Source organism: Cinclus cinclus, chromosome 2 (assembly GCF_963662255.1).
Source record: "Cinclus cinclus chromosome 2, bCinCin1.1, whole genome shotgun sequence".
Taxonomy (NCBI): Eukaryota; Metazoa; Chordata; class Aves; order Passeriformes; family Cinclidae; genus Cinclus; species Cinclus cinclus.
In genome coordinates this window covers 6,320,538-6,608,895 of record NC_085047.1, presented here as the reverse complement: position 1 = coordinate 6,608,895, position 288,358 = coordinate 6,320,538, and the positions used below count along the sequence as shown (strand labels likewise).

The 288,358-nt window shown below is 37.8% G+C and overlaps 1 protein-coding gene across 3 annotated transcripts; it reads left to right on the top strand.

The window, feature by feature from the left end:
• Positions 1-79,712: 79,712 nt before the first annotated feature.
• CADM2 (cell adhesion molecule 2) lies at positions 79,713-238,987 on the top strand. Of its 3 annotated transcripts, XM_062515336.1 has the most exons (8): positions 130,968-131,357; positions 133,817-133,954; positions 139,649-139,819; positions 157,292-157,382; positions 179,531-179,709; positions 197,750-197,869; positions 237,093-237,218; positions 238,869-238,987. In XM_062515336.1, the coding sequence occupies exons 1-8, from the start codon at positions 131,318-131,320 to the stop codon at positions 238,985-238,987; spliced, it is 984 nt and encodes a 327-aa protein (XP_062371320.1). In that variant the 5' UTR covers positions 130,968-131,317. The 3 variants fall into 3 exon arrangements, with proteins under 3 accessions (XP_062371319.1, XP_062371320.1, XP_062371318.1); XM_062515335.1 differs by lacking the exons at positions 133,817-133,954; positions 197,750-197,869 and adding an exon at positions 79,713-80,099 and having other exon boundaries at positions 131,205-131,357; XM_062515334.1 differs by lacking the exon at positions 197,750-197,869 and having other exon boundaries at positions 131,303-131,357.
• The last annotated feature ends 49,371 nt before the right edge of the window (positions 238,988-288,358 follow it).

Genomic DNA, 288,358 nt, shown 5'->3' with positions numbered 1-288,358 from the left:
GACAACACCTATAATATCAGAGGGCAAATGTTTAATCCATTTCACTTGCTCTTCAAACTAGGATACAGCTTGTGTTTTTGTTACAGATTATAATATAGGATTTGTCAAATCTCACGAAGTCTGCATTTTCATGATGTGGAAGGTTTCAGAGTTGTCGTTATTAGTTTCTTGTCCCAAACTCAATTTCATGAAAATTAAGAATACATGTATGCATAATTATTTTGCAGAGAAAAAATAAAGAACAAGCAGGCCAAATGTACTTGCTATGTTTTCGTGGCAACTGGTGAAGAGAACAGAGAATTCCAAATCTTTTAGATTTTGATTTTTATTAAGATACAACAAATGCTGTATTGCTGAAGCTACAATTATGAGGTTTTTTTTAACAATTATTATACTAACGATGAATTTGGAAAACCTTTGACGGTAATAATGGATATGAGTAATTGTTCATACTTTTTTGTTTTTGTAATGAGAGACTCTAAAGCAATGGTACTATGCAAAATTGAAAATCCATGTCACCAAAGATTTGTAGCACTGTTAGTGTCTTCAATATTTGCCCTCCTCTGTCCAAACCCTTCCACTTAAAATGTTCTACCATTCAACTGAAAATGAGAATGGATAGCTGAGAGGAAAAACACAGAGTTAATAGTAATTCATTTAAATCAACAACTTTTAGGAAATTAGTTTAGACACAAAGAAAGATTATAGGCAGTAGAGGCGCTTTTTACTGGGATCAGTATCAGCTATTTTTATTTTCTAGTTACAGCTAGCTAGATAACTTATTTCAGGGAGGATCTGCAAAAAATAGTTCAAGTTTGTAACAAAGCCTCGTCATTTAAATTTCTTCATCAATTGATTTATAAATGAAGTATTTAAAATTTCTCTGCAAACAGTCATAGTAAATTTTTTGGGCTTAATGCCATCTTTCAAAACTATAATACAAAAACAAAAGCTCCAAGTAAAATGTTTTGACAGGCTCTGAGATGTTTTTTTCTTTGAAATGCATTTTCTCTAAAATCAACCCACTTATTTTTTTTTTTTAATTTAAACTTTTTATTTAAGACTGTGCCTCAGTTGTTTCTGGCTTTTTTTTTTTTTTTTTTTTCTGTCCCGGTATGTTCAGCAGGGTATTTAGACCACAGTGGTTTTTAGTAAATCAGTCTTCCAGTGAAGAATTCTTTCCTGATGTCTAACCCAAACTTTCCCTGGTTCAGCTTAAGACCACGATATAGTCCCTGTTTCCTTTTTTGTGCCTCTTCTGGCTTATATTCGAGGCGGTAACCAGACTGACGCTGTTCAAATCATCCAATGTCTTCAAGGATTATCACTGCAGATCTCCATCTCCCCTCAGCCATGCATTATGTGCAGTTCCTCATGCAGGGCAGACTCCCTTCAATTCCAACACAACACCAGGGGAGAGCATGAGCTGGCAAGCAGCAGCAGAGAATAAACAGAAGCTCTGAGGATGACTTCAAAGCATTTGGGAGACATTGCAGAGAAGGAAACAGAACGTGTTCAGTGAAGTGAAATCCTGAAGCACAGCTTGCCTCCTTCCTTTCCAGCTTCATCCTTAGAGACCTGCAGGTCTGCACCGGGACAGAGCAGAAGCACAGCAGTGGGGGAACCAGAAAAGGACAAAGTGGTCCAAGGTGGCACTACTGCCCTTGGGCAGGGAAATAATGTTTATTCTCTGCTGCTGCTTGCCAGCTCATGCTCTCCCCTGGTGTTGTGTTGGAATTGAAGGGAGTCTGCCCTGCATGAGGAACTGCACATAATGCATGGCTGAGGGGAGATGGAGATCTGCAGTGATAATCCTTGAAGACATTGGATGATTTGAACAGCGTCAGTCTGGTTACCGCCTCGAATATAAGCCAGAAGAGGCACAAAAAAGGAAACAGGGACTATATCGTGGTCTTAAGCTGAACCAGGGAAAGTTTGGGTTAGACATCAGGAAAGAATTCTTCACTGGAGGAGTGATTGGGCACTGGAATCACCTGCCCAGGGAGGTGGTGGAGGCACAGGTTCTGGGTGTGTTTAAAAACAGACTGGAGGTGGCACTCAGTGCTATGCTTTAGTTGATGAGGAGATGTTAGGTCATAGGTTGGACCTGATGATCTCAAAGGCCTTTTCCAAACTTTTATGTGATTCTTTTGTAGGGAAGGGATTTTGCAGGGATATGCCTAATGTGAGTTTTGTCTATTGAAGTGCGCTTGGACTTCCCTCTGGTCAGAAACTGCTGGTGTGGTAGCTGTAGTGATTTATTTTTCAGGGCATTAACTTTCATCTATCCCTCAGTGAAACTCATGTAGGAGGGCACTGCAGAAGCCAGGCAGCGAGGAGCAGCAGAGAGCTGGTGGGTTTAGAAGGCTGCCCTTGAGATGCTAAAGGAAAAATACAGGTAGATACTCCTTGCTAAGACCTTGGCAGAAATAAAATAGGGCATGGATCCATTTCCCTTCCTATTTATCTGTTTACTTCAGAAAAAAATATGAAAAAATGAAACTACATGGTCTTAATTTTTTGATTCCTTTTGAACTTGTTTATCCTACATGATTTTTTTTCTTTTTTTCTTTGTTTTTCCTTTTTTCTTTTCTTTTTCCTTTTCTTTCTTTCCTTTTTTTTTTTTTTTTTTTAATGGGGTGAAATCCTACTTGTATAAGCTTGCACTGAAGATTCTGGTTGTTAAAATTCTGTGTTGCTTTGTTCATCCTTCTTCAATGCTTTCTTTTTCTATGAGAACTTATGCTTGTAAATTGCGTTGTATTTGTTTAATGTAGCATTTCATATTTCTTGAACTTTAATGTTAGTTGTACTAGAGCTTCTATTAATGTACCCTCTCAGTCCGCATACAGTTCTGTGGAGTTTTTATTCAGACTGCTGCCACAATAATGAAAATTAGGATTGTTGTTAAAAGCACTGAAATATGAAAAAAAATAATTATAAGGATGTAATGCACAATATCAGTTTCTTTACAATAAAGTCCCAATTTGCAAATGTGAGTGAAGGATTGACTTTACGTTTCCAGAGATGATTAGCTGCCAGCTCTAATCAAATTGAGAAGTAATTAGCAAATCAAAACTTGATTAGCTCTTTGCTTGATTTACGAAAATTACAGTTTATGCAGTTTAAATGATGGGGGAGGGGAAATGCCTCTTCTCTGCATGCATCCCCCTGCTCTGTACTAGGGGAGCAGGAGAGGGGGATCATTGCTTGTGGTGCTCAGCTGCCAGCTCCCCAGCACCAAATATTGAGTGAAAGTGATGCTGGAGAAGCAAAGACTTCATCCCTTTCCATCTGTGAAATAAACAAGTTATGAGCAGCTGTTCAAAGTTGCTTGGGCTACGGGTGACCCAGACAACCTGAATTTGCATTGCCAGTGCTGTTCTTCCTTCATGAAATGCTTCAGTGTTCTTACACGGTTATTAAAATGTGAAACCTATGCATGTGATTCTGCAATGAAATAAGTTATCTAATTGATGCATGTGCTGTAACTATAATGGCAAGGTTGAAAGTGCCAACAGCTCTGCACAGTGTGGAAATTCAGTTTTCATCGCGGTTGCCTACTGGCTGTGGGATATTTGCCTTTGCTTAATTTCTTTTTTTCCTCTGTATGGAAGAGGTGTCATACATTTTGTTCTTTCACCTTGTTGAACTTTGAGTTTTTGATGGAAAAATAAATAATCAAAATGTGATCTAAAAATGCTTCAACAGGAACCCTTCTAGTTACATAAATCAAATGCAAAATATTTTATTTTTATCTTAATGAGACCAAAACTATATCTGTTTTTTCAAGTATGCAGTTTATTAGAGTTTTCCCTGTCTGTTTTCTCCTTGAGATTACATGGCTGTAATGCTCTATGCATTTACATTGGGACCAAGACACGTTTTAATGCATCTTTTATACTTGAGTCTTATTTGTTACTGAAGTAACTGCAGTGGAGAGCTTCTCAGAATTAATTTAATGGCAGAATTAGCAGGCAAGATGTAATCCCATTGAAGTAACTAAAATCTGCACTTTTTGGAGGTAGCTTTATTGAAAAGCAAGAGGTTTAAAACAAATTCAGAATAGAGTGTAAGATGCTATTTTTTTTTTGTCCCCTAGAACTGCTGTGCCAATATCTTAAAAATAAAAAGTACAATTTAATTAAACAGAAGACTAGAGAGATAAGCCTGGTAGTGATATTACAGTGTAGAGTATAACATAACTGCTGATGAAGAGCCCAATTCTGCTTTTAAAGGATAGGTATGAAACACTAATTAAAGCAAATTGAATCTTTGTTGTGTTTGTATATCTGAAAGCCAAATGGATTTCTCATATAGTCTGCATTTCAGAGTACATTCCAGCAAAGTTGAAGAAAAAATGGATGCCCTTTTCAATGGATTTTTTTTTTCCCTTTAGTTTTTAGGGCACTTTATTTTCAGACATGGGTTGTTTATATAGCAATTTAATATATTGAGTATTTTTTGCCTCAGGCTGCAAGGTTGTGGCATGGCAGCTGATCTATTTCTCTTTTGGATTAAGTATTTAATCCATAAAAGTTTCCTTACTCTAGGGGACTTCAGTAGCTTTAAACATTACTCTTGGGCTTTCCACCTTGTATAGACTATTAAATGAACTGTTGTCGTTTTTTTTAATCAAAAGCTTTATTTACTTTTTCTTGAGCTCTCAGGAACTGCACCACACTTACTTTCCCTGACTCCATTCCTCCTGTAGACTCAACCTGCTGTTGGGTACGTTTTGTCTTTTCCTGCATCTGCTGATGAGGAAACCTTTTTCCCATTGGGCTGAAGAGTGGCCGCACCATCAGCTCACAGGGGTTGTCACGGGATGTCACCTCCAGTGCAGCTGTGGCACACGGTGAAGCACAATTTCTTTACATTCAGCTGAAATGTGCTGTTGGAGGAGGCAGCTCTCCAGAGGAGCAGGAGTGGCAGGAATCCTTGACAAGCAAAGCTGATGTTTGATAGCTCTGTGAATGGGGTTTATACAATGTCTGCTGAGATAGGGGAGGGATTAAGCTGATCTCTCTGATGTCCCATCCGCCACTCAATTCAGGTGCCTGAGAGCTGGAACTTCAAGCTGAGAGAATTTGTACACTTAGAAGGAGAAAATTTGACTTAATAATTTTCAGATTAGGTTCTCAAAGGGATAAGCATTAAAAAACAACCAAACAAACCACACCTTTTTTTTTTCCTGGCTGCTCTATGGTTTCAGTGGGAATTCTCTGTAAAATAACATGGCTCTTTGGTAAACAATCCAGGCTTAGGGAAATGCCCAACTCCCATTAATAGGTGTTGCATTAAAAGACTAATTGTAACAGCATCCCAAATTTTCAGTATGAGCAGTAGTTGAGTAGGTAGATAAAAGTCTGAGAGGTTTTAGCCTTACAAACATTGTGTCTCAAATAGATGTGATGCTGCTTCATGTTGTGTGTTGCCGTAATTAAGAAGCATTCAGAGGCTGTTTCTCTTTCAGAGATTTCAGACATGTTCTTGTGATTCAAATTTTAGTGAAGATCATAACCTGTACTCTAATAGCACAATTAAGGTAATTGACAAAGGCAAAACTAGTTTGCAAAGTTAATTAGATTTTTCCATCTCCTCACTTTCAATTAAGTTTGTTGGTCTGATGCATTTCTTCCTGTTTAATTGCCATTTTTAAAATGCAGTATACAGGTTGTAGTAGTCAGGTAAGTAGTGGTTGTTGAAATAATCATGAAGCTGAACTATTTTTTCCAGGTTGTAATTGTCCTCCCCTGTTTGAGCCAGCAGTTTCATAATTAATATTCCCTTCATTTATGCAGCAGTTGTGATTTGTGCTTTGAAGTACATTAATTTTTTTGTTATTGTGGGGATTTTGTTTTGTTGGTTTGTCGTCCCCCGCCCCCTGAGAGCAAAAACCCTACTGTATTGCAGAAACAGATATAACACATTAAAACAACTATAATTACAGCAGATGAAATATTAAGAGACTGCAAATCCTTTAAACTGTTCATAGATTAAGTTAGAAGTAATGGCAGTGCTGAATGTTAAACCTGACCGTGTCAGAAAAAATATTTATGGCTTGGGTAACAAAGCAGTATTGAAAGTTGGATTGCTGCCCTGCAGATCGTACAGTTCTGTCAAACACTTTTCTTGGGCAACTATGTTAGGATTCAGCTGAATAATTCACTCCTTTCAGAATATACAGTGGTTTGCAACACCATTGATAAATTTATTCTTTTGATCGTCATGTAGGTGAAAGGAGGACAAATACAGCTCTAAAGCAAGATTAGATGCAGATCACAGCTAGTGCTCATAAAGCGTGTATAAATGCATACTTTAAAAATCAAAGTGTTTGTTCAATGTGTGTATACAAGCATCTGTCCAGTCCCTGCAATCATGAGATATCAGAATCCCTTGGTTCAGTTAAGCACCTTGCAGAGAGTGAAAAGTAAAAATTCCTGGTTATCTTAAATATTATGACACTTGTGCATTTTAGTGAAAAAACCGTGGTTTGGCAAGTTTGAGAAGAGAAACAACTCATATGGCAATATTCTCCACTGTGTTCTTCCCTCCTGTATCTCACACCTCATGAGCCTGGACTGAGCTTTCCTACATGCTGTCATCCCTTCATTTGCTCCACCTGGAAGGGATATTTACCCTTCCATAGCCGACCTCCACGTCCGCATCTCCATCCCAGGGCTCACTCAGCAGTGGTGCTGTGGCTGTAGCTGTCCTGACTCTACCACAGCCTAAGTGAACTAGCTCTGAGGCTGTTGCTGCAAAATGCAGTCCTGTCATGTCAGCTGTATTCCCCAGGAGTCTGTGGGTTGTGATCCTTGTCAACCCACAGGACATTAGGTGGCTCTCTGCTGCTAGTCTGGAGATCTCACAAGGGGTGTGAACTGCAACTGGGCAAATTAATTCTTGTCTCGTACCATTGTGTTGCTTAAGATCCTAATGGAAAGCACAGCTCTATGTTCATGGTTATCACTGTTTTATTTTATTTTTTAAATGAACCTGGCTTTCTGTTGTTTAATTTGTAAACCCTCACAGTCCATCTCCCTAAAAACTTACAGATTACTATTGTGCACATTGGTCCAGGAGTCAGGACATGTGCAATTTAATAGTCTTGTGGGTGATTATTGAGTAATATGTCCATACCTTGATTTTTGAGTAATATGCCCATTCTATTGTCTGAATCTGAAGACTTTCTGAGTCTAATCAAATCTTACCTAACAGAAAATGATTTGCCTCTTTGAGACCAGTCCTCTACTCCAGGCAATGTAAAAACATGTAAGGGCAGATGATTTTGCTCTTTATAGGCATTTGCAGTGAAACATACATGTTCAAAATAATTGAGAGTTGGCTAGGCATCTAGATTTGTATTTCAGCTGTTGTTCAGAAAAATCTAAGGGTCTGGATTGCTTCTTTATTCAGTAGAGAGCACAAGGGACTGTGTAAAACCATAGGAAGGCTGTTGGTTTCTTATGTCTATGTTTCCCTAGATAAGATGGATGAAAACAGAAAGCTTGATATTTTCTGTACTGATGTATGCAGAGATTTTTCTCAGTGACAATGTTAACATCCATGGTGATCCGTTAGGCAATTGTCTTGCCCAGTTATGTTTCAAATATGTCTTGAAGCGTCAAGTATTTAGCTTTCATCTTACATTTATTCAGCTTTCCAGGGGACTGTGATCTTCCCATCAGGAGGATGTGATGATCAAATTTAAAGGACCAAGGACAATGGTTTTGGAAAACAATTGGGAAGTGTACTGTCTGCAAGGCTTTTGGCATATAGGGTGTTTTTTTATTTTTTGTTTTTCAACAAACATGTTTGGCTTTCCATGCTAGAAGGCTAATGGAGTCCTCAGAGAATTAAATGTGCAAATAGGAGGAGCTGGAAAACCTTTGAAATTTTTTTCAGGCTTTTGAACTCCTCTTGGACAGTGGAGATAGCTTAGAAATGAGTTGATCTGTGGCATGCAGGAGAGAATGTGTTTCTTAAATTGAACAGTTTGTGGAGTAAGAACTCCATCTGTTTTATTTTGGGGTATGTGGAGGTGAGAGGGCACATATTTTACCCATAACACAAGTCAGTGTGAACACTTTTCTGCAAATGTTATCAGCTGTATCTACTCCAGCTTTTTAAAAAAAAAAAAAAAAACAAACAAAAAACCCCAAAACAAAACACCAACCTGAATTACTCATGTCACATATCTGTGCTGTTCAGGTGGCTGGTTTTGTTTTCTTTGTAGTGTTGATTAGATGACAAGTTGAAACTCCATAAAAATCAGCAAAATGAAAACCATTATTTCTCAAGCAATCCGTATAAACATGGAAATGCAGGGATTCCAAATGCTCAAACTGTAATAAAGTGCAGGTAATGCCCTGGCAGAACAGGCTCTTTCTTTTGAGGGCACAATAAATGGACTGTGCTTCTGGGTCCTGCAGAAGAGACCATTCAAAAGATTCCAAACAGAATATTTTCTTCCTGTTATCAAGATATCAATCTGTTTACCTCACTTAAAAAGTCTTATCAGTGTGTGATCCATTGACTACTTTTCCTCAGAGTTTACCTGGCAAGACGCTGCTGCTTTTTTTATGGGTTGAGGGAAGGAACACCAGCTTCTACACATTCCTCTGGTGGTTTAGTTTATTAGGGAAATGATGCATTTAACACCCCTACAAACAAATCGGCTGTGTCATGGGATATTAACTTTCTCTTGCCTGAATTAATGAAATCTGTTTGAGGATATTTTTTCACCCAACCTCAAGTGCCTTAAATAGAAGGTTATTTTCTGGCAGAAGAAAATGCAGTTCACAGACGCAATAAACTGCAAGGTCTAGTGACTGAACCACAAAATATTAAAGTTCAAATGATGTTGAATGTTAATTCAGAATTCTCCTCTATGGAGGAGAATGCCTTCCATGGCAATCAGGCAGCCATGTCAATAATTTGTTTCTCTGTGCAGCAGTTTTAGAAGAACCTAACTTGAAAAAAGAAGGCCTGGAGGGAGGGGGAAATAAGGCTGAAGGAGATAAATCTGTCAACTTTTAGGCAGACAAATGCAAATATCCAGAAAACAAAGCACAAACTGTGGGTTTAACATTACCTTCTGCACCAACCACTGCCCAGGGAACCGGTGTAGGAGGGGGTTGGCTTCTTGTACTTCTCATTGATATTCCTGAGTGATACCCATGCTTGTAGGTCAAGTAAAAGGTCACTCAGCCAAAGCAGAGGAGAAGATGCCTGCCAGCCCCAGGTTAGTACTGCCTCTGGAGATTTGTATGTCAGCCACTTGGACTCCACTGGAGACCTTTATTATTACCTAGAGCTTCTGTGTAGTCATTCAGAAATTAATGAGAACTGTGTAAACTTTTGTAAATACTCCAGGTATGTCATAAATCTGATGCATGTGACTGAGAAGGGGTCTGAAGTTTGAACTGTAGGAATTCTGTCTATCTTTGTCTCTTTCTCAAGAGCTAAACCAGAGATACTTATTTAAACATCAATCTGTAATTTAACCAAATTTCTCCTGGAAGGAGGAAAAGAAAAAAAAAAAAAAAAAAACAAACAAAACAAAATCAAGCAAAAACAAAAACACAAAAAAAAAATAATTCCAGAAGTTTATGAAATTAGTGTAAAGTATGAGATATTAGCAAATCCACATTTTTGGCTTTTTTGTTTTGTTGCTGCCATATTGTGCTCTTAACACTGCTGGGAAATAGATGGAGCTTTCAGCTGCCAGCAGCAGAAATCTCCAAAGGATCATTTGTGTTTGCTTCCTCAGCTGCTGCCAGTGTGGTATTTTCTAGTTTGCCTTTACAGGCAAAAGTTCAGAAAGGGTGTGAAATAAAGAGCTGATGTTAACAATGACCTGTTTGGGTTCTGTACTGTTGAAAATTAAGCTTCCATCTTTAATATTTAAAAGCTTCTGCATTAAAAACAGAGAAAACATGCAAAAACATGACAAAAGAGGGCCAGGCTTTTAATAAGCATTTGAGAGATTTAAAAATAGCCTCCACTATTGTAAAATATAATGAATTTTTAATTAACCTTTTTGATGAACATTATTATTCATAAGTACTTTTAACAAACTTGGAAATAAATTTGAAAATGGCTCTTAATGTTGTGTTTATGAGTAAAGTCAAACTGATTTTTCTTCTCTTTACTAACTTTAGGGGCTCTAAGTAATGACTGAATGAAGGAAAATGAAAAAAGGGAGGGGAACAAAATGTAATGGAAGTAGAGGAAAGCTAAAGGCTGTCTGTGTTCTAATGTACCATTGCAAAGTTTAGGTTTTGGTTCTTCCACTACAGAATGAAACCATTAGTATCAGTGGAGAGACTTCCCTCAAGTATTCCTGTAATGATATTTGCTGTCCTTGGGAGGTACAGACTTACACGGGAAATAGGAAAAAGAATTATAGCTGTTGTGGTAGAATTGCTTAAGGTGATGAGAAGGACTGTCTTTGCCTTTGCTTCTTTTCTAGTACTTTAAGTCCTTTATGGAATTTCTATCTCTATGTGTTAGCTTTGTGATGAGAAATATTTCCCCTCATTCTGGGTTCAACATAGAAAAAAAAAACAACAAAAAAACCAAAAACAGATTATCTGACAATTATTGATACCATATTAAAAAGTGGAGGAGGAAGCATAATAAAGCGGTACACAATTTTGGGTCACCTACAGAGGCCCCACCTCTCAGCTTTCAAAAATCCACCATCAATTTAATTTGTGTAAGAAGGTTTTAAGTATGTTTTGTCTGCTTTCTTGATAGAAAAAGTCTTTAAGCCTGCCTTATCAGATAAACAGAATTTGAGAATCTATTAGGTTATTGCCCTCGTTAATGAGTAACACCATATCAGTATAGATATGCATTGTGTGCATTATAAACTTATTTCTTGTTATATCAGCTCAGATGATACTAATTGCAGTAAAATAATGGGATACATTTATGGTTCAGTAAGAAAGAAGATATAGATGGTACAGAAGATGGACTTCCCTCAGTTTTTCAATTACTTGGATTCATTTCAGTTGTCTTTCATTCTTTTAATAGCAATGCTTGTTTTCTGTAGTTTAAGTGTAAGTTCAACCCTAGTTTTGCTACCATATTAATTAAACAATGTTTATTTTGAATTTTTGTTCATTACGAATCTTATCCTCATCAATACCAAGAGCCAAATATTATGTGTTGACCTCCTATCAGTATTCCTACCATACTAAACAGAAGATTATTTCCTCAATAATTGATAAGATAAAAAATGCAATGTTCTGCAACTACCTCATTTTTCCTCATTTGGCTCTCTTATAAAGATGCTGTGCAGCCATTTTCCTAAGCAGAGAGCACATTCCTTGCCTAAGGCCAAAACAATTATCTGCCATCATAAAGAAGTTAAACCAGTGTGGACAAGGGGGAGAAAAGGCTTGAAGTGCTACTTATAAATTCTAGCAGCAAATCTGCAGGAAAGTGAAAAGAATCCATAAGGGTAGCTCTTGAAAGCAAAGCCATGTCCCATTTGGCAGAAAAAGCTCTGGGCTGCTGAGTTAGGACAAGCTGAAAGGGTAAGCGTGCTGCAAGGTCTTTGCATGTTTGCTGTTTTAAATGACTTGAGAAATAGTTTGGCTGAAGATAGACATTTTTTTAGATCTTTCTGTTTAGTTAGACATATAAAAGGGTAGAAGTGCCAGTGAGAAACTGTGTCTTGATATATTATGAGGGAGTATTTTGGCTTATGAATCAATTTGTCCTTTACTGGTTTAAGTTGTTGCATTATTTTTGTTTCTTTTTCAGTTACAGCATTTGAAATGATGCCTTTGTCACTGCTATTAGACACAGGCTTGTATCTTAATGAGCAGTACTTTGTAAAGCAGCAGTTACCAAAACTGCAGTGTTGCTTTCACCCATATGAGTGCAGAAACTGAGGCCATAAGAGACATTTGTGTTCTTGCACAATTTGTCTGCTTTCCTTTACGCCATGTATAAGCATGCTAATCAACTATATGTTTTTTTTAGTTTTTTAGGGGGAAGGATATTTCTCAGGGGTCCATTAATTTTGGTGTCACATAGCTGATCTCATGGATAAACTGCTTGTTTATGGATGTTGAATGTCTAAATAATCAAGAGACCAGAATATAAAATACATGCCAAAGAACTTTATTTTTTTTAATTCCTTGGGATAGAAAGTTCTCATATGAGCATAAATATTAACTGTTGACTACACTGTCAGATAGATATAGCTTTAAAGTAAAAATATTAAGGAATCATTTTGCCACAGAAGATTGCTGATTTAAAAAAAAACTCTTCCCTTTTCCCACTTCCTGCCCTCTCCTGCCTCTTTCTGATACAGGTGTGCCTAATATTTTGATATAGCATTTCTTTTTTAAAAGAGGGGCTTGAAAATATAAGTCATGCTCTAGCTGTTTCTCAGACTGGCTGTATTTTTATTGAGATTAAGAAAGGTATTGTGGCAGTCACATATTTAGTTAATTCACATTAATATTTTCCATTCATTCATTCACTGTGTGAGAAGTCTGTGCTGTACTACTTGATCTCTAAACAAAAAAAGGTAATAGATGGTCTGTGTTATTCTTCCTGCAAGAATAGAAAAGCAGCCCTAAGGGGGGGGGAGGGGGGGGGAAGGTCAAGCAGAGAAATAGACTCAGTCAGATGGTGTTACAATCCTGTTTGGCACTGTGGGCTGTAGGTTGAGTGTTGTAAAAGCCTTTGTTGTGATCCTGGCAGCATGAGGTGGGTGGATTTAAGGGGCCGTTTCACGAAGACCAGCGCTTTAGGTTTGTAGAATTTCCCGTTCTATTAAAATGGGCTTTGGGGGCTTCCAGCTTTGGTTGTGTCCTGGCTTAGGGGAAATTTGGGAGGAAACATCTGAATGGGGTCCCTTGAGGAAACGCCTTCAAGTGGCCTCTCTCTCAGCTGGTTGAGGAAAAGATTTCCTCAGAGAGAAGTGGGGAAAAAAAAACAACAAAACAAACCTGTTTATTTAATAGTCAAAGCACTCCCCAGCACAAAAAATGAACAATACGAAATAACAGAACCTCTCACTGCTCCGAAGAGATGACAAATTCAGCAGAGTCCCTTCTGTGGGTTGCAGCCCGGCTCAGGCTGTTCTCAGTCCCTCCAGTGCTGGGAAACGCCACAGCCCAGGCCAGGCCTGGTGGGACACAGGTGTGAGCTCCTGGTGCTCCTCTGGGTTTTCAGTCCAGAGCAGGTTCAAATAATTCCAAGAAAAAAAAAAATATCCAGGAAACTTCTTTGTGAGCTCTCTCCTGCTGCCCACTGCAGACAACACAGTCTGGGTGAAGGATGTAGGGGAGCAAAGGCAGTCTCTGATAACCAACTCTGTGCCTCTTCTCTCCCCCTTCACTCCTGGAACCAGCCTTACATCTGCAGAACTCAATATCCAGCACAAAGAGAACATACAACTGGGGATACAAGCATCATAAAACCACCCCAGGACAGGTTGGGAAGTAGAAATCGGTATCAGCGTTGATGTGGAGAAGGGGATAGGACAACAAGGCTGAGAAAATGAAGAAAGCTTAAATTTATGCTATAAAGAAAATAATGTAAATGTCTTTTCTAGTGTGTTAATGCACAGGTGACATTCCTTGGGCCTCTACGTAGTTGTGCTGGGGTTTAGAATGAAGAGTGTGCTGCTGCCCTGAGGTGATCCAGAGGATTCACATAGGAGCAGCCCCTGCTGGTGGGATGCTTGCAGTATTTATCTGCACTGATAAATCTTTTCTCTCCTGGTAGCCACATCTGGAACAGATTTAAACCAAGCAAAACTGCACTTGTTTAGGCCAAAACAAGGAACGCAGCCGTGCAGAAGACAGGATAAGTTTTTATCTTCTTTGTGTTTTTTTTTTTTTCGTTTTTGTCCTTTTATTTTTCTCTCTCTAAGAAGATTAGAAGGGCTGTATTTCAAAGATAGTATACAAGAGGCATCTGTTGACCAAAACGATGAAGGACTTATCAGAGGGTATAATAAGTATAGTGATTTAGGTCATATTTAGAAGGCTGAGATGTAGGTGGCTATCACTATAGAAAGTATACATGAAAATGATTTTAAAAGGGGGCATGGGGGGAGGAAGGGATGGCACAGAATTAAAAGCTTCCGTTGAGCTGCAATATATCTGAAATAGATGCTAGACATCCATACCAAAAGGCCAGAGGAAGAGGCTAATGAGATTTTAATTTGGACATGGTAGACCAGAACGAGAATAAAGAGGTTAATGGGTGAAACAGGTAGTTCGAGCTGTTATATTCACTCATGTTATATGAGTTTTTGGGTGGGATTTATGCACAGGAGACCTCTGTTAAGTACGGTGGTCTTGGGGAATCTTGCAGAGAGCTGATGGGGAAATAAGGAGGCTCTGATGAAGGTCAAAAAAAAAAAAAAAAAAACAGAACACAGAAATGAAGCAGTGAAAAAAACAAGGGGTGACAGACATATTTACAAAAAAAAAAAAAAAAAAAAAAACAAAAACAAAAAAACCCCTGAAATTTAGATTAGCTAGGCTTGAAATCTTAGAGCAAAGTGGTGCAGCTGGAATTAAAACAAATGGGAAAGAATAGGTGAAGTCAATACAAATGTTTTAAATTTGTTCTTTAAAATTTTTGAAAGGACAAAAGGGAAATTTGAGAGGAGAGAGAGACCAAGTAGTCACTTTACTGAGTAGGTTTTTTGGGAGGTTTTTGTTTGGTTTTTTGTTTGTTTTGTTTTGTTTTTGTTTTTTTTTTTTCGGTGAAGACCACAGATAAAAAACAGCTTCTTTCAGAGGCAAGAATTGGAGTTCTTCAGTGGCCTTCTGAATTCAAGATAAATGTGTAGGAAATGAAGGCCCTGCCAAGGAAGTATTTACTGTGGGATTGGGAGTTAATTTCATGTTTTTAAATAATAAATACTTGGGGTTTGTTTGATTTAGGAAGCAAAAGCATTATTCTGAATTTAATATTTATATACCTATAATAAATTTCCATAATTATTTTTATTAGCATCTTATTTTATACACAGCATCTCTAACTGCTGTAGGGAATCTTGCTTCTATAATGAAAGGATTTCTTTAAGTAACTTGTCTATGATTAATAAAAATTTGCTTGTTTTCCTGTTACACTCTTTTAAATAACCTCTTAAAATTCAGTTGAACCTGACTGCACCAATTTATGTGTGAGTCTATATGATATCTAATAGGTTATAAATATAAAGCAAACATTTTTTTTTAATCTTTTTTTATTTCTATTCACTTTTTAATGGGATTCATAAAACCCATCAGTAATAATGAAGTCCGGAATTTGTTTTACCAAGTATCCCTTAAGGTTCAGCTATGAATTCATTACTCACTATTCTGAAAGGTCTTAAAATTTCACAGCTGCAAGTATTTACATTGGAGGAACACACATTTATGTATATACGTATATGTATATCAATATATGCATATATGCAGCATTCTGAATGTATAAAAAGTCTGTCGCATTCAAAAGACAAAGACTGCAAAGGAAAATATCAGATCTTCAGTCTAATACTTTCCTCTAAAATGTGCGTGTTTCAGCATTGTCACCTGGAATGCATCAGATACTAAAAAGTGATAATTTTAGAAGACAAAGATGAAATAGTGAATAAATGTAAGATGTCTGTTGTTCTCATCTGTCAGGAAAAAATAATTTGAAGTATGACAGTGATTGAATTTTTAATATGCACTTAATCCAATAAATTGTGTTCATATGTCAAAAAATTCGTGTCAGACAAGGCAACAAGTATTATTATATCAAATTTGGTTCCAATAAATATTTCCCACCACCCTAATACAACTGGCATTATGTAAGCCTGGTTCTTCTGAAACTCCTGTTTTTAGAACTGAAGAAATTTCTTTTCACGTAAGATAACTTCAGCTGGGGTTGTTTACCTGAGTTGTAGACAATTTTATAATCAGACTTTCTGGAGCAGATTTGCTTTTAGAGTAATTTTTTAAAGTGTTTGTTTGGCTTAATATGCTAATAGTAAATGTTTGAGTTGTACATTATTTCTATAAAGTGGTCAAAACCTGTGTCTAAAGCAAGATCCCCTGCCTCTCCCTTTCTCAAAGCTGGTGTTTTGCTTTCCCACTATTTCAGCAGTTTAGGGTCATCATTACCACATTATCAGGTCACCAAGATTTCTGGTTTTATCTTTTTTTTTTTTCCCCAATTTATTCTTCTGTTTGCAAATTAACTTCCATTTGTGGGCATGAAAATTACCACATCATCTAATGCTGTCTTGAGGCAAGTCATTATTTGCTGATGATGTCCAGTTGTTTAGTGCTGGAGCTGGATATGTCAGTTTTTCCTTCCATCAGAGTGAGCCCTATTTTTTATTAATAAGCATGGTGTGATTAAGACACAGCATTAATTTAAACGCCTTTTTCAATTTTGCTTAACACAGGGAGAGCAATCTCGCGTACAGGCCAGTGCTGAATGCCACTACCTTCCTTTGGTGGGGAATGGAGACCTGATTTTCTCTCACTGCACTTGTAGACAGAGGCTGAGTGTTTGCCCAATTCCTTTGCCCCTCGTTATGTTTTCCTCTGTCTATGGAAAAAAAATGGATCTGCTCCAAGAAAATTATTTTCCCCAACTTAGACGAGGAAAACAAAGAGCTATGATTCATTCCTCCAGGGGTTCATTAAAATGTATTTTATATGACTGCGGTGGTTAAATATTCCTGTTTCAGTTAGTGAAAGTTCATACTGGCTTTGGAAACTTTCAGGTAATAAAAATTTCTATTCTGAGAAATCCTTACTTAGTTCTGAATATGAAGTTCAAAGTCTCTTATTACAAGCATAGTGCTCCTGAAGGGAATTTGTTAGAGCTCAGAACCAGGCCAATGAAGAACCCAAAACTCCTTTTGTTTGGTGGGCAAATAACAGGTGGGGATCTCATGTGACCCCTCAGACCAAGCCTGGCCAGGACCCCATATCTTGGCTTCCATAAAGCAATCAGGAAAAAAAAAAAAGTAAGTCCTACTTTTTATTCTAAGCTTGCTATGATAAATTAATTTGCAGGAGAAAACATAGAATTAATACCCAAACTAGGTTTTATAGCCTCCCTCTAGCTTCTGAAGTGTTTGCATGTAGATGAGAGTGGGATATACATTTTCATCAGTCAGTTTCCTGTCACTCATAAATATTTTTATCCTCAGGGTATTCTCTATCAGTGTATCTTTTTATTGAAAAGTTTGCTTTGGATGTCTGAGCAGGAATGTCGGGCTTAGTCAGAAAAATCTGATGCCTGTTGATTTTGATGTCAGGAGGAAAAAGCAAACTTATCTGTAGATGCCTTAACAAGTCCATCTGATAGTTTTGGATTCAGAGCTCCTGAGCTAATGCAGTATGAAAACAGAGAGCCATCAAATTGGGTCTTTGGTGGAGATGCATTTTATTTCCTGAAATGTAATTGGGTTTCCTGGTGTCAGCTATAGATGATAGCATCAGGGCAAATTAGTGTTTCAGTTTAGTTGACTAAGATTGTGAGAATATAAGTGGTTAACTCTGTTTTGGTTTTTTTTTCCTCACTAATATTTTTTTAACACTTAACAGGTGTGTGTGTGTGTATAGTTATATATTTGAATGTTAATTGCAAACTGATTTAGGTCCTGATAGTAATAGCATTTTCAGTAATATTTTACAGAAGGAACTATCAGGTGACTAGGGCTCTTATATCAGTAGTCAATTTACTGAGAAAAAAATCAGTTAATTCACAGTATACCGTAATATTGCAATCTTTGTTATATCCTGTGGTTATTCTGTGCAAATAGTTGTCAAAGATTTTGTATTATTAAAATCTGCTTTGAATCTTTGCGTCTTTCAGGGGGAAAAAAATATCAATTTCATACTCTGTGTAAGAATCCTTGCTAGAATCCATTTAATATCACCTTTTGTCTAACTCAGAGCTTTGTATGTATTTTATACTCAGTGAAATTCTGCTGCCTTGTTGCTGGTGGTGTTCCAGAAGTACAAGTGGAGAAAAATCTCTTTTGTGGTCAGACCTGCAAGAACAAGAATCAGTAGTAACAAAACATTTTGGTGACCAGGCACTGGTTGCTGAAGAATACATCATATAGCTTATTACTGGGTTTCATAAAGGTTTGGTTTAATGGGATATTGAAAGGTCTGTGTGCAAGGTGGTTCCAAGGGGCAGGGGTACTGGTGTAGGCACAAATGGATAGCACTGAAGAAAAGTCGGATGACTGGCATCTCTTAGGCAGGAGATACTGGGAAAAGTTGAGTAAGGAGCTGAAATCAGAAGCATAATTCTGTGACGTACTGAATAAAAATATAGGCAGCATAACAATGAGATTATAGTGAGAATTTATTATGATTAGAATTGATTTCATACACCTGGAAGGAGGCTTTGTCCTCAAGGGAGCGGGAAGCTTCTGTATTAAGATGTGGTGCCAGTAGAGTGCAGCTATTGCCATTAGAATAAGGTCATTCTTTCTGGTTTCCTCATGTCAGTGAGAGGCAAAGCAAAGAGAAGAATTAATATCCTGAGCCCAAGAGTCTTTATGGAGCAGATTGGTGTCACATTTCTTTCCACTGATCAGATGGCTTTTCTGAAGTGGTGAACTACTGCTACCTTATATTTCTATTATATTCTCATCTTCTTTGTCTTTACATTGTATGAGTAAGAGTAAAGCCCATAAGTAATTTGATTTATTACCTTCAATTTGTGCACCAGTATCTTTTGCCTCATTTCCAGTAATGACTATTTTTGGGTCTTGTCCTACTTCTACCATACTAAACATTCAAAAAAATTCACACTATGGCTTCCCCATTCAGAATTTTTGAGGTGGAACTATGACAGATTACTTACTATTTGTTCTGCAAAAGAGAAATCCTCCTACCACAGCCTGTTCCTTTGGTAATTCTTACCCAGTGAAATTTCTTTCCAAGCCATTAATTTGCTTGCTGTCATTTTATTAGAAGAGAAGTTTCACTGGGACCTAGCTGTTTTAAGATTCTGATATTTCATCGGTTTTAGTAATTCTTAGTTCCATTTATCTTTTTTTTTTTTTTCTTGACAAAAGATTTATAGTTTGGCTGTAGATAGACCCTTGCACTTGCTCTTCCTGACATGGAGTTAATTTTCTTCATAGCAGCCTCTGTGGTGCTGTATCTTGGATTTGTGACTAAAACAGTTTGTTGGCTCCTACTGAGTGCCTGGTTTGCAGTTTTGTCACTTTCCTCCAATTCTTTTGGCGTTCAGTTTGGTAATTTGTTTTTCTTTACTAAAATTTCTTTATTTTAGCTCACATTTCTTTTCTTGCTTTTGTCCATCCTTTTCTCTCCCCTGTCCTGCTGGGGAAGGGTGAGCTGGATGGAGGCTTAGGTGCTGTTTGGGGTGAACCCATCTCACCATTCTTCAGACACCAGATATAAAAGAAGATTATGGTGTCAGAATCTGGAAAACCCACCCATTTGTCTTGTCCTTGGAGAACAGTTTATCCTGCAATCACATTTAAGAACAAAGCATATCTTTGGTTATTTGGTGGTGTCCTTCATCTTATTCGTTAAGGTGGCTAATACATTTGCCTTGTATTATGGTCATTTGTTTGAATAAATGTCATCATTATGCTGAATAATGTCCTGCCTTTCATAAAACCCATAAAATTTCCTGTCTAAAATCTCAGTGTCCTATCTTCAGTGATGCAGAGCTACTATTTTTCATATTTAACACACTGAAAATCAGCTTGGGGAAAGGACTAAAGGAATGGAACAAACTTCTTAAAAAATGTTTTATTCCTTCTTAGGAGACATTGAAATAAGGCCAAAAGGTTGTTCAAGAAGCTGGGCAGCTGCTTAAAACTGGGCAACAGAGGTTTTCCCCTTACTGAGTGTTGGAATCATGATGGAATGCCCACAAACTCCCTGGAGGTGGAAGCACCCGGTGTAGCTGAGCACAGATTTCAGCACACCTGAGCTAGGCTGCAGATTCGGGTGCAGAGTGATTGATGTGAAATTGGCATCTAGTTGTTCATGCCCCATTTTGCTGTCTGTGATATTGTTCTCCACAGAGCATATCTGACAAGAGACATAAAATCTACTGTGTCATTTCAATCCATCTCTCTGGCCCTTCTGCACTAAAGGCAGCTCTGGAGTTTAGTGTCAGTAGGACCAAGAGTACCATAATGAAACAAGAGAGGAATATAAAACAACTCCTGACCTGTCTTTGAAATGTTTATAACAAAGGGGATAAACTATTTCCATCTCTTTCTACAAACGTGCATGGTCAGATCATCTGGATGATGTGATAAGTTATGGTCGTTTCAGCAAACAAAGTTTTCCTTGATCAGTTTGCAGTTTTCTGCCGAGGATAAGATTTTAATGTTTTCTGTTTCCTCTCGAGGACTTCTGCTAAGGACTGAGCCCTGAGTCCTTTGTATCTCATGCCCTACTTTCTAGTGTCCAAATATATAAATGAAGAGAGAGTTTCAGATGACATCTGAACTGTTTTAAGTTCGGTGGATCCTTACTGGTCCAAAGTTCTCTATGATTCTTTGTTCCTAACCAGTCCTTTGAGCTTTTGCTTGCTTTTGTAACGCAGTGGGACAACTGGGTCTCATGACTTAGAGATGGCAGCAGCAAATGGTTTTCCTACTTCAGGGAATGGCTGCTGACCATTTCTCCTTGGTCAGCTGCAAAGTCCAATAGCTCAGAGGCAGGCTTCTCTCAGCAGCTTCTCCTCTTTGGGCTGAGCTCCAGCGGTGCTGGACTCCTCCTGCCAGTGCTTTGTCAGCACAGGCTGGAAACTGCTCTGCAGAGGCATCAGTCAGATTTTGCATGACAGTTCTTGCTGCTCTTTTCTCCTGGCTCAGTGCATAGCCCAGGTGCTGTCAGCACTGTTTAAAGGACCGCTCGCTGAGCTCCTGCTTAAAGCTGTGTGAGCTCCTCTGTCTGTCAGAAGGGCAGGGACCCCACTCACACCCCTCTGGAACATTTCCATGCTGTTATCTTTGAAAGCTGCTCCTCAGCCTCCACCTAGCTGTGGGCTTCCACCTCTAACGCTAATTAACCCTTTGTCTGTGCTTTTCTCATGTTCTCACTACTGCTTTAAGGCTGGTGGATCTTGCACTACAGTGTGTTTTATTTCTTTCCTTATTGCTTCTCCATAATGTGCCTCTCTTATAATGTGTGCCTACACATTTCTGATGAAATTAGAACTCTGCTCTTTCAGACGAGGATATATAACAAAATGATGGAGTTGGGTGCTTATTGTGATTTATAGCTACTGAATTAATTCTTTTGCTTTTTTCTTTCATGAAAAGCCCTTCAATGCAGAATATGGTTTTCAGAAATATCAGTAGTTATTCTGAGGATAATGCATTTTCCATCTATTTGTTGAAACAGAAAGATATCCTTGTTTGCTCCCTTAAGAATGGTAAAAATATATTCTAGATCACATGGTTTTAAGAAAGTAAGAATAACTTGAAAATCCAAAACTTCCAAGTCTGAAAACGAATAGTCCTATGATGGATATGTTTTCCTGAGTAGATAACCTGTTAGTGGCCCTTAATTTGTGCCACTTATACCTGTTAATTGTTTTGTGTTTGTCAGTGAAAGTGTGTATGAATATGCACTATTTTCCTCAGATTCAACAGCTTTGAATATTGTTTTTGTTAGCCAATATCTTTTTTTATTGTAGATTGCAATCAGTTAAGTGCAGTTGACAAATTCAGGATGCCATTTTTTTGCATCTTGCACTGGGTTTTGTCTCATAAGTGTTAGTTGGCTGAGTGCAGATATTAAATAATTCCTCAAAATATCATAAATAATTACTGCTGCATATGGGGATCATTTAGGGGTGTTCATACATGAAATAGTGATTTTCATAAAAGTATATCATAAATAAATAATTGCACTAATAGCAAGTCCATATGAAGAAATATCAATCATTGTCAGTGTTATTACAGTGTGTTTTGTTCATGCAAGTGGCAGAAGTGCGTTGCAAATGCTGATTAAGCTGGGAAGTGAACTAATAGGGAAACACAATGCTGAGTGTCACTGCAAGCATATTTATGTGAGCTTTTGATTGACTATTGCCCACTAAGTGCTGCAGGTGAGGTGAGAGCAGTTTCCACCCATAAAGTTGTAGTGATATTTAATAAATACATTGGTGTTTTAGTCACTGAACATCCGATGGATTTCAGTGTGTTCATCTTCTTTATAAAGCAGAGCTTCCAGATGTCTTCATGTTGTAGGCCTTGCAAAGCAGGCATTGAAAGGGTCTTCAAAAAAATGCAAAATACTCAAGGGTGGTTTTAAACACATTTTTAATTTCACAGACTTCTTTTTTTGCTATATATAAATTTTATTTTTCTTCTTGTGGATAGTTAAAATATCAGATTTGGCAAATTATGTTTTTCTAAGTGCAACAGCTTATTTTATCCACTTTAGAGAGATCCATCATACAACACATGTTCCTCTATGCTACATATAATGTTAGTAAATAGAAAGCATTCTTCAACCTGCTGCCACTCTAAGTGGTATAGCTGGCTTCAACTTCCAGTGAATCTCATTTTTGTCAGGCAGGAGTAAAGGAATAGCCCTTTGTTATAACCATTTTATTCCCTGTGCATATCTGATGGACATATGCAGACAGGCTGCAAACAGATTTGTTATCTACAGGCCAGCTGAAAAATTATATAATATGAGTAGGAGTCTAAAGAGGAGTGAATGTACAATAAAAAAAAAACCTGACAAGCCCTTAAAAACAGCTGAAGGAAAAGGGGAGCTCTTTGATAATCCTGGCCTTTGTTAATCCTGGCCTTTGTTGGGCTACAATTTGGTTTTTTGGTGGTTTGTTTTTTTCTTTTTTTTTTTTTTTTGGTTGGTTTGGGGTTTTATTTGGTTTTATTTTTTGGGGATTTTTTTTTTTTTTTGTTTGATAGAAAAAAAATTTAAATTAAAAATCCCTATAAAATGTTTGGTACTTCTAGAACAAGCCTACTTTTCCTTTTCTCCCTCTTATGTGCAATTTGGAAAAATCTTGAATTTCATTAATGCATTTATATTTCTAACCGCTGGGCTTTCTGTGCAGTACAGGAAGTATGACCTAAAAAATCAGGATGTGCTTATATCCAATTGTTGTTAATGCTGGGACTAGTGACCATTACCTTTGGCAGGAGGTGCTTCCTCTGCTTCCTAACTTGACAGGAGGCTAATCTGTCCGTGGAGTGCTGTACTTGTGGTGATTATTGCCCAGTTTTATTATATTATTTCTTAACTAATATAATTTTTTTTTTTTTCAAAATAATAGCTGGTTAAAGCTGTCTTACAGGAAACAATTTGTTACCTTAGACAGAATATTTACAGAGTAAAACATACACTTATTTACTGAGGTTTTCTCTGGTTTCTACTCAATATTCCTTTTCCAGGCATAGAGAAAAAAAAGAAAAAAGGTAGTTCATTAAGACATGCCAAAGGATTTCAATAAAGGAATGGGAAATTAGTACAAAGATGAGCTTGTGTCTTTTGCTTTTGATATTTTTGTATTAGCAGCCTAACTAAGCAGAGGCATGCTGGCTGTGGTTTTTAGGCTTAACACGTGGGTTGGGTGAAAACTGACTTAGAAAATATGGAATTGCCATCACTCATATTTGTATTTATTATTTTTGTGCAATTTCTCAGAAATTTCAAGACTCTCATTGCCCCCCCTTCAGTAAGTTAATTTGTACAACGTGTCCAAATCACTGCAATGACACACAGAAAAGGTCATGTTTGAATATTTGATCAGAGTTTTCATGCTTTGATACTGCCCTGGCTTCCTCTGATAAGAGATGAAGATATTTTCAGGAAGCTAAGTAAAAACTGTGTGGAAAATTATTTCATGTTGTTCAGACCTCTGTTTTCTGCCTTGCTCGCTCTTATTCCTCCCAAGAAGAATAAAGAGAAAACACTGAGAGTGACTCAAGAGAGGCTTAGATTTCTCAGAAACATGGTTAGGGAGTGAGCTTCTGGAGCCTGAAGGGACCTTCCAGACATTGCTCAATCTAACCTTAGCCCAGGATTTCATTAAGGGCTTTTCTTTAACTCTCCTTTGCTTGGCCACTATGGAATCTGAATGCTACTGAGTTTTTTTTTTTTTTCCTAGTCCATTCACCAGAATATCCTCAGCCATATTTATCCTGCTTATTCTCTCTCTCTCCCCCCGCCCCCCTTGTGTTCTTCTCTGCTTTGCTTTATAGTAATCCTCTGCTGTTTTCTGCTGCTCTTTTTTTTTTCTCAGAAACACCCTTCTCATTGTCCCAGTCATACATTCTGCTCCTTTCTTATGAAGAAACATGTGCTAAGGGCCCACAGAACTTCCTTGATGACTTGTTTCTCTTGTGCAGTGTTAAAGTTTTTAACAGGATTAACAGTTCTGTGGACAGGGATTTTATGCCCTGATGTTTGTATAGTGCTCAGTGTGATAAGGTTTGTAACCATAGTGAGATCCTCGCCCTCTGCTGTTTTGCACGTGCAAGTGAGCATCCAAATTCCAGTTTACAGTCCACCCATTTGTTGCTCTTTTAAAGACAATTAAGAAGTTGAAGCTTATTTTAACAAATAGGCACTTCAGCTGTGTGCATGCATTGCTTGCATTTTGATGTGGAGACCATGTGACAGGCATTTTTGCAAGTTCTTTCTTCTTTCCTATGAATTGATATTGAATGGTGGAGTCTTCCAAGGGACAAAACAAAAACAACTTTAATTTAATGCCATAAGCATATTTGAGGAAATATTCATGCCACCTACCTATAAGCACGAGTTTTAAGAGATCCTTTAATGGACAGAGACAGATTCTTCTAAAGGATAAGTTGGAGAGGAAGCCTCAACTAACACTGTTTTTTCACTAATTAAGACATTTTTGGTTTTGTTTTTTTGAGGTTTTGTTAGTTTGGTTTTGTGTTTTCAAAGACATCTCAGTGAGGTGACTGAGTTTGAGTGGCATAAATGCACAGTGCTCCCTTTTCCATGTCTTTCCATCCTGCTCACCCAAAAGGTCCCAAGCCTGGCCCCTCATTCCAGAGCAGAGAGAGTTGCAGTGAATGAGGATGAATAAGAAGCAGGACAAGGATGAAGCACAACCATAAAGGCACACAGGATATGCTCAGTGCTGGAAGCCTGCCTTCGCACCCAACAGTGCAATTCCCCAATCTGCAAATAAAATGAGCAGATTCATCTTGCATCGATTTCTACAGTCAGAAACCTTTTCTCTTAGGTTCCAGTATCTTCCAGGTGCTTAATCAATATCAGTGTTAAACTTCCACCCCTAACCATTTCCAGGGATATTTTTATTTGCTTTTCTGACTTGCATAATGCCATATGTGTCTTAGTGGGTTTAAAATTGGAAGAATACGTGTGTAGATGTTTTTGATTAATAGGATCTTTAGTAGAAATTTAATAACTTCAAACGTAAAATATCGATCGTGTGCTTATAATTTCCTTTAAAGCTAAGTTGGGGTGGTTTTTTTGTGTGTCTTGTGGTTTTTTGGTTTTGGGGTTTTTTTTTGGTTTGTTTTGTTTTTTAAGTTGTTTTTCTTTTTTTTTTTTTTTTTTAATTGCAATTACATAGAAAGACAAACACAGTCTTAGTACCTGTCATCTAACATGTGGCTTGATGCAGTACACATTTTGCAGCCCTGAAGGTCAGGAACTTGAATGTTGTTATTAGGGAGAGTGAACGTGTCAGGAGGGTGTTTTTTTACAGAGAAATGGAACAAGGGGGACAGAATTCATGACATTTTCAATACCACAGACCTTGTTAAGTGACTATGAAAATTAAGTACACTGATGAATTTTAGTAAAAGCTTTGACAGAAACATTAAGAAATACTTGAGTAGTCTGTGTCGCATATACTATGGAAACATTTCATGGTGAGCCTAACTTTCTATAAAATTGCTAATAAAAGGCACTGTTAAGCATTGCTGTGTTCTGGGCTGCTGCTGGTCCTGACGTGGCATGAGAAGGGTCTCTGGGTGTATCTGAGGTGGTCTGGCTGGACCAAGTCAGCCTTTGAAACAGTGGAGAGTACATTCTGTTGTCACAGTAGAACAGAGGTTTTGTCATGACAGCAGGGGGACTTTGCTGGAGTTTAATTTGTTATTTACTGCACCATGGAATGTCACTGTTTCAGGCCTCTGTAGCTGTAGAGCTTTCCTGGATAAGTCTTATTATCTTTCTAGCTGAATTCTCCATTACCAATGCCCCAAATGGCTTGTTAGCACCCATTCATACTTGGCTACTCTGAGGAACTGTTTGATGGTTAAAAGTACTGCAAGACTGTTCAGTCTCTTGGGTCTTCAGATTGCCAAACTCTTGGGTTTGAGATGCCTCAGTGTTTGCTTAGTACTGTAAATCACCCTTAACATAAACTAGTTCACAATTTTGTGCATAACAAATAAGTGACTCAAAAATTCTAACCCTGGAGAACATTTAATGGGGCAGATACTGTTCTTATCTCTTTCTAATCTACTGAAACCGTGTATCATCTGTCTAATAACCTGTTTGTAATTCCAGAGAAAAGGCTGCTGCTTATAAAATTCTTAATTTGCCACCAGAGGGGGGAAAAAATTTCCTTTTATTTGGAACCTGCCTGAGGTTCTGTGCCTATTCAAATCTTAATTCCATCAGCAATAGTATCTCTAAATCATAATATAATTCAGGAATAGCTTTATTTTTTTTTTCCTTTAAGTGTTCACAAATCATGACAACTAGTAAATATTAGAAGAACTTTAATTGTGCAGGGAGATAAAGTATTCTTTTCCTACTGTGATCAAAAGTCCTATTAATGTTTCAATGTACTTGATATACAATTTATTAATAAAATGCCAAAGGTGAAGTTGAGAACTGGAGAGCTGAAGATGGATTTCATTGCATGTAAAATGGAATATCTCCTAAAAACTGAGATTCTTGAGTTCCTCTTGCACCCTGTCCCAGTGTCCAACTGCCCTCAATAAGAAATTTTTCTATCTGCTGCAGGAACAGCCCACTGTAATGATATTTTCTGAGATGAGGATTGCCTAGAGTACCCAGATCCTCTCTCACCCAAGGATTCCATGATAGCACATGTGTTAAATTTATTAAAGAAAAACAGGCAGCAGTGATAGTTCCAATGTCCTCAGCCAGTGAACAGCTTCCCTTCCCTAGGTGTTAATGCCAGGCTTGAAGTTGGAACACTTAGTGCAAGAGAGAAATGGTGCTTAGATTTTAGAAAGGGTTATAAAACCCGGGTGAAGAGTAATGGATGACAGTGCTTTCTGATGAGCCACAGCACAGCCTGGATACCACACTCTGCTGACTGCACACTGCTTCTTTTTTTACAGCCCTCACAGCCTTTTCAAACAGCAAGACTGAAAACTCTGAAGTAGCCCCGCTGTACTGATCCACTTTTATTTCCCTGTCTTTTTTTTTTTTTTTAATTAATGGTAAATTCATGTTACTTTTTTCTCATGTCTGATAACTAATTTAAAATATTTGTTTTCTGCCTACAAATTAGAGGAAGTCCCTCTTGTGTTGTAACAGGAAATTCATCAGTCACAGAACAGTTTAAGTTGGGAGAGACTTTGGGAGTCATTTGGTCTAACTCCTGGTCCAAACATTTTCAGTTATGCAGCTGTTGTCAGAGATATATGAAATTAGACAGTAAAATTAAGTTTCTGTATTTATTTGAAATAGAAGTAATTTATAATCCCTAGCATAAAATTCAATAATCAGTTACTACAACAGAAAGTGTTTTGACCAAGCTCCTGAATTTCAGTCAGGTGAATGGAGTGAACAAAGCTGTGAGTCTGGGTATCTGCTGAAAACTCTCTTTTGTATAGATCTGTTAGTACTTCTGAAGGTCCTTCTTAAACCCAAATAGATAGGATAACTATTAATCTGTTAGAACTATCAATCTATTAGTTAATAGATCTAGTTAGTTAATCTAACTATTAATCTATTAATCTGTTATCATGATTTCTTTTAACAATAAGAGGGAGGTGGGATTTTAGGTTTACTGCTGTTATTGTCGATAATTGCTTTCAATTTGCGAGTAAAAGAATAGAATGAACTATTTCAGAAAAGCTCTTGGTTTAGTTTTTAATTTCATGTTTCTCTAACTGATTTTAAAGTTCCTCAGGAAAAAAAGTGAATTCCTGTGGTTTTGCTTTTGTTTTGGTTTCGTTTGGTGGGAGGTTTTTTGCTTGTTTGTTCGTTGTTGTTTTACTATATGAACTCTGAATATAGCTCTGACTTGTAGAGTACAGAAACTGCAGACAGTAACTCAGGCACCTTGTGCTGATGTGGCTGCAGATGGCAACTTCTGAAAACCTTGGAGGCATGGGAGAGTATTGAATCTGACTTGAAATGCATTTACTCAGGCCCTTGTTGTAGGGGTTCTGCAAACTGTTTGTAGTCGGTGGAGCTGCTGTCACTTGTTTGTGAGAGCAGACAGTGCCAGAGGTTGAGGAAGAACCTGGCCTCACTCTCAGAGCGAGCAGCTCCCTGCTGGCTTCTCTGTGCAGTAATTGGAAAGAAAGCAGAAATATGTCTGTTCTGAGCAGCCTCACTGGCACAGTCCTGTGGCATCTCAGGAGTCAGGGATTTTCATCTTTGACTCCTTGATGATGAATGTCTTATCAGTGGTGATGAGGGAAGAATCGATATGAGATTCGATAATGCAGCCACCTGGATTTCAGGTGTGGGTCAGCTGCCAATGGGTCCCAGTTCTTTATTCAGGTTGTCCTTGGAATTATTGCATTGCAAAGTATGAAAACTTCTCATCGTGGAGTATGGCATGGACTTTACCTACTTTATTTGCTTCGTGCTGTTTCACTCACCGTTTCCTTTAGCAGTGGTGTTTGCCACTTTTGGAAATGTATACCTCTAGGGTTTAGTGGTTTCAAGCAATACTGTTAAACTGCTTTTGCTATTTTAATTTTAGTGTGAATATTCAAAAAAATAGGTGCCTAAAAGTGATCAGGATTTGACATAATTTTTTTTTTAATGAAACTCTGAAGTTCTCCAATTGTTTATGAATACAAGATGCTAATAACTTTGTGAGTTTTTCTTGACCTACTGTGTAGTATTATGAGATGTGTTGCCTGGGCTCGTTCTCTTTTTCTTCTAAATTTGTGGACAACAAAAGGGCAGTCAAATTTTGTACAATTTTATGACTTTCCACATATGTGTCCTTCCTTCCACTTTATTTTTTTTTTTCCTGGATAAATGGCTCTTATTCACATTTTCTAAAGTTTCGTTTCTTGAAGTGTTTTAGTACAGAGGAAGATGTAGAAATATTACAGCAGGAAATAATGCATGAATAATGTTACACTGCCAGTGCCCAAATAAAGTCTTAAAAATGGAAACACGACCACTTCCATACTGAGTTAACCCATGGCAGTGGTTAACGGGTTAAAAGGTGGTCAAAAAACACAGCTGATGTAAAAGTTTACATTTATGGGTTGAAGAAACTCCTATTAGTAATAGTTCATGCTGGATTTGGGGCAAAGGGATTCTATTTTGTACCCTGAAGCATGAGATTTAATTACTCTTACAATCATTGTCTTTGCTTACAAAGCTGCCACTGTTGTTTATCATCAGAAAATTATCCAACCCTTTTAAAAAACAGCTTTAGTATTTGTCTCAATGAACTTTCACAGCAGTAACTCCATAAATTAATTAAACACTGCCTTGGAAATTGGCTCCTTTTTGCAGCTGAAAATTCAGCATGATTTTATTGAAGCAGATTTTTCACACTCAGAGAATAAAGTTCAAAAAAAATTGGACAGTTTAAGTATGTCCTTCATTATTTTATTATATTTTTTTTCCACAGCTGATAAATTAATTGACCAATTACATGCATTAAGTGGGATTCATCTTCTCATGCCCCCAGCCCCTCAGCTTGTTTTTGATACAGTTCAGTCCAAATATACAAAAAATTTATATATTGTAGTGATCTTGTGGGTTGTCTTACATTGGTGTATTACTGATACCATATTAATGATCTGTCAAAAGTATGTTCTTCTAAAGTTATAACTTGAAAGTTAACCTTCAATCAAATTCAGCAGATTCACTGAGTTGATTAACATTATCTTAAACATCTGTTTACAGATGCTGAAATCTTGAAGCTGTGTGCTATTTTTGCTTGTTTTTATCATGTTAGCATCAATTTCTATTTATGAGACAAAGTGTAGATTATATCTGAGAGCTATTCAGTGTTGCTGATATTAACTGTAATGCACTTTATAAAATATTTTCAGATTAAAGATGTGAGGAGAGGTTAGTATGTGTTTTTGTGAGTCAAGTACATCACAGTTACAGTTAAGTGCAATGAAGGAATTTAGGAGCTGATTAAATTCAAAAAGAGGAGTGAAGCCACAACAGAAATGTAAAGAAATGAGTTTCAGCTACGTTAGTTCCTTCATTAAATTCTCCACACAGTTTGGAATGTAGTGGCGTAAAAGGGGAAGGAGAATCACAAGTGCTTAGGGGTTGGACAGAGGAGAGGAACATTCACTCAGATTTATGGACACTTAATTCAAAATGGTCCCAATGTATAAAGGCTTAATGTTAAAAAAACGTGTGATGTCAAGATGATTATCTTCTGGTATTTAATGCTCCTTATTGCTATTATACTTTTATGTTTTTAATGTCTTCTCCGGTGCTTTGAGCTTCATGTTTTTAAATTACCTGGGATTATTGTTAATATAGATTTTCATGGAATTTTGATGACTGTGCACTCATCATGGCAGTAAGCTTGAAGAGGACCTTTATCTGTCTTCTTACATATAATTAAATATGTATAAAAGACCCTGTGTTCCTCTAAAGCAAAGGTACTTTAACCCTTCCCGAAATCTAGCATAACAAAGAGTTATCTTCTCTTGAATGAACTACACAGCTTTTTGAAACTTAATAGCCTGATAAAACTGCATGCCACTTCTCAATAAATGCATTCCTGGGTTTTAGAGAGAAAGTATGAAATGGCCTGTGGCAGTCTGGGGAATGAAATGATGGCACTGACAGCCAGTGATCTCCTTTCTGGAGGTTCCCTTTTAGCTGAGCTGGTGTGAGCAGCAGCTCAGCCACAAGTGAGATCTGTCAAGAGACGGATAATCTCATGGCTGCTTGCTCTGTTTCTTTTCTGTTTCATGTTATTATTTTTCCTCTATCAACTTTGTGAGGTGGCTGCTTGCTGTGACAGTGCTGGTTGTCTATTGATTCCCGGATCTTATTGTGTGAGTCATCACTTGGTCTGGGTAGCAAGTGTTGGAAGAAATTTGGTTTATTTGTCATGAATATTCTCTCTGATAACATTTCTCAGTTAATTTATTTTATCAGTAGTCTGTAATGTGCAATAGTCATCCATCTTGGCCACTGAGTGTATGATGATATGTGCATGTGACTACTGATAATTGCAGCATTCCAGGATGTTGAAAAATTCAATTTCACCTAGCCAAGGTTGATATCAGATTGTAAGGGTTATTCTAGGGCTATTTCCTTTCTTCCATTTATTTTTCCTAAATCACTGTTATTTTTCTTTCCGTAATCTAATTGTATAATTATTGCTTGATTCATAGCTTACTAAAGTCAATAGAAATACCCCTGTCAGATTCAGTGGGTATTAGACATTTTTAGCCTGAATTTGCTTCCTATGTGCATAATTTTTGTTAAAATACCTTTTCATTCTTTCATGCTGCACAAGCCATTTTTTTCCCCTTCTTACCCTTTCTCTTTGAATGGCAGATTACAGATTATGTTCTGATTGAAAACCGTATTAAATCAACTGAAAGACAGTTGTTTTGTTTGTTTTTTTTTTATTTTGCTTGGAAGACAAAACAAAAAGGAATAGAAAACTTCCGTCATTAAAGGAAATAAAATGTTAGAAACATAGAAGGAAAACCTGTATTAACTAAGAATGTTAGTTTTCAACAAATACATTTATATATTCATATGATTCTTTGTTGAGGGTTTTTTTTTTTCATGGCTTCCAACGAATTTTGAGATCAACTGTCATTGTGATGTACTTTATCCCTATGTTACATTATTTTAGCTTACAGAGAGGAATACTTAGTAGTGAAAATATCTCTGGAATTGTTTGCCATATGATGAAATATGGAAGGTCATGCAGTGTTGCCTCTGTGCAAATGAGATATCTGTTCCTACTTACAGTATTAGAAATGAAGAATAAAAAAAAAAAATACTGAGTCTGATGTGGATTTAGCACTTGCATGTTTGCCATAAGTGTTTTTTTACAGCCAAAATATTTATACTTGTGTTACTTTCTGATTGACATCTTCTCACAGAAGTGGTACCAGTGTTTTACCTTGAGTGACATTTTTTTGTCAGCATTCTTTTGGTTTCCTTGAAGGGAATCTAATTTGAAACTGCAGTTTTAATCAATATTCAGCTTGAAGTACTTGGTTCTCAGTATAGCTTGGTAGACAATGTGCTGACTGTAGAAGCTGTTTTGTTTTTCTTCTTGAAAGTATTGTTATGAACTGAAACTTGTCAAAATAATGGTTAAGCAAAGAAGATACCATGGTAATCTCTTTTTTTTTTTTTTTTTTTTTTTGTATGTGTACTTAATTTGTGGGTTAAAGCAGAGCAGCAAAGTGGAATGAAACAGTCTTCAGCTAATGTTTATGTAGGTTTCAGGAATTGTACTGTAAAGCATCATATTTTTCTATGTTATTCTTTTTTTTATCCTAGAGCTACCTTTTTTTTTTCTTTTTCCCTTACTGGGAATCAGTACTAAAATATATTAGAATGCATTTTACTGTTATGTGCTGCCTGACAATTTAACCAAGTATTTATGTGGCCTTTATAGTGATATGAGGGAAGAAATTAGAAATATTTTTTTCTTACATGTGTTAGCAGGCAGGGTATCAAGTTGCTGTGTCCATTTTAATCCATTCCCTGATTTCAGGACTTCAAACTTGGTTTAGTTATTTAGTTTTTTTCCATCCGTTCTTAGGCAGACCTGATGCACGTGTTTACTGCACCAGTGTTTGGTCTTCATCTTATTATTTTTTGCCTGTTTTCAGAACATCGCTTACCAGTTGTGCTAAGGTAATCATCAAAAACTAAATTGAATGTACAAAAGAATATTCCTAAAAGTATATTTTTAACTGGAAAAATTCCTGGTTAACAGGAAAGAGATAAGGCTGGGTTTTGCCTGAACAACAGTCTTATTCTTCTCCTTTGGAAAGGAAATTAATCAAGTAAAAAGACCTTTAAGCTGGTAATTTTTGGTGTATGCAGAACAAGTTATGGCATTACAGGATGTGATTTGCCTGTTGTACTTTTGCAAAATTTGGTCATGTCTTTCACAAAGTTCAGTTTTATAACATTTAATAAATTACTCAGTCATTCTCACTAAACTTGCAGTCAGCCACTGTTTTTTTGCTTTGCCAGTTGTATTGGACGTAATAATTTGATTATCTAATTGTGCTCTTTCCTTTCTTTCCCAATTATAATCATACTTCTAAATTACAAAATAGTAAGAACAGTAGGAGAATTTGCTGAAGGAAATCTTAATGAATATGAATAGAAATATGGGAAGGCAGCACCTTTTCTGCTGCTAAAGCATTCTTTTCATTCGAATGATATGGTGGTCTTGTGACAAGACATCATTTGTTTTATTTTAAAAGTGATGAAGGAATGGGAAAGTTAGCTTTTGGCATGGTAAAAGCATAACAAAACATCTCTGAAACAGAACTGGACAAAATAATGTTGCAAAAGTTCTTTTCTTGACACTCTTGGAGCTCATCAATCCAAAGTATTGTTTTCCTTTATTTAAATAATTCTAACTTACAGGTTCTTTGCCACAGTGTAGCTGTAAATCTAATAATTTGATTGAAATTGCTTGATAATCTTCTGTCTCGAACGTTTCTTCATTTCAGATTCATTGTGTCTATTATTAAACCCAGCTGTTGATGCTTTTGAACAAACTGATTTCTGAATTAACTCTGCATTGTGTCCTATAATAATTCCACTTGTGAATTATCATGGGCTGCTCCCAATTTACTTTTAGATAACTAAAGGCTGTCTTTATTTCTATTCAAGTTGCCTTTTATTTCCCAGAACACAAGGATGTGATTTCATTCATGCTGCTCTAGGGGGGTCTGAAGTTGATAATCATTTTTCTGCATCTGCCCCCATCAGTGTCATCTTCCAATATCTGATGCTCCAGCATTTTTCCTTGGCTTTGCTCATTAGCATTCACAGACTTGGTGCTATGTTGTGCTAGTCTGCCACAAGCCATTCCCTAATATTTTCCTGAGAAGTCTATAGAGGACCTGTGGAATAGTCTCATTCCTAGAGTACATTCCTCTTCTTTCTATTACCTTTTGTTCACATAAACTCTTCCTTTCAAAATTAGTGTTACCTTAAAATCATTCACTACTTAGGTATTTAAATAGATTGTGTATTAATTAATATGAGCGTCACTATAATATTTTAGTGTGTCTCATGTCTCTGCCTATACTAATTACTAAATTAAATTTAAGTACTTTAAAATAAAGACCTCAATATAATATATTTGAGATAACTGATTCATGTGCTCCTCATATGTGCAAATAAAAATGATATATTTTTCTTACTTAAAAAAAAAATCAGCAAAGCCAACCAAACAGAAAAAAAAAACCCTCCAAACAAGATGGGCTTCAAATAAAAATACTGAGCTATAACATGTTTCAACATGAGATCACACATAGTATTTTCCTTCTTTCTTTCATCAAAACATGGCATTGTTAGATACAATAGGAAGAGTCTCTAAGAAAAACTGAGGGGAAAGAAGGAAAAATAGAAAGGATTTCCAGTAAACCCCCATGACAATTTAAAAGATTTATCTTGTTTATCCCCATTAAGGTTCATTTCAGGACATTCTGGGCTTAATAGTCTTTTTAAAAATAGTATTGACCTCAATTTATGAGAATTGTGTATATTTACACTTGGCAAGTGCAATAATTTTAATCTGGTCCTACAGCTTTTTCCCTTGCTGACGTAAAATTATTCTCCATTTGATGATTGAGATCTTTGTGGATTGTTTTTTGCTGGTTTGTTGTTGTTGTTGTTGTTGATGATGTTTGTTTGTTTGATTGTTTTCTTTTTTTTTTTTATTCTTTTGAGGGATTCTTGTGGCTGTTTTCAGTGTAGTAGCAAACCTGAGCGGTGGACCTGAGCAAACAGTGATGCCCACTTTACTAATTAATAAGATTAATAAAACAGGGTGTACATTTGGTGTCCGAGGTGTACCTATTTGCTTAAAAAAAGTAGTGGCAAGATATTTCGCCTTCAGAGAGCAACTGCTTTTACCTACTTGATTTTAAAGGTTGGGCTTAATGATCTCAGAGGTTTTTTTCCAACCTAAATGGTCCTGTGATTTCGCGTAGCTGCATATGAGTAAGTTAAACCTTTGCACTACTTGCCAGTGGGTTTTCTGTTTACTTCCTCCCTTTTTACATAGGACTTTGCTCTATGCAGCACTCTTCGGGTGCTGTGTAAAATTTTCAGACAAGTGCTGAGGCCTGCTCAACAAAAACATGCGTCTTATTGATGATGTGTCAAATTACTGTTCTGAGAGTAGACCTTTTAGGTTGCATTCAGCCTTTAATTTGACTGAATTTAAATAGCATAAAACGCCTTTTAGTTGGAACTTGGCTTGCATATTACGTCTCTCATTTCAATGAAAAACATTCAGATGCAAATACGGTTTGTTTGGACTGAGTACAAATGCCACTATCATGACTGATGAAGGCTTTTGATCACACATCTACAAACTGAAACCTTAGAAAGGGAGAGGCTATTTGGACTGGCATCTGCAGAGCCATGAATTATTTAGTTCCCATTATTCATAAATCTCTTTGAAGAGAAGGCGTATGAGGTTTTTAAGGAGGACTCGTCATAGTTGTGTTGCCGGTTTCTATTTATGATGTGACTGACTGTGTGTGCAAACTTCTTCTAAACTGCAAGGATTGTGCTGAATGGGAAAGAGTAGTGTGGCTGAAATGATCAGGAATGTCCCTGAAAGGCTTCTTTAGTTTCCTGGGATGACAGTGGGGTGTTCTGTCATTCCTGTCTGCTTCGGTGGGTTCCAAGAGGTGTGCAAGGCAAGAACATGCATGTAATATTTGGTGAGCTCTGCACTTGTTTGTTAAGGACATGGTTGACTCTTGCAGGGCACTTGGTAACAGCTGGAGTTTGTTCTGTACTCATTCACTGAACTACAAATGTCTTTGGGCTGTGCCCTGACAGCCAGGCAAAAGTAACCCCACCACCTTCCTTTTTGTGTTCTGTCACTCGGTGTCTTACCGTGCAATGTTTGTGCTACAAACGGGTGGCCTTCTGGAATATTTCCTCCTTTTCCAGTGGTGATCACAGCTAAACACTGTATGTAAACACTATTCTGCTCTAAAGGGAGGCTGTGTGCTTGTTTAGCTCAGCGTAATTGTGTAATGCTGTTCTCTAGAAGATGCATGGTGGCAGAGATGTCAAGGAACGAGTTAGAAATACCCAGCAGTGTCTTGTTTATTTGCCTTGCTGACTAGTTTGGCATCTGGGAGAGGGAGGGATATGGGGGATGTGTGTATATCCATTTTTGGGATTTGTTTGTTTGCTTTTCAGTGGGATGTCAGAGTACATTACTGAGGAATATCTTGAGTAATGATTTGCCTGGCATATGTCCTTCCAGGGCATTATAAGAAACTCACATTGGGAGTCCAAGTACTGTGAAGACTCAGCTGAGCTGCTGTACAGTTCAGAATTGTACAGAGTTCACAAATTGTTTCTTTACCATATCACATTCATCATTGCAGGAGTAGTAAGAATAGTTTACTTCCTAAGTCTTAATTAAGAGGATTACCTGAAGAATCACGTAATTTCCTGTAAATAATCACTCTGACTATACTCTTTAATTTCATAAAATGGTGTTTTTTTCTGATATTATTCAAAAATTTCTCAAAAGTATTTAATCTTATAATCTTTCCACATTATCATTTTTCGTTTTCAATTGACTGTACGCATTTCTTTTTTGCCTCCCTGCTTTTTAATTTTTCTTGTTGGCTTTGAAGAACTGGGATTTTTTTTTTTTTTTTTGGGTCATCTATAATTTTCACCTTAGCTTAGTATATATATATAGCCACCTCTCCTAAACTCTGTTTTTAAAGGTGCTGTGCTACATACAAGTCAAAATCCTTCAGCCTTTTCTTTTTCATTCCAGCAAAGCAGCAGAACTTGCAGAATGTTATTTTTTCTCCCTTGTTTTATTTCCAGCAGTCATTCAGAAGCTCTTGCTCGGTGCTGCATCTGCAGTGGTCCATGGACCATTATGGATGTGTCTGTTTGCCAGCTGCTTTTGCTGACTACACTTTCACTGTGGATACACAACCTGCTAAAGATCTTCTCTAATAAGTCCTCATTTCGATGACTCTCTGGCAGAACTGAGCTGTTCATGAAATGGATCTGGTCTGGTTTTGAGCTGTGGCCAATGTGTACATCTGCTGTCAACATAGATCACTTCTTAAATGATTCTTGCCTGCAAACAATTTCAGTACAGTGGAAACATAATTCAAGGAGTAACAGAAATGTGTTTAATGCTCAGAGCAAATCAAAATGGGGCTCTTGTCAATATTAAAAGTATAATATTTGGAACAATTATAGTTGTTTTTTTTGAAACTTTCACTTCTAAGCTTTGTAAACAATGTTTGAAATTCTGAATTTAATGCTGCCTTTTTTTTCTGTCTGAAAATCATAATGGCTGTTTCATGAGTTTTCATATTCTGAATACACAGGTATATGCTTGTAGATTCTGGTACTCATTCCTCTGTCTCATTGTAATTATTGGCTTGTGTTTCTTTACATAAAAAATGTGTGGGGGTGGGCATGAAATCTTAAGTCTGGAATTGTGAATTGCTTCAATTTCTGGATTTTCAGCTGTATTTTTCATAACTGAGAGAATTGTGGAATAGGTGACAAACTATTAGTTTGCATATTCAACCCACATATACATAAATATTTAAAACTTTAGGATAAGATTAGAACTATATACAGGAAATCAAATGGTGTTGGGTGGGTTTTTTTGTGGTTTTTTGGTTGTTTTTTTATTATTATGTGTAGCTGATTACTAAATTAATGCCTAGAGTCAGGTGAAATTTCAGATATGCAATGTCAAATGGTGTCAGATCAAAAAGATCAATAGTAAGGGTGAAACTTCTCTCCAGACGGTGAATTCCTATAAAAATAATTCCTCATTTCCTCATGATGTCTCACACAATCTACAAAAGTCCTGCTTAGTAAGTCTTGCCAAAGCAGCATTAGTGGGCATCAAATTGGATATTGGCTGACAAAATGGTGTGGCATTATGACTTTTCTTTTTCCAGTATTGGAGTCCTTTGTTGTAAAGCCACATATAAAGAAAAAGATGGCAGTTATCCTTATTTTTTGCATGATTATAAGTAGCAGATGATATATTGCAGTTAAATATTTGAACCTTGTGTATGGCATGCAGTCTTAATGTTGTTTATTTTTTTTTACAGTTTATCTGTGTTTCTTGAACTGCTAAGAAAAAGTAGAAAAAAACAACAGTTAATCAAATTTTAAAATGTTAGAGTTTTGTTTGGGTTTTTTTTGAGGATTGTTTCTGTGTTTTTTTTTTTTTTTTGTTGCTGTTGTTATTTTTGGCTGTTTTGATTTTTTGTGTGTTTTTTGTTTTGGGGGGTTTTTTGTATGTTTTTTGTTTTGTTTTTGGGTTTTTTTTGTTTTTTTTTTTTTTTCTTTTTTACTATTACTTCACTAATAACATTATGATAGAGTTGACAGATTCGCCTTATGTTCACCATTATCCAAACTGGAATAGATAATATAAATAAATCATATAGAATGTAATGTCTTTTCCTACCGTGTTTCTGAGTATAAATGACAGAGTGTGTGTTTGAAACAGAGTCATTTAACTGTGGTTAGTACTATTTTGGGGTAAAGGGTTATTGTTTTGTATTTAGAGGTCTTAAAAAATATAATATTTGGTTTGCTAATGGATCTGAAACTTCAGTTCTTTAGTTGTAGAACTACTTAGATTTATGTCATAGAAGTCCATTTAAACATAAGAAAATCCAATTGTCTGAGCTCTGCACTGAGTTAATTATGTTTGGATTTTTTTAATCAATCTTATCAATTTTCTAAATTTGTTTCTTAGTATCTGGAAAAGTCTAAATTGACAATATTTGGGGAACAAAAAAAGAAATCTTATTTTTGTGTTTAAGGTTTTAATTGTCTGCCCTTTAAGATACATGCTCATTTCCACATGCTTCATTGTCCCAGTGGTCCTTAATACATAAATTAACCTTATTAAGAAAGCATTTCATACAGATGATCTGTATGGTTGTGATATAACACTTCTTATCCAGAGATACTAGGGGCTATAATTTAAAACAAATAAATAAATAAATAGGGAAAGTAACCATGCAAAAACCTCCAGCTGCCTGTTGATCACCATTTTAGATCTTCCAGTAGATGATTCAGAGGGAAGTAGGTTATAAGTAAGCAGAGGTAATATAAGGAGAACCCCAGCTGTTTCTCTGTCTGCATTGCTCCTTGCTCCTTACTCTGGATAATATGGGGAGTTTCTTGTTGTCTTTTGAGGGCTTTTGGTTTGTTTTATTTGTTTTTGGTTTTGTTTTTTGTTTTTTGTTGGTTTTTTTTTTTTAATTTCATGCAGGTTGCATAGGAGCTTATTTTTAAATGCAAGAACTCTTAAACTTTTGCGGGTCATCATACCTGTGGACTGTGACCAGAAAGGAATATATATGAGCATAGTAGACCCATGAAATTTATATTTGTAATAATGTAGGATAGCATATACTTTATCAAAAACCAAACCTACGTGAGACATGAATGTCACAGGTTGATCTTGGATTGAGAAAAATGGACCAGCCATTGTTTGAGGTGTTTTGCATGCATTGATCTGCAGATGTGAAAAGTAACTAAAGCTCACTGCTTACAGCTGCTTGTGCCCAGTCATAGTTACCTGATGACAGACAATTAATTAAGTACTTTGTTAAGTGTTTCCAAGGGGGATCTTTTCTGTTCTCTTTACTCTGGAGACTGATAGCTTTTTTGAGGAGATGAATGAGTATCAAAACTTTTCAAATATTTGTTTTGAATTTTGAAATAACTGTGAAAGAGATCTGAGAGCAGAACTGAGGACTTGCATCTCTTCCTGACACAATGCTGCTTACAGCCTGTCACACAGTGCTTAATTCTACTACTCCAGAGTTGTCTTTGTAGATACTGCTTAAAACATTCTGTTACCTTGGTAAAATGAAATATAAAAATTGCATTTACTCCTCTTCTTGCACTAAGTTATTGATTTGCAAGTGAAATTTCTCTGATGTTTTATTGAAAGCCATCTTATGATAAAATTGCATAATTGCAACTTACTTTGCTTTAGAAGTTACCTTTCCAACTGTATTAAAACATGCATAAAGTTGGCATTTTGAGACTGGCAAATGGTCTTATCTCAATGGTTTTCAGAAGACCCTATAGCACATGATTATATTAATCTTCTATTTTCACTTTACTGTAATATACTGTGTTATGTGTTTCCAGCTGCTAATGTGAATCATCTACAGCTGGAATCCTGAACTCTAGCGATGTTCAGATTATAAATATTTCTGCCGATCTCCATCGTGCCAGTCATAATGAGTATTGTGAACAAAATTGCTATATTTATACACTACTTTTCAGAAAGAAAATGGAGCTGTGTGTTTTTTCAATGTTTCGTGATGAGTATTGCATAATAAATGTTGTCGCATGTGATAATCTAGTCACAGTTTTAAAACTGAGGAAGGCCATAAAGTGCAAGTTGGAAAACTTATGATGAGAAAGTTTAGATTATTTTTAAGCATACAAGATGAATAATAAATCTTCAGTTTTGCAAAGAGTTACATTGAAGAAGTATGCATTCTGTAATTTGAACTCCTGGAAGGCGTGAGGAGGGTGAAGGAATTGCATCAGTCTCCTACGTATAATGGTTAAGTTATATATCAGTAGAACATTTTACTATTGAGAGGGATAACTGTGCACTGAAAGAGGTTCTCAGGAGAGTTATAGAAGTCCTCAAAAGTTTTAATAATATATCATGCTATCTGTTAGGAAGGGTCCAAAGAAAACTCCTGATGCTTCAAACTTTCAGTGGCTGACAATCCTTCAATCCTCACAATCATTCCCATATGCATTTTTTGTCTCTTTTTCAGTTATATCTTCAAGACCATTTTATGTTTCTGATGTCGTCTCAGGAACTTGTGTTGTAGATACAGTGATGCAGAGATAGCACACAGAATAAATAGGAGGTCACATGTTTGAATTCCATTCAGTTACATTCAGTTACATATGACTGCACAGATTTTTAATGGTTGTAGACACAAAGAGAGGAAGGATTATCCAGTAATTTATGCATTCTGATTATATCTGCAAATGCCACTATCTGATATTTTAGGAATCTCCCTGAGAAGAGTATGCAGAACTTATGTACAAAATGATATTCACTGTAAAATTCGCTATAAAAGGCACAGCAATAAAGGGAATCAAGGGAAAGATCAGAAAATCAGAAGTAAAACAGATTTGTCTATGCCAATGTATCTAGGCTTTTTTTAAGCTACATCCAAAGCTAAAAGAACTTCCAAGATCCCATGTTTTTATGTCATCTGTTGGCCACTCTTCAAGTCTAAGCAGCAGTGTCTTCCTGAATTCAAGAGACTCAAATTCCCACCATGAATTTCAGGTGATGGTCGTGGCTTGTTTCTCCTTCAGTGGCTTTTGGAAAATGATGGTTTTGAAAAGGAGGGTGGGAAAGATTCTGCACTGCAGCACATGTAGCTTGAATGGGTCTCTAGTGTGTGAGAACCTAATAATTTGCATTATTTTCTGGAGGAAATGTTTCTGCTAAGGCCTTCTGTCACACAGATGAGCTTTTCCAATGAGAGATTCAGAGCTGGCATTTAGGTGACCTAAATGATCAGTGATAATCTGTCAGCTTATCCAAAGGGAAAAAATTCATTTGTTGTCATCAACAACATCTTAAAATTAAAAAGAAAATTCTAAATGTAGGCAGTGTAAAAATAAGTTGGGGGGGGTATTATTTTTTGCTTTTGTTTGTTTTTTTCTTTGTTTTTTAACTGGAAATCTGAATTAAATGTTGGATGTGTTGGGCAGCTGGGCTGTGTGATTGTTGTTGTTTGTTTCATTCTACTTTGTAGGGTAGGGGGTGTCTATTTATGCTGCTTCTCTGATCATTTTTCATAGTCTATGATCCTAAAAGATTTTAAGGCTGGAGTAAAAAATACAGATGAATAAATTCCTCCATTCAACTGGCAATGTGTTTTTATTGAAGATGAGAGGGCCTCCAGAATTGCTGGAACTGTAGGTTGCTGTATTTGGGAAAAAATTGATGCAATGTACTTTATGAATGTGACTTCATTTTTTTTTTTTTAATAATTAGTCATTATATTGTTTAAATATTTTACTGTTTGTTCCTCTGTCTGTGATCTTAGAGCACCCAATAGGTGAAATGAGAACAAGACTGACCTCACATCTTTCCTTTTTCTTTCCCCTTATTTTTTGAAGTAAAAGGTTAGGTTAGCTGGGTATCTGGGGAAAATGCTTTTTCCTTTTTTCTATTTTTATTGAGCTATTGAAGTAATTGTATGGATGTGGTTTTCTCCAAAGACAAAAGACAAAACTCCAAATCGAATAATAAATCACGTATAAGAGAAAAATAAAATAAAAGCTATATCAAACCTGTCTAAAAGTGTCTACGAAATTGAACAGTGTAGAGACGACTGAGTGTGGAGAAAATATTGAACAACTTGTAGCCACCATTTATCAAGGAATGTAATTTAACAATTGTTGGCATACAAAAAGCAAGAAGTCAGAAAGATGTATCACAGAAAATAAAGCACAATATATTACTGATATTTGAGAGCAAGGGTATATTAAGGTTTTTGAAATTTGAATCCAGGTTTTTACACGCAGGCAATGATTTCTAAGAAGATTATTTCTTGCAGCACAGCTATGGCAGGATTACTTTTGTGATTTAAAAATGTCCTAAAAACATTAGTTCTGTGAAATTTAGCTGCACCTGGCACAGTTTTCCTCCCCTTTCCAGATCTCTCATAGTGGGGCTCCCCTGAGATCACTGACCTTGTGTTCTTGCTGTTCTGTGATCCCCTCACTCACAGACCTTTCCCTGGTGGCCAACCCTTTTGTTTTACATATGCTGTGACCACAAGAGCCTTCAGAATATACAATACTGTTTAACCTTGCTAGAGAAAATAGAAGAGATTTATTTCTCAGCCTTACCTAGAAATCTAGTAGCTCTGTCATGCCTTTCAACTTGACTTCTGAAAATACGGTCTTTCTTCCTACTTTGTTGTTCTTTCTTCTCTGGTCTTTAATTTTTTGTTTTTTCCTTAAGTTCCGAAAAGGTTACTGTTCACACTTTTCTGTAATACACCTCCCTGTCCAGAATAATTTTCCTAAGAAAGACAAACAAGGTTGCTAAAGGAAAATGCCCTTATAAATGTTCTTTTTTTTTTTTTTTTACAGATATCCCTGAATGTAGGGAAATATCAGAAGTAATTTCTTTTTATCCATTAAATGATTGGCTTTTTAATTTAGACAAAGAAAGTATACCAGCCACATACACCAAATTCCAGATTCTAGGTTACATTGTGCCCAAAAATTATTGCTGGCCAGCCCTAAACCATTTTATTTGTGCTACAGAAGTTTCAAATCTATGTCCTGATATAGTAGTATATACATAAACTACTTCAAGGTGGTTGACTACTGTCTTGGAGAATTTCTTTCTTTTGTCAGCAAACAAGGAAGTCTAGGTGGGAAAAAAGAAAATGTATTATGTGAAATGTGGATAAATCAACTGACTTGCTGAAGATTTAAAGCAAAAATGGATTATTTGACTGCAATGTTTATTGAAACCTACAGTCTTTTGTCACTGACATCAGTGGCATAAAGAGCTGAGTTTTACCATATCTGATGCTCAGACCAAAACCTCAGCTTCCCTCTGTTTAATTTCAGTATTGATGATACTTACTCAAAATATTTGTCTATGCTTGTCTTCTATGGCTTTTCATGTAGTAATAAGAGGTGGGTAAATTTTTCAAACATAATGGATATAGGTTGAAAATTGTCTTCTCTTTGCAGAGTGACAAGGAGAGTAAAGAGGGAAGAGAGGAGAATTCTTTCAGCTTTGAAAAAAATAAAAACTTACCTCAATGATAACAATGAAAGGGAATTTTCCCTTATGCTAAGTATCAGAAAGATGGAAACAGCTGCTGCTAGTTGCCTTCTGTAGTCAGAATTATATTCTGAAATACCATTTTCAGCTAATTTGGCTGTTGTGCCGTTTGAACTTTATGAATTGACTTGTAATTGGACCATGCTGTCAATGGGAAAACTTACAAGTATGGAACATGACATTTTTAAGAAGGTTGCTGTCATCTAGTCCTCTATTAGTGGATTTGCAGAGAGTTATAATTGGCCTAACAAGCCTAGTAACCTGTCCTACTTCCAATTATAATGTGCAACCTCGTTTATATCTTTTCTTTATTTACTGATAGGTAATAATTCTCTGTCTAGTGGACATGCTTCAAAATAAAGCTGTCTCATCTTGCAATGTGTGGGTTCTTTTAATATACATTCATATATGTGCCCATACACATAAATTATATCATTTACATATGCATATAATTGTGTGTATATAAATCCTGAATAGTTCAAGTTCATATATTTTAATATACGCATTTGTACACATGCACATATATATATTTTAATCTGTTTAATGAAGTACAAAGTCTACTGTTGCTTTTAAATTTCTGGTGGGTACAGGGAGATAATGTTTTCTGCAGACCTTTGTTAAGTTTATATGATTATTCTCACTAGAAGTGATAATACATTCATGTAGATGTAATTCTCATGACTAAAAAAAAAAGCAGGCTTGTAAGAAAAAGAGCATGTTGATGAACTCAGTGCATTCATTATCAACGTAGATTTGCATGAAGGAGAAACTGTTCATTTCTTATAAAATTAGAATGGCATCATTAATTTTGTTTACTACACCGGCGATTTTTAGCGCATGTAAGATTTACAGGCAGTTTGCAGGTGAATACGTCTTGTTAAACAGCCCCATGGAAAGAGCTCTGCAGAAGCATCTGCACTCCTTGTTCCACCCCAAAGCAGAAGTCTTGTGTTGTTTTCACTGCAAGGAGAATATTGACAAGTCACAATGGTGAACCTGGAAGTAAAGGAGGGATTAATTAAGAAATAATTAGGGGGGGCAGAAAAAAAGCAACCATGGAACTGATATTTTAATGCATTCATAAAGTTAAAAGTTGCAGGTTTTCAACCATTTCTTCATATATGGCAACTTTGTCTTCACGGCTATATACTCCTTGCTTGTTTTAGTAAAGCCTGACTGGTGAGACACCAAACTGAAAATGAAAAAAAAAAAAAAAAAAAAAAGCCAACCATACAAACCATTTAGATATGAAAAAGAGAAGCAAAAACACCAGAAAAATGTTTGGTCTTTCTCCTTTTCTTTCCTATCTTTTGGTCTCAAGCATAGCTACCTTTGAATTTTTAATGTAGTTCTGCCCTACAAGAAGGACCAGTAGAAGAGGACTACCATATTCTGGGGGTTGTTTTCTATGGAGATGCTCTTGAATGAATGCCTTCTCAGAGTGTACTTGAGAATTTAGAGAGGTATGGATAGCATATTTTTAAGTAATTTAATTAATTCCATTAACAGAGTAATTTGTTTAACGGAGTGATTCCAGTCTAACTTCAGGTTCTGAGTAATATTTTATTTCAACAACATTATAATATGAACAGAAAATAATGGTTCTGTTTATTTTGGTGTAGAGTGGTTGCTACTGAAACATTTTGAACAGCTGTCTTTGTTTTTGTCACGCTGTTGGACGTGAAAAACTACCAGCATGAAACTGTCTTGATTCAGGATACTCAGTGAAGGCTGTAGTGCCTCTCCCTGTTTCTCTGAATTTAAACTTTGGTCACTGTTAAAATATCATCTGTTCCTTTTTTTGTTTGCATGCTCCATTAGGGTGCAAGAACAAGATAGAGGCTTCAACGAAGAAAAGTAGAGATCGTGATTATAAACTGTTGGGGTAGGATTAACTGACGCTTATTTGCATCAGTTTCACTGAAGAATGATGTTTCAAGAAACAGGAGCAAGGGGATGACATAAGATTTAGGTTCTTCAGAATGTACTTTTGGCAAGGCAAACTGTGCTTTAAGTTTTAGAATTCGCTAATGTGTGTGCACGTGTTCTCACCTACTTGTGACTAATGATTCGTGGTTTTTCTGCACCCCACACCATGCTTTTTTGAGTGTGTATTCTGGTGTATTTTCCAACTTCTCAATACGAGGTTTCTGACAGAATCATAGATCTGAACTCTCTCACAGCACAGCATTGTCTCTAATAAATAGGTCAAATAATCTTAGAAACTGTGTTTGTTAGCTTAGAAACAATAGTGATGAAGTTTCTCTGTGTTCTTGCTTGCTCAAACTTCTGTCTAATCTATCTTTGTTCTCTTCTTCTTGTGCAATCTTTTCCTTGCTTCCAGTGGCTGCTACAAAGAACAAAGCTAGAGGTGAGTTTCTGCCTGCACCTTTCAATTTGCATTGCATGGTTCTGCAGCCCACGCATTTTCTCCCAAGGTTGTTTCTGCTTCTTCAAGCAAAGAAAAATATCTTTAGGTTCTATGGTATGATAGATTAGTACTTTACAATTTTGCAATTGCACCTAAGTGCTTTGTTTATCAATCAGCACTGCTCATGCTGTATTTTGTTAATTGCTTTAATTTGGGAAGTTTTTAGGAAAAGGATAAAACTTTTAAGTGCCTTGTAGTTAGATTTCTCACTTGCATTATAGTTATGTAAGGATATTGATGGCATTTTAATCAAAATGAAGATACTGCATAAAAAATGCTCATAAATATGTAAATGTAATTTATATTTTTTTCTCTAGTCATAGTCATAAATATCTGAACAGAGAACAATGAACTCCTAAGTGTCTCCTAAGCATTCCCTGTCTTTCCACACTAGTATAAATGACCATCACAGTTCCTGATAGCATACCAATATATAGAAGGGCATACCGTGATATCTGCAGAGATTTATGGTTTCAGAGCAGCAAGGTGATTGCCACAAATCAGTGTTACAAAGAAGTAGACCTTTCAGAACTAATCATGTAAGGTCAGCAGTGCTGTAAACCATTTCCTGAATTTCAAGGAAGCAATGATGTAGCAAACGTAACCTGAGGGGTGTATTTTGACTTACAGATAAACATAAACTAATGCATACATGTTTATATGTACAGATGCATGTGCATTTATATGTATGAACATATATTTTCATAGAAAACCATGAAAATATGTGTTTTACTGTCATTTTTGTATTATTTCTGGTGGATAAATTTGAGTTATCTGAAAATTAAACATCAGATTTTAAGGTAAAAATCTGTGCTAGTTTACAATTATTTTGGAAGCTAAGATTAACAATGTTTGCAAAGTTCAATTCCATACATTACTTAGCTTGAGGTTGTTGAATAATAATAATCAAAGAAAACACAGCCAGCTGAAGGTTTTTTGTATTGGAATAATTAAACCAATAATTAAAATACAGCCAGATTTGTTGATTTTTTGGGTTTTTGTTTTTTGTTTTGTTTGTTTTTTTTTTTTTTTAATTGCATGGCTTTTTGTAAGATCTGTTTCTCAGAAACTTTGCATGCATTGGGTGACATGAATGAGGGGAGTGAACAAAGTCAAATCCATTTGTTTGCCTCTGCATGCTTTGAAATTTGCTTTACTCCTTTCTGAACTGTCATATATTCAGCTGTGATGCTGTGAAACAGTGGTCAAGACTTTGAGACCTTCATAATCAATGAAGAAATCCCAAACCAAAACAACATCCACCGAAGTGACTTTTCAGCACAAATAAACACAATGTGGTCAGTATCCAGTGATTAGTTGATATTCCCGTATATTGCCATTCAAACAGAAACTGCCCTGGAGGCACCAGAGTTGTAGGATGAGTCAGAATTAGTCACGGGTACCACTCATCTGTGAGCATTAGCACAGCCTTATTTCAGAGGTGCAAGTGCATATTGAATGCATGGCTGAAACTCTGTATACTGAACCAGGTTTGACATTGTGCTCTGAGTTGTCTTTGGAGATCTCTTGATCAGCTGCACAGTGTCTTCAAGAAGTCTTCAGCTTTTCCTTTGGATCTGAACAGCCCTGTGATGAAGGCACCCAATATCCACAAGGAATTCAGTCCTGCAATAGTTCAGTCTTTTACCAAAGGCATAGGACCTATTTTATAATCCTCTGTGGTGGAAGACATAAAGTAGATGATGCTTTACTGCTTTTCTCATTACTCTGTCGAAGCAGTAAAGAAAGGTCTGTTCCTCCTTTTCACGTGTAACACTTGACTGGCAACCAGTTCTCTAATATGGCACTGGAAACATAATTCACAACTGAGAGGATTCTCTTTTGGAGGAGTTTCGCTTTTGGCACTTATAATATGAAATCCAGCAGTCCTTTATGTCCTTGCTCTTATGTATGGACCTTCATCTTTCCTTTCTGAAAATCTCAAATTTGTCCTGCCATTTTCAGCAAGGCACAGTTGACCTCATGCCTGCCCTAACATCTGAGTGTTCCAGAGCACATTATTAAGTGATATTCTGTGGGATCACCTGTCTTTTGTTTGTGCATTGTTAGCTTGGGAAAATTCCTGCTGGTCTCCACTTCCTTCCCCCTCCTTGTGGGATTGTCTGTAAACTGAACACCAGAGCCTTTGCTCTCAAAACATTGCATTCAATGCTATTTCCTGAAGTGTTTTCTCAGCCTTTGTTGAAGACTGCTTGTAGTAAGTGCTGTTGAACTGTCTACTTTAGCCTTGCTTTGAGGCACTTAGTTTCAATTTAGGTTGAAAGGTCATCTGGTCTGCGGGTCATTTGGACTGAGCTACTACCCCATAAGTAAAACCCACTTAAATCTGTTTGCTCACAGCCTTCCAGTAAAATTGACCTAGCTCCAGGATAGATTTGCACTACGATTGCTTGATTTTACCATGGGTTTCTTTCTCAGACTTTTGATTAGCTAGAAGAAGCTTCATGAAGTTTTTTGTGGTCTCCAGAGAGGGTACCTACTTGGATTTGGCACAGAAGGACAGATCTTCCTTTGGACTCCTGGGCAGATGCTGCCACAGGATATTTATGGGGACAATACCTAGGACATTTCCAAGATTTATTTTTTTTTTCAGCGCATGAATATTTTAAGGACCTTTTCTTAATGTACCAGATTGGATTTGTTTAACTTGATCTCTATAAATGAGCATCTCCTCTAGCAGAACAGGTGTTTGAAGACTTCTTGACCTCTTAAGAAGCTCTATTGTGACAATTTTGGGACAATATTGTTGCGGATATCTTCTGGCAGTAGATAACAATGGTTTCCAGCCTCAGTGGTCTTACCAGATCTCCTAATGATGTGTCAATTTTCAGCTGGTGAAGTGGAAGAGAGGGCTAAGTGTCTTCATTCAAATGTAATTAGTTGAGCAATGGAGTTCTATATTCCTCATTTTCACTTCTTTGATACACTTAGGGTTATCTTCTATTAAAAGGTTTTTCCAAGAGCTGTCCCAAACCTCCTGTAGTTAGACAATTTGTTTTTTACCCTTCAAAGTATAAATTGGAATTTCTGATAATCTTGGTTGTGGGGTTTGTATGTTTTTTGTTTGTTTGAAGATGGCACTTTTTGTTGTCTTTTTGTGGTTTTTTGATTGTTTTTTGTGGTTTTTGTTTGGTGGTTTGTTGGGTTTTTTTTGTTTGTTTGTTTGTTTGTTTTGTTGGGAATACTGAGGATGACTATGGCAACTTCTTACAAAGAAAAAAAAAGTCCTCCAGGAAGATATTTTCTGCTTGTTGAGAAGTACGACATTCCTTCCTGTTCCTAAGACTCTTCTGGCCCAGAGATGAGAAATGGTTCCATTTCCAAAAAGTTTCCTAAGTCCCCAAAAAGAGATTTTTTTGTAGGGGGAAGATGTGACTGCTTTAATACTGCAGGATTCATACTATCCAATCTATATAAAAACCTGTTGGATTGGTAGCTATTTCTGCCATGGTTCTTTCCCCCATTTTAGCTATGTATGAAGCTCTATTTCCCCCCCCCCCAGGGATAATACCATTCATATCATAGTGCCACTGCTTCTCATAGCAAGGTACTGCTGTAGCACCACACAATGCTATATTCTCTCTAAAAAACTGGCAAAAAGCTGCACTTCTGATGGTTCTAGGGGATGTCCTTTTAACGGCAGATAACATCAAACTTTTTTTCTATTTTAATATTGCAGTTTTAGGTACTGTTAGTGTCTTAAACTCTATCTCGCTTGCCTCACAAGTTGGATACTACAGGACTGTGTTTTGTATCCTGGTGGATATCCAGGGGATTTTTGCCATGTGTCTTTTTCTTGACTTCTGTTGCATCTGTATCCCAAAGAAACCCTATTTTTGAGAACCATTTTTTTTTTTCTTTCAGTCATTTCTTCTGCAACTGCAGGAGTATATTTTTTCTTCTTCAGTTTTAAAAGAGGAGACTGATTCTCCTTCAGAAACATAAGATTAAATTTAACTTTAACAATGCTACTTAAGGCTTACATCTCAGTCTGTAACATAAATCATCGTAGCAGTTGATGCACTGTCTAAAAGCATCTTATTCAGGAGGCAAAGATCACTCTGGACTTTATTCCCTTGATTTATTTTGTTTGTTCTCATTATGTCAATGAAATTGGTATCAGCTTATTTGAAGCTTAAGTCAAGAGGGATCATGTGAAGAGTGTTGTACCAACATACTCTGTTATTGCCTGGATAGTTGTGCAATTACTTTATCTTTTAGTTAAGAATAGTTTTTTTTTTTTTCCCCCCCTCAGGACTTCACCAGATTTTCATCATTGGTCATTTTCTACCCAGCCATCTCTTTGATTTATTTACAGCATATGATAAAGTTTATTGTACATATTCTACATAAGTAGATTTGCAAATATATAGGTAAAAAATAGGTTTCATTCATACCAGAGTTTTGACTGAAAACCATACAATCCAGGATAAATTGTGTTGACAAGAACTTGTCAACAAAATTGCAAGACTTAGCGTGTCTAAACCTACGTTTAAATCCTCTCTTCTAATTAGGCAAGCTTATTTCTCATTCAGAATATTATTGTAGAATTAAATCAGTAACACAACAGCTGTCCATGTAAGGAGCAGGATGAAATAAATGCACACAAAGGAGACCCAAACACTACTATTTGTCTTACTTGCATTATCTTCACAAAGTACTCATCTATTCAGTTACTGACATTAGTCAGGCATTAGCTTTGCTGTTGCTGCCCTTTTTTTTTTTTTTTTTTTTTTCTTTTTTCTTGTTGAGGAATAGACAGCTCAGGATATCATCTGCAGAAATGACACTGCAACATATTATGGCAAAAGTTGTGTACAAGTGGAAGTGTATAGATGTTGAAAGTGCGAATCCAATATAGAGCCTAGGGAAACTCCATAAATCAGTAGTTTGGAAGAGCATTTATTTATGGTTATAAGCTTTCACCCCTGAGACATGTAGAAATAAAAACCTGTCATATTCCACCTTTACTACAAGGTCATTACAAAAAACTTGCCAAGACCATTGTAGTAGCATAGCTGGATCTGAAGCCCGATTGAAATTTTCAGATATTTTAGTGCCATTGAAGTAGAGGAGCTCTGCTTTGTGAAATCTTACGATGTTTTTATCCAAAATACAGTTTCAACTTCTAAAGGTATAATTTTCATATGTCACTTTAAGGTATTGAAAGCACCTTTAGTATTTATAAGTGATTGTATGTCCAGAGAGAATAACAAAGACAATGTAGCCTTAGTAACCATTCCTTTACTGTCTCTTTGGTATTTCCTCCCCTTTAGTTTAGCCACTGTTGCCAGTATATAAAGCCTGTGCTTTCCTCCAAGGATTAAATTCTCTCCACTGGTTAAATTTGTGTGGCTTAAGAATATGGATTTCAGTTGTCTTCCATGATTTCTTATGGATGTTAAGAGTGGGAGTTTTCTCATATTCAGCATTTCTGATGAGGAAGAAAGTGGTGATGTAGAGCCAAATTTCATGCTTGTCTGTGAAGACAGTCCACAAAGAAACAAAAAACCAGAAAAGTTTGGAAGTTAAAAGCTTTTGAAAATGAGCGTGTTAAGAATGCCGAAGGACTGTGAAGTTTTAAATTTAAAATTGTGTTGGGTCTGGTTGATTTTCTTTTTTTGTTTTTTTTGTTTTGTTTTGTTTTAATATCCTCTTAAGTGCAAAACTCACATTAGATCATGACACTAGATTATTTCATGATTTAGTTTTCCATTAGATAATGTAAAATGCTATAATTATGTCTCAAAAAATCATGCATATCTACTTAAATATATTATAATTATGCCACTTGTGCTAAGAGATTTGGGAGATAAAGCAGTTGTCTGAGTTCTAGAGGGTTCTTTAGATAAATCACAAAATATGTTCCTGTCTTTTTTTAATTCTACAGGCTCCAGCTGTGTTCCTCAGGGCGAAAAGCTGGAATCATAATGATGATAATAGCTCTTAACAAAGTTGCTAACTGCTCTTTACTCTTTGTAATTATACTTGGGAAATACTTGCCCCTAATATCTGTAAGATCTTTCCAATTTTGATAAAGCTGAAATTTCCACATAATGTCATGTGCACATAGTCAAAACGCTCACCATTGTAGCTCCTGCCAGAATTCTTCTGCCGTTCAAGGTCCCAAGTCCTGCTACATAATAAGGAGTCAAAAAAACCCATGAATCAGCTTTCATTTTTTTAGATGGAGCACTGCTGCAAGCAGCAGTTTGGCAAGTCTATGCATCGTCTTTGCTGCTTTTAATGCATTTTATTCTGTTTTCCAGAAGGGATGCAAAAAAACCAAACTGTATTAACAGTTGTGATCATGTAACACACTCATTGAAGTTGCAGGGTATTATGGAATAGATCTGCTGTAACAACACAGAAATAGCAAAGGAAGGTATAAAGCCTGCCTGAGAAATGAGATCTGTAGGGGCAGCTATTGCTGTCAACATGTGCTTTTTATTTGAGAGGCACCTACACTGAGCCAGTGTGTCAGTCATTTATTGACCGATTATTTTTTTTAGGCAGTGCCGAAGAATTTGGGATGAAATAAGGACAGTGTTTCCATGCTTGTGAAGTGCTGCACAGCTGTGGGAAAGGGACTCCAGGGAGGATGTTCCATTCTGAGGTGGACCTGGTTATCATTGACTAAAGCATTTTGTCAGTTCTTATTCCCCAGCCTTCACATAGGCCACTCTTCCCTCCACAATGGTTAATACAAATGCTGATTGCCTTTTTTTGTTTTCCTTTCTATTTATCTATGTTCATTTGGGTGTTAAGTGTGTGAGACTGTCAAACGAAGTGTATTAGGAGAGCTTGCCATACTTGAATAGAACTCTGCCTGGGAATGTGGTTGCTTTATTTGCTATTTGGATGGATGTACTGCTGTAAATCTTGTCATGGTTTTGAGCCTTGAGCCCTTATGACTATCTGCAAAGAATTTCCAAAGGCGGCACATTGCATTTCAGACACACATTGCTGTATGCTTGCTCAGTTAAGTAATTTGTCAGATTCCAATCAGACAAAACACTTTGCTTCAGTCTAGACTGTTGATTTAGCCACAATCAAAAGGATACAGTGAGTTCCCAAGACGTGTTCATCATGTATTCTATGTCCTGTAGAATTGTTGGGCATGAGTGCCTAATATCTGGCAGTTGGATGGAGCTGCTGCTCGGAGGCAGGTTGTCAACTTCTTTGTCCTAAATATCTAAATTTCTCAACTTCTTTCGAAGTTTGGGTGTTTTTTTTTTTTCTTTTCTTTTTCAAAATTTCTTATACAGAAAAGGGATATGATAATAATACTTAAATACAGGAGAAAAGGTAATAGTTGGTATACAGGTTAAACCCATGGTCACTGATTTTTGTATTTCTGATACTATAGACACTTTTAAATATACAGGCTTTTCTTTCAGGCTTGGTTTTGTTCCAGTGTGCTTTTATAACAAAAGGAAGTGGGAAAAGTGTTTTAAGTATAAGGATTTTTTTTTTTTCTTCTTCAAATGCTCTTTTGAAATCCAGAGGGCTTATAATGATTCTCCACATTAGGTCAGATCTCAAGATTTGTTCCTTAAATCTCTGTATGAGATCAGATCGTCAGAGAATTTATTTTACTTCAGTGGTCAGTGAAACACACGGTGTTTAAATGGCTGAGGATTCACCATCACTGCTACCACTTGTGGTTTTATGTTAATTCTAATTTGGTTTCTTGGTTGAAGCATAAAGGCCTAAATCAGCTAAGAGTTTTTCTTATGTGCTGTTACAGTTTCATAGGGCTCTCTAGTTCTTTTTAAGTAAACATTATGCTCAACATGCCTCTGGGATTCTTTCAAGGCCCAGTAACTTCAAGGTCTTCCTCACATTTTAATTATGGGCTGTATACAAAGGAAAGGTAGTAGAAAACAATTGAGAAGAGTACTTTGGAGGGATTTTTGTTCCTGTGCTGTTCATATGCTACTGTTTAAAAAAACAACAAACAAGCTGCTGTGATTAGAGATGGTCATGGGATGATTTATGTTATCTGTTGACCACAAGGTCTGATGGATCATTAGAGATAAAAGAGAGAGAAATACTCAGTGTTTGTTCACCTGCACCCTAAATTGTAGATTCTGAATTAACATCCTCAATCACTACTCAGCCGGTTGCAGAACACCCAACTCCTTCTCTGTTAAGCTGATAAAGTGAAGTTCATCCCTTATAAAAACTAGCTGGCAACATCACATTGTCTTTATGCAGTTTCTCATCTCATGTAACAGAACCAGAGTTCTGTTTGGGGTATCACGAAAAATTGCAAGTTTCAGAAGGAACCTCTGCCATTTATTTGGAAGCTGGGTCCCAGTTGCTGGATCCCAGGAAGCTAAACAGATGAATGAGTCTTTTCCTGTTTTTCACAGATTGCTGCAACTCAGTGTTGTCTGTATCAGCACCCCTGGAAAGAAAAAAATCTCAGGTTTTCCTTTTTAGGATCCTGATTCTATGATTCTATGAAACCAGATCTGGAAGCTAAATAGATTCACTAATAGATTAATAGAATAGAGTAATTAAAAAGATAAAACAACACTATAAATACTAGGTCTTTTCATTTGTTGTTTCAGCATTTTGTTCATAAGCTCCCTAGAAACCTACTAGCTAGCTAAAAGTCATGATTCCAACTTGGTCTTCTAAGTTTTAAGAATATGATACAAATCTTGACAAAGCTGCAACTTGACAAAAAATCATTCTGAGGGAAATGAGCAAGAGAATTAAGGAGTTAGAAATAAAATTGAGTGTATCTGTCAGGAGGGAGGGAAACACTGGAAAGAAGCCATGGAAAGCAGTAGTGCAGTTGGCCTTTGCAGCAGCCAGCTGTGGAGGTCCTTCTTAGGCTTTGCAGGTCCCATGTGTCTTCTAGAAGTCACCGTCACTTTGCCAAAATCTGGTTTAAAGCAAGCAAAGATAAGACTATAAACTCCTGATTTATGTTACTACCTGTGCATACAGAATGCATCCAGCTTGTTTCCTGCAGACTCACTCTTCTTTTGTTAACTGGTACTGAGAATACTGCAGCCCTTTTTCTTTTGTGAAGGGCGACTCTCCTGTTTGCTTGTTTTTGTTTTTCTAATAGTTATTCTTATTTCTATACACATACATTATATGTGCTGTGTGGTGTATCAGGAGAAAAAGGATTTATTTTAATTGATGAAGAAACAATTCTACATAACTGTAAGTTTTTCAGGGTAGATTTTTTTTTCTTCTTTTTGTGTAGTTTCCCTTTTCATTTAAAAAGCCTATCATTGGAAATCCTTTGGTTTCATTACTTAATTTCCTTCAGAAGTAATAGCTGTTTTCATTTGTTTTGGGGAGAAGTATTTATTTTGTTTATTCGTCATTGATTTCTGGAAATGTAAAGTGTGTCAGTTAATGCTTTCCAAATAGAGCCTCAGAAATGAAGGGAGAATATCAATCCCTGCATTAATGTCCATTTGCATTTCAGGAATTTGCAAGTGTGTAACACTAATGAGCTAATAATTCAGTGTTCTTTTCAGATAATTTTATGTACAGAAATGAATAGAATGAATGGGCTTCCCTACAGTGGTTGGGCTTCTCTTACAGAATTTAATTTTTGTAATGATTATGATAATGGACTACCCATCACAATCCAACAATAAATATTCCCCAGAAGGCAGAGTATAAAAATGCTTTTCCCAAGCAGACAAAGTAGAATCCCCCTGATCTTTAAAGGGCTTTTCCTCTCTTCAAAAGCCCAGGAGGAAAAGTGGGCCTTGGAGCTCTGTGGAGCTAAGTTCCTGGGGTTTGGGAGGACACCAGCAGTGAGCAAGGTCAGTATTTCTCCCTAATATCTGATCTAAACCTACTCTCTTTCAACCTGAAGCCATTCTTCCTTGTCCTGTCTCTACATGTTCTTGTGAATAGTCTTCCTTTATTCAGCTAACATCTTGATCTGATCTAAATGTCCTCCAAAATATATCCAGTCATTCGTGTAGGTTAGTGACAATCATTTTAATAACTTCACATTTTTAAAAATAAGTTCTTTCTTTATTGCTTCTGTGAAGAGCAAAGTGTTATTTCCTGTGATAATTACAGTAAATAAGATGTCGTATCAGTCATTTTGGCTGTAAAGCTGTCAGTCTTACCTGAAAAATATTAACATATTTCCCAAAACACGTGATTTTGGTTGAGCTCTTGAAGTACAGTTTTCAAGCCCTTTGGCTGTTTTTAAAATGCAGATTGAACACGAACAGCTGTGAGAGGTATTCTTGATCACCAAGACCGACCTCTATAGGTATCACGTATTTCTTCCTCTGTCTTCATTCTTCTGAAAAGCTGTGGACGTTTGTTTGTTTGTGGATTTGTTGGGTTTTGTTTGGTGTTGGTTTGTTGATTTGGTTTTGGATTGTCCTCATCCTCAGCTGGTTATTTCATTAGGGAAACTCTGAACCCTTCCCTTACAATTGACAGGTATACTCCTCTATTAAAGAAGCAGCATATTCACATAACATTTTTTTTTTTTTGGTCAAGATTATCTTTAATTATAAACATCTTCTCACATGTAATTATTTTACCTCTGTGAATAATACACAAAACTATATATTTTTTTCCTAGTCTTCATTTTGGTAGACCGATATTTTTCAGTCTCTCCTCTTTCCAGGATGATATTTTTTTCAGTGTGTCATGGTGTGAATTGGCTGCTGTTGTTCTCAGCTAATGAAATTCTAGGGTATAGCTGAAGTTTCAGTTTTTAATCCCCAAGTTCATGGGGACTTTTTCTCATTTCTGTTACTGCAGTCCTAAAGGTTGTGCAGCACTTTCTGTGACATGTCTCAGCCCTCTTCTGTATGAATGATACTTTTAGATTTCACCTCTTGCTGGTCATTTGCAGTGAACAAATTCACTTATCCTTCCCAGTCTACACAAGGTGACTTGGTGGTGGATTTGTTAACTGGGTTTTTTTGGTCAAGACACTGATATTTACCAAGTGAAATACCACTAAGTGGTGATAAAAAGGCAAATAGTGAGATTTTAAAAATATATAAAAATCTAATATCACATAAATTACACCTGTACTACACAGATAATAATTTTCTTATTGGTGTATTTTTTTTTTCATTTTTCTTACCATAATTTCCTGCTTGTCATTTTTTCATTAACATTGCAGTCATGTTGTTTCTTCCTCTGTATCCAGAATTGTATTTGGCCTAGCTGTGTATTCTTAAAAGACCTCATTGGACATTTCCTGGTTTTTGCACCATTTTGCATTTAATTCCTGGAGTGTCTTAGGTCTATCTTCTAGAGCATTCTAATCTGCTACAGATATTGTAAATCTTATTCCATAATTCTTGTTTGCTTGTTGGTTACACTTTCTAGCTTATCAGTACCTCATTGATGGACTTTAAAATTATTTTATTTTCTTTTTTTTTCCTTCTGTATTCATGGCATGATTTTATATTCCACTCAGTGCCACTCTTGCTGCTCAAGAGGCACAGCTTGTTACTCTGTCAGCAGCTTGGTGTAGTGTCATAGGGAGCTCAACATCTGTTCCAGTGACCAGCATAGATTAACATTTTCCATGTCAGGTTATTTACTTGGCTTGTCAGAGTGCAAGATTATGGCTGAAGGGGTATATCGACTTGAAAACATAAGTTTTTGAATTTATGGAACAAAGTTGCAAAAGTATAAAGCATAATATAGTTTTGAGTTACAGTATAAATGTAACAGAGTCTTTCTGCCTCCCTCACTGGCAATAAAGGAATCTGTAATGATCTTGACATATGGTTTCATCTGATTAGACTGGCTTTAAGATGCTTTATCCATGCTTGGGCCAGAAAAGAGGCCTTTTGATGTCTTAGAATTTCACTACTTGGATGTTTCTTTTCTAATATTGCAAGTTACTACATAGGAAAACCGATACTGTATTTTCCTGGTGGTTTTTTTTGTTTGTTTTGGTTTGTTTTTTTTTTGGTTTTTTTTTTTTTTTTTTTTTTTTTTTTTTTTTTTTTTTTTTGTGAGGAAGGGTTGTCCCAACCATTTCCCTGGATTCTGGTCAAAGCCTGTTACAGACAAGAAAGACAAAACAATAGTTTGATATACTTGGGGCTTGTGCAAAGGGTGATGGCAGAAAGGAGCTCCACGGAGGAGGAAGATGGCACTGAATTAAGTCGGAAAGGATTTTGAATTAAATTATTGCATAAATTTAACATATCAGTTAAATTAAACCATATTTCTAGTGCCCAGCTTCCATAGTGATTTGAGTTGCAGAATTTTCTCTGGTAAGACATCCCCTGGCCTGCCTCTGCCAAGGAATTTTTGTGGGCTTTTTATTTTTTTTTCCATTTTCAGTGTTCTGTCACTTGTGTCATTCAAGTACTAAGGCCTTGTGGCTAAAGAGCTCTCTGTAATGGAAACTTGTTGGGTGTTGATGGCAAATTATTTTACAAACACGTTGTTTCCCTGTTTCTCTCTGCTTTATTTCCTTGGCTGTGTGATGTGAGCTTCTATTAGACACAAATTGTGTATCCTGGGGTGGCATAATAGAAAAACACAAACCACCAGTCAGTCTGGAATGTTTTGCAGCCTTAAGATGCTCATGGGAGAAGTGGGGTTTGTTAGAGGAAGAACTGCTGTGCTGGAGGAGAGATCTGGGCTGGTGACAGGAGGATGCCAAGGACAGACAAGGCTTCTCAGCTAGTGGCTTGCCATTGAAATTAGCCATTTAGATTTAAAACCTGTTGAGCTTTGTGTTTCAGCCATTCCCTTATCTACAGCATGGCAGTGATTAGGCTTTGTATGGCTTTGGATGCATTACAGTGTGAAGTCAGATTGTAGCATGGAAGTTCACTGAAATAGGTTTGCTTTCTCTCTAAATCTGTGTGGAACTAAGCAGATTTTTTTTTTCTTTTTACATCTTGAACTCTATGAACCTCCAAAATGCACAGATGCTGCCTGAGATGCATTTAGATTCATTCTTGAACAGAAGAGACTGGCAGCTGAGACATACTTGGGCAGCCTAGGAAGCCTAGAAAATTGAGATGAAATAGCTGAAGAGAAGCAGTACCTCCAACTTATTTTATTTTCCATTGATTTAAATTTTCTATCAAAAAGTAATGATCACAGTGTTTTCTAGTGGGGATTGACATCTATTTTTCTAAGAATAAAGGGCAAAAATGACATTTGGATTCCAGAAGAAATGTCATTTAGCTGTGTCAAAGAAAGTATCTGGGACTCTAATGACCTACTTTCCTGTTAAGTCTCTAGGACATTGCTGAAGTTAGGAGCATGGGGAAAATACATTTCATCTTCAAAGACTTCAAGATGAAGTTTATAACTTTCTTACAGAGAAAAAAAAAAAAAAAATCCTCTCTCCTGAATTGAGACACATAAGTTTCAGCCCAAGATGGATATTTTTTATTTTTTTTTCCCTGAAGATTTGAAAATTCAACTGCCTGCTTTAAATGAGAAGGTAGAAAAAATACACTGTGATAAATCAGTGTATTCAGTTTCAAAAGAAGGTGAAAATTATATACTTTTCCTTCTCTATAGGTCTAAATAAATAGAAAAGGCTTTGGATAACACGAAGAGTGAAAAATACTTTCATATATCCGTGGGTCCTAAGGGTACTGACAGATGAAGCAGCTAAGTCATTATATTTTAGAAGTTGTGGCAAGGTGGTGAAGTTCCCACTGGCTAAAAAAAAAAAAAAAAAATAAAAAAAAGAAGAGGAAATATAACCCTCATTTTTAGAAAAAAAAAAGACCTATTAGGCTTTAATCTAAAAGAGGGTGGTTTTAGATTAGATTTCAGGAGGAAAATCTTTACTGTCAGAGAGAAGTTGTGGATGTTCTGTCCCTGGAAGTGCTCAAGCCCGGGCAGGGATTTGAGCAGTCTGACCTGGTGGAAGGCGTCCTGCCTGTGGCAGGGTTGTTGGGACAAGATGATCCTTAAGGTCCTTTGCAAGCCAAAACATTCTGTGGTATGATTCTGTATTTTAATAGGAATCAGAAGCTTTATTGAGTACTTGGGGGAAATGACACATTCTATTTTCCTGACATATCATGTTAAGGCAGGTTGAGTATCAGGTGTATTTCACCTTATTTTTAGCTGAATCTGATAGCTTCCCCACAGACTTTCATCCCTCTGTCTTAGGAAATAATCAAGTGCTCACAACCCCGAGTCCCCACGTGTGTCAGGTAACCAAGCAGGCTCACAATGACTCTGCATGTGGGGGTTTCAGGTTGGTTTCCCATTCTTCTGGAACGAGCCCGGTGACAGACTGCTGTCTCCTTATGTGCTTCCAGTTTGGATGGGAAAAGCTGTGCTTGGTTTTGATTGTGCCTACTAAAAATCCCTGCTCTCATTCCTGTTTGTGGAGTTCAGTAAGGCAACCCGAGAGAGATGCTAAGTTAGGTGTTGAATCAGAAATAGTGCAGCTAGGGCGTAGCTGTGCATCAAAAGCAGTCTAGACACATGGATAGAAGTGGAGCAGATGGCTTCTGCATCTCACTGCCTTGGAGCTGGGAAGAGCTGTTGCATTGTGCCACACAGATATTCCCCACACTTCACTACTATTTCAGATTCTTTGGAGCCTTTGCTAAAAATGAACCTGCACTGAAACCATCCTTACTTTGAAAGGAGCAAAAGTTCCTCTTCGTGATGGAGGAAATATCCAAATTGACATACCTTGCTGGATCTTGAATTTTCAAATGCCTTTTTTTGTTCATGAAGTTTAGGGCATCACTGCAATCAATATTTCAAAGCTTTATGTAGCTGCATCACTTGAGAAAGGGATATGTGGAGAGGGGAGGCAGATGAGAAGAAAAAAAAAGTGGAAGGAGGTGGAGAAGATTATAATTTTATCTGACTTTTTCAGTATATTCATTTTTGTGTTAGTGGCAGTTACTCTTCACAAAATATTGGACCTGAGTAAAAGGAAAAAGGAAAAAAGGTAATAGTTTTGTCTCCCACTTATTGAGTGGCTCTCCAGCCCTCCTGTACAGGAACTCCAGCACCTTAGCATAGTTGTGTTGGAGCTTCCTGCATAATTCATCATAAAAGAACATGAAGCATTCAGCAGTCAGCGCTCATTCAGAGATGTTCTGCATTACTAGCAGCACTGGTAAATATGCCTGCTCCATGCATAATTTACGGTTCACAGCAGAGATAGTTTTATGCTTCATAATAGGCTAGCTTTGATCCCTTAAATTTTGTTTGTTCAACTTAGGTGTTGGGTGCACAACAAAGACTTTAAAATCTCTTTCTTGCAGCGCTTGTTTCAACAATCATCATTTCCCCATCCCGTTAACAAGGTTGGAATTGTTTCTGACCCACTTTTGGGGAAATGAGCCTTCCTATAATGGATTTTGTGTGTAAGACTTTTTATTAGCCAATTCCCTCCACACACAACTTGAAGTAGAATGAAAATTGGTTTAGAAACCTTAGTATAGTCTATTCTGTGTTTCTGCTTAAAAAATTTATTGTTATTTCTTGTGACATATAGGAAGAAAATGTAGATAGACCTTGTGTTCTGTGAATCCCTCTTTTAATGCTGTGATACAGCTAGAGACTATATATAAATGTGTAAATGAATGTGTTGGAACTCATTGAGCTGATTTCATTCTTCAAATTCACTAAGTTCTTAAGGACAAAAAAAGAAAAAGCATTTTTAAATGTTTCCATTTCCAGCAATATTTCAAAACAAAATAGCAATCAACTATGCATTTCTAAATGAAAAATCTTCTTGTTGCTCTCTGCATTTTAAAGACTGTAAAGTTTGGGGATTTTTTTTAAACAGAATATCATTAGAATTGATGCGTTTCTGTGACATGTATCAATTTTTCATTTAAGCATTTTCTGATAAAGTTTGTTCTTTCATCTTTTTCCTGCTTGATGCAATATTCCCTGTCCTGTTCTCTGTTTTGTTTGGTTGGGTTTTTTCCCAGTGATTGCTATACTTGAACCTATTATCATTCTTTTTTTAAAAAAAGCCTTTTTGGCGCCCCAGCTATTTGAGCTATGAAATTTCATAATTGCTAAGTGGTTTTTATTTCTTCAGCAAACAGTAAGAAATGACCTTTTTGGACACTTGGAAACTAGGTCCCTTTTTACACATGTCAAATTAGGCATGTTAAAGGCTGATTAAAAGTTGCTTGTCACTGTTCAGACTTACTGTCATAAGTTCTTTCCCTCCAGTTTCAATTCTTTGCAGGTAGTTTGCCCAAAGGAATTATTTAAATATTCTCCCTGTCTGAAGTTCGATTTGTTTTTTTCTGTTTTTCTTCCCACTAGTTCAGTCTTTTGTACCTTGCTGCCTTGAATCAGATTCCAGTTGTGTAGTGTCATCTGCAAGGCATAGGTTTTAGTCCCTCCTTCCTTTCTGCTGTTACATTTTAGTGTTTTAAATGTTGAGGGGTTTTTTACATAATGTGGATTCTTGGCTATTTTTAATGATATTAAATTAAGCCTACATATACACTATACATTCAAGATGGAAAATGGGGTAGAGCAAGCTTTTTTACCATCCTTCTGACTTTTCTTCTGCAGTTGTGAATCTGTGTGTGATCACACACCAGCAAAGCTTTTTTTCTGACATTTTAGGATTGTGTTAGCTTAGAGAATGGACGCAGCTTTTCTACCTTGTCTTTAATAGCACAGTCACACTAGAAAAATCTACCTTTTACTGTTTTACCTCAATTTGCTATTTTAATACTTTTAGCTGAGTTATCTGTAAGTATATGGAGGAAAACAAATAAGAAACTTACTTTCTTGTCTAATTTTCTTGTCTGGCAGAGCTGGTAAATGTTGCTTGTAGCGGTGAGGGGAATAGTCAGCTTCTCATTGGAAAAGATATTGTGAGATGTCGTGATCTGTTTCATTAAATGTCTACGGTTCCTGTAATTGTGGAGCAAAAATTTGATTGAATCTCTTGCAATAGTTCCTGTGTCTGCACTTATTCTTGCAGAAATGCACGGGCTCCAAGGGCTTTCTGCAAGCACTGGTTTCGCCGAACATTTTTTTCCAATCTATTGGAGCAGGACTTCCCATATCCAAACAAATGTGATGTTGCTTTGGGGAGTCAGAGGGGTTGCTGGTTTTGTTGATTTTTTTTTTTTTTTTGGTTTGTTTTTCTTTTCTTTCTTCCCCATGATGCTGGCCTTCTGTATATGAAGCCTGAAGCAAGAGGATTTGTAACATCAGTAGTTAGAGCAGTCAAAAACAAGTGAATTTTCTGTATCATTGTGCTAGTTCTCAAGTATAGACCGGGATAGAACTTTTGGGCTTTTCCTTGCCCTTGTACCAGCATCTTAAGTGTGTTTGATGTGGCTTTTGGAACAGAAGAATCCGATTGCAGCAGCATTACAACATACAATTGTTTTTTCACATTTTCATTTGTATCTGAAAAAGAAAGCTCTTATCTCTTGCTGCTCTGTGACAAGTTTCATGTTGTTTGGTGTTGCATTTGTTTTCTTAATTGAAGCTCCAGGTTCTCTGAATTGCTGGATTATGTATTTTTTTTTTTTACCCAAATGGCACTGCATAAAAAATTGGAAATATTTATGCAAATCGAAAATCATAATTTTAGATGTTGGTTTTTTTCACCTTATTTTCATCTTTTCTTGGGACAGATTCATTTACTTTATTTTTTTTTTCTTGATAGTATTTTTGGATGGGGCTGTTCTACTTGTTTTAAAGTAAAGTGAGTCAAAAGAAAAATATTCTTTATGGTGTAGTGCAGGTCTACAAGAACTGTATGTAGAATGGTTCGTACTGAAAACATAAGGAGGGTCTAGTTTTGGGGATTTTTTTTATTCCCCTTTTATCCCAACACAATGCCATTAAAAGCTATTTTTACAGAGGACATCTTCTAAGGACCGATATATATATATATTCCTAGAATATAAGATTTCTTTGCATGGAGAACGTGATGCTCTAGCTACAGTGAATTTATAATTTGAAATAATTGCCAGAAGCAGTGTAAATAATGTTAGAGTTTTTCAGTGAAGCAGACACTGTAATGTTGGCTTTTTTTGGAGATCATAACAGTTACCTTGGTTTTGGTTTTTTTGTGATTTTTTGTTGTTGTTGTTGTTTTGCTTTGTTTTTTTTTCTGTGGATGCCCAGCGTCAGAATAATGTTTGACTAAAAAAGCAACCAATTATTCTTGGTGTTTTAAATATGTAAACTTCCTTGCTGAAATGTTATTGTAAGTTGTTTCTGTAAGTGAGCTTAGTGTAATATTTAAGAGAACTCTGGCTGAGTTTTGACTCATCTTTTGTAATCCCACTGCACTCTTATCCAGCCCCATGCATCTGTTTGCATATAAGTATTTCTTGCACACAAGAAATCACAGATATGTGGTTCAGTAATGATTTTCTTTCTTACAAGCTGGAATCAGAGAAACTCTTCCAAGCCCTCACGACCTGGGTTGCACTGATTCAGGTGTTTGCCATCCAGTCTGGAACAGCTGAAACCCAATCATTCCGCAGATTCAGTCCAGGGTCTGGCCAGCCTGACAGCTGAAGTGGTACAGGAGCACACAGGGTGAGGGGAGCAGCATTTGGCAAGGGAAGTAAATATCTAGAGGAGAGCAGCAGAGAGATTCTGGACTCTGTTGCCAGTGACAGAGGAAGGTGGATTTACCAATCCAGATCTCTCATACAGGAGGAGCATACTTGACAAAGGGCTTCAAGGCTACTGCTTTCCATGGCAGAAAGTGTAAGTCCTTAATAGGAGGATGTCTAAATCAGAGATGATTTAATTATATCAAATAATATATAATAATATATAATAATATATAGCAAATTAATTGAGAAGATCAGCTTGTCTTTTCTGCCCCTGATTTTTTTTTAGACATGGTTTATTTTACAGCAAGCTCCACTTCTAACTTTTGACTCATATTGGCATTGCTGTGCTGATAAATCCATTTTCATCATTCTGGGAGAACTGAAGAATGAAAAGTCCAACAAATGCTATAAGAAAGATTTATAAGTGCATGTAATAGCCTGTAATTCCATGGTGCTCAGGAGAACTTGTTCAGGCTTTTTATACAGTGCATGATGGTAAAAGATGTCTTCACTGCTATCATTCTTTCTGTTCCTTTGATTCTCAGAGTCGAGCAGAAGGAGCAACATCTAAAAGTGAGTAAAACAGCCCTTGAAAGCTAGGTTTTTACTAAGGGTTTGGAAAGAATTTGTTATGGAATTTCTGTACCTTTTCGAAGTGGGGATACATGATTATTGAAATTAAGATTAAAAAAGCAATATAATGATGTTACAGAGGACAATGATCTCTATTCCACATCTGCCTGGCCCAAAGGAGAGATATGGAAGATATACATGGGTAGTAGAATTTAACTTACCTCAGTCATTTAGTTGATGTGAATTTTTTTTTTCTTGTGGTTCTGTGAGAGAAACTCATGAAGATCAGTAAAAGTGATGGTAGCACTGTGAATGGGGGTATAGTGTGGAGATAGCTGTGCTTGCTGTAGGTCAGAAATGGAGAAACAGTCTAAATTAACCCTTGTAGGACTTGTCCTGTGGCCACTTTTCACTGCCTGTTTTGAAGAGAAAGCACTGAGCACTGGACTAAAGGGCTGAAAGGGAAAAAAATAAAAGAGACCAAGTGTGACAGATGCCTCAAGCCTGAGTATTGACTGAGAGGAGATTTGAATCATGGCCAAAGTCACCTTTTCTGCTGTTTCATGTGCTCTGTGCTCAGAGATGTAGAGCTTTGTGCACTCTTTTCAAGCTGTATTGCTTCATCACAGAAGATTCCCAGTACATCATCAGCTCCCCTTTCCAAATAAAACATTTTTCAAATCTTTATAATCTTAGCTAATTAATCCATGACAAAACCAGTAATTCTACTATGGCTGCAAAAGAATTTTGCATCAATAAACATGTAGATGTGTGTGGGTATAAAATCTGCAGTAACAGTGTTCACGAAGCACATTGTGTTCTAAGCACTTGCTCCTTTGCTTTGTCAGTGTTCATAAACAAGTGCACGGTCTTGAGAACACAGAAATCCTGATACTCAAAACAAAGGCACTTGGTGACTGGGATCAGTTCTTCTCTTGCCTTGCTCTCATATATGGTGTTTCAAGCAGGGATTCTGATAGCTCTGTGGAAGAATGCCAAGAATGAGATGCTTTGTGCAAACAGAAAGGGGAAAAAAATAGTTGAATGTAAGCAGGCAGCAAGACATAGAAATATACATGTTGCATTTTCTTCTCTGTAGGTTTAAAAACTAATACCAGCTGAGGGGGGAGGAATTAAAGACTTGTTTTGCTCAAATATAGGACAGGCTGTGACTGAAATTTGTTATGCTCATTCTGAAGACCTAAATTCAAGAACTGTTGTATGTTACGTATTTTCAAAACTTACCTTAAAATTCCTAAGTTCAGAAACTCCCATTTAATTTACGTTATCCACTTTGAAACACATTAATTCACTGTAATGCTCTTTCATTTCTTCACCTGAGAAATGCACTCTGCTGTCTGGAAGAACTCTTGTTATCTCAATCTGTTCAACAGATGTTAGTCATTGTGTCTCTTCCTCCCCTCTCCTGCCTTCCCCTGATATGCAAATATGGTCTTTGACATTTATATTTCCCTAATGGGAAAATATATTTCTCTGTTTAGGGTAGGTGTTGTAACTGTTTTTTTTTTTTTTTTTTTTAAATAAAATCTCTCTATTGAAGCTAGTATATCAGTTTTGTAAATTTTATCAGACGTCCTCCTCTGCCATGTAATTAATTCTTCACTGAGCGGGAGATTTATGTTTTATAAGCCCCTACATTTTAAAAATGAATCTGTAGTGTACTTTAAGGCATTTTGATTTGTGCTTGCTCTGTTTGCTTTTTCTTCTTATGAACAAACCCATCACCACTCAATTCTAATGAAATTAATACTGGCTAGAGCAGGCTGCAGGAAGAAGCCCATGAATGTTCCATGCATTTGTGGGACTCACAAACCACAAACTGACAGCTACCCAGTAAGAGACTAAATTGAGAAATCCTTCTTTTCTCTGCCTTTCCTAGTTGCAGGGCAGCATTTTTGTGAGTTTTTTGCAATATTTCATCCCTTGGGGTGATTAGGAAATGGCAGAGCTGTGACTGCCCCATGTGTTCCTTCCATGGGTGTTGCTGCTCCTGTCTGCTCAGAGCTGCTCACCCTCTCTGGCTGAATCATTGTCCTTCCTGCACCCCACTGCAGCAGATTTTCCTGAGCTCAGAGTTTCATTTTGGCCTGGGCAGGTGAGTGTGGCTGTGATTCAGGCAAGAACCCTGTGTGGACGTGTCAGCTGAGTTTCAGGCTTTTCCAGAGATCTGTGTCACCCAGCCAGCTGCACCTCAGCTGCACTGCCCCTTTTGTTTTATCTGCTGCAGGATCACTGCACAGCTGGGAGTCATCTTACAGGGCTGTAAAAATAGCAAGTTACCACTCCTGCCTGTTGGCCATGACAAAATAATGACAAGATTTAATCCTGAGAAATTGCATTTTTGTTCCAATTTATTATGTAAAATGCAGGAGGTGAATTAATGGCAGTGTGACCAGGAACAGAATTTTTGTCTGTCCTGCAGACTTGACCAGAACAGGCATTTTCTCAAGCACAAAGAGAGTTAAGTGATTTTTTTTTTTCTATTTTCTAGAAGACAGCATTATGTTAGGTACCAAATAACCTTTATAGTAATTCAGTAAATTATAAAATAAAAGGCTTCAACTAAAATATTTTTGCAGCCAAGTAAGGAATCTAGTCAACCATTACTGACATTGATTCACTGACCTAGAAAATTACTTTAATGCACATATCAATTTACTTGCTGATTTCTAACATTTCAGTGGATTGAAGGGAAAAAAAAAATTTGCAAAACTGTTATTGCTGAGAGCCCTCATGTATCACGTATTATAAAATTCACTACAATTTCCTGTACTAAATCAATTATAGACTTATTGTAGCCTCTTAGCTTAACCTTTTTTAATTTTTTCTAAGTTGAACTTAGATAATTTATGAGGGTATTTATATGGAGCTGATTAATTTGATTCTTTGCCTTTTGAATACAGTTAATTTAACTGTGATTCTCATTCCAGATCTGTAAGGGACTCTTTGTGCAAGAGGACATACCTAAATATGATTTTAAGGAAGACAAAAAAATTTCCTAAGAAAGATGCTATTTTCTAATTGAAAGTAATTGATGAATAAAGGTATTCTGTCAGCCTGTTGGACAGAAATTAGGCTTTTTTGTTTAAAAAAGACAAAGACTTCAGACCAGATGACACTGAAGCTAATGCTAATACTACTTGTGGAAATTCAGAAGTCACTTCTGAGTTCCTGGTTCTGCCACTGGCTTCCCACAAGTGCCCCTGTTCTGCCCCTTTTTTTTTTACTTTCTGAGGAGTCAGAATTTAATTGGTTCATGAGAGAGGAATAATGAATGCCTGTATCTAAAAATATGTTTCATGAATGCATAAAGTAAAGAAATTTGGAAAATGTTTTTTGGCTGATCCCTATTGTTAAACCAAATTATTACCTTTAAGAGCAGTAAGGGCCAGAATTTGAGGCAAATATGATATTTTTGTGTTGAAGCTTTTTTATTCATGGACAACTGGAAATGACAGACTCCATGTTGAATTCTCACAAATAAAAGGGATCCAAAGGTCACAATAAAAAAAGAAACACATCCTAGAATAAGAATTTAGAGATTTTGAATAAGAGACTGTTCCTACCACCCACTGCTAAAGTGAGGTCAAGTGATGAAAAAATAACATTTCAAAAAGCGGTTTTTGAGGACAGCTAGAGAATTCAGGAATATCATTTCCTTTAAATTACCATAGAATCATAGAAACAGAATGGTTTGGATTTGAAGGGACCTTAAAGTTCATCCAGTCCCAAACCCCTGCCATTGGCAGGGATGCTTTTCACTAGACCAGGTGGCTCAGAGCCCCACCCAGCCTGGCCTTGAACACTTCCAGGGACAGGGCATCCACAGCTTCCCTGGGCAGCCCCTTCCATACTTTCAATCAAGTTTTTGAAAATTTAAAGTGTACATGTCCTAAATCCCCTTAACAATTTCCATTGTAACAGTCTGTACAATCTGTTAGGGGCACGATGCTGAATTCAACTTGCATTTAGGCATTTCTAGATTTATATTGGCAGGGAAATAAAAGACCAGCATATGAAACTATCTTCCTAATTTTTATCTGTGTATTAACCTGAGGTTCACTAGCACAACAGGGGAAATTTAGGGGATGTTTTAAAGAGACCAGGTTTGTGTTTAGCTACATGTGAGGTGCATGACATTTGTAAATAACCCTCTTAGAGAGGACTGGAAAAAAATATAATCGTTATACAGCACCACGCTCAGCAAAGCCCAGCAGCTTTTTCCTGTCTCTGCTGCTACGTGGCAAACATCCAGATATCTGCTGTACTAACATTTTCTCCTGGGAGGAGATGAAGAGAAAAGGGTCCATAAGGTTTCCATTGGCCTAGACAACTGAAACATCTGCTAGATTCATGAGCAGCTTGCTGGCCTAAGTCATCAGGGAGAACTGCTGCAGATCAGCACTGCCATATCAATGGATATTTCATACACCACAGGGAGGAAAAGAGAAAGTCAGGAGGGTAAGTGATTTTTATTTCAAAGTACACCAAAGTCCAGTTTTGCATAGTGTGATATCTAAATTGCATTAAATCAGAGCCACATCCGCAACTGATCTGCACGCAGGACTCATTAGGGGAAGAGGTACATGAAATAATAGCAGGATCCAATCCTAATGTTCTAATATCTGCTAATAGAAACAATTCACCTAGTTCCCAGATGAAATTTGGCAAAAAGCAATCACCTGAGGAAACATTCTCTTCACTCAGAAGGTTGCACAGAAAATGTGTTTCTGAAATACAAATAGTGCTGTTGGAAGGGAAAGGGCCATTCTTTGTTGGGACACACAGAAGGGGAAAGAGCAAGCGTTGTAGCAACAAAGGGAGAGGGCAGAGTGGAATATGAATCCTTGTTTGGTGTAAACTGCCTTTCATTTTTGTAGGTCAAGCCTGGCTTCTGATGCCTAAAAGTTTAGTCTGGCCTAAGTAATTTTCTTGTTTATAATTTGGTGCTATTTAGGTTCAAAAAAGCTGCTAGGATTGTATAAAGCAGTTATTCTCCAGACCAATTCCTGGCTTTATTTTATTGTGTAAACCTAAAGGGAAGGCAACCCACCAAGTACAAAGTCAGTTTTAAAATGTTGTTTTGTACTTGAGCTTTCACGAGCTTAAACAGAGCTGTGATCTCCTCTGCACAAGAAAGAGTCAAACATCGAAGAAGGCAGATATCGACAGGGTGGGCAAAATCATCAGTAGTGAAAACTTTGTGAATATACAGATGATCAAAAGTGGAAAACACGTTATTAATCATTCTGACTTTTCCTTTGTGAGAATCAGAACTGCTTTCTTCAGGGAGAATTCCTGGCTGGCCAGGATGTGTTTAGGCATTGATCAACACAAGGTCATTAAGGGAAGTGCCTGTTCAGATCAAACCTCCTGCATGCACCATATTTCCCACCTCTAAGACAGCGTTTCTTTTGTGTGTTAAAACATAACTCTTTGCAATAGTTTTTATATTTGTGAAAGTGATTTTTTTTTTCCCAAAAATATGTTTAGCTTGTCCATATTTTGTTCCATTGACAGAATTCAAAGATCTGACTCCTTTATATTGATCCCCCATTTACTGCTAGGATAGTTTTATCAGTACTCTTTACAACTACAGAGTATTTCACTGAAAAAAAACCACCAATGATGTAGTAATCAGAACAAATAAGTCTCTGATCAAAATCTGTTTGTTTTCACCTTTGCTATTTTCCTCATTTACCTTTGATGATGACATGTCACCTGAAGCAAACTGAGCAGTGAAAGGTTCTTTGGTAGCAAAGATTTATTTAGTGCACTGGTGCAGTAACAGGTGATTCTTATTCAGACTTGTTTCCAAACTAGAGGTGGTAAGATCAGTGTTTAAATGCGCTGTTCTAGTCTAATTAAAATATACTGCAGTAAAAAGAAGTTAAATTCCCAGAAGCAAGCTGAGCTTTATTAGCAATTTTAGCCCTGTTCTTTGTTCCCCTCCCCTATGTGGGCACATATGCGTAAGTATGTACAAGTGACGTGTTTAATTATGTATTTTTTTAACAAGTACAAAGCTACTGTGTGAGCAAATACTAAGGCAAACCTAGAATAGTTTTGGTTTTCACTTTTGCTCTGCTGTTCAATACAGTGAAAGGTTCAGGATTCCATTTAAACACAGGAGGTGCCATTTGGTGAGTGAGCTCTTGCCATGCATATTTGCAACTAACAATGAGCACTGCAGTTATGGTGCATTTTGGGGCATCTCTGAATGCTTTTTTACATCACGAACATCCCAACTACAGCACTACTTGGAGCTGATTTGTATAGCAACCTCTTCTCTGTTTTTTAACTTCTCTTTGAATGACATTTCAGAAGTTGGTGAGACGAATTTGAAAGTGGAAAAGGTTTTAAACCTTCATTGTGTTCTGCTCAGGTAGAAAAAGTGGTCAAACAGACAACAAAGACCAGTAGGTATACAGTAAGAAAGTCCTTGCCAGGTGGGTTACCTGCATGTTGGACTTCAAATACCATAATTTGTCTTGAAGGATGAAGGAAGGAGGAAAAGTGTATTCTTGGAGAGATGTAAGTATATTTTCTTTTATAGAACTCAGTAGTTGGAAAGCTTAAGACAGCATTTTTTTCCAATAGATTTGAAATTTTTCACAAATGAGACGAAGGAAGTAATGAAAGAGATTGTAGCAAAATGAGGAGGGAAAAAATGAATCAAATCTACTGATACATGTTTTTATTCTTGGTCTAATTACCTTTCAGTGGAATGTCTGATTTGAACAAATGAAAACCAAAGTATTTTTTTTTAATTTTTCCTGAAGAAATTATTTTTCTTTTAATACTGTATGAAAAGTTAATATTATCAGCCCATCTTCTAGCCAAAATGTCTAGTAGTTTCCATCTTCTTTACACATTACTTATTTTCAATAAAAGTATTATTTTTCAAAGTATTTCCCCCCAGTATTAATGTTAAATGCTTTTACATATGGTCAGAGTGTTTCAAAGCAGGATGAAAATAGAGGACAATTGTGGGAAAGTCTGTGGTTGGGCTTCTGAATAACTGGGAGATTAGCAAAGGATATCTTTGTTATATATTAGAGATTAGGAATAGAAATATGGTGACAATGAGGCCCAGATCCTCAAAGAAAATAAACTGTCCAATTCCTTACTCTTCATGTTAGGACTGGATGCTGTCCTGCTTTTAGAGAAAAAGGACTTTTCAGTTGGTTAAGGCACAAAGAATTGAGCATAGTGCTTTAAAGTGACAAGTGGCACAAAGCTCTGAGTCGTATTTACAGTTATGAGAACCAGAAAATCCATCCGTGTGTTTAAACTTTTGTGGGAAGATGAGGTTCACTTCAATTATGTTTGGATTTGTAACTTCCTCAGAGTGGTGGAAGAGAATGCCTTTCAATAAATAATAACTGAATAAAATCACTGCATACTCTTCTTGATTCTCAAGCAAGTAATACCATGGTGATAGCCAAGAATAAGAAATAGTCACCTATGCAAGGTTCCTAGGAAACAGCACTCTTTGTGCTTCCTCCCCCTGCCCCCCATTGTCTCTCTCATACTTTTTCCTGTTTATCATTGTGGAATAATTTTGCTTTGGTATGTTTTTTGTTTTCCCCCCACCCCAGTTTATTTCTGCATTCTCTTTCACTATAATATGGTCCAAAATAATTATATTTTGAGTTAGCTGTTCGTTTGGAAACGTACACCTGAAACTCATGGAGTTAAGGACTGAAGAGGAAGCTTCTTCCTTTTCTGTTTTTGCTGTCTGACATGAATTCCATAGGCTGAAATCAGAGGCTGTACTGGTGCACTCTTGTCCTTTGCCTTTGCATTATTTTAGCATTGCTGAAACATTTTAAAAGGCTCAGTGACCTTGAATGCACAGTCTGGGGTCAACAGTTATTCTCTGCATTATCTCTCCTCTCTCTCTCCTGAACCTGTCATTCTGTACTAAGTTTCTGCAATGCTCTCATTAATTCCAGTGCTCTCTGCAAGAGGTTTTGTTACTGGAGTATGTAACAGTTATTAGAGAACACAATTTTATTTGGTTTGTTTGTGTCAGTTTTTAAATGATGTTTCTTCAGTGAACAAACAATTTTACAGCATAAATTCAAAAAGTATTTGCAATCCAGATCTGAGACTAAATTACTCCTATTTAAAACAGCAAGTTCAGAAAGGTGAATACATCAGTCAAGGACTCTGTGTATCAAATAATGCTCAGGCAAGTTTTTTGTTCTTTAAAAATGCTGTGTGAATGCAGTTTAACATGCAGGCACATTGCTGTATTTTCTTTTAGAATAAAGCAAAGCAGGCTCTTATGCATCAAGAGTTAAACAGTCTTTTGTTAATCTGTCATTGATATTTTTACCACGCTCTCAAGACTGTTTTAAAGGAAATTAAAAAATAGTCGAGTCAACAACTTGCATAGTTTATTCCTTCAGAATTTCCAGGACTCTAACCTTCAATCTGGTATCCATGCTGGCAAAACAGAGGAGCAGATTCATTCCCATTGCAAAGTCAGAAGAAGCACACAGCTGCACAGTAATGCAGATCTCTGTTTATGCCTGCTGAAATGCAGTTCACACTATCATTGCTCTTTAAATTAGGTAAAGACAAGCTAATAACACTTTGTCTCCTTGGAGAGATGTTTGCATTATTTCATATATAAATTAAGTGAGAAAGCCAGGAAAGTGATTCAGTATATTAGGTGTTTCATCATAATAGCTTTTTTCCCCCTAATGTTTTAGTTTCTTTACTAAGAAAGAAGCCAAAATTAATGTAGTCTGCCTACAGATGCAGGCTTCGATATGAAGTAGTAAGCTGCTTGCTCTCTCACCCAAATATTTACTTTTTTTTTAGGGCCTGGTCCCATTAAAATCAATATTTGGAATAAGACTGTTTTGAAAAACAATTGCTCAAGTTTGTTTTGTTGTTGTTGTGGGGGGGGGGGGTGTTTTTTGGGTTTATGGAGGTTTTTTTTTGTTTTTTTGGTTTTTTTTTGTTTTGTTTTTGGTTTTTTGTTTGTGGGTTTTTTGGTTGTTTTTTTTGTTTTCTTTTTTTTTTTTTTGTTTCCTTTGCTAAACCTTTGCATTTTTATGGGCTCTGGTTTTGGCTGACACCATGCTATAGAGGTATCAAATAAAAAGCCCATGGCTTTGTGGTTCCATGCAAGACTGAAAAGGATAAATCTCTGTTATAGAACTGTAGACTCTACTTTTTCCCTAGACATGCCGATAAACTTAATTTACCTCATGGGGACACTGGTCTGCCAGGTTCTCAAAAGTAGAGCCAATGTGGCAAAACATTAATAATTCACTGCTGTATCACTCCCCTCTTTTCCAAGCCATCTTCTCTACCCAAAACCATTTCTTTTTGTGACTTTCTGCACTGATACTGTGAAATTCTCTTCATTTTTGGCATAGCTGTTCACTTTACAAAAAGAAGCCTTTGCAGAAACAAAAGAGAGGATTATGTTTACTCAGTGTTTTCTCACAGCCACCTAGTCACATTTATAATTAGCCTGGTTAATTGATTAGAATGCATCACCTAAGCACTAAGTGGAAGTGTTGAACTCAATAAAGAGCTTTCATTGTCATTGCAAAAAGTAAAAAAACAAAAACAAAAAAAAAAAAAAAAACAAACAAAAAACCCCCACTAATAGCAAACCTACAAAACCAAGCTAAAACCTAACCCAAATGTAAACAAAAAACCATGAGATGAACTCACATGATGAATGTTTACAAACTGGACCAAATAATACTTATTCAACACAGACTTGTCACATACTGAGATAAAAATCAGTATTAAATGTAAAAGAAGTTTAGCAGTGATTTCTGGGGGGAACTTTTCTTGACAGGAAGCAGCTTGTGGCTAATGAGATATAAGTATTGGTCCTCCACACAGCATTGCAGAAACAACCTGTGGCAGAATATACTTAACCATAACTCCATCTAGTTCCAAAAGTTTAAATAGTGTTGCTAATAAAGGTGCTAAAATAAGTAGAGGGGCTGGGATGCAAAATTATGACAATTATGTCTTGATGGAACTGCCTTTCTGCAGAAATACCATTGCTTGTTGTAATTTACCTTTGCATAACCTTGTAGGGTTTTTTTCTTTTCAGATGCAAGGAAATTAATAATGTGGGCCATCAGTATAATTTTTTAAACTCTTTATTAGTGTACTCCATAAAGGCAGTGAAATTGTTTGTTCTCCCTTTAGATTTTATATGTAATTTTATATACTGTAGTGGATATATAAATATATTTGTGTATTTGATTGACTTGACCTTCTGATGGAGGCTAGAAATGTCATTAATTCCCAGTCATTTGTTGGGAGGAAGGTAAGTAAGTTGGATGGGTAGCTCTGTCTTTAGGATGGGCAGCATCTGAGTCATATTCATTATCTCAATTATACCTGTCAATCACCTCAGTTAATAGTAAAGTGGGAAATAAATTGTACTGAACTTACCTAAAAAGCTGTGTTCAGTGCAGTGAAGCATAGGGATGTATAAATAGGAGCTACAGGAGGAGAACTGGAAGGGTGTGTGAGGAAAAATACCAGCCCCATGCTAAACCTTCAGTCACACCTGTGTCAGAGCCTGGGGCCGAGGGACTCTTAAATGTGCAAACAGGAGCACCAAAAACTGGCAGAGAAGTGGCATCACCTTTGCATTTTTCTGCCTTCTCTGTCTGCATCAGAGGGGCTTCCAGGTCTGGGCTGCACACTTCAGAAAGAGGGCATGGAGAAGAGCCACAGACTAATTAAAGGATGAGAAAAATGCAATTTCTGCAGAAAGACTTAGGAGTTCAATTTACTTAGATTATCAAAAAGAAGGTTAATGGGTGATATGATCACAGTGTCTGAGTGCCTACAAGAGAAATTTGATAAGAGAGGGCTCTTCAGAGCAGGGGAAAAAATACAAGAGCCAGTGGAAGCTGGATGCTACAGCAAGACAAATTCAGAGCAGGAGAAAATATTGTGATTTTGTTTGAACAATGATGTCTGTTGCTCTCCGAAATAAGTTGCTAAATTTTCCATTACTGGACTTGTTAAGTCAAGGTGGAATGCTTTTGTTAGAGGACATTAACAGAAACAATGCCTTTCCCACAAAATATTGTCAGTTCCTCAAGAACCAGAAGGCATCTTTAGTGGCATAAACCACTTCTTTGCCACTTCTACTGCAAGAAAAGGACAGGACACTGATGCTTTCTTTAATGTTCACCTGTTTCATAAAGGGCTTTACAACCTTCTCCTGTCCTTTCAGCCCTACTTCAGTATCCCAAATTATATGCAAAGAGTAAAGTATATCTCATAAGGTTTGGGTTTTTTTTTTCTTAGTTTTCCCACCACATGCTAATATTTTTGTCTTCATTAAGAGGTGTGCAGTACCCATTCATTTGGACTTGCTTTTGTATAGTTTTCTCTGTCCTGCAAAGGCTCTCTTCTTTCTACTCAGGCTGTTTTCCATGTCATTTTTTTTTTCTCATTTTCTTTGTGCCTCTTTCTCCAGTCCAAATTTCCCATGAAGCTCTGTGCATCTTCTCCAAAACCATGCAGATTCTCTGTTGGCAAGAGATAAGACAAATGTCTTGGTCTTATTTTTATATTCTAAATTAATTCTTGTTTCCAAATCATCAGCTATCTCTAGGGTGGCCAGAAAAAAGAAAATTCTTCTGACCTATTCACTTTATGGCATCCATTGTTTCCATTTATGTGGTTGATCAGAATAGTTTACTTCCTGGCCAGAGATGAGTCTGTGACTGGTTAACAAATGACAGAGTGCATGTACACCTTCATGATAAGAGCTGTAATATCAGACAGAGAATACAGGGAAATTGTGGGGAGATCTCCTAAACTGTGTTAATAGGGTCCTGAATCATTACAGCAGGTTCTCTATTAAACTACCTCCCATTCCAGTTCTTTAATGCAAGTGACAGATTTCACTGTGCTAATCTCTGCACTAGGTTCTGTTTAATGCTTCTTGTAGGCAGAAAGTGTTTTAGCCCACATAGCCTCCTATTCACAGCTCATGCTTTAGAAGGTTATTTCTTTGGTAAGTTGCCTGTAATTTAGTGGAAGTAATAACAGGCTGTGTGCATTTTTCTGGATTAAAAACTTCTAATTTAAATGATAAGCAATTTATGCAGTATCTTGAGGTTCCTTGACACGCTGGAATTGAAAGAGGAGAAATGGAAGAAAATTATGAATATTTTCTGTTTTCTTTTTTTTTTTATCCTTGTTTATGATTTTTCTCTCATCATATATTTCTCAATGTGTGGTTTTCAAGAAGTAGGGTTTGATTAATGAAGTGTCAGATACAGAGGATGTCATGAGAATTTTGGCATTTATTATTTGCAGCATGTAAATTAGCTATGGTATTTTTAGTATCCCTTGTTTTCTTATTTACTATATCTGTTATCCTGTTGATAGTAAATACCGTCTTGGAGTGAATACCAGTACATGGTAAATCTTGATCTTTAGACAGCTGTAGTTGTTATTTATACAAAAATTATGGCAGTTATCAGATCTGCATTTTGATGGAAATATTTTATTTATTTTACTGCATGTTGAAGGCCATTTGGATTATTTTACGTAGGCAAATCAAAATCTGGCTAGAATTATGTTTTTGACAATATCAGTAGGTCAAATAGAAGTTCAGTTGTTAATATTTTATTTAATATTTCTTTACTCTAGTCATCTGCAAACCTGTACCCCGGATAATAGACTTTCATATTATCCTGTTTTTGTATAGAAGACATGCCTCACTCAGTTAACCTAGTTGGGGACAAGTGTGATGAGAGCCACTAAAATAGGGTGTTTCTCTGAAGGTTGTATGCTGGGTTTGTGATTCTGTATTGTATCATTAATGGATATTGTATAAATTATTTCCGTGATGCGCTGGTGACACATCTATGAACTTGCTCCCTCCTGTAGGACTGAAGAGAGGTTTTTAATTTCTGACACATCCCACTTGAGTGTCAGTCTTGGCATTATACTTCTTACACAAGCATCTCTCCCTACGCTTCAGTGCTTCTTTTAATAGAACCTATTATTATATAAAAGTATAAAACGAGGAGAAGAAGAAAGAAGCATCTATTTAATTTGGAGTATTAGGTTGTCTTTCTTTTGCATTCTTAAATAAATATCTCCTAGATAGCAATCAAATGTTCAACAATAGACCTTGCTTATTATTAAAGGTTTTTTTCTTTTCCCCACCCATGTTAAAATACACTTGCAGGTTTTTTCTGTGCTCCCCTCTTGCAGCCCTGTCTGTCAAAATGTGTTGTGCTGTCTGACAAGGGTTGTGCCATCCTCACACTACATCAACACTTTAGCCTAACTATGCCTCGTTATTCAAGAACCTGACTGATAATACTCCTGCCTTCCATAGAGGCATTTGGAAATCTTCCCAGTGACTTTTCAGCAAGCACTTAATGCGACTCATAATGCTCTGGGGTAGAACCACAGAGGTAAAAGAGACCTACTACATCATCTCTTGCATTTTCATATGACATCAGGTTATACTCCCCCAACAGAGCATGCGTCAAGTATAAGATTAACACTACATTTGCTCTCCAACAACTTTCCAAACCTGACACAGAAAGCAGCATCCTGAGAGACCTTTAAAACGTATTAAAAAGAAACAGGGAGTCAAGGTTGCCCCATCCCTCTGTGTTAAAAACTTTGTGGATTTTTATGTTATGCTTTCAGTGATGTTTTCAACAATGATTTAACTGTATAGCCTGCACTGAGTTGTCTTTGGTATGTCTGAGGAGACAAAACTGTAGAGTATTTCTTTGGAACTAAATAGTATGACCTACCGAGGGGGAAAAGAGGGGGGGAAGCTCTTATTTCTTAATTTGTCATGTTTCTCAGATACAGGGAATATACTGTAAATGCAGATTTTAAAAATGAGTTGTACTACCTTTCTTTGGTCAGACTAGACCACACTGTATTCCAGGTCTGTCATCTGTGGGAAGCTGCTGAAATAAATTCAAACCTGCAACTTCAATATTTTCTTTTTTTTTTTTCCCTCCTATTCTCTTCCTTTCTGCATCCCCTCCCTCCCTCCTCAGGCAGCCAAGGGCAGTTCCCACTGACACAGAACGTCACAGTTGTTGAAGGGGGAACAGCAAATTTGACCTGCAGGGTCGATCAAAATGATAACACCTCCCTCCAGTGGTCAAATCCAGCTCAACAGACACTGTACTTCGATGACAAGAAAGGTAAAGTATTTCCTGAACTCATGCTTCTGCACTGCTTTTTATAAGAAAGAAATATTTAAAACCATTTCTCCTTAATACTCTGATGTGAATGTATTCCATATATCTTCTAGGAATAGGTGTCTTCCGTTATAATTATTATTATTTTTTTACTGGGGCTGACTGAAATGCTCTCTTGCCTATTCTATTCTATTCTATTCTATTCTATTCTATTCTATTCTATTCTATTCTATTCTATTCTATTCTATTCTATTCTATTCTATTCTATTCATAGGATTTGAAGGGATTATTGTAAGATAATTTGGAAAATATTGTTGCAAAATATCTTGGAAGAGAATTTATGAGTGGCAAGAGGAGTAGCAGCCCATAAAACTCGTGCCTTGTTCATATTTATGTGTATGCATAAATATATATTCTATATATTTGTAAATTTATGTATATAATCTCACAGTTTGCCACTAGTGCATAGCACTCTGGTTGTTGGTGCAGTGCACAGTTGCTGTGGTATCTGTTCTCAACAGCTAATGAAAATGCTTGGATTTTGTGTCCTGATGTTTCCAATGTATCCATGCACAGGTGGTTTTTTTTATATATTTTAGTTAAATTAGACGAGAAAAAGAGACCAGAAAACACCCATTCCTTACAAAAATAAGGGCATTAATGTGCAGTGTTATATATTTGTAGACACTGATTTGAACTGAAAAAGCATTGCATTTTGCATAATAGAAAGTTAACATAAAGATTACATAGATACTGTTAAGAAATTAAAGTTAGGAGTAATAAATTCATCACTTGGCTTTAAAAAAATGTAAAAGTTTTGGTGTCGATTTCAGTAGTACTAAAATTCAGCAGTTATACTTAATTCCAGTGCTTGAATTTATTTTGAAAGGTGCTACATACTCTAGAACATATTTTAACAAGTGGAGTTATTACTCTACTCAAAATTGAAGAACTGCTGTCCAAATGCTGTGCTGAATGATTACAAGAGTTTAAAACACCTTGTAGGACTGAAAATGCTTTTTGGATCTGTGCACTTCAATAAAAGAGAATCTAAAACCTGTCATTTTATACCTGCAGAAGCTGCAATCAAAATATGTTTTTTTTACTATTAATATAATAGCTGAATAGAATCTCTTGATGGTGTTGAAGTGGTTCCTTTCTCTTTTATCTAATTTCCTGTAGCGTGTAATCATTTGATTTGCAATTTCTTTGAAATCATAAGTACCTTTTGAATGTAGGATTGAAGATGAGAGGTTTATAAGGTGAAAACTTTGCAGCTCTAAGTCCTGTGCTGTCACCTTTGTCCACATGCACCCCTTCATTTTAGCTGTAATCATTAGTGATTTGGGGTGGTTAAGTAATGTCTGCAAAACTAAAAGCAGAGAGAGACCTTGTCTGCTGATAAGGCACATTAATACTCAGAAAATCTATCTCTTTTCTAAAATAAGTGACATCTTAAAGGATGCTGAGAAAAACTTGTGAGGGCTGCAAATACATTAATTTGAGCATTGGAGCCATTTTGGTGTGAACTGAGTTTTCTGTGTGCTTTAGCAAAATCTCTATTTTTAAAACAAATAATTGAAGCTTGTATTACTTTTTAATAGAATGAATTAAAGCCACAGGATTTGAATGGCATGCAGAGTAGTAAGTACTAGAAGCAATTTATATTCCCCACAAGAAATGTGGAGAGCTCAAGTGTGTAAATTTAAGGGACTGCAGTCTTTATTGAACTTTTAGCTTGTCCCAAGACTTGAAGGAGTTTTGATGATTAATTTTATGGAAGAATTACTATGCATCTATCACACATGAAAATGTCTTCATGTGGTGAAGAAAAACTTCAGATCCTTTAGCTGAATATATTAGGTCTTATGTTAGCAGCAGTTTGTACTCTGTGATATTTCCAGTCTCAAGTATACTGAGGGGGGTGAGCAGTACATCCAGTTCCTGCATGGAAAACATTCTTCTACTTCTGAAAGTGAAGTTACAGCTTTCACTGGCAATTTTTCCTGTTTGTATATGTATGGGTTTCTGTGAGAAAGAAAGACATTTCCTTCACATGCTTCTGATGCTTGCTCTATTGAGCCAAAATGGCGGGAGATATTTATGAGTGGCTTTGTCAGGAAATGATGGCAAGTGAAACTGTAAAGGCTTCCCCTTTTTTTTTTTTCTCTCCTCATTTCCCACTTCTCCCAGCCAGGCATACAATTTGGCTATAAAAAAGCAGCTCTCTACTAGACCCAGTCATTGCATTTGATTTATTGGCAGCAGTGCCTCTGCCAGAGTCTATTCAAACCTGTCTCTTATTGTTAGCCAAAACCAACCTCCAGGTCTTACTCATCCTTTCAACACCATGAACATTGCTTTTTAATAGCTGTGTTTCTCAAACCCTGAAAATTAATGGAAGCTTGAATAGCAATGGAGTTATGTTCTGTGTAGAAAACAGAAGCTTAGACAAGCAGTATCCCCAGCAGCCTTTATATCCATCAGAGCTGAGTAACTCTGGGAGTTGTCATGTTCAGAAATAAATCAAATTTGCTTACTTTGAACTTCACTTCCCCTCACTAAGGTTATTTTCTATTTATATGAATGGCACACGTACGAGTGAGAGTGTATTTCTTTCATGTCTGGAAGAATAAAACAAATTCAAGAAACCTTTCTTTTTGATAGCTATATATTTTAATAATTAGGAGAGAGCCAAATAGTAAAATGAAGGAACATGCAATGTAAGTTTCAAAAGAGGGTTGAGAGTCCAGTAGAATATGAGGGAGGTGAGAGCTGTCAGAATATGTAATAATTAAGGTTAGAAAAGGCCTTTAAGATAATCAGGTCCAACCACTGACCTTAGGACCACCACCATATGGCAGAAAAGGTGCCAAAACTAGAGGAAATTGTTCATGAAGTAAAAAGCTCTTCCCTGCTGGATTGCCCTTGGCAAGACCCCTTCCATGCTCACGCTTCTTTCTCAAGCAAGTTGGTTCCCCTGTCTTGCAAAGCCATTTTCTGACCAGAATAGACCTTCTTGTGAAAAAGGAAAATAGATTCAGTCACCCGGAAGGAAGGTGCCCTTCAAATTCCTGTGCCTTTCCACAAGGGGTTAATTATTAGTCTTCAGTTTATTAAAAATGGATGACATATATATTATGAAAGTCACATTCATGTAACTTTGCATTCTTCTGAGCTGTGATGTAATCATTGACATTGAAGTTAGGAGTCGTTCTTCCTTTTCTGTTCCAGACATTCAAAAGTGCAGAAGTGCAATGAGCCAAACACTAACACCAAAACCACATTATTGAAATTACTCTTCTGCTTCCCCTCACTTACTGCTTTGGCCACCTCTTTCTAAGGACAGATTTTTCTCATTTTGGAGGATTGCGTGGCTGGTAAAAAGCACTTCCACCTCCAGCCTTCACATCAGTTTAATATTTATTTATTATTTATGAAGGAGTCAAGGACTATTTTTGACTTGGGACATTTCTGGCACTATACAGCCTTACTATTGGCCTATACAGCCTTCAAATGATGCAGACAAAAAAATCAGGAGAGCCCTGTTTCAGAAAAGGCAACACGGAATTTAGTGGATGTAAAATCACAGTTGAGAGGTTGTTTCCAGGATTTCATCACTTGTAGTACATCTGTTTTGTTTTTGCTGTAAATTTAGGCCTAAAATGTGTTTGAATCATTGTGGTAATAGGAATAGGGAGGAGAAAGAAATCATATTTTCCTACAGGAAATTAAGTTGTAGCTTTATTTTATCTAACCAAGGTGAAACTGTAGCTTCTCTCCAACTCTTTTTTGACACTGAAATATTTTAGGATTTGAAATAACGTTGTATTCATTATTATTCTAGCACAGAGCGGCTAAAATGCACGAAGATATAAATGTTTGAGCTGGTGGACTTGGTCTCACTGATGATCTGTCTCCTTGTGGTCCATTTTGGTACTTCTATCTTTTTCTGGTTCCTCTACCTCAGAGATTCAAGGGCACTGTATATCAATAATATTTTTAATTATTTCTCTTTCATTTAAAACATCAAACCTTTACGAGCCAGTAAAAATGCTGTACTGAATAAGTGGATGCATGCTCCTAAACGTTAATAATCTTAACAACCTTACCTTGGTCTCCCACCCCTGTGTCCCCCAAGAGAATTTTAAAGACTGTGTCTTCTCAAAAAATAGGAATTCACAACTCACCCTAAGGAAGTTCAGATTCTCTGGAAACAAATGCAAATTGCATGCTGCACTTGAAATGAGTTTTCCCTACACAATTTTCAATTAAAATGAATAATTGCCATAGAAACCTCCATATCACTTTATGCACCCAAGTACCTATAATTGCATAGCTGCCTTTGGAAGAAGTACAATGTGCAACAGTGTAGAACTGGCAGATATTATTTTAAATTAATATAGGTTATTTTAGTTTATCTTCACTGGTGTCACTTCTTAAGGGTTTTGAGTGGGCAATAAACGTGGAGAGACATAAATATGAATGCAGAGCTATAAGGAAAAGGCCACAGCATGGAAACATAGAGATATTTGATAAAGAAAAGACTGAAAAGAACCTTTATGCAACTTACTATAGCAGCCATCTTCTCATATTCCCATGCAGTAGGAAATACAGATAAATATGGAGCAGGATATTGAGTTATAAAGGAGGAGTGTACAACTACACAATGGCTGTCGCTATCAAAGGTGTTTCATCTCCTCAGTATAAAAATGTGTAATTGGACTATCAAAAGGAAGAGAACCTGTACCTGGTGTGTACATACCTAACAGTTTTGCTCAGTCAAGCAAGTGTAAAATACCTGCTCTCCACCTTAACAGCGAAGTTTGCAGGTCTGTTAGTAAAACAAGGGTGTGTTGACATTCTGTGATAAGTTTGCCACAAAACTTATCACAGATTTTGATGAGACATGTGCCTGATGCTAAGCATAGATGGCTACATGTCCCCTGTGCTTTCATCAAGTGGCAGCACTTTCATGTCTTACTGAAAAATTAGAAAGGATATTCCAGCCTCAGAATTATTCATCCCTCAGCAGCAGAATATGTTTCTTTAGATGACCTTTGATTTTTCACGTGTAAGTGTGCGTGGCATTTATGTAGCTCCCTATCATGTCAGAAGCTTTCAGAGACAGAGATGCACTAGGCAAGGGTTGTGAGAGGGCACTGCTCTTGCAAGGCTCTCCAGAGCTTCCTGATAGGCACAGTGCCTCAGGTGATCTGCTGGGAGCACGTTTGGATACAGCAGCAGCCCATGAGGTTCAGCATTTGCTCCCTCTCAGGGCTGGCAATATTGTGTTGAATCTTGCATGTCAGTTTAAAGAGTTTAGGCTGGGTCTCTAGTCAAGCCATCGTGACTATTGGGATGCCCACCTGTGCTATCAGCACCATGAAAACAACTCCTGACCTTTTTCTTTCTCAATAGAAAGATTTTTTTATTATTATTATTATTTTGTTTCAATAGAAAGAGGGAGATGGAAATTCACCGTGTACAAGGCATGAGATTTTAGTTCCAGTGTCATGTATGCCAGTTCAGAAGGATTCATTAGTGCAGAAATTTTTTTTTTTTTTTACTCTAGCACTGAAGTGGTGATTGACTTGTCATCCAGAAGGCTGGTCCTTTCAGGTATGAAAATCCTGTCTTTTTCATGTTATAGATACAGAGCTCCATCCTAGTTAGCTGTATTTATCCTTTTAGCTTGTTTTGTGGCAGCCAGGCTCTGATTGTTGAATTTAAGTATAAACCAAATTTATTCCATTCTCTGATGTTACAGCCTCGGATTCTAATCTGCATGAACAAGCAGAGGTACTTGTGAGTTAAAAAAATAATTTGAGGATATTTCTGACTGGGCAAATGGTGAACTTGCCTCTTGTAGACATTTAATGATTCTAGTAAGCAGGTGAATTAAGGATGTAGGTGAGCATGAAGACAAAAGGAATTGGCTTGTACAAAACATGAGTCAGAGAAGCGAAGAAAATAATGTTTCTTTTTGCAGTAGAAAGGAAAGTAGAACACACATGGTTTAAATTAGTTATGCAAGACAGGGAGTCAGACTGTATTGGTAGGAGGTGGAAGAACCTTGGCATTTAGGTAATGTGAAATTGAATAGCAATGATGAATGGACTTGGGTACCCACCTTCACATGCTCTGTTTCCTGTTACATAATTGAATGGAGATGGTATCAAACAGCAGATGATGACCAAGTTTACCCTATCCTAGGGTACACATAGAAATTAGGGATTCACTGTTACTTAGAGTTAATAGACCCTTTCAAGGAGAGAATGCCTTGTAGACAAACTGTGAAGTAGCATGAAAAGCAACGGGAAAAATGCAAGAAAACTATTCAGATAATCACTTAAGGGTTATTTTACAGCCAGATAAGTTTGGGAGAAGTTATACAGAGGGGAAGGATTTTATTTTATCTTCTTTTTTTTTTCCTCCGTGACCTGAATAGCAATAGTTTGTAAATGCTTTATAATATTTCTGAATTTTCTAGTACTTTAAAAAAAAATGTGTGGGGTAGAAATATGATTTCCACAAACAAGCTTTCCATAAAGATCTTTTAGAGTAGTCATTCCAGTATATGTAGTTGAGTGCATTGGTCAGATCGATTGATTTCACAACTATGCCAAATATCAGTAGCTGTCTGGCCAGCTCTTATCTTTCCTTGAGACCCACAGTATGACACACAGGGACAGATAACCTGGTTTAAGTTATTCGGCTGCAATTTTGTTTCTTACTATTGGGTTCTTGCTCTCAGACACTCCACTGAAAAGGGATAGGGGAGAGAATCAAAAGGGCAAAACCAAGAAAAACTTACAGATCAAGGTTAAGAGATTTTAGTAAGTGTAGGAAATAGGAAAAAATAGTTCAAAGTAGTGGAAAGGCAGTCACTCACCCCATTCCACCAGCTGTGTGGCGCACCAGCCAGTCTCCAAGCAATCCCTACTTGGGCAAAACAACTCCCAAGGTTTTTATTGCTGTATTTTATGGAATATTCCGTGGTCAGACTGGGTCAGCAGTTCCTGGCTGTGTACCTTCCCAACCTCTTGGCCGCCTGCAGCCTTCTTGCTGTGGGTGCAGAGTGAAAAACAGAGAAGGCCTTGACACTGCCCAGCGATATTTAGTGCATGATTTATTTTCCACACTGTTTTGGTCATGAACCCAAAACACAGCACTGTACGGGCTGCTCTGAAGAAAATTAATTCCTTCCCTACCAAACCCCATACAGCTTCCCTCTAGTTCATAGATAGGAAACAAGCTTAAATAAGTTTGGGTGGTAGCTCCTTAGTGCTCTGGCAAGGGAAAGAAGCTGTCTTAGAGCTTTTGAGTTCAAGTGCCTCATTTTATCCTTAAACCCCACGTTTTAAAACAGGTTGCCACTTTTGAAACCCAGAATGCTTGTGTCTATGCATCTTAAAAAAGATAACGTGATAAAATAAAAGGGACCAGGAGTCTGTTAAAATGTCTTGACAGTTATTGTCCGGATGAGTATGAAAATTATATTTTAAAAATGTATTACAATGCATTAGAATATTATTATTTCATTGCAATAAATTAGTAGAACTACTCCCACTTACAGCATTTACTTTTCCATTTCTTAGCAGAATTAGGGGAGTAAATGGCCGTATTGTAGAAATGGTTAGAAAGTGTAGGAGTTTGCATTATATTCTGCTGAAGTGTGGGTATGTGCAGAAATTGAGTTTACCAGCACTCAAGCTAAATGGAGAATGAAGCTGATACATTGGAATATGATGAATTGAAGCAGTAGTTGTGATGACACTGCTAAGATTACTCTGTAATGAAGTTTCATGATGCTCAGGCTGCTGGCTATTTTTGTTTTAAATGGCAAAGAATCTTTTACAAGTGAGAATTCCTTTCTTGGGGGGGGCGGGGGGGGAAAGATGAAAAGAGGTGCAAAGACAAATTTCATGTATCTGCCCTTTCTGCACTAGTTGTTTACGTGGATGAGCCAAACTTCCTGAGATTTCTGAAGAAAACGGGCCTGTTACATTAAATTCGGAACCCGTTGGGGTTTTTTCAGACAACTCTTAGAGCAAATGATAGAGAGGAGCAATTTGAGTGCAGAGAAGGGCAAGTGGGACAATACACGGGCGATGATAAGCGGTAGATCCCAGAGCAGTGGGGTTCAGCACTGTACATCATAGGAAAGGTGAAGGCAGGCAGAAAAAAGACATTTTGTTTCTAATCAGGGCCATGGCAAACAATGTTCCTTAGGGAAGGTGAAGGTTATTTTTTTGGAAAAACTAGGTGACAGGTAAGAGTGCTGATTGTTATATCACAGGGTGTTCAGTACAATGGAGTCACAGGAGTAAGAGAGTCACCAGACAGGCCAGAACCTGAATGTTTTGTCATATAAGTGATTGTTAAATCCAAGAAAACTCAGCTATGGAGAACAGAAAGAACTTACTTCGCTGTGGATAACTGATATTTGCAGCTCTGGTGAAAATTATGCTTCTCAGAGGAAAACAGCGGCATTGGAAAATGTTGAAGTGCAAACATCTAGAAACGGTATACCAGTATATAAATGAATGGCTTTAGGATCAAAGCATGAGAATGTTTATGATTAAAAGGGAAAGACAATCATGGAACATTCAGATATTCCCCAGACAAAAATGTGTGATATTGGATATAGAAATAAGAAAAAATCCACACAGTGAGTGTAGTCATGACTTTGCATCTGGAGGACGAAACTCTTCCAAGGGCAAAGCAGAAACTCCTGAAAACATGACAGTATCTGTGTGGCACAGTGCCATGAGGAGACATCTGAGCTAGCTAAGATATTGCAGACAGGTCTGTCCAAATTCCACAGGGCTTCGCCAAGCAAATTAGATCAGCTGAAAACAACATTTCTAGGATGGTTTATAAACATGGGTGTAATTTAACACATTTAAAGTTTAAGATTCTGCACCACTCTGGATAGTGGTAGTGGAAGCAGTCAGTCAAAAGCTGACTCTGAAATGAAATGCAGTATAATCTCAGCAGCCATACACTAACAGCAGGTGGTACAGTCACTGCCATTCCAGCTGCTTTTAGAAGGGTTAATGTGGAGATTAACTATCAGTCAGTAAATGCTGGAGGAATAAAAACACAGCAGGTCAAGGAGAAATGTAGTTCAGAAAAGCATTCAACAACATATTTTTAGAGAATTACCCAAGTGGATGGAAAAGAACTCTAAAGGATATGACTGAAGGACAGTGACTGCCAGCTAGGGAAATAGTAATGGAATAGGAAAAGCCTCTTCTATCAGCATGGTTCAGAATTCCCACTCTGCCGTACCTGGGCCTGAGACAACTGGATTGATTCCAAACCCACCCCGAGCTTGGTTTGATAACAGAGTTGTACCTGTATGCTCCAGCCCTGTGCCCCCTGAAGTTACTGCCTCTCTGAGGAGATGGAGGCTTGCCAGCTTGTGGAAACCTTTCCATCTTGATCAGACAAATAGGGTAGAGACGTCCCAGGGATGTTCTGTCCCCACAACGTTGAATTAGCAGGGTTTAGGAGGCTCAGGGAGATAAATCCTCTACAGGTTAGAGCTGGCTGGAATACAGTGAGGGTGAACATCTCTGTGGCAGACTTGTCTCTGCACACTTAGCAAGGGTGAAGAGCTCGGGTCACTTTTCACCGGGTACGTTAAGTATATGTGTAATATATACACTAAAACAAATTTGTAGAAAGTGTGTACTAAATCTAAGTGAAATTTTTTAATGTCTCCTGTGTATTAGATTCACAGCTTATCACGTGAATAAAAATTCTGCTCTGTTACCAAAAGAGAATAACATATTTAAATTTCCATCAGCAGTGGGAAATGAATTAAAGGCAATTTTTACCAAATCTAACATCAGATGTTGTGAAGCCAATCCAAAAGCCAGATGAGTAGCCTACAGGAGGATCACAGTATTAAGGTCAGGCAAAGTGAAGATTTTAATCCAAAGATTTAAATAAAGGCAATAAGTGTATGATTTTATAGTGCCTGGATGTGCCTAAAAATAATTCTGTTTTCAGTTTCTGAGGTGGAAGCATGGGATCTACCATTATTAGAAGTGCTCATCTTTCCTCTCCTTTTCTGGTAGAAACTTATTTAAGGAGCATGATTGTTTCAGCACAGAAATTGTAACAAATCATCGTGTCCTGGATCTTTAGGATCTGTGTGCAGAAAAGTAATTGCTGATGAGCTGCTGATATAGGGTGAAAATCCTCAATACCTCAGTGAGAGACTCTGCAATGTTCTGCTGTGAGCCAAAGAAAATAACTTTAAATTTAACTGAAAAGAGAACTGAATCAACCTGAATGAGATTACTTTCAGAGGCATGTTCTCTGGGTAAAAGGAGCTTGAGGAGGCACAAGAACCAAAAGGCAGGTGTATAAATGAAGAGGATAAAACAAACCAACAAATCAATAACATGGAGAGTTTAATCTCAGGTTAACAGATGTAAAAAAAAAAAAAATAAAATTAACATGCCTGTAACAGTTAATCTAGAGTAGCTAACAGGTAATTATTGATATTTGTATATTCATTGTTAAATATCAATAAGTTTTCAGTATACTGTTTAGATAATATAAAATAATTACAAAACTCGGTAGAAAAACTAAGTTTCTGAAATCTAAAATGAAACCAAGATGTAAGGTAAGTGGATAGACAATAACAGAAGTATCTTTTGAAATAAAAAAGTGCAGATGAGAATTTCCATCATGGAGACTGAGATGGTAAAAAGCGTTTCTTTTATGTGACAGCTGTATTAAGTCTGGAGCAGCATCCCAAGTTCCTTCTAATTCACTGAGATACATCCAAAGTGCTGGAGCAACCATTATCTTTTACTTCCTTGAACCTCAGCTTAGCTTCAGAAGCAAAGTCCCATTGATCAGTCTGATCAAACATTTAAAGTGTAACCTGTCAGAAGCTATTACTATTTTATATCTATCTGAAGCTCTATTGTCCAGCAGCAGCCTAAGAGAATAATAATGCCATGCAATTACACTGACAGCTCAAGTGTATGTTAGATGGATGCAAAGTAACTTAAATGGAATTTTTCATTGTATAAAATAACATTTAGAAGCAAAAAATACAAAACCATCTTACTAAATGGGTCTTCCCACAAGGGTTACATGGTCATGATTTAGTTTATTCCAGTAAACAAAAGCTTAGTTTATAAAATGTACAATACAACAATACATTGTACTGTCTTAGCACATGTGTATTTATTTAATTTTCTTCATACAGGATGTGTTTCCTCTCCTGACATTCTGACATTATTCCAATTTTTTCAGTCTTTTTTTTTTTTTTTCCTAAAAATAAAGCAGGTGTCCTTTGTACCTTTCCCATCCTGAATGAAATTATCATTAGTCTCAGTGCAAGTCTCATTCTTTCTATTTTAATACCATGCTTATTGGAACAGAGGAAAAAGCTTCTCTGCATTAAACTATGCTCAGAAAATACGTCAGACTTAATCAGACCTACATGGTATGGGTGCAGGGAATTAGTACTTATATTAATTGTAAATAATAAGTGCAGACAAGTCTTAAAACCTGTCTCATTCAAAGGAAGAAAAAATTCCAGTGACTTGCAGATTGACTCATAGCATGTGATTCTCAGAATAGTACACTGAAATCCTTTTTGCATCATGTCTTACATGGACAGTAAGTTGTGTCAGCCACTACAACAGCAGAAAAAAAAAAACAAACCAAAAACAGTGGCACTGTTTATACTGGAATCAAACAGTTTTGGTGCTGTTTGAGCAATTGAGCAGTGAGCAAGCTTAAAAAATGTTATTATATTATTAAAAATACATATGAATAATTCAATCTCTTAATTGTCAAAGGTTGCTAAGGAGAATCATAATAGTCACATTCCATTTCTTTTAACAGCATGATAGAAAGTTTTTGTACACAATTAATGCAATGCTTATCTGAAAATGAGAGATATGGTCTGAGAAGTAAAGAATTGCCTCTGTTGAGTTGAACCATGGGGAATTTCTGGAAGATTTACAATTGTATTGGCTCATTGCTTAATCGGATGGCAGAAAGATGTTCTCAGTATGTATTCCTTTCTTTAATGAAAGAGGTGATTAACCCATGCCAAATGCTGTCTTTAAAGACTTTTTTTTCTCCAACTACTTAGGAAAATTATATTTAATCCATCTACAGATGTGCACTGTGTTCTGCTGCTGTAGCCGATAAAAGACATTTTGGATAATTTTTAATTTTGAAGGATAAATATTTATCACAGTCGCATCTTGTGAGAAAAGCAGAAGAGACCTGAAGGACTCTGTACAGCTGAGCTCTTGGCAGGTCTAGTATTTAAAATGGTCCTGTCTCCAGTTGTCTGCCCTGCCCCACTGCCAGATGTTATTTGATGGCATTGTGAATGCGGCAGCAGAAGGGAATTTGCTCTTTGCCAGCTCGTTTCTATCTGATTTTGTTCCTTTGTTCTGATTCTGTTATGGGAGTGGTAATTGCTAGTGCTGGGAATAGAATCCAAGGCTGTTTCTTAAACTACCATTACTAATTCCATCAAAGCACTTATGCCACAACTCAGACTGCTACAGAATAACTGTGCTCTGCAATCCTCTGCTCTGCCTGGGGAGCTCTCCTGACAGTTCTGATCCACTGCAAAAGTAGAAATGTCAACTTAAAAAGTCAGTCTTGTATCTGCATTAGTCAGAGCTTTCCTAGCAACTGACTCGCACATGTGGAATTTTCTCTCTGTGCAGATAAGCCAGGATTGTGAATGGGCATTTTTTCTGACCTCTTGAAGGCTTCAGTTTCCCCTTATTAGCATAAAAACATTTTCTTATCATTTTCTTCCTTGGTGCCTTGATGCTGCCTGCTCAATGTTTTGAATTTTAAATGGCCGTTTCCCTGTGCACGAGCATCTGTCGGGGTGGGCTTGGGTGGTGGGGCACGGAAAGGGGAGGGCTTGTTCCTTTCTTTTGTTTGTTCCAGTCTTCAGTTTCATGCTGGAATTATTCTTGCACTCAGCTGGGAGGGTTCACCTTAGAGCTAAGGCAAGTAGGAGCCTTGAAATCGTGCAAGATGTCATTCCTCTCAGTCAGGAGGCTGAGCACTACCTGAGGTGTTCTTGTTAAATCACCTGTGTCAGCCTCTACTCACTAGTTCTTGGTGAAGTGTTTGAGAAACCTCATGGGTTCCTTCTGTCAAGGACCCTTCCTGTGTGTTTTCCAGGTAAGTTGGTTGCTCACCACTTAGAGTAAGAAATTGTTATAAGCAAAGTCTCAAGGCTTCACGTGAATGACACCTGCCTGATCTTTCACCCTGAATTAACTTCTGGGAAAGATTATGAAAAGACAACATTTTTGACAGTGAAGGACTGAAAATATTTGGGGAAAAAAAAAAGTATTAGACCACTGTACCCACAATTTCTGTTAACAGGCATCCTTAGTCAAGACAAGATCAAGACAGCTTTGTCTTTCAGGCATAGCTGTGGACTGATGCTTAACAAGCTCCTTTACTGAAGCTTTTGAGTGTTAATAAGGAAAACTTCATGTCTCTTAAAGCTATTCTCCTTCAGAACTTAACTTCAGTGAGATCTAGACTTGCTGCTTTGCAAAATTATTTTTAAAATAATTTAAAAATATTTCAGTTCAGCTTTATAGGTATAGAACGGAAACCTGTTCTGAAATGGAAATTTCAATCTATTTTCTATTATCAACCCTATGTTCAGCACAAAAACAAACCACAGCCCTATTCCAGCCGCTATGAAGAAAGTTACTTTCCCCCCAGCCAAAACCAGCACACCATTCTAGCATCACAGTTATTAAAGGAAAAAAAAAATAGAAAGTAGTTTTAAAAGAAAGTTTTAAAATAGGAAGTAGAAAACGAAGCATTAGTGCATCAATTAATTAGTGATTTTTTTTCAGTTAGTAAGATGGTTTTGTCAATGTGGGCTTTTTGCTAGTTTTGCGTGAAACACATCAGCCTATCTGCACGGATCACGGATAAAGAATCATTCCCTTTATTGGATCAAGAGGCTCTGGTTGAAACTAAATGTAATGTAGGGTTTGGTCTTACTGCTTCATGTGCACCAAGTGTGGTACACTGGAACCAAGGAAAAGTTCACTTCAAGGATCAGGTGAGAATTGACCTAAAACTGAATTTCAGTCTCTTGGGAGACAGGAGTTAGGGATAAACCTTGGCATTAGAGAGCACAACACCACCCGTACAAACTGCTTCTTAGAATGACTCTTCCCCAGAAGTATTACCTCACTGTTAGAACAACATCCTGTTCTCACAGAGGGGAGGTCAGGGTCCTGGGGCTGGGAGTTGTGAGCTCATTCCCTGCTCCATCACAGATCTGCTGAGGGCTAAGGCACCTGCAGAAAGCCAAGGGGCAGCATTACAAGGTAATGTGCTGCTAAATAGCATTACCTTGTGTTCTGGAAAGCTCTACTAGTAGGATAACTGCATATTTTGGTTTCTTTTTGTGTCAGTTTCTGGTGGGATTTGTTCGCAGGAGAAGCAGAAACAGAAAAGGCGTCTTCTGCTTTCTCTCTGGGGCATCTTGAGTTTTTTTTTTTTATGCTTATTTTCAAAAAGTGAGCAGCCTCCATGGGAACAAAAGAAAGGTACCATTTACAAGCTCCTTCTCCCCCTCCCCCCCCCCCCCCCCCCCCCGCTTATTGAACATTGTGCACAACTGCCTTCTAAAACAGCAGGGTAAAAAACCAAAATCTATCTTTGTTTTGATGCCCTGCTCTTTTGCTGAACTCTTTTGCTCCAACTCCTGAGGAAAAGAAAACTATGATCGGGAACATGTTGTGGCTTTGTGTAAAATAATCCTCTTCTGTAGTGACACTTTTCAAATCCAGCTTGGTTTCAGTGTTGAAGTTATCAAGGACGTGCATACTTTTACCCATTTATAGATGAAACTGTGCTAAGCAGAAAGATCTATTTTACCCATTCTTGCCAGCTACATCCTTGCTTTATTACTCATATTATTCTTCATCGGACTGTATTGCAGTTAAGGTGATGGAAGAAAAGTTTATTCCAAGCATATTTCTCTGTGTTCTGTCTTGGCTCCTCGAGCCAGAGTTCATCATCCCAGGATGATGCAGGGCTACATCAGCACACAATGCAGAGGCTCCCAATGACAGCTGTAAACTCTTTCCGATCATGTTATGTTTGAACCACTTCTTTTGAGAGCCTATAGAGGAATTCAGAAAAGTTAATGCAACTCGGGTCAGCTTGTGCTATTTCCAAGGTTTTTAAGCCTGGATGAGCTTGGACTCATCCTCCAGATCGATGTGTCCTAAAGTGTATATCATTGCCTTTTCAAAAATGAGAGGATTTACTGTCCAAAAAATGTTAGCCTTGCTGCTGAAGGCTTTAAGAGGTGCAGTTCATCCATGTTTAACAAAATCTGCTGGCAATGGTGATGTCAGTTTGTAACGAGGTAAGTTAGGGGGTCTGTGTACAATCTATCTGTGCACTGCAGCTTCCTGAGAGGATGGTTTTCACACTGGTCAGTAATAAACTCACTTTGCTGAGAAAAAACCCCAAACCCCACACCCTTATTAATATAGATTTTCTCTTTCCAACTGTGATAGAAACTTCCCTATTCTCCTAAGACAGTCAAGCAGCCTAAATCTGTGTTTGTTTTCAAACACAGGAGAGTAGCAAAGGAAAAGATCAAATGGCAGTGATATCAAGATGTGCTTATTCATTTTATGTGCTTTGTAACAACTTTGAAGAAAGATATTCCAGCAGTCATATTCTGTAGCAAATTCCTTTCCTTCTTTTATCTACGACAATAAATGGGTATCTTTTTTTTTTACGTCAAACTGATCAAGGCACAGTGGATCAGAGTTGTCCTTCAAGTTGTTATAGGGGCGATAAGGATTAATTTCTTATTTTAAAATGTGCAAATTACTCTCCTTGTCTGAGAGCAGTATGTCACCCAACCATCTCCCCATTACCGCGGTTTAACTTATGATAAAAAGGGCCTTGCATCTCACTGTACGGGCATGACGTGAAGGAGACCTATTAGTAAAGATTTAATAGGCCTGGAATAGAGGGTAATGGAAATTGAATTGATGTAATTTGTGTGGTACTGAAAACAATATGATCTGAGAATCTTCAAAGGTTTTCCTGTCCTCACTGGCTAGAAATTATCAGGTGTTTCCAAGTCGTGTTCTGCAAGGGGTGTTCTGTCAGTGTGGTTTTCTAAGTCTTGTTGTTGAATTTTGTGAGTGTGTGTTTAATCTGAAGTTCTGGAAGAAAAAACACTTTTAGCTGGTGTTCCTAGTGAATCGTACCATATGATGCACTGTCATTTAACTCACATTTTCTTCTTCCAAATGTTCCTTCATTAATTTGTTGTCCAGTTCCAGTCTGTTTTAAAGAAAGTATGAGTATCAAATATCTGTGAATTCATTGGTATTTGGAACATGAACAAAGTAATCTAAATATCTTCTCCCACTGCAAGAAAGACAGGTAGATGTTTTTTTTTCTTTCTTCTTCACGTGAAGAGGCAGAGACTGACCAGGCTGCTGAGAGAAGAGAATGAGGCAGCTCTAGACTAGGAGGGTGAGTCCCAATTCTTTCTTACCCAGCAAGAAAAGATGGAGAAAAAAGATGAGACTTTTTGTAAAACAGGTAAACTAATATAAACAGGACAGGTGTGAATTCATGGGATTTCATGTTTCAGAAGCTCTTTGCTGAAGAATTGACTAAAAAAAAACCAACGAAAACAAACAAACAAAAAAAGACAGCTAGTTTTTTTTTTAAAAAAAATTGTGTGCTCAAGAAATTAAAATACAATTTATCACCTCCAACAGTTACCTTATAGGAAGGTTTTGTCTGTGACAGACTAAATGATGACACAGAGTAGCAGATACAACTCTGTCCTCTGCAGTGACTTGAACTTGATTATGTAGGGAGTTAACAGGGTGCTGCAATTTTAAATGCAAAGTTCTGCACCAGGCTGCTGAAGTCTATAATACACAAACATGAAAATGTTCTCTTTACTGGAGCTCTGTTGGAACCTTATTCATCTGCTGTTGAAGTGAATTTAAACAAGTGATCCCTGCAAGACAGTGTTTATTTCCAAGATAAAGAAGAGTTTAATGTCTTGGCTTTCATTCTGAAATTTTGAGCAATTTCTGAACAGACTAAGGAAAAATGATCCATTAAATATCCATGTTAATGATATAAACAGTCTCTGAACGTAAAATGGATATTTTGACAATATAAGGCTGAGCATGCTTATAAAAAAGAAGTAGTTGAAAGATTGTGTAAGTAATGAGGATTTTACCCACTGCTAAAAATTCCTTTTGGGTAAAAGAGGAAATCAGAACCATTGAACTGACTAACTCACCATTTTATGCTTAAAAACAATCAAAACCTACCTTAGCCATGTCACTAATACCAGCTCTTTGGAATTAAATACCAGGTTTCAGACATGGCTTTTTTATATGCCCCACCAGAAACAAGTAGATATATTATTGTTGTTGTTGTTGTTGTTGTTGTTGTGGGTTTTTTGTTTGTTTTATAATTATCATAGAAAGTGGGACCTTAAATACATTAAATGAGTTATGGGAAACTTAACTTCTCAGCTGAGGATACTATCTTTGCGAGATTAAAATAACAAACCAAATCTGATAGTTTGCTTTGGATCTGTGTTACACTTGGCTGTGATGTGTTTTACAAGACAGACTATTACTTGATCATTGCATGAATGGGAGCCTTGTGATAATTTTTAGGAGAAGGATGATGAAGATATTGTTGGAGATTTACTAGGAAGAATTTTGGAAGCCTATAGGGCTCACCAATTTAAAACCCAATTTGATTTTAAATGCTTATTCCAGAATAAAGGTGCTGGAAGTTGAGTATTTTGGATGAGATTGACTTTACTGGGACCCTGGCTATGACCCTTCATACAGCATTTACAAGGTGCAATTTTAGTTAAACAGAAAGCTTTTAGCATACTTCAGAATCTGTGAACACCTATTTTTGTCTGAATGCTTGTTTTTTTTTTTAATAAACCTGAGACCATGATACAAAAGATGTGCAACTACACTGAGAAAAATTGAGGTGCCTCACTCTCACTGCAGACAGACCCACTTCACTGTTCACTTGAACTCCACCAAGACCTTCTTTAAAACTAAATTTCTGGCAGTTAGCCGTACATTAAATGGTGCTTGACGTCAGGAATTGAGTTTTGCATCCTAATCCAAATAGACTCCTAGATGATAATTATTTGCCCCAGGTGCTGAGGCAATGAGTTTCAAAATAGGATGAAAAACCAGGAGTCCCTGCTTTGTAAGCACCCTGTTACACAAGGTATTCTCACAAATATTTGTCAAATATTAGTTTATACAAGTAATTGATATAACAATAGCAGTTCATTGTTTTTGATTGATGAATCATGTTTGTTTATATGCAAGACCTAGGAATTACTTATAAAGTTTCTGTATTAAGGCCCCTTTTTCACAGGCAGTTTAACACAGCATGTCAGTCCTTTTGTCTTTTGAGGTAATGACTTGAATCTTATTCTGTAAGTGTCATCCAGAGAATAATTATCTTTGTGTAACTATTCAAAAACAGAGTTTGGTTGATTTCTTTTAACTTGACAGCCATGTTTCTTTAGTTCAATAAATGTTATCAGGCATTCTTTGGCTGCTCCTATTGCATCAACTTTAATTAGTTTTTGATTGCTGTTAATTTCACAGCTTTTTCTCCTTAATAAATTGCATCAAAAATGCTCTTTGTGTTGCATCAAGTTTAATTAGTTTTGTGCTTTGCTTACTCTATTTTGCTTGCTCTTTTTAAAGAAACTCCCCCACAACATCTCCCTATGAATCTATCTAAGTCACTCATTCTGATGTTGATGATTAAAGGAGATTTTAGAACCTCTGATCATTGAGAGATTCTAGAACCTCTCTCCAGAGCAATGAGAACTCTCCTGTCTCACCAGGTCGTTCTGGTGAATGCGGTGTGTCACAGAAGGGTCACCAAAGGGCTTTACACACTGGTGCCATTTACAGTGACATTCTCACAGCATACCAGCAAGCAGAATTCTTGGGTTCCTGTTCTCAACAACTTCATGCTGTAAACTTCAAGTTGTTTATCCTAAACAGCTCAGAAGGAAAGCAATGCCATCAAATTGAAACATGCAAGTGAACTGCTTCTCTAATTTGCGCCAGTGATGGGCTCATGCTACAATCCTTTAAATATAATCAGGTGCTTTTGGAGGGCCGTGTTTGGTGGGACTGATGGGATATTTCATGAAAACCATCAACTCCCACCTTAAAATTCTAGTTCTAAAGAATTTAAGTTCAAATGCACAGACTTGGAATTAGACTATTGGCATTCTCTAGTTTTTCTAGCTCATCACTTTATGGATAAAGTTTAGTTCTCGCCAAGTTCCATTTAATCCATTTTAAAGATAGTCTTTTTAGTCTCACATCCTCTGGAATTCTCTGCACGCCTTGTTGCTCTCTTCATTTCTTCACATTTTCACTGAAGATTTCTGTAGGACTCAAGGTTTTGAGTAGTGAGTGTCCAAATGGTCCTCAAAGAACATCAGGAGGTGAGATTTCAGTACTCTGCTTCTTTAGGCTGCTTCTGTCTGTAGAAGAAGGTGGAGATATCAAAGAGAAAAGGGAGTCAGAAGCCATATCTGGGAAGAAAAATGGGAAATTAAGAAGGAGCATAGCTTCAAAGGAGATCAGAAGAACATCTAAAACAACACTATCAGAAAGAACAAAAACTCGTCTTAAATCGCTTTGTGGAACTTTAGGTATCAGTAGCAGAATGACTTCTCAGTAAGATACTGTGAGGGCAGAAACTGGCTGAGAGGAAAATAGTAATTGCAGAAAAATATTTTTATAGCTAAAGTACTGGGCTAGGAGTCACAAAATGTGGTGTTTATTTCTCTTTCAAAGTTTTCTTAGGTGGCCTTTGGTAAATAAGATGGACTGTCATCCATCTTAGGATGGATGGAAGAATTCATGTCTCACCTATTTTTTTTTCCCTTTTAATGAAGGCCATGTTAATGTTTAGCCATATTTCTGCAGCATTTCTCTGGTTCAAACATGAATAAACATTAAAACAAATCCTACTTTGATTATTTAATATTTAATGCCATCTTTCATGTAAAAGTTTCCAAATTTACATTTCTAATTACAACGAAAATATCCTTGACCATCACATAAAAGATTTTGAGGGCTTTGATCACTTCTTTAAGAAAAATATTGTCTGTTTTCAGTAACCAAGTGATCTTTGCATAAAATTAGACCCTTATAAAATTGGGGTCTAGAGAGAATGAATTCAGGATTTTTCTTTTTTTCTTTTTTTTTTTTTTTTTTTTTTTTTTGAGGGATGGAGATTTGACAGAGTGAGGAGCCCTTGTCTCTCTGGAAGTCTAGGGAGATGGTCAGGTAAGGGTTTTGTTTTGTCAAATAAGCACTTTTGCAAATCTGGCCATCAATCTCTTTCAACTTCTGTATGATACCTGTGCTTTGGAGGATTTAAATGTCCCTTCTGTCTCTGCTTTGCCTCAGGTATGTATTACACCTTTGAGGGCAGGCTATCTTCATTTTTGTTAGTGTACAGTGACTCTAAATTAAATATTTTGGTTTAGGTATTGTGTAACAACCAGAGCAAGTAGTAATTCTAATTTTCTTAGCAGCTGGCTTTGAGACTGCTTTGTGTTATTCAAGTGGAAAGTGTATAAATATATTGGACAACCCACAGCAAATGTGATAATATGGGTTATCTTCCATATGAAGGCTCTTTCAGAGTTTCTGTAGTTTCAGAGAGGATGGATTCTTTATTTCACATATGAGCCTTTACAGGTCAGCTTTTCTTCTTGTGAATTTATGAGTTTCCATCTCAGTCTTTCCCTTAGCAACATCAGGTATAAAATTATCACCAACATTTCATTTGCTGATTTATTCTGAACAAAGCCAACAAGACCCAATATTTAACGTATAGGACTGGAATTTTGGAAGTCATACTATTATTTCCATAAAACCTGGTTTGGTGTTTCTAGCATCCAGAGTCCAAGAGCATTTTGTTACAGGCTTCTGTTAGAAATTAATAGGTTATTCACAGGAGCTTGCAGTGTGTCTTGCAACACTCCCATGAATCAAGTCAGGGAGTAATAAGATGTGTGGGACTGACCTCACAGTGCCTGCAAGCAGTGCAGGTTCTTCCAGAGTTAGCTAACCAGTAGCTGTAGGAGAAAGTTCACAACAGATCTGCTGTAAATAACTGAATTTAAATAAACAAACAAATAAATAAATAAAAGTACTCTGTGTTTAAAGTTTCTTCTCAGCATTCTAATTCCAGGCTCTGACTCCTAATGTGTCCTGATGCCACAGAGGAATTGCTTAATGGTGGTTTCTCCATCACAGCCTTTTTGAAATGTGATCACTTCCCGTCAGTGAGGTTTCCAGGCTCAGCCATGGCACTTTTCATTTGCTTTCCAGTGTTTTCCTGTCCTGTGTTAAATGAGCTCAATTGCTGCGTGACCAGACTCAGCATGCAGTCTTTTCCTCAGAAGTGTTTTGGCTGTGTCACAGAAATTCTCTTTTGTTAATGAAATTGAGTAAGTAATTTGTAGCAATTTTAATGCAGCGGTTTGATAAAGTTGTTAATTGAAATGCTTCCTGTGATTTTTGCAGCAGGTGTTAAAGGTCACAGCTGCTTCCATAGGAAAGATTTTTCATATATATATATATATATATGTAGGATCAATGTTTACTTTTCCAAAGGCACTGTAGATCTGGCTATAAGCAAATATTTACCCAAGTTAAAAAGAAATTTTCAGGTCACATGCAAGTAAGGTGGCTATAGGCTAACCTGCTGTTTGATGGAAACAAATCAAGCAGTAGCTGAAAGTTGAAGGTGTATATTTTTATATTTGGGGATTATTATTTGTGGTGTTTTGGAAAAAAAATAACCCAAACAGGGTAAAAAGTGGAAAAACAGTGGCCTAGGGAGTTTTGTTTTCTGTCTTATTTGCAAGTTGTACATGCTTGCATGATGTGCTTAGAAAAACAAAACAGCATACTTCACAAGTTCTTAATATTGTCGTCCCTGAAATAGCAAACCATAGCTTAAAATCCTAGCTCTTTGTGACTTTTTAATTCTAAAATTAAAAATCTAAAATTTTGATATTGTCAGACCATCACCAGGTTTAAAAGCTCTCTCATGAAATTTGGACTGAGCACTCAATTCCAACAATGCATCATTAAGTAATGATAAAAGGCAGGAGGAGAGGAGTAATACTTATTATATAATTTTGAATGTACTTTTGAAAGAGCTCTTTAGAAGTTGGTTTCCTAGGCAGGTTTGTTCTCCTCTCATGCTTTTGAGATGGCTAATAACTTGAGATAAGGAATGCTCAATGAAACTGTGGCAAAAGTGTTAACACAAACAAAGATGTGCTTATTTTCCCGAAGGCTTTCTGGGATTTATGGTGGCATCCTTTCTTCCTTTGACCAGTCGTAATGTGTAGAGTGTATTTTTCTCCCTCCACTTCTAAGCTTTGGCATTATATACAATTTCTTGTACAAACAGGATCAGAAAGATTTTCCTAGGTTTTATTTGTAATGGAAAGTTTATCCTTTTTTATTACGTTCGCTGTTGACTCTTGGTGTGTTCTTGTCTCTACAAATACTGCTGAAATAGCTGTTGTCATCCATTCTGTGATATGTTTTGGCTGGACAGGTGCTTTAGGGTCAAATGATAGCTCCTTCAGTCAAAAGTGTGGCAGCAACAATTGCCAGCCTCAGGCCAGTTCCTGAAGTTTACCCTTTCAGGGTTGCAATCCATGATCGTTTATAGTTCTGAAACTTCCTCCAAAGTCTTGCTCTTTGTTAATTTTATGTATGTGGATATCTAAAGGGCTCTCTAAAGAGCTCTGGTGAAGACCTTCCACTCATCCTCTAAACCAGAGGTGGAACATGATATGGCATAAAGTAGCTGTCAGGAACTGATTAAATTTCAGTGACTTACAGGATCTCAGGGTTCAAACAAACACCTGGCACTTTGAGCTGCTGTTTGTGGCATTAATTCATTAATGAATTCGTTCATTCCAGAAACTTAATCCATAGGAGATGACAGTTCCACAAACTCAAACACCTGTTGTGTGTTTCCTTCATATGCTGACAAATTCCCTTCTTCATCAGAATATATTATTTATAAATGGTAATATTTTACATAATTGTCAATATTTTTAATACCATTTCCAAAAGTCAAGAGTTCTTTTTTTCTTTCTAGAAAATGAGAAGGCCCAAATGGCCCTCTAGGTACTTAAAAAAAAATGTAGGTAAATTCTAGTATTAAATAATTATTTAGATAACTCACCAGGTAGTTCCAAGGGAAAATGCATCCACCAAAATCATTAAGATTACACATTAAAACCCTAACACTGAGAACTTAGTCGATAAAATCCTGGCCCATTTTCTATTGCAGTTCTTGAATTCTGAATTTCCTTAAATTATCAGCTCAAATAAGGACAGAATATAGTCAAGCGTATGCGGTTTTTGCCTCTGAACTTCTTTTTTTAGAAGTGTCAAAAGAAACTTCAGCTTATCCTCTTACAAAAAAACTCATTCAAATTTTGTACCAAGTGATGATAAAGCTTTGGTTGTCTACTGATTGAGTCACTGTTCTATTTTTCCACTAAGTCATATAAATAGGATAAGAATTTTTATATTCATTAACATTTTAATAAAAGCCTCGTAATTATATGGGCCATTTTCTTTTTCTTACAATATGCATTTCCTTAAGATTTTTTACTGACGTTTACTCAAGTAGATAAAAGAAAGTAGTATAACTCACAAAGAATATTTGAAAAGTTTACAACTCAAATTTGAATTTGTTGTCATAATATTGCTTGGGTTACTGAATGTTGTTTGCAGTTTGTTCCACCTTCATTAAGTTTTGGTGGGGGTTTTTTTTGTTTCTTTTTTTGTAAATGTGGTTACTGTTGTCACTTTCAAGATTAACACACACTAAAAGTAGGCAGTGACACAAGACTTACCTGAAGTCTTATGTGAGGCTCTGAAGGATTTTGTGACTCAGTTATCATCCTGGGATAGGGCTTTTTCTAGAACTTTAATATTTCAAGTTTATGAGCCCATTTTAATGTTCTTACAGTGTTATTAAGATATCACCCATATGAGTAGTTGTTTGCATGATGTGCTTAGAAAAACTGGCACATCTGGCTTGGACTTTATCCTCTGCTGTTAAATAACTCTTAAAACATCTGCTTCCCAGCTGACTGAGATCAAAAGGGAAGACTTTTCCATAGGCTTTTCCAAAGCTTCATTCTTTCCATTCTCTGAATGGTCCTAATGTACTAAAGTTGAAAATATGGATCCCTGAAGCACTCAGGAGCAAGGACTTTAATTTTTATGATGGATTTGAAAACCTTTACGTTAGGCATTAATAAAACCTGTGTGACTCATTGTGACTTGAAAATATAGCAGTCATTGTCATAATGGATTTTTTTTTGCTTCTAAATACAGATAAAATAGTAATGTTTTCTATTGTTCCCTCTGTTATTTTAGTACTCTGTACCCGCTTTACAGAAATTAAGCATGCTTTTAACATCTGGGTATCCAAAACTTGGATAGACTTACAGTTCTACAGGAAAAAAAAAAATCCAGTTCAATCATACATGAATCTAGGTAATCTACCTTTTTATCAAGCAGTGAAACAGTCTGGAAATGCAAAAAGATCTCCCCTCCCTCCTTTTCAGAAACAGATCTGTCAATATCTTAACCCTTTTTATCTACTTCAAGAAGTCCCTGAATCACAGAATGGGGCAGGTTGGAAGGGACCAGAGTGGCTCATCTGGTCCAATGTCCCTGTTCAAGCAGGGCCATCCCAGAGCACATTGCACGGGATTATGTCCAGAGATATCTCCAGTGAGGGAGACTGACTAACAGGAGAGTGAAAAATAATTTATTCTACATCAGCAAAGTACTGATACTTCTTAAAACTACTTCTAAAATGTACGTCTCAAATCTTTGAGGCAGAATTTTAGAATAGCTGGCATCCATAACAAAATTTGGCAAACTGTGCTGGCTCAAGGACACGTTAAAATTACTGCTTTTTATTGGTTTTTTCCACAATCAGAGACTGTAATTTTCAAGAACAAAAGGCTGCTGGCCCCCTTCTATTCCATGAACAGGCACAGTCCTTGTGACATTATCCCAGTGCACTTTGAAGGGTCCTGCAGTCACCTGAGGTCTGCCTGCCTGGAGTTAGAAAGACAGGATTATGCCCTTTGTGCCCTCTTGGGAAGAATAGGTGAGACTCTTCACAGCAGGTGTTAAACCAAGCAAGATATTAAGGGTTTATTCACCTTTTGTAGGGAAATACATACAGATTGTGTCCTGGGGTGGCTTTATGATGCTTGTATCCCCAGTTGTATGTTCTCTTTGTGCTGGATATTGAGTTCTGCAGCTGTAAGGCTGGTTCCAGGAGTGAAGGGGGAGAGAAAAGGCAGAGAGTTTGTTATCAGAGACTGCCTTTGCTCCCCTACATCCTTCACCCAGACTGTGTTGTCTGCAGTGGGCAGCAGGAGAGAGCTCTCCTTGACTTTTAGTTAGTTTTTGACTAGCTTAGGCAGAGAAGTTCCCTGGACTGTTTTTTTTGTTGTTGTTGTTGTTGTTTGTTTTTTTTTTCCCCTTTGACTTGTTTGAACCTGCCACGCCCCTGCATGTGAGGTAGAAAGTATTTGTGTAAAATTTCCTTCTCATTGCCCCAGAGAAATAAGCCTTTAAATAGTAGCCAACTGCAATGGTAATTGATAAACTGTTTAGCTGGTGAGCTCTCCTCATCTATGTGAAAAGAAGCAGTATAAAAGACCACATGCCCGTTATTATTTTAGGAGCAAATCTGCAGTAGCTATTTTAATATTTGTAAAGGCTAAGGAGAAAATTATGAGTCCAAATACTCACATTTTTTTCCCCTTGTAACAATTTTTGACAGCAATAATAGGAGCTAGGGCTGTTATAAATACATAGAAGTCACATGCCCATACTCTGCAGTTCTCAGTGCAGTTAAACAGTGCTGTTACACAGATTATGGGACAGTAGCAAGTCTTCCATAGGTTTTGCATCAGTGGAGTGCTATGAATCCCTGGGTCTTGGATAACACCTAGGAAAAGATTTTAAGTTAGGAACCAAGCATCCAAATGACTTGTTGAAGGGAAGCTGTGAAAGTTACTGTGAGCTTCTGTGTTGCAATCCTCATGGTATTCCCAAGCAAATCAACTGTTCATTTAGAGTACTTGTATGAAAGGAGATTTCTCACATAGGAATTAAATTTAGGGAAAAGGGAAAGAATTCATTCTTTCTCTGCCTGACTTTTGGAGCACTTCACACCAAAGAATGAGGAGATGTTAACATATGCATCAAATGTCACCTCTGCTTCAATTCTCCCATCTGCTTAATGCATAGTACTTATCATTAGGTAAACCATTAGGGAAAGGGTTGAATGTATGGAGATGGACCTTTTCATCTTCTTTTATTTGGCAGTGTGAGGCATGAATGCTCGATGCCCAAGTGTGTCATTCATCTGACAGGTTTTGCTGACATGGAATGAATCAAGGCTGGCTCATCACAAAACAATTTTAGAGGACAGCAGTTCATTCAGTGTTCTGCGATTCCAGTGTTTTCTTTAATCACATCTCAGGATGCCCCTCTTTGCTGCTTTTATTATTATTATTTTTTTTTTTGATAGATGCTTGTAATAGCCCAAAGCAGTTTGCTGTGACCAAATCCTGTGTGACCTGAGGCAGCTGCATGTCTCATCTGAGAGCAGGACAGTCTTATTGTCAGCTGCACCTTATTTCCATGGATTATACTGTTAGTTTGGTGATGTCTTACTTTAAAAGCCTTAGGCACAAGGAAAATGTATCATGCGTTGAGCAGGGTTCTTTTTTTTTTTTTTTTTTTTTTTTAATAATTCTAGGCCAAATATGGTATTAGCTGAGGCTGGACAAAGGCAAAAAAAAAAATCTTCATATAATCATTTAGGTTGGAAAAGACCTCCAGGATCATCAAGTCTGACTTGGACCAATCACCACCTTGTCAACCAGACTGTGGCACTGAGTGCCACATCCTGTTATTTCTTGAACACCTCCAGGAATGATGACTCAGCCTTGGCGAGCCTGAAGACTTAGCCTACAAAACTATGATATTTGGGTATTCATAAAATATAATTAATCTTTTTCTTCACTGAAGGCTGCCTCCTTTCTGGTTCAAGATTTTTCCTTTCTTTGGAAATAGTTTCCTAGTGTTTTATTCAGTTTAATTTTGGATTTTACCCACACAACATCATCTGGTCTTTTCCTACAGAGATATTCTCTTGCCAAACTAATTTCTTTTATTTAGGAAACCTTTTATTCCAACATAGGCTAAAGATGTACTTCATCCCAGAAAATGGCCCTCATTTTAGCTACAGTTAGCTAAAACAAGGAAGTGACTTACAGCTAGAGTGAAAGAAATGTTATCAGCTTGTCATTTCATACAGTCCCAGTGTCATCAGCCAGAAATGCATCCATTATCACACATTGTGTCTTATATGTTGGGTATTTAGGAGAACAGACCAAAGGATCAGCTGAAAATGCATCATTGAGCTCCTTGATCCTTACACGGTTGTGGATACTAGAAATATGATAAGGGGATGAATAAGAATCGAGTGTGCATTTTTATTCTAATATAGGATATTTAATTTATTTCTGATTAAATTGTGCTTGATTGAGTCAATCAGAAAAATCTGATATGATTTGGGCAGGGAACATCTCAGAGATTGTACATTGTGATGTAAGATTTTATTTTCATGCACTCACTATCTTCCAGTAAATTGGAGGTCTCATTAATTAGTAAAAGTTTTCTAGATATTAAAAGAAGAAGGAAAAAAAAAAAGCTGGCATTTTTCTATGGGTTTGTTACAGACAATACTTTTTCTTTTATTTTTAATGTAGTAAAACTTTATGAAGAAACAGAGAGAACAATTTGACAGAACATGCTGTTTTCATGGCATAATGTAATTGCATAACAGTCACAGAACAGGAAGAAGTAATTAGATTACTACTATAAGTATCATCAAAAATAGGAAATTTGTCAAGTTTTTGAGAGTAACTGAAAAGACTGAAGAAAATTATTAACTGTAAGAGAGAACTGGGACTTTGCCTCCCACAGTTATTTTGTACTCAAATGGAACTATGGATTCATAGCATTAGCAAAATAATTATCATTAAAAAAGGGGGTAAGAGTTGAGAACCTTCAGTCAAAAAATAAAAGGAAATGGTTCAATAAACTGATTAGTAAACTATTTTTTTTCACTATTTGGTATATTAAATATGGATTGTAGAATTGTACCTCTGAGATGGTGTTATTTTAAAAAATCAGGACAATGCCCTGCTGCTTTATTTATAAGTATAAAATGAGAGCAAGGCAGAAGTGGATTATTTGCCACTCAGTATTCTACTGATGGGGTCAATTTCATGTACACAAGTTTTTTTATGTATAAAAACAGACAGCTCAGAACAGAAATATGGTTGCAGGGAGAAGGAGGAACTGGGGAAAAAAAAAAAAAAGGCAAACCAAAAAAAAAAAAAAAAAAACAGATGGCAGAAAACCAGGAGCAAATAAAGATGCCTTAAAATACCTGCCATAAAATTATTTGCTCCTGTTCTTTTTGCCAATTAGGAAATTGTTGGCTTTTGCAAATTCTGAAAATGGTGTGGGTTTAGGAAATTAATTTTTAAGGTGTCTAAAGAGGAAATTCAGAATTAACCCAGGCCTACCAGACACATATTCTTATTCAGAGGGGGAGACTGGGCATCTTCCCTTGCTGTGCAGTCACTGTGTCTGCATCTCGCGCAGGCAGCATTGCTCTGAATTCATTGCTTCATCTCCTTTTCCGTGTCATACCACTAGAAATTTTGATTGACATCTGAAATATTCCACTTTAAATTCTAGATAGTTGTTAGATTGTTTTAATTGTTAAAGGGTATTTCCGTGGATTTGTATTTTCAGCATAATTATTGGAATAAAGCTAAAAAGAACATGCAAAGATATGAGGAGAAAGAGACAGGGAATCTGAGCCATGATAAGTTATGTGCTTTTCAATTGTCTTTAATGCAAGCACCCCAGAAAACATGCAGTTATTTACTATTTAGTTCCATTTGTGTTATCTTTTCTCCTAATGTGCTTGTCACTCTAGTGTGGTCAAATAGCAGTTTGCTGTGTGTTTAAATTGTGTGAAAGCTATGGCCATCACTGTCTTGGCCACCACCATTTTACAAACCTTGCAATGATTATTAAAAGGAAAGGCTAATGTAATAAGCTAAGTGTACTTAAACTGAAAGCACAATTTAGTAATTACCTTGTTACTATAGATTAAAAAAAAAAAAAAAGAAAGCCCAGATTAGGGCTGAGTCCTTCCTCTTCTAAATTCAGACACCTTCCTTAGAATCCATGCTGGCTTTGCTCCTCCTCTGTACTTCAGCACATTGTAAGAGTACAGAGACATGAAATTAGATAAAGGGAAAACAAAGAGAATACAAGAAACAGAAGATAATAATAAAGAAGCAGGAAAAAAAACAGACTAGCAAAACTCTGTTAAACAACGCACATTTATGAAGTACAATGACATAAGAAAGGAAAAGAGAATGGAAAACATAAGGCAGGAAAATAGCATGTGGAATGGAGGCTTGAAACAACTGGGATAATCATAAAATTTTTAAAGCTTGATTTATCAAATCTAAAATGGCGTGCCAGCCACAGAGAGCAAAGTAAAAAAAGAGGCATTATTATTCAAGGAGAAAGTACCTCAAAAGCTTTTGAGCAGCATAAATTGCATTGGAATAGAACAGGACTACTCTAAGATTATTGATGAAGGATTTTATGTCACTAACTTCCTATTCAATGAAAGTAATATAGTCTAGTATACCCTTGAGATGTGTTTTGAAGAATATTTCTTGCAAAATCAGTGCTCCCAATACTTAATGTGAACTAGGGAAGTCATGATTTTAACTTCAAGGGGGGAAAAAAGGTGTTTTGAGCACACCTACCAGTACTTGAGGGGTTTTTTATGTATTTATGTATCCATCTTAGAGATTGCATGTCTACTGTGCCTTGGAGTTTGAAAGATAATGCCATGTGTATGATGTTTTATCTCCTGAGCACTGTCTTCCTCAGTAGCCCAGAACATTTGCATCACGCAGGTCTCCATCTTAGATAAAAACCAGGCAGATCTTGAAAATTCTCTCGATTCATCACTTAATCTAATGATAATTGGTTGAAATTATGCTCTTATCCTAACCTCAGTAATAATGCTGCAGTCCTCTCAGGATGCTTTTCCCTTCCATTTGGCTCAAAGAAGGAGGACACAATCTTGGCAGTTAAATGAAGAGCTATGTAGGTTCCCATAAATATAATTTCTAAGTAAACATGTTCTGTCTCTGCTTCTCTGTGAGTTAGGCTACCTTAGGGTACAACAGGGAAAATCCTGCACAAAGCTACCTGCCGTGGGGCTGATATGCCCAAGGATCTGCTGCTTGAGCTGTGAGTCCTTGAGGAAATGTGTTATGCTGAAATTCTCCCATTGGGAGCAGGAGGTGAGTGAAGGTGTCCCTCCCAGTCAAACTGTGACATGCTTGGACCAAAGGCTGCCACAGGCAGGAATTGCCTGGTAATTGATTGCAGCGGGGCTTCCTGCTGATTAAGATGCTTCTTGATGTGAGTAATAGTGACAGATTGTCTTTGACTGCAAGTGTGTTTGGTCGTAAATGTTTAGTGTCAGTTTTAGAGGGCTTTCATACAGATTTTTTTTCTTCCACTAGGTCACAGAATAATAGAAAAACCTGAGTTTGAAGGGATCCATCAGGGTCATTGAGTCCAACTCCTGGCCTTGCGCAGAACACCCCAAAAGTAACACCCTGTCCATGAGAGTGTTGTCCAAGTGCTCCCTGAAGTCTGACAGGTTGATGCTGTGACCACATCCCTGGTTCAACCACATTTTCCTGATATCCAACCTAAACCTCCCCTGACTCTTCTTCATGCCATTCCCTTGGGTCCTGTCACTGGTTACAGAATTAAGAGATCAGTGCCTGCCCCTCTGCTTCCCCTCACGAGGCTGTTGAAGACCACAATGAGTCTCCCCTCAGTCTCCCCCAGGCTGAACAGACCAAGTGCCCTCAGTCATTTGTCAGAAGGCTTCCCCTCCAGTCCCTTCACCATCCTCCTGGCCTCCTTTGGACACTCTACAATGGTTTCATGTCTTTTTTATATTGGGGCACCCAAAACTGCCCCCAGGACTGGAGGTGAGGCTGCCTCGGGACAATCCCCCCCCTTTCCCAGCTGGTGATGTTGGGCCTGGTGCCCCCCAGGACAGGGATGTCCCTCCTGGCTGCCAGGGCACTGTGGACTCAGGTCCAATTTGCCATCAGCCAGGACCCCAGGGCCCTTTCCATGGCACTGCTCTCCAGCCTCTCATTCCCCAGGCTGTACACACAACAAGGGTTGTCCTGTCCCAGGTGCACAGTCTGGCACCTGCCCTTGTTAAACTTAATGCTGCTGGTGGTCACTCATCTCTGATTTTTCAAGGTCTCTCCCATCGAGGGAGTTGATGGCTCCTTCCAATTGAGAATTGTTGGCAAAGTCAGTATTCCTGTGAGTCCTGCATACAAGACATTAATGAAGACGTTGAAGAGAACTTGGTCTGAGCACTACAGAGCCCCTAGAGCCCAGACCCAGTAGTGTGGAGTAGAAAGTGAAAAGAACATTGGTTCTAGCACTCGCCTGTGCCTGGCAGAACTTTTGTGAAATACAAGCGTGCCTGAGCTGCAGAATATTAGCAATCAGCTCCGTCTGCTCATGTCAGGTCAATATGAGACCTGTCTGCTGTTTCACAGAGCAGTTTTCTTTCCCCTTTGAAAGGTAATTAAGCTTATCTGTGATGTATATTCTCTGTGCCAAACGATCTTTTATGGCACATTGGCTCAGGTGGTCTGATTAGCAAAAACATCACCTTGCAATGAAAAATGGAAAATAATTTCTGCTTTATCTTTCTGGTTATAGACATAAGAGCCACTTTTTATTCTACGCTGTAAAAACTTATTTGAAGAACTATTCCCAATACAATTTGCTGAGATAACGAGCATAAGAAAACTACTTAAACCTAAAATAAATATTGAAATAGATGAATGATAGAGACTGATCAAATATTTAGGCAATTAATGGTCCTGTAAATCGTTACTGTGAATTCTGATGCACTCTTGCTAGTCCTGCTGGACAATTATGATCCACTTTACAATGGCAAAGTACAGTATCTGAAGAATAAAAGGTTTCCTTAATGTGAAGGTTACACATAATTAGTTACAAGAATAAAACAGTTCCCTGTCTTGTAGAGATTTTTTTCAGCAATCAATGTGCCAGTAAAATCAGATTCAACTCAGTAAATAGGAAAAAATTTGGAAATTTCCAACAGTGAATTACAGCATTTCTGTGTTAGTGAAACAACAGCCTTGAAAAGAGCCTTGAAAAATACCTGTATGTGAGCCAGGAGGCAAAAGCACCAGCTGAGATATGCAGCCAAGGGCAGGACTGTGCAGAAATACCAGCACAGGTCCTTGTTGTGGTGAAACCACATCACTGTGCTTACACAGCTGTTGCTGAATTTGGCTGGTGCAGCTGGACTGATATCAGATCTCTCTGCACCTTGCCATTAGTGGCTTGCTGGGTCTGATATTCCTCTTGTGATACTGCAGAACCAGTTTTGATGGGGACTGTACTGCTGTTCCTTCTTCTATCTAACGCATTCTTTGTGACAGCTTTTGTTTGAGGCTGTTCCAAAAGTCATTGACTCAAGCCACAACCACCAAGAAGTACATTTATATGCAGAAATACAGTTTTATTGTGTATTACATCCTGTTTCCCCTCCACTTCTGCATACACCTTAGCCTGGCTTTCTCTTTAATCCAGCCCCATGCAGTGGCACTCCACTCTGTCCAGTGATATTCCACATTTGCAGTGTGTGTTGTTCCTGTGCATCCACAGGGAACCCTGTCATGGTTTCTACTTTAGCCAGGTAACAAAGACAGGCCACAGTAATAAACTGCTTCCCAAGTGCTTCCCTCTCCTCATACTGGGCATTTCAGATGCCAGGTATGCCCAAAGAAAGAAGGAAACTCTTCTCTGAGACTGTGCATATACAAGATGCTGCATCTGTGGCTGAGGAGCTGAGAATGTTCTGGTTCAACAACACCAAGCAAATCTGTGGCAACTGCAGTTCATAGTTATATTCAGGCACAGGCCATGGAAAAATGCAATGTAGTTGTCTAGATTTTCCCCAAGGAGCTCCAGGCTGTTGAAACCACTCCAAAGTTTTATTAGAAAAAATACAGGTCTACCAGTTATTAAAATATCCTCAATTGTGAGAGTTTTTTAAAATTATTATTTGTTGGGGGAATTTTGTTTGATTTTTTTTTTTCATTGTGGTTTTTACCCTGTGAGATAATAAGTTGTAGAGCTCTGAGATAGTTGTGATGCTATGATTTTTTGTTTTCCTACTTTGATTCTTGTGTTGCCAACTTCCTTGATTTTAAACACATTCTCGGAAGATTTGATTTTCAACAAATTAAATTAATTTCTTCAGGCCAATCCTGTTTTGCCGTGATGGCAATTGCTGAGTCATTTCTCCGTGCCCTTATCCTGAACCAGGAGCCTTATGTTATATACTCTCTTCCCGGGAATAGAATGTAACTTACTTTTTTGATTGCAACAAGAAAACATGTTTTCTTTAGCTCTTTCCTTTTTTTTTATGTTAATAGACTCAGTATCTCTTGGGCTGCTAGTAAACATCATCTGCTTTTCTGAAATAGGAGCAGAAAGTAAAACCCAGGTTTGTTAAGACTTCAGATTGGTATAAATTCTGAGAAAAGTATGTGCAGTTCTTACCTCCTAGGCATTTTGTTTGTGTCTCATTTTTCTCAAAGCCTTTTAGTCCAGTTTAAAGCTATTTTCTTCCCAGTACCAGTATTTGTTTACATGTTGCATATGGCTGTGAGTGTAATTTTCATTTGATATTGTAAAAGGTGTTAATGTTACTTAGCAAAGCACTTAACATTTTGAGCTAGAAATTTATCTGATACAGTGTCATCTGAGAATCTGTTTATGATGAGCAATGTGTTAGAGCAGGAATTACATCTGAGTGGCTCTGACTGAGTGATTCCCTTCATTGTTATTTTGGTCGAGATCCCAGTCTTTCATAGAGTAAAGCTGCTTTGACAGGAGGCTGACATCAGGGTATAAAGAACATCATGCTTTCAGGCTATCTTGCAAACCAGTATTTTTAGGCTGCTCTTGAAACCACAGGTTTATTTAAATGAATTAATTTAATTGTTGCTAACTGTCACTGTGGAGTGTGGCACAGAGAGAAAAGTAGAAAAGAAGTAAACTGTTTTGTGGCTGTATGTTTAAGTCATAGTGCATCATGTTGCTGCTTTAAGTACAGGAGACTGAATCGTGTTATCAGAAGGTTTTTTGTTATACTATTAAAAACAACAAGAAGTGCCTATTTTCTGAAAAAAGCAGTGTAGACAAAGTAAGGACAGATCTTCATATTAAAAGGCAGAAGTCTCTATTAAATTTCTGGGGATGTGCTTGTAAGAGCTGCTCATCTCTTAAGAAGGTTAATGACTATGCTACAGTAGGAAGAAGCAGTTCAGCTAATTCACACTTCAGTAAATTAAAAACCCCTCTATTGCACTCAGGTATTTTATTCACATATTTTCCTCTTGCCTTGTCCCAAGGAAGACAAGATGGCTGAAACTTCGGCAGATTCCTGCACCTGAAATAACACTAAAAACCTCTGTTGTCACCAGAAACATGTGAGTGGAATGCAGGAAAAAGGGCTGGAGGAGGAGTTACCTGCTGCCAAGTTCGGTGGCTAGACAGGTTTTCTGCATTACTGAGGTAATAAGACATGATGGGGTGTGCATGTCTGAGCTTTGGGGGTTTTCAGGTACTGTAACGTGACGCAAGAGAGAAATAACTTCAACAGCTGCAATAATGTGCCTGTAGCTCAGTGGTGCACACTGACACTTGTCTCATTAAAATATATATCACTGCATTGTGATGCATGTGTGGTACAGGAAAGAGAGGGGAGTTTTTTGATAGTCCTTTGCTTTGTGAATTGTTCTGCTTGCGTTGGCCAGTGTTAAGTATAGCGCTAAAGCACAACCTTAAAGCAAAATTATTGTTTGGAGGTTCTGAAATAAGAACATTATCAGTCAAAATCACTGATTTAAGGGAGAAGAGGATGCACTGTTTTGTAGTCAGTGAGGAGACTGGAATTGAATCTGTCTCAAATGCCACAGAAGCAAGCACATGGACATAAAGCAGTGGGATTAAAAGCGTTTTCAAATGCCTGTTCAGTTCAGCTGTTCCAGACAAATACTTTGTTCCTGTTCTTGTTGCTGCTGCCCCAGCACTCAGCAGCCAGGAGATGAACAGAGCTGCTAACACGCAGCCAATCTGTGTTTGTGTGTCAATAAAGGAATGTTTTTCCAGTCCACACTGGAACGAGAGCTGAATCTCCACCTTTCTTGATTACCTTGCCTTTTCTCTAATAACACTTTAAAGCAAATATTTAGATGGAAGGAGAAGTCACTGTGACTACATGGGATTAGAAGTCATGTGCTCAGTGAGGTAAAAGTGACTCCAGGCAAGGTCAAGCCACAAGCCAGGAGCCAAAGTAGAAGCAGATCATGTGTTTCTCAGGAGCACATTCAGTGCTTTGGAGAGGAGCATGCCAGCCTCAGTGGGAAATAGATTGCTCACTCCTCAGGACTGTGCCTCTCAGTGTTAATTTCTATATGAGAGGTGGAGTGAGTCAGGAATTAAAGGTCCTGTGCATTTGCTTTTAGAAGAGAAAATATCTCTTGCAAGTCTTAGGGATGTGCCTTGCTAGTATAGGTCTGTGCAACCCCTCCAGTGAAAGGAATGACTTGCAGGACATGGTGGCTTTCTGGGGTCCCTTCCTCAATTGTATGATGCTCTTGAGCAATAAAGAAGAGGAATTTGAGGTTTCACTGGTATTGCATCCTTTTGTGGAAGAATTTTGCAAATGCTGTCTCGTGTTACAGAGACTTACTCCCCCCCTTGGGTTATTCTGCAGAACTCTGAAAGATACTTGGTTCATCTCAGAGTATTTTCTGTGAGTTGTTTCTTACAAAGTAAATGGGGCAATAACCAGAAAAGTCACTTTCTTTCACCAACACTTCACTGTGTAGATTTTTCCTTGTTCCTCTCTTTGTAGTTTTACCTGCCTTACAAGATTTGTGTGCTAAAATTAAATGGCGCTGCTTCAGTGTTGTGCTCTACAGAGACCTGTGTCACTTACCATTTTTAGTAGTTAGGAGCTGATGTGGCAGGATGCATTTAGGCTTTGTTTTCTGTGACAGCTAAAAATAGAATTGTTTGATAATATTCCATTATTCACCATGATGCTACCTAAGGGGCTATGCAAAACTTTGTTTTGTTTTCAACTAAGTTGGACAGTTGTCCATAAGCTGATACCTACTAAAATAATTGGGCATTGCAATATCAGCAAATATAACTACTACACATGAATTTGAAAAAACAATGATAGCTTTAAAAAAAAACTTATATCAAAAGTTTGTGGGAGCTCACAAAGGTAATGCAGAAAGAGGCAATAACAAGTAAGCCACCTCTAAATCCATCAATACATTTTTCAGAGTGCAAACTGAATGCCTAGGACTGTCCCTGTGTCTGTTCTGTCAGTCTCCAACCTCCTTTTATTAGTCTTATATAGACGACAAACAACAAGACTGACAGCTTTGTGTCCTTTGGCATTTTTGTGTCACCATCACAGAGTAAGAGGTTATTATGTCATCACTCAAGCCTGTCAGGTTTAGTTTAGTCTGCTGTTTGTCTTAACAATTGTTTTCCTCATTTTTTTCCCCTCAGTTAATACACATACCCTGTATAGGTTGTATATTTTTTATGTTACCAGAATCCATTTTTTTTGGAAGAGAGGTGTTTTTAACTTCAACCATAGAAACGGCACCACTTTTTTTTCCTCCTTTACACCAAAATATAAATTAGAAAAAAGAAGCATCTTCTGCACTCTGTCAGTTCTGGTCTGTGCAGAACTACTTCATAAGTCACATATTCAAATATTATTTGTATTACTATTACAAGCAACAAGGACTCTTAGATTTTAATTTCTTAGGGCTTTGTCCAGGAAAGTTCATTATGTATAGCTGTTGTGGAATCTCATGGTAGGTTTCAGCACTGTACATTGATAATTAGTGCCCAGTACCTACCTTTAATTGTATGATATTTACGGATGAAATAAAATAGAATCTTAGCTGGGGTTTGTCTTTTGAAAACAGTCATATAAGTGTGATGGGAGGTTGAAGAGTCAACACTTGGCTTTTGTTCATGTTTTGTAGCATGTGGGAAGTAATGTTTTTCATCACAAGGAAAGCCATAGGCTGCTCCCACAAAAAAAAAGCGGAGGTATCTGCCTCAAATTATACATTCCATCCCTCTGAGAAATGTCTGGAAAGAGCAAGAAAAAACAGGAGCAGACTGCTCTAAAGACAGCAAGCTGAAGAAGAAGACATATAAACTAAGCATTATGAAGTCCTAATGAGGGGGGATAAAGCCTGGACAAGCAACTTCGACCTAAAGGATTCTGTTCAGTGCTTCTTGTGACTCTCCACTTTTCTCTAAAAGTGACACGTAAGCCAGGTCACATCTTGCTCATGCTGAAACAAAGATATGGAGAAGAGGCTGCTCAGTCTAGCTGGTAGCCAGAGAGCTGGATCAGTCAGTGTTAGGGCATGGGAAGGAAGGGACAAATTTTTAGTTGTCACAGTCCCTAATGCAAGCCAGTAATAAGACCTTTTGTCCACCAATCTTCCGAGAAAATGTCGTAACCATGTGGGCCTTGTACCTTCTTCATGGATTTTACTCGCCCCTTTACATACCGAAGCTATGCCACTGCAAATATTCACAGTAGGAAGCAGAAAAAAAATGAGATAGCAGGTAGGAAACACAAGAAAATGTTTAAATCTTCCCTTCAATTAGTATGTATTTGTATTTTTATGTATATGTGAAATGTCTGCATCCACGTAAAGTAGGACAGTTTCAAAGGAAACTTTAATGACCAATGTCTCAAAGTCCAATGGTGATGGCATGCAAATAGATGGTCAAGTGAGGTGGAAATTCTGGAATCCGGCCCTTCTGAGCAGGGCTGTCTAACAAGACCCTTGTGGGTCACAGTGTATAGGCAGATTTGGGACAATCGCAGCTTGCCAGAGGAGACACAGCAAGTAATTTTGGGGATGTATAGTGGGTGAGTTCCTGGGTAAAATCAGTGGAACATCACTTTCGTTGGGAGTTTCCCTGATGCAGAAACAGGATCTATCCTGCACTTCCAATCCAGTTAAATGACCCAGGAGAATTCAGGCAGTTGCCTGGAGGCATTTATACCTTCTGAGAGACTTGAGCTCAGCAACTCAGCTAGGTACTTGTCATTGCATAATTGAAGAATTTCAGCAGTGCCCAAAGGTTTTCCTTAGGCACAAGGATTCATGTTTCTGATGTTTGCTGTGGTCCTTTTTTTTTTTTTTTTTTTTTTTTTTTTGGGTTAAGTTCATCCCCAGCTAGAGCTAGGTGCCATTCCTTAATAAATTTCCAGAAATATCAGAGACCAAATAAGGGTTCAGAGTGCCTGTGAGCCTCCTAGGTATTGTTGTAGTGGCTTTTTGACACACCTGTCTCTGCTGTCAAATTTATTCCAGTAGAGATCACCTTAAAAGATGATACTTGATTTACATTACCTGATTTGTTCTGGAATGGGGGAGATCAGAGTCGAGTCCTTGATTTCATTTTCACAGGGAACAATATATCTTTAATTTTAAAATGGATGATCAGCGCCTACATTCAGAGAAGTTGGCTACCACAATCCCCATTGTGGAGCAGTGTAAGCATCATCCCCATCCTACTTTGTCTGTTGCAGTCAGAAATGTTTCATCTTGGCTCGTTTGGAGCTGTCTGTCTTGGATCTAGATAGACACACCTGGGCCAGATCCTCAAGTAGACCCACAGTCTTTCCCCTCCCTTTCCTTCCCTCAGAATTTAAGCAGTCTCCAAGGAACTTTATCCTCTAAAGTGCCTCTTTTTTTCTTTTTTTTTTTTCTTTTCCCCCCTCTAATCCACTTATTGTTTTTTTGTCTGCTGTCTGAATTAGGAAGACAGATTTGCACATGGGATAAAATTTTGTCATCATCCCCTGGAGATGAACCTGGTTGCAGACTCTTCTAATTATTGGTGTAAAGCTCATGGTCGAGATATTACAGTGGGAAGCTCCCCATGGTCTCCTATCCAACTTTACAGTGCCTTTGAGTTAGTGCTAATCCATATGGCTCCAATTACCCTTCACCTGACTGTGAAGTTAAACTGCTGCTATTCTTAAATTTATAAGGTTGTAGTTTTCTGTGCAAGAACGGTCTGATAATTTTTACTTTATCATATTTATTTTATTCTTTTAAATTTTATTTTATCCTTTTAATTTTATGCTTTTTTATTTTATTCTGTGTTTTTATGGCAGTGATGGTGGATTGGTTTTATTCTAATCTACCACTGTTTGGTGATATGTTCTAGGATTCAGCTAGACAAAATTTAATCTGCAAAGGAACTTTAAAATTTAGGAGACGCTAGAGGAATTAGCTCTGAGAATTCTTCTACAAAGTTATTGTTTGTTTTCTGGTTTTTGTTTGGTTGGGGTTTTTTTTGTTTGTTTGTTTTTTGTTTTTAATTCAGTTTTTTAAGCAAAGGTTTCGTAATGTCAGTATGATTTATTTTTTCCTTTCCTGATCTCAGAATGGACCTCTTGGAAATAAGAGTAATACATTACTACTCTTGTCTTTTCAATCCGAGAGAGTTAAAAAATGTATTCAGTAAAGTCAGCATTTGAAGATCTAAGTTGCCAGAACTTCCCAGACTCAGTGGTGGTTGTTATTTCTATGCATGATGCTGTAATTCAAAGTTGATGCAGAAGTTTTCTTGGTAGGCTCAAGATTGTGCTATCCTACAAGTGGCAAAAGCAGCTCAGACCAGATGACAACCCCATACAACAGGATCCTGGATCATGTGAGAGCTCACCTGTGTGTACTCAGACAAGTATCAGGGTCCCTTTTCTTCGCCTTCTTGCTTTCTATTGTACTAGCTGGAGAGATTGTAATTTATTCCATCAAATGTTTTAAAAATTCTTTTTTTTTTCTGGGAAAAGTCATGTCTGTGGGAGAGCCTACCCAGAACAGCACTTAGTTCCAAGGTGATTACATTAATCTCTCAACATTTTCCCTGTACCAGGTAAGACATTTCTATGGATGGATAGTCTTCAAACAGTTTTTTCTTTATTGCAGTTCAGCAGAGCATCTGCAGGGTATCAGCTTTTAATTATACAAAGCCATTTAAAAGCCAAAAAGGTGGAGAGTAATGCCTGAAAATTTTTTGCTTGTTTTATTTTGCTGTAGTATTGTGATACAGGTGCAAGCTTTATGAATCAGAGAATCCTTGAATAGCTGACATTGGAAGGAACCCCTGGAGATCATCAGAGCAGTCCAACTGCCCTGCTCAAGCTGGATAAGCCAGGACAGGTTACCCCAGATCATGTCCAGTCAGATTTTGAGTATGTAAAACTGGAGACTTTGCAGCTGTTTTAGATCTGTGTAGTGAAATACAGTACCATAGTTCTGTATGTGATTAAGTTTTATATTAATGGAGGACTGTCTCCAATGCTGGAGCAGAAGAGTGTGAGAAGCCCTCCCACCCACTGAGGAGGAAGCAACAGCACTGAGTGATGAACTGACCACAGCCCCCATTCTGTGTCCCTCTGCATATCTGGGAAAGAGGACCTAACAGAATATTGGGAGTAAAATTAAGCCTGGAAAGGAGGGAGTGTTGGAAGCTAGGTGTTTTCATATTTGATTTTATTCCTTATTATGCTACTCTGATTTGATTGGTAAAAAATTAATTTTGCCAAGTCTTTGTTAGTTTTGCCCATGACAGTTAACTGATGAGTAATCTCTCCCTGCCCTTATCCTGACCCATGAGCCTTTCATTATATTTTCTCTCTTCTGTCCAGCTGAGGAGGGGAGTGATAGAGCATCTTTGGTGGGGACCTGGCACTCTGGTCAACCCACCAAAATGATTGAAGTTTTAATCCCTTGCCTTTATGGCCCTACTGCAGCATGACCCTGGCTCATGCCAGGAAAAGCTAAAGAAGATTAATCTTTGTGAATATCCACCAAACAGTTTTTTATTTAGGACTTCAGGATTGGTCACATTTCTGAATTTTGTGATATGCAGGCTCTTTACACCAAAAAACATCCAGAATTAAAAGATACCGTAATGTTTCACATTGGAAAGGGCCTCTGAAGGTCATCTAGTCCATCCAGCTTGGTTCTCTGAGTATGTTAGAGCAGCTTCCTGTGAAAATTAGAGGTCTAGATCTGCTGCCAGCTTTTTTTTTTTTTTTCTTTTGTATTTGGATTAACTTCAGGATTCTCTGATATGATTCTTCATGATAAATCCCAAGTCTCTTAGCCTAAACTTGTACAAGAGAGGCTCCAGTCCTTTCATTATCTGTTCTTGACACCATTACTCACTAACAGGTTCTTTCACAGCACATCTGCATCTGGAAAACTAAGACGAATCCCACAAAAGAGGGAGCATCTGTGTACCTGTGGTGGAGAGACAAATTGTCTGCTGCCTGGCTGAATGAGAGACATCATAAAACTTTAAGGGCTCTATCATAAAAGATGTTGCAGCCCTCAAAGAGCTTTCTGGGAATCCTCCCTGGAATTGCACTAGACTCATCTTGGATCTCTCCTGATACTTTGTTCCATATTTCAATGCCCTCCATAGTGAGATATATGAGTCATCCCTAACAGCACTAATATCTCCAGTATTGATTTGTACATTAGATTTTGACTCTTCATTGGTACCAGGATCAATTGCTGGGTTGACTGCAGATACATTCATCAACTGTTGATGATTTCTTGGCTGTTTTGTCCAGGTTCAGTAATATTTTCAAGGCAGTGACCTGTCCTTAATTGGCCTCTGGAGGAAGCTAACTTGCTCCACTGGCTGCAGCAGGAGTTTAGGGAGTCTGACTGCTTAATGTAGTTAGGAAGAATGAGTATTCCTGTGTTGGCATCTGTAGCCAATGTAGCCATCTGCTACAGGAAGGATGATGTTCATTTCTCTACCTACATGATCAAGAAGTGCAGGAAGAACAGGGGCATCTTAGAGCTAGTCTCAGGTAGAGAAAAATCTCTTTTAGAACATCAGAAAATGAGAAATTCTAGAAAGCCCCTTCATGTTCTGCTGAAATAATATGTTTGAACAGGACTGCACTCTTTAGAAATTAGAAGACTGACTTTTCAGGAAATATGAAGCAGTACCATAAACATGACTCTACCATGAGTAACACTCATTCATGTCACTAAAAACTTCCAGTGTCATGGGATCATTAAGCTTAGCTGATGAATGGGCAGAACTGTAATGTCACCATCTGCAAGGTCAGGGAAATAGAGCTCTTCAGCTTCCTTGAGGCAAGGCCAGCTGCAGACACACACCAAAAATGTATTGCATTTGGGCAGGCCTGAGTAGAACCGGGTTGTGCAGCAGTGCTAAAAGTATAGAAGCTGGCTGAGTTATTCCGTGCTCCCTGTCCTTTAAGACTCCTTTCATTCAAAGTTGACTAAAGCCAGTACATGAAGGTCACCAGCAGTGATTGTAAAGAGCTTTCTTGACAAGAAAGAAGAGTATTATACAACTGATGTTCTTTAAAATACATAGATGGCCTTGCTAGAGCTCTGTGCTGTTAAGCCAGACAATTTTTAATACCTACATAAACTTAACTCTGCCTTATTCAGGAATCTCTTAAGTACTGTTAATACAGTGCTTAGTATCAAGATCAGCAGCTTGAGAAAAAATTACCTGTTCTGTTCTTCACAGAAAAACAAACTTGGAAATCTGCATAACTTTGTTTTGGCTTGCAAGAGAGAGGATTACTATTTATTTCTCTCTTCTACTTCAATAAAGTCATTATCTAACATTTCTCACTGACAGTGAAGTCCCATTTAACCTGAAACACAGTGTTTTGCCTTTTCAATTCTACCCGCAATATTATAGAAAAAAAAAAAAATCTAATTTCTGGTAGTCTTTCCTTAGGTGCATGTGGACTTATTATAGCTATCCCTTGTATTATTTTCATTTTCTTAGTATTATTTTTGCAGCAGTAGTCCATCAGTAGACCTTAAGAAATTCTCTTCCCAACTGAGAGACTGCTTCTGTCTGTAATTTACAATATATGGCACAGTGTGAGGTATGCTGTTTTGGAATGTTGTAGCATTTTCTTTAACCATAATTGCAAGGATCAGTACAACCCAGAATAGGATTCATCTTTTTTAGAGTGGTTCTGCATTTGAACATATAGTTAAATAATTTCCTCTATAATCCTCAGGGTTCCTTTCCCGCATTACTGTTTTCAAAACAAACATCTCCAACTTGGTACATGAGATTACCAATTACTTTTATCTAATGAATTTAAATTATTTTAAATTATGTCAATTTCTAACCTTGACAGATTATTTTGCAATTTTAATTTTTGCAACTGCATATTTGAGAAGCATGATTTTTAAATAATTTCTAGGCAACTGTGCTGTGGCACATGTCCAGTTGCATTAGGATAACAGGAAATCTTGTAATTCCCTGTTGAACAAATAACCAGAAGAACAGACCCTGTAAGACAATGTTTCATCCTGACTAAAGTGGTTTTTGTTTTTTTTATTTGGAGGTACAGTTAAATATTATTTCAACACAGTAAAACAGTAAAGCATCTTCATAGTTCAGAGCCTGTATGTTTTGCAAAGACTTGAAACTTAAATTTCTTATGGGAAAGAGAGTCAGGCATCAGACCTTCTCAGACAGTAAATATCAGCCTTATTGTTCTCAAAAGACAAGAAGAGAATAAGTTCACTTCTTCTTTAATACAAGAAACAAGAATTATAAACACCCTAGAAGACAAATCTTTCCTTTCTTTTTGCAAATTGTCGTTTTTCTTGAGTGCTCTGAAAAAGAAAGAAGCCAATACAGGACATGATTGTGAGAGAAATGGTAGCTCAGTGCAGAAAATCTGCCATGCCGGAAAGTTTTCTTTATTCCATCCATGAAGGGCATGTAATAATGTAGTAATCCTGGCCTTCATTTGTCCCTTGGCAACAACTGGTGGAACCTCAACTCAGCAGCTGTGCTCAAGATCATAAGTCATTGTAAGTCACTTTGAATTATTATCATTTAATCCAGATTGCAGGAAATGGAGAATTGCTGTTGTTTCACTAAAGCAATTACCTTTCTCTTTGGGTTTTCCTCATAAGCATCGGAGGCTGCACACCCTGATAAATAACAGATAAGGTTGTACAGGCAGGATCTGAGTCCTCAGTGCTTTGGCCTTTTCAAGGCAAGCACAGAGTAGATGCCTCTCTTAGTGAGGCTGTCAGCACCTCTCCTGATGAAGGGAGTTTACTGCACATCTTTGGCACATGCATTATGCAACGTGCAAAAATTCTGAAAAATTTAAAAGGGAGGAAGCAGCTTGCTGTTGAACATTGTTCTCTAAATAAGCTAATCAAGAATTTCAGCAGTGTATCTTCACTGAAAACAATCTAGTCTTTTCTTATTAGACTGCAAGACATAGCATAAAGCACATGCCAGATGATTAGAGGTGGGAGACGTATATTTCTATTAACCCCATTTTTTCTTCCTTTTGATCACCAAATACTTTAGAAATGCACTGGAATGCAAGTAAAGAATGCTTTCATAGATCTTCCATTTCTAGACCCTTACTTAGTACCTTTTATGACGCTCAATGATACCCTGAATTTATTAACTACATGAATGGGTTTCAAAATTCAGTGATATTGAAGTATTCTCAGCATCCAGGTGACTGAAACCCGTGAAAGGCAGTGTTTGGAATGTCTGTTTGAACTCATCTGTGTTTCTAATCATCTTCCTAATGGGGGAAAAGCCATCATGCATCTGCAAATTGGTCAGACTGTTCCACAGCCAATTGGCCAAAGCTCCCTCCACAGTATCGCACCCGTCAGATTTCTGCTGATTTTGCTTATAAATGATGCCACCTTTAAAGGACATCAGTGGTACATATGTCAGCCAATTTGATGGGTTTCATAGAAATTCCTAATTCTTTTCCCTCTACATTAGCATTACCTGTGAAAGTAGACTCAGTTTGAGGACTTCTGTCCTGTACCAGGGGAAAATAAAGTGATAGTTTCACAAATGCAGTGCTGAGGACAGGTAAGAAATGTCTCCACTGAGAGGCAAGAACAGCCTCAGTACATACAGAAGTAGAAATAGAAAGCATGGGATTACTAAATATTCACACTACCACTCTTGTGAACTTGAATGAAAGTAATCAACTTGCATGACTGGAAATGAAAGAGAAAGGAAATGGATTTTCTTTCCATGTGAAAAACAGAGAAGTTTTTAAATCTTAGGACTTCAGATACCACTCAACTGGATAGGTTAGGCATGAGTAGAATAACTGTGCATCAGTCTTTCTTCTTAAAGGAAATGTGAATGTTTCAAAAAGAATGTTTAGAATACACAGAATAGCAATACCAGTTTGGCTTGTTCCATTTATTCCTGTTCTGTCTCTCTTTTTTTCATGCTCTGGTGGTGGTGGTTGATGTACAACTATAAGCAAATTCTGTAGATCATCCTATGGGGACATTGGTGTGTTGAATTCATTAGGAGCAAAGAAAAAGGGGCTTCTCAAGTATATCCAAAACCACAACATAAACCCCTTTCAATCTATTTCAGATTATGGTACTGCATTCAGAAAGTTCGAATCTGAAAATCAGAGGGATTGTTTCAGTTTCATAAGTAATAGAATTCATGGAGTTTAGCGTGACCTGTCAAGTATCAGAAATCCTTCTGGTTCCAACTAATGGTTATGCTATTCCCGTGAGAGAGTGAAGAGCTCCAACATAAGGAAGAAAATTTTGTTGAGTGAATCCCAGGATGGCAGCATATGTCAAGTTAGTATTCTCAAAATATCAGCAAATTTCTCTAGAGAATTTGGGGATTTTGTTGTTTGTTTATTCCCCCATTCTTCAAATATAAGACTCAAAATACTACAAAGATGTGGTCATTTTAGATGAAATTACATTAGAGATGCTGCTGTGTGGCTACTATGTCTAAAAGGTCCAACTGCCTTTTCTTCACAGCATGAAATGGAGATGCTTTTTTTCCCCATTTTGGCAAATTTCTAGGGTTCTTATTTCTTTCCGTTATAATTCCTGTTTCAGGATTTCTCTGTGATAATGATCATGATATAATTTTTTTTTTCAAAAAATAAAGTACAGCTTCGTTTGATTGTGAACAAGGCTGCCAGTTTATTGTGATGGTCATCAGTCACAATAATTACTAATTGATGCAGTTGAAATACATGACTGTATCTCTTACTCGTAATTACCTCAACTATACAAATTATCAAGGTTGCTTGTTTCTGTGTCAGAGGACATTCTGAAAGGAAATCTTTTCCACAGGAAAAGAGAATGACAGGTGAAATAAATGAAGTGTGTCTGCTTAGGAACAAGTGTTTTATGCATAATTATTTCATGCCTTGCAAATTAACTATATCATATATGCCTGGGAATTACAGAAAACTGAAATAATGTACCTAGGGCATATTGGAATTTACTATGTAATTATATTTCTTGTTGCATTTTGTAATTTTCAAATGCCTTGTAACATGAGAATCCAGCAAAGTGATGTCAGTGCCGGTGTTCTCTGTTACTGCTTTTGGCATATGTGTATTTCCCAGAAGTCAAATAAATATTCTGTTTATTTACACTTTTCCCAGTATCTCTATAGGTATGCAAACTACAGGTAGGGTAATGATTCAGCAATGTAGGTTAAAATCCCCAGGAAGAGGCCAGAAGGGTCTGTTTGGCTTCCAACAAATGAAATGTTAAAAACAAAGAGTTTCTAAAGAGGAGTACAAAAGAGCAGCTTTCTACTTTTTTGTGTTGAAATGCTAATTAAATGTGATGGAACATTTTGTATTTTACTTTGTGGAACTTTATTTGAACTGCTATGGTGGACCTGCTTGCCACTTGGTACCTTTGAGTAGCTGCCTTCTATCCATGCTCCGTGGGCTGCTCTGCTCCATCAGCCAGCCTTGGCAAGGTTTTCTGCCATGAGCAAAACCCTGCTCCACTCACTCACAGTGCCTGGATCTCCTGAGTTGCTAGAATTACCCCTGGTTTCTCCACTGTTGCTGTTTCTTCCATCACCCTTTTAAGCAAAATGCACCTAAGACAGAAAGTGGAAACAAACCAGGTCTGCCATCCGTCACAGCTATCAATTTCATGAAGAGAAACTGGTGTATTTCTAAACAGATGAGGATATAGAAACAGTTACAGGAATACAATTTGAAAATAAGATTCTAAAAGGTCTCTGTGTAAGTGCTCACCTTGTCTAAGCCATAGCAGTAAAATTTGGTTTGCCTGTCATCTCTGTGGACAGGAAACTTACAAGTATTCAGCTTTGAAAATGATGGAAGAGATAATTGTTTTTAGACCCAGCACTTACAAAAAATGCTTCTGACAAACAGAAGTAATACTGAAATACAGAAAGTAATACTATTTTCCTGCAAAATAGTATTATGTTGGTGCTATTTGCAGCATTTATTGCAATGGCTATGTTGGTATCTCCATTACAAAACTTTCTTACAGTTCTTTCAATAAAAATCCACTCCGTAATGAAACATGGGACATGTGATCTCATCTCTTGACCAGTGGCTGTTTTTACCAGCTTTCCACGAAATTGAATGAGCAAATTTTTTATATTTCACAAAGGTTAAAAAAAGGTGTGGAGGGGAGCAGTAGGGATGTAGCTGATGGAAACAGTTTGTATTTCAATTGTAGGATCAAAATTATGTGCTGTTGGCATCATCTGTAGGCCAGTTGTGCTGTAGTGGAATTCATTCCTGTTCTTCTTAGGGCATGAAATTCTACACATTGTGCCATCTGTAGGAAAATATTTCAACAGATGCATAAATCATTATCACAAGGCAGCAAAACCTGAAAATTATAGCGAAGTCAAATACTATATAAGATAATATAGTGCATTATTTTAAAAATAATTTCAGATTAAGTGGAGGAAAAAAAATCACCACTTCCAAATTAAGGAGTGCTGAGAGGCTTTTTGGTTTTGCTTTTTTTACTTGTTTGTTTTGTTTTTTCTATTTTTTCTGCTGTTGCCAAATTATGTAAACGGGTGTGGTGGTGATCAAACCATGTGGAAGAAATAGAATAATTTTTAAATGTTCTATTTTTTTTTTTATTGGAAAGTCAGTACTATGAAATAAACATTCTTGTGTCTGCTCATTTGCACTTGACTAGAATTGACAAGCTGAGAAAGGAATTCTGAGTCCTCATCTACTTGCTCAAAGATAGCAACAGCTTCACTGTTTGAAGAACTTTGGCTGCTGAAGCCACAGTGGTCAGCTTTGCTGCTGTTTGGAGTTGGTAGACACTTGCTTTATGTTCATTTTTGTTTTCCTGAGTTTGTTTTTATCAGCTGTTCTGTCAGCTTTGCATTTTGTGGCTTCTGGTTCCCTTGCTTGATTGCTTTAAGGTTGCTCCTCTTTTCATCATTATATGGATTTCATATTATAAACTAAATAACTGTGGGGTTTTTTCTTGTTGTGGCTGGCCAGACAACATCTCAGTTCTGTTTGGAATGTGTCCATTACACACAGCCTCAGCCCCTTTGATGTGCCTTGAAGAAGCTCATGGCATGCCTGTATGTTAGGTCAGCTTAAGCTGCCACCTTTTAGTCCTCAGACTTTGCAGAAGAAGCTGAGCTTTAGCTGCTCTACCCTGAAATAATCAGCAAATTCAGCTGAAATTTTCTGGTGAGAACAAACCTCAATGGTGGCCTTAGAAGAAGACAAATTCAAGTGATGTTTTTGCTGAATCTTCACTGTATCTTCTTATTTTGGTGTAAATCTACCTGGATTGACTTGGATGGCAATTGGGCAGAAACATCTAGTTTTAGTAGCAAAAGAACCACAGTGAAACTTTTAAATTATTTTTTGTCATTGGAAGAGATATACTGGACAAATCTAAGAGTCTTTGGAGGCTTTAGAAAGAGGTGTGAGAGAGTGTCATAAGGGACTTCAACAACTCCGCTCTTCTCACAAATGCAAGTGTAATTGTTTTGATAAATATCATGGTCCCATTTTACTTTTGACTTTCAGAGGCTTGCTGCAAAAATACTCACTGAAGTTTCACACACTATCAGGCCAGACATTTTGATCTAGAGGTAAACAGCTAAACTTTCTGAGTTACAGGCTTTTTTATTGTTTGTTTAGGAGAATGAGAGTGGTTGCTCGCTAATGATATTAGCATTTCTGTGCTGTGGAAAGGCTTGGATAATACATGCAAATTCCAGAAGCAGCTTTACTGCAGAAAAATAACAATGTTTTGTCGGTTTTTCAATAGAAAATGGGGGTTAATCTAAGTACAGATTATAAAATACTTAAAATTTTAAAGCATTAACTAAAGTGATATTTTGAATTTAAGTGAATCTACATGTTCCTTCTCCCTCTTTGCTTTCATGCAAAGAGATCATATTTTTATTCATAATCAAAAAAGGAAAGCCACTATACTCAATTACCTCAAATCATTAAATGTACTACATACGCATGTGTAAGTGGAACTTTCAGTCTATTAGCAATAAGAATAATTATTTACAGAATTTGAGAAATCTGATATTCTAGTTCAATATTAGTAGTAGTGGACATGATAAAAATCTGTAGGCAAAGTATGCAGGGCTAGATACAGGATTCTCAATGTCTGTAAATATGTAAAAAATAGGCTGGTTTTGGGAAGGATTTATTTTAGTCACTGAACAAAGCTGTGAGGGAGCAGAAATCAAAGTCATTGTTGGTATTTTTAGAGGAAGGCCAGAGGTAACTCAGGTCCTGTAGTTTCTAGGTTTATATATGTTAGAAATCACTCAATAGACCCCTTAAAAACTTGCTCAACTCTCCTACTTTATTCCACAGAGAAAACAAATCACTCTGTGTTGGTTCTGGGATATTTTTTCTCTTATCTTATATTTACATATCTCTGTATATATCTGTATATCTATATAGATTAGAGATACAGATTATATAGACGGATGTAGATATAGATTAGGTTTAGATATAGATGATATAGATAGAGATAGAGATGATATAAAGATGTATAGAGATAGAGAGATATATACAAACAACAGGACAGGTGAGCCAGAGCAGCTGTCTCCAAGCCTTTATTTTATCACAGCCATTACCCTCATTTTACAGAACTAAGCAAGGTAGATGGAAACAGTTTCAGCCTGTTGTTCTTAGGTACATGGTCTTTTAGAAGTTTTTTGACCCATAAGATAATACTAAAAGCTGACAAGTGTTTACTCCAGCCAATTACTTGTATACGTAAGTATATTTACACTTTCCCCTTGCTTCCAACAATTCTTACTTGTAATGGTTTAAAATAATGGATAAAGCTTCATTATTAAGTTTACATAATTCCATTAGCTTGCTTAACATATTTACACATTTTTAACATGTTTACACTATCATACAGTAACTTGAGATTAGTAGACAATTGCATAAGATTCTATGAACTCTGTCTTTTCTTACATCTCTTTCTTGAACAACAAGAGCTTCTTGGATGGTTTTGTCCATCATCTGTTGCACACACTGACATTTGCTTTCCCACGGCTTTCTGAGAGTCTTGTACCTTTTCTATTTCCCCCAGCTCTGCACAGACAACTGTGTGCACACACACTGTGTTCTAGGGCGTGGTTTCTCTAGGAACCTTCACTGAGCCTCTTGTACAGCACCCCACTCTTTGTTCACGTGCTGGATCCCACCTCAATGTGGATTTTTGTTTTTTGTTTTTTGTTTTTTTTTTTTGCTTTTCAGCTCTGAGGGACAACAGAATTGAGCTGGTGCGAGCGTCATGGCACGAGCTGAGTATCAGTGTCAGCGACGTGTCCCTGTCGGACGAAGGGCAGTACACCTGCTCCTTATTCACCATGCCTGTCAAAACTTCCAAGGCTTTCCTCACCGTCCTCGGTAAGTACAAACAGCTGAACAGAAAGACACAATGTTCAACTCCTCAGGCTCCTGGCAAATTATGATAAGAATGAACTTTTCTGAGGCTTGGCAGAAGATAAATGTAAGCGTCTGATCTAGTTTCCCCTGATGTTTATTGTTTCGTATTGCTGTGCTGAAAAATAACATGACTCTTAGTGTCTGCACCATGGCAGGATAATGAGTTAGGGAGCACACAGGCACCACGGAACGAGTGCTCCATAAAATGGACATAACCTCTACATCCCGAGCAGCACGAGTGCAGAGAAGGTGCATGTGTTCATCTCCTGACAATCTATTGGATAGGGCAAAGGGGAGAAAATCAGAAAGCATGAAATCAAAATGGGCTTTAGAGCTTTTTCCTTAGCTGTGCATTTTTTTGTATCATTCTGTTGCCTTTTTTTTTTTTTTTGGGGGGTCTATAAAGTGCAAATTTTTACTGGGCTTGCCACTTCTTTTATGCTTTATCCTCTAAATGCTCTGCTGTTTCCCCCAGAGGTTATAGAAACACAATAGATTTGAAGAGATGCCCAGGAAATAAAGTTTCTGCTCGAAGCTTTATATGATTCTATGAATGTCAGTAGCCCAATCAGCCAAAATTGCTGTAGTTCATTGAAACACGCCTGCGAACCTAAGAGGTTGTATGATTTTAGTGATTGATTTTTATTCTTTTTTTCCTTTTTTTGTGTCCCTGAACATGACTCTTTCTTTCTTTTTTGTTTTATTTTTATACGTGGATGGGCAGACAGTTGAGTTTGATAGGACTAATGTAAGATATTCTTTGTGGCAGCAATATTAACATTAATCCAGAAGGGGAATTGGTTTTGTGCTTAGGGTATGAAATACGTCTCCTTTTCAGTCCCTATGAGACTATTTTACAAAAATCTTCACAAGTTTGCCATTAATGACAAAAAGTACCCACTCAAAGCAGAATATTCTGGAATACCAACTGCCTATGCTTAATCTTCTTTCTGTGGAGAGGCATTTCATGATCTAAACAATTGAGGAGTGTGCCGGTTCAACCTTTTGAATGGCAGAAAGACATAGAAAACTGTTACAAAGACAAGAAAATCCCCAAAATATATAGCCAACAGTTGATCTTTAACTGCCCTTTAAGCTTTACCTTCATTTTGGGGGAGGGTTTCATGAAGTTTTCCCAACATCATTTACTTACCTTCCAAGAGAGGAAGCTCCGCAGTTTAAGATTCTTGCCTTTTTGTTTTTCATTTTGTATTTGTAATTTCCTATTTCAAAGTAACATTTTAAACTCTTAAAACATTTTCTGCTGGAGAATGGGATCTTTGCCACTGAAATGTATTACATCTTTTAATCAGACAAACTATCCTTGTATGTACTAATAATCTCTTTATTGACTGTTCGGCTTTCGATAAGAAAATTTAAGTGTCAGGGTATTGTAGTAGATACCATATTCTGTCCTGAAAGAGAGGAGTAGATTTATTAGAGATATGAACTATTCAATAGGTGATGCTGCTTTGCTTTTTTATGTACATATTCTGTCATTCTGGAAAAGAGATGTAGAAAAACTGAATTATTAAATACAGGGCACAGGATCAATTACTGTGACCGAGCCCTTTATCTTGCCACAAATGTGAATGCACCAAAGCACTGCAGCTGCAAGTTACAAGTGACATTTTTTGAGATTTTTTTAAATTGCTGCCATCAATATTTCTTTAAAATAAGTTGTTCCTGTGTCTTCGTAAATTAAACGGATTTATGCGCTCAGTGATCAAAGCTCTCCCAATTTTCTTCATGTTTTGTTTTTTGTCGCTTTTAAATCTTCCATGGTTCACTGGAAAACAACCGTTTCCAAATTGAATACTATGAGTATGGCATGTCCAAATCATATGATCTCCTCTGAAGAACTCTCCTTAGCCAGTGGAGCTGTGATTATACTTCTTGGTGGTTTGGTTTTGCTTTCTCCGAAGATAAAGTGACTCCAATATTTGTTTTCACCCTCCCTTTTCCCTGGATTTTGTATGAAAGGCTTCATTATTTTGGGTGTAAACAACTGTTTTGAACTTAGGTCAGTTCAGCTTCTTTGTTGCCAGTTATGTTTAATTTCCACAGCTGTGCTTCTAATGTGCTTTGTCATCCTGCTTGCTGTGCTGAGCAGTTGAAATATTGTAACAAGCCAGACTAAACCTGCATGCAGAATATACAGAGATAAGCTAGTTATTAAAATGCAATCCGTTTCTCTTCGAAAATTAGGTAATTCCTGCTTTCGTTATTCATTTAGAATCAACTACCATTCAGATTGATGGTTAATTTACAATAGGAAAAAGGTTTAACTGACAAGGCACAAGGAATTAATTATCCTGTTTCTGGGATTTAGAGCATATGAAGAAGTGAACTTTAGGTTGCTCATGCATTTGTGGCAGCAGCTGACACTATCAGAGACATTTTACTTGTTTGTTTGTTAGGTGTTCCTGAGAAGCCACAAATTACTGGATTTACCTCACCGGTTATGGAGGGAGAGAGGATGCAGCTCACTTGCAAGACATCTGGTAGTAAACCAGCAGCTGATATCAGATGGTTCAAGAATGACAAAGAAGTTAAAGGTATTTAAAAGGATCTTGGTGTCATTTAGTCCAATTGTCAGAACTGTACATTCTGTAGAATTTCTTTTTTAACCTGTGTTTGTAAAGTTGCTCCTATTGGGTCATGAAAGGAGTAAGGGATTGTACATGGATAAAGAATTGATTTTAATTTACTGTAGTGGACATATAACCATCTTTTTATTGTTTCTTCAAATGGTAAATAGTGATGTTTTGGATTGCTCAGAACTCTGTGCAGCAAAATAAACTCAACTGTGAGTTTTCATAGAGAAATGTGCTCTGCATTATTATCACAGTCAGACCTCTAATCCCTGATATTTTCCCTTTGCATTACTCTTGTGCCATTCCAAAATGGAGTATGTCTGATTTAGTTAATTCCCAGATTTAGGTTACACTCCCCTAAGAAATGTGACCAGCAAGAATGCTGGCAGTCTGCAGTGAAGAGGAGGAAGAAAATGGACTTTAAAGGGGATCAGGAAAACTCCACAGGGGCTGGGGGGGGGGGGGGGGAGATGTACAAAGTCTGCTGTAACTGAAAAGCCATTGAGTGACTAAAACCAAAGCTGGCAGCAAGGATTTGTCTTCAAGGATGCAGCCAACTAGGAAAGAGCCTGCATATAAAAAACTGTTTGTTTCCTTTCCATCCTCTCTTTCACTTGGTATGTTCTTTGCTTAGAATGTAGTTCTCTGCTCCGTATTCTTAAAAATGCTGGAGTAGTTTTAAATCCTCACTGGTGAATGAGTGAAGAGAGTTTCCCGATGCAGAAGACTGTCACACCTCCAAGCCAGTTGAGGTGCCCATTATAAAGTAAATGGATGAAAAGAATAAGGTAGTGGTATTTATTCATGCCACCTCTATTCATTCTACTGTGAGACCAGGTGAAAGATGATTCCAAATCCACCTCTTCTGTGTAGCTTTAAAAAACCAAAGCAAACAAACACCCTTCATTTATCTGATTTGTCTAATATTTTGGATTTCATTAGCTTAATAAACGGCCTCAAGCAAAGTTACAGAGTTAATTACAGAACCATTTATCTTCCTTTACTATTCTCTACCACAGTTCAATGTGCAACAGCAGAGCTGTGGTATAAAATTGGTAAATAAAGGAGATTGCGGATGATTGCCTAAGGAATTCTGTCCATTCTAGAGGTGTCCTTATATTTCTAATGAAAATGAGAAGAGTATTAAAAAGAGAAAGTATTTTAGACTGGAATAATTTGAAATGTGTAACAAGGATAGAAAATGAGGAAACAGAATAATTATTTTCAGCACTGGGAAATCTGAGGAAATTGATGGAAGAAATACAGCATCTTATCAAATGTAAGTAAGAAGAATTAAACAGCACAGTTAACACACATGGCACATCATAGATTGTGTCCTCCAGAAAAGATGTCAGGATGAATATGCATATTCAAGGCATGTTAAGATTGGAAATAACTCCAAGCCATTTCAATACTATAAGAGAAACATTGATACAGTTGGCCTAACAGCAAGGCAACACATATTTGAAAAGATCTTATTTTAAAATTATGTTTTAAAATCTGGTGTAATACGTTTGCCTTTCCTTCAGCTGGTATGTAATTGAAGCCAGCAAGCAATTTGGTGATTTGACTCTTTAACTGATTTGTTCTTCTCAAGAGTTCCTGAAGGGATTTAAAAAAAAAAAATCAAAACGGGATGGGGAAAAAAAAGGAGAGTGAAAGGAGTATGAAAAAGAACAGTAAAAAGGAAAAAATGCCTGACAACCAGAAATAGGAGGAAAGTACTGAGCACATTCATTTCAGTTTAGCTTTCTAGGTCTTCTGAAGAGCACATTGCCATTTCTCAAAGGTTAGAAATAAAATAACCTAACCAGCCTGCAGTGGCATCAGCAGAAGTTACATTAGCTTTGTGCAGTGTAAAAGGTGAAATGATAAATCTGAGAAAATAGATATGAAATGATATGCTAATGTAGCTGACATTAAAGGTTAGAAGTTCGTCTGTCCAGCACCACTAAATCCAATTGTGTTACACTGTATTATGCATGTTGCAAACGAATATAAATGATGCACTGAGATCAGAGCTGCACCAGAGGGGAAAAAGCCACTGTAAAATTGTAGCTCCATTGCTATTACTCAAAAAAGGAATCATCATCTGGTAAAGGAATGGTGTTTGACAAAGTAAGTGTTTAGTAATGAGAGAGACTGAATGTGAAGCACTGGGTGCCACACCTTTTACTTGAATGTTCTGTCACTCATAAAAGCACCAGTTTAACAAGGGGAGATCTGCAGTTTAGCATTCTGGTGATATTTCTGGAAGATTATTAAGAACAAAAGTGCTGGAGAAGCTAAATGCAAATTTTTCATTTTGAAGTTACCTATTTTTTCCAACAAAATTTGTTATGTGCTCTTTCAACAAAATTATACAAAGAACTTCTTTAGGCTTCAGGAATATTTTGAATGGATATTTTTTTTTCCTAGGTAGATTGTATTTTAAAACTAAGTAAGTTCATTTTTTTAAGCAACAGCTTAAGTTACTCTGAGTAAATTTCTGTAATTTTAATATACACAAAGATTTCAGAGGGGCACTGATCATTTTGTCTTTGTAAACCTCTAAAGCAAAGATGATTTTTTTTTTTTTTGCTGACAGGACCATTTCATGTCAGAACTTGAGTTTAAGTGTAAACAAATTATATCTGCCATGTAAAACCAGAAATACTGTATTTTTAAAAGATTAGTACTTCTGTGTTTTACAGGTATGTGCTTTTATAAAAAGCTTTTAATGAGCAATGGATAATGGACATTCCATCATTTCCACTTATTATTTTCCCTATCAAACATATATATTTATGAGACATAAACCTGTATTAGTTGATGTATGTGCACCTGTCTGACATCATGGAAGTGGGCGTGAAGCTGATCCCCAGGTTTCATTTGGCCCGACACCTGTTCCAAGGTTAAATCAAGTGCCTTCTCCAATTCAGGTTTGAAAAGTCTCCCAGGACAGAGATTCCATAGAAACATTTCTGTCTGGGCTAGATTCTTCAGCATTCTAAAGCCCCCTTGTGCAGTGTTTTCAATTTTTGTAGATATTCCATGATATAATCTAAATTTGTTTTGGTGTAACTTCTGTTTGTTGCCCAGCCACTTTTGCTTGTACTTCTGAGGGCATTCTGGCTTATTTTTCTCTGTGGCCATAATTTATGCACTTTAAGGCAGCAGTTTGATCTGGTTTTATTCCTCTCCTCTCCCTCTCCTCTCCCTCTCCTCCCCATTGACTTTCTTAAGATGTCCTTGTACAGCTTCATTCACTGTCCACAATGTTTTTCAACAGGTTTATTTTGCATTTTTACTTCAGAGAGCCCAAAACTGGGTCTGGTATTCTCAGTGTAGCCATGCCCATGCCAAAAAGAGGAGGATCACTCCCTCTGACTTTCTAATTTTACTAATTTTTTTACTAATGCAAGGCAGTGGGTTTTAGATTTCAGCCCTGCAAGGGCACGCTGTTGATTAATGTTCAACACATCCTACAACCCCTAGGTCCTCCTCTGTAAAGGTGTATCCCTCCAGCCTCTTCCATTCCAGTGTTTCCCACACAAATGCTTGGGTAATGGATTTCTTTTCAACCTTTTCTTCAAGGGAATATTTAGGAGAGAGAGGAGCAGCAGGAAAACAAATGAAACTGTAAGCTACAACTGACATATTTGAAAATTCTGTAAAATATCCTGAGTGATGGTGTGTACCCAGTACCTGCACCACCATTCTTACATCCAGATGGGTTTACACAAAATTAACACATATTACGATCTCGTCCTCATTTTGCCATAATGAAACATCTAAGACAATGTCGCTGATAAGGAGAATAAGCTAAAAATTTCTGTTGGTGAGGATCCCATGAGTTTGTAGAATCTTACCACCGTCCTTTTTGCAGAGGAAGATAATTCTAAGAGTTGAACTGTCACACAATAGATACCTAGAGAGACTTGTAAACATCCATTTAGGAAATCAACTACTTTTGTTTTCCTAAAGGATTAAGAACGCACAACCTCTCAATAAAATTTAAATTGTGGATGTTTTCAGGAGTCTTCTGTCCCCCACCTGAAATCAGTAAGGGATGTGCACATTACTTATAAGCAGAATGTTACCTATATAGGTGGTTATTATTAAATTTGGAAACCTAACTCTGGGAACAAAATCACATGGGTTTGCTTTAAATATTAGTGAAGACATTTTTTGGTTAATTGTAATAACTTTGCTTTAGCCCTGGTCAATATTTCTTTCACCTACGAATCCCTAAATGTTAATAGTGACCATGGCAGAAATTGAAATCTTTTAAAGCTTAGCAGCAAACAGGCAGAAAAATTATTGCATGCAAGAAAGAATTGGTTTTTAGGGAAAAATGGAAACTGTATAACTACACCGTGTCCTTGTCTGTCTGGAGGCAATGATAAAGACCACCTCTGATGTTAGATGTATTTTTAATCTAAAAAGATGAAGCTTAAGCCATTGAAGATTTGCTTTCTAAAATTGATATTTCATGGAAATTTTATTTAGGTCATTCTGTTCTCTAATGGGATTTAGTACAATTTGTAAAACTGAAACCTCTCACTTTTTTAGGGCACAGAGGACATACGAAATCTCAGTTTAATTTCATATATATGTTTAAGTATTTATAGATATCTTTTCAGGAATCCATTGCAATAAATCAATATAACAAGCTTACCATCTTTATGAAATAAACTGAAATCAATAAGTATCACAAGTAGCTGGAAACCAAGAAAAACAATTCTAACTTATGTGTAAGAAGATCTGATGTCCCAGTTAATACATTCAAATATTTAACAAAAATGCTCAGTCTTCTGGATCTTCATTTCTGATCTAGCATGGATTTCTGAATGTGAATCTTAACCCTGAGCTGAGATGATGCTTCCTAAGTGTAGCTGAAAGCTCCCTCCACCACAATGTCTGTTCTGAAAAATCTCTGATTTTTAACAGGATCTGCACAAAAGTATCAGGTCAATTTTGAATGATATAAAGCAGTGAGAAAGTTCTCTGGATTCTCAGGAAGTTCTCTGCAGCAATCTCATTTCTGATCTTCTTGGGACTCATCTGTATATTAGAGTAAATACTATGACATTCTGTATTTACAGATGTTTATTACCACTAATGACTATACCTGGGTTTAGTTTTATTAGTAAATTAGCATAATCCTAACCAAACAACGGAATAAGCAATGAATAAAGTAAGCACAGGGGCTGATTATGTGCACATGGCTTCAGTAATATCCATATATTGCATTTCTGTGAGAGGCTATAAGAATGAACTCGGGAAATTTAATATTTAGTGACACCGTGAATATATAAGGTAATGAGGGTGGGACAAGATCGCAATCTTTTTCTGATGACCTACAGAGAAAGATTATATCAAATGTGGACCTAAACATTCCAGAGGTAATAATGAATGGAATTTCTGTTTGAATGCAGTATCATGGAACAAGTTTTAAAATTTTCTTTTTCAGTATGTATCTCCTATTCTGACAATGAGAGCAAACTGAGGAATGATTGCAGACTAATTACTTTCATATTAAAGAGAACAATGCAGATATGAAAGATGTGGTTTTTTTCCAACAACTGTGATAGAAAATTTAGCTGTCTAATGCTGGACTACTTTTCCCAAAAATTTTGGAAAAATAAATTAACTGCTTATTCTTTCTTTCAGATGTTAAATACTTCAAAGAAGAAGATTCAGTTCGTAAAACATTCACAGTCAGCAGCACGCTGGATTTCCTAGCAGATCGCAGTGATGATGGTGCAGTTGTAAGTTGCAGAGTAGATCATGAGTCCCTAAACTCTACACCTCAGATAGCAATGCAGGTTCTAGAAATACACTGTAAGTAATACACATTATACATGCTTGCTTTTCTAGTTTTGTTTTGTTTCAGAATGTGTGTTGGAGCAAAATTCTCTGGTATTGTGCAGATAGATAATACCTTTCTTTTAGCCAGCTTCTGTGGTTTGTATTTGGTTGGTTGGTTGGGTGCGGTTTTTATTTTGATTTTACAGGAGTGACTCAAAAAAGTTTAATGAAAGCTTTATCATTGAGAAAACTGTGGGACTAAGTTCTTGCTTTTTTCTGAGAAGTAGTGAAGAGAAAATGCATTTGTATTTTGGTTTGGTTGAAGCAATGTAAATGTGTTATTTAAACGTCAAGAGCATCCTAATTAACAGTTTTCCTTGAAAGTTTCCAGAAACTTGAAACAAGTGTATAAATAAGCAAAGTTTGTAGCAGATTGCCTCGATAATGCTGAATCCTGCTAATGAAACTCAGCAGTGTTGTTAATAGTACAAAACTTAAGAAGAAAAGCTCTTTAGGATTTATTTTTAAGCCTGGTTTACACAAATTGTTAGTCTAGCTAATCCAAATTTCAGTTGTTTTGCATCTTTATATATTGGCTGGTTTGTTTTTTTTTCTTTGAAATAGCATTTGTGGACATGATGTTTTCCACTGTGCTTTGTTTCCAAGTTGAATGAATATTATTTTCTATCTGCGTGCCCTGCTCTGAAGTCGGGTTGTCTTTCGAGTCAATGGGGTTTTGTCACTTAGAAACTGAGATGCACAAGAGAACACCTTTTCACCCTCAGCTGGCATCTTCATCTTCACTTGTATTATATCCACCATTTTCCAGGGTCCAGCTGTTTGATTTTCTGGAGAACACTTTTGCATCTCATTGCTTAGCTAACCACAACAGGCATCTGCAAAATGTCAGGCATGGGGAAGGGAAAAACCTTTCATGAATCTCTTTCTAGAGCAGGTGCAATCAACCCATTATAAACCAGACAAGTTTGTCCCTGAAGCATTCAGTGACTGCAACAAGTTCCTTAGGAACCATGTCAAGGATTGCTGCCATATGTAACTTGTTTCTAAACAGGGATATTTCTATAAGCATCTAAGACTTGAAGCACATGTAAAATGCAGGAAAGGCAAAAGCATTCTGTGCACAGAAGCTGACAACTTTGCTAAAAATGCCATCTGCAAAAAAGTCTGAAAATGAAGAGAATGTGGATTAGCATATGTGATAAAAATGTCTTCTGAAACATTCTTGCCATCAATTTACTGAGGGAGATCAGGGCCTTTCTTCACCAAATGGCTATTAAACACCTCTCCTAATATATTCAAATGCATCTGTGCTGGAGACATGAAACGCTAACAACTTTCTTGCCTTGAATTCTAAATTGCACAGCCATAAACCACTGAATTTGCCCAGGCCTTCACATTCCAAATTCTTTGCTCTTTCTTCAGTGCCTTGTTCAAGATGTCAGCACCTCAGGAGATGAACCAGCCTGAATGGAACAGTAGATACAGAAACCAGACAGCTAAGAAAGGATTTAAATCAGCTGCAATGTAATGTAATGGGATTGGAAGTAAAGGCAGGGCTCTGGGTTGCATGAACATCATAAGGCAAAAAAAGCCTTTTTGTGGCTTCTTGTATATAGAACCTCCTGAATAATTGCTGTTTCCTTCCAGTTTGCACCCTTGCAGCAAGACACTGCCTTGCTAAGTAGCAGTGAGGTGCATCTTCCTCTATGCTTGTTTCTCCAAGTTTTGAACAAGACCCTTCTGCCTCTCCTCTGGCCTCACTGAAATTGTCTAACAAGGTCAGACTGCACTGGGCATTTCCTTTACTGGTGTGCTCTGTTTAGTGCTTCTCAGACTGCCAGCTTATCAAAAGCCATAATGCAGAAGTAATTGTTCTCTATCATTCCTGCTTGCTCCATTAATTTTCCACCAATCAATTTAATACTCTCCAGCACTGGTACAGAATCATTATACATGGAAAGAGAAGTGATAAATGTGTCAAAAGAAGCTGAAGTTTAAGGCAGAGAGTGGAAGTACCATTTAAAGCTGTGAAGAAAGAAGCATTCTGTTATCCATGAAAAGACTAAGAACAGTCTTTTGTTGTCCTTGTTCTTGCTGCCTGCATTTCCATGGTCAGCATACTCAGAAATCTTAATGCTGATCAATTTTTTTTCAACTTTTGAAAGGAAACTTTATAAAAGAGAAGAATATTCAAGGAATGATTATATGGTTCATCAAAGAACCTTAAAGGAAAAAGAGGAGTGAAATGATTCAGTGGAGCAATCCCAAATACTCCAAATGGAGTAAATTACTGAAACTGGGCTCCTTGATTTTATTTTCCTTGTGTTGCTCACCATTGCTCTGGATATTACTGCAGTCACTGCAAGCTGTTTGTTTCTTTTTTTTTTTTTTTTTTTTTTTTTTTCCATCAGTCCATAACATTTCAAACATATAAAAGGCATCCTGTTTGTATTAACAAGAATCATGCTCACAGGTCCCTTTGGAAGCTGATCCAACATATATCCTCAATGACACTTTGCAGCCGGGCAAAAACAGTGCAGGCAAAACTGATGAATGATGGGACCTCCAAGTCAGGAGAATTTGTTAATCTGACAGCCTGTAGGCTCTAAGCAAATTAGTGTGGTTGGAGCCTACACATACCCTTAATGTCCCAGAGATCTATAAAATTAGCAGACAACTGTGAGAGAATAAGCAAGTCTCTTGAAATGGTGAAGCAGAACAGTATGGGTGAGCATCAGTTTGGCAGAGAATGAATGTACAGAGATGAGGCACCACTCACCAGAACTGCACTTGAGTTTCAAACACCTTCTGAAATATGAAAAGTTTTACCTGTGGTACATGGATGCTCCTCGTGAATTACCAGTGTACCATCACAAATTAGAAGAAAAGGGCAAAGGAATAAGTTAAAAAAACTTGTCTAGGCATTTCTGCCCTCTATAATTATGCTTGAAAGTTGAAAAGCCATCTTTATTTCAAGCAGCTGGCCCCTGACAATGGATAAAACATTTGTGGATCCATGAAAATAAACAAACAAACCAAAAGGTAAAGAAAAGTAGAAGAGAAAAGTAGGAATGACAGGGTTGTGTTTGCATCCAGTGGATGATAGGCAGAGAAAAAGAAAAGCAAAATAATGGAATGAAATTATAGGTTTTGATATATGCCTAGTGAAAGATAGAATAAAATTAAATCTGCCTTAGATGCTGGAACTGTATGAAACAGGTATTTGTAATTAGTCCACAGAGAGATGTAGATAGAACTACTTATGAGTCCACACAGCTGCTTTTATCATCAACTTTAGTAGGAATTAAACTTAACAAAATGAAAGCCATCAGATACAGAATACGTTTATTTCCTCTTCTTCCCCTTACACAAATCTTATGTTTTATTATTGTGATAGAGAAATCAAATAAGCTTTCCCAGTAGTGTTAGAGTGTAGGAAATGAAGCTGAGGACAAAACTTTTACACTCAAAGTATTTTTATTTTCTATTATTTGTATTTATGTGTATGTGATAGGAATAGTGCCTAAGTCCTTCTGCTTCTCTTTCCTTCTTATAGTTCAGTCAGGTAGTTGAGATTACCTATATTATTATTTTGAGGGAGACTGTGGTCAAGCTTTGTTTTTGCAGGGCTTCACAGATTAACTTTGCAAACTTGAAACATTAAAATAACGGGGGAAAGCATAACATACCCCCATTCCAGACTACGGGGTAATTAGCTCCTCCAATCTTTTGATTTATTTGTGTGTAATTTATGTCATGTCTCACTGGCGCTTAATCCCTCATCTGTGTGTTGAGCTCTGTGCACTGCAGGGCAGCCCAATTGCCCAAGTCTTTCTGCTGTGCTGAAAGGTTTGTCTGTAATTTAGTTTCTGCTTGGCCAGCAGAGGTTTGTGGTAGCATGACACTGCTTGCTGAGTTTATTTTCCTCTGACCCCTACTGTCAATGGCAAACCTAAAATAGACTTGTATCCCCTCTGGCTTTGCTCTGAAGTTTGCTTGTCAGCCTAGCTGCCACTGATTATTAGGAAGTGCTTCTTGTAAGTGATAAATACAAATCTCAAAGGGATATTTAATCTCGTTGTTTACTTCTGTGTTCAGACTAAACAAAGAATGCATTCTTTGTTCCTGTATTAAAGAATCATGGGTACAGTGCTTCAATTTTGAAAGCTTCTCAGTACAATGTTCAAGAGATTGTCTAAGTCCTTATGTGCGGTCCTGAAAAGATATTTTGAGGGCATGTACAACTTCTGGTCCACATCTGGGAAGTCAGTGAATTCTTCTCATCCCTCCTCAGTGTTGCAGACATGTTGTGACCCCCAAAAGCAGCATCTCTTCTTCCTTCCAGGTCTTATCTGAGCAGAAACCAGCCAACATGTTGCTTCATACTGAACAGAGTGCCATAAAATTACCCAGTGGTAATTACCTTAGCTTAGTGAAGATTCTCTACAGTAAATTACCCAGCAGACCTCAGTAAAAATTAATTGTGTAAATCTACCCCAGAGGCTGCTTTTGAAGCCTTAAAGTGAAATCAAATCATTTGAACTTCAGTCCTAATCATTGTGCTTCAAAAATGGCAGCTGCAATTGCGATCCATGCTAATGGACTCGGTGAGATTTTGCTCAAAAGCTGACCACACTCCCAAATGGCAGCACTAATAAGTTAAATATGTGTTATGTAAAGAAGTGTCTGGAGAGGCAATTCTGAGTAAGTCCTACATTGGCAGACAGAGATGTGCAGTGAATTGTCAACCTGACAAATCTGTCAGCTAACTTGCTTCCACAGGCTATTCCAACATATCTGTGTGATAGGACGCTTCTTCTTTTGTGGGCTTGCTATTAGATTCTTTTTCAATGAACATCCGGGCTTGACTTTAGAATTAGGCAGCTATTCCATGAGAATGTTGGAATCATTGTCCTGGAAATAAAAGTATTGATTTTGCATTAAGCAGACAAAGCTCTGAGAGTGCAGTAGACTGCAGGTCGGAGCACGCACGCCGTGTAGAGCGCGGGGTGTCTGCGTGTGCACGTGTGTCTGACAACGCTGCCCCTCTCACTCCTGATGTACCAACAAATGGAGGCTTCCCTGATGCCCAGGGAATTCAGAGTTTCTGCTGGTGTAAGCACAGTAATTTCATCAAAGAGCTAAGCTCCCTGATGCTCACTAGGAGGGTTTAGCTAATTTTTTTCTGATTGGCTGCTTTCAAGTTTTTGTTGGAACAGTTTCTAGCATACACGTTCTGAACAGAAATTAATAAAAATGTGTGTGTACATATAAAAATATATTTAATGTAGTATATTACGTACTACACGTTCATGTAGCACTTCATGAAACAAGGCATTCTAAAAGAGGCAAGAAAAGGGTTGTGCATTGGGTGCTAGACTCTGTGCCTGATGAATGTCTAAAAGACTCAGAGCTGCCCATCAGAACAGTATAGAGAGGCAAAAAACCCCTGTCTTCCTTAAGTCTTAATGTTCAATTCTAATCAATTAATCACATGTAAAATGTGTTAGTGGCTCTTCTCTACCCAGACTTGCTGACTTGTTGTAGCTCAGAAAGGGCAGATGTGTGCCTATGCAAAAGCACACAAAATGGGACACTTCTTAGCTGTGATAAAATAAGAGAGGAAAGGAAAAATTTTCCCTGCTGCCTACATATGGTCCTTCTGTACTGTAATTGAGTAAAATATGTGTCACACATTCATTTTCTTTAAGCTGTGCGACCATTTGTCCTTTTGAAGCTGATTGTAATTTTCTCTTCATGTGCATCTTTCTTTTTACTTACTTTAGTTGTTTCCCCCAATTTTGTACTTAAAAAAACATCTTTGCTTTTGCACTTTGGCATATCGCCTTTTCTCATTTGTTTGAAGTTATTTAGTTAAGTGGCACCTATGCTTTAAGAACAAGGACACATCTCCAATCTTTTGGAAGTAGCTTTTACTCTCTAGGCAGAGAATATATTTTTCTGAAGTGAAGAAAATATGAGCTAAAAAAAAAATTTCTTTCACTGATGCTGATCTCTTTTGGTTTCTGATCCGTCAACAGAGTTGTTGGTCACAAGCAAACGAGAATGACCATCTTTTCATTACACTGAGTGACACCCCGACAGACACACTGGCTGGAAGTAAAATCTGATAACATTTGGTGGGATTGCACATGCCACAGTCTTTGTATGGACAGTCTGCCAAGAAGTATACATCCCCAGAGTCAGAAAATGCTTTGTAAACTAGGATAATTAGGTGTCATAGCATTGCCTTCCTATTTGTCTTTGATTTCTTTTTTTTAGCAGGGCCCAAAATACGAGGTGAACTCAAGCAAATAGCCTGTGTGTTGAGTCAGGAGTCAAAATAGTTTCAATTCTTGTGAGAATTGAAACCTGTTTTGATGTTGCCAAGAGAGAAAATGTCTGTGTAATGATAACTTCAGTCAATGAGTTTAACCACGCAATTCTCCAGTAACTTCTGATACAGTGAAAAGATCTGGATTTGCCAGGGGCATAGTTCTCTAGAGTCACCAAAAACAAAAAAACAACAACAACAAAAAAATACCTCATAACTCATCTGAGATTTCCACATCCAGGGCTTTTTAGTTCTCCATTCCAAACTAGCACAATTTGCTCTCTTCCTATAACCATTTTATCATGGTATAATTTGAGTGGTTTGGAACTGTGATAGGAAGGATGCCAGTATTTGAAGATTTGAAGCTTGGTCTTACTGATTGAAGCCAACTTTTGTTCCATCTTAAGAAGCAAAAGGGGGCCATATTTTCTGTCTGATGTGCAGACAGGACCTTGGTCTCTCACAAAGCCTCTGCCTCTGGTCACAGACAACCTCTGTAAGCAAGCAGGCATGTCCTTGAGTTCAGTGAAAACCTGGAAGCTGTTCAGGTGCTCTAGAAGTTGATGAGGAAGAGATGGATGTTTCCATAAATGGCTCCTTGACTCTGAAAGGGTGGTGCTGTCTCTTTGACCGATGTTCCCATCCTGTAGAGATCAACTCTGTGAGCTCTGTTCCTGTTTTCTCTTTCACTGAGGATGTTCTGTGGATTGTTGAGACCTTGAGAAGGAGAGAATTCCAGTGGCTTCTAGCTGACTCTCTCTTATAAAAGTTTATCCTTTTTACACGTTCAGGTTCCCACACAAGACTCATCCATGTTGAGACCCTCAACCAACCCAAACAGGTCTGGGTTTTGTTTTTTGTTCCTGAATTCACCCTGTGGATGTTAATATGGAAAATAAATATATCTCAATACAATATTTTGATGACCAGCTTTCCATTCTGTCTCCCTTAAAGGAGGGATGCTTCTATACCTACCAGTGTAAGATGCAGATAAAAGAGTAATAATAGGAATGATATTTAAAAGCTACAGTTTCAGTACTCTACATCTCTTCATGTCAAATGAAAATTAAGTAAGAAGTTAATTATATAGCTCAATAATTATGTAAGCACTGTGTTAATTAGTACAGTTATATTTTTTAAGCTTTTCATATTGGTGAATGCTTGAAACTTAAAGGATAGTTACTGTAAATAGTAAGGGATGATACAGGAAAGTTCACTGCTACAATTTGCATGTTTAAATGAGATCAATTAGGTTAATGATGGATGAAAATAAGAAATCCACTATTTAAATGCAAAACAATTCATAAACTTGTAAGCCCATTTAGTGCCAAACTTTCAGCTTTCAAAGGGGGTATCCAGTTCAAAGGGTTAATGTACAATCCTGACCTTTACCATCTGGAAGCTTATGTTCAAATACGGTTTACAAGTGAAATATAACCTAATTTATTTCTCTGTAAAATCTTATGCAGACAGTCCACAGGGTGGCTTGTCTACTCTGCATAAAAACTTTGAAATCCAGTGTGGGCAGGATATTTCATGTGCTTGTTGTGTGACTAAGAGAGGGCTCCAGAAGATTTCAAAGGAAGTTTGGGAGGGAGGGTTCAATAATATTAAAAGTAGCAAAGACTAGCAAGCAGGTGAGGCAGTCTGGAGGAAAAGATAAAAAAGCATATGGAGAAATCATTACCAGAATCTCCCAAGGAAGAGAACTTTGCCATTCATGATGGTGGGATGTATATTTTCAAGAAGCAAGTCAAAATTTCATTTCCTGGTGCTACTGCTTAGTTATTTTTATATGGACTAAACTTCTATAATGTCCAAAATTTGATATGAATGTCAGAGAAAGGACTGAAGAGATATTTGGGAATGCTGAGCATCCAGAGCTCTCATTTAATGCCTTCAACAGTGTTGAAGCTTCCATATGTGCTACATTTTTTAAGTCGTATTCAAGATAATTTAAGACACAACAGAACAATGAAGGCTTTAAAGAAAAGAATCTGAGAAACAGAAGATAAATTTATATTGAAAGGTCATGCACTCTCTCAAAGTTCAGCATTTCTTTATTATGTGGTTTAGGCAGAGGACTTTTCTTTTTGTTTTCTCTTTTTTTCCTTCTCCTAACAGCAAAAGTGAGATAAAACATAAGTAAGTTGGAAAGAGCACAGTGTAAGGCAGTGGAGATGCTAAATGGAACAGATTGTTTACTCTGAAGAAGTGGCATGACAAAAATAATTAAGCAAGATGAAAGTTGTAAAACTAAGCTTCATCGCTTGCATTCACTGGAGAAAACAGAACTGATTTGCAAAGAAAATATTGTTTCTACCATATCATTCACGTGTGTGGGGGGCTTAATACATAATTCAGAAACCAGTGACTCGTTCTGCAAAGCCATGTGAAGGGGAGTGGCTGTTACCTGGTGCTGTCTCCATGGAGGGGCACACGCTCAGAGCTGGGGTGACAGTGCCACTCTGTCCTCCACTTAATGCAGCAGGGGCTGCTGATGTGCTCCCATTGATCTCTGCCTGTTTTAAGGCCAAGCACAAAGTAGGTAAGAATGATCAACGAACACATTAGGTGACAAAAGCAGGGTAAGGTGGTAAACATTTGAAATGGAGTGTGGGGGGGGAGACTGTGGAGCTTGGGTGTTCTACTTCCAGCTTCTTTTTCCCCCTCCCAAAAACCCCAGGCCACATGTTATGTAGTACCACACTTCACTTGCGTTATTGTGCTTTGGTAATTGTGGTGAAGGAGCCTGGCATGACCAGCAGGTGAGGTGCTGAAACAAGTCCAATGGATGTCTTTAACAAAGTACCACATAATCAATGCCCACAGAATTAGTAATGTAAATGGTTTCCTGCCAGGTTGGTGCTCAAATTCAGGCACTCGTGTAATACGAGTGTCAGGAGGGAATATTTGACTGATCAATCTTTCTTTCCCCCCGCACTGACATTCACTTTCTTGTTTTTTCATCCAGGAGAGTGTTTTTATACTCTTCTGTTACAAGCTATTACTCTTTCTTACAACAAAAACCATTTTAAAATAAACCAGATGAGATTAAGGATGACACAATAGTCATCAAAGAATCTCAGGTAACAAAGGGACCATATGCTGTTTCTGGTCCTGCTCAACTTTAAAGCAGTTTTAAAGGAGTATAAAAAGAAGACATTGGAATATCCAGGAGGATATGGTACCAAGTATCCAATTCCATCAAACCTAAGTATTTAAGTACTATCATAAAGCTCCATGTCACAGTGTTGTTGAATACTTTTATTGTAATAAAACACCACTGTCATGGCACAATTGCTTGAACTAGATTGACTCACCCACAAATATTACTGATTAAATAATTGTTCAGATACATAATATTGATTTTTCTTTTCTCTCTCATCCATTTAAGCAGTTAGTTCTTCATTGTTTTCTGCAGCAGAGCATCAAACTTACTGTATCAGCCAGACTACTTTTGTGAAGTTTCCAAGGCAGATTTCACCTAAGTGCTCATTCAAGGCAGTAGTAGAAGCCATGCTGCTTGCCATTTACAAAATAAGCCAAATTTGGGGAAATGCTGATTCACAGCTGTAGGATGCACAGCTGGTAAGTGTAAAAGCTATTAAAAATGGTGAGCACTTGCACAGAGCTGATTAAAGTGCTCCTCTCTCCTCTTTCTCGTCTCATTTGGGATATCCAATCTGATGTTCATTTTTATGCATACTAGAGTGGTTTGTCCTTGGAATTTGCTTTTAAAGTCTCTTCTTTCCTAAGCTTATTTTCTTACATTTTTTTAGAAATAGGAATGAAATTATGTAGGACTACAGAATTTTCAATGAGCTTTGTAATTGCTACCCGTGTACGAAAATTATAATCTCATGGTTTCTGAAGAAAAAAAAAAAAAGTTCCTGAAGCTGTCCTGTGCTTACTCCAGTGCTAATTAATTTAGAAAGTAGATACATCATCATTTTCAGAGGTATCTGCTTATTTTATCTTTGCATCTGGAAATGATGGAAAGGTTCCAAGGAAATAAGAGAGAATAAAAGTGCAATGAAAAATGTAGAAGGCTGTGACATAAATAGATTTCACAAACATGCATTTTGAAAAAGCAGACAAAAATGGGTAGAAAATAAATGAATTAGTCTCTCACGAAAAACTTTTTAAATCTTATCATCTGGCAGCCATTTATTACCAGGTAGCAATAATCTTTTATTATCAGACTGTTAGATTTTTATAACATTTTTTAAAATGACAGCACCAGAACTGTTGTTGTTCACTGCCACGCTAAAATATCTGAGAAATTTATTAAAGCTTTTCAGTATTCATAAGGTTTGTGGTCATAAAATAAAACCATGAATGAAAGACATGCTGTTGGTAGCTCATAATTTAGCTAAACCTGTAAGAAGAAAAATGTGTTTTAATGAACCAGTTATAGTAATTTGCGCTCTGGTACAAAAAGGAAATGGTGGTTTGCGCTCAAAGAAAACAAAAAAACAAAAATAAAACCCACAAAACAACCCAAAGGTAAATATATTTATTAAAAATGGCAGATCATTAAATCTGAGTATTATAGATCCAGGCAGGAGGTGCTGCTGCACAAGATTAAGTGATTAATTCAGAATTTGGAGTAGTCTGGAAACAGTCAGTGGGTAATGGGAGCAAGGTGGGGGTTATCCTTTTCCTTACCAGATGATCTGGCAGCCATGCCATGGATGTTACACCATGGAAAAGGTCTGTGTGTCTTATCTGGGCTGCCTGGAGCTCAACTGAGTGTATTCTAAACTGGCAAGTTATTAAGAAGACGTGTTCCCTGTGTTGCTTAGGGTCCAGGAATGTAAAACCTGGCATCCATGGGATGCTCACTGATCACAGTGGGTGGGAAGACAAGCACAGCTCTCTTCCTGGATGGCTCCTTCATCATATTCCATACTGTTGGATCCAATGCTCAGCTAGGTTGTTAAACAAAGCCTTTTCTTACTAGCAGCACTTTCAGGGCTTTTTAAATCATTAAATATAGGAGAAAATTTCTAGTGACAAAAGGTAATTAAAACCATCATCCTAAGAGATTAAATAAGGAGGCAGTATCGATGCTTTTAGCAGGAGGATTTTAAGTAACATTTGTAGCAGATGCTGAAGTATTGTGAGCATTTGCTTCCCCTGGCAAATACAGCCAGGGAAGTGTTTGCCCCTCCCTGGATCTTCCCCATGTCTTTCCTTTTTCTGTTAACACAATTTGCACTCAAACAGCAAATCCAGCAAGGATCACAGGTTTCATTTACAGCAAACTCGGCTTCTTCTGCAGCTGGAGAGACGTTTGTACCATAAACTACAGAGAGGTAATCACTTTCAAAGGAAAGATGCATCGGAATCAAAATATTCCAGCAGAGGCCTAGGGTCAAATTATTTTAATCAGCTGCTTTCAATTATTTATAACCCAATTAGGGACAGGGTTGTTTCTGCCCTGTTTTTGAGATGGGCGCCTGACAATTTGGCTGCATGGAAAGGAATCAGTTAGGAGAGCCTTGTTTTGGAGGCTTAATATATTTGTTTTAGTGATACATTGTGTAGAGGTGTAAGTTTTTATTCATCACATGCAAATTTTGGACCAGCTGTTCCTCCTTTTTTCCTACCATTTTCACAAGCTTTAGCTCTTTTCACTGGTTTGAACTTTCAAGACTAAGTAGGACATTGGTGGGGGGGGCGAGGAAGAAAAGAAAAAAAAAAAATAAGTACAGAATCCCTTATGATTTAAGAGAGATTTAGGCAGCATATATCACAATGATATGTGTCATGCATACAGGACAGAACCTGACCAATGCTGTATGGGACGTCCTTGCACTCTGAACCAGACCAAACCCATAATCCATGAACTTCAGAGGTTGAATGTTGTAATCTCTAAATTACTGCCAAATAAGTATTTTACTGGGTCTGATCAGCATAGTGCGAATACTTCAGTACTCAGTGGAGTAAGTAACCTCTTTTTCTCATAAATCACTGCATGGGGTCTAATAACTGATCTTGATGGATTGATTACCTCTTCTCACAAAAATCAAATAATGTCTAAGTGAGGGAGTGCAGAAGTGGCTTCCAGAGACATGGAGGTAGAGCAGACCTCTAAGATGTAGAGTGCTGAAGTACAGGACCCTTGGGGTTAGTAATTCTATCCTTGTGAGGGAAGAGAAGGAAGTGTCCTTGTTCTGCTCTGCTTTCTGAAGTTTCTGCCACATTGAAAGATATTTGGGGTGCTAAATTTAAACTTCATAGTAAGTTAATGCGTTTACTTCATTTTTTTTAATCTAAAATTCAGCAGAAAATTTGCAAATTAGGACCCCTGACTTGGATCTCTACATCTGATACAATATTCCTGTGTAAATTTCTGCAGAGGAGAACCACTAAGATTTTTTCTGTTAATCCTCCTTTCACTGGAACTCCAATGAAGGCTGAGATTTAACTTTTAACAAAATGCGTAGAGAAACCTAGTGGCAAGAAGTTTATATTACAGCTAAAGTAATACATATATCACAATTACCTGGAGGAAAGACTGCTGCATGGTCCTTTGCATAGGAACATTTTCAGCACTCATGGAACTCTGATGACTACAAGATCATTAATATTCCTACTCCTGAATATTCTACTGCTTCCAACCACTGTTTCTTAAAAGTGTCAATGAAATATATGTGCTCCACCCACCCTAACATCTGCCCAAGAAGAAAGGTAGTCTAATTTTCTGTTCCTGTGACTGTAATTACATTGACTGAAGATGATTACATTAGGGAGGGATTATTTGATAAAATAGCATGTTCCTACCATAACCTCATGATAATTCTACCCCTTTGCTCACAAAATGATTTTTCATGTGCTTATTCCTAAGCACCTGTTGCTGATTAATGCCCTAGGATTAAAAGGGTTATACTCTGATTTACTGACTCAGCCAGAGCTGTGAGTTCCATGAAAAGTATTGCTCAGAACTGACGGGACCAAGGACTTCTGAAGATACAGTTGAAAAATAGGCCAAATTACACTTTTACTATCTTGGGACTGAGAAGAAACTAGTAGAGATTAATTGTCTGGTTCGGTTGTTGGCCTGTTTCATGATCTTAACAAATTTGTTTGCTTTTATGCATTCAGTTTTCCATTTTTACACTGTGTTTGTCAAGGGTTTGTACATGATACAACTTACCATGATGAATTTTTCCAGCAACTTTCATGTGATTACTTTATGTGAGTAAATTTATGTGAAGGAATTTAATCCTGCTTGTAACATTATAAAGGCTTGATTATTTATATTTATAAAATAATATACATATATACTGAAGTCTATTTTACTTCAAGCAGTGTAAAAACAAGTACATTCTGAAAGCAAACACACTCACCTTTAAGCATAGAAGATCTGATTAAGAGCAAAGGTCTAATGACTGATAAGAACCACCTTTATTTTGAAAATAGCTTCAAAGAGATTAAATCAATCAGTAATGCAGTTCCACAAAGTATGGATGCTGCCATTAGTTGCTGCTAAAAGTACAGCAAAAGTCAAGTGCCCAAATGCTCCGTTTCTTCATGCATCAGTTTAGATTTTTCACTGGTGTAAGCTGGTACCAATTTTCCACATATGTTTACTGATTTTGTGTGTAGCTGAAGATGACAGAGCCTGATCAAGAATAGATAAATCTTCCCAAAGCTTTGGAATGGGTTTCCCTGGCTTGTGAGATGAGATGAGCCCAAATCCTAGAAAGATGGATGAAACAGAATCACTCAGTGGAACTTTTGCCTTTGGTCTGCTGAATCATGAAAGGTTATATATAAAAAAAGCCCCATGCCATAATTCTTACCTGTAGCTGGTATGTCCAGAAACAAACGAGCAGATTCTGTGCTCGTGGAGGGTAGAATGGTGAAGACATTTTTGAAATTCAATTCAGATTGGCGGTAGCAATCAATTGCAGCTCATAAAGACCTCCTTACTCAGACTCAAGAATGGAGGGCCAAAGAAGCTCTTGCTGCTGGAGATGGATGTAGCTAAAAAAGTCACTGGCTACTAAGAGCAGTGTGTTTTACTGAGAAAACTTGTTGTGGTGCTTACACCCACACAAACCACTGTTTTTTTATAGAATTGGACTATCCCAAAGCTTACTCTTTTTGGAATGCTTGTCTCCTCCTCTGTATTTTTACAATTCAGGATAAGGATATATTTGTAGATATTGTAGAGAAGCTCTAGTCACCACTCCCTTGTTCAGAAGAATTCTGCTTTGAATATTGATCCATGATATTTTATTGTCATGAAATTTCTGGGCTAAATACTAAAAAATACGAAAATTATTAAAGTTCTGGTAAGTTCAACTGGTACACATTGGTATATTTCTACTGTCTTTGGGAAGGAGGGAAGGATCTGAACCATTGACTCTATTCCTTTTGTTTTGGTCATATAAGGAGTTGTTGTTGTTTTTTGTTTTTGTTTTTTTTTTTTCTTTTTAGCATATCTAAATTACTTATAACAAGCTGATTTTCTTTCTTAAGGCTGTTCTCTAATGTTGGTGTTTGCTGGAGATCATGTGGTGTTCCAGTTGTTAGTTGTTAAGTGTGATAGGTCAAATGTACATTGATAGAGTACATTTATACTTTTCATATTCTTCTAAAATGAGCACTGACAGTGGGAGGTAGTATTTTGTAATAGCATTTTGTCTTCTGGAAAAGTACCAGTCAGCAGGGTTCTATCATCTTTGTTAAAGTAAGATATTTGGGTTAGTTTTTATTCAATTCAATTATTCTGAGGATTTCTTCTCGTTTAAATTATTGCTGTGAATGTGAAAATAGAGGGTAGGTTTATCTTAAAAGTTTTGCCTTTTTAAGTGTACACTTTAATTCTGGAGAGAAATCAAGCATGGCCTAAAAAGAAAAAATGGAAACAGTAATACTGAGAATAAAGCACTCAAAATAGAATATGTAGTTTTTGAAAAAGAATCATTAATAAAATGCAAAAATGTTCCATTGTTAGCTTCCCTAGAAATTATATATTTGAATTAAACCCTGTGTTTCCTGCTTTACAGAAACAAGTAGTTACTGTTTAAGTCAATTAGCAGGGAAAACCACAGGGGAATGTATTTCTTACACCACTTTGTTGTGCCTTAGAGAGTGAAACATAAATATAAGACCTTTCTTACTGTGTGTTAGTAAGCTCTGTTTAGAACTGCATGGAGAACAGCGAGCTGCCTGGTGTATTAAAGTGGGAATGGGAACTTCAGGTTGGGGGAAACAGCATTGATCCATGCAAATGAAAGCTTGTCTGGAATCCTCTCTTCAGTTTTGTTTGGGTCATTTACAGTATTGCATAAAATGCTGATAATTTGAAAAACCATTAAAGCCAGGTGTAATAGCTAGGTGGACCTTTAATTTCTTCCTTCACCTGTGACTATCAGGATTACTTCCATCAGAGTTTTGCTCCTTTTCAAATTTCTCTGGATACCTCTTGATCTCATTGCATTAGTTGTTTCCCTCCCTCAGTTAAATTCCTCATGTATTCCTATCTGATACTCATTTGCTCCTCTGGTTCAATGTATAGTCAAGAGAGTAATTTATTCATCTTCAACAGCACCACTGAAATCACAGAAGTACTTGATGCCCTGATTTATTAAGGCACTTGAGGTCAGTGACTTAAGCATGTGCTAAAAATGAAGCAAATGCCACCCTGGCCTCCAAAGGATTAGTCACCTGCATAATGGTTCACAGGGTCCTTAAAAATATGAACGTGTGGAACAGATTTGCTACTGGTGTAAGGTTAGTGCAGTTGTTCTGGAAAGCTGAATGATGCTGAAAATACTTCCACTGGAATTGTAGAGAGTCTGCACTAAGCCTTTCACTCTTTTTGTCTTGTTCTATGATCTTACTCTGTGGTAAGTAAAAATAAAAAAAAATCAAAAGTTAGAAAAATGTTTCCATCATTTTAATTATTCAGTTACCATTTAGGGTTCAACAGGACTATTGGTATCTCACTTAGAAGCTATATTGTTACAGCTTTTTTTTTTTAACTTTATTTTATTTTGTGGGGTCATATTGTCATGCTCTCGCACATTTGCTTGATAACAGGACATCTGTGGTGTCACTGCTTAGGAAAACAGCAACTACAAATTGAATGAGAAAAAACTCAGGTGCCCTAGATAGGCAGGATCAAGTGGTTTGTATTAGGAAGATACAGAGGAAGAAACTGTGAGAAAAACTAGAAATCTTTCTACTCAATCTGATTTTTCTTCTCCCACTGTGACAATGAACTTTGTTTTTCCTCTTCCTAAGGAAAAAAATGTGCTGCATTCCTTTCTTTGTGATCTTTTTTTCTATATAAAAGTGCCCCTCTAAGTCATATGTTGACTATGAAAATATATTGTTGCAAGCCAGGTGGCAAAATTTTTTAAAAGTTAAAAATCTACTTGAAATGCTCCATTCAGCATGAATTCACAGTAGATGTATTGAGAATCTTTCTGCAATTAAAACTATAAAATTAATCCAATCACATTGGACAGATTGCAGATTCTTCTGTAGTGCTTTTTGCAGATACTTGAAACATTCTCTTTGCAAATTCTGCTTAAGATTGTTATGTTTTAGGGGCAGCTTTATTGCATTTCAGAAATAATATCCTGTAAAATGTCTGTAACAAGGTATTTTATCTGAAAGCCTATTGTAGCTTTCTTATTATGAGTTTCAAGCTTCTGCAACAACAAAAGGGTTCTTATTCAAATGTACAGTATTGCATTCATTCCTCTAATAGCAGCATTCCATCATATCAGCCTAAAAATAGGCAAACAATTGTATGGAGAACTTGTTATTCATCCTTTATGGTTGGGTTTTTTATTATTATTTTGTTGTTAGATATCAGCCTTTCGGATAGTCATATGGAGTATTTGCATCCAATACAGAAATAAAAAATTGCTTTCTCTTAGTATACACATGCTTTCTATCTGTGCCTCCTAGGGATATAAGGAGTTACTGGTTTAGTTACATTGGTCATTTTTATTGCCTTCCTGAAGACAATGGAAGTTGCACAAGGCTCCATATGAAACTGTCTCCGAGTGTAAATTAAATCTGTGGTTTAATCTGTTGTAAATAGAGAAGAATGTACTCTTAGATAATAAATCTTTTTTTTGTGTATATCAACAAGTTGTCTATTTTTTTCTTCCTAGATACACCTTTAGTTAAAATCATTTCTTCCAATTCATGGCCTGAAGAAGGACAATCTATAATTTTGACTTGTGAATCCAAAGGAAAACCAGTGTAAGTGATTTAACAAGTAATATGTTTTTTGTTATTTTACTTATTCTGCTGTGACTGCAATCTTCAGCTGCAGAAATCTACTGGCTTTGTCTCCTCCTGGGGTGTAAAGTACTCTCTGGTATAGAAAACCCCTTGAAGCCTGTCCTCATTAAGTGTCTATAGAAGACTGGTCTTCTACTTTGTCATCTACTTTAGTTTTCAGGAAGAATTCCAGCTGTGAGATTTTTATTTTTTTTTTTCCATAGCGTATCAATCTGAAGGCTGTGCAGGTTTAATCTATCTCTGTTTACATCACTGAATTGATGATAGAGGAGAAAACATGTCATGAATATCTTCCTTCACCAACCAGCCTCAGAAAAAATATATTGAACTTTGGCTGCCATTTACAGGGGAATTTGAAGTTTAATTATATGTGCTAGTTGTCTGTCTGTTTCTACCAGGATTTGGAAAGGTGTAGCCTGCTTTAAGAATATAAATTGTCCCCTTGGGTATTAACATCTTTGCTATAAATGTCGTTAAAAACAAATCTGCAGAGGTTAACCCTTGCACAGAATCTACTACTTAAATTGACTTGACCCTTGAAAACAGGAACTGCTCAGAGGAGCTGTTATATATTTACTCATAAATATATATATAATCAAATTGCTTAATATTATTATCAATCAAGTTTCTTAAATATTGTCCTTCTGCTCAAAAGATCAATGTAGTGATGACACACAGATTTAGAATGGTCTTGAAAATGGTAATGGAATAATATTTTGCATCTAGAAATGGTGCAAATTATCATGTCACTTATGGCTGAATTTCTCCCTGGTGTAACTTTAGTGACTTCATGGAATTGCTTGATATAGGAGTTTGAAGTCAGAATTAGGTCAAGTAAGGCATTTAAGTCCGAAATTTCTCTTTTGAAAAGATCTTCTGAGTTATGCCTGGAGTAATTTAAACTCCATAGATACTTTGTTTTAATATATGTAGTGTGCCTGCATCATTTTAAAGCAACTCCTCCATCCAGATCTTGACTGGGTGAGCACCTAGATAATGATTCTTCCCTGCTTGAGATCAGAATACTGGAAGTCCATCTAGTTAGTCTGATCTGTATACTTCTGATGTGTGTGTGTTACTGAGGGGGGGAAAAAAAAAAAAAAACCAAACCAAAAAGACTTCTCTAGGTAACGCAAAAATTTACTGTGAGCCATCTCTTGCTTTTATAATGTACCTGAAGAAGAAGGAATTATCCTTTTATCTCATATCCCTTGAGCATTCCCCTGAGTATGAAGAGGTAGAGTCTGTTTCCCTCTTATTTTCAGAATCTACTGAAGATGTGAAAGTGCTTAATTTTAGGAAAGAGGTCAGCTCTGATTGCCCTGAGTGCACCATTGGCTGGGTGATATTTAGCATTTTCCTTATTTCAGTGTTTTCCTCATGACTTAACAGATGACAGCTACACATGGGGTGCTCTCTTTGGCTAATAGCCTTGAGGCATTCTAGCCCCATTCAGCTCCTCACTCACCAGCAGGATCAGGGAAAGAATCAGAGGAGTACAACTGATAGACCTTGGCATACACAGTATTTTCTATTTGGTGCACATCATATTCTGGACATCCTTTATACCATTAGGAGGTGGTAATTAAAACTTCATAATTAAAAGAGAGCTTCAATTAAGGTGCTTACTTATTTGTCTATTATAAGTAAGGCTGTGTTCTGTCCTTAAAGGGTTCAAATGCAAAACTTACATGTGGTTTTGAAAGGGGAAAAAAAAAAAATCCTCACATAAAGATGGGTGACCTGTATGTGGTAGCCTTTGGGGAACAAATATTTTGCCAATAAATGTTTCTCTAATTGTCCAGGCCATGGGCACTGCCAACATCAGCTGCTCTGTATTGCTTCATTAGGTCAGTCTTCCAGGGCACAGGGCCAGTAATAAATAGGCATCCTCCTGGGAGCAGTTTGCAGTGGCTTAGCATGAGAAACAGGAATTTCATGCTCCCAGCTAGCATTGTGGGTACCTCTGGCTGGGAGAGAGGGAGGAATTGGAGAGGTCCACAGAGCCCAGACATGTCAGTGCCACAAGGTGGGTGATAAACTGTGGGCTTCATGGAGAGCTCAGGGCCGGCCACGGTCCTTCACAGCTTTGTGCACACAATGGGGTAATTCCTGCATGCTTTGTGTCATACCTACAACAGAATCTCCTGCTTCCTGTAAAGGAGCACTTACTTAGACGTGCATTTCTCTTGCATCCCAGAATAATTTTCACAAGCTTCAAAATGACACTTGAGATGAAAACTGGGAAAGGGTGAAACCAGGTGGTGGCATTGATGATACTAATCGCTGATTACTGCTGAGTAATTCTTTCCCAAAAGGGAAAAGCAGGATGAGGCTAAAGCTAGAATGTACTTACACCATCTTACAGCTCATCACCAAGCCCTTCCTGGAAGGGATTCTGTCTCTCAAACCACGTGCATCGTCCTTACCCTGATGCTGTGTTTTCAGTCCACAACACAGTCCTGAGGAAAAGCCCTTCCTGACTTACAGTCCTGTAGCAGGAAATGGGAGGGAAGACTTGCTGAAATCAACTGCACTCTGCATCTCCTGCTGAAAACAGCATCCTCCAGGGATACAGCAGAGGGACAAAGAATAAGTACAAAGAACAACTGTACCAGGGGTTAAATCTAGGGCCCTGCTGAGATTTCACAATTTAGGGTATAAGTTTTCTCTTGACCAGTCATTAGCCATGACTTTCGACAGGAGGAAAACTGTCCTCACTGGACATTGCATGTGAGCAGCATCAGCTGTCACAGCCTGTGTTTTGGGCTGGAATTGTCCCAGCCTCTGAGGTTTCCAGTAGCTGTGGATGGCTTCGTGTCACCCCACATTTGTGGTCATGGTAGAGAGATCCTGGTGTCGGAACAGGGATGCTGAGAGTGGGCTAAGGGGGAGGGGGGGGGAAGTTGGGGACATGGGAGAGGGGGTGGAGATGAAGATGGAAATGTGATTCAGTGAGGCAACATAAGAGCGTGTAAAACAGACTGCAGTAATTCTGTAGCTGTGCTGGTTTACCTCTCTGCTCATCACTGGGATGATGAGGATGACTCTGGCTCCAGTCAGACCCTGTGCTAATTTTGAGGCAGGAGCTGAAAATGACCCTCTTTTGGGTAACCACTGTGTTACTGCTGTGGAATTGGGATGATGCCAATAAAAAGAGCAGTTCAGGCTTCCTGCCCGTTCTGTGATGGTTTTGCAGAGGCAGACCACATGGATTTGATGATGTTCTGACCCAGTTGTGGAGCACTTCAGGCACCACCTTTAAGAAACAGCGGAAGAAGGCTGGTGTTTGGAATACTGTATGAATAAATCTATGACATTTTCAATTAAAATTTTCTGTTGGTGCAAAGGAAAAAAGGAAATGTATTCATCAGTTTATCACAGATAAACATGACTCACTCTAGGAATATACCCTATTATGTGTAATGTTTTAAGGGAACTTGAGATACACCATTTATGAGGATTTTGTCCTATTGATAGATGCCCAGTTGGTAGAAAAAATTTAAGAGTTTTCATTTGGAAGACTTTGAATAGGTGTAGTTGTTTTAGAGTGGTCTTTCCTTTTGCAAGACCGCTTTCTTCACCCTGTTGACAATTTCGATAATATTGATGTCCAGGGTTCTTGTGTTTAGTTTTGTTTTCTCCAAATTACAGGTAAAAATGTATTTAGCAATTCTCTGCTTAACTGAGGTCAAGACACTCTGTACTTGATATCACTATTCAACAGCATTCCTTTTTTGAAGGTACAGTTGTGTAGTTTCAAACCAAATTGAATGTCTTTTCAGTTCTTATCACTGTTTTCTTTTCCAGTATTTTCTGGCTGAATCCCTGGAGAGTTGTCAGTCTGTAACATTTTAATCAATGAGCTTGCCTAATATATCTGTAAGGTGTTGTTGAATCTTCTTAATTTATTTCTTCTTTTAGCATAATATCGTTTTACCAAGACTTTGTTTATTTTCCAAAGAAGGAAATATAATTGAACTTCAGATATCATAGACATCCTTTTTATGTAATGTCTAGACTTTTCTGAAATCATATTGCCTGACAGTATTTTGAGTATTTTAAAATAAACATGAGGTAGCTGTAAAAAATATAAAAACTAGAGAACAAAATGATCATTTACAGTCATCCTTGCTTACAATTTTTTTTAAAAGCCAATGTTTTCCTATTGCAAGCTGTAACTCCTATACGCTGCTGTGTCTTAACAAGTCTAGTGACTCAAAACTGCCCCAAAAATAAATTCAAACACTGACCCATAATGAAAGAAAGGTTCAATATTTAATATTCTTAGCCAGTAGTCTCATCAAAGCATGCATGAAATATGTGAGTTTTTTAAGTCAGTGTCATTTCAGGAGAAAAGACGTCAAAATATAATGGAATAATTAGGGCACAGGAAACAAAGAGAGAGTTAGCTGTCTCCTGTGTGCTTTAGAAAAATGTCTTTCCATTCCATGCAGTTCAGGGGAATCATAGTAGAGTTGGTTGACTAATATGAAGTGAGTATTTGGCCTTGTTTGAGATAAATAGGAAAGATTTTTATTTCAGAAAGCTCACGTAAGCATCCTTCATTAGAATTCTATTATCCATGAGCTCGTGAAGGTTATAGAGAAAACCACAACCAAAACCAAACACTACAGAGTGTGCTACAGTACAGAGTAGTATGAAGTATGAACAAATAAACATTTTAATGTAAGACAAGGTGTTCATTTTAACAATGAGCGCACACCAAAGAGCCAGGCTTAGGCTATAAAGTCATTGTAAAATATCTGTGTGGTATCTCCACACAGCATCCTGTCTTTTCTAGCAACTGTTTAAAGAAGACTCCCTTGAGTGAGACAAACGTTTTGCAAAGGCTGGTGGAAACAAGTACTAATGATAACAGGAAACACATACCTCCCAGGGAATCCAGAGAGTGGCTGATTCATTTGGGAAGGACCTGACAGGGCTCTAGGTGAGAGAGAGGAAAGCCAGTGAAGGGAGTTAACTCATATCCAGGCTCCTGAAAGCAGCAAAGCCTAGTATCAAGCTGGCTTTAGTTAAACCTGCTCTGGGTTTAGCCACAGCTCCAGGTTCTTCTCAGCTTAGATGTATTTTATATCCTTGCTGAAGTTCCCTGCCTCCCATGAGCAGCCTGTTGGCCAATTCCTCAAGGCCACAGAAGCCCCTCTGAACAGTGGCATCCTCTCAGATGTATCAACACAGATTAATGAACACATTCCAGCACTTCTGCCAGGTCTGGGGTATTAATGAGTTAAACAGGACTCAAGATGGAAATCTGCTTTTAATCATCCCCTGAGTAGAGTGTCCTTTCAGCTCCATCAGTGCTCCAGCCAGTTCTCCACCCATGGAGTGGTACAAACATCCAGGTGACAGTGGCATCGCAGCCTGGGTTCCATGAATGACATTGGAGACAGCAAAGACTTGCTAGAGTCAGAGTAGACAACATGTACTGTCTTCTTCACCTACAGATCCTGCCACCTCTGCAGAGTTTTCGCATGTTTGGTAGTTGGAAAAAAATATAGAAACATTTATCTCGCAAATTATTTTGTTACAGGCTTAAGGATGAAATTTACTGTAAAGGAAAGGGCAGAAAATCTCTTTCTTCCTTGGAATTCTTGCCTTAGTTCAAATGAATTCAAAGTGGAAAGACATCTGAAACTAAGGAAGGTATTTTGAGAAATACTAGGCGGGACACATTTTAATTTCCTGATTTTTTTTTTTTTTTTTTTAATGATGAGAAATATGATAATGATTTTCTTCCTGAAACTGTGGCAAGATACAACCTTTGAAGGTGATTCTTGACTCCTGTGGAACAGTAATTATGAATGGTAGCTATGAATGATCTGCATGCCTTATTTGATGCATACCCTCAGAAGAGAGAATTAGAGTTCCTTCATAATATTCTTTTTTTTCTTTTTAATTTCCCATACTATCTGAGAACCTAGAAAATATTTCAATGTTTATTTTTAACACACCTTAGTATAATTAGATTATTTACTTGCCTCAAATTTACAGCCGGGAACTAAAGCAGCAAAAAATCGTAAGTTCAAAATTGACAAATAGGTGGTGTATATTTTATGTCTAACCTTGACCACAGTCCCTATTTTCCCAAGAGTATTTTGGAATGGCACAGCATCCTACTCAGGAGATAGCTCAGCCTTGGTTTGAGCTCAGTTCTTAGCACGCTTACAAACCTGTGCTCTAGAGTGAAATCAGAATCCAAGGCAGAAAATTGTGGAAAGCCGCTTGACATTTGGCCATCAATGTTTTGGTGTAAGCAGTTTGCCAATATTGCTTTCAAAATGCATCTTAATGGCAGGTTAAGCCTCTGAGTCATTAGTCTAATGGCCAGCTTTTTGTCCATGGATAATTTTTTCTGTCCTGCTTTGTTATGATGCACTTCCTGGCTTCTCTGGCAGGTGAGATGGGGGTTCTGTATGAAATGATCTCATTTTCTTCGTAGCTTTTATTCACTGCGATCTGGTTGTGCGTCACGAGTACCTAGCAGCCCAGAAAGGAATGCTGGTATCAATTCTGCCTATATGAATTACCATAAAGCATCTGGAAAAGCAGCCATGTTTCTGTGTTTACAAATCACCATGCAGAATGAAACCACAGCTCAAACTGGAAGCTCAGGCTGTATCAGTAAATACTAATGATTTGGAAAATTGGATGGATTTGTCCTTATCCATAATGAAATATTACTCTTGCAAAACATGAATGTGGTATCAAAGTATTTCTCCCTTAAGCTTCATACACATCTGTACATAAGAAATCCTGAATTGCAGGAGTCTCTGATTTCTCTGGAAAGGACCATCTACAAGTGCAATCCAGTAAGTGAGGGAAAAACAAAAAGAAAAAAAGGGGGAATTTAGGTAGTAGGTACTGGAGTTTCACTGCTTTATGTTTAAATCCTTGTTTTAGCAGAAAGGTGGATGGTTTTGAACAAAACTGCTGTGCATTTAACAAACCAGGAGCCTCCCTGGTGCTCTTCGCCTTGATCCCAGAACACAGAACAAGCGTAAGCTGAAATATCTTTATCTGATTTATGATCAGAATGCCTTCTGAATGCTCTGAGTTTACAGTGACGTTTCCAGGGACACACGTCACACACAGCTTTGGGCAAGGTTCTGTAAATATACACTTGCATAAATGCCTACATATATAGGAAAAGGTATGGTGTCTGTGGATATAGACTTGGAGAAGGGTAAGAAACTCACCTCAGTTCTCAGCCCTGTGTTCCTTGTCACTGGGAGCAGCTCTCAGAATAGCTCAGGCTCTTCTAATCCTGTCTTTTGTCTTGCTTTCTGTCCATTCCAAGTTGTCTTTCTTTGGATTTGGCTTGTTCAGCAGTTAGATAGAGCCTGTCTTCTGCAAATACTGCTGGTATCTCTGTCCCGCCTGTCTCTTTGTCCTTGTTATAGTTTCTTGAAATGTTCTTACTCTGTCTTTTCTCTTTGTTTTAAACATTGCTTTTTCATCTCTGTATTGTTATCCCATGTAGACTCTCTGTATTTTTTTATTTTTCTTTCTGTTTGGAGAAGTGTGAGCTTCTATTTCTCCAAAAGGAACTTTGTTTGAGTAGGTGATTGTTAACTCAAACCCAGCCTCCTGTTAATTTGATCTGATGTGATACATCTCCTGTCAGGTGATGTTAATCACTCTGTTTCCTGTGGTTATTGTCAGCCACAGAGAAATGTTGACCAGTTTTTTTTAATTATTCTAATTTTGAAGTTCATGCTAATGATATCTCCTGCCTTGATTTAGTGTGCATCTATTATATTTAATAAGTACTCTTTTTCAGTAATATGTTCTAAAATCTTATGAAGAACATAATATGAACTGTAGGAAAAAATCTGCCCGGTGAAACTTTACAGATAGGTAGTTTGTCTTTGCAGGTAAAAGCCAATTATTTTAAAGGATTGTGTAAGTATTCAGCTTGAGACTCGCTGCATCTATATTTCATTGACATTGCACCTCCATTGTAGAATTACGTATAGTAGATAACATAAAGCAGGTAACATTTTTGCTGAGATACAGTATGTATATTCAGTAGATTAAATTTCAGTTTGTATTAAATATCCTGTCCTTCTGCAGACTTGTATCTTCTTTTCACAGCTGGGACATTCTACTCTTTTTTGTAATTTTTCTTTTCCCAAGTATTTTGCAGAAAGCAGGGAAATTGGTGTTATAAAAAGTGTGACACAGAAAGAAGCAGGTGGGAGCATTAGTGGCTGTCTGAAAATTACACTTTACAATAAAGCCTCCTGCAGTGCTTAAGAACTTCCCCTTTAGTGTTCTGTGAAATGATCACATTGTCTAATAGGCTCAATTCAATAATTGCTTTTCCTCTGTTTTAAGCATCCCTTTTTGCAGTGTTTACCCATAAAAGTGCAGAAAGTACAGTATGAAAAACAACTGCATGCAGCATTTTTAGTGCTCATTAAATCCATTTTGCATGTGTATGGCTTTTGAAATAATTCTTTTCCTTGCTCTCAGGTGGAAACACGCACTAAAATAAAAAAATAAGGCCTGTGGAATAAAAAAATAGATAAAATTGAAATATGGAGCAGGTATTTCTAAGTAGAACTTGCAAGTTAAAACATGAGAAAGAAGTTTTGGGAGAGGATGTGCTGTTTGGCCTTGTAGATGCTTCAGTTTCTGTAGACTAGTGTTTGGCTACAGTTACACCTAAAATTGTACAGCTTTTGAATCAACTGCTAGCAATAGAACACAAAAAGGCACATTAGTATAAATGGGATTTACACATCACTGTGAATCATGCTGATTATGTTTCACAATTCAGGAATATGTGTAGCAAATGTTAAGAGGAAAACCCAGTGTCACTGGGAGCACCAGCTCGTTGAATATCTGCATTTTTACCCCACATTTGCACCAGCAGAGCACCCTGAGGACATGCATGTGGTGTAAGTTAGCAGGGTGAAACACTGTCCTTCTAGGAGAGCTTAACACTGCTCTGTGATGAGCATAACCCCATAAAAAAATGGAGATGACAAAGATAAATGAGGTTGTGGTTCTGACAGGCATGACAGTGAAAAGGTAAAATAAGTAATAGATTGTGTTAATTTATTATTAGTGTAACAAAATATTCATTGTTTAGCTGAGGTAGTCTTTGACTTTGCCTTGCAAGGAAGATCTTGGAATTTCTCAGACTAAAAATGTAATTTCATATCCATACTACTCTTAAGCACCACAGTAAACCATTTCCAAAACTTAGATTATTTGAGAGCTGAGGAAAGATTGAGTCTGAGATTTGCAGTCCTGCACAGGAGAATGCTGCTCCAGAGCATTTTCCTCCAGGGGCTGCAGGACAACCCCTGCTCCTGCACCTGGATCACCTCTTCCCATTGGTTTGGTTTATTCCTGCTTAGGAGCACTGGTCACTTTTAAGATGGAATTCTAAAGATTTAACAAGGGTTGAGTAGTGTTGCTGGGATGGATTCTTTTATCCTTGTGGTAGGAGGGGGTCTGGGTGTCTCAGGGGGGTGGTGGGAGGGAGGTAAGTGGGAGACAGGTCAGTGTTTTTACTTACTATTGTTTTTTGATTATTATTTTTTTGTTTGGGTTTTTTTGCCTTTTTTTTTTTTTTGAGGGGAGGGTGTTGCTTTGTTTTGTTTTCACTTTCTATTGCTCTCAAATATCCCTCGACTACGTTTCTACCTCGTACACACATTTTCTAGAATCTTCCAGAGGATGTCACAGACTGAGCACTCAGCACCATCTTTATCCAGCTCATTCTTTAAAAAGTATTTATTTGCTGTTTGCACCAAGAGGCAAAAAATCAAGTCTGGGCAATTATGTGGTAATCGACATCAAAAAGGGGAGCTACATAAATTGAAGAATCTTGTTTAAAAAGGAGTGATAAGGGGAAACTAAGGGAATTAAATATTTCCAGGCAGCCTGAGGACTATGTTAGAAAAATAATAATAAAAAAAAGAGCCTAGAACCACAGGGTCAATACATATCACCTAGCAGAATCCCTTGAGAAGAAGTTGGTGAGGCTAAACAGAAGAAAAAAATCAAAGTAATAAAAAGAGTAAAGGTGTAATTTGAAAAGCTGGAGTTGTTTTCCAAAGGGAAGAGAAGATTGTTAGATCTTGGTAGATTAAATATAAAAATCTGTAAGTCAAACCAACAAAAAAAGCAGGAGGAAAAAGAAAAAGTATTTAAGGAATAACTAAAAAAGGAATTTGAAAATAGATTTTTTAATTAAGTAATGGCAAGTTTGTCAGTCCATTTTTTAAGATCAATGGAGAATCAAGGTTTAAAGGAAGCCAGATCCATGTTTTCTGTGCCAGAGGAAACTGGGTACATTACAGACTGATTGCCTCTTTTCTCAGGTGCTCACCTGCAAGATTTAAATGGACTGTGGAGGTGCTTGTGGAACAAACAGGGAAAATGAGCTGTAGGAAGTCAGCAGGACCAGAAGGTTCTACGCCACCATTCAAAGGGAATTCAAGGATGAGATCAATGAAATATAAACTAGGTCAGGACAACAGAGCTTCAGGAGAGATCCCAAAATCTGTACAACTGGCATCTTCCCAAATACTAAAATTTATAAAAAGGACTAGAATTGGCAGACATCTGAATTAAGACTAAGTTTCGTGGGGTTGGAATTCCTTTTGCAGGGGGGGAAAAGCCTGTTTTGTAAACATTTTTTTAAACAATACTTGAAGGACACAAAAAATACACCTTGTGGTGGCCTATTTGGTATAGAAGGGAAACATTGGAGCTGTTTCCAGAATGCATTGGAAACACATGGTTTGGCCATTACATTGTACTGTAAATGGTACAGAGGTAGCTGCTAAGAATTGCTAGCTCATTCTCTCTACAAATAGGAATGTTTAACAGTAAATAAAACTAAATAAGAACCAGCTTTGTTGCCAAGCAAGGACATCATTTGTCATAAAATGACTGGTAAACTTTGGGAATTTGTTGTCAATGGATATGACAGATGGTGAATTTTCACAGTAATTCAAGGGAAAACTGCCTAAGTTCATGAAAAGGCAAGTCCTTAAGGTTTACCGAGTATTTTTAAACTGTGCTTAGTATCAGAAATGCCTGAGATCTGTGCTTGGCCTGTTCCCTAGACATCTGCTTATCCCTGGTGTAGGAGATAAGGGACTGGGCTAGCTGAACTTTTTGTCTGACTCAGTACAGATGTTCCTTTGCTGCTAAGCACTGAATACAGGCTGTTGTGGCTTGCTGGGACTAGATGCTAATGGAGCTGGATCCCATGGAGAGCTTGAGGATATCTTCTTTACAGTGCTACAATTATTACCATGAAGGTACTAATGAATAATTTTCTGTGTGAGAGAAGTTTGTGGGAACTAAAGCATTCCCCTGTCTGGAGATAATAACACATTTGGGAAAAGAAAACAAACTTCTCTAAGTAAATAACGTTTGTCTCTTTTTCCCTTTATTGTATTACCATTTCAGAAGTTATTTTTAGATGCAAAAGAAATTGACACAAACCATGGTATAGAACTTAGCTCTGAAATAAAAATACCTATAAGTTCACAGTGTATTATTGTTAGGATATTGTTATATTATCTTGAAAACATAAAATATTTTATTATTCATTATGATTCAATACAGTGTGCTTCAACTTGCTCAAAAAAAGCAATCAGCTTTTTTAGACACTAATGAAAAAATAACTGAGGTACAAAAAATTTATGGTGTATTTTCATTCCCTTGGTGCTCCTATAAACTGTTGTATATAGCAACCAATATTTACTTGCTGAGAAGACACAATTCAACAGAAGATCTTAGCAATGTTAGTTATTAATGCTTTCCTGTCTGGTGAAAAGAGGATACTTTGCTTCATCTCCCAAACTTGATGATGTTCTTACGTGCATTGAAAGTCAAGAAGTGCATACCTTGGTTAATGAGGGTTGGTACTGAAGTCCTTGCTTGTCATCCAAGATGCAGCCCTGGTGCTTTCATCAGCTCTCTGGGTGTTGTCACTGCACCTCAAGTGCAGGAAGGAATTTTAGTTTAATGACGCTTCTCCTTCACTGTGTCTTACATCAACAGCAAATGATTTCAAACAAGTAGTGATTGGACAAGCAAATAAACTGTGAATGAGATTTTCAACTGTTTACTTAATGGAAAAAGTGGAAATTAATCAGACACTCTTCATTTTCCTCTTTGATTCTCATGCCAGCAAGCATTTGACCTTAGCTCAGAAAACGCAGCTGGCGTTTCTTAGATGGGATTTCTCAGCTTATTGTAATAACAAAGTTTCTTGTGAATGTTGGGACACAGTGTAGGCAAGTTCAAAACAGTGCAAATTAGGCATGTGAACATCCATCAGTGTGGCAGCCTGAAATAGCTCAGCAGTTGAAAATCAGGATTTGTCAAAGGGGGAAAAAAACCCCACATAACAGTATTTGCTCATTAATTCCACGATATAACCCTCAAACCTCAACTGGAATTGAGGGTAAGAACAACAGACATAATGAAAAAGGAACTGAAAATGTGGTGTGACAGCAGTTACTGCCTGCTTCTTGGTTTTTTTTTTACAGTCCCAACCATTATCTGTATGTGGCACTTCAGCATATCCTATGTCTATCTTAAGAAAATGTACCTTTCTTAATCATGTAACATGAAAATGTAAAACATTTAAAAGCAGTGGTGTTGAAGCTCTTTCTGCTGTTTTTTCTGTTATTTCTGATAAATCAGTGTTTTCCTCAGTGCTTGCTCCCCTGGCTGGGGATGCAGCATGCTTGTAAACTGGTGTGAAGAAAGAGGTTTGAAGATGTTCCAGATGAGATATTATTCTCCTCTGTTCTATGACATGCATAGTAACTAAGGTGTGCACATCCTATCACTATGCTTTGCTGCAGCTTTCCTATCCCCAGCAGTACTTCATTAACATTAAGAACAGAGCTCCTGGTTAATTCCAGTGATTTTCAGCAGCCATTCTGATGCAACCACTTGAGCACCATATAATTTTAATACTGCTGACATTTTCATGTCTTTGAAATAGATTTTTTACAGATATTGTCTATTTACTCCAAGACAATCTCCAACATCCTTTGTTCTTATAGTCATGCTTTACTTACAACTGATGAAAAAGAATAATATACTAATTTTTCAATAGCTCTTAAAGGTTAAGAAGGAATCAACAAGGTGTAAACAGCAGCATAGTAAGCCCAAAGATTTAGCTGTTTGAATGCTGACTACTTAATTAGAAACATACGGAGCTAGAATTATAGTGAAACCAGGCCATTAAGACTTCAATATTTAATCAACAATTTTTCATAAGAATGAAATTGTTACATGCCATTTATCATTTCAGCTGTACTCTGCCAGGAAAGAGAAAGCCTTTAGGAACAGCAGTAAAATACTTAAGGCAGGTGTGACCATTATTCTTTGATATTCATTTATCTGTATATAGTTTCTCCTCTCTTCCCATCCCTGCCCTTATCTGAGAGTGTAGGTCTTAGTTTATGGGACTGAAAGTGAAGGGATTTGTCTTTGGAATTTGCACATCAATATATGGCATCCATCCCCGGCAGAGCAGGGGAAGGGCATGTATTATCGACGTGCTCCACTGCTGATCCAAACTACTTTCAGCTCCAGAATTTCAAAGAAGCTTTCAAGGCATCATTGTTTTTTCTGTCAGTGGACCTCACTTCTTTCCCTGTGTGAGACTGCCTGGCCATCAGTTTGGTACTTGGCTCTGCTGGATTTCCATTCCCAGGAGGAGGGGGCAGCTTCACAGCTCTGCTGCAGCAGTAAGGGAGACACACCTTCTAGAGGTCTCTATCCCCTTGCTTTCTTGCAGAGTCTCCAAAAAAAAAAAATAAAAAAAAGGCTGTCACTTTTCTTCGATTGCTGATCTGTCATTAGGTGTGTCTTACCATTGCCTGTGAAGGCTGCTGCAGGACTGCAGGGCAGATAATGCATTGTGCATCCTCCTGAACAGGGGCACCATTGTGCAAGCTGCCCATATCAGGCCTCCAGTACAAGAATTCTGATACAGCATCCTTGCTGCTTCATAGGAATTGGAACACACCTTATCTAATCTGTGGCCAACCTGCAGATGTTTCCTGTGAAGTGTTGCCTGCTGCTTTGTCCTTGAGCCATTGCCAATTAGCTCACAGTTGCCTTCACTCTTTTGAGATCTCTGTTCTCCAGCAAGTGAGGCAGGATTTATGACATAAGATTGTTCAGTGTGGTTTTGAGTTTTTTTTTGTTTTGTTTTTTTTTTGGGGGGGGGGAAGGGGTGGTATTGTTTTGTTTTGTTCTTTCCTGCTGCTGTATAGGTTTGCACCTCTCCTCCTGCTTTTTTAGCCTCAGGAATCTTTTTGAAAGATATGTTATACTTCTGTGGAGGACTTTTCTTTTTTCCTGGTTAAAATTTAAAAGGAATATAAATTATTTATAAACTGGTGACATGAAATGAACAGTATAGCCATACATGCCATTGTTTTTTTAAAACAAGGTTTTAAAGCAGACTTCTTCTTAAAGCTGTTTGTAAGCCATAGAGGTTGTAGTGTTTCCTCTGAACTTTAGATGTTTTGAGCCTCAGACTTTAAAATGCATATGAAAAAAAAGTGTGGTTATTACCTGGCTACTAAAATTGTTCCAAAATACTAGGCATCTTGATTTGAACTAGTAAAAATGCATTAAAATGTCGAGGATTTTTCTGGATTTATTGTTAAAAAAAAAAAGAAAAAAATTGTCAGTGCCTATTCCCTGACCTGATGGCATATTTAAAAGAGCTGTCTTCTTTAGAGTATTCATAAATTTAACAGTATTTTTCAGTTCTGTTTGCTCCTAAGTGGTGGCCTGGCTTTGAAAATTTGGAAATATGGCAAACTCTTCCTCCTCCATTTTTTGCTTCTAAATTCATAAGTGATGGGAGGCATAAATGAATTAGTTCAGCAAATTTTCCCTTTCATGGATACAACTGCTTGCCTGGTGCAGAAATATCTGGAGAAGTAATAAAGGACTAAAATGAATAAAGGAGTAGAAATACCTAATCTGTTGTCTGGGAAGTTGGTCAGATTCAGAGAAAGCAACCAAAAAAAAAAAAAAAAAAAGGAGGAGGGAAGAAATGAAACAGCAGAAGTTGGAAAGCAGGTGTAGTGTATGACAAATGCGAGAGAGATTTGTGTGAAATGGGACACCAGAAGGACAGGTTATAGAATGGCAACTCCTCCCTATGCCATCTCCATCACAAACTTTTGTTGCTTTTGGTTTTTTCCTTTTTTGGCTATCTTTTTGTGCATTTCTAGCCTCCCTGCTGCTTACAATAGTAGAATACAAGGGATATTTCTGATGCAATTCACCAATAAGTTGTCTTCTGATTTCACATAAATTCTCTTGCTGAACTGTCTCATGACTATGAGAAAGCCATTCCCCAAAATGTTATTCACAGCAGGGATTTTTACTTCTTTGAGAAGATTGTGAATAATACTGGAATTAGGTAAGAGGGTTTACAAATATATATATATATATATATATATGTATGTATATATATATATATATATATATATATATATATATACAAACACACACATATATATGTGGATTAGCCTCTTTTCAGAAAATTAGTCTGATATTGCCTTGCCTTCTTGAACATAACTAACAAAGGAAGTGGTGAGGTTTTTTTTTGGGGGGAGGGGGTACATGATATGCACAAAGGTAAGTAGTTTCAAAGAAGTTACATTTATAATGGCTTGATGAACAGTTGGGAGAATCTCTCCAGATGGAGAGCAGCAGCATTGCACAGTTGTGTAAAGGTGGAAAGCCTCGGGTCAAAGGGTCTCCTAGACTTTAAGGGTGCTAAAGGATAAAAGGAAATGGATTATCAACCTGATGAGAGGAAACCAAACCAAAAAAAAAAAAAAAGGAGAATTAGTGAATTAATGCAGAAACAGAGCAATCAACTTCCCACAGGCAAAGGTTTTAGACCTGAAAGGAATACCAGTTCCTTTCCATCTTAATACCAGTTGCAAGGAAATATTAGAGTGTAGATAGGAGGAAATACGAATATGAAAAATTACTCTTTTGCCCTGTAGCAAGACATACTTCGTATGGGTAGAAGAATAAATATCTTTGCTTTGAAAAGACTCTTGATTCACTTTAATCACTCGCTGTCACATTCTGCTGAGGCATAAGGACTTTCAGCTGTAAATTTAGTCTATCATATCAGCATGGCTAGCACCTGTAATCCAGTGAGGATGAGAGGACTGATGCATCCAAAGCAAGATCCAGGCACGGAGGTCTGTCACCCAAGCATGGTTGTGATGAACTTTATAAAAGGTCAGAAATTAAGGGTGTTTGGTTTCTAGCTGGTTTGGGTTTTTTGCTTGTTTGCTTTCCTTTTCTGCTTTTTCTTTTTTTTCTATTTTTCAGTGTTCTCTTTTTTCCCCCCTGTAAATGATGAATATTAGCACTATTTGAGGCTTGCTTACCTCTTTGTTTATCATTTATGCACCTTTTTCAAAGACTTAATACACTGCAGCTTTCTTCAACACTTTTTGTTCCTGTTATCTTTATAGCTGTAAATTCTTGTCAAATGTTTTGTGGTATAAAAAGTTGAAATCTTTGTTTAGTAGGCATCTCATTTTTTAATGTATTTTGGTAATTTAATTCTTAATCATTTACAAAGCATTAGAATAAAACATTATAAATATATTTAGGCTACATTATGTCTGCTGAGATGCTTACAAGAGAAAGGTAGAGACAAATATAATAATAGTCAACTCAGATGTTCAAAGTTTCTTTCTTAAAAAATAAGAGAACTTTGTGGAAATTACTTTGGATATTCTTTACTAATTCTTCTGGCGAGAAAAAGACTCTGTGAAGGTTACTCAGGTTTTGCAGAGCTAGAATATTAGAGAGAGTTCTTATCTCATAAAATAAAATCCATCTATCGAAGCCTTTTATGAAAGGCTAGAGACTGTGGATATTGATGTTTTTGATAGATGAAATGCTCCCAGACCAGCTCATCCCAATATGACTCCTCAGACTGAGACTTTTATACAAACAAGAGTTTCCCCCAGGGTTTAGACTTTCAAGTGGATGATTAACTGATAAAGCTAAAAATCCAGTTTCTTGATACAAAGGAACTATAAGTTTCAAATTAATGAAGCAATCATTCCCTTAGATGACTTTTAACATTGCACCAGGTTTTCAACAAGAAACACTGATAAATCTTGTGATGCCTTTTCCATTACGCATTTGAGCATATCCACTAGATTATGTTTTTTGTGGACTTCAGAGAACACAAGTGTACCCTTGTTTGGAGAAACAGAAGATATTGTTGGAGAGGGCCTTAATCAAAATAAAGAATTTATTATCTTGTTAGTTTTCCCAAAATTCTTATTCTTCTTCCATCTTTATTTTTACCCACATTGGCTGCAAAATTTTGAAAGGATGCTTGGATGCCCAGTAGGATGATAATATTCCCAGTGAGCCTGGATATATAAAAAAGTGGCTTTGGAGTTTTTTTTTTTTTTTGCTGTTTTCCGTTGGTCAGGGGGGTTTTTTTGAGTGTGATCTTATGGAAATTAATAGGTTATTCTGTGCTATTATAATGGGTCAGTAAGTTTTCCAAGTGTTGTTTACCAAGGACTCAGTGAAGAACACTTTGTACATGACCTTTCTGTACACAAAAATTAGAAAAGGGCAATGAAAACGCATAGAGCCAAGAAGTTCCAAGTGAAAATGGATTGCATTGCCTAAATTCACTTTGTTCCAAAAGAAAACATAATGCAATAGATTTATATATGATTTTAAAATAAGGGCTAAGTTAACTTTTATAGTTAAATATAAAGATATCACTAGGGAGGAGGATTATAAGAAAGCACTGAAACATCACTGTCCTTGGGTTAATGGTAGAGAAAGGGACAGAAAATTGCCATTCTTGTCTTAAAATAAAATAATTCTGTGCAATTTCAGAGGTCTCAGCTAAAAAAGAAATAATGTAGACAAATAAAATTGTTGACTTGTTGAACAAGTAAGGTGCCTAGATGTTCTTTTCTAATCAAGCATGTGGTTTCTAATTTATTTTTTCCCCAACATATTTCAGTTTGTCTTTATCTTTCTCTTTGACTTGTTTTGTAATAAAAGGTTTTCTGCTCTCAAGACCAGAAAATACTTTTGCTGTATTTACCATTTCTTTGTTCATTTACTTGTAAGAAAAGTACCACAATAGGAAACATGAAGCATTGTGGAACTTCACACCAGTGTTTTATGCCTTCATTTCAATCCTATTTTGTTCTGACTGGGAAAGAATACCAAATTTTGCTGTTTCTATGCAAGGTTTTGAGGCTAACGTGAAGACAGCTAACAAAATCAGATTTCTATACTAAAACCCAGTTCCTTTTTTTAAGATTTTCACTCAATGCACAAATGGAAGGTACTGTTTGTACAAACATCCCTGTTTGTTCTGGTTCACACAGGAATTGACAGCATTAAGGCAACTCATTAGTATTTTTTAAAAAAGCTTAAATTCTGCAATGTTAGAGATGTATGCAGTAGAGAAAACTGTACAATACTAGGAATGTGCATATTTTTCAGGTGTTTTAGCATGTCCCACCTAAGTATCCCTTTCAAAATATTGGGTAAGAGGAAGAACCTCTGTCTGCACTTGTGGACAGGTTTCAGTAGGATAAACTGTGGGGAATTCACACTTGTCTGTGCCTTGTGACAGAGAAGGGAAGCTATTTCAGTGTTTCAGCTTTGGACATTGAAGGTACTAAGGCAACTGTGAAAGAATACCCACTATGTTCTAAAGTTAAGATTCCTTTGCCCCATCCCCCCACTTTTGTGTGTGTGTGTGTGTGTGTGGTTTTCTTTTTTTTCTCCCTGCCGATAATCTCAGAAGGTACGAAATTCTAACAAAAAAAAAAAGGGGTGGGGGGGAGAGACAGGTCTGCTAAGTACTAGGCTGGCATAATTTACAGCAAGGTTAGAACAGGAAGGAGTGCAACTTACCATGTCCTTCAATACCTGTTGCCACTTTTAGGAGATCAATGAAAGACAGATAAAAGTAAATACCAAAAAAAAAAAAAAAAAATTAAAAAAAATTTAAAAAAAATAAACAAAAAAAAATCCCACACCCAAAACCAAAACCCTCCATTTTATCCCATACTTATTACTATATTCTAAAACCCTAAAATCCAAACACTTTACCATATAAAATTGCACAATTTTAAGCAAACTACGCACCAATAATTCTAGCTCTATTACTCAAATTTCAAACCTTCTCCAAAACCTCAAATCAAAAACAATACTCTTGTAAAAGTCAATATCAAAAAACACAAAAAAAATCAAAAATTCTTAAACTTTAAAATTCCAACACATGGCAGCTAGGGAACTTCCAGAATTAGTTGCTACAGGAGGTTGAGTTGATGGACATCATAAGCAGATTCCAAACGCTATTAGAGACATTTGTAGGCACAGGTCTAAATAATAAGTGGGTACAAAAGAGAACAAAACGAGTGGCCTGCAGCACCCCTGACCGGGTGATTGTGGCTGCTGGCAGAGTGCAGGGGGAATGGACAGCAGAAAATGGATGTACTCCCATGCTTCTCTAAAGCAGCATCCCCCTGTTGCTGACCACAGCGGCGTGATGGGTGCCCGAGCACGCCTCCTGCTCTTAGCTCACTTCTGCCTGACCAGTGAGTCGTTCTGACCAGATGTCTCAAAGCTTCCCAGCAGTACAGGCAGAACTGAATTCTGTGGCTGTGACAGAACTGCTGCTTTAGGCACCACCGTGCCCGAGAGCAGTGAGGGGTTGGGAGGGCTGTGCCTGGCCACCAGGATGTGTTGGCAATGGCCCTGCTGCCCCTGCTGCTGCCACAAGCACAGCACGGGATGCCTCCATATCCACTCCTGACTAGCAGCTTCCCCAGCACCCAGGGAATGCAGATCTGCCTCTCTCTAAGCCCTGGCTTTTCTGTCACACATCATTTTGCAACCACAGCTAAGTGCTCTGTATAAGTCTGGAGTTGGTGTATTACAATGTGACAGAGCTCCCTGAATAATTTATATATACGGCTCCATTTCATACTTATTTGTTATCCTATAGGTTTTCCCCTAGGATATGCCATCTAGTTTCAATTTAAAACCTAAGTTCCATAAATTACCACTGCACAGAAGTTGCTTTAACACACCATTTATGCAGGTAATGGTGCACATTGTAGCAGAAGTGTTTCGGAGTCTCCACTCCTGGGATTACAGATCCACAGTAAGCTGGTAAATGGGAAACAATGCAGAGTTGGCTGGAAAATTGAACAAATCCACCTTAACGTATCAAGCAAATCACACCTTAATGCTGGAAACTCTGTAGGGCAATGTTTCTACACCAGCATGGACATCTGGATTCCCTGCTTGCATTAAACAGAAATGGAAGTGTGTGTGTTGTGTATCATGTGTGAGTGGATACCAGTTCATGAAAATAAACTTAGGAAAAGCATTAAGACATATTTCTGGTAAGGCATATGTAAGGCCCATCACACCATCAGTTCTTAATCCTTGCTTTTGTTCTCTGAGCATATAATCTGGAAAAAATCAAAACTTTGGGGAATAGCCAGTCTAAGTACTAAATTCTACAACATTTTAACAGTGCCTTCCAAAATATTACTAAAATGTGTGTAAATCTATTATATTTCAGAATCAATATTTTTCTTTAAAGACTAATTTGAATTTTATAGAAGTGCATTTCAGAAAAACTCCCTCTGTTTACATGTGTTGCCTAACTCAAAAGAAAATCATGTCATTACAACCATTTTTCTGTTTATGAGGCTGCATTTTGGCTAAATGTTTTTCCTTAAGTATTTAGGCTTAATTCTTTTTCTTAGCACTTATTATATCTAATAGGCTTTAAACACCTGCTTCAAATTAGTGAAATTAAGTGTTCCTTGAGTACAACTAGCGACTAACCTGGCAACTGCTAATTTTATAACATTGTGTTTTATTTTGGTTTATTACTGAGTTGTGCAACTGGCACGTCTGGATCGAGACTGGTATGTGGCTTATACTGCACAAAGCTACAGGCAAGGTAGCATTGAATCCCCAGGCTGTGAATATCCTGCTGAAGTGACTGCTGTAAAAGGGCCTGAGATGCTCTGTCTGCTTGTTACATAGACAAGATTCAGTAAAACAACCTTTCATTCCCAGTTACAAGCCTGTCTTCTTGGTGATTTGCTTCATGTAAATTTGAAAGTATATCTTGTGTACATGCAAGTAAGGGCTGCATGCCAATAGTGCATGCATTGTGCTGTCTGTTAGGCAGATCTCCTGGACTGTGGAGCTCCTTGAGAGTCTCTGGGAAGGACTTGGGTGTGCCTTGCCAGTGGGAAGATGTGTGTGAACCTTCAGGACTGCCAGTTCCCTTCTCTGTGGTGCCCTTACCTTGCCGAGAGGATTCTCACTGCCAGGGCATTGCCTTTGGCCTGTTTGATGTGAGTGCGTCAGGCAAAAGAGGAGAGGTTTCACAAAGAGAAGAAAATCCAGGATTTCAAGTTAAATCTTACATTGCTTGTGGTAACGTGAAACAAAGAATTATTTAAGGGAAGGATGAAGAAAAGGTGAAAAAAGGGATGGGCTCTGACACAATGCAGCAAGAGAAACGAGTTTAGGTTGTGCGCAACACGTACTACTTTGGGACTGATGCATCTGGTTCAGGAAAAAATACTTGGTGCACTCAAGTTCACTTGTGAAAATGAATGGCCTAATTAATTTAAGAATCCATTTACAAACTACTTACACCCCCATCATCCTATTTGCACTTAGCTTGCCAAGCATCTGTGGGCCCTGAAACCTCATGAGGACTATTATTTTAATTTAGGAAAGATCTTGGCCTATTGCAGTACCATTCTGCTTCCTTTTTTATTTGTATTTTTCTTATTTCTCTGCTTGTTCTTTCACTTTCTTTAGCAGTTCACATCCAGGATGGCAAGGTTGTAACAGTGACACTTCATTAGATCCAGTGATTCAAATATTCTTGGTGTGGTAGGTGGATATTCATAGGTTGCTGATGCTGCTGTTTCTGATGTACATGTTGCATATGTTGTACATGTTTCACCTGTCTAAATAAATGCCTTACTTTGACCCAACAGGCCAGAACCAGTACTGTGGACAAAGGATGGTGGAGAACTACCAGATCCAGAGAGAATGGTTGTCAATGGCAGGGTTCTAAGCATCAGCTTCCTAAACAAAACAGACAATGGCACGTACCGATGTGAAGCGAAAAATCCCATTGGCCGAAACAGCACAGAATATGTCCTGATAGTACATGGTGAGTGTGCTCTCCTCACTGCATTCTATGCATATTTAACATCTCTGGCTGATACAATCAGGTGCTTGTGATCATTATGGAAAGAACAGCAAGAAAATTTGGAAGTGTAATTGCACTTTTATTGATGCTATCGTCTAGCTGTGGGGGGTGTCTTTCTTTTTTATTGTCTTTTTATTGGCATGCCTCTCTTCTTATGGTTTAAACAAAATTTATTCACTTATACTGGGAACTTTTTGCTAAGTAAGCACCTCTAAAAATTTTTTGCGGTGTGTGGGTTTCAAAAATACTTGCCTCAGGCCCAGCTGTTCAGAAAAAGCTGGTTACAAAGGGATATATGAAGAGAAATAATCATACAGATGTGTACTTGAGGTTTTCTGCTTCGATTTCAATAGACTACCAAAGACGGGACATCGGATACTTCACACAAGTTACAGCTGCTGAGAAAATCCAGCTCCTATAAGTTAGCTGATATCACCTGGCTCATCATTATAGTCAGACCTCAAAACTGTGTCATGCCCTAAATGCATTATACTACTTCCAATAAAATGGCAAAGTAGGAAGGCTCACATTAAATTACAGTTCTTGGGATTTTTCCCCGCAGTAAATTAGGCAGCAATATGTGTCATGTGAAAAAAGCACCTGCCTTCTACATTGATTGTGAAATAGATTGATATAACTCAGTTGTAGGGGAAACTATAATGTAAAATTAGCCTTTTCCTTTAATACAGCCTGGCAAATTGGATCTAGGAGTCTCAAAACATGATGTACCTGTGATGTTATCACAGGTAATTCCTGGAAGGTTATGATTTCCATAATTTGAATTTTAATATAAGAGAATATAGAGGCAGAACCTCCACTTTAATTCACTATGGTACTTTTTTTTCCCTCTGCTTTTTTAAAATGCAATTTTTTATAACTACAACAAATAAAATTTAAAAAATCTAATGAAAATGTTAGTCTTTAAATAGACAAGAGAATTATGTAGATTTTATTTGCTCACGATGAACTCAGTTACAACAAATATACATTTCCTTGGTTGTTGTATCAGAAATTATTTTCTAGGAATTTGGCATAAAACTTCTAGTAAGTGCTGCTTTCAGTAATGAGATATTTATCGGCACTGTTGATGAAATGTCATTTATCAAAAGAAACACTTGGGTTCTTTTTCATTTTTTCTTCAAGTTCACCATTAGTTTATGTAGGATTAGTGACACAAATAAGGAGGAGATCTTTGCGTGAGGAACACAGAGCCTGTACTGCTGCGTGAGTATTTCTGTGCTAAAGGCAAACAGAAAAACGAAACCCTCTAACCTCTATTTATATTGCCTGCTACAAGAAGAGGAAAAGAAAAAAAAATCTCTTTTGCATCCCAGAGGCAGTGGTGCGGTGGTTGTTGGCTGCAGGCACAAAGTGCTCTGCCTTTGATGAGGTAATGGCTTCTGCACTTACCATATGTTGAAACTTCTGTCATTTGTGTTTTCTGCCCAATTTATTTGTGTGATTATTTCTGAAAATATGGCCTTTTATAACGGGGGATCTTTATTCCATCAGCAGTGACTTTGCAATAGTACTCCATCAGAGAATATTTCACCATTCCCACTCTTGCACAGTGGTGTGTCCCGTGTTGATCTGATTATCTTGCATCAACTTCCTGGCAGTCTGTAAAATCATTCATTATCAGGGAGGCATTCTGTTATGTTTGGCAGCACATTAGGCATGTTATCAGGTTTAGCTCGCTCATTGCTGACCTTTCCTGTTATGAGTACCTGAGTTTTCCTAATTGCATTTCTGCAATTCCAGCGCTGGAACTAGAGAAGGTAAATGTCAGATTCCTCCCCGGTTTCTGAAACAATCAGAGTTATGTGACAGAGCATGAGATGGTGTTTTACTTAACAACTTACCAGGGTTCAGAGTTGTAAGGTTTATTTTAAGTACAAAGGAGACTGACACAATTATTTTATCAAGTGTGGCACAATCAGTTGTATAGATAAATTTAAGCAGTCTTACCCCTTCTTTAGCTCATTATATTCATGAATGTCTCTAGTGAACCATAATCCTCCTAAAATTATGCAGTATTTTTTCTCTCTCTCTCTGGGGGCTAGAAAACCTACTTTTTATCATTTTCTGAGATGCATCATTCTATTTAATAGAGGGGTGTATTTTTTTTTTTTATCTTCCTAAATATATCTGGAAGCATCCTTTGATTTCTCATCCCTTCCCCTGTGCTTAACATGTTGATGTAATTTTTTGCCCTACTCCTTTGTTAGAGCTCATTAATCATATGACTTCTTACCTTGAATATCAGGTCTCTAAGACAAGGTACATGCCAGATTTCCCACATGAGCTCGTGTGAGGAAACAGGGACATCAGTGGAAGGCATCCTCTGCAGAGGCAGGGAAGGGCAACATGAATCAAAGCTTTCCTTTTCTAATATGCCCTGTGACTTCCATACATTTTATTGCTTTCTTTTTTCACTTCACCAGATTTTTATCTCTTACTGTGTGTTAATGGTGTAAGAGCTTCTTCTGCTTCTCTCCTTTTTTGTTTCTCCCCCTAAGAATTCTCCCTCTCAGTGATGCTGAATCTACAAATTCTCTCAATTTTTAGGTTATCTTCCTAACTCAGAGAAGATTTAGGTAGATTTAGCATAGAGAGAACATTAATTAAAAATGGAATATATAGTTTATCATAATTAGAGATTAGGTGCAAGCAAAGCATTTATACATATTAATTATACAAACCAAGCAAAGAATGTCTCATGTCTTTAACTGGACCAACCTAAACACAAAATTATACAGAAGAGTAGTATTTTTTTCTAGTGTGAGTGGTGATGATGAGGTAATAGTGTTTTGATGTTAAGTGATGGCAGAGAAAATAAATATTGCTGCAAGCAGATGGATGGAAATCTGTCCAATACAATTAGTATCTGACAACATAAAAATTGTTATTGTTTGGTTTTTGTTTTTTTTTTTTTTTTTGTTTTTTTTTGTATAATTAAAGAAACCAGGCTTCAGAGAAATTGAATCTATTTGAATAAGGTTAAAGGCTTGGGCTATTAAATATGCTCATGCTGCTTTGCCAAATCAATGTGACTGCTAATTTCATTTTTCTTAACATTTATTATTAATAATAAATGTCAAATATACTCTGGGACGCAGGAAGGTGGGTACAAAGTCAGAGTTTATAGGAAGAAGCACAAAGGCAAGACATGCAGTTTGCTCAAACATTTGTTTCATGCAGTAACAAAGGCACAAGCTTTAATGCTTGTAGCTGTTGTCATTTCTGTATTCTAATTGGCAAGCTTAGTGCTTTAGAAGTGCACATTCTGGCTAGATGTATTACACCCTTTCTTTGGTAATGGGCCCCAGGCAATTTTCACTCTCTTCCAATTTATTAAGAATTTTTGTTTACCTTTGTCCAAATACTAGTCATTAATCACCAGCCAACAGAGCAAACTGTCAAACTCTTGTTGCTCAACCCAAAAGAGCACAGACTCTGCTTGCAGAGCTCTGGTAATAACTGCAGTGATTTAGCTGGGGTTGAGGAAGGTGGTGTTCCATCATGATCAACCTGAAGACACAGCTGCTGTGATTGGAGGAGTAGTCCACAGCCTCTGGGTGTCGCTGCCAAAGATTCAGTTCAACACTGCCTTGGAGTGACAGAAGTCCACACCAATGAGAAACGTCCTTAATGGAAACAACAGCAGCAGTTCATAATCTGCAGCCCCGTTTGAAACAGAGCACCTTGGTGAGGTATCCTGATATGCCAACAGCCAGGCATTAAATTAATTGAAATATTCAGAGCTATAGATAATGTGCTGTGCAGCAGTTATCTGGAAGAGCAGTACAGAAATGAACGTGAATCGGCATCTGTGGATGGTCAGGGCAGTTCTTACTGCCCAAATTTTAGCTAGGAAAGCATTTGGGCCAGTTACTTAGGATCTCTGAAGAATAAAATGTGGCATGACATATTCCTTTGTCTTCAGCCTCTCTTATTTTTTTGTTTTCCCTTGGGCAACAAGGGCAACTTAAAGACCAAGTTACAACCTCATTAGTGTTTTGAAATGTGCTTCTGAACAGAAGAGCTCCTACAATGTGTAAGACCAGAAGTCCCACTACACTGTTTCTAACTATAGCATTATTTATATTCCACCTGCTTGTCCAGTCCCATTTCAAAACATTTGTCATCTTAGCTTCCACAGTAACCTGTGGCAACAGGATTCTGAATTTAGTTATGTGCTTTGAGGGAAAAGTATTCTCTTTTGTTTGTTCAAGCCTGGTGCTTGATGTCTTCTTCACTTTCCACCTTTACAAGCTATTTGGCCTCTTCTGCTGTTTGTGCTGGAAGTTTGCATTTAAAATTATATTTGCTGCTTTCCTTCAAGAGATTCTCAAGTATTTCTCCATTGGTCTCTACTTCTCATTAACTGTGATCTTAAACTCTGCATTTCTTGGAATTCTCTCCCATATATCCATTGTCCTTCTTTCATGGTCGTTTCCCCCCCCCCCCCCCCCCCATTTTTGCTTCATTTTTGGTCTACTTTTAAATCTCTGTGACTGACTGTTCTGCATATCTGGAACAGCACTATTCCAAACTGATACCTTAGTTTATTAAACCCTACCTCTAAATATATGTATAGAGATTTGCTTTCTGTGCCGAACAATAATTCCATCACCATGCACTTGTACATCTGTAAAAGCTGGGGTTTTTTGGGGGTTTTCTTTTGTTTTTGTTTTTGTTTTTGTTTTTTTTTAATTGGTGGAAATTCTGTGAAATCCAAAACACATGAGATTGAACAAACTCTTCTACCTCTATCTGTTATGTATTATTATGTATTTGTCAGTTCATTTGCCCGCAATCATATTTTATATTACATTTCATTTCTATTTTGATGTCCTCATAGGGGGCCTTCTCTTTCCTTTATTTCTCTAACTCACTTGTGCATATCTCTCTATAAAGGTAGAAACTGAATAGAGCAGAAAATTGAAAAAAAAACCTGAGAAGGTGAGGATCTATTCTGCTTTCTTTCAAAATGAAGCTTAGTTTTGAATTAAGAAAATTCTAGGCGATAGATCTCTCACTTTGCAAATATTTTCACCATAGACCTCCAGTAAATTGTGCAGCAATTTTTGGACACCTTATCTTTATAAACATATAACAAAAACCATGTAAAAATTTTAGGAAAGAAAGGAAGCAGTATCCTTGGAGAGAAGCACACTCATCAATAATCTCGGCTGCTCTGTGTCTTGGTGGTAAGATCCTACAAGTTGAGGTGACTGGACATATTTAAAAGTTTTCTCCTTTAAAGTTTTCTGAGTTGAAGTGTCTCATTTGCACACACACACACACACCTCAGAGTAAAGTCTTCCTTTGCCTGTGGGAACATCTTGCCTTCATGTGAACAAAGCTTGGGCTTTGTGAAAAGAGAATTGAGCAGAGCCATGGTGTGATGTACCAATAATAACATTTATAGCTGCAATAATGGGTAGATTTGGTGGATGACCTCAGTGTTGCTCTTGAAGCAATCAAGGTATACCAAGAATGAGACTCAAAAGACTTGTTAGGACTTAATTAGAAATTCACTATATGTGACTATGTGGGCCTTTTAGTTTTGAGATTTTTCTTTGTTGTGTCTTTGTTTGAATTAAAAGAAAGAGGTATTGAGTCCTTAAAACAAAGGTGAATTTTTTTTTCCTATTCCCATTTTATATGGAGTAAAAATAAATTAAAAAGTACAAAAGTTAACTTGAAGAAAAAAAGGATCCTGGGCTTTCAGTTGGAAAATAAATATATAAAAGCATGCTCATGAGTACTTGCTCAGTCTCAAAAGCCTTCCTTCCCCCTAAGCTATCTTCTTCAAAGCACAGCCCTTCAAACTGTGTTGAAATACTCTAATTTTACATCAGTGTTGTAAAAGGACATTAAGGCATTAAATCATTACCACGACATTAAGGCTGACTTTTCCAGAAGACTTCTGGTTGGGCTGGAAGAGGTGGTCCAGACTTCAAAGCACAATGCAGATGAATTTTCTGCAGTGAGATGTCTTAAGGAATTGTGCAACAGACTTTTTGTTATTGGGCTGAAGAAGAATAGTGTTTAGTTGATATTTTCAGGTATGAGAAGTCTGTCAAGAAACTTGTGGTGGAGTTGTTGGCTTAATTTTATGGATGAATTGTCCAGCTATTATCCCTGAACACTCTCAAGGCAGCTACTTTGAAATTGCTTTTTGTTGATAAATACTTGAATAGTGGGGTGTATAGTTGAGCTGTATGAACTGATCTTTCTTCATTTATGGTGACTTCAGAAAAATAAGATACAAATTTCTTTTCCAGATAAGACTAAAAGTATGTTGGATAGGTCAAGAAAATAACATTCCAAACCTCACTAACACTTTTGGGCCGTATGTTTGGCGCTTCTACATTTTTACATTAAAATATTGTTTCTCATAAAAGAAAAATTTAAAAATTATTTTGTTACATAACACCTCTGGTTTTGGATAATGTCTCTAATAATGCACAGCTCTTAAAATACTTGATTTTATTTATTCACATATTACTAGTGTGATAATTCTGATATTGATATGATAGTTCTAATAGGATTTCTGGAAAAAAAAATTCTTTCTTTTTTGAGTGTTTTAATTGACCTTCACTACTGTTGACTTTATTATCACTAATTTGCTGCAGTAGCAAAGATTGCTCTCTAATTTTTTACCCTTTGCTATTGTTTATACCCCTAATTTTCCTAAACTTAACTTCAATTTGCCCTCTTTTTTTTTTTAAGATGCCAGCTTGTAAAATTGCCACGTCTATGAACATCATATGCAATCTTCATGAAGAAAATATTAACTCAGTGATTTCACTTGAGACTGATGATAAAGTTATAGTCTAAAAGTTGTTAATGATCTTTTGTTTCCATCCCAATCATTTGTTATTCAGGAAACTCAAACCATAAAGACAATATTAAGTGGCTTAGTGATTTTTCTAAACTGAAGCCTTTCTTGCACCATGAGGTGGTGGAATGCAGATAAGGGCGTCCTGTCTCTGTCTTTCTCATGTGGTGCTTCCATAACTCACTTTTCTTTTGAGAAAAGTTTCCTCAGTGTTTCGCTCCATTCAGGAAAGAAAATAGAACATTATCTAAGTGATATTGCTTAAAATGACCACGGGTCATACCAGGTAATACATCAGAAATGTGCTTTGCTCCAGCTGAGATGGTGAATCCTCTTGGAGATAGATGTGAATGCCTTGGAGGCTGAGAGGGGTAGAGAAAAGCTTCTGCAAAGAATATGCAGCTCTCTTAGAGATCTCTCTTAGAGCTTTGAGAACTTTTGTAACTGAGGCATCTGATCCTGTATGAAGATGAGCATGGAGGCTCAGAGAGAAGTAGGTAATTGGCTTATCTCAAATCACTAATATTTCTAACATCCATAACTTTGTATTAATATATATTAGTACTTATTATTCTATTTTTGCTATTTAATTACCTAATTATTAAATACTTGGCAAATTTTTCTGGAGTTCATCTTAGCCTGTGTTTCTACATTATATAAAGGAAAAATATTCAATAAAATGTTTCTTACATTAATTGACATTTTTCTTTAGGCAAATATGGTATTTCTCCACTTGCTTTCAGTATTTAATTATTTCAGTATTCAAACTGACAATAATTTTAAATATTCCTGAACAAAACTCAGAACTCTTCCTAACATCACTCTTCACAGCATAGGTTCAATCTAAATATGTGCTGGGATCTAACATGTCTTTAGCCTCTCCTCTAAAATGGAATCCTCTCTGCTGCAATCAAAAACTGCTTTTCCTAACTCTTAACTGCTTGAATTCTTGATGCAATACAATCAATTCTCTTAGCTTTGTAATGAAAGTCACATTTTTTTATTACTGAATCCTGTCATAGCCTTTCTGCATTGGATCTTACTCTGATTTGTTATGCCTTAAACATGAATCACTTTGCTTTGTCTCAAAGATTCCAGAGTGTTTTGGCAGTTTTCACAAAAACCTCCTGGCATCAGTCTTTCTCTATGATTCCCACAGAAAGGGGAGCAGACAGCAAAAATAACCAGGAGGACAGTAAGGATGCATCTCAAAAACATCCTTCTATTCAAGGAGGAAAAAAAAAAAAAAAAAAAATTAAAACCATTACTACCAAAGCTGATGAAGTTTGGAATCTGCCATGTGAGCATGTCCCAGAATGCCCTGACTTCTTTTGCCAGCCTGTGGTTCCCTCACAGGCACTGAGAGTGTTCTAATCCCATGTGAAGGAACTTTTCTGGCAGGTGCTTAGGAAGAGATCTCCAGATATGTGGTGCAAGCTGATGTGTCATTTGTGACAGGGACCCCAACAATTTTAACAATTTTCAGTCAGACCCTTCCCTTCTATCCCCACAGCTTGTTTACTCCCTTGAAGAAAATAGTTGTTTTCCTTGATTGCCTCATACCTGAGGCATATTTATCTTCCAGCTGAAACTGTGCTTATTAATCCTCATGGCAAGTGTAGAAACAAAAAAAAGGAAAAAAAGAAAATCTAAAGAGTAGGAAGGACAGAAGAACGTTTGGCAGGGGAAAAAACTCAAGGACTGGCCAAAGTGTTTATTCTTCAGATATTGCTGTGGGTCATTGCATCACTGGGTTTATTTTTTCCCCCAGGGGTTTTGTAGTTTACATTTTCTGCAGTTTTCCCAACCCTTGATTGGTGGGAAACAGGGAGGATTGAGGGATGTTGCTGGTATGTTGAAGTGCTTGATGGAGGAGAGCTCTGGATGGCTTTCATCATTTTGGAGCAGGAACTGAAATCTCTTTGCACTGCTTTGTGGATCACTTTGTTTAAAATAAATTAGCAGATATGATCAAGCATTCTTTATTAAAAAAAACCCTGTGATTTTCACTGGTGAACTATCCTGCTTGATAGCATCATAATTGAGGTACTAAATATCTGCCAGCCTGAAGGGAAGCTGGGTAATTTTAGCAAAATTAAGTCTTGACAGTATTGCATGGATCCCACCATTCATAGCTATGCATTATACAAAGCCAAAGAATCATGGAAGGAATTCAACTGTATGTATAGAACTCTTTTTGAGGACAAAAAAAAAAATCTCAAAACCCAAAAAAAAACCCCCGAGCATAAAAGGTTGACAGCTGGAAAGATAGGGCCTTATTTTCTCAGGTAGTGTACTTTGGTGATAGGAATGTGAGAATTAAGTGTATTAGTCAGAGACTGTGCAATGAAGTGCAAAAATCTATGTTTTAGGTTTCACAGTGCCAGTCACTTTCCCAAGGTGATTTTTAATAAAATATAGCAATCCCACTGTGAAAAAGTGTTTCAGATTAGTGTTGGAACCCTTTGATTTTATTTTGAAATAAACTTATTTGAAATAAATGACAGTCCCTGTTATCTCTCTTTACTAACCTTAGAATTATTGCTCTGAGTTTGGAGTTGTTTAAGCAACTTCAGTGATTTGCCCTGAATTTCTCGGAGAAATAAAAGTAGCAACTGTAATAAAATAGAGATCAACAATCTGTTTACCTCCATTTAGTTTCAACACATGTCCTTAAATGAGGAAATTTTGGAAAATTATCTTTACCTTCTTTCTTTTCGGTGCAGTTCTGGCTGAGCTTTTTGAAATTTTGTTTTTTGTGTATGTGTGTGCAGAAAGAGTCAAGTGTCATTCTGAGAAAGCTGTCATCTTTGTTCAAGGCTGCTGGTGTCTGAATTTGTATTGTGCATTAGCTTTTCCTTATAGGTTTTCAAGGGCCAGCTGCTGGTACTTTATTTCATTTAATTTTGAATACTCCTATTTTACAGCTTGGAAAAAACAAGGAAATATGGGTTGTCTGCTTACTTAAAAAGAATAAAAATGAACATCACAGCCTTAATGTGATTTTTAAGCAGTGGCAATGGGCCTAGAACACCATATTAATATTGATAGAATGGTGTGTTTCTGGGGAAAATTGTGCTGGCTGTATTCATACAAGATGTTTGGTGGCTTTTGTGGTAACAGTTTGTCATGAATGCAGTGAAATTGGCACTACAGGTATAAGGACAACTACTTTTTAAAATGCAGTTTTGAGAGGTTTTGATTTTGTTTTTTTTTTTGTTTGTTTGTTTGTTTTTTTTTTTAATCAGAGTACTAAAATGAGCCTCAGGAGATCTGTTCTGAATTCCCCTGCCAGGCTCAGAAGTCTGTAAAATATAAGACATTCCACTTAATTCTTCTGTGTTCATTTCCTCAGCTCTGAAATGGGAATAATACTGCACCTTTTTCCCTAAAGTTTGGTCTGTACTGCCCAAAAATGATCTCACAGGTCTTCAAGGCAGAGGCCCATTTTTTACTGTTTCTTGATTTGTTAATGTAGAGCTGTGAACTACATATACATATATATATATATATATATATATATATACACACACACATATGTATGGAGACTTTTTATAAGTAAGGTGTCTTCATTTGAGGCTGTGGTCTCAAAAAATGCTCTAACATTTTTCCTTTTTATTTACTTAAAATGTTGAATTACCAAATTATCTTTATTAGCCTGTTGCATGCCCTGCAAATTTCACTCAGTTTCTTTCATGAAAGTTGCATAAGCTTCAGTGCAGTATTTGTAGCTAATTTAATAAGAAAGGTGAGCTTTATACAACACGGACTACTTTAAAACAATAGGCTTTGTTATTATTGCTACTGTTGAATTGGAAAGGACATTTTTAACTTCTGGCAAAACTTTTGCTGAGTTTGGGAAAGAAATTAGGTCTTATAGTACTTCTGGAGTAAAGTGAAGTAGGTATTATATTCATAAAACTCCAGAACATTAAAGCTTAATCTTTCTGTTTAATGCTTGGTTTGATTTGTCCTTAGATGTAAATCTTGCACTAATAACCATTAATGAAGTAAAACTTAGAGGGCTTGAAAACAGAATCTTCAGTATTAAATCATTTTCCTACTTGAGAATTTAAATTTTTCTTGCACTAAAATAATTTTCAATATCTAATTACTAGTTTAAGTTATTATTTTGTTAAATTTATCCTTTTTAGGAGACCTATGTGTGTCACCTGGCTTTAGCCCAAATAGAAATTAGGCAGCAAGGCATTACAGCCTATTAGCTTCCTATAGTCCAAATGCTGCAGATGATGCAATCTTCCCCACCAAAACCGAGCAGCAATAGGTAAATATATTGTGAGACAGTACATTATGTCACCTTTTATTCTTCTATTTCACTGGGAGCAGGGACAGGGAACTTTTTAAATGGCTGGGCTGGTGACAAACAACAAGTGTGACGGGCGGTGAAATGGGAGCGTGTTCCAGCATCTCCAGGCCTTCATTGCAAACTCCTGTCTCTGTTTCAAGGGAGCTGCAGCCAGAGTGCTTTTGCTGATAGCAAATTCAGTGGAGTGCTGTGGGGAGCAAAACCATCCCTAAAGTAAGCACTGAGGGCTTCAAAGGCCAAACCCGACATTTTGAGAGCTATTGAGCCACCAGGGCAGTGCTCACATGTTCATGTTAGATGCTTTCCTGTGAAATGCTTGATTCAGGTTTCATGGGGTCCCTCTGTGCAGCTCCACCAACTGAGAGTGCAGCAGACTGCTTCAGTCCCCAGGTGACAAAGCTAAATTTGTGGCAAACTCAGAAAGATCATGGTTTAATACCCTAAAAAAAATACCTTTCCTTTGTGTGTTTTTTGTTACTCTTAGAATTTTCAGCAGGTACCCATGAGCATTAAAAAGCACATAGTTCCAGTGTCTGCTAAATCCTGGATTCTGATCTGTGCAAGCAAAGAGTGGGTGCTGCCTCTGCTCAGCATATTCTGCCTGTTAGGGTGCCTATAGGTAGCCTAGAAGGGGTGGGTTTTACCTTTAATACCTTTAATACCCTAAATACCCCTCCTGCCTTCCAGACCCAGCTCTGCTGAGGATCTGGGCAGGTGCACTTTGAGGGAGGGGAGAAGTCAAAGCCAGTCAGTGCTCTCAGCCCTGCAAACTTATCCTCCCTTGTTGTGTCTTCCTACCACACTCAGGTACTTCCATCCTACTGCTTCTTCCTTCTCGCCTGCCTGAGCTCCACAGCTGCTTGTTTTCTGGCAGCTCTCACATCTGTCCTGGGCCTGGCCTGGCTTTACTTGTGGAAAATCAGCCTTTCACACACCTGTGGTCTTTGTGAGTCCTGCTGTTGCTCTGGTGCACAAAATAAATGAGATATTCACGACAGGAGTTCTTTCTAGACAATTCAGGGAAGCTAACTTCTTCATATTTCAGTGTCAAACGAGATGGCATAATCAGAAATAACTTGCTACTACACCTTGTTTTTTCATATTCTTTGCTTTTTTTATTTTGTCGTAGGCAATTCCGGTCAGAGCGTGTGTTGTAAAATGTGCCACAGTGTGATATCAGGCCCTCATTTTAAATGATTTGGGATGGCAGCAAACCGCCAGTACTAAATACTAATATTGAAACGGGCTTTGCTCTTTTGAGTTATATTCTTAACTTTCTAAGGACAGAATTTGGGCCAGGGATGTGAAGATTCCAAGTTTTTGCTTGGCTCTTTGATAACAGAAGGAAACAGGCTTTTTTTGTTGTAATTTTTAATACTTCATCCTCCTTCATTTGCTACTGAAACCTATTGCTTTTGAAATGGGGGGGAAAAAAATGAGAAACCAAAACACAAATGAACCAGCAAGCTGTAAAACTTTCTATAAGACGAGAAAACTATTGTTTTTTTCCAGTTCCTGATTTGTTCTTTCCTGTTCCTAATTTCTAGTAATTTCAGTCCAACTGTATGTCTTGTAATATGAACTCATCCACTAGAAGTCTTTATTGGTACAACTAAAGATATAGATCTACATGGAGCTTTTGTTAAAAGGGTTTGGATATTTTTAATGACATCTGATTTGCTAGCCCAAATGTCAAGCACATAATTGCCATTTCAGAGTTTCATAAATCTGAATCAATTAGTAAAAAGAACCCCTTGACCTTGTGTCCATGAGCATTCATGATCATTCAGTCTAAGTGCTAAGGAGCTATTGGCACATGATGTTCAAGCTGAGTGATCCTTTTGTTCAATCTCATTTTCTTGGAGCAAGGTAAATGCAGCTCCCTTTGAGTGTAAAACCTTGCTAAATTATTTAGTGCTACATACCACATACTGATTAAATTTTTCACAGAGTAGTGAGATTGTTTCCCAGGTAGGTCATCACTCAGTTCAGTTTACCACTTAAAATTTCTTTCATTCTCAGTCAAAATATAGCAAGGACCATCCATCATTATCACTCTGTCCTTTAATTTTTCTGTCAGCTTTTGTCAGGCTTGAAACAAAAGCCTTTACATTTTTATCAACTGCAGCTATTGTTGTCTGATTTGTGCTCAGTCATGTCAAAATATCGGTTGTGTTTTTACCAAAAAAGTCAAATATTTTCAATAGGTCAGATCTATCTTTCACATAAGCCCACTAAACCAAACAACCATTTCTCATTTCTTTGGAAATGGAGAGTAAAAATGCTCAGGGCCAAATTGGCAGGAAGAGTAAATTATCCAGGCTCCCTGCACTTAAATGGATGGATGTCTTCTGCCTTAGCAAGGAGAACACAGCATCAATTCAGGGAGAAAGGAGAAGCAAACAGGAAATTCTGAGCAGGTGGGGCTCAACACTTCTTGGAGCTGATCTTGTGCAACACCGCTCTGCCGCTCCTGAGCACTTTGCATCTGCGCCTCCGCTGAAGAGCAGCTTCCACACCAAGCCTGGTTTGCCTGTTCCTTCTTTTTCCACCATCCACTGGGAATCAGCCCTCAGGTTTCCTGCTGGCTGCTCTGCCCTGGCTCCTTCTTGTAGCATGTTAACAGGCAGCAGTGGCACAAGGAACACGTTTCAGAGCCTTCCTCTGTCTCCTCTCTGCAGCATGGAGCTCTGACATTGTGTCAGGTCTTCACTGAAATGAGGGCTCTGGGCTGAGCATTTGCAGCTCAGCTCAAACCTCCCTGTGCCACTGGAGAGAGGTCAGGAGCCCGTCTTTCCTCCTGAATTCCAGTTCAAGCCTCACCTGTATGCCCTGGGGAACAGAAGCGTCAAAGGGCCCACGGGAGTCCCTTGGCTTGAAGGTCAACCCCTTTTCTATTTCCAACAGCTTTTATGGAAACAATTAGTTCTCCATGAGTTGTTTGCATTTCAAAGCTAGCAAGATGATGAAGTTAATACCAACTTAATTACATTATTGGATTTTTGACTGAATATCTGTCTGTCAACAAACATTCAGTTCAGAAGTGAGGTTTCAAAATTAATGGAGACAATTATTGCTTGACTTTAGATCTCCTGAGCATGGCTTTTCTATCCTCTTCGGCTCCCCATTTGCAAAATATAGCTATTTTCTGCTTCACAGGAGGCTAAGGATTAATACCTTACTATTATTGAAATAGTAATCTGGTGCAGTGATTTGGGTATGGCTACTTGAATTAAAAAGCTCTGCTCTGCAAGGTCTCTCGGTCATAATGATCCTTGATATTTAGTGGCATGAGAGGCATAAACAAAAATTCATTTTCAGCTGAACATTGCGTTCCACTAGATTCAGAAATTGCAAGACAAGGAAGCGGAATTTAGTTTCACTTCAGCACAGATTTCTGCAATTCCTTTCTGTTATGATCCTCCCTGATAGGAAGCTCAAGAGGACAAATCTACATTGTCCCTTTGATAGCATGTTCTGAGCAGCTGCCAGCAGGGAGCTCTGGATGACAACTTGTGCCTCACTAGTGAAATAAGATAGGTTTGCCTTGCAAGTAAAAAAAATTAAAAAAAAAAAATACCAAGAGAAACAGGTCAAATTGTAATTCCCTTTTCTGGCAAGAAATGGAGCAGCACACCCTCTATGAAGCACAGTGATCCATATAGTTTAAACAGAAACCTGTGCTGTTAAGTATCAGGGGTTTTTTATCCATAGTCCATGTGCTTTTGGGAACTTCCAAGCCCATTTACCTCCTACACCTGCAATGCATGATGAGAGACTGAGGAGCACTGGACATTTTTTCTAGTTTATTTCTTGGTCTGCATAGTCTGTACTCTCTTATGCAAAAGCCTTTTCAAGGCAAAGATAAAGTTTTCATGAGAATCCATAAATCTTGGAAGAACTGGTAGGAGCCTTTCCATCAGATTCAGCAGGCACCATACACACAAGTCTTTTTTTTTTTTTTTTTCCCCAATGTGGGGATCATTTCAGAGTGTTGTGCTTGGATCTGGGCCATCCAGAGTAGGATTTAAGGATGATGAGACGTGGTCTAGGCATTCCAAAAGTGTTGTCTGGAGAGCTATGAGCTATTTGGTTATTTTGCACGTTCCTGTTGCAGACTCTCATGTTGTTAATGAGGTTAATTCCACTGGGCAGAGCCTCGAACCTCAGCTGGTTCCAACCAAACCTTTCTAGAGTCCAGAACAGACTCAGATTTCATTGCCTGGGCAATGCAATGCTCCTCAGGCTGCTGATTCCTGCTTTCTCCCTTGTGCCGTGGTCTTTAGGAGCAGGTCCTGGTACTGCTGTGGGCAAAGCAATCAGATGCAATCATCTTCATGGTGAATTTCATCTCACTGCAAAGAAAAAATGGAATGCTGTTCTTTGTTCTTGCATCCTTTTTAAGAAGATGTATTTTCTTTGAGGTTTCTGCCAGGTTTCCATTTTGATGTTTGGCATCAGAGTTTATGACTTTCATCAGGAAACAAATTTCTGCACAATTTTTCATGATTCTTAATATGATGAGATCACATCTGTATTAATACACTGACATATCCTAGTTCGTGTTAGCTAGAATACTTCCTGGGTAGCCTTTCATTTTAAATAGGAAATCTCATTTGAAATTATTCAATCAGAAGAGAAACCAGAAAGTTCTAAGTTCACCAGTGACTCATGTGAGCTATTATTTGCAAAAATAGGTAAACAGTATGCTTGCAAATTGGATAGCACTGTCATAAAACCACAACTTGTCATTGCAGTCTTAAGTAATTGCTATTTAAGAAAGATAATGAATGGAACCATGAGTCACATTAATTAGTTTTACGTACAAGAATGATGTATAAAGCTTTTCTAATAAACAAGGTTTTGCTCTCCTTATGAAGTAGGTGGGGATATTTTCCTCTTTCATTTAATTTTTAACAGATGCTTATCAGGGAAGGAGTTTCCCTTTATGAGAAGAAATTGCATAGATCAGTACATGTGAAATGTATCTTTTTAATGCTTCTAATGCTTGTTTTACTCAGTTCTATTTCATTATTGTGATACTCACACTCCAGGTAATATTATCATTATTCCCGGTGATTAATATGTCCCAGGCGACAACTGGGCTGGTTTTTAAAAGCCTGTTCTAATTTTTCTGTCTTGAGAATATTTTATACTGGGAATTTGATTAAATATCAGTGTACATTAGATTAAAAATCAGTGTACAGATGAAAGATGGATCTTACACTGTTTTCTGATGGCTTCTGAAGTAGAACATCACACAAGTATAGATTCCAGAGAGCATAGTGTTGTTTTTCATCAAAACTAGATAAATACAGAAATAGCAGGTGACTTATATTAACTAAGTAATTAACTAAGATATTAACTGACAGGAGACTTAAACTTGGAAAATAATCTGTCGTCCAGCATGGAAATAAGGTAAGCGTGCTACTTTGAAGCCTTAAGAGAGTAATTATGCAGTGCTGAGCTCAAGACCCTGTGTCTGAAGTGTGTTCTGTAGGGCCCAATACTGAAAAGCTCTGAGCTACTTCAGCTTCCATTGATTTCAGTCAGAATTGATGGTACTCAGGGACCAATTGCACTTCTTCCACAGCAAGGGAAGACAGATCGTGGGTCAGTTTTTTGCTCTTTTATTGCACTAAATAGCGCCCTTCAGAAATATTTTCAGTGAAATCAGTATGGAATGGGTTACTCACCATCAGCTGCTGAGAAATGAGTCCTTCCCTTTCAAACCTGTGATATAAATAATCTGAAAAATGCCAGATGCTTTTTATGTCTTCTCAGAAGTTCTTTTCTCTAGTTCTCTTCAGAGCTCTTTTTGTTGTTTGTTTGTTCTTTAAAACCTGCAGTCACCTTATAAGTAAAGTCCTATTGGTCTTTATTGCTTGTGGCAGTGTAATCAAAGTATTTTCTATATGGACATCTGGTTATGTTCTGCTCTGTACTGGAGCGTTCTGCATCAGGAGTTGTTGGTTCCTCTGCAGAGAAGCAGTCGTGCCCCTAATCCTGGCACACCTGCACTTGCCTGAGCGAAACCTGAAGGGTTTTATAAGATGCTGCCATCATTTTATGTATGATATTTTTTTCCTGACTTGCATGCATGCTTTTTATTATCAGTAATATTATTATCATTTCTGATTTTTAGTTTGAAGGTGTTTTAGAAAAGTATCGATGTGTACTAACAATAAATTGTGAGCATTAAGGATGACTGCAAGATGACTGTACCTGAAAATTAGGGTAAAGATTTTGAAATATACTCTGCTCTGGATCTTAGCAGACAACTGTGTCTTAAGCAAATGTGTGGGAAGAAGAAAAGCAATCCGGAAAAAGCAGCTCTTATAGTTAGTAGCATTTTCTCCCCTTTTTCCCTTCATTGAGTCTGTCTGAAAGTGGGTGTTTTAACATACAGCCATTTCTCCTTAACATGTGTGTGTTTATTTTAGCATGATGGTGTTGTTTTTTTCATCTCCCACTCTGACACAGCATGTTTCATCTGTGTATGGTTTCTACTGCGTGAGACATTTAAAATGGCTCAGCGAAGAAATGGATTCTTGTCACTTAAATTGTCACTCTCTCGTTCTGTGGAAATGTGGTCATTTTAACAGAGTTTTAAATTCCGTGTACTCAAAGATTGACTATAAAAATTGAGAGTGATAAATGTCAAGAATTTAAAGGTACTCTGCTGTACCTGTAATAATTTATGTTAATCATGTTTTAATTTAGTCATTTTCAACATGCTTGTATTTACAAATTAAACCACTATTATGGTTCTCCTTTGTTTGCATGATATGATTTTATTTTTTATTTTTTTTTCCACTCACCAGATGTTTTCAACACTTTGCTTCCCACTACTGTCATCCCCTCCCTTACCACTGCAACAGTCACAACCAATGTAGCCTTAAAAGCCAGCACAACCACATCGGCAACAGCCACCAGCATCAGAGGTACAGTATCCTTCTTTGTTATGGCCTCGGAAGCACATGATAAATAGGAAATTAGAGCTTTGTTGTTTTTTTTTTTTTTTTTTTTTTTTTAACAAGGATAAAAATTGCGGAAGAGAGGGTGCAAGCATTTTAGTTCAGTATATATTTAACAGAATAATCCACAGGGTGATATGTGGGTTAAGAAAGATATCGTATGACCTTGAGTGTTGTCATTGCTCTAGCAGTGTGTATGTGAACTTTGACAGGATGCTTAAATTATTTGTATACATTTGCATTTAATTTTTTAAGGTTAGTAAATTAAAATGCAGGCAAGCTATTTTTAAATAAACATGACCTTTTAAGACAGGTTATTTTGGGCGCTACCGTTTGAAACAAGCTAGTGTCTCAGGTCTGGAATTTCTGTTGATGAAATCTTGCTTGATAACAAAGAGGCATTGTTAGTCTTGCATCACCCTTGTTAGTCTTTTACAGTTTAAGGCATTCCTAATTTAGGGGTGTTGTTATCTCACCAGAGCTACAGTAAGTGAGCTAAAAGTTCTCTCTCCACTCCCTGACCCCCATCTGTTGGGTTTTTTTTTTTCCTGGTATAGCTTTTCAAGTGTTTCTGGTAATGCTTCGTTTCTTTATGAGCAAAATATAAAGGTTATTTTAATCTTTTTTTTCAGTGGCTGATCAGATAACTGTTAAATAGGGAAGATGTGTGCAGAAGGTTTTGCAGATTATCATCTTCTGGGTAGCTACGAATCTCTTGTGGTAAATGAAATGGCAGAAGGTTCCCGTGTGGTCTCTTGAAAGCTTTCGTTGCACAAGAAGAGAGGAAATTATATTCTTTTACCACACTGCAAGTGTTGACATGATGAGGTGTAGTTAAGCCAGGAAAGTTAAGAGAGTTATGAAATATTTTGTTTCTGGAAGTGTTGTTATTAGTTGGTTGTAGTGACTGGCCTGACTTGCAAGAATAAAGACTGTGATGGTGTCAGATCACCTAAATTATTCCTGCACAGGGCACAGATATTTTAATAATGTGGCACCTTCAAGTGATAAACTGATATCACACCTAAATTTGCATTTTTTAAAATCTTAAATATTAGTTTTAATGTGAAATAGCTGTTATATCAATGAAGAGAAGAAGTGTTGTAGCAGTCCTTTTCCTTCAGAAAGAGAAAGAGAAAGCTAGACAATGGAAAGCAGCCCAGTGTTCGTGGGTCTGAGAGGTTGCAAGAAGAACATTTCCTGAAAAGGAATTGACAGGAATTGTCTTGTTTTTATGAAAGGGAGCTTTGTGTAAAGCACAGAAGCTTCCAACTTTCTGAGGGCTCACATCCTGGAGGGACGATGCTCTTGGTGTGCTGTGCTGAAGTTTTTTTGCCCTTCATGAATTGTTTTCTTTTGTTTGTTATGTGGTCATAACTACATCATTGTTATGATTGTACTGATGTTTTTAATGCATTGTCTCACATCCTAAGTGTGGTTTAGGGCCTCCTTTTCTTTCCTGTGGAGTGTTCATTTTCGCTATTTATGTGTCCAGCATCAATAGAAAGGTCTGAAACGGGAGAACTTTCTTCTCAGTTTCAGCTCTAACACATGGGGGAATGCATGCAATTGGATGCTATACTGACAGAGATGCTGCTTTAATAGAAAATAAAAGAAAGAACATTGGGTGATCAACTGCTGAAACATGAGCACTCACTTTTCCCAGAAAGAAAGAAGTGAATGCAGCAAAATGGCTGAAAAGATGAGACCACTTCAACCTCAAGGAAGTGGTAGATTGAATCTGTTGGGGAGATAATCGAAGGGACAAATGAGTGTGGGAAGTCCTTTTCCTCAAAGTCTTGTATTGAAAGGAAAATGATCGTTTATCCCAATGCAGAGAAAAAATAGGACACATGTAATAAACTAAAGAAGTTGGGTTTTAACAGTCTAAGATATCAAACCTCACTAAAACACGAAAACAAGAGGTTACTATAAACATAAATCATGGAAGATATCAATGTGGAAGAAACAGGAAAACGGGCGTGAAACTGGGTGCAAAATGAAATGAGCAAGTCGTGAGAAATTTAGCAAAACAAAAGTGTTTAGAAATACACTAGATGAATAACAACAGTAAAGAGATCAATTTTGAATAATGAGGACAGGGCTGAAATAATTGGTATTTTAGCCAACGTGGAAGACAACTGGAGTGCTATTTCTAATGGGGGGTAGGGGGAGGTGTCACAGTGAAAATTGACCACAAATGGAGACAAGGACAGAAGACTTAGAGGTATACTCTGCAAAAAAGCTGAAGGCACCAGGCTTGTTTGGTTTTGCTTTCAAAACAGGAGCCAATATGACTCTGATGAAGAGTTAATTTCCAAATTCAGTGGGGAAAATGATTCCCTGGATTAGTGGCAAAGACATCTAGTGGAGACACTTTGTAAATGCATGGGAGACGGTGACTTCAGATATTCAGCTGTTTAAGTTCTATGACTTCCTTCATCCTGACTTTCTTTCAAAATGCTTGATTCCCATGGCAGAGGGAATTGGACAGAGTGCATCTTCTTGGGTCTCCTCATCCCCTTTCTTGGACCCATACACAAATAGTGTTCTCAGACTTTCAGTGCCTGCTGTGGAGCTCTGCCATCCTAAGATACAAGACTGAACCTCATCTCCAGTGTCAGAGCACCCACCCCACAGAGAATGACCTAAGAGCCATTTCAGAGAAGGTCAGGTTTTTCAGTACTATCTGTTGCTAGCTGAGCAAAATATACCACATAAACATATTTTCCTTTGACACCTCTGCTTCATATTACAGTAAGATTTTTGAAATGAAAGAATTTATAAGGACATTAAGTTGAGAAACTATCCATATATTCTCAAATATAATTTTTTGGTTTGTTTCTTTTTTTTCTTTGTCTTGCTTTGTTGGATCATGTCTTGCTTTGTTGGATCATGCCTTAAAGAAACACATTTTCCCCAGACTGTATGGTAGTGAATGCTATTTAATAATATCTTTTAACTGAGCTCCCCATAGCTGGCATAATAAATGTTCTAGACAGATTTCAGATTTAGATTTGCTCTAAAATTAGTGCTTAGTACTTAAGAATATCCTTGGGTGAGTTTTACAAGACGTTCCTCTGTTCTGCATGACTTTTACATAGTTCACTTTAAGTATGTGTTGCTTCACATCCAGTCACAGGAAATGTCTTTGCAGGCATAAGCTACAGGGTATAAAAAGCCAATGGAATCTGTGAATCCAAGGCATTTTGCATTCTGATTATTGTACCTCCTCATTACCAAAAGCCTTAATTCGTGGGGAAAAAAGTCTCCAAAAGTCATCACTTAATTCTGGAACCATGTGATTCATTGCTGTCCTAATTTGCCTGGCATTTAGTAAACAACATGAAAAAGGCTACTGATCCAGTTGGATGACAGCATGATAATTCATAAACTTTCTGTTTAGTGAAACTTTTCACTTTTTCAGGTAAACATATGCTTGTTTTTGTGCTCAGTCCTTCAGGAATTAATTATTCTTTTACTGGTACATTACCTACTAACTCAAAAAACCCTAAACATAATTTGATGCCAGTGAGGAACATTGCCCTTTATATATTTGTCAAGGGTATCTTAAAGCCTAATAACCATGATAAGGAATGTACGACAAAATGAGAATAAAATGTATGAGAAGAAACAAATCTGGAGGACTACTGAAAGAATAATTATACATTGTATGAGTAGATGTCTTTCTATCAGATTTGTGTAATGTTATTTGTGAAAGCTGTCCATGGATCCATGCAATTTTTCCCTTTTATGACTGGGAAGAGGCACAAGAGGATTGTGGATTTGTCCCAACAATGAAACAAGGGATGCTTCCATTGGAGAAATCCTTTGTTAGTGTAAAGTTAATTTAGGTGGTGCTGTGCCAATCTTCCTGTAGGTGGACAGGGAGTGTGATTAACAGAACAGGAGAAACCACCTCAAGTCAGAGCAGCTCTGTGTTTCTGGATTCACAGCGGGAAAAAGCTTGCGCACACAAATGTGCATAAAACCTTCCCATGGGCTGGCATTTTGTTAATCACTCTCCCCCCACACACACACAGACATAACTTTTGTTTTGCTTTATTTGCTTAAATCCTATTTCTATCAGGGAACAAAAACGTCAAAGAGGTTATAAAACTTGTTTATTTCGAGTTATTACTATTGCTGAAGACTGCATCTCATCTCCACCACCACCACACAAGCAGGTGGAAATGTAACAATGCCAGAGCATCCCAATCTCAAAAGACAGATCCATTCAGTTCAATCACACATCAGAGTGATTCAGGCTCAGCTGACTCACTTGGATGATGATTGTACCAGAATGTTCAAAGCTTTATATAGCGCTGCCTAAAAACATGTCCAGAAGTTGTTGTGTGCAGCACAGACATGATGCTGCTCCCAGGCAGCTGCACTGGGGAGATCAAGAGTTTATTTGTCAGGGTGACAACAAAGACAAAACAATGCACACATTTATATATCAGTGAAATCCCTGCCTTATTATAATATACTTAGCTTTTATTTGGTTTGGGTCTGGTATAAAATAAAGATTTCTTAAAGGAAATCTCTGAAGTTAAACTTAGGAGTTTACAGAGGCATAAGGAGGGGTTTGAGGATGTAATAATTTTGAAAACAAAAAGGAAACAAAAAAAAAAGTGCACCCAACCCTACTAGAATAACTGTGTCACTATAGGTAGCTTAAATGCAGAAACTACTTGTGCAGTACTTGTAGTTCTCTTACTTTTTCCTTTCAAAAATGCTAAACATTAAAAGTTCCTTGTGATTGTATTTTTCTTTCCCATAATCTGATTAATATAACTTGGCAGGCTGAGATATTGGCAAAAGAAAGAAACAACAAAGCAAGGAAAAACTATAGAATATTTGAGGGGCAAAGGAAATAGGGGTAAACTTAGACTTTAAATATAGTTGAATGTACTTACTTGCATTCAGCTCTGATAATAAAAATTATCATTGTCTAACGTTAAAAGTGGTTTCCTATGACAGCCAGCTAAAAGCCAGCTCATTTATATACTTTTTTATAGCTGTAGCAGTAACATAAAATCTAATTTGTGGCTGGGTTTATTCAAACTGTGTAGGAAAATTAGAACTTTCTAGGTTTGATTTCTTCTTTCTACTTACTTTTACACTGGTCTACTACTGGCTTACCCAGGGTCTAGATTTGTCAGAAGGCTGAACAAATTGAGATTCAAACAGTGCCTTAGAAATTTTTTTTTCCCCCATTAGACATTCAAGTCTTCATCATCCACTTTTCAAGAACTTCCTTCTCTTGATTTTATCCTGATTTCTTTCATTACTGTTATTTTTACAATCTGCTTTTTCCTCAGCTGTATAGATGGTGTGTTTAAAAATCGTGATAAACCCATGGTAGACCATGATGAGATCTCAAACTTATTTTCCAGGCCTCTTTTCCAAAAATCTCTAAATAGGACTTTCTTGGTCAGAACCATTACCCAGGTGAAACATCCACAGGCTAGAGCTGAGTAATAGCTAGAAAACCTTTCCTAGCATCTCCAGCCAGCTGGTAGACTGAACTGTTTGATTTTTTTTATATATATATCTAAAAATATACCTGTTGTGAATGGGACTTGGAGTTTAAGTTCTACAACAATATTTTCATGACTTAGTCATCCACAGTGCCCATTTCAGGGGTTACACAGTATTTGTTCCTTTTCTGAAGCACCATTTAATTAGGGTTTCATTCCACTAGTCAGGCTTGGTGGTGCAATTAGTGCTGTGAATTCTCAAAGCTCACAGATTTAAGATCAACAGAGGAGATTGTAGCATCTGTTCTAACTCAAAGAGCTCTTTGGTTTTCAGGTCTGATAGACACAGAGCCAGGAAAACCTTCTTTTAACATAATAAAAAAAAAAAAAAGAAAAGAAAAATTAAACAACTCTCTTTAAAACCCCTCCCCCCCAAAAAACAAAACAAAGCAAACAACAAGATTAAAAAAAAAAAATCAATCTCTAGCAGTTGCATACCTTTTTGGCTGGCTTCCTACAGATTTTTATGTCCCCATAGAATTAGAATAATGGCAAACAGTAGTGTTCATGTGCATAGTAATCACAGACCTAAACCACACCAGCTCAAATCAAGAGGCTGTACAAACTTAGTATGAAAATAACTTTTCTTTTTTTTATTTTAATTTAAGGCTAAGAATTTTGGGTGTTGGTGCATCCACACAAGATGTCTTTGTGTGTCTCAGAGGCAACTGGGCCATAACTAGCAACAGAATGAGGTTATGGAAGGAGGAAATTTTCACGCAGTGTGAAACTAAATATAAATCTGCATTATCACTAGATGTTAAAAAATGGAAATAGAAATGATGCCTGATGTCAGTTGTGAGCAGACCAAAATCAAACCCAAATGCTTGTGTGTGGAATTTCCACTTCTCAGATACTTTTAAAATATTTTTTATAGTTTTAATATCAATCTAAGAGCAATTCTCAAGGCAACATGCACATCGCTAATGCAGTCTAATCAGCATAAAAAATTCTGGCAACATGACCCACATGAGGCTAGTTACCTCCATTGCAATGAAAAGTACTTGTGCTTTGCAATTTTTACCTATACAAACTAAAGCAGAAACCTGTGGCGTTTAGAAAATGGCAATTTTCTCTGCTTAACAGCCATTATGATGTAAGATGAAGACCGTCATCATTATTACACATTATGTGGTCATATTATTCATGAAATGAGGCTGTTGCATTCTGGAACAAATAAAGATAGATTTCATGATCTGAATAGTTTGCCAAGTAAATGAATATCATAAATGAGACATAGATTAAACTACAGGCATGCTGAATACATGAAAGAAACTATCATAATATCATATTAGGAACCTGCTCTTTGTGTCTGGGACAAATATTTCTAGTGCTAACAAATCCATCCAGCTGTCAGCTTGCAGTAATGAAGTAGGCAACTTAAAAAGTACACAATGATTTCCAGCCTTGATGGATTATCACTTAACCCAAAACGCAAAGCTGTGCAGATAAGTATCACAATTGGTTGATGGTCTGATAAAGATTCCATTATATAGCTGAGCTCCAGAGAGGCTTCAGCAATGCGTCAGGAATTTAAACTTTCCCAGCCTAAGCTCTGATCACACTGGGGTTTTGGGTTTTTTTGGTTTGGTTTTTATTCTTTTTTCCCATCCTGCCTGTGAATTATCAAGTCTGACAGTCTCTCTTGTAAACTGGCAGTCCAAGAGGTTTTCCAAATTAAGAGTCCCTTCTGCTGGAAGAATTTTTACTGCCTGCCAAGAGCATCCTTTGCTCTGAGTTCAGCCTCAGACTTCCCCTCAGGTGACACAGGCTATGAAGTGTTAGCTCAGCCTCCACGTGCAACTAGCAAGGAAGCATAGGCATTTCCAAAAAAGTCCCTGGGAAGGACTGAAGTCATCAGTGTCACCACCTCTATGTAAAGTGCTGCACCAGAGTCAGTGTGTACTGATGCCACACTGACCATTTTCATCTGACTTCTAGTTGTGTGCTCATTTCAAGTTAGTGGTTTTCAACATTCAGCTGTAAACAAGATATGAAACTGTATTATTCATACTAACTTCCTACTCTGTTCAGGCTTAAACTGCGATTTTGGAAATAATAACTTTTTTTTAAAGTAGGTTTTTGTACCTCCTGCTTTACAAGCCAGAATTCTACTGATTTCAAGAGATTTTGGTGACCTACTATTTACATCTCTCCAGGCATTTTGGTAAAATGAGTTTATTCCATCTCACTCGCAGGTAGTTCTGAAATGGATTTATCAGGATTTTCCAGTCCAAAGAGAGACAGGCTGTTTTTGGTGTATTGTCAGTGCTGCCCTATAAGCTTGACAATGGCCTGCAGATATCCAAAGCATTTCCTCTCCAGAAAAACAGGCTGTACTGTCCTTTCTTCCAAGTAAAACTTTACATAGAGATAAGCTCATTAATTTTCAGTGGGGTTGTGTATAGTTTGGTGTGTTATTCACAGATAAAATCTGTGATCTCCTCAGTCCAGAGGGACCTGCCAGGTCGCTTGGCCTAAAGTCTTGTACAGTTTCCAGTCTCATAGATTTATAATGAGACACAGAAACCTTTATTTTATTAAAGAGCATCCACCAGAACATATGTAGACTTAATTTAGGACCTAGGGAAACAGAGAATACACAGTTCCCCTTGGTGCCTCTCTTCAGCACTTAGTTATCCTCACTGTTGCAAACTTGAGCCTTGCTTCTCACTTCAGTGTCTTTGAGGTTAACAACCATAGATTGATTCTTGAAGGCTTCACATTCCATATGCATTTTCTTCTCAAAAGGAATACTTATTGTAAAGAAGACTCTGTAAATATGCTTTGAAATCGATTCTTGCATTTCATTTGAAAGAATTGAATCTGTGATCTTTAGGATCTTATGAAGACTTTGGTTTGTTTTAAAGGCCTTGTCGACATATCTTTAATGGTGAGTTTTAAGGGAAATATATTGGATTTCTTACAGCAGAGAGAAAGATGAAGCAAAGGGTTGTTCTTGAACGTCCTTCACTGTTGTTATATTTGTACAGGATCACAAAGCTTAGTTTTACTTTATTTAGAGAGGTGTTAATGGTATTTTAAAGGCACTACCCACAAAAACTAATATTTTTTTTTTATATTTTTTCCTGGGTAAGGCAGATTTTGCCAAGTTCTGTGCTGTCAGGTTATTGATGAAATGCTTCACTGTTACAAGCAAAAGCTTGCAACTAAACATTATTATAGCTAGAAACAAGGACATCTAAAGCAACTGCTCCAGTGCCATGTGGGATGTTCAAAAAAAGACTGAAGCGGTGCTAAGTTCTAAAAACAAGGAAAGGAAAGGAAAGGAAAGGAAAGGAAAGGAAAGGAAAGGAAAGGAAAGGAAAGGAAAGGAAAGGAAAGGAAAGGAAAGGAAAGGAAAGGAAAGGAAAGGAAAGGAAAGGAAAGGAAAGGAAAGGAAAGGAAAGGAAAGGAAAGGAAAAAAGAAAGAGAAATTCTTATAGTTTCAAATGTATTACTAACACCTTTAATAAAAAATGCACGTCTTTCTCACTAACCAGTGAACTAAAGTCATCAACTGTGCCTTTGAAGCTGAAAAGATTACTCTTTCTGCCCTTGGTTTCTCTGACATTCCACTTGAAACACAGTTAATAACTTCCAGTGTGAGCCTCACAAAATGCAGAATTGATACTAATTATATTAAGTTTTTTTGGATGAAAGATGACCTTGGTGAAACTTGAAGCTATAGCATTCCCCAGAACAAAAAAAAATAAAAAAAATTAAAAAAAGCAAAATCGACAGAGAGTGACTTTGGAGATTATTTAACCCGACCTATTAATTTGTGCATGTGAAGTTATTCAGCCTGTGAATACAAAAAAGGGTATTCTTAAGGTATCCTCCTTTTTTTTTAGTATTTTTCAGAGCATTGAAATAAATTGCTGAAACATGGCCCTGGGTTTGTTTTTTTTGGTTTTTTTTTTTTTTTTTCTGTGTTAGTCATTTGGGATGTCTTTTCTGTGACAGATTCAGCGAGTGCACTGCGGAGAAAAGGAGGTGCCACAGTGCCTGGAGGGGCTGGCACGTGTGTGTGTCAGCAGCCAACAAAGGCAAACAGCTGAACAAAAATCAAATACCAGTGTTTTAAAAGATTAGCTTCAAACACACCTTTAAAGGAAAGAAGTGGAAGAGAAGTCTAGTTTGAAGTCCACGGTCTCGTAATCACAGCTGAGTTCATTTTTTGTCACTGCAAAATTGAGAAAAAGGGAGAATTACAAACTCATCTACTCTGAGAAATACAGGGTGGAAAACCTTATTCACTAACACTTGACTCACTGTTTGGCTGACTATAAAAGACCAAACAGGGAAGCAGAATTGGAACTGGCTGAAAAAAATGAAATTCAGAACCAACACAAGGAAGTACTTTTCACTCAAAAGGAAATACAATTTTTCAATAGCCAACTGAGCCAACTTTGGAATTGGAGGCACTGGGGCCATTAAAGAAGAAGGGAGATACTATTCTGGAAGAACTGTGTTAACCAGGATGACTTGCAATGGGCTGAATGGCCTTTTCCCCAAATTTATGTTCTTTTTGGAAAACTTTGATTACAAGTCATCCTGCTGTGATTTAGATAGCATGGATTTGAAAAGAATGTATCAAATCTTTTCAATCAAGGTGCTTGGGTTTCTTTCCAGTCTGAATTCTTGTAAGCCTGTAATAGAAAACCATCAGTCAAGGGAAAGAAATATCAGGAGTAGCAATTTACCTTAATGTACAATTTCCTTTCCTAACATAAAGGGTAAGAGACAAGGATCCCAGACACAAAGGCCAGAATATGAATATTTATGGGAATATATTACAAAAAGAAAGGAAAAGAAAAAAATCCCCCAGACTGACAATTTGAGGAAGACATTTTGTTTCTTTGGTACGCTTCTTTTCTTGTGGCTAACAAGTCTCTACTGTATACACATCAGGTCCTGAAGTGCATTCAGCACCCAACAGGGAAGACACAAGTTTCATTTTAATGAATTCAAAGTGCCATAATAGACTTTAGCATTGACTTTGGACCAGGTCCCTGGACATCTGGCCATACTTGACAGATTGACAGATGCTGGCTTTTAAAACTATATTAATTTGTTAGAGAATGGGAATATCACAGAAAATGAATATGTAAAACTACTTTTTTTTTTTTTTTTTTTTTTGTGCAGTTTTCTGTACAAAGGAGCATTTCTGATGTTTAGGTTTGAGTTTCACTCAATTACTGTATCCAGTAGTGCAGGAGTCCACTCTGTTACTGGGCTGAACTGCAAATATTGGGCACACTTTGAGATTCTTTGGCACAATTATTGCCATCAATCCTGAACTTGTTTATCACCTACAACACAGTTTTAGTGTGAATGCTGGGTTGCTATTGTGTGCGTGGGCATCCAAATGTCAGACTGTTGTTGGGGGTGGGGGGAGGGGGAGGCTGGGGTAACCTGAATGGTTTTGAAAGCAATAGCAGCCCTGGATTATTTAAGTTTTTAAGGGTTGCCTGATTCCAGAGTCCGATCCCTGCAGTTCATCTCGGAAGCATCTGTTCCCGATATTTTTGGAGTTAGTAACACCAAGAAGAAATTAGTATTTTATTGCATGCAGGTTGGCTCTCCTCCACCATAAGACCTTGTGCCAAGTAATTTGTGAATGGTTTTATAGATTCCCAGTCCCTATGGGCTTTTATCGTTGTTGTTTTTATTGTAGGTCCCTGTATTATAGCATGATTTGGAGAAGCGTGTTAATTGTTTTTGTCTGATGAAATTCTTCACCTTTTTACTTCCTGGTCCTTTTGAGTAGTACTCACTAATTCTTACCAAATCTTTTCAGTGGAAAAATTTACTTCAAATTACTGCTATAACACTCAGAGTTTTCACTCTTGTTTTCCCATGCACATGTGCTTCTTTATACATAAGTGAATGGACTGTAGGATTTCTGCATAATTCTACTCAACCAAATAAACATTCAGGGGAATGATTCACACCCAACAGAAATTCACAGTAGTGTGGGCTTGCCTTCAAGCCTGTAATAAAATAGATGGCCTGTATGCAGTCTGAAACATCTTGCTCCTGCTATATTTGCCCTGTTATAGAGAAATTAAGAACATCATGAAAGTTCAAGGGCAGGAAACTTTTTCTTCTGGCCTGCATGCGCTTGTATATAATAACAGAAAAAAATAATGTTCGTAATATGAACAATACATGGGTCAGTATAAAACACATTTTCAAATGTGTCTGTTTTATTAAAAAGTGATGTACTGTTTAGCTGCATTCTGAAGAGAGAACATAAGGAGCAGATTTAAGGGCTTTAGAAGTTAATGCTACTCAAATACTTTCAGAGAGGTTTTTAAAATTGTTTTTTACTGTTGTCTATGGGTTGTCTATTTTTATAGGTTTCTAAACCTATTAGTAACTGTTCTGTTTTCTAGGCAGAACAACTTTCAGAATCCTACCATAATAAACCATTTTGTGAAGAATTCTTTTAATCTATGGTTGCTTGATACATGGCAGCATTTGAGTTTAGTTCAGAATTCAAACACAATCCCATATAACACGTTTGACTCTCAATGTAAATGGAATTGAACATACTCAACATCTAACATTTAAAAAGAGATCATAGAAAACAGTCTTCATTCTTTGTGCAGTCATCTGATTTAAGTTTTGTAGGATTGGACATGTCTTAAACCCTTCTCTGTCTTTTGTTTGCCACAGAATGATGCTGCTAATTCTTCATGCTTTCACAGACTTTAGTAAAGAACCCAGAGTAAATTCTTAGTGAGCATTTAAAGCCATAAGTGACTAAAATTCGATGGGTTTGTCATTGGCCAAACAGATGGTTGAGGAAGGCAATAGGAAAAACAAAGCTGGATAAAAGAAAAATAGTGGCTTCTTCTGTGGATTCTAACCCCTTCAATTCCCCTGTTGTTACCCATTTCAACATCATATTTCTCTATAACAATTTGTCCTATGATCATTCGCTTTTTATTTCTCTCACTTTTACTTACTAACTAATTTTAAAAAGGAATGTACTCGGGGTAATACTGTGGATATGCCATATTTAAATTGCCTTCTTCATTCAGAGTCAGAATTGTCATTAATCCATTGAATTGAACTCTGGGCTTATCTGGTCTGGAGAAAAAGAGGGAGACCTGAGGAGGGAAAGTGGAGAGGGAAGTGCTGATCTCTTCCTTGGCACACAGTGACAGGAATGGTTCAGAGCTGCACCAGGAGAGATTCAGACTGAACATTAGGGAACATTTCTTTACCAAAACAGTGGTGAAGCACTGAAACAGCCTTCCTGGAGAGAGAGGTGGTAAATGCCCTATCCCTGTCAGTGTTTAGTAGGCTTTGGACAATGCCATCAATAAAGATCTTTGAGTGTCAGGCTTGAAGCTGTCAGGCAGTTGAGCTGGATGATCACTGTGGGTCCCTTTCACCATGGCTTTTCTGTTCTATTCTGTTCCACTGTCTTCTATTCATCCCTAGCATTTATATCATGGCAGCCACAGCAGATGCCTAATGTTGTGCTGGAAGTCACAAACCTCCAGTTGAGAGAGGTTCCTGAAAAGATCTAAGCTTTACATTTAATATCACACGTGAAAATTTAGGTCATCTTCCCTTCCAAATAAATTTTAATCAAAGGATTCAAGTTATGGAATAATATAATTTTTTAAAAGGCACACAAACGTTTAGAAGAGTTACAGTCATACGTTTCCCCATCTGTTGCTGGATGCCTTCAATAAATGGCTTTTTAATGCTTGAAAAAGTTATTTTAATTCTTTTTGTAAGGCTTAGAAGAGGGTCTTTTGTACTGTGTTCAAAAGACCAGTGTCGGAAAAGGCAGTTATTTTAGCCATATTAAAAGTATGTTAAAAGGACAGTTTCTGGAAAAGGGAAAAAGGAAAATGGCATTTAAATAACCTCAGAGTCTTGGTAAGTTGAGAGTTCCAAGAATCAGCTTCATTAGCCCAGAATATCAACTAAAAACTTCAGACATCAGATCTAGGTCAAAAATTACTATGGATGAGTTATTTATTAGCAAAGGTAGTAAATGGATTTTTCCAAATGGAATGGACACTTTTTCTGCCAAAGAGCACCAGTTCTTTATTTAACTTCTAATGAACTGACCTATGTCCATAAACTTATTCTTTCCACCAGCATGCTATATCTGAAGTTCTTAGTTTTATCTGCTGATATTTCATTAGCATTAATTGCTGATTTTGCATTGCTTGTATTGTAGTGAAAGCAAAATACTGATCAAAACCTAAAAATGAAAAATGTAGGACTGAGAATAGGGGAGTTTTAGGACTGCAAGGCAATAAGTCCCACAAAGCACGTGATACCCACTCACTGTTGTAGGAATGTGAACTAATCCTGCCTGCATTCCGCAGCTTTTCTTCCAGCAATCAAAAGGAAAATGATGTATCAGCAGCAGAGCTGTGCTGCATTGGCAGCACCCCTTACATACATAGCAGGGCAAGAGCACAGCAAGGAATGGGACCTGCAGTCCAGCAAAGTGTTATTCAGCAAGAACCTCACAGGTGGTTCCATTCTGTCAGGCCTGTCATAAAATTTAAGAAATTTTATCGGCTTCACGTGACATTCAGCATGCATTATGATCACATAGTAATTGAATTAGTTTGTGACTAGGTAAAAATGCAAAATATTCTTAACCTGAATACTTTTCTGGGTGCCTTCCCATGACCTGATTTCTTGTGTTCTGGACGAGGGACAGTAGTCAGGCTGCAGACCCACCCACTTTGTGCTGTGTCAGCAATCCCATGGAAATCAGGGAAGCTGTATCTGGTTTTTAGTTCAAATGTATGTGTGTCTGTAGGAAATTAGGACCCTGACTGACATTAGGGGTAAACTCCATTCTTTGAACTTTACTTTAAAAAGTTTGTTTGGAAGGTTGTGTAGAGGGCACTGTGGCATAATCATGCCCAAATAACCCATTAATTTGATTTTTTTTTTTTTTCATTTACTCATTGCATACTGAGACATGCAGAACAAAAATGAGGGTTTTGGTTTGTTCTTTTTTCTTGGCACCCAATTTGTGTTATTACAGACAAATAGTTTTCATGATAAGTTTAAAGCATTTATATTTCTATGCACTTATCAAGCATTTACTCTATTTGCTCATTTTCTGTAGCACTTCACAACTTGATAAGGTGCGAATATTAAGATAAGACCCAATTTCTGTCTGAAGTGTCCACAGAACCTGCTTCAAAGAAAAAGTAATCAGACTTCCAATTTTTGCTCATTTTCCAAATATATATCTGAACATCTGCAGTGCCATAGTAGATAATGCTAAATATTACTGCTGCTAGAGAGTACTTGTACAACTATATTTTTAATACAGAAATTTAAAACAAATTAAAACTATTTACTCATATGCTGAACGTTTCCCTTTTCTATTCCACAGATTTTTTTTATGTAGTGAGAGTATTTAGCAGAAAGGCATGGTCACCCTGCAGTTCATATAACATTTGAAATCACTTTTATAATTAAATTAGGAAAGGTTCATAATTTTCAGTGTCAAAGTATTTATAGAAGTCTACCACAGATTATGCATAATTTTCCTTCACATACTAAGGGGGATAACGCCCCCCTCCCCTTATCCCTCCTGCCTTGTAGAGCTATTTTTACAAGCCACTTGTAAAATAAACCAATAAATTTTTGTAAAATAATTTCAGGACAGTGAAGAGCACAAAAATCTTTCCTTTGTTACCTGAAGTGGCATTAATTATATTTCACTACCAGGAAAGGAGTGATAGTGCCCTACAGTGCCACTGTCACTCTAACCTGACCCCACACACTGCTCTTGCCTTTTACTGGAGAGAAATTATTTTCAAGCAAGGAGAGGGGCAGAAACCCAAACAGAAATTGTTTTGTCACTTCATATATGTGGGGTGGACTTTAAGGATTGCACCTCTGCTTTGGAAATGCACCATGGAGTTCTGCTCATCCAGCAGAAAAAAAAAAAAAAAGTGATAGAAATGTGAGGGGAGGAAAAAAAGTGAGAAGGATGGCTGATCTTTGAAAATAGTGTCTGTCCTAAGAGAGATTAAACACACTAGCACTCTTCACCTTGGAAAAGAGCTGGAGAGAGAGGTGGCAGCAGTTAAATTAAATTAGAAATGACACGAAAAAAGTGAATTATGTGAATACAGTCACCAACGCAGAAAGTTTCTAGACTCTTGAGTCAAAAAACGGGTAAGTGAGCAAGGGAAACTTTATGTATTCCGTTTTTCATTTAGTTGTTAATTAAATTGGACTAGTTGGTGGTGTTTTCCCAAATAGTACAGACATTCCTATTTTCTCAGATTTGTCTGCACAGGAAAAAAAATAAATGTCCTGTTTGTCATAATTTAAATGAACAAAAACATAACAACCTGAAATCATATCTATAATTTATATTAGAAACAATAAAATTGTTAAATCAAAACGTGCTTTTCCAAAAGCTGACTAAAATAACTAGACTATGAGGCTATTTTTGTTGCAATGCTTTGAAAAATTAGTTTAGATATATTAATTTAATAACCACAGATAAAAATACTAAAAAATGCAAGATGACTAAATCACAACTGTAATATACCTCTGTATTCATCCAGTCTACCTAAAATAAATCTTTGAACAGTGTATTTTATTACTAAAGCATATTTGGTGTACAGACAATATAAATATGCTGCTATCCATAGCAGAGTTCATATACCACAGCAAAGATAGGTAAAAACCATTTCATACTGGTCTTAGAAAAATCAGGCCAAGTCAGTGATCGTTACACAATGATCATTAGCATTTTAAACACAACTGTGTCCCCCTTTCTTCCCATGAATTTGCCCTTTAGAAATTTCTTTTGGCTTGTGATTTTTTTTTTAATTGGCTGCCACTGTTTTTTGGCAAAGTGAGGTTTAGGAGGGAGAGACAAAGAAATTGAGAGAGAGGTGCTAGAGAAACATCTTCATGCAACGTGAGAACATTTTTGTCATCCTGCCCACTCTGTCTCTGGCACTACCTGGGAAGTGTGGTCTCAGTACATTGTTTAGTACTCTAAGCTAAAACCATTTCTCTCCTAATTGCCTGGTGAAGAGAAAAAAAAAAAAATCTTTTGCAGTCTCAGCTGGGGACTTTCTTGTTATAAACTAGTAAAGCTAGGTTGTTTAATTAGTCTGTAATATTTTGAAAGATTATTTTTACAAAGTTACATTTATTTGCTTGTGTATAATTTAAAGGCTAGGACAGGGCTGGGATTGAAAAATAGCAAATGCTGTCACAGAGAATAATTTCTCAAAGGTGCCGCGGCGTATTTTAATTAGGCTTCAACCCTGAAAACGTAAAAGTACACAGGCAACAGATTATGCATGTAGTCATAAAAGTCTTTTGTGCTTTTCTAAAGGATGTTTTAGAATAAACTATGTTTTCTTTAGCTGTTACAGAATTTGCAACTTTTTCCCCTAAATTTAAGATTGTATTTGTAAGCTAAATGGAAGTTTAATGGTTGTGAAGGAGACAGAGATGCTTGAGTGTGCAGCTTAATCCCCCCATTATTGCCATAAATAATAGCGATATAACACATCTTAACAAAATTAATGACTAATTTGGATTCTTTTATTGCCAAGTCACTCAGTTTCAAAGACATTATAAAATCATAAAACCAAGTTATGGACCTTTCTCCTTCAAAATAATGCAAATAAAAATTAAAGATGAAAAAGACATTTTCTCATCCTACAATCTCATTCACTTTATCAGGAAAAAAAAAAAAGATATCATCTGATAAGAATGCTCATCAAATGTGAGTCTTATTGCTATAAAAGAAAAAATAATTTCCCTCTATGGCCAGCTACTGTGTGAGTTCAGTGATAAAATGATTATCAAACTATTTGGCAATTGCACTGGTGGTGTGTGCAAAGAAATACTGTCTGGGTGGCTCAAGGTTGTAATAGCAGTAATGGCTCCACAATTAACAAAAGTGATAGGGGAAACCCAAAGAGCATCTGTTACAATAATGGTAGGAATAAGGAACATAAAGCAGAGAGAGGGGTAATGCAAATTCAGATTTTATAACCACAGATAAAAATACGGGAAGCTGCGAGGTGATTAAATCACAACTGTTACAACTCTCTACCTTAATCCAACACAGTTAACCTAAATCTTCCAGCACTATAATTTACTGCTCAAATCGTCCTGATGTACAATCCATGTAAACATGCTGCCGTGTAAGTCACAGTCCATTTGCCACAGCAAACACAGGTAAAACTTTGGTACAGTTTTTACAGAATCAGATTAATTTGGTGAATATTAGGCAATTCTAAATTCAAGCCTAGTACCAATGGAGGAAGTTCTAGAATCATGAAGTAGATAAAATAATTTTTATATATGCATTGTTTTCCTGCCAAAACCCCATGCATTTTTCAATATTTAAAAGTTAGAAGATCCATGAATGGAGCCATAAAAATAAGAATTTTATATGGTGGGCTAATGGAAACAATTCTCTAAGTTTTTGTTGGGTTTTGATTTTGGTTTTGTTTTTTCTTTGGGAAAATAGGGGTGTTAAAGTTTCATTTCAGCAGAGTCTCTTGCCTGCTTCAGGCAAAAATTGGAATCCTGGCTTGGTCCCAGCAACTTGAAAAGAGTCTGATGCCTATACAAATATACATAATGGCAGTCTTAATCATTAGGAATTATGTTATTTTTCTGTTTCTCCAGCAGTGTTTCATAATGAATCAGAATGAGCTAGATGGTTTGCTATCAGTTTGAATGCTAATTAAATGGAGACCTTCAGCAGTTTGTGACCACTTCTAATGCTCCTAATTTCTGTTTGTTTGCATTTCTGTTTATCACTGAGGCTTGTGTTGTAGAAAACCCCAGCATAACAGAAGAATCTTAATTTCTTGCTTTTTCTTTCCCTCTTTTTTTTTTCCTTTTTTAAGAAGAAAAGCTTTCTAATCTACAGTAAACTCTTCGTACTCAGAGATCAGTCCAACTCAGACTATGCCAACAGGGGCTTTTATCTCCCTGAAGTAGGGATTCAGAATATTAAGCAGTTTGGAGCAGGATTTACAAGGATTTTACCTGCCTAGTTGCCCCATCATTTTCTCACTTCTTTTCTTCAGTTTTGCTTCAGTGGACAGAAAATGAAATCCTTTGAAAACAAAAGGAATTTAGCAACAGCGAAGCAGCCAACTACTTGAAGAAAAGAGACAGGAAAAAAAAAGGGAAAGCATTCTAAAATATGCATTGTTTGCCTACCTGGTTTTTGCTAATCCTGCAAAAGTGACTAGAGCATTGACTGGTAGTGTGCCTTGAAATCTGGTTTTGCTGATTGAAGTTTCTGGCTGGCCTAATAGGGGATGAGTTTGACCATTGGAGCTATTCCCATCCTCACTCTTCTCAGAGAGGATTTCATTCCATGTTTCAGCACGCCCTCATTGATAATACTAAATATTTGGGAACACACAGCAAATCCAAAGCATAGCCTCTGTTCTTCCTTGTATTTTATTTCTTTGTTGCTGTTCTTCTGTCTTTAAGGAGGATAGAAAGGTGCAGTAGTGAAATCCAGGGAAAGATATAGATTTTATTTCCTATCGCTATTTTAAGAACCCCTCATGGTTGATTTTAAATGGTGGGCAAAGGGACAGCATTTAGAGGAAGCAAACACCAGGCCAGTTTGTAACACTAATTCTAATTTTCCCAAATGGTAAAAAGAGCTATATATGTTAAAAAAAACCCCTGGTACTCCTACTCCTACTACTAATAATAACAGCAATAACTAAGAGAAGGATATGCTGATTTTAATTCATTATTCTAAAGAATCTCTGAAAATCTGCCTTTCCTTTCCCCAACTCTTCAGATAGAGAGAAAAAATGTACCCAGTACTTTTTCTTGGTCCTGGCTGGTTTCACCCACAAAGGTACAGTAAGTCTTTCTGCTGAATTTTAGTATGTTCTGTCATTTAGGAAGCACCAAAAGTCATGGCTACATCACTGTGATTCAATAATGTTTATGAGCTAAAGTGAAGAAAAATGGACAGAAAGGGGTTTGCATTCTTAGAGCAGATCCTTTTCCCCTTTTCACAGTTGTTCCAGTCTTCTGTTTCTTTAAAATCTCTTAAAATATTTTGTTTCTGTTCCTGTATCAAAAATTTTAATAAGCCCAAAATGCTGGGAGGAAAATATTACTTTGCTTTTTCTAAAATTTCCAAAACCAGTGTAGCATTTCTTTTGTTATAATTGATTTTCAAGTTGGTTTAAGAAGTCTCACAAGGTGTAACATATTGAAATGAGTCATCCAGTTTTCAGGGTGTTCTTGGAATAAAAGATTCTTGTACAATGTAGGTGTAAAAACACTATTAAAATGTTAGGAGTATAATAACTCTCCCTAAACATGTTGAAAATGTTTGGTTTTTTTGTTTGTTTGTTTGTTTGTTTTTTTATTTGAAAGAGCAGTTCACCTCCCCATCAATTACACTCAGAGCTCATTATGTTTGTGCTGTTATAATTATCAGTCCTTTTATGTCTTGGGCCTTTCTTGTAGCTCCTTGGAAGAATATTTTGGTCTTGATTCACAGCTGCTTGTTTCACACAGGTCCTGCCTCAAAAAGCCAGATATGATATCAAATGCTGTTGTCAGTTACAAAAAGCAATCACAGCCACTATTTTTTATGTTTCCTCAGAAGGCACATATGAGACATTTCAAAGTGTTGTACTGGAGTGTTTCACAACATTTTTTTCTCTTTAAGCAACCCACTGAACGTGTACTTTTGTAGTGTCATGGATCCCCTGCACGCTGTTGCTCCTTTAAAGGACGACACTCTGGAGTTCTTTCAGTTCTCCAGTAACCCTAACCATCCTCTTGGCACATGAAGAGATGGAATAATTTAAAGTCAGAGTCTGAGAACTGATAATTAAGAGGAGAGATTTTTATCTGTCACTTCCCTCAGTATTTGTTTCTCTGTGTGAGTCTATGGACTATAAAATTATTATTTCTTCTAAATTTTATTCCATGTGTCAGCATTTTCAACAAGGATTTCTGCAATAGGTGGTTATTTAAAAAAAAAAAAAAAATCACTCATCCACAAAATGGTGTTATGCCAAAATATGTGATTTGAAATGATTAATATGATCTTTCCTGAAGTTCTACTGCTTAGACCTGGGGGTTGACCAGCACAACGTGATTCTTTCCCACCAGGCTGGAGACAATTCAGGAGCTTGTTCTCTGCTCTAAAAAGGCAGGCTTCCATTAAAGATTACAAATCTGGCTCAAGAAGCTTTCTCAGTGACACTGTTTATATACATGCCAGGCCACCAAATAAATATGTGCATGAGAAAAATACCTCTTCAGTGCTTTGCAGAATGGGGTTTGTATTCTCCATCTCTGAGCACTTCACACTAAGAAGGTCCCAGTTTGGATTGCATGAAAACCCTTTCTGTCAGCCAACAGCTCTTAGTGGTAGTTTTAAGTTGTTTTAAATATTTAAAAGCTTGAAATGTATATTGAGTCATATGGGACAAGACTGCATCCTTAGATACTGGAATTAAAGCAGGCTTGAAGCATACACAATGTTAAACTGTTCCGTGCTAAGCCTCTGATGAGGGACTCAGTCATGATAGTATTTGTTTAAAGGGTTGGCTGTTGTAGTTCCTTTTGTATGTGAAGGAAAACTAAACTGTTTTCTTTGTTTGGGCAAGGTTTTTTGGGATTTTTTTTTCTCCAGCATATTTCAGAAAAAGAGAAGTCAACTTCTTTTCATTGCGTCTGTTCTGTGAAATGACAGACATCTCTTCAGGCAAAAAAATATTGCTGTAATTTGTCTGACTCTCAGCAGACAGGTAAATACAGCTTGAAAAGCAGGTGTTTCAAAGAACAAATTTAAGCAACACTGGAGAATGTGACTTACATTGTGCATCTTGGCTTCTGCAGATTCTTATTAATAACTGGAAGATAAATTCTGTGAAAAAGCAGTGCTTAGAAGAAAACTTTCCAAGGTTGCACATATACTGTTTTCTTCTGTGTTCTCATAAAAATATTAAGATGTTAATAGTATAGAAAATTAGTCAATTAACTATAAATTCCTGTCATAAGATGCTAAAAGGGAATTGTTTAACCTGAATAGTGGTGAATGCAAATGAGTGATGTACCCTATCAACTAAATATACCTGTGCTTAAAACACCATGTTTTAAATCAACAGCTGTGACAGAAATGCACACAACCCTGAAAAGATGTAGGATGGAGAGAGAGGGAGGCTTTTAACTGTATGTACTGAATGTACAGTGAGGCATCAAGCTAATCATTACAGAAAGGAGGGGAGCATATTAATGGTGCCATGTGCTTCACATATGATATCTTGAAATAGTGTTCCATGTTCTACTTCATTCATGTATGAGCTGTTGTTAAGGAGCCATTTTGCTGACTGTAATTTATATCTTGAAGATAAGAGTTCTGGGACATTTTGATCATGGGCAGGACTAAATCATGTGCACTTGCTCATGCACAGAAGGGAGGTGAGATAGGAGATGTGTCACTGCATCCATCTTCTGAGTCATTTTCCCAGGAGGAATTTGCCTCTCTAGGTGCAACCAGTCAAAAGAGGACAAAGGCAAGGAGTCTGAAATTCAGTGCCTGATGCTAGGCAGCCAGCTAGAGAGGGGGAGGTCAGTGCTGAATGAGGCATTTCAAAGTGGTCTTTGGGTACAGTAACTCCTGTGTTTATCCAATGCTCCAAGAAAATTCCACTCATAAAGGGCGTTTTTAAAAATTAAAGTCACAAAGCCCTACTTTTCCCAAATCATCACTATCCACTTTGGGGATTTCACTTCATTTCTGTCTCTCAGTGTGAAGGTGGTCATAGCCTTGATATGTAATTTTATTTTGGTGGTTCCCTTACTATTTCAGGGGGTTTCATCCTCTTTTATACATAGAGGGATTTTTTTATTTTAATATTTTTTGTTAACTTATACTTCCCTAGTGAAACATAATGATTCTGTTCCCTTTCATGTTGCATCTTGAAAAAAATAACTGTGGTTTGGACATTTTGGTTTGAATTCACTGTTTTCAAGTGTATATTTAATACTCTTGAGGTAAAACAAATTGCTTGTAGCCTCAGGCAACATAGGGCTAGAGACACCTACTTTGTGAATTTAAAACAACTTTTTGGGGCAGGCAATACACAGATGTAAAAAAAGGCATGATGCCTCTAGGCATGTGCAGTACAGCCTATCAGTAATCCAAGGATGTATTTAAAGGGATGCATTTGTCTTGCTGTCCTTTAAATGGCTCAAGCCACTCTTCTGTGAACACTCTTCATGACTTTGCTGCTCATATTTGTCTTAAGATGTGTTAAAGGTACTTAAATGTTCGTTTGGTTCTTATCTTGAGTACGCATTCACCTTGAGTAGAACAAAAAGTTCCCAGAGATCTCATGGAGCCTAGTTTTGTGGGATGAGGGAAAGTTCTTCACTTCCAAAGTAACAGCAGAAAGTAACAGAAACAAAAAGGCAATAATAGGATTTGTGGAGATGCTTGTGACACTGGTGAAGTAATTTTAAATGGCAGCTTTGTTGGAGCTGTATGAGCATCTTTAGTGGAAAAGTAGCAGAAGAAAAGGATGGCGAGAGAGCTGTGGAAGGCAGGAGACACAGGAAACTGTGGGTAAGCACACTCCTAGAAAGAGTTGGGACACAATACCATTAACAGATGTTCTGAGAAATTTTCCTCTCCTTGAAGTCAAGTTATGTCACCAGAGAGGAATGGAGATGGGAAAGTGGAAGGAAAAGAGAGATGGCTGATGCTCTCCAGAATGTTTTCCCACAGGAAACTCAGGGGCAGAGAAAAATTTCAGGCCAGATTTTTTTTTTTTTTTTTTTTTTTTTTTTTTTTTTTTTTTTTTTTGCAGCAGGAGTTTAATCTCCTCAGGCTTGGGGAGAAGAGTTGGACTGTTTATTTAGTTGTCAGATTGTTAGATGAGGGTTTCCATGTGGTAGTTCCATGGGAACCCTGCTGTGTTTGGGGTCTGCAGTGTACTTTGAAAAACGTGTGCTCACTGTTATTACACGGAGATAAGATTCAGTATATTTTTATCTACAAAATGTTTTGTGCTTTGAATATCAACTCTGGCAGGCAGAGAAGCAATTTCTGTGGTTGCTGGTTCTCACTCCCTACCTTTACAGAGAAATACTACCATCCTGAGTTTTACTTGCATGACAATTTCTCTACTGAGTAAAGATATACAGGATATTTGAAATGAGTTGACCTTGCTATAAATAAAGCTAGCTATACTTGAGGAAAACAGAATTACAGTAGTTTTGTCAAGCTGGCCATAAAACTGAAATCCTGACTGAAAATATTGCAATTGCCAGAGAATGCTGAAATGTCAGCTCATTTCTTTGCAAATCTAACCTCTCAGTAATTGTAAACATAATTTGATGGAAAGTCCATTTGAACAATTTGCTGATCTTTGACATTCTCATTAGATATAATGCTTTGTAAAACATTCTCTGAAATAATCTAGTGTAGAATTTACAGTTTTGTTTTGGGTTTTTTTTTCTAGAATTTTGAGACCCCATTTCTGAGATTAAAAACAGATTATTTTGAGAAAAAAAACTGTGACAGGAAGACAAGGCCCCTATATCACATGGAGTTTTCCTTTACTAGCATATACCTCCTTTCTCTGGTATAATTTTTAAGGTTTTATGTGAACTCCTGCTTCCTCATTCATGTGTGTACATCACTAGAAGGTAAGAGAAGAGTAATTGTAGAGCTTTTTGGATTTCTGCAGTATGGATATGACAGTGATGGCAGCAATGTATGACAGCACAGAAAGAACAGTATGACCTAAAGCAATAGCTTTAGGATGCTGGTTTATTATTAACTGTTCATTTTAAGATGCGGAAAACTGCAAAACTTTTTTTTTCCTCATGTATTCTTCATTTTGATGGCTGATGGCCCATTTCCTAGAACTGTAGAATGATAAAAGTTTTAACACACCTCTGGAGATGAGCTGGTCAAAGCCCAGCTTAGAGCAGGTCCGTGATGAATCAGATTGCTCAGGGCCTCATTCTGGTGAATTTTTAATATGTCCATGCATGGAAAACCCACAGCACTTATGGGGAACTTGTTCCAGTGTTTGACCATCCTTGAGATGAATAAGAATTTCTTGCTAGCTAGTTTGAGCTTTCTATGTCCCAGCTTGTGTCCATTTCCTCTCTTCTTTGCACACCTCTAACAAAAGCGTGGTTCCATCCTTTCTTCTCCTTGCCCTGTAGCAGAAGACAGCAAGAGTGTTTCCTCCTCCAGCTCTCTCGTCTTCAGTAGTTCTCCCAGCATCTCCTCATTCATTGTGAAATATTTTGTATTATGGCTTTTACCTGTAGAGCCGTGGTGGGCTTTAGAACAACAGGGGTTTATGAAGATTATCTGTGAAGATTTAACCACATGGCAGCAATGGAAGGCACAGTGGTCCCTAAAAATACCTTACTTATTTATGCCAGAACAGTTACTTATTAAGAGAAGTCACTCTACCTGTACACACATTATTCTGAAACATTAACATTTTATGGCTCTTTTATTTTTTGAGACTGCTGTGGTTGATTTTGTTGCTCAGTGGTGACAAAAATTGTAAGATTACTTTATTGTTCCCTGAAACCTTGACCACTAGATGCAGGTTTGATTGCTTCATGTAATTTTAAAGTTCCAAACTGTGTTGTTGCATTTCATTAGCATACAAATAAAGCATTTAATATTTAATTGCACCCCTGAGATTTTAGGTAACTTTGTGCAACTAAATATAAGGACGTTTTAATCATAATTTTCTAAGTTTATTTGTAATGCATAAATTATTAGCACTTGTGGGAAAGTAGACATTACTGGACTGAAAAAGAAAGCTGAAGGCAGGAGAGTATAGCTGTTCATTTTTTAAACATTAATTCTATGGTACCTTCTTGTATCAGCTAACATAAATCTTCAATGATTCTATTATTAAAATGGAACATCCTTCCCTATTAAATTGAAGGTTGTATATGAACCCAAGGGTTCATGTTGACCTGTTTAACAATGTTAACAGCATCCCTAATACTTCTCTGTTTGTTTCCATAATCTGGAAGTAGAGTCATCCTATTTCTGGCTTATTCCCATATTTCTGTTTATTTTTAGCTTTATCAGTTCCCTGGTGTGAATTACTTCCAGTGGCATAACTGCATAAGGCTATCCTGTTCAGTCTCACCTCTCTGAAATAAAAGCATTTAGCTTTTAATTTCTTCATTATGCCAATTCATAATAATAGATACTCTATTAGATATTCTAATAATAGATACTTTCCTTTTATACAAGAAAAAAATATATCTAAATCTCCAGCAAAAAAAAACTTAGTAAAAATTAGACCCACGGAAGTCCATTTCACATGGTTTAAAATACTGTTATATAGCATATTGTGTGTAAAGGCAGGTGAAGTTTCTGCCTTACCAGTACAACTGTGATATCTAAAATCATTCTTTTATGATTCCTTCTGTGAGTCAAGGTAAATACATTGTTCCTGAGCCTCACTCTATTTCAGAGAAACTGAGACTCAGATAAAGAGAACGCTTTGCCAAAGCACACGCCCAGGTATTTGTTGAATGGCAGGGATTTAAACCTGATTTCCTATGCTTATTCCCTGGAAAAACCTTGCTCTCAAAGGGTGCCACCAGCACGATGTCCTGCAGGAGCATCTCCCCAGCCTCTGGGCCTTGGGTGCTGCTGTGAGCAGACCAAGCACAGCAAGCGCAAGGTTTCGTGACTTTGCTCGGCCAGAGGTGCAGAAAAACCCCTTTCCACCTCAAGTATCAAAATGGATATTGAAGGAACAGGCCAGGTGAGAGGAGCAGGGCTTTGATGAGTGGCTGCTCCCAGCCAGGGGGACTCTGTGATTATTCTCTGCCCAGCACCGTGAGCTCGCTGCTGCCGCTGCCGCTGGACCCAGACGTGCTGGTGTCAGACAGGAGCTGTCACAGTGGGCTCTGAATTCATGAATCTCAACTCCACGGGAGGAGGAGCAGCATGCTAAAGGTTTCCAGAAGGCAAGGAAGGCTAAAAAACACTGCCTCTCACAGCTCAAGGATTCCTAGCTGTATGCTTAACTTGCCTGTGTCTCCTCTGGTAGCCAGTGTCTTGTAAACTGGAGCTGGGATCTAACAGCCCAGTTCCAAATTAACAAAAGCACTAAATCCTCTCTTAAGTCTCGTTTGTTGCATGCTTACATGTTTTACTGAATTAAGGGCTGTAACACCCCTGAAATATCCACATTTGGCTTCACAGCTCTCAGAAACAATCTCAGGTTTTCAGCTGAATGTAGTGTCCACTACTGCATGTCGGGAATGGTATTGTTAAAGATGTTGGTTAAGTAGTCGTATCCAAAATTTTGCAGACTTACCAAAGCTTCTGCATCAAAGTGGGTGTCATCATGTTTTTTAAGGGCATCTTTATTTTTAATCAGTTTCAGCATTTGGAATACTTCAAAGAAAAATATCATATCCCTTACATGGCTATAAGGTAAAGGCAACAGACTTATTAGGAAGAAGGGGAAGAAGGAAAGAAGTAAAGTTGCTCAGCAGTGGCATTTGGAAAAGTTGTGTTAATTCCAGATTTGTTCAGAACATTGTTTTCTACTCTCACAATTTGTCTTCTTGACTTCCTAAAGGGAGGACTACGTTTTCAGAGGTCTTTTAAAAGGAAATGTCATTTAATGAACCACTTCAGTTATTTAAGAGTCGATGCTAAGTGATGCAGGCTAATCAGACAATTTAAGGTGAAGGGTTTATATGGCAAATCTCATGCAATTAAAACAGAATAAGAACTGAATAGGGAAAGAAAGGAAAGCTGTTGGAGTGATCACATAGGAGATGAGAAGACTATTTCTAGATTTTTCTTAGGCTCATAATGCTTCCAAGAACTTTTTTCCAGGCTTGTGTCTAGGTGGAAGCAAATTTTACCCCCCTGCACTACAAAGATGCTCTCATTTAAGAGCTGTAGAACAGCAAGGGTGTCTTCCTCAGCTTTAGAGCGGGAATTTGCAAGGCCAAAACTCTCTTTGATTTACACAGTGTCCTGGCACACTTTCTGGGCAGAATGAATGTGCAGTAAGAACCATGACAATGTGATAGGGTAGACCAGAAATATCCTTCCTTTGACTATGAGATGATATTTGCCTTTTTTTTTTTAAGCCTTGTAGCCTTGTATTCTCAATTTTGAATTAATTTTGTTGATGATCTGTGAACTATAATGCTCAAGAAGCTGTAAATCGTAAGAAAAGCCCTTCAAACCACAATCAATTGCTCTGTGAATATCCTCCAGACATTTTTCCCCCAACCTTTCTTCCTTACCATAGGTTTTTAAAAGACCTTCAGTAATGTACTAAATTTTGACTGTCCACATGGTGCAGCCACCACTGCAAGGAGAGCTGTAAAGTAAATTGTGAAATGGCAGCATCATTGTCTATTTTTTGCTTGAAATTTGTGTTATTTTATTTTTGACGTTTCTGGTTAGGATTTTTCTTAAATGGAAGGCCCTGAACTACAGATTTATTTTCTTTTCTGCAGATAGTGTATAATTTGAAACTATTGGCATATTTCACAGGATTTTTCTGATCTTTAAAGTTCTCCTCTAGAATTAGATACTTATTTCCCCAGTGTTAGAATTTCTACAGCTTTCCAGCATCTGAAACAAGCTCAGGCTGCTATTAAATTTGGTCTGCCATCTTCAAACAGTGTGAGCACAATCAGAATATAGTAAAATAAACATGGCCTCATTATTTCTTAATACCTTGCTTAACAACTTTAAGATTAGACCACGTCTCCCATGCTCCCAATAGGCCACACATTACAGTGAGTAATATTTCTCTCTGCCATAGTCAAGTAATCCCAAATGTAAGTAATTTACAGGCTGGCATTAGGGACTGTTACAAGAGACATATTGTAATATGTCACTGAAAATCAGCCTGCCTCTGCACATTTGATCAACAGCCAGATGGAGGCTTTTATCACATTTATTTAATCTGAGATATACATAGTAATTACACTGGACCTCTGGTTTCTCAGTTCTCGTCACTGTCTCAGGAGAAGGTAGGAAATGAATCTGTCAGTTGCAAACTGGTGGGGATGTGACCCCCTTGGTAGAATCTGGGTGTGTTACAGCTAGTGGTGCTGACAGTGGAGATCATGCTGCTGGAAATTAATGCGTGTTGCCAATTAAAAAAACAACAACAACCAAACAAACAAACAAAAAAAACCAACCAAACAAACAAAAAAAAACAACCAACCAAACAAAAAAACCACAACAAGAAGCCCATAAACCAAAGACTGTGTAACTGTAATTTTTTATGAATACAGAAAAGCTTTAGGGAAGTAAAAAGTAAAGCCCAATGTTATTCTTAGCAAACCCATTACCAATCGATGGCTTTAAGAGCAAACAATCTCTTTCTAATAGCTGGATGGTATTTAACTTAAAGGCATCTGAAAACAACAGGCTTAAAGTTCCCAGAGGAGAATTTGGTTAAGATATTGAATTCCATCAAGCATGTCATTATTAAAAGGGGGAAATATTGTTGTTTCCATTAGTACAGGGTCAGGATAAGGAATGAATAGCATTCAATTAAACCACAGGAAAAAATTCAAGCAAATTGAAGGTAGATTTATGTCTTGGACAAGAACTTCACAAATGGATGTTGCCATTGTCACAAAGAATTTAAAAAGATTTTGTGCCCTAATTAGAGCAGGTATGGAAGGTGCCTCACATATTAACGACGGTGCTGACCTTATCAATAATATTTCCCTCATTCCTGTTTCTCTGTGCATTACAGCAGGCTAATGTCTCTCACATCTCTCTTTCTGAGATGAACTGGATCAGTCAACATCCTCTTTTGGATCAGTTACTACCCTAACCACAAGTATGCCTGGCTAGTCTGGAGATAGACTGACAGATAAAATATACTATTAACTGCCAAAGAGGCTCTTCTATTACAGCTACTCATATTGAGTAGTCCCATGACAGATTAAATTGCAGTTCAGCCTGAATAAGGTGTCAGATTGTGGCTGTAAGTGGCTGGTTTACTGGGGTGTTTTGATGTCATTATAGGCTTATAATTACTCTAATCTGATTTGGTATGAAAAAATTATTATGACAAGCATAAAGAATTCATTTGAACAATAGGTTTTCTTCCACCACAGAACTAAGTTTTAATTAGAGCTGTTCTTCAATTAAATTAAAACTGCCCTTCTTGGCTTTAAAACTCTCATGAACATATTCAGTACAATGTACCTTGTACAGCTGTGAATCTGCTGCTGCCTCTCTGATCTTTACCCATCCTTACCTGTTCTCAACTAACTTTATGTGCATGGCTGTGCCTTACTGGTGACAAAACCTTCTCCTCCCCAACTTCTGCCATCAGGAGCAGCTTTGTCTCTCTCTCTCTGCTGATCCTCCCCATCCATTTGTTTCATGCCATTTCTTGACTGAAAGTGTGCCTTTCTCCCACTGCTTACTTGTGGTGGTATTTATTATTTGAGCTCTGCAGTGATACTGATTAGCTCTCAGAAGTAATCAGTGAGGGAATTCATGTAACAACATGGAAAACAAGGTGGCAAAAAAGGCACAGTGGAAATATTCGTGCCATTTTCCAGTGGGCTTAATCTCTTGGGGCTTCCTTCTTTTAGTGGAGGAAGCTTTGAGCGATCCCTTTAGCGCTTTGAGTGATCACTCTCTCAGCGATCTCCCCATAATTCCTAATGTGTGATATTATGGTGATAATGAGTTTCCTTCTCCTGAAATGTGAATGCTAAGACTGCCATAGACCATCTAAGACTGGCCCCAGCCCCTGATGGCAGCCAGCAGCAGATGCCCACGCTCAGCCAAACTCAATGGAGCACAGGTGCCAAGCTCCCTTCCCACACAGTCCTGGTCATGTTTGCTCCAGAAAATCAAAGTTTGTGGGAAGCAACCAAATGCCACCGAATAAAGAAAGAAAGGGAGAAGAAACTGGCATCTCCAGTTTCTGTATTAATGAGAGAATGGTTTAATATTTATACAGATAATTAACTTCTGGTGTCCGGAAAAGGAGATGCGCTCACCCCAGCTCCATCTGGTCTCTGACCTTTTTTGACAAAGAAAACCAAGAGCAGGGCTCTTCCTATATTAATTGATGGAAAGTCATCAGAAGAAAGATGGCACTTCTGAAGTGCAGCTTTTTCTCGCAAAGTAAGAAGTCACAAATCTCATTTTTCTAGGTAGTTTCTTCTTCTTTTTTTCTGTTTTTTTTTTTTTCAAGTGTCTAATAGGTGGATGTTTCCAAAGTTCAATTTTTTTTTTTTTACTGCAATGAAGGCACTGAGCATTCTGGAACTTCACAAGAAAATGAAAATTTAAATGCTGGAACAGTTGATTCATTCAGTTTAACAGGGAAGTTCTCATGTCATCTGTGGTAGTTTTCTCCTTCCTTACAGCCTCCTGTTTCAGCAGACAGAAGTTATAGCTGGATGGGCAAGTATTTCTTCAGACTCAGAATTGACTTAATTATCCTCTACAGAAAATAAGATGAAGGCAAAATGTTGCAGATTTCAGTGCTTTTCCCTAAGACAAATTCTGAAGCAATTAATGAGTTTATTGACAGCCAAAAAATATAATGTTGTCAATAAGAAAAGTCTTTTATGTGCTCTAATTAGAGGAACTGTTCCCTTCAGTAAACTGGAGCTTTTCAAGCAGCATTAAGGAAAAAAAAAAAAAACAAGAGAGAAAGGGAAAAGAATCTTAAACAAAAGTCTCAATGACACAGGCACAAAATATGGAACAAGGCTCTAAAGACCCTTAAAAATATTGTTAAACTTTTCATCTTAATGTTGTAGGTATACAGCTCTCTTCTAAGCATTAAAAAAAAATACATTTACAAAATAAATAGGTATGGGTAATGTTTTTATTCACTTTGACAAGGTCTACCTACTCACAAATGCATATCAGGAGGCATTTGCATTTTTCTCTCCTCTGAAAGAAGTCTTGGCTTCATGAGAACAACAGGAGCTCTTCGAAAGGAGTCGTAATTTCAGCTGCTGAAAAATTAGTGTGGGACTTGTATCTTTCTGGGGATGTAGGCTCTTCTTAATAGGAATGCATATAAAATTCAGTACTGGGAAAAAAAACCCAAAACACTTAGAGGCAAAATGGGCCAAATGTGCTACTTCAGTAGCATGGGAAGAAAAGACTATCAATTCTTTTGAAGGTTTAGAAGTATTTTTTCCTGCCTGTCTTCACTATGGTTGATGATGTTCTACTATTAAAATAGCAGTTTATATGTGCTGTATATTAGTACACTGTTTTGTTCTTCTTTGCTTCAGGCACTGAAGGATAAAGAAGCTTGTCACATATTTTAAGTTCGAAATTGGTTAATAACAAAACGCATTTTCAACGAATTTCACATCCAGCCCCTTTGGGCAGCTACTCTTTGCAATTTAAATGAAGGTGCAGAAAGTTTCTTTTCCCTCTTTACAATAGTTTCACAAGTTTGGCATACATGTATTTTAGTGGTTAGTAGTATATTACAAAAAGAGATTAAAAACACCTGTTTCAGCCTTCCAGGCAATGCAAAAGAAATTGAACTCTGGGGTGCACAAATTAAGATGCTAAAAAGGGTAAATTCTACTTACCAGCATTTATCACAGACAGCACTACTGCCACTTTTCCTAAGGCAAATACCTTGTCAGCCATCACTTCAGTCTAACCTTCAATCCATATTGTGGGACAATTCCCTCTTCACTCTTTTTTCCTACTGATGTAAAAACAGATCTTTGAGGTTCTGTTTTGAGGTTTTGGTTACGAGGTTTTTGGTTTGGGTTTGTTTTAGCTTGTTTGTTTTGATTTTTTTTTTTTTAAGTTTTACATTTTTTTTCCCTGAACTTGCATTGGTGGGACAATTAAATATTTTATAAACCCTGTGGCTAAATCTTGGCAATAACATTAGTCTGAATACATTTCAAAACCCAAGTTCGTGCCATAAGCTTTGGAAAAAAACTCTGGTTTCCATGAGATTATGTCTCATGGCTTTTTAACTGAATTATGGAAATAATGCAGTGTCAGCTGAGACAAGAAGGAAGAGAAGCATGAAGGGTGGGCTTTGGGGAGAGGAAAAAAGGTGAGGAGGCAAGGGTTTAGAGGTTATAAATGCCACCTTACTGTGTGAAAAGCTTCAAACAGCATCTGTGCCACTGGACTCCAAAGTATTTGCAATGGAGAGACACCTCTAATGAAAAATTGATTTTTGGGCAGAGATTTTGACGGAAGCTTTTGTCTCTATTAGGGCTTTTATAAAGGCATTCTTCCTACACATTCTCTGGTATCTAATAACCTCTGAGCCCCTGCTGCAACCTGTCCTCTCAGGTTAGTTATAAGAAAACAAGACTCTTTACTGTCTCTTTAAACTTGTCGTAATGGAGCCACGGTTCATATGTAATTGGAACAGAGTGAAAGAGAATAATCACACAAGCTCTCCTCTCCTTGGGAAATTAAACTGATATGAAGAAAAAGTTCACTGGGGAATATTTCTGATGTAATTTACATTCACTGTTGGACTTGAGAAATCCTCAAACTACTCTCTCCCCATAGTTGTTGAAGTGTGGTCTCAGCTAGTTAGGACACTTCAAAGAAGTGCAGGTTTAGATATCTCATTATTTGAGGGTCCTTGCTAGATTTTTCTCCAGAAATCTTCAGTCCCCCACCACTCATTTTCCTGTACCATTTCAATGGCATTTCAAATAAGACAGAGCTATTTATTTACTTTTTTGTGCTTTTTGAGTTTTCCCGCCCTAAAATGCACATTGCTTTACTGATCTATTTGAACAAAGCACTTAAAGCAATAGCTTTTGCAAAAGTATGAAATACTGTTGGGTTGTACTAGGGGTTATAATAAGTCCCTGAATATGGGGAAAGAATCAGGAGTCAATTGAAGAGATTTTTCTGCCATATAAATTGTAACACAGAGCCATGCCCCAGGATCCCTTATTGGAGCAAGTCTACATTGCCACAGCATTTGATTATTTACCAAATCAATAAAAGTGAAAGTAGACTTGTGGTTGCAGTATTTCTGTGAGAAATGGGACATCCCTTTCTTTACCCAGCCTTAAGGACCAGTAATTTATGACTAATACATATACTTCATTTTGTGAATTCTATTTAAGCTCCACAGCAAATTAGGATATTTCCAATTTTTCATATAGTAGAAATGGTCAGAACTTATTATTATTATTATTATTATTATTATTATTATTATTATTATTATTATTATTATTATTAATATTATTATGGTGGATGCCTCAAAACCTAGGTCATCTCACACTCAGAGTTATTCTTTAAAACTTCAGCATATGAGCCAAAAATACATATTGATAACATTCTGCAAAAGAGAGGGCTACTTGAGCACATATTCCCCAAAATATGCCATTTCAGCATTCACAAATGTGCTTGTTTTGCCTTTGCTCAGGGAAGAGTTATCTGACCCTTTCCTGCAGCCTGCTCTGTCAAGTCAACTCTGCATAAATAAGAAGGAAACTTATGCATGAAGAAACTGAATGTAGGTGAATAATTAACATAAACTTTATGCAAAAACATGAAAAACTATTCCAAAATTTCTCTGCTTAACTAAAGTGTGAATTTGTATTAAAATATTCTGCTGAAACTTTATCAACAGGTCATAAAAAGCACATATCAACTTATTTCTAGATCCAAGGTTTATCTGATGTGTTTCATCTCTTAACAAATGAGGCCATTTTTTCGCTCCTAGTCATTTTAAGAGTGTTATTTAATTTAAGTGTGTGTTATTTCATTTAAGTGTATTCAGAGTTTGCGAACAAACAGTAACAGGGAAATCCCAGAAGTTGAAAATGGGTGCATTTTCATAGCTTTGGCAATCAGTATTTTGAAGAGGCTTTCTAAATTAAAAAAAAAAAAACAAAGCAAATAAAGGAGAATTGTGAGGTTTTGTGTCATTATGTTTTTATAAGATTTTCTTAGTTTCATAAAAGGATGAAATAAGCAGAAAAAAGTACTGATTTCTGAAGATCTAGTCTGATTGCAAAATTGCAATTCCACTGTTTCAGGCCATGACTACTGTAGCTGCCTGTGTTCATGCAGACAAAAAAACAGTATGTATTAAAACAGTAACACTGTGATCTAAAATTTTTAGTGGAAACAACTGGAATTATAAGTATTTATTGCACAGTTGCATACCTAAGATTTCATTTCCTCAAATTGTGTGCATGGCAGGGTAGGATTTACTTGGTAAAGTCCATGAAGTCTAAAATGTGAATCAAAAAATAATCTGAATAGTATTCTTTTTGGAAAGCAAACTGTGGAGTGGTTTCAGGGACTTTAATGACAGTTGCTAACACTTGTGCCCAGAACAGCTGAATGATTATGCATGTTCACTGTATAAACACCAAAAATACAAAAAAAAAAAAGTAGTTTCCAATTCCCTGTATTTCTATCTTTCAGATACTGCTCGGGTACATTTTGAAATAGTAATTATTTATACCACGAAAGCCCCAGATCTATAATTCACTCATGAGGCTTAGGTCATTTCATGAAAGGCAAAAGCATAGTTCATTACTCTCTATGCATAATGTAGAGAATATTTATATTTAATGCTAACATTATTTTTCTGTGAGGAGACTATTCATGAGGTATGCTTCCTGTTCAGAATATTGTTTATGTTGTACAGATTTTCATTTTGAGATGGAAAAAAAAGGTTTGTTTCCCAAGAAAATATTGGCCACTTTTAAGAATCTTTCTTTATTTCCTTGGCTTCCATCTTTTCCTTTCTCTACTTCCTTTCCTTTTTCATTTTAAACAAAGAAATTGTTCACCGGTAATATAATAGTAATAGATTATGTATAAGTTTTTGGGTTTTTTTTCTGGACAAACTTCTCTAGCAATACCAACCCCTCTAATCTGGTTTTGATAGCAAGGTTGGAATTAGAGCAAAAAATATGATGCTACTTTTGCAGTCCAATGAATACCTGTATTAATTTTAATGTTAAAAAAATTCAGTATCAGAATCAGCAGTATCAGAATCTCATTAATTCACACTAATAGGTGGCAACCTTGTATTTAGGCTGGCTTTGGGTCGCTTTTTGTAGTCACATCAGGTATGTCAGAGGAGGAGTGAGTTACTCTATGTCAGAAATCACCTGAGGATAAAAACACAGAGATGTATTTATCTTAGTGCATTGTGAGGATTTTTATCTGTAATGTTTATTAAAGCTCACAGAGGACGTGCGTTGTAAGTCTGGGTATTGAGCTAATGCTGTGCACTTCAATCAGCTTTGCAAAAATGCCTGTAGATAAAGTTCTGTGCTAACCCGTCTCTGGATTATGCTCTGCATCAGGAAGTGTATTATCCCTCAAAAGATCTCCTTTTATTCTTTAGTGTTACCAGCAGGAGCCAGTTTTTGGTGGGAAAACCCTTTCATGCTGCTCCTGTCCGAGTGCTGCTAAAGAGCATCTCCTGCAGGTCACACACAGGGCTTGGGGACATGGGTGGTCCTCAGAGTCCAAACGGGTCCTGCCCTTTTGCTGCAAGGAGGAGCTGTACTCGACATTGCCGCAGGCACCACACAATGAGGAATTTTCTAGATGGCTCAAGCAGTCTGACGTTCCTGCAGCAAGCTGTCACCTTCCATCTTCTCAAGCGAGCAGCCGCCTCTTCCTCACTCCGCTCGCAAAACAAAGCCCCTGCCAGGCAAGGGGAGAGTGGCTGAATGCTCCAAGCTCTTGCTTTGGGGAGGCAGTACTCCAGCACTCTTGCTTTCCCCTGTGGGTCTCCTGGTGCACAGGATCTGGGGTCGGATTTAATGACCAAAATGGAGCCTATGTCCCACGAGACTGGTAATGTGTACTCGGCGTGATGCCACCACCAGCAGCAGCATGCCAGGAGGATGTGGAGGTGGAAGAGGATGCAGGCAAGCTGACTTTATAAGGTGTTTTTAGCTTTTCTGAAGCCAAATACCTATTATTTGCCATCATGTCCACAGAAGCGCTATGACCAGCTTCCACAAAGTTCTCGTGGCAGCCAGAAGAGAAAGGTGTGGGAGCTCAGAAAGCCAGCAATAAGTGACAAAGTCCAGCCTCATGAGTCCAGTGGTCATTAAGAGCAGAACTGAATCTGTACCAGTGGCCACACCACTCTGTGCTCCAGCAAGCCTGAAAATGTAGCTGCAGGAAGGGAAAACAGGATTCTTTTCTTTCCTCTGTGGAACATTATATTTATGTACGCATGCATTCGTAGATCTTGGAGTCATAGAATGGCTTGACTTGGAAGGCACCTTAAAGATCGTCTAGTTCCATGGGCAGGGACACCTTCCAAATAGATCAGGGTGCTCAGAGCTCCATCCATCCTGGTCTAGAACACTTCCAGAGATGGGGCAGCCACAGCTTCCCTGGGCAACCTGTGCCAGCCCCTCACCACCCACACAGTGAAAAAATTTCTTCCTAAAATCCACTCTAAACCTACTCTTAGTTTGAAGCTATTTCCCCTTGTCCTATCATTACATATTCTTGTAAATAGTGTCTCTCCATCTTTCTTGCAGGCTCCCTTCAGGCACTGGAAGGCCACAGTTAGGTCACCCAAAAGCCCATATCTTCTCCAGGCTGAAAAATTCCAATTCTCTCAACCTTTCCTCACAGAAGAGGTGCCCCATCCCTCACATCATCTTGGTGGCCGCCTCTGGTTTCACTCCAACATGTCCATGTCCTTCCTGTGCTGGAAACCCCAGAACTGGATGCAGTTCTCCAGATGGTATCTCAGAAGAGTGGCTCAGAGGGAGAGAATTCTCTCCCTTGACTGCTGCCCACAGTTCTTTGGATGCAGCCCAGGACACATTTGGCTTTCTGGGCCGCAAGAGCACAAGGCCAACTCCTGTCCATCCAGCAGCACACCCCAAGTCCTTCTCAGCCAGACTGCTCTGGATCTGTTGATCCCCCAGCCTGGACTGAGAGCAGGATTTTTCCGGACCTGGGTGCAGCACCAGCACTTGGCCTTGTTATAGCTCGTGAGACTCCCATACCAGATGTATCCATGCATCTTACTGCCATATAGCAATCCTGGTCAGCAGAATGTAATCATGGCATTAAGGAATCGCACCTCTCAGCATTATCAGAGGCCTTTCTATCATTTTCACAGACTTGCCCTCTTTTCTGTGTAAATATTTTTCCTGCCTTTCCCTTTTGCAAAGCAAAGAAGTTGTTTGCAAACTATTTGAAGAACATAATCAACTCCTACAAGGGAAATGCCCTTGAAGCAGTGAGAGTGGAATGATTGCAGCATACTGGACATGCTAATAACATCTTCAGAGAATTACTATTACTTGATAGCAGCAGCGTTTTCATTGTAATGGGAACCAAGTTGAGATCCTCAGATTAAAATTTTACCTTCTGCATTAATCTGTGGAGTCAACAGTCACAGGTTACCAGTTCATTGCTAAAAGCTCTGCAGCATTACTCACCCCAAAGCAGTGCTATTTCCCATGACAGTCTCTTTGCAACTTTTGTGACACATCAGGCAATGAACAGGTAAATGACCAGCACAGAACACTTGAATCTGACAGTATTCCCAGAGCTGGATAAAGGAACCTGCTGATTCACTCTGCCATTAGCAAATGTGTAGATGACACCAAGCTGTGGGGGGTGTTGATCTGTTGAGGGGTAGGAGGGCTCTGCAGAGGGACCCTGGACAGGCTGGATCGATGGGCTGATTACAGCAGCGTGAGGTTTAACAGCAACAAAGTGCAAGCTGTGCCAGAGGAGGTTTAAGCTGGGCGTTGGGAAGAAGTTTGTCACAGAAAGAGTGATTGGGCATTGGGATGGGCTGGCAGGGAGGCAGTGGTGTCACCATCCCTGGAGGTGTTTAAGAAGGGACTGGATGTGGCAGTCAGTGCCATGGACTGGTTGACAAGGTGGTGTTACTTCATTGGTTGGGCTTGATGATCTCAAAGGTCTTTTCTATCCCAGCTGACTCTGTGATTGTGTGATATCTATTAAAGCTTGCTCACACTGGGTGTTAACTGAGCGTTTGTCGTAGATTCACAAACTGATGCTTGAGTCTGAATGATGAGTTTCAGGTTTCCTGATACCTTTATCTGACCAAATCCATGCAGACTCAGCCATGTGCAGAGGAACTTGGCTGCACTTTATCTGCTTTTTAGTTCTGGTGCAAGAGGGTAGGAATGAGAAGAGAACATATAAGGGTTCCCCACTGAGAATCAATTCTATAAATTATGTATTATGCAGACACTATTCTGCTGATGCTAACCGATCCCCAGTCTTCACTTCCTTGTTTTTCCTTCTATAAATAGCTATGGCCAGGTTTTCAGTTGTAAAATGACGAGGACAAACCTAGAAACCTTTTCCATTTAATAACCTCTGCCAAAGAAGAATAAGGTAATATTTTTCATATCTGTGATGTCCTCAGGGTTTTAACAATCTGGAAATACAAGCAGCACTGTGTCGTTGATAAGACACTGGGAATAAAAGTGGGAATAACCATGCTGAATATTAAAGATGGAAATGCCCTATTTTCCAGATGATCAGTATAAAACTTGGTATTATGAATTTTCCTGACATTTTTTTTCTCTGTGTAGGACCATTTTTGCTTTTTTGTCTCTCCCTCTAGATCCAAATGCTTTGGCTGGACAGACTGGACCTGACCACGCTCTTATAGGAGGAATAGTGGCTGTAGTTGTCTTTGTAACACTATGTTCTATAATTCTCCTTGGTCGATACCTGGCAAGACATAAAGGTAGGACACGTTTAGTGGAAGTTCAGTCATGCTTGGAAGCAAGGCATGATTTCACCTGGAAGTGCCATCCCCTTTCTCCTTCCCCCCTCTACTAAATGATTTGAACAAAACCTAGTTCTCAGTCCAGTTGAAAGTGAAGTCCCTGTGAATTTTAACGAGTTGTCCAGTGGGCTGGCTAAGGCAAAGGACATTGAGCTAGTGCATGCCCTTGGTCATCTTGTAAGTCAGTGATTTAGAGAGTCCAAGGGCTAAGATTGCCCCTTGGTTTTGGATTGTAGCTCCTGATACTAGATTACATGTTCTCATCATGTTCTCATAGTTTTAACTAGCCTATCCATTCAGTAGAATATGTATGTGTTGGGTGAGTAAGATCTTTCATTTTAATGGATTGTGATAATATTTTAAGGATGTGTTTAAAAGATAATATTAGAATCCAGTGAGTTTTCCAATCAGTTTATCAATGATCCTGCTGGAATAAGGAGTTCCTTCCTGGGGCTAGCTTTACTTTATTCTGTGGTTTTGCCTTAATAATTCTGGTCCCTTCATTTTCAGTCCCCTCTGCCACTAAAGATAACAGGAATGGAGTGACACTGACTTCTGACTTCTCTGTGATTTGACTTTGACCTAGTTAGTTCCAAAATCATGCCTTGAGATTTAACCTCTGTACAGCTTGTAGGCGTATTGCTAAAACTCAGTTAAATCCCTTTCTATACCCCTGCAAAAAAAAAAAAAAAAAAGAAAGAAAAAAAGAAGATGAGTGTTGGTATTAATTCAGTAACTCTCATTTTAAATAGGGTAATCATATACCTAGCAAACATCAATTGATAAAAAAACATCTTTTCAATTTGATTGGACTAGAGTGGGAGAAAATCAGTTTGTTTTTTTTTAATGAGCCATTGAAAGTGTTTCTCTTTTGTTTTACTTTCCTGAATGAACAGTTGTACACCTTATGCCAGCATAAATAGTGCTTTTCACAAAGGGAAATTCAACTACTGTACACATTTCTTTTCTCATTCATATCCAGAGCATAAAAATAGCTGTGATAGTATAATATGAGTTGGTTCAGTTAATAAAACTGCTTCAGTTTTGTAATTCTTTGGAATTCTTTGGAACCTACTATGATACAATTCTGTAAAATTAAAGCCTAGATATCATCAAAAAAAAACAGAAATACAAATGATCAGTGGCCATTAAAAAAAAAAAGGCAAGCATGTTTATGAATATCTAAGTCTTCAAAATTGCTTTGTTTTTGATGGATAGCTATTTCATAAAATAATCAAGATTTTATCACTTAGTGTATAATTGAAAAATGCATTGTGTATTACTGCCGTTAGATAAAGTGAAGTCTTATTAAAATATTTCCTTAATTTATTGTGGATATACAAGAATTTTTATGTGTACCTTTGCCAGTTTAAGTATCAGTGTAAATATTTCTTAAGCAAATTACAAAGTTGAGCATATCCTTATGATGTCTACTAAAAACTGTGTAAGAATGTTTTTCATTCGTTAAAAAAATGGAGTACATTGTTTGAAATGCACTTCCTATAATGAAGTGTAAAAAAAAAAAAAAAAAAAAAAAACAAAAACCTAATCTTTCTCCTTTTTCTTTTTTCTTTTTTCTTTTCTTTTCTCTTTTACTGATTCCTACAGGAACATATTTAACAAATGAAGCAAAAGGAGCTGAAGATGCACCTGATGCCGACACAGCCATTATCAATGCAGAAGGCAGCCAAGTCAATGCAGAGGAGAAAAAAGAGTATTTCATTTAGATGCAGAGCTAGAATCTTGGAGTTTTTCTTATCAGGCTGACTGCTGGAGAAAACTGGCTATCATTTCTCAGAATTCATTTCTGCCATCTTCTGCTATCTTTATTAACTCCCATACCTGCTATAAGTAGCCAGTTTACACCAACAATCAGCAGTTGACATCATCATTCTGTAATTACAGTATCATGCGTAAAACAGGACATTTCTTATTGCCTAAAAATCATATCCACTGCTCTCTTAACATACAGTGCTTGAATATACAGCCTTAACAATGTTAATCATCATCTTAATCCAAGTTTTCTACATATTTAAGTGTTATGCAGCTTTCTTTTCCAGTTTTCTTTTATCATGTCCCTCCTAGTATGTCATAGAACAAAATTCATAACAAGTACTATTAGGTAAGGTCCTAATTTACTTACAGCAAATGTTAAGTCTAAGATTAGATGTTTACAAAGAATATTTTGTACCTGTCTATCTATAATTCAAAAAGCAACTCGTTTTTGAAACATATGCCCTTGGAAACACAAATTGAAATCTGTTTAGTATAGTTTCCTGTGTGTTTGGATTTGGTGGGAAAAAAAGACCAGTCCAATGAATTTCTTGTTTTGTTTTGCTGTGTTTTGTTATGATTTAAATGGTACCTTGACAACAGTGCCATGTTTCAGTGGTGAAGACAAGCTGAGTAGCTATACACATTCTAGGTAGCTCTAGGTAATAGAGCTTCTCTTGAAACAGTTTTCCTGCCCTTTTCCTGGCTTTTGGGATCACAAAGATTAGAGAACTTTCTGAGTAATTTATGTTTTTATAATTTATTTGCTAAACATGAATTCACCTGCCTACTCAAATTTGATGTGTTCATGGGGCACAATTGCAAGGCATTTTAGTGTCTGTATATAGTGCATATAATAAATTCAATTAAACATTACTTGATACATATTCAACTTTTTTGGCAGTAGCGAAGTCAGTCACAAGTAAGCATTTTCTAATGTCCATTATATCCCTTTAGATATGACTCAAAATGAATATTCTGAGTAGATAACATGTGTTAGTATTTTTTTGTCTGTATGTCCTAGCACTGTTCAGCAGCAAACTTTTCTAGTTCTTGTTAATTTTTTCTTTGTTATACAATGGAAGCACAATGTTATATGGAAAGGTAGTTTTAAGCTAACAACCAGTGCACAGCCTCAGGTTTTAAATTACAACCACATTTGATTATTATCCTTAAAAAGTACTATTGAGTTGCTAAAATTCTCAATTTTTAATTTGGCAGTTCCAGAGCTGCTTCTCTATGTTGGTTTGCCAAAAAAGAAAAAAGAAAAACAAACAAAAAAAACTTAAAAAAAAAGAAAATAAAAAAAAGAAAAAATAGAAGTGTTAAAACAAAAGATATATGTTTTGTGTATACAGTAAATGGACTAATTCTTTATATTAAATTCCTGTCTATGCATTTTGTGAGGTACAAACTTATGTCACCGTGAATGATAGAGAATTCCTGCCATGCTTTTAGCTCCACAGTGAAGGTCTCTGTTTGGATTATTTCTGAAATTTTTTTGTGTAATTGACAGCTGAATAATCACATGCTCTTAAATATGACAACAAAACACTGTAAGCCCATCGGCTTATTTCCTCTTCCAATGAAAAGAAAAGGATGCCATAACAGGTCTTGGAAATGATTCTACACTGGAGAACGCAAGTTAGTCTAGTTGGAGCTCGCTCTGCTCCCGTGTTTTGCACCTTTGACAAAAGAAGTATTTCTCTCTGGTTGATGTATTTGTGAAGCATAAAAGCATGATGGTCTGCTGTAAAGGACTTTCTCCTGGGATTTTATTTTTGTGTGGGGAAGGGAGAATTTGGAATACGACATCATGTGGTATGGTAAAATGGAAGATAAAGGTGCTGTGACAGATTATTTATCAGAAGAATATAAACCTTTTAAGGACAATATTAGAGTATTTTAATTGTTTTTGTTGAAGCATTTATCTTGTTAATTTCTAAGAAAAAAGGGTGACGTCAATCAAAGCAGCACTTTTTCAAAATATACAGACATAAATAATATGATGTGGTTGAGTGTTAACATAATAAATCATATACAGTATGACATTTTAAAGAAATAAGTCTGCATTGATGTGATTGCATGCTTGTTTTTACAGTTCACTCCATACCCATCTGTGGAAAAATGCAATAATATGTTAATATAATATGGTAGTTTGAGAGAACCAGGTAGGTGCTACTAGACACATTGAAAACTAGTATAGGTTTACAAGATATTCATGTCTTTCAAAACATAAACATGTAAAAGGCTGGCAAAGGAAGTCATTCAGTCTAATACCAAAAATATGGGTTCTTGTCACAGCAGTAAGTTACATTAGCTATAGTACAGTATCAAAGTTTTATTTCAGAACCTGGGGCCCAGTTTAGCTAAGCTTTTAAGCTCATACTCAGCTTCAGGCATCAGAGAGGTTCCCTTGGAGTATAAGGCACTGTTCACATGCTTAAAAACGAAGTGCTTCCCTGGATGAGGGCCTTATTTGCTCAAGTGGAATTCCCAACCAACGTGGTGTTTACGCCTTCCATCATCCTTCCTAATTCCAGCTCGCTTGAATAGTAGGGTTGTTACTTGAACCATTACCCAGCCAAGGTCAGGTAGGATCTTCAAAAGCAGGATTGGCCTTGTGGTAACCATTTCAAACCATATTCTCCAGTGGCATAGAAACAGCATTTCAACTTGGCAAAAAAATGGATATAAATTGTACTGTTAAAACAGGTTTGTTTGTTGTTGTTGTTTTTTTTTTCCCCATTGGCTTTTAATTAAAACTCCTCACATGTGGTCATTTTTAACCCATTTGATCTTCCATTGTCATGCACCTGGTGATGTCCCTTGCAGCTGTGCACAGCAGGTGCGAAAAGCCCTGCACAGAGTGGGTTCAAATTACTACATTAGGTGTAAAGAGACATCCCTCCTTTCTGTAAGCAGAATCATGGATCAACACTAATGATATGAAGTAGGCCAGAAGTCCTACAAAGTCCATTCCTTTAGCCCAAGTTCCCATTCTGGGAGACAAAAAAGAAAAAAAAAAAGGGGGAAAAATAGTTTTTATGATGGTGTGAGGCACCCAGCAAGTGTATGAAATGGAGGCTCTGAATGGGAACCACCTTCACTCACTTGCAGAGTAGTTTTCTCCAGACCAGGTAGCTAGTTTCTTCCAGTGTACTGTTTACAGTGTCAATTGGTGATTATTTTTAAACTTTTTATGTAGACTTATTTTGGTTTTATTTTTGTTTTTTAATGCTTCAAGAGCATTCTCATGATTTGAACAAGAAAGCGGTGCATCAGAAGACAAGGGGTGCATCATCCCACTCTTTTAGTGTCATCTGACAAACCAAGAGACAGTTTAAGGAACCTGATGTTTAACTTGAGGCTCAGAATTTAAGCTAGAACATCTCAATAAGTTTCCACATTACTTAAGGATGGTTCATCTTGCACTGAGACTCCCTCTCTAAAGGAACACATGAAGAAAACCAACTTTTCTAAGTGAGACGTGAAAGTTAACATCTTGTGTGTTTTCATTGCAGTATAATATATATATATATAAATATAAATATATATATATAGCTATTTCAGTGAAAAGGAAGGACAGAATCATCTGTAATTATGTAATTCATGATTGTAACAGCACTGAAGTTACCATGTACGCACATGTACAGTAGCTCTTTCGACAGTTACAGTGTAGTTACATGTAATTCCCTGTAACATAGCAGTTCTAGTGTAATTTAGTGCCACTTATTGTAAAGTGTTACCAAAAGGAAAACGGACTTCTTACCTTTAGAATTCCGTTCGAATTAAAGGTAAGTTTATTAAATTAGCATCATTAAATCTGATATTGCGTTTCTTAATTAAGGAGGTGATTTAAAACTTTCATGTTCACACTGCAGCTTCCCCCACCGCTTACCCAGACTCCTCCAAATGTCTAATCTCTACACTCCTAGGAACTGGTAATCTTTGATGAACGTACCAAAAATCCCAGCTACTCCAACTTTAATTGAACAAGCTGTCTAATAAAGAAAAAGAGCAGCAACAAAAAATGATGAGTAATGCTTTTTATTAAGTGGCACAAAGTACACACTAAAAACTATGCAAAAATATAGGTAAATACAGTGTACTTACATGTAAGTATCTTGTACTTGCTGTGTATGGATATCGGAAAACCATGTAATTATAATATGCATTTTGATTATTCCAAGCAGGAGGTGACCCCTAACAGTCACAAGGGAAAAGTGGAAGGTGCATCTACAAGCAGTGGATATCCTAATGCAATATGTATAATTCCTGTACTTGAAAAGACAACTAATTTATAAAAAATGCTTATACTGCTCCTCATTCTCACCAGCTTTGCTTTCCATATCTTGGAGCACCATTAAATACCACTGAAACACCTTTAGGCAAAGTAAGACACTGACTCCTCTAATGGCTTTGCTATCAGCACTCTGAATGTCTGGCAACAGTGTTCTGTAATCTGATTTCTGGCTCAACAGCACACGTTTCATCTTTTCTTCTGTCCTCAAGGGAGCCTAGTATGTTAAGATGCTGAAATATGCTGCCATATGCCCTGGTATTCTTAGCATGAACAGAGAAAGAGAGAGAGAGAGCTGCATTCTTCTGACCCCTATTTTGCTGAATCATCTCACCTGGAATTTCCACTACTCGCTCAGTAACGCCAGGTAATCTTAAATTGCAAGTACAGAACGCTTCCATTGCAGTACACAGGATACCTTTAATGATAAAGTTAACATTTTTGTAAACATGAAGTTTTGTATTATAGATCTTTTTACTTCTGGACACTTTTCCATCGTGCCCTTCCAGAAGAAATGCACCGAAAGACAGATAACATAGAATAGCAAAAGATGAGAATTTTTTTTTTTGTAAACCTTCTTGTGATTGCCATTGCTATGACCCTCCTTTGTGTCCTGTGTAACAGGCAAATAGATGTATTTAGCAACTGCCATTAGCATCATTCCACACTACACTGTTCCTAGAATATGACATCTACCTCTTAGTCTAAATACTAGCTATGAGATATTTGTATGCATTTTAAATACTATTGAATCTTTGCTTTAGTCTTGAAATGAAATCACTGTATTATTTCTTTTCTGTTAAAAATAGGTAAAAATATTGCATGGGTTCTTAATTTTTGCCCTTATTAATGCCCTTATTTTGTTCTTATTAATTTTGGTATAATTTTAGCTTTTTAACAGGGCATAAGGACACAGCCTCAGCTGGTATAAATCAGCTTCACTCTGTTGCCTTAAATGTGGGCCAATTTATGCTGGCTGGGGATTCATCCCAAACAGCTTAAAAATAAACTGCTATAACACATCAATATTTAGTCAGCTCTAGATAATGATTTGCAATCCAACTGCAACACAATTCTTCCTAGTAAGGGATGCACGTATGCAGAGAAACCTTTAAAAAGCACATGCAAGCTTTTGAATTAAATATGCAATATCAACACTGTTGAGATATTCTGACTTGTCTCTTACTTATTCAAACATAATATTGCCAGGGCATGTTTACATTAAAAACACTCAATGCATGGAGAGCACAGAAGGGCTATTGTAAACAGCAGGAGAAAATTAAACTAATAGAGAAGCCTTTGATGTCAACAGAACAGAGTAGAAACTCTTTTTGAGAGTGGGACTTCCTACAGGGTTTTCCAGGGTGGACCTAAGGCCTCTAAAATACATGAAAGTTGTTTACTTGGCATTAAGAGAAGCTAGCACAGTTCCTTCTTGCTATCGAGGAATCTTACCCAGCACTCTGCACTTCTTTTAACTCAGGAGAAAATAAGGGTACAAACATGGTTGAACAGCACACTTCTGTATCACTCCACATCCTCAGGATGCTCCAAGCCTCGTGCGCTTCCAGCAGCCCTTAAGGGAATTCTTCCAGCATCTAGGAATCATCCTGTTGCCAAGCTGTGTTAATTTTCTTCAGCAATGTTTAATGTACTCACAACCAGAGAGAGGGTGTGAAGCCAATTAGAATGAGTCTGCAGTTCTAGGGGATTCCAGAGCCTTGCAGTAGATGGGGGGAAAATAATAATAATAATAATAATAATAATAATAATAATAATAATAATAATAATAATTTAAAAAAATTAAAAAATCATGGCTTCTGTGTTTACTGTAGGTCTGCCCTCCACATTCTGTGTCTTAAGTCATTTATTCTCTGCTGGGCGAAAAGCAGCAGTCTAATTGGAAAGGAGGAAGGAAAAGTATCTCCTCTAAAAGGAGCAGTGTGTGCTGCTATTAAAGAAAAGTTCAAGGGTTTTTGTTTGTTCCGTTTTTAAAGATTTCAGGTGCAAAGCCAAGCCTGTTGGGGTCAGCACTTTAAGCACTTTCCCTGTGTTCAGGGTCAAGCCAGTAGTGTTTCATGTGTGAGCTCTGATCTCATGTTTCAGCACAAACTATAGACAGCCTTAGCCTGCCCTTATGCATAGTGCTGAAAATCAATGCTATTTTCTTCTAAACATGATCATTTTCTTGGTCCTGTTCTAAAATGAAATATTGAAGCATTTTTATAATAGGTGTAAAGGGAGGGAGTTTAAAGTAATAGCTTGTAAAGAAGATTGTAAGGATGATCATTAACCCTTTATGTTGATTACAAAGAGGATAGTCTTTAATTGCTGGGCTGATTTCTTTATAATTTCCTTTTTCTCTCCTTTCTATGCATATTGATTAATGCTAGTAAATATGCAGTTGCACATGTTGTTCTTTTTCAGTAAATGCAGATTTGCTTATACCCCTATATAGCTTTCATAGAAATATGCAAATATAACCTACAGTCATCTGCTTCTGCCAAAACTGTGATCCAAGAGAGTGAACTCATGGATTACTGGATTCATATATGTCCTGCTTCCATCAAAACTGAGTACAGTACGCCTATTGATTTCAAAAGAACAAGGCTCAAATCCTTAATGCACATGTTTGAGTAGCTATTTAGCTCTTTTTCAAAAGAATTATAAAGCAATCCTTGTGCATCCTTTACTTTTAGCCTAGATATTTTATAACTACAAAACCCCTTCAGTTCAGCAGGAAGTTTCCTAGAATAAATAATAAGGCATAATTTGTGAAAGGACTATAACAACTTCATCTATTCATGGTCAGTGTAAGTGTATTCTCCTAGGAACCCTGGTGTACTTTGGTCTCACAATGGCAATTTATGACCCTGAGAAGGATATATTTGAATGGTCCCAAAATACGACCACTAACCTGTAAAAAAAAAATGAATCCATGGGAATTAAACATATTGCACTGATGATAAGACACATCAATTTAATTTTATTTCCTCATTAATAACTTTAAGCAGACAAAATGCATATTGTAATGTTCGGTACATGACACTTGCATGTTGCTATGCCTATATACTTACAAAGTATTCAATGTGTACTTGGTGGCGCTTAAAAATGTCATGTACAATTCTTCTAAGCATTCTTACAGGGTTCCCATTTGCACTTCATCTTTCAGAAAAGTCTTGTCAGAAAATTGTCTGATGAATATTATTGAAAAAAAAAAATAAAATTTCAATTTTAGTTATCTGTTGGACATTTCTGAATTGTCTATTCATTTGATGTATTAGCTGGTGCTTGCCAGTTTGGCAGTGGAGTTGATTTAGACCAGTGGCTGTACAAACAGACTGCTCACTGAGCAGATTTTGCTGTTTCCAGTAGAACTGTTGCAATCATACTCTTCTTGAAATATTAATTCTGAGATTTTAAACAGTAATGCAAGGAAATAATCCGTGAGATAGAATTGCAAATTCTATTCTTTGATTTGATTTTTATATACTATTTACTGTGTATTGCTTTACAGTTTCTTCTGACTGACAAAATAACAACTGTCGGATGCCATCCTCACTGTAGGGGAAATTCATCCTTATGAAGAGGTCAAGTGATGAAAAGCATTTAAGCCTGTGGGACTTAAATGGTGGATTAGCCCTCTTGAAGGAGCTATGGAATTCATGCAAGGTTTTCTGCACCACTAACCATGTTTGATTTGATGTTGTAAAGGGCAAGAAGGCCACCAGCCTCAAAGGGAGAGGGACAAATGTCAGAGGGAAGAGGAAATTCTGAGTGTGTCTGTGTTTATGAAAAAGAAACCAGTCCCAGACTGGTACCCCTGTGCAGAGGATTTACAGTGCTCCGGCACATCTCAGTTTTCCTGTGACCTCAACCAAGCACACATTTGGCAAATGTAGAGTCCTGTTGGATTCAGTGGATAAGTTCTTATATTTATTGCTTCTTTTCACTAAACCAAAATATGTCCTCCTCACTGATTTTTAAAGTGCAATAAGAAGCTTTTTAAAGGTACCAGCAGTACAGATTTTCACATTTCCCTCAGTCACATGCTCATGCTTTTTTAGGACAAAGCATGCTGGAAGTCTACAGTGTACCCAAGCAAAATGGCACAATCCAGAAAATGTCACAGTCCAGCAAATGATGCAATCCACCCCTGGATTAATAGTTTTCTGCATTCAAGCTGTAATTTTAGTACCGTCCTGGTTTCAGTCACCTGCTGAAAATTTACCCAGAGGTAACTGCACTTTGCTCTGTGCCTTTCCCTGGTCAAGAGTAGATTTTTACAGTTATCAACCTGGTACGTCCCTCACATAGTTCCCTTAAAAAAAAGTCCTACATCTGTAAATGCTGTTAACAGATGTTTTGTATTTTTTTCATCCTCAGCCAACAAAATCGCAGCCCTCTTTCCCACTTTCTGTTGTAATAAACAACAAGAGTCCCTTTTCCTAAGGGTCTTTGGTTTGATTTGGTTTGGGTTTGGTTTGGTTGGTTTTTAGTTTAGAGTTTTGTTGGGTTTTGTCTGTTTGTCTATTTTCAAAAGGGGAAACAAACAGGCTTTCTTTTCAACTATAAAGACTGCCTGAAATTACGCTGAATACTGAGAATAATTTCATTGAATGCAGAGTCTCTGTACCAGCCTGTCATGGCATTATACACATTAAACACTGATGTGTTAGAGGGGCTCCTTGCCCCTTTTAACAGTCATCAGGCACCTGCATGAAGATGCACAGAGTTTTTCAAAAGTAATGTTATAGAGGAACACTTGGCCCAGCCCCTTTGGTAAGTGCGAGGTAACTGTAAGTGCAATTAGTGAAATTCAGAGATAATTAAGTGGGGATAATGAAGATGATTCCTTGCTTGACAAAGAGTCATAGTGTGTTGCCTTCTGGTCCTGCTCCAAGCACTTGGCAACATCCTGAGCCATGGGAGGGCACTTTTGATTATCTCTGGGCTCCTTGCTTGCCCTAGCTCTTCCCCCTGCTGAGTTTGCAGCAATAGCTTTTCTGCTGCTCAGGGCTGAGAGGCTGGGGCCTTATTGATTCTGCAAGCTGCACACAGGAAGAAAAGAAGACAAGAGAGTGTTTTGAAGCAAGCCGGAAAGATTTTTTAGAAAGAGGCCTCTCCTTTATTCTGTGGCAACTTACAGGAAATTAGCACTGCTGTCAGCCGGTGAGGATAGCAACCATCCCTGCTTGGAGTATTGAGGGGGAGGACATCCTCTGAGCCTTGCCAGCTGGGTGGGGGAAAGAGGGAGCAGAGAGAGGAGGAAAACTGCACATGCCAGGAGCATGTGGGACTAGTTTGTCCCTGTCTAGGTTGGGACCAAATGGGGAGCCTGTTGCTTTTCTTTTCAGCCTGTACTCATGGCTGGAGGTGCAAAAAGAAACTGATCCAACCAGGAGGTTTGCAAAGCTGCTGAGCAGCAAGGAACGTCTCAAATGATGCCATCACCTGGCAAGCAAGCAGGGCTTCCCACTTCAAGGACTTTGAGTTGATTGAACTTAGAGAGAGGTGGGAATTTATAAAAGACAAAGAAAAAAAGAAGATATAAGAAAATCGGAATTTGAACCTTGACAGATAAGGTTGGACGGAAAGTACAAGCAACAGAAAAGAAAATAATACCATTTGCAAGGGCTTAAAGTCCTGTATCATGGTATTAGCCAGCCCCATCTCAGGACAAATAAAATGTTTTATATAATTATGTAATTTTTTTCCGGTGAATTTTCTTTTTTTATTTTTCTGGAGCATCTAATGGTAACCTCAGAGACAAAAGCATGTATACCATGATGTGATTCAGTTAAAGTACATCATTATATTTGCACTCACTCACATGGGATGAGATTACCCTCCAGAACAGTAGTAAGCAGCATCACTGAGACCTGTCATGTCTATTCTCCCATTCACACCCTGCAAAGGAATGTGTGTGCAATGATGTGTTGTGGTTTAGTTTTTATATATCTATTTTCATATTTCCCCAATGCTTATATAAGAACTTTGTATTTCTAAAAGAACTTTGTACTTGAAGATGAAACCAATGCAGTTTGTGATCGTTCCTTCTTCCTATGAGATTCAATGCTCCACTTGTAGCAAATTCTCCCTGAAAAGCCTTCAGCAGGATAGAGGAATAATTTTCTTGATGATGAAAAATCTACATTTATGAACTCTAGAAAGACTTTTAACTATATTCAAATCCAGTCTTTAAAGTAAAGTCCAGAACCTTGGAATTAATTCTGAAAAACCGATGTAGGCTCTGGGAAGCAGGGTGAGCTTGTTTAATAAGGAGAAGATGCATCCAAGTTTTCCATGCCTTTGAGGGTACATGAGGACATTCCTCATGGCCAGCCATCCTGCACAGCTCTGAACCACCTGAGAGGTGACACAGATGAATAGCTCTCATCAGCTTCACATTAATTTATTGACTGAAGTTGGTAACAAGTCATAGCTGCTGGAGAGGAGGGTAGCAATCCCCCTGTTGGGAGTGTAGCAATGTCTCTGTGTCAGTTTGGGTCTGGTTTTGGAATTCCCTGGGAGCAGACTGACTCCTAAATTTTATTTACCTAGACACAATTAAGGCTGGTGCCCTCTTCATGCAGGTAGCTCAGGACTGCTGTGCCTCTGACCAAGCCTGAAGGTGAAGCTGAAGGTGATGTATGAGAGGGCTAATCCCATGGGACTGAACAGCCTCAGTTGCTGACATTTCAATACAAGGTCTTCTTCTGGTTCTGCAATGAAATTAGTGATGGGCTCTAAGTCAGGGATTTTTTTTTTCAAGTTGATGAGCTCATAAACAACAGGCACAGCCACACAGAAATGTGCACACACACAAGCACAGTACTTCCTATATTTTTCTATGCCTTTTTCCTTCCCTGGTAGACAACTGCTACAATCTGCTACTCCAAGTTCATGATTTTGTGACTACCATTGTCCCTTAAGACACAGCTTCCTCTTTTTCCTATTTGTTTTATACCTGCACAGCTGCTAGTGATGCTTTGTGTGGCATAGGCAAATTAACTCTGAGTTTACTCATTGATCAACAAGGTTGGCTGTAAGTTTTTCAGCAGGAAGGACACTGAGGCTTTCTAAAGGAAGCCAAAATATATAAAAAGGGGGCGGTGGTGATGCCGTTTGGTCTTTGCCTTTTTTATTTTACATGCACTCTCTGTTCTTCACACATGTATTTGTAACTCTGTCACCTATTGCATTATTAGCTAATTTTCCCAATACCTTTCCATGGCCTTTCCCTGGGCAGAAAGACAAAATAAATTCCAGAGCCCCAAGCCCCAGAGGTACAAGGCTTCAGGCTACCTTGGAGCCAAGGCTGAGAAGAACTCTTGGAGATACATTCTCATGGACAAAGTGCAGCCAGTGCTGAAGGGGGGCTCCAGAGAAGTGGCTTGACCTGGGGGGGAATTGCATCACCACTTGTCCTCCTAATTGGTGCTTTGTATCAATTATGCTAATTTCCTACAACCTATAAAAATGTACTCACCCCGGGGAGGTTGGGCTTTTGTGGCTGTCTTTCCATAACTGCTCCTGAAGGCCTTCAATAAAGATCCCCTTATATATTACCCCCTTACTAAAACTATCTCCAGTTTCATTTTCGAGGTTGGGAAAAAGGCAACAGTGGAAAATATTATAGATTTTCCCAATGTACTCAGTACAGATAGGCAATATCCATTGAAGTGAGAGGGAGATTCAGCATAAGTTCCTGAAGGTGCTGGTAGCTGAACCAAGGATGGGAAGGAGGCTGGTGTGTGGCTGGTTTTGGCTGTGCTGCAGTTTGGCAGAGTGTGTGTCAGCAGAAGCACCGGGTCAGGGTGACCACCAAATCACACATTTTTCTCTGCCAACACCACTCTCTTATTTCCTTCAAAGTGAGAGGGAAATAGCAAAGCGTTTTTCAATGCCCCCATGGCACTGAATCTGCATTTTCATTCAGGAAATGAATCATGATCGTTGTGCCCTTTTGTAGGGCAAAAGCAGACAAAATGGTATTTCCCTTTAATTCTCAAAGCTAACAAATACAGAACTGTAAGGAACTAGGAACAGGGGAAAGAGAATTATATAGGTTGTGTGGGATGGAGAAGAATGAGAAATAGAACAAAAGTGAGAAAAAGAAATGTGTTGGCAGGAGGAAATGCTGCAATACCTCTCCCAGCACTGAAAGTCTCACAGTTAAATTGTGAATGTGAGTTTCACAATTAGAGGAGGGGGGCATAGCTAAAGATTCAGCTACAACTGCAAAAACAGTTAAGGGTTCAGGGAGGGAATAAAAGAAATATCAAAGCAAAGCCAGACAGAGAAAAAGGCCTCAGGAAGAGGATGATGGCAGACTGAGAGTGTCACTTAGACGCTGCTGAAGTGCCCTGATGTCCCCAGAGCTGGGACTGAGGAGGCATCACCATCAGAAAGGACTTCCACTGTCACTCACAGGCAGCCTTGGAGCTGATCAAAGGGTACTGCTAAAAACCCTCGCTGGACTCAGGAGCCCAAGAGAGAGCAGACTGCCTGCAGGCAACACCTTGAGCATAAAATCTGTAGGAGACAGTGAGGTAAAAGGGAATAGCTTGAGGTTCCTGTAGCCACCAGAAGCCCTCTCCCCATAACTAATGGGAAATGATGATGTGGTCTAAAGCATTCCCTGCTCTTTTGGAGTAAAAGTATACCAGCAGTTTCAACTGGAACAGGAATATTTGATATAAATATTTACATCTGCATGACTCCTCTCTCCGAGCTGTACTGGAGACATAAGGAAATCAGCAGCAACTGCTTCAGGCCAAAGCTCTGCTCCAGCTATCACAAGAAAGTGGCAAGTGCAGTCACTGCCCTTGTCACCAGCTGCCACCCACTTACTCGGGTGCTTGCAAAAAAGAATGACAGACAGTTACTCCCTAACAATGGCAGTGGCATTCTCACTCCTTCACGGCTAAAAGGAACTCTAAAACCCTTCTGTTAAATTCATACTGAAAGAGGCTAAACCCTGATGCACTATTAATAAGCTCAAGAGACAAAACTTGGAAATTCTCCCTTCCTTATACACCTCGGGCAGGAATTTCCTTCCCTGAAATAATCTCCTTTATAACCAGCCAATGAAATTTGTCACAATTAACCAAAAGAAAGGAGTGAAGACCATTGTCAGAGCTTCATGAGCTGCAGAGTTCATTGTACAAGCCATGAAATTCTCTTGCAAATGGAAATGAAGTACTCTGTAGAAACAGGGATCATTATATAAGAAGATAAAGGAAAGCCCTTGCTGCCCTATATCCCTAACGAGCCAGCTAATTTATGGGTTTAGGTTTTCTAATGACCAACAGTGATTTGGCAGACATCACCTATGTATGAAACAAGGTGAAACTCAGAACCATAGAAATAAGGCTGAGTTATACCAAAGCTACTTCAGATTAAAATCAGCCTAACTCCCCCAGACCTCTGTGAAATTACTCTTGATTCATTTGGATGTACTTAAGCATAGAACCCAATTATTGTTTTTGAAAAGTGTTGAGTGTAGTGTCATACTGGGGCAAGAAATGAAGAAAGGTCTGTTTCAGCTTTTTTTATTCTTTTCTTATTGCTTTTTTCTTTTTTTCCCCTTTGAATGACCTCTTATGCCAAAGTTCTCATTAGGCAGCATCAGAGATGTCCAAAAAAGCTGCGTGAAGTGTTATAGTACTGACTCAAACCTCTTCTACCCTCTGTAAAAATCAGTAGCATGTTAATGCACTGACCTCTCCCGAGAAGCAGGGACAACTCTACAGCTTGTTTCTAAGCTAATGCATAGAAATTGGAGTGGGAGGATATTGGGAAGGATCAGTGTCTGGCAAAGCCATATACTGGTAGTGAATTGCCCATGTATCAAGTTAGAAATGTGCAATTACGGCTGGGGAGAAAAAAAAAAAAACAAACCTGAAAATAATGGAGGGATGTGGTATTTACTTTTTGTTTGTTTTCTCTGAAGGCCTATATATTTACTAGAAGTCATGGGAAAGAAGGGTGGGGTTTTTTATTTTGTTGTTGTTGTTTTTGTTTGTTAGTTTAGTTTTTTGTTTTGATTGGGGGTTTTTTGTTGGTTTTTTTTGTTGGTTTTTTTTTGTGTGTGTGTGTGAAAGGCTACAGGAGGATTTGTCAAATATGACACGGGAAAATCACGAGCAGATATTCCTATGAAGTTGTTATGCGAGTGAAATGTGGGCCTGCGGGGAATAGCCTGGGAATTAAATGTCCTCATAAAATTCACTGGGCACAGCTGCTTTCAGTAGCTGGGCTAAGCTGCAAGAAATGCAAATGTCTGATTTCTAAAGAATCAGAGCCCCCCCAGTAGAGTGTGACTAACCCACATCCCCTTGCTCCTTCTGGCCAATCACTCACTCTTGTGCTCAACCTCCTGTGAAAAACCAACCCCTCTGCTGGTACAGAGCTGGCACCAAGAACGAGCTAAAGCTTGTTGTTGGTTTATTTCTTTTTATGGGGCTGATCCAGCAGCTTCATCTGCCTGGTACAGGATTACAGCAGCATCTCCTCCGTGGAGAACTGGGCTTTAAACCAAAAGCAGAAGTGCTTCTGTTAGGCTGCTCTGTGAAAACTCCCTTTGCAAATAATTTTGCACTAGAAGACTTGCCTTTTCCCATGAATTGATAAAAAAATGCTGATAAAAATTTTCAAAACATTATTGAGGTGATGCCTTAGTTTCCTGAAATTACCTATTCTTAGCTAAATTTATTTGTACCAGGTAGCATTCTTTAGGAAAGTTCTGATAATCAAAAGGGGGGAAAAAGGGAAAAAAAAAACGAAAAAAAAACCCCAAACAAAAAAAAAAAAAAAAAAAACACACAAAAAAAAAAAAAAAAAAAGAGAGAGAGAAAGGGTGTGAAAGAAGGGTTTAAACAGTAGTCAAAGTTTTGATTTAATTGTTTCTTTTTTAAACACAGCCTGGAAGTACCTGGCTTTCTTGCTGCCTCCTACTGTAATAAATTAGAAACATGTCTTGCAAACCAGCATTTCAGATGGTACTTGATGTGTGATGAGTGAGGCCAAGGATTGCCTCTCTTACAGTTTGCCTGTGCCTCTTGTTAACCAAAAGTACCATAACAACACGGCTAAAGAATACAGATCTGCATCTGATCTGATCTCCAGATATATTTGAGATATAGATACTGATATCTCTAAATATATTTATTCAAATCCCTAGGCAACTTTTGTCTCTGACTCTGTGTCAGTGCAAATCTATTATGTTGTCAACTTGTTTGGGTCGGGAGGAGTTACTTTAGGGGGTGTTCTCTTCCCTTTAGCTGATAGGAGAAAAATCAGCATCAGGTTACCTCGGTTTTACTGCCTCTTGAGCAAGTCTCATATCCATTCCATGTTTTCCATGTATGAAATGAAGCTATGTTTAAGGCACATTTTTAAAACCCTTCAAAGGCTGTCATGTTAAAAATTAGCCTTTGCCTCTTACTAATACGTTAGTTTAACATGTATTAGAAATCCCATTAGATTTGCACTTATGTGGTCTCATGGGAGCAAATGTCTGTGACAGGCACTGATGTAGAAAGAAACTGAATTCAGCAGCACCTACTGAATTTGCTAATAAACCCAACTCAGATGCCTGTCAGAGCTGGAATGGCAGTACCTGGTGTGGAAATAAGCAGGCATCTCTGAGTCCTGCCACTGGAGAAGTGTGTTCTCCACAGGACAGCTCGGCTCCCGCCGCAGCATCTTCCACGTCTTCAGCAAGGGAAAGCAAAACAACTTTGGAAACAGATGGGCTGTGTGACAGCCAGATGTGTCAGTAACTCCACTCAAGAGAATAGGAGATTGTAATTAGGGTTTTGCTTTAGTGCAGGAGTTTTAATAGCATAGATATTTTCCCTGGTATTTGTTTCAAACAGAAATCAGTAACTTACAGGGAACTGATGATAGTGACAGGAATTGAAGAGACAAAACCTACTGGAGGCTTCCCTCTAATTTTTGCTGCTTCTATGAAATGTTTGCATAGCCTGGGTATAGCATAATGCACCCCTCTTTATCCATTCAAGAAATATACATTATTGTGTGAGTTATTTATTATTATTATTAATAATAATATTTTTAAAAATATCTGATACTAAGGTACAACCTGTGGCATAATGTACAAGTTCCTATGCAGAAAAATTTCTCTGGTTTTTGACTTCAGCACTGGAGCACCATTCTATGCTTTATTTAAAAAAAGCAAAATTATTGTTTTCTATTCTGTCTGTGCTCTGATATGGACTAAACAATGTATTATAAAACATGAGATTATAACAATGCATCCTTATGTGAGCTATTGCCAAATTAGAAACCCTGCATCAACGTTTCTATCACACTCTTAAAACTTGAAAAGTAGTGCTTCAGCCTGTGTGGTTAGTTCAAAAGATTGCAAATGCAAAGTTTACAGAAGTGTGTGACAATGATATATTTGCCAGCAGCAAATTAGTCCAAGTGAGTTGTAAAGCTTGCTCTGACATATATAATTCTTAGCAGGTTTCAAAATGTCTCCTCCAGGCTGTGATTAATTTCATTAGATATTCTTAAAGTTAAGAAGAAAAGGAAGAATAACAAGGTAGTCTGTCAATCATAAGTTCTAAAACAAGAAAATATATCTCAAATTAAATAATCTTTCCATTCTGTGGAATTGATTCTCATCTCACTGACATGTAAATGGTTCTCATAACCAACACATTTGAGCAGATGAAGATTTAATTTTAGCACCAAGCACTGATGTCTGATGTGTTTATCTCAAAAGATCTCCTCCAAACTGGAGATTATGCAACGAAGTGTTTTAAATTTATCTGTCCCCAAATAATATGAAATGCCATATAAATTATAATATTATGTGTCCATAGGAAAATGCCATTGCATAATTAATATGGAAAACTATTCATATTGTGCAATAAAGAGTATTTATGCCATAAGTGAAAGAGGTAAACAGTAATTTAAAGCTACAATTATGCTTTATTATGGTCAAGTTATGAAGCAAATGTTTACATTCATCACAAAGATATTACAATGACAGAAGTTATGTGGGAAGGCAATTTGCAGCCTGAGTACCTAACAATAGGAGTCATCATTAAGGTAGCTTGTAGCTAATGACAACATGGCTTTTGTTAATCCTTGATGATTAAATATTACTTTTTTTTCCTCCTGGTGATTCCATCACTGATTTGAATTCCCGAAACGAGACTGAGCTAATGACAACGGTATTGTTTTTTTTAAAGAAGAGGGACACCATTTCTCTTCTCTTCTCTTCTCTTCTCTTCTCTTCTCTTCTCTTCTCTTCTCTTCTCTTCTCTTCTCTTCTCTTCTCTTCTCTTCTCTTCTCTTCTCTTCTCTTCTCTTCTCTTCTCTTCTCTTCTCTTCTCTTCTCTTCTCTTCTCTTCGTCTCCTGCTCACAGGTTTTACTCATCATTTTCTGACGGGGCTGATTTTCTTCTCTGCTTTGGTTTTACCCTGGTGATGTCTGACTATCACTGGCCTCAGCTGTGGCCATTTCACTGATTCTTTAGTGGGTGTGGGAGGAGGGAGGAAGTCAGATTGCCTGTTTCTTACCTCTGCCCAGAATTCACTCTTGCTCAAATGCTGTTCCCCACAGCTTCCAGCTTCCCCTTCTGAAGGCTGACAACAGCAGCATCGCAGTGAATACCAACAACCTTTATTCAGTGCAGCATCCAAATTATCTAGAAGATTACTGCTTTTATTCTCCAAAGACACCTGTGGTAAAGGGTGGGTAGTGATTTCGTGTCACAGAGAGGAATCTGAGAACAAAGAGGTGGATTGGTAAAGGGGCTTTTAAGATTGAAATTTTGTGTTTTGATACCTAACCTTTAGAGCTTCTCTGGTACAAGAAAGTCCAGAGTTCTGTTTTAAATCTGTGTGGACGCCTAGGGCATGGATCTGTGTGTAGCTCCTTAGCCCAGTGAAAAGGGATGCGTTTTAAATAGTTGTGGAGAGTTGGATGGGCATGAGATGCTTAAAAGGGGTATTTCTGAGTTTTCACCTTTTTTCTGAAGCATTGCCAAGTTAGCTGAGTATATCATAAATCAGATATTCTTTTGGGCTCAGTACTGGAACGTGTTACCTGAACTTTTTCTAGAAACCAGGTCAAACAGCAGAGTTACCAGGAAGGGTAATGGGGTTGCATGGTCCCTGGTGTCAGTGTTTTCAGCTCTGGCATGAGTGCTCTTCTGTAAAGTGATGTGGCTGCAGAGATGCCGACATTTGCTTCAGGGTTTGTCACCACTGCTAACTCTCAGCAGAATAAGATCACAACTTTCCTGGGTCAGTGCTGATAAGAATAATTCTTAAGGTTAACAGCTAGGTACCTAAGCCATTCTTTTGTGAAGTCAAATCACCTAAGAAAGAAGGGGAAGAATGCATTTCTCCTCCTCTTTTCCAGCACAGCTTTGTTTCAGCTATGTGGTTGGTAGTGGTGCAGGAGAGCTTGAAGATGCAGGCTGGATTTACCCCAGGGAGGGAAATTCCAGCTGAGAGGACTGGAACTGGGTTCTTGTTCTGTTTGGTGTTAATTCCGTAGTTGTTGTTTTGTCTGCCTTGCTATACATACTAGTAAAGAGCTTTTATACCTATCCTCATATCTTTGCCTGAGAGCCCCTTAATTTAAAAATTATAATAATTCGGGGGGGGGGGGGGGGATTACATTCTCCAATCCAAGGGAGGCTCTTGCCTTCCCTAGCAGACACCTGTCTTTCAAACCAAGACACATGGGAAACACAGTAGCCAGCCCAGAAGGGAGTTTTATACACCCAGCTGAGGCAAGCTGCAATTCTCCATTTGGCACCACTCACTTGGGACTTCCTCTGGTGCCAACATCATCTTGGGGACTGGCTCAGGAAAGGGCCTCTACTTTGTACATCCATTTGCACCTCCACTCGGGCCTCTTCTCATCACAGTAGAGGCTTTTCAGTCTCCCGTGGATGCTGTCACATGGGTAACAGCTCAAACTAATTCTTTTAATTTCTGCATAGGCCTATAGTACAATGGAAAAAGAAGAGCTAATAGAAATGCTTGAGCAGACAAGTGGAATTTGGGCTTTTTGCCACTTTCTCACTCTAGTTCCTTCCATTTCTCTCACTCCTGCTTTGCAATAACCCCTGCTACTCCCATCACGTGTTTCTTGATCAGAGTCTGTCAGTCATGGTTTCAGGGTGCCAGATGTGATGTTATATTTTGACAAGTGTGGCCTGTGCTAGCTGTGACTCACTATCAAACCATTTTCTCCTGTGAGACAAAAAAGATTTAATAAATATGCAAAAAAAATATATAAAATTAAAAGCCAAACAAAGGAAAATAAAAAGAGGGAGGGGGATGCTGATTTTAGGCATGACTGTATGTCATGTATGCTGGTTGAGTCTGCTGTCTTAGCTCCTATGCAAGTCAAAAATTAGTATATTTACTAGCCCTTGTTTTTACACAAGTTAACAGTGAGAGGCTTGAAATAATATGGGTGGAAAATAGCCTGAAATTAGGAAATTTTATTGTGAAAGTACATGGATTTTTGGGGTTGTCTGGAGCAATTTCACAGAAACAAAGGCAGATTAAAGGAGGTAATGACATGTTTGTAATTTCATTCCTAAGGCTCATGGTGTCCTTGCTTCTGTCTAGTTTTCAGCCTGGAGATAAATCAAGGGCTTCAATTTCCAAATCTGTCATAGAAGCTTCACAAATAAAAACGCTGACAAAAAATATCTGCTTTTAAATGGCTACTTGCAAGCACTGACAGCTAGCAGTCTATAGATCTTTCACCTTACAGGGAAGAGAAGCAGTGTGCATTGCCAGGAAAAATGAAGAGCAGAAATACACTGCTCCTAAAGTTAAAGTAATCTAAAAGTATGACAATAATAAACCATTTACAGTCATGTTTTGAATGCTAGATGAAAATAGATTTCAGGTGGTATATTAACGAAGTCTCACAGCTGCCTGGTGTGGAAAAAGAATGGATGTGGCATTGGAATAAGAAGTAAAGAGGCCATGTGGACAAGAAAAATTTTTTCCCCACTGCTATGGCTGTTCCACATGTGCCCACAGAACACTAGTAAGTGACTGGGGAGGAGTGGGAAACAGGCAACATGAAAATCAGTGCAGATTATGCTGGTTAATGCTGAATAATTTGCTGTATCTGTTAGCTGCAGTCTGTAGCTTTTGCAGGGTGTGAATTCCAGTTATAAATCAGAGCTGGAGCAGTTGACAGTAAGAGGCAAACTAGGCCAGTTACTTGGCTGAATCTTGGGGTGATGGAGCTGAGGAGTGCTTCTCTTGGAGCACTGCAGAGTCCCTGACCCCACAAAAAGTACCCACAGAGGGACTGGTGTCTGCTGCTCACACCTATAGTCTCTTTGGTCTGTGGGATTCAATTCTGTAAACAGAATTGCACAGCCACTCTGTGTTTTTGAATACTGACCCCCAAACTCTTGCTGATTTCAGAGGCAGAAGAGGATGAGTCAGCCCCCCCCATGTTGTGGCTTCCTGGAATATATTGGACCTGCTTCAGCCTAAAGCCAGAAGATAATTTGGCGTGCAGACTGCGTGGGGTTCTGGTCTGAGTGCAAGGTCTGAGCTCCTGTGGCAGAATAATTGCACCTATTCACCCTCTCTTCCCAGGAAAATGCTCATTCCTTACCCTCTAACATGTACCTGTGTCTATTTGCTGCTTCCCAGTCAACTCATCTCTTTATGGCTTCGGCCTGGTAAATTCTGAAAAGAGATGCCCAGCAGTTTCCATATCCAAGGGGTGGAATGAATGAATGAAACACGCTTTAGGCGGTTGAAGTGTCTTAGATAAATTTATTTAGTGCATAAGCTTGTCGTCCTTACGCTGTGTGGCCCCCAGGACTGGCTGTGGGCAGGCTCTGTGGTAGCTGCAATCCCTGTTCCAGCAGGAGCAGGGCTCCTGTCCTAACAGGCAAATGGCCACAGCCGGCCTCAAGGTGAGTTGTAAGGCAGAAAAAGAGAACGTGCCAAGGAAAATGTGTCTCTGGTATAGGCCCACAAGGGAGAAGAGCAAACATATGAAAGATAGAGGATCATGTCGCCTAGCTAAAATAAGAATTTTTTTTTTTAAATGCATGAGAACAGCCTGTGGGACATAATAGCTTTCTAGGACAGGGAACTTTACACATGCCTCTGCCATCCATCAGTGGGGATATAGCATCTGCTCAAGACAGTGATTATCTTCATCACTACAGTCTTTGTCTGCAGGTTGGATTCAGAATGAATCTGGAGAAGGTGGATGCTCTCATTTTGCTCTTCACAATTTATGCTTCAAGGTCAACTGAACATTGCGAACCTCACTGCTCTAATTTTGCTTCTGGTTTTATCACAGTTGTAAAAGGAAGGGTTAGAAAAAGATTTTACTTCAAGTCAAGGACTTGCCACCTCACAGCCATGGAGAGAGGAGGCTCAGTAAGTAGCTACCACCAAGGTTTTTATTTCAGGGAAAGTTTTAGGAAAGGAATACTTTAATCTGTTGGTCTGGAAAGTCATCTGCGAATAAGGGCAAAAAGGGCTATTATTTTTAGGATATATTATACGTTCAAAAAGCGGTGCACAGTGCTAATGCACAGCCATTAACAAATTGATCTTCAGCCCCTGTGCACAGTTAAGAAGGAGTATTTTACAGATGGAGAGACTGAGACAAAGCATCTTGCTCCAGGCTGCCCAGCAACAGAACTGGCTTTAGAAGTCAGCATCTCCTGTCTCCCTGTGTCATTCCCCCAGACAGCACTGCCAAGCAGCAAAAAGCTGAATCAGAGGTACATTTCTGTGAGGCTTAAAGAGCATGACCATGAAATAAATACTTAACAGTTAAAGCAAAAGGCAGTCCAAACATTGCTGCTGCATTTTGAGTGCTGGGCTCTGCAGAGCAAAACCATTGATAGTTGGGTAAAACTAACACCAAAGACATTACATTTTATTATCAATATCATATCATTGCCCATCTTGGTAATCACTGGACAATGTGTTTGATAAAAGAATGTTTGAGAACAGCCAGGATGTTATTATATATAATTGCTCTTTACAATGACTGGGTATCTCTGGTGAAAATGAATTGGTGATCTCCACTGTAGAAGAATCTATTAAGTAACTGGAGACCATTTGTGGTGGTTTGCATAAATTTCCCAAAATAGTTCCTTGTCAGGACTTGGGCAGCCTCCTTTGGAGCTAACAAGGACCAATTGGTGTCTGATTTTTAATGTTAACAGATTGTTACACCAATTAGAAAGTTTATATGCCTGTGTGAAACACATGCATAAAGACAAAAAACACTGGAAATTGTTTTTTGGGTTTTTTTTTTTTTTTTTTTGGGTTTTTTTTTTTTTTTGGTTCCAGCTGTTTAGCAGGTAACTGGTCCCCAGAAGAGATCACATAGCCATTTGCAGGACCAGGCAAGAGCTGAACTCTTTCACTGCACAAAATGAGACTTGCTGAGACTTTTTTCTCTCTCCTGAGTGAAAGAAAACAGCAGTGATAGACACACAGAGAAAGAGCATGAAGACACCAAGGTCATTGGAGTAGGCCCCAAATGGAAGGGATTGATGGAGATGTCTCACTCGTGAGCTGAAATCCTCTTGTAAAGCTATGGAGAAGACAGTTGTTTCCCTATAACTCATAGAAATGCATTATGGGGTGGGTGAAATGTTCTAACTGTAGAGATGAGCAGAGGCATTTGTGCTAAAATAAGCAGATGTTGACATGGTTGTGATCCCACAAGGAATTTGAACAGAGAGGAGAGATGAAGACCCCTGCTGCCCCCCTCAGGGAAGAAGAAGACAAAGAGAGCTTCTGTTTGAACTGTTAAAATCCTTAGAGTGTGCCCCATAAGTTGACATGGCCCTCAGTAACAATTGTGGGAAGACTGCCAGTCGAGGGAGGGATTTTACACAGTGATCAGATTTCCATTCTCCCAGGCACTGATTCACTGCAGCTTTGAGGCCAGGAGAAAACTGTTTCTTGTGGAGAAATCTTCATAGACTGAAGAGAACTCTTCTCTCCCTACATAAATTGGTGAAAGACTATTTTTAGAGATGGTAAACTGACTGATTTGTTTACCTACGTTGTCAGTGTGAAAGAAAAGAAGTTGTGGGGGGAGGAGAAGTATTCTAAAAGTCTTATTCTGATTCTTATTATTTTTTCTTGTAGTTTCTGGTAATAAAATTTTTCTTTGTACCCTTTAGAGTTTTGTCTGTTTTGCCTTCCTCCTGATCCTATTTCACATTAGAAAATGAGTAAATAATTCTAGTGGGTGCACTGGTGATTTATCCAATGCTAAAGTTGCCACATAAATTGATGCGTTGGCTGGGAAATCTCAAATTGGCAAATCAAAACCACTGCAGCATGGCTGGTATCTTTGATGTGTAAAGGAAGAAATTCAATAAGCAGTCTCGTCAGGCTTTCTAACACAGCAGAGAAAGGGCTGCAGGCAGGAACATTCTGACACTACAGGTCAGTGAAGGTTCATGGATTTGTGTGCCTTAGAAAGGAGGCAGAACCTACTGTACAGGACTGTTGAACCATTAGATACCTCAGGGTGTCTGAGTAGTTTTGTGTAGCCTTCTAAAAATATAAATAGTAGGGCCAGACATCAAAAGTCTCTCCCTGCCCATGTTTTATGAGAATACCATGTGTCCTGAGGAGATGTCAGAATGGTGCTTCAGCTGTTTTGCTATTTGACAGTGGCACATTATACTTAGAAGATTCATTTTCACATTTATTAACCCATCTCTGCCTCACAGACTCACATCTCACCATCAAAGAAGTGCCTGTTTGTCTTTGAATTAATAGCTTCCACATATGTAACCGTACTCGTTGATTAAAAAAAAAATAAAAATAAAGCATTCAGCTCCCTCTGCCAAGTGTAAAACAGCTGGCAGGTATTTAGTACATCACCCTGGAAGGGGAGCTGGCTGAAGAAAGCACAAAAAGTCCTTATTCTCTGCTAACAAGAGGTACCCAGGGACATTTAATATGACCATGGGACCAGCTTTTACTGCCTCCTCTGCATACAATCTACCTCATGATGCACTCTTTTTGTGCAAGACTGAAGGAGGGAAAGGGATCAAGGGGCTTTGAGGATCAAATTATAGCTCTCTAATGTTCATAGCAGCATTTGTGCTGGCATTAGGCCCTGGAGGGGGCATTTGGCAAAACAGTTGACAAGATCAGGTTGGTTAGGCACTTCCTCTGTAAAGATGTGCAGCAAAACAGAGCTGAGCACCTCAGGTGCAGTCAGTTAATGCTTCTGCAATGCACTGGGGGTACCTGATGCAAGATGTTGAGATGGTGTCAGCGGCCTGCTGCACTCTGGGTGACCCATTCTTCACCATACCTCATTTCTCCCAACTGAGGATTCAGCCAAGTTGAAGGAAACTGGCCAGGAGAAAGCACAAACTCTCCATGGTGACTTCTCAAACTCTAGGTATACTAGTTTGAAAAGCAAAACCAGTGAGACTTCAAGTCAGTAATACAATTTTTAATAGGGAAGAGAAAAAGGAAAAATAAAATCATGCAATAATAAAAAAAAAAATAAAACCACTGACAGAGAATACAACCTGACACCCTGTCAGTCAGGGTGTTGGTGCAGTCCGGTTAGATGGTGGCTATAGTCCTCCTGGATTATAGATGTGGTTCAGTTGAAGCAGTGGCATTGTAGAAGGTGCAGTTTTCCTCCAAAGGGTCCAGCGATGATGTGGAAAAAAGCCTGGCTCTTCCTCTAGAATCCAGTGGAAAAAGGCTGCCTTTGGCATTCTAAACCTCAGTTTTTATCTAGGTAGGAAAGGCTTGGTTCCTCCTCCTGGCTGGAGCATCTTCCAATGGGATGATATAATTTTATCAGTTATAAGGTAGGACTGAATGACCCATTAACAGAAGATACTTCCCACAGAGATAAGGATGATCACCCTTCTCAGATGGTAATAGAATATGTATCTTGTATTGTAAACCAGGACACTAGGGCAGGAAGAAAATCTCCCTAGTGATGTTGACATGTGTGGGAAGATAGTTTGTAAGGATAGTGCAAAAGGCAATTTTCCTCAATGAATTACAGCCATACTGATTGCTGAGAAGTGGAGGCAGCCTTGACTGCCCAGTAAGGATGGGGGTTATAAAAGTGTGGATTAGGTGCTCAGGAATTAGCTGGGGTTGGGGCTTAAGATCTAGAGTCTGTTGCAGTTTGGGATGGAGTCTGCTGGCTGTGTGGAGGTAAGGGACATGTGGTTGTGCAAGGGACAGACAGGGTTAGGTGGCTGGAAAAGGGATGGGTTGGGGTCTAGCCAGTGATGCAGAAGGAAGAAGGGAACTTGCAGAGGGGAGAGAAGGATTCTGCTGTGTGGAGCTGCCTGTGAGGAAAGGAGTCAGACTTGCCTGAGAGAAGGCATGAAAAGTTTTAAATAAAGCACTGGTAATGGTGCTAGTAGTGTCCCTCTCAACGTAATTACTACAGACCTGTGCCCAGGGCCAGAGGAGACACAGTGAAAAATGTGGTTTTGCCGGGGTGTGTGAGAGATTGGAGAGCTGAAGGGGCCTTATTTTTAAATCCCTTTATCAATCTTGAAGCTGTGTGACACAAGCTTGGATGCAGGCAATAAAATGGGGTCACCTGAGTGCCTTCCTAGGTAGACATCCAAATCCTCTGACCTGCCATCTGTTTGTGGAGCTGCTGTTTCAATGAGGCATTGAAAATCCCGTGGACTGCATTATTTACTATGCAACTCTATTATACAGCATTTTTCAGTATCTCTCAAGGAGTCCACAGTTATCATTCAATATCTCACATCCATTACCTGTTTGTTTCAAAAGTCATAGCAAATGTTGAGTGTAATAAGGTCTGAATTTGTTATCTTATTCAAAAGGTTTTCACTTCTACTGAGATGCATCTGTACAATGTGATGATTTAATTTTTTTAACCTCCCCTTATGCTGAACTGTGGGTCTAGAATATAGATTTATAATATATAAGCTAATGCCCTTTCAGAAATCTCTAAGAAAGTTGTTTTGCTGTGAAACTATTTTTCTCATAAAAATTTCTTCTCTTCCTTGTCCACCTTTTTCAAGCTTAAGCAAATTAAAGGAAGAATTCATACACAGATCAAAGAGAATGTTTAAGAGTAACTTTCTTGACTTATTTTCCCTTCTAGGATCAGTAACTTTTAATCTCAGATGTAGTGTCTTGATTAGCTCTTTTTTCTTGCCTCTGTGCTGTGCTACAGTATTTCTATTAAAATGTCTTATCAGCTTCAAAACTTCCCAATACAGCAAGCAGCTGAAGCCTCCATGCTGTAGCAGTGAACCTTTGCTTGGAGTACATGATTAAAAAGAACATATGAGTACAGGGAAGTAAGATAATCACAAGGCTAAATTGAGTTTCAGACATTGATCCATGCTTTGGACACCTCATAAGGTGTTCTTTATGTCTGTTGGAATCTGTAGAAAAGGGTAACAGGTTTGGATTTTTGGACCAACTTCCAAGACCTCCCTTTCCAGTGCACACTCAGCCACCACGGGGCTGATAATCTGTGTTAGAGCGTGGCTGTAGATAAATTTGGGATTCAGAGCTTGCAGTTCTTGTGGGTCAGGGCTTTAAATCTCCTGCAAGTCTGAGCTGAGCACAGAGGCAGAAACTGGCCTGTGCATGCCCAGCTTGTCTGGCAATGGGCTGCTGGGACACTGTAGTGCCCAGTTGCCTTGAGGCATCTGTGCTCACTGATATGCACAGCACTCCAGCTACTCTCTCTCTCTCTCTCTCTCTCTCTCTCTCAAACAGCATGCCTCCATTATATTTCTATTTTTTATCACTTCTGCTGTGTCTTTCAACTGAAAGAAATGATGGCTTGCATTTTTTAATTTGTACTAAGATGTGTGATTTTTTCCTTTGATGCCCCACAATGGGTTCTTTCCTGTCGGTTCCAATTTATGACAACTAAAAGCCAGGTTTTGATTCCCATTTGACTTGTCACTTCAGTGTTGTGCAATCTCACCTCTCTGGCCTGGGGTCTTCCCAGGGTTAGACACCAACCCCCAGCAGCACTGAGGAAAAGGCTTTGGTGTCCCTTCCTCATGGGAGGCACTGCGTTAAGAACAGGACTAAAGAAAAGGAGCTTCACCCATGCACCACAGGCCTCTGCCATTCCCCCAGCAGGATATTTTGGGAGCCACATTGCCATTGCCACTTGCAATAAGCCTGGATGTCTCATGTTGTAATGCTGATAACACTGCAGTATTCAAAAGCTGCTCTTGCTCCCGTGGCCCAGCTACAAAAGCAGACCAAGGCCCTTGTGATACCTTGGCTGATGGAGAAAATAAGCCTGTGTAAAATGGCTTTTCTCTCCTTGGCTCAGAAAATCACTAAGCAAAAATTAGTTTAATAATTTCTTAGAGGCACCTCTTGTAAAAGCTGGTGCTTTCTGTAACTCAGATGTGCTTTTTATCTCATCAGCACTTCAGTACAAAGACCATCAATGTTTTAAATTGTCTCATTTTATGTTTATGAAGGCTTTATATATTTTTTAGAAAGTCAATTAGGAAGCTCACTGGTATATGCTGCTACTTCAGAAAGAGTAGAGAAAGATGTATGTTTTAGATGGTCAGGACTCCTGGGGTGAGCTGGGTTTAATATTTTGGCAGGGAAAATTTCCATTAAATCCATATAATTATCATGAAAATAATGTTTTTCTCCTTTATTAAAATTCTTAACATTTTATCACATTTAACATGAAGGTCGGAATTTTTTTCTGATTACATCCATGTTATATTTAGACAATTGAATGTGTAGTCCTTGTTATGGTCTGCTTCTGCAGTATTAGTGTGCACCCTCAGTTTATCAGAAAGCATCTTGTTTTCCACAATCTCAGTTCACTTGCCTCACTTAGATGCTTTGCTCTTGGGATTTCATTATTATAATTTGTACTTTTCAGCTCATTGTATAATTTTAAGGACATAATATGAAAAATCATAATTAAAAGTCACCCAATTATTTTCTTAAATGTTAGCTTATGAAAATTGAAATGAATTAAAATAGATTCACAGCCCTGTCAAGACATTCCCGAATAGGAGCAGCTGTCCTTGATGTACATTCCAAATGCCAGGTATCCTGTTTCTATGTCAGCGATGCAGTCCATTGATGTGGAGAACATGGAACTGCAGTAATATGCACTCAGCTGGCTCCTAGCTCATGGGTGGAGTAATATTGGCTCTACTTCTGCTGCCACAGAGTTCCTGCAAATTAACCAGTCAGGGTGGGAAGAGCTTGGCCCTTTGGAATGGTTTGAGATAAAGAAAAGTAGAAAGGCGACTTTAAGCCCCAAGCAATTTAGAATCTGATTTTAGAAGAATATGATACACAGGATAAGAGTATAATTGTAAGATAGGGTGTGATACTGACAGCATTTAGAGCACTACTGTCAATCTCAGTGAAATGTAGGTTATATAGAGGGATTTGAAGGAAGAAAATGAGAGTGCTTTGCTGGCAGGGGAGAAGGGTGGGGTTTTTTAAGTAAAAGAACTTTGCTTTGAAGGAGACAGCAAGTTTAGAAGAGGAGTAGACAGAAAAAAAGGAAGATGTAAGAATGGTGGTGTTGTGATGATGCTAATATCTGTAACGTTTAAGAAATAATGATCTTAATGGCACAGATGAAAATTCTTCTGAAAAGTATTGCAGGGAAAGTTAACCATATGTTTTGAATTGTTAGCAGTTGCTAATTCCTACTCTCTGCCTCAGAGTTTTCTTTAACGGGTTGCAGAATCTATTGGCCTGAATATATTTAGAGTTTAAATAATATTTGTTCATTATTTTCCCTGTTCAAAAAGAGAATGGCTAAGGAAAAAGTAATTTCTTAGTTACTCCAGTAATTTTGGAGATTATTTTAGATTTGTATTTTTAAAGTAGTTAAACACAGGACTGCATAGAAGTGCTGAGTGCTTACTCCTCTACTTAATCAAATAACCACATTTACTTGTTTTTATGATTAAATTTAATTTCTCTCAGGATGGATCCCCTAGACTAATTAATGAGAGAGAAAAAAAATTGTATTATATTTTTGTATCAGAACACCGAGCACTTCTTTGCTTCTTTACTTAAAAAGACCCTTCCTCGGTTGCACTCCTTACCAACAATGATGCAGAAAACAGAAATAGGGTGAGCTAGAAATGTTTTTAACCTGGTTAAGTTAGACAGGGAACCCTGGAGAGGTAGAGGAAGGCGGGGTTCTGGAGAGTCAGCCTTAGAAGCCACAGCCAGTCCTAGGCAGTTGTGCACACACTTTGTCTCCTCGTACCTTTGTACGACGTGATGCCTGGCCCTCTCTCCCTTTGTTCAGACAGAAACGTAATTTTCTCTGATGCTTTGTCTCCTCCAGCGCAAGTTTCATGCATTTGCCTACGGATTCATGCTGTAAAACCCTAAGGAAATGTTTTCAGCTGGGAGGTGTGGGGGAGATGGTTTGTGGGGATAGTGCAGAAGGCAATTTTCCTCAATGAACTACAGCTGTTCTGATTGCTGAGAAGTGGAGACGTTCTTGCCTGCCCAATGAGGATGGGGGGGAGTTATAAAATAGTGGATTGGCTGCTCTTGTTGGAGCTTGAGATCCAGAGTCTGTTGCAGTTTGGGATGGAGGCTGCTGGCTGTGAGGAGGAAGGGACATGTGGTCGTGCAGAGGACAGACAAGGTAAGAAGATGCTGTGTGAGGGACACACAGGGTTAGGTGGGTGGGTGGGTAAGGGACAGCTTGGGTTTAGCCAGTAATGTGGAAGGAAGAAGGGAACTTGCTGAGAGGAGAGAAGGAACCAGTGCTGTGTGAAGCTGCCTGTGAAGAAAGGAGTCAGACTTGCCTGAAAGAAGTCCACTGAGAGAAGGCATGAAAAGTTTTTATTAAAAGCCTGGTGTTCGTGCCAGTCGTTAGGAGGGACCAGCAGACCCATGTTACCTGTGGGAGTTCAGGATTCAAAACCATGTTGATGATTGTGCACCAGAATTGTCCCTGTGAACTTGCTTGGCTCTTTCTGGTGCCTTGGTGTGATGAAAAGAGCAGCAAAACTTTGGCTTTACCAGTTAAATGTGTGCTGGTGTTCTGTTTTTGTGAGGCAGATTTTGTATTACATTGTTAAATAGCACAAAGCAGCCAGAACTATTGTCACTTACTCAGCTGTTCTTGGTCAGGGTTAGAGCACTGTAGAGTGAGCCCAGGCAGTAGGAAACCTCTTAGGAATACAAATAACTCAATCAAAGCTGCTTCCTTCCTGACAAGTGTAGTGGCCAGTGTGGAACAAATGGCTGGCACAAAATCCCTCAATTCTGCCCAGGCAGATGCTCCTTGAGGGAAAAATAGGATGTAAACATGGGACAATGAGAAGATCCTGTTAATTCTGTAGGGATACAAAAGTTCCTCTCTCAAAATACTATCAAGCTAAAAAGTAGGAGCTCAGCTGGTTTTGAAGACCTACATTTCATAGAGTTGAAAGCAAAAAAACACACTGCAGCTTTCTTACAGTGATTTCTGCATGTCTTTCCCTGATTACTCTGATGTGATAGCAACCTGGTTCTCAGTGTTTCAACCCACCTGTGCACAGGTGTGCAAATGCTGAGTTTTTACTTAGCTTTCAGCTGTTGTTTACTTCTTATTTATTTCTCCTTGTGGCTTGATACTGAAAAGATCAATCTGCTTCATTTATTTCTGCATTTCAGAAGGTATCTATCTCTGAGCAGAGTTGTTTTAGATATGGATGAAGCTTTATGCAGGAATAATCTTGGAGGGCTCTCAAAAGGTTTTAAACAGGAGTATTCTCTTGCGTCCTAGATTGAATGCAACAACATAGCAGAGGGGAAAACAAAATGTGTGTAGAACTTCCCCCTTTTTCTGACATTTTAAAAGGGAACAGGACAAACTAGTTCAAAACCTTGTGGCGTGCACATGTAGCAATTGAACTGCTTGAACAAACACTTTGAGAACTTTTATAGACACACACAGAAATTATTTAATAGTTAATATTTTGTTGCTTTTTGGTGACATGTTTTTAAGTGGGTTGGTGTTCTTTCCTAGTCCTAAATGGCTTTAAATTTGTCATCCCAGTTTTGCCTCAATTTGAGGGAAAATCTACTCTCAGCTTGAAACCAGCAAAAGCATTGCCTTTAAGAACTTATTTTTATTTCAGTGTATCAGTTTTTTATTTGTATAAATATTCATATAATGCCTTCCTGTATGTTGCCTTTCTAATCTAATATTTTTCCCCTTTCCTTTTTCTTCTTTTGGTTCAAATTAGTTTTGTTCTTCTGAGATTAAGTTCTCCTCCTGGAGAATTCTGAGTAGGCAGTGCCCTCCTAATAAATTTGCCTTGCTGCCCAAGTAGTCTTCACTTTCTCTGCAAAGGATGCTGTGTCCCATTAATGACTCTAATTGCTAATATTCCTTTTTTGCTCACAAAGAAAAGCGAGGGCTAAACCAGATATATAACTGATATACCTGAGAACTAAGCATGTTCTCTCCTCGACTCTGAGTTTATAATCTAGAATTCCTTGGTGGGTGCACAGGCAGAGTTGCCTTCTTTCGAGTTGCACAGAGCAAGGTGTGCATTTTATAGATACTTAAAATTGTCATGCTGGACATCCAGCTGCCTTTTACTAGTAAATGGAAATCTCAGAGGATGTGATCAGCCCACCTATGACACATGGAGAAAAAGTGATGATTTGAATGCAAACCACCAAGTTCCATTTCCTAAAACCTTTAGATTATGGCTCTGGACTAAGGCTGTTCTTTAATAGGCATCTACTGGAAGAGGTGTGGAGGAGGTGGAGGGTATCACTTCCTATTATCTAGTAATTTAGAATGTGCTATCATCCTCTGCCTGAGGGAATGAAACTGGATGCTTGCCTCTTACCTGAATGCTGCTTTAGTAACTGCTCTCATTTTCTAATTAGTTTTCACACACCTCCAAAATCCTTTGGGAAAGGGAGGGGAAAAAATGCCTTGTCACTCTGTGTGAAAATGTTTCCTGGAAGTGGAAGAACTGAGGCTTGTGGTCAGCAGCTGTTTGCTCTTTGAGGTGTATTATACACCTTCTGAAAAATTGTTGAAGGAGACAAATTACTCATCATCTTCCTCTCCCTCTGCTAAGGAGCACAGATGGTCTTCCACTTTCTCACACGTGTGAGTTACAGAAGACTAGTTATTTGTAGTTTCTTCACCTTGACTCCAAGTTTCGGGGGGTTTCTTTGGGTTGTGGTTTTTTGTTTGTTTGTTTTTTTTGTTGTTGTTTTTGTTTTTTTGGTTTTTTTTTTTTTGGAAAAGAAGGTATGGAACCCTTTAAATGTTTTAGTGACTGGCCTAATGCTTCTCTCCCTCTCTCTTTCCCCACTTTTTTTTTTTTTTTTTTTTTTTTTAGTAGAGGAAATGGAAACTAATGCTTTAGATGATTTTTCAAGGCTGAATTTCGTGCCTAGAGTTAGAGTTTGGTTTTATATGTTCAATCGGTTCATCAGGGCTTTCTCTTTCCTGGTAATTAGTTCATGTATGTGTTTATATTTCATGCTTTAAAAAATGTATTTGGCCTCAAACTGTTTTTTCTCTTGCCCTATAAAAAAAGTTGTTCCTCTGTGTAACACAACTTCTGGGTTTTTATTTTCATTCTTGAGGTTTCATGCATTTTCAGTGCACAAAAAGACTACGGTAAGCCAGATGTGAAGTCTTAATAAAAAATATTCCCTTTTAAACTTCTTTTTGAAGTTTAGCTAGTTTTATTTTATAGGACTGAAAGGAAGAGCAGGGATTTATTGAGTAAATGCGCTGTTAAGCTCCTAGAGCTTAAGAATATTTCTGATGTTTACTGTGTTGGCCAATTTGTTCTGGCAGTGTTAATTCCCTGGTCATAAGGTATTTTGGCTTTACCCTTTGGAGAAAAAGTTAGGGCAGAAAGGCTTCCCATTTGTGTATGGTCAGTAAATATCAATTAAAATTATTCCTGAAGATTTTTGACATGTTTTACACCCTTGACAATCAGATAGACACGAAAGATTACAATAGCTCCTGAGCAGCTGTTAAGTTCAATTGCACTGATGAACTTTGAACTAAACAGAATTTGACTGATAGACTGTAGCTCGATTTGAAGGAGCCACCATGGGCCATTGGGTCAAAAATGGTCTGTTAGGAAGGAGCTTAAGTATAAATTCACAACACCTTCAAAGGAAAAATTAGACTGCCTCGGGCCTATTTGGATTATGTTTCAAAACTTCAAACGCTTTTGGGACTGTAAAGCACCAAGCACATCTACAGTGAACAATTATAATCCGCCCTGGTGGTGTATGGCCATGCACACTGCATCTACAGCTCCAAGAGGGACTGGTCCCTCACCCCAGGGTTGTGTTGTTACCCCCTAGCTCATGTCCAGACTGCATGAGCAGATTAGCCAAATCTGTGCTTAGGTGGTCCTTGGACCTGGGATTCCTCTGGGTCCTCAGGACTGCTTTGCTACGAAATAGTTTGTGTAGCTTTCTCAGTCTGAAACATCTCCTATCACATCCAATTGTAGCAGTCTGGAAAACAGGTTTTCTTTCTCATGAACCTCCTCACTAATAAATAACTGTGTAGAGAAAAGAGTCCAAGTTCTGTGGAATGCCATCTTCATCAACTCTGGAGTAAGCTCCATTCCTGGATGTACTTGGGTAGCATGGTAGTTGTGTATGGTTGAAATACCCAAATCAGATAGGAAAGAGCCAGTCTGGATGATCAGGGTCCTGTGCCCAAACTTGTTTCCTGGTCCTTTTTTAGGGAATGATAGAGCCACAGCTGTGTGTCTCTTTCTGCCACCCCCCCGCTGTATAGTAGCAGCAATACCATTCTATTCAGAAGTCTGCATTATTGTAGGATTTTTACTTGTTTCTCTACATTACTGAGTAAAGCACTTAGTGTCTGCTGTCATACACTCTCCAACACCTGGCCTATTGCATGTGGAGCCAGCTAATGAAATCCCCATTCACAGCTCTCTTGGGAAGGTGTAGGAAGGAAACAGCTGGTTGTGACAGACAGTGCTTTGTGTGCTTCTGAAAGGTGCTAAGCATTGCAGAAGAGCAAGGATTTTATGGGAAAACAAAAATCAAAAATCGGATCTTTTGCTAAATGAAGGTGGCAAAAGGAGTTTTGCCTTTGGCTGTTGCAATATTCTTTTAGATATGTAAGCCAAGCCAGTGGTAAACCTCTTGGAAAACTGGCAGCAGGGCTCTCTGGCAGTCACTGTCATAACACCAGGAGCCCCATACCTGAGCAGCTGTTGAAGACCTAAAGGATAGAAGGGTAGTGTAGTGTGCTTATGTATCTGATAATTCTCTACACCTACAAAATTAGGGAATTCCTCTTTTTACCCTGTTATCTGTCATTTTTGTCTAGCCTGGGATCAGAGAAGTGTGCATGTGAGGGCAGTGAGGAGGTTCTGCTGACCTGTGGCTGGTGCAGTACAAATTACTTCCACTGTCTTTGATGCAAATTCTCGAGCTGGGCTTTGTTCCCCTCTGCTACTTTTGGTTTGTAGTGGATGTAGAGAATGCACTTTCCACACTTTTCTTTTCAAAAAAGAATAACTTGTTCAAGGCTGGAAGAGTTGTCCAGAAGATAAGTTATTTATTCCTAAGTAAATTGCTGTGAATTACAATGAAAAAGTCAGTAAGATTAATAGCCTTAATTACCCACGCTTATTAATAACCACAGGGAAGTTTTCCCTAACTACTTGCACAAAATTTGTTCCAATGTATGGGAGATCTTGCCATAATGCTAATTGGTTATGAGTTTATGCATGTGGAGTTGCTCATCCTTGGATGAGGTTGCATCTGTGTGTTGAAAAGTGGAGCAAGCACTTACTTTTTTTAGTAGAACCACATAAAGCTGATGAATGGTGAGTGATTTGCTTACGAAAAATATCCTGAAGTATGACAACAGACAAACAAAACTTTGTCTTCTCAAGTCCTGTGGAGAAATCTGAGAAGCAATGAACGCGTGCTTTTTTTCATGACAACGTATTGAAAAAGGAAGCTGCTGAATACCAAGAACAATATTCTCCTCAAGACATACAGAGGAAGCTGACAAATGCCAAATAGATTCTTCTGTTATAATGAGATGAGGAGAAAACTATCAACTACAGCATAGATGGTTTGCCCTGTGCTTATTAAAATTTATAGAGGAGAAACTAATTGTTCACTTGCGGAGACTCAGTCAATGGGTCAAAGATATTTGCATTGTTATGAATATTCTTGAGCATGTGGTGTTAGTATACACTCCTTGGTTAGGCTAAGGATCCTGCCTGGCTGTTTGTTTGCCAGAAGAAGGGATGCAACTGTTTTTGCTCTTGGTTTGCAGAGATGTTCCAGAAGCACCTCACAAATGATGCCTTTTTACTAACAGATATTACTTGCTGCTTGGCTGAGATAGAGCAGTATGTTAATAATAATGCTAAAGAATTTAACAATAATGTTGAAGAGTTACAAGTCTGAATTAGCGCAAACCAGCTGATTTATACTGGGTTTATGCAGCTTTGTTTAACCAATACTGTTAAGATAGCTTGATGGGCATGGAGGGGGATGGAAAAAGATTTTCCAGAAGTGGTTGGAATTGTTCATTGCTGTGGGTTTGACAATGAAAAATCCTCCATTAATCTCTGGTATTCAAGTCGCTGCAGTCTATTGCACAGATGTGTCAGATGAGAAACAAGGATTGCTGAAGATGAAAGGGCAGGATAGGAAGCTGAGTCCTGCCTGTAGTGCCCCTTCATCCCTTGGAGCAGACTAGATTTGACTTCTCTGGTCCACAGTAGATCTGTGACTTCAGGGAAGGCATTAAGTGATTTAAGAGTTCAGGCTTATCTCTTTCTTGGTAGCATTTACTTCTTTACTCTGGGGCTTCTGCTAGAAGTCTTTAATTTTTTTGGATGCTCGTGACTTATTTGGGGCTATGAGGGAGGATATTGTTTTTGCTTTGCTCGCTCTCTATTTTGTATTCTGGGAAGGGGCTTGTTGTCACTAGTGTGGATTTGGGAGGGAGGGTGAGAGGCTGGTTTCACTGCAGTGAGCAGCAGATGGATCATGGGGACAGGCAGATCAAGAGCTGGCCAGAGGAAGAAAGCAGAATAAAAGCAAGGATATTAGTTAGGGGAGCAGGAACAGAGGTGTGCCGGCAGCCTAGCCCAAGAGGATGCAGAGTGCAGGAGAAGTCAAAAAGGAAATTTTTTTTTCTTTATAACAAGTCTCTCACTGGCAGATCTGAGCTGCTAGGGGTAGTGCTTGCTCTGATATAAAGCATTCTGTTAGCACTTGCTGTTAAGGAGAAGCTTTCATACCTCAACACTGTTCACTGAGGATAGCACCACTGCAGCGTTTAAGATCTTTCAGGCAGAGAAAAGAATATTTTTTTTCTTAATTTCTCTTGACATATTTGATACTGTATTAATTTTTGAATCAAAACAAATAGAGGACACTTGGAGTGCTCTAGTTCATCTATGTTTTCCAGGTAATCTCCAAATTATTCAAGACATGCATAAGAGTTGAGAAGTGAAATGGAGAGTGGGAAATGCCATAAAATTTTCTTCTAAAAGCAAAGGTGAATTTTGTATTTTTGTCCCCATTCTTGGCTTGTTAACTCAGAATGATGACATTCCAGTGTAAAGGAATCATCTTTGATCCTCCTTGTTTCAGATAGCCACTCATGCTGTGCAGCCAGGTATGGGATATGTCCTGTGTTGTCACTCAGCTGTCTGGTGATACAGCAGTGTCTATTATTCAGATGTAAAATCTGCAAGAACAATAGCTATAATAGTGTTTGATCAGAATTTGGTCATAAAATATGGATTGCATATCTAAAGCAAGTAGATCACAGCTCTTCTTTTCAGACTGCGACTCAGCTGCTCTTAAATGCACAGTGGCTTGACATAAGTATCTGCATTTCTTCTTCTTTTTTGCTAAAAATTAGATTGCTTTTATAAGGCACATCCCATCCCTTCCTCTACAATCCTAATGTCAACTTTTAAGTCCCCCAAATACAGATTCTGGGGAGGTCCTGCAATGTGACTGTGTCTTCTGCATTCACCAGTCTGCCCTCGTAATGACACCCCTTGGCTGTGCCGTAGGGAAACTTGTGAGGGGGGTCCTTAGGGGTGCCAGCTCCCTCTGATGCCCTGAGTTAGGGAGGAGAGGGGTTCATGTCCTTCACTGGGAGAGGAAGATGGCCTGGTGTCCCTTCACTGCACTGCCCTGGCCTGTTGAGAGCAGCCATAGCCCTTGGAGGCTCCAAGATCACGTTTGTCAGGTGCAAGGCCCGTATTCAAGCAGACATTTCTCCTAGCACATTCTGGACTGTACTTTCAGTCTCTTCTGTCCTACCGCTTTTTTGGCTTCAGCACAACAGCCCTGAGTCACAAGCCTAGGAATGTACACTAGAATGACTTCTTGTAAGAAAAAAAGCCTCCCATCCTGCAAAATCATGTGCCTCCCTTCCTAACAGTCCCCAGGAGCATCATCTTTTCTTAAAAGCATCTGTTTCACTTCTTGTTTCTTTCATAGATACTGAAGAGAATGTTTCTGTGCAGGGTTCTTATGCATAATTCAATTTCCAGTGTTGGTTTAGAACCTGCCTTAAAATCTGAAGCCAAAAGGGTTACTTTTTCTTTGCCCCACATGCGAGGAGAATTAAATTTCCTCTAGAAAATACTGCATTCACTGGATTGGGGTCACTCCTGCCTTATTATTCTCCCATCCATGTGTCTGCAAAAGCACGTAAGGAAAGCTGCATTAGGAGAAGCCTGTAATCCAAGTCCCATCACAGAAATCTTCAGTGAGTCAGTCTCATTCTAGGCAGCTCCTGGTATTTGGCCATTTATTTCCTTTATTCTTCCTCCTGAAATAACACATAATGGATGCACCTGTCCAGTCATGCAGAGAAAATGAGGGCACTGCTTGTAAGTTAAGTAATTATTCTCTCACCCTAAGTGCTTCCCCCCGTGCTTCGGTCCCCTGCATGTAGTGGTGTGTATACATATATATTTTTTTTTTCTCTCTCTCTTTTAAAGCAAGACTCAATTTAATTCTCTCTGAAGTGTCAACTCCTGTGATTGCTTTGTTGCACAATCCTATGCCACTCATAGATTATCAGATTTTAAATTACCATATAAATCTACGTAGTTTGACAGTACAAGAAACATCTAATCTCATTTTCAAAGTTAGATAAGAAACAATCAACACTTTAGAATGAAAGTGATACCCCTAAGCTAGAAAACAGCAATCTAACAAAATTATCTACACAAATCATCATTAATGATAATAATACTTGCAGAACAAAAGGCACCGGTATAATTAATTGCAACACCTAGCAGGCAAAAAGGACCAGACAAAAACCGAAATCCTAAGATTACATGTTGTTTGCTGATTCTACAACATGGTAACATGAGGATTTCCTAATTATATTATGTTAATGTTGCCAAAGTTTTAGCAGAATATTTGTAGGGTACTGCATGTATTATAATGTAGTAGGCGCAGCACAACCTCTGCGAATTTGAACTCCTTTAGTGGAGGGGGGAAAAAAAAACTAAGCCAGCAATGAGGCTTGGCTGAAGATCTGTCTACAATTACCTTGTGGTCAAAGCAAAGCAAGCCTGCTGCAAGACCTGGGAGTAATGCTTAATTATTATGTGGGAGAAAGATTGTTTGGAAGAAACTTTTGCCTGCCTTGGGAGGGGAGCTTTGGCAGGAGCTGAACAGGGAATACTGTACCAAAGAAACAAATCAGGAAGCCTTGTTTTGAATTTTATTAGTTGTTTGAAAGCAAGCTCTCACAAGTCCTATTACTGAGAAAGGAATTGGTCTGAATGCCTAGTTGAGAAAGGGAACAGAGATAACCAGGCCTGAGGCAAGAACTGCCAAGACGCCACACAGTAAACGTGACTTGGGTCTTACAAGAGGGGTCTCTGAGGACTGGGAGGGACGTAGACCAAAGAAGTGGCTGCCTAGTGAAACTTGACCTCCTGTGATTCCAGTAGGGCTGCACAGGTGCAGCTTCTGCAGCACCACCTTCCCAGAGGCATCAGTTTTCCACTGCCTTAAGCCCTCCCTCATAGCTGTGGTGCTTGGGGAGCATTTCTGGCTGCTTTTCTATTAACTCCTGTTCTGAGCACACAGCGAGGAGATTGCTGTGCTTCCTCAGCTGCTTTTGGGGGCTTTCCCACCTCGGTTCTGATTCTTAGACGTTCAGCCTGTGTCTCAGCCTGCAAACCTTTCTTCTGTTAAAAGGACTGTTCAGTTGTGTGAATAAGAATTGGCATGGGTGATTGAAGCTTTAAAAGACGTGGCTTGGCCCAATACATATGAAATTAAATATAAGTAAGCTGAAAGGGATGGGACTTCTGAGGAGAGCTGGTAATGCTGCCCATCCACTGGACAAATGTCTTTGTGGTAGGAAAGCCTGTCTTCACCTGTATGTAACTTCTGTTCTTAGAAGTTATATAAAAGGGTTCTAAGACTTGCACCTGCTTTGGCATGATTAATTTGTGTCTGCATTTAAATGTTGCAGATGGTCTATATTTTGCCAATAAAAGGAAAAACATGTTTTTCTTTACCCAAGTTAAAGGTGAGAGCCTGACTGAGAAGCTGCAAAGCCCTATGAGAAAAGGAATAAACCTGCTGTGTTTACTCGGGGGAAATGTCTGAATTCTGTGGCTGATGCTCCAGACAAGATGAGCTTATGGTCAGATGGCTGCCTCTTGAGCCCTGGGAGCTGAATCTGCAGCAGGTTGCACTGGAGGCTGATTGCTCCCGGTTAGCTGCATGGGAGGGGAACTGGAAATGGGAATGCCAGGTTCTCATGCTTCAGGCTTGGCTGATTAGTGACTCCGCTACACGAAATCAACTTGTTCTTGCCGTCTTTTCCCATCTTCGCTTCCTGGAGCTGCACTTGGGGCATGAAATGCCAAGCAGCCACTGGCCACAGAAGGGAGAGGGGAGGAAGGGAATGGCGGTCACGCCTGACAGAAGCTGTCAGCTCCGGCCTCTCTGCTCTCCTCCACTGGCACCTGCAAAGCCTGCGGGTGAACACTGCTCCCTGCCCTGCTGGCTGCTGTCAGGGAAGGAGGGAGACATCCCCCTGCCATCCCAACATCCCCACTGGCCAAGGCCTGCGTGGGGCTGGGGGTTTTGCCAGGCCCTGCTGCAGCCTCCACCTGAACAAGGAAACATTACCAACCATTTCTGCAAAGTTTTCACAAGGGTGGCACGGTCCAGCTTCCAAAGGTAATTGGGAAAAAATCAAGTCTTTTCCTGATTGTCACAGCATGAGGTGAAGTCTCCAGTGGCTCTGAACTCATTTGGCTCTACGACTTTATTGGAGCTGTGCTGGTTCATCCTGGCAGATGAGCTCATTCCGATGTAGATAGTGTCCAAGTTTCAAATTACGAGGCTTGTAAACAATTGGAAAGCACAGGTACTTACAGTGGGGAACACTTAAAATCAGTTTTAACTGCAGGAACTTAGAACCTATGCTCTGCGTTTTAGCCATTTGTTATGACTGTAGTTTCCCAGCACTTCCAAATCAGTTTCCTTTTGATAGTATGTGTTTCATAAAGGCAAGTGTAGTTACCCTAAAATCTCAGAGACGAATTCTAAGAAGTCATCTGCTGTACTTTTTCTTTTTTTTTTATTCTTCAAAAATGAGATCCTGTCTTCCCTCTCCGCCCACCCCTGCACTGTTCCGTTTTTCCCCCTCTCTCCTTATAGTGGAAATTCTGTGTATAAATTGATGTTTTACAAAAGTAATTCTGGCTGACTCCATCCATTTTTTCACTTATGATTATGCACTGTGTTTGAAAATGCAAACCTACTACAAAGTGAACAGGAAGCTGGGCACTCTCTACTTTGATGTTAGTTCTGCTTTTTGGAAAACTCTCAGAACATGAGCTCAATCTGTTTAGCATGCAAAATTCAGTGTGATATGTGTATAAATTTGTATAATGTTTCTACTGAACTGTGGTCTGGTCAGGCCAGTCTTCTCTAAATATCAACGTTGGTTAAAGATTCTGAGATGGAAAAAGTAAAAGGCAGGAACAGATGGATGTCTAATAGAAATAATAAGTTATTAAAGTGATGGTTTCAGAAGGAAAAAAAGTGGGATAAGGTCCTGTTTTGAGATAAGTCTGTGGTATGTCTGCTACTTGGTGTCTGATGCATGTTTCATTTGCATCTTGTTCATCATCTCTCTGGTCATGGTGGATCATTGGATTTTTTTGTTGTTGTTCTTGGGTTGTTGCTTTTTGTCTGCCTTTCTGACTAGCTCAGATGACCAGTCTTGGAATTTAAGAGAGGAAGAATATCAAGGATATGCATTGCTCTAGTCGCTTCTAGTCTGTATTGTGACTGATTTTCTTTCTGATATGCATTTTCTTTCTGACACCTTATGAGATTGCTGCAACTTATTTTTAGCCTGGGAAATTGAATGAAAAGTTGAGGCCACTGTGTGAAGTAGCCCTGCATTTTCACTGATATAGGTGGAAGAGGCACTTGCTATGATGTAAATAATGTAAGTTGCCTCTACTGCTCAGCCACTTTTCAGCTTGTCAGTCCCCAGGCTTTGCTGCTGACTGGAGTTATTTTCTTCCTGGTGCGCACGATTCCTTATGTCTTTGTTAAACTTCCTGGGTTTTCTTGTTGGCCAGCCCCCCTGTTATCCAGCTCATGGATAACATGGAGAATATTTAACACTGTCACCTCAGAAGTCAGCCAAGATCAAAGGATAGCAGAAAGGTTCTTGCAAGCTGGCTCTGAAAACAAGCCTGTGAAGAACCTTTCTGGAAAAAAATGGTGCTCAGTCTTGTAATAGCCGAGCAAAGAAACTGTCCCATTACTTGAGTCTATTTTACTGCTTAGGCAGGGGAGCTTGTTTTGAAGCACGTGCAACTTAAAACCCCAAAGCAATCCAGCTCCAATTTCAACAAGCCTTTTTTCCTCAAGTTTCTTCCTGAACTTCATGGGTCTGAATAACTAATTCTTTAATTTTCTTTCCCCACTATTCCTTCTGTACCTTCCTTCCTGCTTCCCTTTTTTCTATTGTTGGTTTTGTTTTCGTTTCTGGGATCAATGTGTGGGGTACATGGCTCTGTGTTTCTCAGGTGAAGTGGCACCAAAGTAGTTTTATATCAGCATTCATCTGCATCCCTAGCAGGGAAGATGACGGGGTTGCTCTTTTAATGTGTTCTTGCTGTTCTTACTTGTCAAAAATGCCAGATTCTTTGGTATCTCGGGCACAAACCAGGGCTGTTCCAAACAACACTCAACAAGGAAGGGAGAACAGATTAAAGTAATATCTCAGGTTAGATTGATAAAGGGGTGCTCACAACTCTCTTGGTGTTTCCCCCCTTCCCCACCTTATTACTTCCTTCTGTTTTACAAAGATTCTTAAATACCTAAACTGTGTTTAACTGTGATGTAATTCATACTCGGGCAATAACAAAAAAAAAAGTGTAAGTTTTGGTGGTTTTTTTGTGTTTCTGAGCCTTCTTTTCTTTGTTTAGATTTTTTTCTTGCTGGATTTTCTCCTTTTTTTTTTTTTTTTTTTTTTGCATTTTCTTTATTTTTCCCTCCAGGTTCTAGGACTTCATTTCATCTCTTTTAAACCTAAAAATATAACTTTTGGAATCATAACAATACACTTAATTGCAGCTTCTTTTCCACAAACTGAAGCTGCCAACCTGAATTGTAATTACAAATGCAGTGAACCTCCATAATGTCTGTATAATCAAGAATAAATTTCAAACTACAGATGACTTTTTCTCCTACCTTGCCATAGAAATTTGTGTTTGGAGTTAGGCTTGGATATTTTTCATTGGAGTGTGTAGCATAATATATAGTATGGAAAAATATATTTTGACAAGTTTATTTTTTTGGTGGAATTATGGGTTAGAGAACTCTTCTTTCTAGACTCTTCATCCAACTACAGTTAGTATGAGGTGCAATGCTATTTTTTTCCCTCCAATATACATTGCTTTAACTATAATTTATTTCCAGATTGACTCTTATTCTACTTTTTTTTCTAATTGCGTGGAGAAGTTTCAGATTAGTGTATGTATGCTCGCACTTAACCAAGTTCTGACTACCTCCAATATGGTCAAAGCAGGTGGAATTCTGCTTGTGGAATTCTCTGCCTCATTTCATTAAAAGTTTTGCAGAAAACAGTGCAAATAACCCTGCTACTGTTGTTCCATATATTTGCTTTTCTTTTTTCTCAGAGGTTATTCTGATTACTGAAATTGATACTGTTGAAAGAGATGCAATTATATTTTGGTGTTCGAAAACTTTTTCTTGGCTTTCTTTGTAGTCAGTTTTGTTTTTTTTAACTGTTAGAAATGCAGTTGGTCTCTCAGCGCATTGTTTTTTCTCTCAGACTTCATGGAATTGTAGAAGGGCTTGGGTTGGAAGGGACCTCCAAGCAAAGTGCCAGCGATGGAGGTCTCACATTGACTCCAGCCAACTGTGACGTATCGATTGGTTTTAAAGATTATATGCCATGGCTGTGCAAAAAGCAAGAATGTTTTATGATTCTACTCTAACTTCTGTTTCTGGAGGTTGAGGGACGGACCCTTGCTATCAGTAGCCTGGCTGCATGATTGGGTTTGGCTTCTTGTTCTGAGGGCCAAATGGAAATGGCACAGTGGTCTTATTCCTCTGCAAAAGAAAATGCCAGACTCTAATATTTTGCAGCTGGTAAGTCTTTCAGGTGAGACACTTCCAGGCTTTTCTGCCAGAATTAATGCAACTGGAGCATTCTTTCCCAGCATGGAAAGGTGAATGGGAATTCAGGCCTATGTTTCTATGGATTAGGAAGGGGAGATTCTCCATGCTGAACCATTTTTTCTTTTTGCTTGGCAAGATTACAACTGCCACGTTTGCTCCTGGAGCTGATTTTCAAAAAGACTTCATGGGTTTTTTTTGTTTTGTTTTTTTTTTTTTTTTTTTACACCTGAAGGTTAAATGTTAATGTGTTCTGTATGGGACTGTACCTTGAAGTCATTTGTAAGCTGAATACTAGCCCCAAACCTGTTGCTTATTATGAATCACTCTGCCCACATCTAAATACTTATCAAGTATTATGTCATCTATTTTGATGTTAAGGTTTGAGCTAAGCCTCTAAGATTTAACTTAATACAATTTTAGTCCTCCCACTGTATTGAAAGTAACAGAAAAGAGGAAGATTTCAAAGGACCTGTGACATGACAAACAATATCAGTTTTTCCAAAGCCATTATCATTTCTCATGTCACTGCAAACAAATAGGAAGCCTTTAATCCAAGGACAAATATCATGTAATGCTTTTATCTGTCATCTCAATATATGTTTTCATATTTAAAAGTATCATTCAGCATTAGCGAACTATTGCACTGCATTCTAAAAATACTGTCAAAAAGTCATCAGGGCATACATTAACTGGCTGTGAAGACTCATTGCTTTGAGTTTAGTTAGTATTTCTAATTGTAGTTGATTGTTGATTTATTGTGTTTTGTTGTTTTAGGGAGATCTACCTGTACAGGTAACATGAAGCAGTGTATGTTGTGGAAATTGGGGTGGAGAGGGAGCTGGCTTCACCTGCAGATGGAGCTTCAGCATCAAACCCTGGGAGACACCTAGCTAGGAGAAAGGACATCCTTTATGATGTGGTGAGAGAATAGAAAGGAGAGTTGTCTCATGGTAGTTAAAATGTTAATCAGTTTGTTATAAATAAGGTGGTGTTCTTAGGGTTTCGGGGTCTTTGGACGTGTGCCTTTACGTTGTGTGGTTTCTATATTTTTGTTGCATTAAAAGACTTTGTTTCGAGACTGCTCCATCATTCCCATCTCTCTATATTTCTACCATGGGCTTTCTGGCTGTCCTGACCCTGTTATAGCAGCCCACAGCAGTGATAGTATGTCATGTAATACAGCAGATGAAAAAACTTCTTCAAGACAAAACAGCATGAATTTGAGACAGAAGTCTTAATCACAGATTGAACAAATGAGGAAAAAGTGACTATTTTATTTAGCAGGGATAAAACTTGCTACTGCATTTGACATTTGTTTCCCCTTATTGTGCAAATAAGCATAAGAAAATGGTTTACTGTTTTCAAAATAAGAGAAAGATACATGTTCAATAATCTTTTTAACTCCTTTTGACACCTCAGTAATGACCTCAGATTCACAGCTTGTTGAGGGATATAGTGTTTCCTTAAACTTAATAATAGCCTGGGTCAAGAAAACAAATAATACATCTCTCCATCTTAGCTAGAGAGAGCAGTGATGGAGTTGATCTTGATTGTTGAGCAGAAAACAGCAGCACTTTAGGCATAGCCTGAAAAACTGTATGACTAAGAAGGTCCAGAAGTCACTGTGATCTAGACAATTCTCTCAATCATTGCTCATCCTGCTCGTTTGGAGGGGGCAAGAATTTACTCTTAGCCTAGTGAAGTAAATTGAAAACTTTTTTTTCCAACTCTTGTTTTCTCAGCTGCTTTCATCAATGAGTTGGAGAAGGGATGCAAAGGGGACAGTCAGCAAGTACTCTTTTCTCTTCTAAAACATGCTGATAAGCCAGGTAGCTTGAGGTTGATGTCCCTTGTGTGACTGTACAACCTGAGACAGAACTGAGTCTGACTAAAGCTGTTCTCAAGAACAGAAATTATTTACTCTGCTTTTTCCAAAAACAAGCTGAACTGAAAATGCACAATGGATTATCTTTTTCCTACTGCTTTTGTTTGTTGGATTCTGGGAGCTTTTTTTTACCCAGTTAATAGAAAATTCCCTTCTGCATCTCTACGCTGCTGCTTTGCCTCTAGGAAGTGGAATATAAAGATATCCATCATAGTACTTTCAGCAGTTTTAAGTCAGTGCTTCAACCATGTAAATTCCTATCCATTGTGTGATTGCAGCTGGGGAGCTGGTGTTTGTATGCTTGGACCTTAGTATGCAGATAACATCTACTATCACACACCACTTTGTATTGGTGGGATGATTTTCCACTAAATACTTAGTAAAAAGGAAGGCAAAAATAAGTGCACTCCACCAGTTTATTTTTTACTAACTGCTTTTTAAAAAGGCATATTTTGTCCTGCTTTTTTTTTTTGTTTTGTTTTGGATTGGTTTTTTTAGTGGCATTTAGTTTGCTCACATTCATTCTTCCAAACCTTGTCTTTTGCCTCCAGTAATAATTTTGTGAAAACCAGAAAAAAAGGGGAGCAGTCTTTGACACTCAAACATTTTCATGATCTATTTGCATTCTTCATTTTCTTCTTCCAAGTCTCACCTTTTTTGCTTCAAAAGCCTTATTCCCACCCAGGTTTTCCCCTTATTCTCACTCAGTTTATCCTTTGCTCTTCATGTAGTGTGTCTGGGTGTTCTTTCCACTCACTGTCCTTCCCTTGTCATCAATCTTTTTCGCCTTTTCTTTCCCTCGGGGTTTTCTTCTTGCTCATTACAGGTTGGTTCCCTCTGTTCCCACATGGATGATGACCTGAGGTGTGGCTCTGTAGGAACCAGCCCCACAAGTTTTGTGAGGGATCAGAAGTGAAGGGAGAAGGGGGAGCAAGGACCTGCAGGGCTCTCTGCAGCTCCCTCCCATCACTTCAGTAGCTGAAGTGGGAAGAATGAGTTGCTTAGTTCATCCCACAGCTTCTATTTCCTTCCCAAACCCCTTCTTTTCTCTTCCCACCTAGCAGGAGTAGGCATTCATGCCCCTGAAGAAGAAAAGGGTGTGTGGGCAGAAGAAGTATTTTTTTTCCGCTCAACTTAAGTCCCTGTTTTAATATTTAGGCTCTTAATATGTTTTTCTGTAATAATCAGTGTGCAATTCCTGGGGAGAGGAAGAAGAACTGTGAAAATATAATTTTTTACTTCCCTGGGATGGGGTTTGTCATCTATTGGTCTTATCCAGTAACGTGAATATATGGTGCAACATGGAGAAAAACACTTCAGACAAACACAAAAATTATTTCCCTTTGTTAGGTCCTTGGCTGAGAACTGTCTGGCTGAGGAGAACAAGTCACTCTTTCACTTATAAGTGGGTGCCTCCAGCTGCACAGGAAAGGAACCTGTGCTATATTAATTCTGCTCAAAGATAAAGGGCTTCACTTTTCAAGAGCCTTTATGATTGTTTAAGAGTGATTTGACATGGTGAAAAAAATAAAGGCAACAAAAACCAAGTCCAACTCCCAAAGCAGCAAAAGATTAAATGCATTGAAAGGAAATGGAGTGTAAAATAAAGGAAAATAGGAGCTAAGTTTTGCTTGTTGCCAAACCGTGCAGTATGTAGATAGTGTAAGTATCTGTAACATGGAGTTTTGTGTTCCCTGTTCTCCCTGTCCCTGGAGAACTAGTGTGTTACTCTCTGCTAAAAAAGTAAAGTAGAACTAAATGCCAATTCTAATTAACCACTGAGAGTTTTGCTGCTGAATTTCATGGTGGCAGAATGTCACTCCATGTGTTTCATCACAGGAGCAGACCTTCCAGAACTCTGGAGAGAAATAGAGGGAAGAGAGATTTTATGGAAGAGAGAGAAAAAGACCACATAGTTTCTAGTCAAGGTCAGGAACAATTCCTAGGGGCCTTGCCCAGCACAGAGTGGCACCCAGATATTCCCAGCTCCATCACCTCAGGAAATTCCCTGCTGGGTAATAGGATCAGGAGGATTTAGCCTCTTCCAGGTGACATCTTACATGGATGTAAGAGTAACATCCCTATTCTGGGCAAGGCAGACTCGGAGTTCTAACAAGATACAAGTTTTCCCTGGGAGTGTTTTGCCAAGGGTGGTGTTTTGCAGAACCAGTGATGAGTTGAGTCATGATGGTGGAGGGTCAGGCATCCCACCTGGTACCAAGATCCTCGGTGTGAGAGGTGAAGGATTTCACCTGTTCCTGCTGAACTCTGGGTGGGGTTGTTTTAAACAGGAAACCCATGGAACAATAAGTATGATTTGCTATAGCTGTATGCATGTCTTCAAGCACTGCACAGTGAAAGAGAGACGACAGCAGAGCCAAGCGCCATATCTGCTAAAATACAGCCTGCTGCAGAAATCTGTGCCCTGTGGTTTGCTCAGACTGCACTCCAATAAATCAGATCAGGCATTATTTTTATTTTTTTTTTTTTTTTAGGAGTTGAATTTTGCTTTGGGAAAGATGAGATTTTTACCTCTTTTAAAACATTCTGTAGTGTGTGATTCTTAGAGGGAGGGTGGAGGAAGAGTAAGGGCATCATGCAAACCTCAGTCCTGAGGCTGAGAGTAATGACGTTGAATAAATCCTAGACTTCTTAAAACGATAAATGGATATGGGAATGCTTGGTCTGAAATTACATGCCTAAATGTATGATCCCACCTCTGTGAAAGTGGAGGTAGTTAGCTGAATGAAATGTCCTGTCTCGTACCATTTATTTTTCCTGCCTCAAAAATATACTGAAATAGAACTGCACAGATGGTGTCCATTTCTTTTATTTCTGTAACAAAAAACCTGATGAAATACAGAAAGAAATAAGATGAAGTAAAGATGGGCATAGTCTTTTTGTCCCACAAATTGCATCTCTCCTGTACGTCTTCTGTTCAATAACTGGACCTAGAACCATCTGCCTTCTGTAGTTGAGCAGTTTTAGTATTTTTAGTCACACTCGGTAACAAAAATGTGAAATAAAGAAATCTACTGAAGGTTGAGTAGACTAAATGCTGTTTTCACCCCCTTGAGAAACAGAACCATTCACCAAGGTTGTTCTAGAATTGTACGGAGCAAGCCTCAGGTATGACCTTGTTTCTGTTTCTGTGTTCATGTTCTCAAAACTGTCATGAGATAGGTTGGCTTTTCTATGAACTTAGTACAGACCAGTTCTAAACTCTGGAAAGAAATGTTGTCAGAAAGCACTCTCATTTTTAGGTTTCTTTTGTGTTTCATGGGCATGGGTCATAGCACTTGTGGAATGGAAGTGCTGCAATTTTAGTTGTTCCCAGTAGCATCTGTGAAGGCTGCTGACTTCAGAAGCAAGAGC

What these genes read in the sequence shown, in the direction of transcription:
- CADM2 (XM_062515335.1), top strand. Translation starts at nt 79,739, where the DNA reads ATGTTTCTCAGATACAGGGAATATACTGTAAATGCAGATTTTAAAAAT. An exon ending in GCAGGTTCTAGAAATACACT is followed by an intron (nt 139,820 to 157,291) that starts GTAAGTAATACA and finishes TTTTCTTCCTAG; the next exon opens with ATACACCTTTAGTTAAAATC. An exon ending in ATATGTCCTGATAGTACATG is followed by an intron (nt 179,710 to 237,092) that starts GTGAGTGTGCTC and finishes CTCTCCCTCTAG; the next exon opens with ATCCAAATGCTTTGGCTGGA.